Here is a 232,946-nt window from a genome sequence, read left to right on the forward strand (position 1 = left end):
AGTCGTTCTTCCAGCGAACCATACGCGACTGGAACAGAAAAGGGAGGTAATGACAGTGGCACGTAAAGTGCCCTCCGCCACAGACCGTTGGGTGTCTTGCGGAGTATAAATGTAGATGTAGATGTAGAGTTCTTGAGTAATATCAGTTCATTATATCCAATAGCGAAGGTAACTAACGATCAGGCCCGTTACAGTGTGTTTTTAAATAAAACCTGATTGGGATCCTCATAGTGACGGTAATAGGCCCTGCTTACGCAATCTGTGCGAAATTTTGACAGGCATCATCTTTCAGATGTAGAGACACGCCTACCAAATTTCGTTTATGTCGCACAACTCCTTGTTGCTGTTTCGATATTTTTTTCCGTCAGTGTGTTAGAAATAAAATGTGGCATTCAGAAATGCGATTGGTGCAACTCTGCAGTAGATTTGTCATTCTTTTACGACGGATACCATCCGAAATTCTGTCCACCTACCAGTATAACCTGCAATTGTAAGTGTAATTACTTCAGTGCGGTAATTTTTCAATACGCGCATGAATATTTCCTTTCCCGAGACAGACGATTTGTTGCAGTGATACGGATGTCTGTTGGAATAATAAAAAATGAAATGACGAGTGTTGTAAGCAGTACAGACAGAGCTCTAGAGCTCTAGACTGCCGACGAAACCACGAGCAGTAACGTCGCTCTCCTGTGGTATTCAACCTGTTCCAGAAAATACTTTTAAAAGTCCATCGTGCTGGAGCAGCATTCGTTATATCTATGTATATCCTACTACGATACGTCGAAGTTCTCAAGATTTGTCTTTGCTAACAGTGTCCATATATATATATATATATATATATATATATATATATCTGTGTGTGTAAAAAATAAAATTCTCCAACAAAAAATAACATCGGCTCATAAGGAAAATGCCTTCGGTTTCGACAGTCGTATTTGGGAAAGTAAAATCATAACAGCAAGTTCTCATGAAGAACAAACTGTCAGGCGCGTTCTTGTTGTCGCTACACCAAACAGTAGCCAGTAGCTTTTCACTCACCCGTCGGCCTCTGAACAGTTGTTCTGCAATCTGGCTGCATAAGCAAATATAGGAATAGATGGCTGTGATGGGAATGCGGGTATATTGTCATACAAATGGCGTAGACTATCTTTGGAACACTCCAATCATTCTGCACAACATTCTACACCTGTGTCCGTGCAGTATTAAAAGTATACACGATTACATTCCATTAAATCGGAAAAAATAGTGCCCTAACGTCATGCGACAACATTTATAATGCTGTGAGACCTGAAAAATAGCCGGCCGGTGTGGCCGAGAAGGTTCTAGGCGCTACAGTCTGGAACCGCGCGACCGCTACTATCGCAGGTTCGAATCCTGCCTTGGACATGGATGTGTGTGATGTCCTTAGGTTAGTTAGGTTTAAGTAGTTCTAAGTTCGAGGGGACTGATGACCTCAGTTTTTTACACACACACTCTCTCTCTCTCTCTCATTCATTTTTGTTCTCTCTCTCTCTCTCTCTCTCTCTCTCTCTCTCCCTCCCTCCCTCCCTCCCTCCCTCCCTCCCTCTCTCTCTCTCTCTCTCTCTCTCTCTCTCTCTCTCTCTCTCTCTGTCACACAGACACACACACACACACACACACACACACACACACACACTTTTTTTATTTGTTTGTTGTGCTCGACTATCGGCGAGGCACAAAAACGCCCGTGAATGAGTTTCTTAGTTTTGAGTACACTTGCGGAAGAAATAAAAAAACAACTATGAGAGTTACTGATTTATGATGCTTAGTTTGCAGTCAATTCTGAGTATTATTAGTAACTACGCTCCAGTCCCTATACATAGTTACAGAAATGCGAATCAGACGAATTAGTATTCGAGGCCGTAGCAGCTACGACTTGGAGACACCAGCTATGGTCACTTCCCAGCCCGCTGTAGGATCGCATCGGTTCGTCTTCTTCCTGCTGGTACAGTAAGTGAGATTTGGCAAAAAGGCAACGAATGTTTGGCAACTCTGTGATCGACGAGTTACATCCTTATGTGCACGGAATTAAGCCTCAAAGTTCACTTGATTTTACCTGTCATTTCCATTGAATAATCTTAGTTATTATCGTTTGAGGTGTGACAAAAGATTGTAAACTTACGGTTTTCAGCCCAGGAAAGTCGTAGCAGGTGGAAATCGCAACTAATCCCGTTCTTAAAATAGCGGTTTATGAGTTCTAGCCACTATTGACCTTGTAAGAGGAAGCTAAGGCACAAACCTCTGCACCAGCTCTGTGTTAACGTGCTGACCTGTGAAAAAGCGTTTGTTATGGTTCGCAGTTCCAGACTCACTGACTTCAACGTTTTTACCCCTTCGGCTCATAGTGCAATGGTGAAAAACTTATAATGCTGCACAACAGGTAACGCCTCTTTCCGCTGCTCACAAGCAAATTTTGGGTTTCTAGAAATACATAACTATATTTATGTAATGCCACATTTGCATACCTCTTGAGTATGACACAGCATACCAATTAAACACAGACCCAATCAAAATCTAAGTGAGTAGTATTTTACTAATTCTTGTCGATAGAGGCACGATTGTGTACAGATACTCAGTTTTATTAAAACAGACTTTCGTCTTAAGGTTATCGTGGGAAGCTTTATTTCATTTTCTATAATATAGTGCACAATTTACGTAAGGTTTCCTTTAGTGTTGTTGAAACAATAGTAAACATGAGAGCGAAATTAATCACCAACGATATATGCGAGTTCTCTGATGTTATCTATAACAGCCTCACGATGCACTTGCAATTTATTGATTACATGCATTTAGAAAACTTGTTCTGAGTTAAAGCTGTAGAACAATGTTCGAAGAAGAATAAAATGCCACTACCACACGACAGCTAATGTAGAAAATACTTTTCAGACGTATTTGGGCATGATGCGCTCTCCACATATATAATACAAAAGCTTCGAGATGTATCTGTTGCCTGGCTGTCTATTAAACCTGAAAAGAACAAAATGTCACAGAAGTTAGCCCTTTTTCCACATGCGACTATTTTGGGTTGAGAAGTGAAAGGAATTATGTTCAAAGTTCCATTAGATTGGTAACTTCAGCAGACAGCAGAATTGCGTTTTAAAAAGATTTAGCAGTAAATGTACTCGAACTCGCGACATCTTATCTATGGTGCACGATACTTCCCATTACGGTACTCGCTGACACACAGCTACAACAGCTTCAGAGCTGAACAACAATTCCTCCAGAACTTCTGCATACTACAGTGCTGCGAGATAATGCAAATGGCCGGGTCTAGACTTCTGAAAGAAACAGTTACAGCTTTTCTTTTGCGCTGCACCACGTTTTTTTTACAAACAGATAGCGCAATAGAGTAGCTCAAGTGGAAAGGAACACTTCCAATTTAAATTTCTGCATCATACACTGTTGGCAGTTATGTGTAGGTAGCAGTTACGTAATTTTATTTCGGTGATAACAAAATAGAGTCGAATGTATGCTCTGGGTATCCTAGGCAGCTAGTTCATGGTGATTCGGTCAACCAAGTAAATTAATTTACTGAACATGCTGCAATTTACTACAGGGAGCCTGTTTGTCAGAATTCTCATCCAGTGTGACGCAACGGCGTTATGATAAAAAAATGAGTCACAGAAAAGAGGGTTTGGTGAGATGTTGGACCGATGGTAGGCTCTTATACCTATGGTCTGGGTTCCATTCTCACTTCCGTCAATGATTTTAGATAGGGAGAGAAACATTCCATTCTCTTCTGACTACACTAAGTGAAGAAGATAAAATGGCAGTGTGGTCTGAAATTCACATTAAAGATGATGTTCCTTATCTGCCAAGTAGACGTTAGGTGGAACCACAATAAAGTCTGGAGTGGCGACAAGTAGCAACTCTATCACCAGTAACCTTTCTTATACTAGTTATTTATGTCTAGTGACGAAAGAAACGCTATGTAGGGTCACAGGACACTTATTCCATCTTTTATCTGGACTTCTGTATGCCGATAAAATTGGTTCTGAACTGAGAATGCATCTCAGACCGCCCTTAACGCGGATTTGATCCCTTCATGACAATACAGCTCGGCTACAATTTGTTGTTTGTTCAAAACTGCAGATTCCTCAACATCTCCACATATTGTGCGTGAATGGGTTCGAATCCTGGCCCGGCACTAAAGATTTCATTATGTATTATCAAGCTCTAGCATGAGAACATCTACCTGCTGGTGGATAACAATTATGATTTTTAATGTTTCTTCATTCGTTGTCAACACTAACGATGTTGTTGTTGTTGTTGTTGTTGTCTTCAGTCCTGAGACTGCTTTAATGCAGCTCTCCATGCCACTATATCCTGTGCGAGCCTCTTCCTCTCCCAGTACCTACTGCAACCTACATCCTTCTGAATATGCTTAGTGTATTCATCTCTTGGTCTCCCTCTACGATTTTTATCCTCCACGCTGCCCTCCAATGCTAAATTTGTGATCCCTTGATGCCTCAGAACATGTCCCACCAACCGATCCCTTCTTCTAGTCAAGTTGTGCCACAAACTTCTCTTCTCCCCAATCCTATTCAATACCTCCTCGTTAGTTATGTGATCTACCCATCTAATCTTCAGCATTCTTCTGTAGCACCACATTTCGAAAGCTTCTATTCTCTTCTTGTCCAAACTAGTTATCGTCCATGTTTCACTTCCATACATGGCTACACTCCATACAAATACTTTCAGAAACGACTTCCTGATACATAAATCTATATTAGATGTTATCAAATGTCTCTTCTTCATAAACGCTTTTCTTGCCATTGACAGTCTACATTTTATATCCTCTCTACTTCGACCATCATCAGTTATTTTGCTCCCCAAATAGCAAAACTCCTTTACTACTTTAAGTGTCTCATTTCCTAATCTAATTCCCTCAGCATCACCTGATTTAATTTGACTACATTCCATTATCCTCGTTTTGCTTTTGTTGATGTTTATCTTATATCCTCCTTTCAAGACACTGTCCATTCCGTTCAACTGCTCTTCCAAGTCCTTTGCTGTCTCTGACAGAATTACAATGTCATCGGCGAACCTCAAAGGTTTTACTTCTTCTCCATGAATTTTAATACCTACTCCACGATATCTGACGTTTTTGACTCCCAGTGGGACACAGAACTATTTGCGAGATCACTGTAAGTTCAAGATGTTATTCCGAGCTGCTGGTGGAGAAAAGTTCGGTAGCTGACGTCTCTTTGTGTGTAGTCAACAACGATGCGTGTGGGGCTCTATTCCCAGTGAGCACTGAACTTTTCGTCATATTATTTCTAGTTCAAACATGCTCACATGTCGCTGCTGGTGCAACGAACCCATATTTAACGTTCCTTTTGGCTAGAATATAACAGCGATAGGTGCCGGGTCAGAGTTCTGGGAAGGAAAAAATTAATGTTTCGTCTGGTCATTTCAGTTAAAACATCTAGCTACTGCCAAGGAGATCGGATATGTCACAGTTGGTTGTGCTTCGATATCAATCCGATTAGGTTCTGGGTTCGAATCTCTGTCCAACACAAAGCTTTACCTCACGGCATTTCAAGTAAGTTACCTGTGAACAAGCAATATTTAACATCTCTCGTAGTTCGTTAACAGGGACAATAAGAGATGCTGGGGAGGAATTCGCGTCCGTTAAAAATGTTTGCGTTATGTAATTTAAAGTTGATATTTGCTAACTGATACTGACTAAAATCGAGGTATATCACTCTCTGTATGCATAATCAGGAATGACTGTTAGTTTGCGTCAGTCACGAAATCTTTGCTTAGTCTGCCTGACCTAGGTTTGAATCCATATGCAGAACGAGACGGTTCGTCGTGTCATTTGAAGTTAATCCATATTCTCAACTAGCTGCTCGTGTATAACTTAAATTTTTAATATCATTTTGTGTTAAATAATAAGTACTGTATGTTAATTTGAAGAGGAAATCATGAATACGACGAACTTTCTACGTGAATTACCTATCCGATGTAATAATGAGAGTGGTAACATTTCAGGTACGTCATTTATTGTAATAAATGTGAGCTTATAAGTCTTAAGGACATTCTTATCTGTGATAAGGTATTCCCTGATATTAGTAGCATCGTAGTATTACTTTACATCTTGAGTTACTGCGATACAGAGCAGTGTTTTCCAGTGGTGACTTGTTGGAACCATTTTCAATAGTCAAACGACTGTACCAAGGAGCTTTTAGAGGACCTGCTAGACAGCCGCGATATGCCGGTTGCATGCGAATCAGGCGAAATGCAATTCAGTTCGTTCGGATACTTTTGAGTATGACTGTACATATTGTCTTGTTTTATTATTTTATCTGCGTGAAGTAACTCTCGAAGTTGTATATTTTAATTATTTTGCATCCGAATACAATATAGAATTTTCCTTCTCCCTGTCCTTAATATTACCACACATTGCAGGCGCATTAGTAGCTTCAGCATCCATTTAGAACCTCTGACATGCCAGTCGTTATATAGATATAGCACATATACATCTGCAACACATGTATCAATATATGGGGCACAGATGTAAATACTGCTAAATATTTACTTTCGAGAATATGAGATTTTAAGAAAGGATCGAGGAGATGGGAGAGGAGGGCTGGCCTTTGTAACAGATTCGCTTTCATGAAGTTCCTCCAGTTGTCATAGAGCGAATTGCTGCGGTAATAAAAACAGGAGTAGGACAATTGAATTTCGTCGACCTCCTTGTAGAAGAAGAAGCACATCTTTGTGGAATAATCTCTTCAGACAGTTGTCACTTGCATTCTTGCTACGTGGAAATAACGCACATCAACATTTGTGAGTGTATGAATTGAATGACACACATGGAACCGACCTATTAGGAAATATAGACGGCAACAGTTGAATAATACTGGATAGTCTATCGGTAACAATAACTGATTTACCATTATGAAAATAGTCAGTTGTTGATATTACATTACGGTCGCCTTGTTTTTCATTTTAAATGTGTGTGAATGCCTAAGAGGTCACACTCCTGATGTCATCGGTCCCTAGACTTACCCACTACTTAAACTAACTTATGCCAAGAACTACACACACACACCCGTGCCCGAGGGAGAACTCGAACCTCCGGTGGGAGTGCCCGCGCAATCCGTGACATGGCGTCTCTAACCGCGCGGCCACTCCGCGCTGCGTTTTTCATTTGTCAACTACTGTAGCTTGAAAATTCATACCATGGGCCCAGGTCACTCATCGACTGAACTGAAAGTGGGCATTGTAAGTAATATTTTAGTAGTTTAGTAGTGCAACAACGCAGAGACAAATCGAATCTGAAAAAGCATGTTGATCGTAATGTACGTCAATAACAAAATATTTCACCATCTGGACGTAAGACACAAAATTTCAGAAAAAAAAATATTATTCATTCCTTGGTATTATAAATAGTGCTGCAACATATTTCATTCCACAAAATACAGGAAAAAATAAGAACTAACCAGATCCCAACCGTTCGGTGGAATCTGGACGTTGTAGACAAATAGCTCGAAGGCGTCTAGAATTAGCGGAGTGCGAGAAACATCAGACATTGGATAATTTCTTGAAGCACAAACACATTAATGCCGAATTTAAGCGTTTTTTAAAAGAGAGCCTCCTGTACAGTTTACTGTTCTTGGCTTGGTAACGGATCTCGTATGACGGACGTATGGAAGAAAGTAAAAGCTTTTCGCTGTAAAAAACTAAGTTTACTTGTAATAACAGATGATATTTCGTGTTGGAAACCTTTGTAGGTAAAACAACGCCACGAAGTGTGCTAGGTGAATCAGAAATGCATGCAGATTCAAAAAAATGTCCTTGTGTTGACACGTACACTATTCAATGGACAGGCAGGTGCCTCAGGAAACTCCGAATGTCTTATTGCAAATAGTGAATCAACTACGTTGCCAGGATGAGATTACAGACTGAAAACACATATTGCTATTGCTATACTGAAGCCCAATGAAGAGCCTTCAATTGCAGAATCTTTTAGACCAATAGCACTATCATTTTGTGAGTGGAAAACCCCGGAACGATTAGTAAAGGAAATTCCAGTATGGTGGCTGGAGTCAAGAACACTTTTCCAGTCTCAGTTCGATTGCAGGAAACGCAAAACGACAGTAGAATAAAAAAAAATGGCTCTGATCACTATGGAACTTAAGTTCTGAGGTCATCAGTCCCCTAGAACTTAGAACTACTTAAACCTAACTAACCTAAGGACATCACAAACATCCATGCCCGGGGCAGGACTCGAACCTGCGACCGCAGCGGTCGCGTGGTTCCAGACTGTAGCGCCTAGAACCGCTCGGCCACTCCGGTCGGCGACAGTAGATAACTTTAACCCTGTTGTCTACTGGCGTACTTAAAGCTTTTGAAGAAAGGTTATTTGCTGCATTCTTTGATACTTATCAAGCATATGACGGAGTACAGATAAATAAATTATCTCCAAAACGGGACCCGTCCGTTGTGACCAAGCGGTTCTAGACGCTTCAGTCTGGAACCGCGCTGCTGCTAAAGTCGCAGGTTCGAATCCTGCCTCGGGCATGGATGTGTATGATGACGTTAGGTTAGCTAGGTTTAAGTAGTTTTAAGTCTATGGGACTGATGACCTCAGATGTTAAGTCCGATAGTGCTTAGCGCCATTTTGAACCCAAAACGGGATACGCCTGGAATGCCAGCAAAGTTCATAAAAGTAATTTTTCAGTCAGATTCAAAGACAAAAATAGTTGGCCTGATATTATTTAATATTGTTCTATCACAGGGATCAGTTCCTAGTTGCTATAATTTATACACTACTTCTCGAAAATGTTATTCTTCCGCCCACGAAAATACTATAATATGCGAACGGCAGCTGTATATATTCCTGAAGGGAGAACTTGGATCACACGGTGGTGGAAGTAGATAAGGCAATTGCGTGCACAAGTGGCTGGCTCTCTCCCGATGGATTAGAAACGAGAGAAAAATCCGTAGCAATAATCTTCACAAGGTAGAACATCAATTATGTTTCAGTCAACATGATCTCTGATTCACAACCTGACCAGATAAAATCGCATACTAAATTCCTTGGGTCGAGTGGGTATACTTTGTTCTGTTGGTTTCCCGTGCGGACTGATCTGACAGTTGGCTTTCAAATAAGAAACAGGGGCTTTCGGAAAGACAATGGTTCAGATCCGGGTCCACCTATCCATATTTAGGTTTATTGTGGTTTCCATAAATCACTACATCCAAATGCCGGAATAGTTCCTTTAAAAGGGTGGTACCTATTTTCTTTGACTCATAGCCTTCACCATGTGTTTCTACAGAAGAATACCGAGAATTACATAGGTAGATCGAATAACTAATGATGACGTACTAAATAAATTGGAGAATAAAAGAAATTTGTGGCAAAGCTTTCTTAAAAGGAGTGAGTAGTTGACGGGATACATTCTGAGGCATCATATCGTTTGCAGTTTGGTAACGGAAAAAAGTGTGGGCGTAAAATTGTGGAGGGAGGTCATGCTCGAATACAGTAAGAAGTTCAAGTGGATATAGATTGCATCTGCTATGCACATATGAAAAGGCTTGCTCTTGGTCGGCTATCGTGTAGAGCTGCATCAAACCGGTCTTCGGAGAGAAGACCATCACAAACGCAAGCGTGGCAGCGGCAACAACATCAACAAGCGTCGATAGACATATTTAATTGTTCTTTGCTTACGTGTGTATGTCTGTAAACAGTAGTTACAGTATCTTAGCGCCACTTGGTAACGTGGGTATACATAGCTGATGACCCCTCATTGTTTCCTACGGATAATCAAACGATGACGTCCTTATGGGTTGCAGAAAGAACGTCTACCCTAATATATGGACGACCAACAAGGCCAAATTCTTGTTGAACTTGCGTAACGTCTACTGTTGATCACTCTGAAGGTGAGGCACCTGCGAGCCTGTAACGGCGGGAAGCGGCCATTACGTGAGCAAGCAGATCCCGGACAGAAAGTTTTTTAACCCGGAGCTAATTGCAGCCCGCAGCGCTGGGCTCGTTGAAGGTGAACCGTTCGCCGTCGGGAAAACCACATCGCTTCAAGCAGAGCATTGGCACTGACCGCTGGTCAAAAACCCTTACTCCACACCGTTTGCTTTCAGTTTTGTTGGTGGTTCTCTGGTGATACACAAGTTCTTTTCCTGGAGTAGTCTACGCTATGTCTGTGGATATTTGTGAACATAGTCCAGTGAAGGATTCTGTCACACTCCGCTAGAGCACAGATGTGCTGCCCGTGAGTGAAACAGAGAACACGGGTCACACATGCTCACTAAAAAGAAAAAGCTCTAAAACTGATCCACAGAACTATCGTCGTATATGATTCACATCTAAAAAAAAAAAATGGTTCAAATGGCTCTGAGCACTATGGGATTTAACATCTGTGGTCATCAGTCCCCTTGAACTGAGAACTACTTAAACCTAACTAAGCTAAGGACATCACACACATCCATGCCTGAGGCAGGATTCGAACCTGCAATAGTAGCGGTCACGCGGTTCCAGACTGAAGCGCCTAGAACGGCACGACCACATCGGCCGGCTGATTCACATCTATTTCTAGCAGACTTGTGGAACATATTCTGAGATGAAAAATTACATCATACTTGGAATAATATCACGTTTCTGGAAATCAATAGAATTTCCGAAAACATCGATCACACAAAACTTAATTCGCCCTCTTCGCACGTGATATCCTCAACATCACAGATGGAAAAACAAGTCTTAATCGGTATTAAGACTAGACGTTTAATGCAACACCGCGTCAACACCTTTCAAAAATACGTTCTGAGGAATATTAGCTAGCTTTTGATGCTGGATAGAAAATCTCCTGATACGCACAGGGCACAGCAAATAATGTAGCATGGAAACGACCGATGTGGCGCAGTCGTGATATAACAGACTCGCATTCCACACAGCGGTGAACCTGTTCACTGTCAGGCTGTCTAGATGTAGATTTTCCATGACTTCCCTAAATCGCGTCATTGGAATTCTACGATGGTTCCGTTGGGAAGGTCACGGCGTATTCCTTACTTCGTTCTCCATAAATCTGAGCTTCTGCTAACGTCTGTTATGGATGCAATAGAGTGTCAGCTTGTGGATACATTGATTAGTTAGGTTTCCATACCAGTTTAAGACGCAAACTAAAAGGAAGGGGACAAAATATATCAGCAGATTGGTTGGTGGTGCGGAGGTGGGTTGGGGGGAGGTGGAGGTACGAGGAAACTGAGAAATTTTGCATTCCTCACGATGCGGCTTCGCAACTCACTGATGGCATACTTGAATGGTATACAGGGAAAGGGAGTGAACCCCAAAACCAGTGCCGTCAAACACATCGCAGCAGTCTTGATCTGTACATAAACACATCACTCTACGTTTTCCTATTGACAGTTTGGTGATCACATGTTATACCATTTATCTCTTTTATGAAGGTATTTTTAAGAAACGAAAGTGGCTGGCGTAACAAACGGAATAAATCACAGTTATAACGAGCTGTAGGAAACCTCTGGTCCTTATTTTGTCGGGGACTTCAGGGTCACCCTGCGTAAACGTTTAATCAACAAGGCACTGCCAAATGCTCTACTGGCCATTAAAATTGCTACACCACGAAGATGACGTGCTACAGACGCGGAATTTAACCAACAGGAAGAAGATGCTGTGATATGCAAATGATTAGCTTTTCAGAGCATTCACACAAGGCTGGCGCCGGTGGCGACACCTACAACGTGCTGACATGAGGAAACAGCAATTGACCGACGTTGCCTGGTGAAACGTTGTTGTAATGCCTCATGTAAGGAGGAAAAATGCGTACCATCACGTTTCCGACTTTGATAAAGGTCGGATTGTAGCCTATCGCGATTGCGGTTTGTCGTATCGCGACATTGCTGGTCGCGTTGGTCGAGATCCAATGACTGTTAGCCGAATATGGAATCGGTGGGTTCAGAAGGGTAATACGGAACGCCCTGCTGTATCCCAACGGCATCGTATGACTAGCAGTCAATATGACAGGCATCTTATCCGCATGGCTGTAACTGATCGTGCAGCCACGTCTCTATCCCTGAGTAAACAGATGGGGACATCTGCAAGACAACAACCACCTGCACGAACAGTTCGACGACTTTTGCAGCAGCATGGTCTATCAGCTCGGAGTCCATGGCTGCGGTTACCCTCGACGCTGCATCACAGACAGGAGCGCCTGAGACCCTGTACTCGACGACGAACCTGGGTGCACGAATGGCTAAACGTTATTTTCTCGGACGAATCCAGGTTCTGTTTACAGCATCATGATGGTCGCATCCGTGTTTGGCGACATCTCGGGGAACGCACATTGGAAACGTGTATTTGTCATCGCCATACTGGATTATCACCCGGCGTGATGGAATGGGGTGCCATTGGTTACACGTCTCGGTCACCTCTTGTTCGCATTGACGGCACTTTGAACAGTGGACGTTACATTTCAGATGTGTTATAACCAGCGGTTCTACCCATCATTCGTTCCCTGTGAAACCCTACATTTCAGCAGGATAATGCACGACCGCTTGTTGCAGGTCCTGTACGGACCTTTCTGGATACAGAAAATGTTCGACTGCTACCCTGGTCAGCACATTCTCCAGATCTCTCACCAACTGAAAACGTCTGGTCAATGGTGGGCGAACAACTGGCTCGTCAGAAGACGCCAGTCACTACTCTTGATGAACTGTGGTATCGTGCTGAAGCCGCATTGGCTGCTGTGCCTGTACACGCCATCCAAGCTCTGTTTGACTCAATGCCCAGGCGTATCAAGGCCGTTATTTCGGCCTGAGGTGGTTGTTCTGGGTACTGATTTCTCAGGATCTATGGACGCAAATTGGGTGAAAATTTAATCACATGTCAGTTCTAGTATAATATATTTGTCCAATGAATACCCGTTTATCATCTGCATTTGTTCTTGGTGTAGCAATTTTAATGTCCAGTAGTGTTCAAGCGATTCCCAAATGAATATAAGGAAACACACTTTTATGATAACACACAACAGCAGAACAGGTAATGGAATGAGAATAGCAATGAGTTTAGGAAAGCTTGTATTTTCAAGAGAATTTATGTTAGAGTTCCGTAAGAGATACATTGACAGGAACCCGGAAATATACCACAACCTGTTCCTGACGCCACAGCGGAGCGTCGATGGTGGGACATAGATACAGGAAGCGCCCATCTCGTTCCGTCAGTCTACGGTGAGCTGCCGGAAGGATCCCTCGACACCGAACAGGTCGGTCTGTGTCTTGGGCCTCCCGGGTCGCTTCGACTCGTCCACTCCGTACTTGTCGTCCTCCTTGAAGAAGGCTGCGTTCGTCTCGATGCGGCTTCTCCACTCACCTGCAAAGGAGAGCCGCCTTATTATTTGCATTCCACAGCCGCAAATAGGATGCCTTTGTAATTAGGCTAATCTTCTCTTGGCAGTCACTACGGGAGCGTTATATAAGATCAACAGTCTAGTTTTAGAGTTCGTATTTTATATTTTAATAAGCCACTACTGCAAAATACTAACACGGATTCTTAACAGACGAATGGAAAAACTGTAAGAAGCCGACCTCGGGGAAGATCACTTTGGATTCTGTAGAAATGTTGGAACACGTGAGGCAATAGTGACCCTACCACTCATCTTAGAAAATAGATTAAAGAAAGGCAAACCTACGTTTCAATGTTGACTGGAATACTCTCTTTCAAATTCTAAAGGTGGCAGGGGTAAAATACAGAGAGCGAAAGGCTATTTACAATTTGTACAGAAACCAGATGGCAGTTATAAGAGTCGAGGGACATGAAAGGGAAGCAGTAGTTCGGAAGGGAGTGAGACAGGGTTGTAGTCTCTCCCCGATGCTATTCAATCTGTATACTGAGCAAGCAGTAAAGGAAACAAAAGAAAAATTCGGAGTAGGAATTAAAATCCATGGAGAAGAAATAAAAGCCTTGGGGTTTGCCGATGACATGGTAATTCTATGAGAGACAGCAAAGGACCTAGAAGAGCAGCTGAACGGAATGGACAGTGTCTTGAAAGGAGGATATAAGATGAACATCAACAAAAGCAAAACGAGGATAGTGGAATGTAGTCGAATTAAATCGGGTGATGCTGAGGAAATTAGATTAGGAAATGAGACACTTAAAGTAGTAAATAAGGTTTGCTACTTGGGGAGCAAAATAACTGATGATGGTCGAAGTGAAGAGGATGTAAAATGTAGACTGGCAATGGCAAGGAAAGCGTTTCTGAAGAAGAGGAATTTGCTAACATCGAGTATAGATTTAAGTGACAGGAAGTCGTTTCTGAAAGTATTTGTATGGAGTGTGGTCATGTATGGAAGTGAAATGTCGACGATTAATAGTTTGGACAAGAAGAGAATAGAAGCTTTCGAAATGTGGTGCTACAGAAGAATGCTGAATATTACGTGTGTAGATCACACAACTAATGAGGAGGTATTGAATGGAATTAGGGAGAAGAGAAATTTGTCGTACACCTTGACTAGAAGAAGGGATCGGTTGGTAGTACATGTTCTGAGACATCAAGGGATCACCAGTTTAGTATTGGAGGGCAGCATGGAAGGAAAAATCGTAGAGGGAGACCAAGAGGTGAATACACTATGCAGATTCAGAAGGATGTAGGTTGCAGTAGGTACTAGGAGATGAAGAAGCTTGCACAGGATAGAGTAGCATGGAGAGCTGCATCAAACCAGTCTCTGGACTGAAGGCCACAGCAACGACAACATTTTATATTGTTTCTACAAATTTCGTAAGTCGTCTCTTACGGTATAGTTGGCATCTTCAAGCGTCGGGCATTCAGATTTTTCATCCTAGTAACGTTTTCAAATGGGTCAAACAAACGTGCGAACTAAATAGGAAATATTACCACAATCAGCCGCAAATAATATGTTTATTGCACATCCAGATTTTGGAAACTGTTTGGTCATCTTCAGTGTAGAAATGTAAGTCAGAACATTAAAACTACTTAAGTGCACATAGCACATAGCCCCGACTGGACTATTCATGTAAAATGTCTCTGTTGATCCACTGTGGACGTGGTAGAGCGGCTGATAAAATATTTGACAAAGAAATTCGCCCAACAGCCGCGCTGATTGAGAAGTTATTTTATTTTCGCTACCAGTTTCGGCAATTCATTCTTTCATCTTCAGGTCCCATATGCAACCAAGTCTCCGAAGGAAGCACCTAAGAATTCACTACATCCAGGAACATACGACCCCAGTATGTCAATATCAATTTTTTTTAGTTATATATGGGACATGAAGATGGCTTAGTGAATTGCCTAAAATGGTACCGAAAATAAAATAACTTTTCAATTTGTACGGCTGTTTGGCGAATTTCTTTAAAGATTGAGAGTGCAAATTCATCCAACCTCTGACATTAATATTCCAATTGGGCTATGTGCATACAAGTTGTTTTAGCTTACTGTAGAGAACGTGGCCACACATGAACCGAAATCTGGAAATGCAATAATCATTATTTGCAACTGATTGCTGCAACATTTACTCCTTGCATTTAATACCGTCGCTGCGCACAGCTGCTTCCCAATGTAATCAAACTTGATAAAGCGTGTGAATATTCGCGGTGGCTTTCATGCTATCGGTTCAATATTGGATAATGGTCGCACACACTTGAGGAATATTCAAGGATGGTCTCACTAATGTTTAGTAAGCAATTTCTTTCGTAGACTCCACCTGCTTTACCTACTTCACAGTTTCATTTAATATCTCCGCGAAGTTTTTCTACCAAGTATTGGTTTCAATGAGTTGTACCAATTGTGACTAGTTGATACTGAAAGCTTAGGATACTGTAATTCTTTCATTTTTGTATGTGTAAAGTATTACATTTCTGAATGTTTCAAGTAAGTTGCTGTCTCACTATCGCTTCGAAAGGTCATCGAGAACTGTCGGAATATTTGTGAAGGCTTCAAAAAAATGGTTCAAATGGCTCTGAGCACTATGCGACTTAACTTCTCAGGTCATCGGTCGCCTAGAACTTAGAACTAATTAAATCAAACTAACCTAAGGACATCACACACATCCATGCCCGAGGCAGGATTCGAACCTGCGACCGTAGCAGTCGCGCGGTTCCGGACTGCGCGCCTAGAACCGCTAGACCACCGCGGCCGGCGTGAAGGCTTCCTCTGGCAGTAATTCATTGAAGATAATTGCATCATTTGCACAGTTTACTATCGCTATGAATATTTTGTCAGCAAGTTCATTAATGTACAACATGAACAACAAGTTTTCCGACATACTTCTCTGGAGCACGCCTGAGAGTACTTCTGCTTTATGACTGTCTATCCAGGATAACGTTTTGCGCACTCCTTACGAAAAAGTGCTCAATTAACAATTTTTGTGTGATACCCCATATGATCGAACTTAAGTTAATATTATCTATTAATGAGTCAAATTTCTTTCGGGAGTCAAGAAATACTGCATTTACCTGACTGCCTTGATAAATACCATTAGAAACGTCACACGGGAAAAGCTTAAGTTAAATTTCAAGTGACTTGTGTTATAGTAGTCCATACTGGTTAACACGGAGGAGGTCCTCCCGATCGAAAAACCTCATTATGTTTGAGATTCTACAATAGATTGATGTAAAATATATTGGTAAATAATTTTAGAGTTATGACGGTTATTTCTACTACTACTTTTCTTGCAGAAACGTCCTCCCTCCCAACTACTGGACAACCGTTTTCGATCTAAGGATCGACGGTAGATCATAGTTATTAGTGAGGCTAACTCAGAAGCGTACTCTGCATAGAATCTGATAGGGATTCCATCAGGACCTAAAGCGTTGCTCAGTTTTAACGATTTCAGATGTTTCTCAGTGCCACTAACACTAATAATCTAAATCAGTCATGTCTGCGGTGATAACACAATTAAACTGGAGGAGTATTTATGGATTTTCCTTTGTAAAGGTGCATTTGAAAACCAATTGTCAACAGTGGATGTGTGGACGTTACCTTTCGAGCAACTGAACATCTTTCCAATGGGGACAATTTCTTTGTGTGTGTGTACTGCCGGAATGCCTCGAATGAAACTATCTTTTCGTTCTGTAAATGAGTGAAGTTTGAAACATTTGTAGTCTTGTAAGCTTTCCTACAGAGTTGCAGCCCTTAACTGGTTCCAGGATGATATGAATAATCTTAAGTAAATTACTCTTTTCCCTCCTTCCTATCATGATTTCGGAGTGTCAAAGAAAAAAGAACAATAACTATAACGTCAAAGTTGGTATGCAGGGAGTGTTGCACATAAGTTTGTTTGGGTAATAAAAATAAAGCAGAGTCTCCTTCAAATGATTGCAGCAGAGGAAATGTTTATCGTACGGAAACCAAGCTACTTACTTTGTATCTTGTCGATCGGTCCGGCTTCTCCTCCATATTCCTCCGGCAGTATTTCCTTCGGCACATGTTTGTGAAGAGACTCCGGATTAGCGTGGACGAAGATCTACAGAAGTCAACCAGGTCAAAGAAAAGTCAAGTAAGATATTTGTCTGATTCATTATGTTATGTAAACTGCAGTTAATCACAACTACAAATGAAGTACATCTGTCAAAGGGTAAATTAGATTTCCACGTGCAGCAAAACAAAGCCAAAGACAAGACTCAGAAGTTACTCAGTCACCGTACCACTGCAAAGAGAAACTACAAACAAGAGAAAGGAGATTTGTGAAGACAGACGCTATGGAGTAAAAATAGCCTGGAAAAACAAGTCAGTGCCATTTGACTTCTGATACTTCATCATCGTCTATTACGAAAAATACATACAAAAATTAAATGACATAATTGATATTGTAACGTGCATTTATGTTGACTTCATGCAATTTACAAGGTTGTCATTGTTCACTTTTGCAAAAATTTTATGGAAAGGTAATTAAAGTAGATTGCTCACTCTAGTTGAAAGCTGCCAGTCAGGTTTATTACTTTCACTACTAAATTATTTCGCTTGTTGTTAACTCCAATTATATTGCGAAGATACTTTCTGTACTGAGCTATTTATTTCCGCAAGCATAACTGTCTTTGACATGTTCAGTAACTTGGTCGGAAGGCACTCTCTGATTTTCCGGTTCCACAAGCCAATCAGAATTGAGCGCGCCTCGTTGCGAGCGCAGGTAAATGTGTTTGAAAGGTAAAAAGTGAGTTGGGGTCTAGTCAGGTGTGGTGGCATTCGGTTATAGCGTATGGGTTTCTACGATATGGTAAGATGCGGTATGGTTGTGAAGAATTTGAGCACATTCACAGTGTCTGTTATTCACTCTCAAATCTCGTTCCGATAGGTGCCTGTTTTCCTAGTTCGTATTGCTAGGTTTCAAGTGTTCAAATGTGTGTGAAATCTTTTGGGACTTATCTGCTAAGCTCATCAGTCCCTAAGCTTACACACTACTTAACCTAAATTATCCTAAGGACAAACACACACACACCCATGTCCGAGGGAGGACTCGAACCTCCGCCGGGACCAGCCGCACATTGCTAGATTTGAAGTGGAGATTTTCACGCAATCGTTCTCGAGTATTTTCCATGTTATTGTGTTACTTTTGTGTCTTTGTGAAAAGGGTGGTCTTCGACCTACAGTGTAGAATCAGTTTTCTATGAATTCATGCGAATAGTAGGGCATTTAAACTCACCACATCCCCATCCTATGGTATTCCCTCCATCTTTTTCGGTGTATATACAGGGTGTTTCAAAGTCTTTGACTCAAACGTCTTGGAGAACAGATTACGTCATGCGGAACAACTTTTGTTACATGCAGAATATTCGCTGATCTTTCGCGACGATGCTAATCGTCATTTTACCGAATTCGCGGGCCCTGGGGCGACGATATATCACTGAGTTAGCAGGATCTAACTAGGGTACAGCATACTACCTATCCCGGTAAACTGATAGCATGCTTTTCAGGAAGAACACCTTAAGAACGAATGTCTTTAAGCTACAAACTGTCTTAGATATTTGACTTACCCCCTTTTACATGGATCAGATGACTGGGTTCGAGGCAACACACATTGCATATGAACCCCGCAGAACGTCTACACCTAGATGCCTCTCAGGAGCATACCCAATTATAAAAGAATCCCAGTATCGCCAGAAAGCGTCAGTGAATATTTTGCCTCCGCCAAAACCTTTTACGTCTGACGTGATCTATCACTCTTAACGTCTGAAGCAAAGACTGAAACAATCTTATTTCTTTATTTGAGGTTTCACATGTTGAACCATTTATACCACGTTTCTTGTGCACTGCTGCTGTGTGTGTCACCGTGGTTTAACTATATTTTAGAAGTAATTGCTTGCTTTCGGACTCAAACTTTTTTATGATAGTTGCAAACTCCTTGCCAGCATTTGCCAGTTCTGAATAATTTATGTCGAGTGGAACTTTCTGTTCAGTACCATATCACTTAGCATAGAGTAAGTTTTGCAAACAGTAAAGATGGCTACTCTTTTTAAATTGTTTCGTCGAACGGCATCACATTATTGAGCTACTACGGTAAACAGTATTCACCGTATGTCTTTGCATGCTTTTCAGAATACAACGTAAGTTAGTAACTGACGTAGTTGCCGTTCATCATGCTATAAACACTGTCTACGTGGCTTTGGAAGAGCCAGCCACGACGAAACTCTTCCATCTGGTGAGCAAGATGCATGAGACAGGCAATATACCCTCAGACTTTAAGAAGTATGTAATAATTTCAATTCCAAAGAACACAAGTGTTGACAGTTGTGAATATTACCGAACCATAAGTTTAATAAGACGTGGTTGCAAACTGCTAACACGAATTCCTTCCAGAAGAAAAACTGGTAGGAGATGACCTTGGTGAAGACCGGTTTCATTTTGGGGAAATGTAGGAACACTTCAGTATGCTGACGCCACGACTTATCTTAAACGATTGGTAAAGGAAAGGCAAACTTACGTTTATGGCATTTGTAGAGATAGAGAAAGCTTTCGAAATTGCTGACTGGAATACTCTCTTTGAAATACTGAAGGTAGCGTAGGTAACATACTGGGAGAGAAAGGCTATTTGCAACTGGTACAGAAATCAGACAGCAGTTATAAAAGTCGAGGGGTACAATACGGAAGTTGTGGTTGAGAAGGGGGTGTGACAGGGTTATAGCCTATGTTCGATATTTTTCAATCTGTACATTCAGCAAGCAGTAAAGCAAATTAAAGAAAGATTTGGATTAAGAATTAATGTTCAATTAATGTTCAGGGAGCAAAGTAAGAACTTCAAGGTTTGCCGACGACATTGTGATTCTGTCGGAGACAGCAAAGTACTTAGAGGAACAGTTGAACGGAATGGACAATGTCTTCAGAGGAGGATGTAAGACGAACATGAACAAAAGCAAAACAAGGATAACGGAATTAAGTCGATTGAATCAGGTGATCATGAGAAAATTAGGTTAAGAAACGGAGACTCTGCAAGAGGTAGATGAGTTTTGCTATTTGTGAGGCAAAATGATGGATGAAGTAGAGACTGGAAATGGCAAGGCAAGCGCTTCTAAAGGAGGGAAATTTGTTACCATCGATATAGATTTAATTGTTAGGAAATGTTTTCTGAAGATTTTTGTCTGGGTTGCAGCCATGTATGGAAGTCAAGCATGTGCGATAAACGGTTTAGACAAGACGAGTATAGAAGCTTTTGAAATGTGAGAGGTTTATGGCACGATCTGCCTAGAAGAAAGGGATCGGTTGGCTGGACACATTCTGAGACAGCAAGGGGTCACCAATTTAATACTGGAGGGAGGGTAAAAATCGTAGAGGGAGAAGCGATGAATACAGAATGCAGATTCAGAAGGATGTAAGTTGCAGTAGTTATTTGAAGATGACGCTTCTAGGGGACAGTAGCATGGAGATCTGCATCAAACCATTTTCTTCGGACTGAGGACTACAGCAACAACGAGAACAACAACAACAACGTCTACATTATGTCTATATGAATGAAGTGTGTTAACACACTGGGCACATCGCGCCCATTGTACATAACGAAACTATAACCATCGTTCCTTACATGTTTCTCATGTAAATTCAGGTGTTAGTTATGCCTAGACAGATTCTTGCAAATGAATTAATGCTTGCTATACTTATTATACTGGGTGACTATTATTGAATTATATGAAAGAAACGTAAATTATTTACAAACTACGGCGTGCACACACTTTATTGAACATGTAAAAGTCACTACAGATATTGGGATTCAGGTTACAACATGTTAGATGAGCCTGCCATCATTGGCGATGATGTGACGCAGACGAATAGTGAAATTCTGCATTACGCGCTGAAGTGTCGGACCATCGGTGCTGTCGATGACCTCCTGAACGGCTCTTATCAGCTCAGCAGTTGTTTTGGAGTTGTTGCTGTACTCCATGTCTTTAATATACCCACACAAAAAGGAGTCGCATGTGTTCAGATCCGGAGAATATGGTGGCCAATCGAGGCTGACGCCAGTGGCCTATGAGTACCACAGAACAAGAATGCGATCCCCAAAGTGCTCTTCCTGGACATAAAAGCTAACCTGCTTCGGTGGGATTGAGTTACAGCTTGCATGAACCATATTTTGTCCAAATCAGGGCTACTTTGAATAATGGGGATGAATCATCTCCCAAAATCTTCACGTACAGTTAGTCACTGTGCCATCAAAGAATATCACACCGATTTTTCCGTGACTGGACATTGCACACCACAAACCCTTTGAGGGTGAAGAGACTTCTGTATTGCAAAATGTGGATTCTTAGTCCCCCAATTTTACTTATTGACGAACCTATCCAAATGAAAGTGGAATTCGTTGCTAAGCCAAACCGTGCATGGGTGTACTAGTTCCCATCATGCCCCGCGGCTAACCGTGCAGTTTGAACGTCCTAACGCAAACCGCTCAGATGTTATGACGACTTTATTTCATATAGTTCAATAATTGTCACCCTGTAAGTACGTTGCTGGAAGTAAGTATCTGTTAATAGGTCATGCTTTCTTAATATTGCAATCAGATCGCGTTATTACATAAATTCGCAGTCTATTTCTGACTTAAATTTGCATGTAACCCGATTTCAAAAGTAGTCAGGGAGTTTACGTAGTGAGTAGCAGTAATGATTACTATTCAAGAAGTTCCAGACATAATTGAGTGAAACACCAAATTGCTGAAAAATCTTGGACTGTGGACAGCCATTTCAGAAATGATCTCTTGGAGTCAGGTACAATATAATTTTAGTTTGTACCACAGTTTACTACAGAGAAATATGATAAGCATGAAGTAAGTTGTGCGACAGATCATATATTTATTTTCCTTCTTTGTCTAGCACATGTTTTTCTGTACGCCGTAATCATTGTGTAAATGGTATATGGGCTACCAAACTAACTAGCTGACAAGCTAAAAAAAAGCTCTTATTGTCACACTCTCTTATTAGACACTGTGGGGGGAAACAATTTTCTTAAATTCTATTGCGCATATTATTTTTCATTTATTTCAACATAAACAGAGTAATTATTTTAAATAATTGATTTCTTGTTTATACTGGTATATGCAGAACTATTTCACCAAAACTTGTCCCCTTGTTTAATCTAAACAATCACCAAGGAAGCTGTCGCAGTGATACTCTGGATTCGCACAAATAAATTCCTCTTTCAGCCATTTAGCTTTTTCGTGGTTTCCCTAAATTGCTTGAGAAAAGTAGCTGGATCGGTCCCTTGAAATGGCCATGACAGTTTCCTCTCCCCATCCTTTCCTAATATTAGCCAGTGCTCAGTATCTAAGGATCAGAAACCTTATGGCAGATCAAAAATGTAGTCCGAACCAGCATTCGAACCCAGAACCTATCCTATCAACCAGGAGGTCTAGTCCCGTTATGCATGCGTGTGAGCTGTGACGTTTGGCAAGTAGGAGAGGGATACTGGAAGACGTAAAGGTGTGAGGGCGGATTGTGAGCTCTGCCTTGATATTTGACTCATGTTCCAGTCATTGTCCAACGCACAGCTTTAATTTGATAATAAGTTTCAGAACAGTTCACACATAACTGAAAAATGAAAGATCCATTTTGTATCGCTTAACTTCATTGCCGGAGGAACATTAAAGCTTAAATTGCTTACTTCCATTATTCTCCCGAAATCAAAATACAGTACAGGGCTACCACGACTCCCTTCGCGAAGATTATTCCACTCTTTTTCGTTTTCAGCCATAGAACTTCCTGTAGAGTCTTTCATTTTTTACATTCCTTTATCTCATCCATATGCTGCAATACACTGATTGAAAAAATGTCGCAACACCAAGAAGGAGTTTTTCGACATAAACAGACGTCGGTAGGCGTGTTTCTTCAAATGAAAGATAGCAGCTATTCAAATTTCGTGCCAGTCACATAATAGTGGCGCTAATAGCACCGCTGTGAGAATGCAAATCATGTTTGCTTTAAATACACACTGCAGCAGTCGTGAGCCTTAGTTAGTTTTAACATTAAATAGGTGGCTTGATGTTCGTCAAGCATGCCTTTAACATGACAAAGACGCCATTATCAACACCTCACTGAGTTTTATCGAAGTTGTGTAACAGGGCTACGAGAAGCTGCATGTTCATTCTACGACACTAGAGAAAGACTTGGCATGAATGTTACCACTGTACATTATTGCTGGCGGCGGTGTTCACGGGAATGCACTGTCGCAATAAGACCGGGATCCGGACGGCCACATGGCACTACCGAGAGGAAAGGCGATAATCTTCGGCATATGAATCTCGTGCATCGTACTGCATCTGTGACCACAGTCTGAGCAGCATTTGGCACAACAACGATACACGTAACTGTTGCAAATCCATTACTTCAAGGAGAGCTCCGAGCCAGACGCCCTGTAGCGCACATTCAACTGCCCCAATACCCCAATCATATGCAACTTCAGTGGTGTCAAGCGGGAACTCATTCGAGAGCAAGGTGGAGGCCCGATTTGTTTCCTGATGAAGCTAGTTCTACCTCGGTGCCCTTGATGGCCGTGCGTTGGTTACGAGTACAGCTGAGGGCCTGTTACCAACCTGTTTGCGTGCTATAGACACTGCACCTGCACCAGAAGGTATGGTGTAGGATGCGATTTCGTATGACAGCAAGAGCACTGTCGTGGTTATCCCACTGCAAATGAGTACGTCAGTTGGTGACTCGACCTATAGTGCTGCCGTTCATGGACAGCATTCCAGGGTGGTTTTCCAACAGGTTAACGCTCCCCCACATACGGCTGTCGTACCCCAACATGCTCTACAGAGCGTCGACATGTTGACTTGGCCTCCACGATCACCAGATATGTCACCAGTCGAGCACATATCATCGGACGACAACTCCAGCGGCATTCACAAACAGTGTTAACAGTCCCTGTATTCACCGACCAAGTGCAACAGGCATGGAGCTCCATCCCACAAAGCGACATCCGGTACTTGTACAACGCAATATATTCACGTTTGCATGCTTCCACTGAACATTCTGGCGATTTCACCGGTTATTAATGCACTAGCATTTCACTTTTAATGGATTATCTACCGCTTGCATTAACGCGTGATTTTGCAACGTTAATCACTAAAACATGTTACCTAGACCAATGTATTCCTGAAATTTTACTGCTCTACATTAATAATTTTTTGTTGTTGCTATTTTTTCTGACAGTGAAGTTTCTCTGCTACACTACCCAAGCCGTTCTTTTGGCTTAATATTTTTAATTAACTTCCATTTTCCCTCCAGTCACTTATCACAAGCAGCCTTGCTTAACCGTCGGGTCACTCACTGCCTCTGACAATAACGAATGCAGGTAAATAATTTTTTATTTGATGTTTTCTTTACTGGAGGATACAGTCATCCAGAAGTTTCTAAATCATAAAATTTTCGCCATTTGATTGTAATTATACTCACTACGTCCGCTATTCCGATGTCGACTTTGGAGCCTTGCACAAGAAAATTATCCCGAAGCCAAAATTGAAATAGTGGACATCATAATCAAAGTCACAATCAATGATCGAAATTATCATTTAGAAAGTTGTAATTCATTGATGTTTATTTCCTAGAAGGCTATCTAGGTTTCTTGAGTATTAACTATAGTCATCATTAGCAGCTGATCTTCAAGGTCAGTAATTGCATTAAAATTTGTTTCACAGTTCAGCATTTGAACCCAAACCATGAGGCTACCGAGGTGAAATATTTCATAGACTTTCGGCTTTTCCAGCGTTCACCACTTGTGTGATTTTTGGACTCAGGTGAAATGTTTCCAAGTGCACTCTGTTTCCCTATATCCACATACTCCGACAAAACTGTCTTCTTTTCTTTTTTCACTATTATATTCAGTCTCAATCACTATGAGATTTTCATTTCTCCCTGACCAATCAACTAAAATGTTTATTTTGATAAATGTTCTGAAATGTCCTCTCTGTTGCACCAAGGCGTAAATTTGTGAACCGTACGTTCTTGTCCAACGGAGAATATCTCAGTAATAGCCTAAAGTTAGTCTCCAGTGCGTACGCAATGCTGATCAACAGAGTGCACGCTTTTATTAAACTTCTCAAAAAATTTAAACTGTGCAAAATGTGGGTTCGAGATTCAGTTGAGGATACAGCTGAAGTATGTAATGAAGATGAAGCTTTTACAGCAGCACAAACGTTGTTTCAGAATAAGAGATTCATCGTGGATATTAAGTTGAAAAATTCTATGCGCCTTCCTTTGAATAGCTGTGAAAAATCTTTGTGTTTAGGAATATTCGAATAACTGTAACTCCAATATCTGATATTTTAGTCTGAATGATAGTCTTTCACCTACTTTTGATTACAGTAAGTTTACTATTTACAAATGCTCCCGATTTTAGTTGTTTTCTTTTTCCCTAAAGATTATCCAGGATTTTACGACGATAAATGTTTATAATATACAGTAGTCTATGTTTTCAGAGTTCACTTCAGAACTAATTTTCCTCCAGAGTACTTTACAAGTAAAATAGTCATGGAATGACATAAAAAATAAAACTAAATGCAATTTCTCTGTAACGAACCACTAGAGAACGAAGGTCTCTTACACTGAAATATTCACAAAATGTCCCAGAAAACTATCCTTTCGGTGGCGATCGGCGCGCCCTGCATATTATTAATCTACGAAGGAAGGTTGATATATTAAAATACAACTACATGTCTGTTTTTATTAGGCTGTGCATAGAGTTCTGGCTTGTTAGTTCTGAAATGGAAGCTGAGGAGTGAACATGTTTATTTGTGTTTTTCATGTACTATTGTTGTCATTCAGGAGTAAATGGAACGATTTCCTATGTACACACCCTTTTCCGTATCTTCTCCTTGAAAAACTGTTCAAATAATGAGAAGAGTTTCTCGAAGCCCGATGGAACATTGATCATGTGGAGTCCTTTGGCTCTCAGGGGGTAACCATCCTGTAAAGAAAAGAACAAAAAAGGAAAGAATATAAAGAGTCTGAAATACCACAGTAAACTAATTTGCTATACTGCGGAATGGGCAAGGTGAAACTGGCCCAGAAAATATTTTATGCACCTTAAGAAAGGAAACCTAATTTACATCGTCTGTCCCAGCTGTGGATAATGTAAGTTGGGTTCCCTGTCTTTAGGCCTATGAAAATGTTTTGGCTAGGTTTATTTTGTCCACCCTTCGTTACGTGAAGTCTGAAACTGAGCTTCAAATTGACATACTTCGTGCTTTAAATTGATTAATCTCTTACACTGTAGGTATCGTAAGCACTAGAGGCTTGAAACTGCACTTGTTGTTGAAACCAAGAGATAAGCCTAAGGATAAGTGCAGCTTGGGGAAAGACATTATCAATGCATTTCGGGAGATTGCAAGAGGCGACAATAGCGCACAATCAGCTTAACAATTCATGCATCCAAGTTGCCGACGAAATCAGTGTATAGAAAAATCGAAAAGAAAGTTGAGAATTAGCTAGATGTCCATCAGTCCAGCTTTAGGGAAGGTAAAAGCGTCAAAGAGGCTGTTCTGACGTTGAGGTTGATAGTGGAAGCAAGACTGACGAAAAATCAAGAAATGTCCATAGGATTTGTTGACCTCGAAAAAAATTTCGACAATGTAAAATAGTGCAAGATGTTCGAAATTCTGAGAAAAATAGGGGTAAATTATACGAAAAGACGGGTAATATACAGTATGTAAAAGAACTAAGAGCGAAGGATAAGACTGGAAGACCAGAAACGAAGTGCTGGATTAAAAATGACGCAAGACAGGGATGTAGTCTTTCGCTCCTACTATTTAGTCTATACATCGAGAGGCAATAACGGAAATAAAAGAAAGGTTCAAGAGTGGGATTAAAGAAAGAATATGAGCGATAATATTCGCTAACGATATTGCTTTCCTCAGTCAAAGTAAATAAGAATTACAGGCTGTGTTCAATGGAATGAATAGTCTAATGAGAACAGAGTACTAATTGAAAGTGAATCGAAGAAAGACGCAAGGAAAGAGAATTACATAAATTGGAATAGCATAAATGAGAATACCGAGAAACTTAACATTAGAATTGGTATTCACGAACTACATGAAGTTAAGGAGTTCTGCTACTACGCAGCAAAATAACACATGACGGACTGAGCAAGAGGACATAAAAAGCAGGCTAGCACCGGCAAAATGGTATTCTAAGCCAATAGAAATTTACTAGTTTCAAACATAGGCCTTAGTTTGCGGAAGAAATTCCTGAGAAAGTACCTTTGGAGTACAACATTGAACGGTAGTGGAACATGGACTAAGAAAAAACGGGAACAGGAGAGAATCGAAACATTTGAAATGTTGTGCTGCAGAAGAATATTGAAAATTAGGTGGACTGACGAGGTAAGGAATAATGAGGTGGTTCTGCGCAGACTTGGAGATGAAAGGGGAAACACTGGCAAAAAGAGGGGAGGGTGACAAGACATTTGTTGAGCCATAAGGGAATAACTTCCATGTTACAAGAGGGAGCAATAGGGGGTAAAAACTGTAGAGAAAGACAGAGATTGGAATGCGCCCAGCAGATGAAAGTAGTCAGAAGACTAAAGAGCAAAAAAAATAAAATAAAAAAAAATGAAAAACCACATGACCCCATACTATGCCATACAGTAGTGCTACCTGCTGTATAGTGTATTATTCTTCCTATGAAGGATAAGCACAAGATGTATAACTTCGTCTTTTACTATTGTTGCTGGTGTTGCAGTGTGGCAGACCAGCAGCCTAAATCCCGAAGAAACCAGGCACCAAATAACAGACTGTGTGAGAGGCAACGAGCTTGCAGTCAACTTCTTTGGTATTTTCGTATTATGAAACTTCCTTTCAGATTAAAACTGTGTGCCGGACCGAGACTCGAATCTGCCAGGAAGTTTCATATCAGCGCACACTCCGCTGCTGAGTGAAAATCTCATTCTGAATTTTGACATTATGTTCTAGATTAGCAAAATTGTGAAAGGTACCTGGAAGCAAGTGGTGATACGCTTCATCTGCCAAGGTGTCCAGGAGGCGAAATGGGCCATGGTCGTTCCCTGGAAATCCTGAATGGTGACCTCCCCGCAGATGACGGTCGCGTCGTCCTCGTGCAGCGTCGCATCGGCGTTCATGAAGTTCACCCTGCTGACGTCCTCCGCTGACAGTGATCCAGGGGCCAGGAGGCGGGGCCGCCAGATGATGACACGGCGACCCTCTGGCGATCTCCGAGGCAGCTCCACTACTACCCTGCCAATGGGAGCGTACCACGCTAGAGCAAGACTCAGGAGTGATAAGAACTTGCACAGAGGTAGGATGTCCTATAGTAATTAGAGCTACTCTAAACATGCAATGGGATCTACGTTACGACTACCTGTATCACTATCTAAACGCAGTGGACAAATTTTTAATTTCCGAGTTAGAAGAGCATACTGGTCACTTTGGAGCGCTGCCAATGGTGCTGGACTGGTACCATACGGTCACGTGACACGCCATCGCTGACGTAGAGACGTGACAGAATGATAGAAAGGAGCTTTCGTGTTTGGATGTGCCCACCAGCACACCGTGAATGAAGCTGCCGTCTTGACGATATATCAACATAGGCCAGTATCGTTGATATCCATTTGTTGTAGGGTCTCAGAAAGTTTTCTGAGCTCAAGCATAATTAGGTATCACGAATAGAACACCCTCCTCTATGCCGTGCAGCTTAGATTTCGAAAATAATGAACGTGTGGAAACCTACTCGTAATTTTCTCACATGACGTCCTGAAAGCCAATGATCACGACAGTCAGGTAAACACAGTATTTCTCGATATCTGAAAAACATTTGACTCAGTGCAACACCTGCGCTTGTTATCAAAAGTAAGATCATCTACATCAACATGGATACTCTGCAAATTATATTTAAGTGCCTGGCAGAGAGTTCATCGAACCACCTTCACAATTTTCGATTATTCCAATCTCGTTTAGCGTGCGGAAAAGACGAACACCTGTATCTTTCCGTGCGAGCTCTGATTCCCTTATTTTGTTATGATGATGGTTTCTCCCTGTTTAGCTCGGCGTCAACAAAATATTTTCGCATTCGGAGGAGGAAGTTGGTGATCGGAATTTTATGAGAAAATTCCGCCGCAACCAAAAACGCCTTTGTTTTAATGATGTCCATCCCAAATCCTGCATCATTTCGGTGACACTCTCTTCCCTATTTCGCGATAATACAAAACGTGCAGCCTTTTTTTTTTTTTTTTTTTTTGAACTTTTTCGATGTATTCCGTCAATCGTATCTAGTAAGGATCCCACACAACGCAGCAGTATTCGAAAAGAGGACGGACAAGCTCGGGCAGTCTCCTTAGTAGGTCTGTTACATTTCCTAAGTGTCCTGCCAATAAAACGCAGTCTTGGTTTAGCCTTCCCCACAACATTTTCTATGTGTCACTTTCAATTTAAGTTGTTCGTAATTCTAATTCCTAGGTATTTAGCTGAATTTCCACCCTTTAGATTTGACTGATTTATCATGTAACCGAAGTTTAGCGGTTTTCTTTTAGCACTCATGTGGATGACCTCACACTTTCCATTATTTAGGGTCAATTGCCAATTTTCGTATCATACAGATATTTTTTCTAAATCGTTTTGCAATTTGCTTTGATCTTCTGATGACTTTACTAGGCGATAAACAACAGCGTCATCTGCAAACAACCTAAGACGGCTACTCAGATTGTCTTCCAAATAGTTTACATACATAAGGAACAGCAAAGGGCCTATAACACTATCTTGGGGAACGCCAGAAATTACTTCTGTTTTACTCGATGACTTTCCGTTAATTACGAGTACTACGAATTGTGACCCCTCTGACAGGAAATCCCGAATCCAGTCACATAACTATGACGATAATCTATAAGCACGCAGGTTCCCTACAAACTGCTTGTGTGGTACAGTGTCAAAAGCCTTCGGGAAATCCAGAAATACTGAATCAATTTGAAATCCCCTATCAATAACACTCAATATTTCGTGCGAGTAAAGAGCTAGTTGTGTTTCACAAGAACGATGTTTTCTATATCGGTGTTGACTGTGTGTCAATACACCTTTTTCTTAGATGTTCGAACACAATATGTCTTACAAAATCCTGTTGCATACCGACGATAATGATATTGCCCTGTAATTTAGTGGATTACTCCTACTACCTTTCTTGAATATTGGTCTGACTTGTGTAACATCCCAGCCTTTGGGTACGGATCCTTCGTCGAGCGAACTGTTGTACATGATTGTTAAGTATGGAGATATTCTGTCAGCATACTCTGAAAGGAATCTCACTGGCATACAATCTGGACCGGAAGACTTGCTTTTGTTAAGTTATTTGAGGTGTTTCATTACTCCAAGGATATCTGCTTCTACGTTACTCATGTTGGCAGCTGTTCTTGATTCGAATTGTGGAAAATTTACATAGTCTTCTTTCATGAAGGCATTTCGGAAACCTGTGTATAGTAACTCAGCATTATGAGCGCCCGGTTAGCCGTGCGGTTTAACGCACGGCTTTCCGGAGTGGGAAGGAGCGCCTGGTCCCCGGCACGAATCCGCCTGGCGGACTTGTGTCGATGTCTGGTGAGCCAGCCAGTCTGTGGAAGGTTTTTAGGCGGTTTTCCATCTGCTTTGGCGAATGCAGGCAGGTTCCCCTGATTTCGGCCCAGCTACACTATGTTGACGATTGTTGTGAAAAGACGTTCTCCACGTACGCGTACACCACCATTACTCTACCACGCAAACATAGGGGTTATACTCGTCTGGTGTGAGACGTTCCCTGGGTGAGGGGAGCCCACCCGGGTACGAACCGCACAATGACCCTGAAAGGGTGGTTCGGTGTGGCGCGGTGGAGGGATGAAGTGGACTGCGGTAGTCGTCGTTGGGTTGTGGACCACTGCGGCTGCGGCGGGGACGGAGCCTCTCCATCGTTTCTAGGTCCCCGGTTAACATACAATACAATACAACTCTGCTTTGACAGCACTGTCTTCCGTAGTATCCCCATTGCCATCGCACAGAGAAAGCATTGATTCTGTCTTGACGCTAGCATACTTCACATACGAAAGGAATGTCTTCAGATTTTTAGCCAGGTTTCGAGGCAAAGATTCGTTTTGGAAACAATTGTAAGCATCTCGTACTGAAGTCCGCTCTAAATTTTGAGTTTCTGCAAAATATTGCCAATGTTGAAGATTTTGCGTCCGTGTAAATTTGCCGTGTTTTCTTCGTCGTTTCTGCGACAGTGTTCTGACCCGTATTTTGAACCAAAGAGGATCAGCTCCGTCGTTTGTTAATTCATTTGGTATAAATCTTTCAATTGCTGCCGATACTATTTCTTTGAATTCAAGCCACATCTGGTCTACACCTACGTGGTTACACTGGAAGGAGAGGTTCTCTCTCAGGAAGGTGTCAAGTGAACTTTTATCTGCTTTTTTGAATAGTCATACTTTTCGTTTATTTTTTGAGGATTTGGGGATTAAAATATTCAGTTTCGCTACGACAACCCTGTGTTCACTAATCCCTGAATCCGTTTTCATGCTCGTTATTAGTTCAGGATTATTTGTTGCTAAGAGGTAAAGCGTGTTTTCACTACCGTGGTCACATTTTCAGAGAATGTGTTTAGCACAATTTCGGATGATATTTTATGGGTACCTCCGGAATTAAACATGTATGTTCGCCAACATATCGAGGGGAAATTAAAGTCACCACCAACTGTAATCGTATGAGTCGGGTACGTGTTTGAAATCAAATTTTTCTTTGAAGCTTTCAGCAATTGTATCATGTGAATTGTGAGATCGGTAGAAGGGTCTAATTATTATTCTATTCCATTTGCCAGTCATGTGGGATACCAGACGAAACATGTAACTGGCCTGAAAATTTATTGGTAGGTAAGAGCAGTATGTTATCTTGGATGGAGAGTCGTCGATAAATGGAGAAGTAACTTCTGGTGTTTTTGGTTTCTTTCTGTTGCTGATGTATGTTAATGATCTTGTGAGCAACGTTAATAGCAATGTCAGACTTTTTCTAGCTGAACAGTTATCTACAACGACGTATTGTCTGAATGGCGCTGTACAAACATTCAAGCAGACATTGATAAGACTTCAAAGTGGTGGAATGATTGGTATCTTGCTTTAAATGTTCAAAAATGTAAAAATCTGCACTTCAAAAGATGGATAAAGTTAGTATACTATGAATACAATGAAAGTGAGTGACAGTTATAATCTGTAAACACATACAAATACCTGGGTGTAACACTTCGTAAGGACGTGAAATTTAACGATCACATGGGCTCAGTCGTGTGTAGAGCAGGTAATAGTGTTCCGTTTATTGGCCGAAATGTAGGGAAATGCAACAGTCTACAAAGGAGACTGCCTAAGGTCACTCATGCGATTCGTCCTAGAATATTGCTCAGTTGTGCGGGTCCCGCACTAAACAGGCCTCGCAGGGGATATCGAACGTATACAGAGAAGGGCAGCAGGAAAGGTAACATATTAGTTTGAGCTACTGGAAAGTGTGGCTGAAATGTTGAAAGAACTGAACTGACAGACTCTTGGAGATAAATGGGAACTACTCCGAGAAATTCTAATACCAAAGTTTCAAGAATTGGCTTTACATGATGACTAGGAATATGATACAACCTCCTGCATATCGCTCCTACAGAGATCGAGGGGATAAGATTACAATAATTACTGCAGGCACAGAGGAATTTAAACAATCGTTTTTTTCCGCATTTCATACGTGAATGCAACGGGAGAAAGCCCTAATAAGCCGGCCGGGGTGGCCAAGCGGTTAAAGGCGCTACAGTTCGGAACCGCTTGACCGCTACGGTCGCAGGTTCGGGCATGGATGTCCTTAGGTTAGTTTGGTTTAAGTAGTTCTAAGTTCTAGGGGACTGATGACCTTAGAAGTTAAGTCCAATGGTGCTCAGAAATTTTTTGAAAGCCCTAATAACGGGAAAAGTGGGACGTACGCTTTGCTATGCACATCACAGTGGTTTGCAGAGCACAGAGCTAGGTGCAGATGTTGACGTAGACTAAAACAAATTCATCCTTCGCAGCCATGTGATTCAGTGTAACAACAACGGTCATAAAAAATATCATAAGCGATACGGATCGGAGACAAGTATCACTCTTTCTCAGCAAGTGTCAGCGAACGCAGATACATCTCAAACAGTCTTCGACCGAACACTGCGAAGGGAACTGAATATCTGGCGTCAGGCACTTCCCAAGACGCCATTCGTCACAGCGGCATGTAGAGCTACATATCTTCAATGGGCCTAACAGTATACAAAATTGGACTGTAGCTGACTGAAAGAGTGTTGTGTGGCCCGACAAATGGAGATTTTGCATCTTGTCAGGTGATACAAGGCGTCGAGGTCACCGACGGTCCAATGAGATGTTCAAACCATAGTGTGCTTAGGGTGTAGTTCAGGATGGAGGTGGTTGTGTTAAGGGTTTGGAGTGATTATAGGACCATGACTTGGATCTACTCATCCAGATTACCGTGAAGCACACATGAACACAAATATGTATTCGTAACATTCTCGGTGGCCAAGTTTTGAACTATCTTCCACATCTTCCAGATGAGTACGGCTGGGGCATTCTCGCCTTCCAAGATGGCAGTAACTGTATGTCAAAGCTGTAGCAGCTGTTTTACGGTAAGAACGTGAGGTGTCGTTGATGGTTACTCATTTTTTCGTCCGAAGTTCCTGTGTGGTCAACAAGCATCCAGTCGCAGTGGTGCGACCTGCATTGCCTTTTCTTCGGCTCTCAGGGTAAGAATACTTCTACCAGTGCTTCGAATGCCTTTTGTCTTACTTTTAATGAAGAGTGATGTGCGGACAACGCTACAACACTAAGTAACTACACAGGGTGAACATCAATAAAAGCGACAAATTGCAGGGACGGATTCTTGACTTGAAATGGAGGAAAAAAGGTCGTATGAACATGTGCCTGGAAATGGATCGTTGCCACTGTAGATGTCACTGACTAATGATAATTGGCATGGCCACATACCGTGTGTTTTTCGTGTATTGAAGGCCGTGTGATTGACGCAATATACGGTACGGCGTAGAATGGTCCGGCGTTCATGTTGGGAACAAGCTGAGATTGTGTTTGTGCACGGCCAAGCAGATGGATACAGCCGAGGGGCAACACGGCTGTACCAAAACAAGTACCCTCATAGTCACCAACCACATCTCACAACAATGTCTAACCATGGGTCCTTTCAGACAGACGAACGTGCAAGGAGGTAGCAGCCTGTGTGTGGTTCAGATTTGGAAGACCGGATTTGCAGGGTATTGAGACGAACGTTCGTACAAAGAAATGATAATTAAATCAAGACCCTAAGCTGTCGACAGGCGTTGATATATATATATCAACGGGGACAGTTGAAAATGTCGAATCCGGAGTCTCCTGCTTACATGGCAGACGCTCTGTCTATCTGAGCCACCAAGGGCACATAGGATAGTGCGACTGCAGAGATTTATCCCTTGCACGCTCCCCGTGAGACCCACATTCCCAACTTAATGTCCACACACTACATTCGTAGTGCCCTGCCCATTACACTCATTACTCGCGGCAGACAATCTTAACGAGACCCGTAAGAGTTCGGGCAATTCGTGTACATCTGCACAAAAGAAGGTCAATGGCCGGTTAGCCTTAACTATATGAAGACGATATCTGTTCTTTCGGACATGTGCGAATGCACACGCATTGCCCGAACTCTTACGGGACCCGGTAAGTTTGTCTGCCGCGAGAAATGAGTGTAATGGGCAGGGGCACTACGAATGTAGTTTGTGGACGTTAAGTTGGGAATGTGGGTCTCAAGGGGAGCGTGCAAGGGATAAATCTCTGCAGTCGCACTATCCTCTGTGTCCTCGGTGGCTCAGATGGATAGAGCGTCTGCCGTGTAAGCAGGAGATCCTGGGTTCGAGTTCCGGTCGGGAGACACATTTTCAACTGTCTCCGTTAGGACATGTCCGAAAGAACAGATACCATCTTCATATAACGCTAGTGCAAGCTCCAGGGAACTGGACCACCAACATGGTGTAAGACAAAGTATATTTACGTGTAGCCTGCATGACAACCGCTGCTATCTATATCACCTGCAATCCCATGGAAGCCACTCTGAACATGTGTTGTGACATGGATGCGATTCAGCTCTGTACTGTGTTCCGGGACGATTTGTTGTCGTTGCACGCGCACCGTCCGTTTCCTGACGTATGTTCATAGGACCTTTTTTCCTCCATTTCCAGCCAGGAAGCTGTCCCTGCAGTTTGTCGGTTGTATTTGAAGGATACGTTACAGTGACCGCTACCTAAAACAACTTATATTTTGATATATATATTTTAACTGTATTTCTAATTTTGAGTATTTGATCATCTTCAGTCATTACATATTGTGGATAACAGAACACCCAGTTGCAGTACCAGTCAACAGTTTTGGATCACCTATCACGACTATGGTTTGTGGTTAAAATAGGGATTTAGTTTTGGATGTTCTATCCCGAATCCATTATGGTACTAAAACAAGTATAAACATGTAAGTGCCTCTGTTGGCTATTTGAATGGTTGTTCGTATAGAGGGTCGTCGATGATTATCCTCAGCAACGCTGATGTGCCTATACCTAAGGTGATTCCATTCGAATCAGCTTCATTCCTTCTGCTGTCCGTGTAGTAACCAGTTTGCATGAGCTTGAAGTACCGGGAAGTTATAATTAAAGTTTCTCTGTTTACTCGTAACACGAGTAACAAACATGGCAGCATTAATGTCCAGAATATGGGGTGCATGATTTCCATACGCCACCGTCCAGTTCTAACAATGGCCACCAGGTGCCATGATCAGTCATCGTGATTCACAGTCCAGCACACTTGACTAGTCGCAGTGCACTTGCTGGCGTGTCAACATGAGCTTGGTCAAAAGGAGCAGGGAGATATCAGTGAAGCTTTATTATCGAAACAAAAGTAATGCCGCAGCTCAGCTTCGAGAATATCGCCGGCTAAAAGGATTTTGGAGGGGTCCTCTTTCTCTATCTGCTGTTCGGAGCATCATGGAGAAGTTCGAATCTACTGGAGAACTGGACGTCGGTCCGAGAAGAGGCAAACGACCGGTTGCACCACAGGTGGTTGATGAAATCGTTGTTGCTATGGGAGACAACGGTGCACTCAGTTCCCGATCGTCAGGCAGTGTCGTGTGTTGCAATAGTTAAACGTCCCGTGGTGCTCAGTACCGAAGGTCTTTCGAACCATTTTCAAATGGTATACGTACTAGATCCATAACATACAGCAGCTTGCACCACAGGACTCACAACAACGTGTTGAATTCGCCCTCCACTTCCTCGCAAAAACTGAAGTTGACGAGGACTGGCCCTGGACCATCCTCTGGACAGAGGAAGCTCATTTTTCTCCGAAGGGTGAGGTGAACTCACAGAATGGCTGACTGTGGGGATCTTCACCTCCAGTCACAGTGCGTGAAATTCCTCTATATGGTGAACGAGTCACCGTATGGTGTGGCCTCACGGCTACTTTCATTATCGGCCCATTCTCTTTTGGACAGTTTGGCGCTCGAGGCCCAAAGACGCCCAGTATGACTGGCCAGCGTTACTGTGGTATGCCAGCATGTCGTATCCGCCCTACAGGTCCCAGACTCATTCAACTGAAGAGTTTTAATCCAAGATAGGGCCCCACCGCACATCGCTCGTCAAGTTCATCTGCTTCTCCGAAATACGTCTGGAAACGATCGAATTATCAGCCCATCGTTTCCAAATTCTTGGCTGGCACTATCACCTGATCTCACTAACTGTGATTTCTGGTTGTGGGGTTACCTGAAGGACAGAGTTTACAAGAAGAGCATTTACACATGTGCTCATCTGAAGCTTAGCATATCAAGAGAGGTAGTCAACATACCCACGGACATGCTTCATTCTGCTGTGCAGAATGCAGTCCTACTCTTTCAGACTCTTTGGGACACTTATGGGCGCCATATTGAGCTCCTTTTGTAGCAGTAATGGTACCGATATGTAACGGTATGATGTAACGTAGAAGCTCGTTAAAAGTGTTCCAATTGAATTGATTATGCATTATATCTCTTCCCCATGTCCTTGACATTAATGCTACCACGTTTGGTCCTCGCAAAGTAATTTGTTTCCTTGGTATAACGTGTTAAATACTGAAAGTTTAACAATGACCGCCTGGTACACTCATGCTTGCCAAAAGTACTTCACCACTTATATGACAGCTTCATTACCATTTACGTGCATTGACTGTAGACTGATTTCGGTTTCTTCTGACTGACTACCACTGTGGTTACAGCGAACCCATTAAGAGCCAAAGAGATGAGTTTTTTAGGCTTCTTGACTAACCATATTTTTATTTTGGCTTTGTTTTCGTCGAGGTAGTCAGCAGTTTTCCATTGTCATACGTTTGACAACTTAATTGCCTCGATAGTTCACTGCACTTATATCATTACTACACGGTATTCAGTCGTTTTTGGTAAAGCTTCATAATCAGTACCGTACTTGCTTTATTTCAAGCCAGAAAAGATTTCTCAGACACTTCACAGTCAACATACAGGAAGGAAGGAAAAAAAAGGGAGGAAATGAGAGTTAACGTCTCGTTGGCGATAGGATCATTAGACACGCAATCTAAGCTACGATTGGAGAAGGCTCGGAAGTAAATAGGCCGTATCACTTTTAAAGAAGGGACCTAAATACACCTTTCTTCGCGGGTGCCTGAACCCGTGTTGTCAAAGTCAAGTGTGTTAATCAATGCGTCATCTCACTCGGCTGCGAAAATATTGCACAGTCTAAGCTCTCGTTTCACGCCAGCGATTCGTCCGCAGAAGTTATCGAAGACAATTGGTCTGTCTAGCGTTTTGATACGATTCTTCCCAATGTAGACTAACTATTTATTTTATGGGTCGATGTTGTCACTAAACGGATTTTTTATTTTTGGAGTGTTGGCTATGGACATACGGGGTAGAATGAGTCTTTTTTATTCGAATTTACTAAATGTAGCGCGTTTACTGCAGCGGTAAAATACAATACGTGACAACAGGGCACAAAAAAGTTGTCAATAATACTTACCCTGAAGACAGATATTTCTGTGCTTTTGGTGAAAATGGATCCCGGTTGATGAAAATATCTGGAAGGGCGGACCGCAGCGTATAGAACATATCCAGCTTCTGCTTCGTCTTCTCTAAGGAGAACTTGCAGCCACGTAGGAACGTCAAAATCCACTGGTCATCTGGAAAAGAGAGGCCCTGTCATGAATGAGAATACCCTGAATACTAATACAACTGTAGGAAACACGGGAGATGTGAGAATGTTATGAGAAAAAAGTTCTGATCTGTGTAGTGTACTTATAATGAGCTGAAATTGATAGACACTCCAGGATGTCTTTATATTCAAAAGGCTATGTTTGACTGCCTCAACATAGCCCAGCCGAAACAGCTAAGGACAGAAACTTGAAATTTGGAGATGGTGTGGATCTTGTGGTGTCACCGCCAGACACCACACTTGCTAGGTAGTAGCCTTTAAATCGGCCGCGGTCCGGTAGCATACGCGGGACCCGCGTGTCGCCACTATCAGTGATTGCAGAGCGAGCGCCGCCACACGGCAGGTCTAGAGAGACTTCCTAGCACTCGCCCCAGTTGTACAGCCGACTTTGCTAGCAATGGTTCACTGACTAAATACGCTCTCATTTGCCGAGACGATAGTTAGCATAGCCTTCAGCTACGTTATTTGCTACGACCTAGCAAGGCGCCATGATCAGTTTCTATTGATATTGTGAACTATGTACCGTCAATACCGACGTTCACCATTAATGGATTAAAGTTAAGTATTCCATCAGCTACGTCCGTTTTTCTAAATTCTAATTTCCTTGTCCTGTTCCACACCTCACGCCAGCCTGCGTGAGCTAAATCGCGTGCCTTTCAGCCTCCTCTAGTAACACGGTGTTGGCTCTCCTGCCACCACAACATTGGCGACGAGGCAAAACCGCGTTCTTATCGATATTGCCCTGATTTCCTTGTGTAATGGCTTCGCCGCACTCTCCAGATGTACTGTCCGAATTTTATCGCTTACAGAATCAGCAGACATTTTTGCACCGGGCCTCGGTTGCGCTAAGAACTATAAAGCACATTTGGAACTGAAAGTAAAAGCGCAAACGAAAATTTTCAGAGCGCGCAATGTTCCGCACCCATTGCGTGATGAGGTCGCCAAAACATTACACGATTTGGAATCACACGGTGTAATTGAACGTGTGCAGCCTTCTCTCTGGGCATCAACCTTAGTAATTTTGCCAAAACCTTCCGGAAAGTTGAGACTTTGTGTGGACTTCAAGGCAACAGTGAATCCACAACTAGTGATTGCAACTTTTCCTTTACCCCGCCCGGAAGATATTTTTGACAAACTGTGCCCAGGTAAATACTTTTCGAAGTTGGAGCTCGCAGATGCGTTCTTGTAAATACCGGTGGACTAAGAATCCCAGCGCGTTTTGGGTTGTATCAATTCAAACGACTGCCATTCGGGTGTGCATCCGCCCCTGCATTGTTTCAGCAATATCTACAAACTGTTTGTGCGTCGGTCCCTACTGCAGCAAATTATCTGGGCGATATTGTGATCTCTGGAAAAACGGAAGAAGAACATTTGGCCAATCTCAGAACATTATTTCAGGTCTTGCGACAAACTGGTCTTCGCTTGCTGAAGGACAAATGTGTGTTTTTTGCTCGTGACTTGCCATTCTTGGGGCATGTACTCAGTGCTCAAGGCATACATCCCAGTCCAACGCACCTTTGTGCCATACAAGACTTGCCTTCGCCGCAGAATTTGAAGCAGCTACAGAGTGTGCTGGGAAAAATTACGTCTTATAACAGATATGTGCCACATGCCTCCTCCATTTCAGCTCCGCTTCATCGCTTACGCCGTAAAGGTGTTCCGTTCGTCTGGACGACGGAATGCGAACGCGCCTTTCGCCAGTTGAAATAGGCGTTGCTTTCCAATACTCGCCTTACGCCATTCGATCGCCAGAAGCCCATTTTGTTGATGGTGGATGCATCGGATTTAGGGATCGGTGCTGTGCTTGCGCACAAAGATGGATCGCACGATCGCCCTATTGCCTTTGCATCCAAATTGCTCTCGTCTGTTGAAAGAAATTATTCACAGATCGAGAAAGAAACATTGGCTCTCGTATTTGGTGTTACAAAGTTTCATGATTTCTTTTATGGTCGTCACTTTAATCACAGACCACAAACCTTTGACATCGCTTTTTCATCCGACCATCCTGTACCTCCACGTACAGCGCAGAAATTCATTCGCTGGTCCATCTTCCTCTCGCAGTACCGCTACAATATCTTGTATCGGTCCACTGCTAAGCACGGAAACGCCGATGCGTTGTCCCGCTTGCCTGTTGCTAAGGATAGGGCATTTGATTCCTCCGAACTTTCTTGCATGTTCATTGATGCGGAAACCGATGACGTGGTCGAATTGTTTCCGATTGATTTTCGTCGTGTAGCTACAGCCACAGCTACCGACATTGTCCTTGCTACCGTTCTGCGTTTTGTTGCTACGCAATGGCCCTTGTCAAAGTCACGGATCGGGGACCCGTTGGATCGCCGGTTTTTTGCTCACAAGGAGAGACTTTTTGTTCGATGTGGTGTTTTCCTGTTGCGTTCTGATAATGATCAGTCCAGGGTCGTGGTCCCACGTTCGTTACAGTCCTCTGTCTTACAGCTTCTCCACCAAGGACATTGGGGTATAGTGAGAACAAAACAATTTGCTCGTCACCACTGTACTTGGTTATGAATCGATGCCGCGATTACGAATATGTGCTTTTCTTGCATGGTGTGTGCCGAACAACAGTCAGCACCACCGCGGAAATTCTTTGCATGACCAAAAGCCACTTCCCCTTGGCAACGATTACACATCGATTTTGCTGGTCCTTTATGGGATGCTCGATGGTTGGTTGTGGAAGATTCATTCAGTAATTTTCCTTTTGTTGTCCGGATGTCTTCCACGACGTCCTCTGCCACCATCCAAGCGTTATCAGCTATCTTTTGCATTGAAGGTTTTCCACAGACTATTGTTTCCGTCAATGGCCCACAATTCATGTCCGCAGAACTTCAATCATTCGGCAAGGCCAATGGTATTCAACTTCTGACGTCCGCCTCCTTTTGCGCCACAGTCAAACGGTGCCGCTGAACGATTGGTCGGGACTTTCGAGTCACAGATGTTGAAAGAGTCGCATTCCCGGGAGGACGCATTATTGCTCTTTTTGTCCTCGTATCGCTCTCAGCCCTGAGATGGTCGCTCGCCGGCTGAGTTGCTCCACGGTCGTCATCATCGAACCTTGATGTCTTTGCTACATGTGCCGCATCAGGTTCCTGTGCAGCGACAGGCACCTGCTTTTGCTCCGGGCGACGTTGTCTACTATCGCCACTACCGAGGTTCACTTGGCTGGCTCGAAGGGCACCTTCTTCGCTGCCTCGGACGCGCTATGTATCTGGTTTTGGGGACCTCTGGTGAGGTGCGCCGGCATCTCAACCAGCTGCGCCTCTTTCGTCGCACGGAATCTGCCGCTCGCCGTCTGCTTTCAGCGACGGTGCCGTCCGATCAGCCCCCCCGGGGACCCATCTACTGGCTCGCCTCAGCTCCAGGTGTTACCGACGCTGCCTTCCATTTTGCCCCATGGCGACGCGCCGCCGCCGCCGCCACCGCCACCGCCGCCTGTTCTCCCGCCGGCGACGCCCGCAGTGGACACGTCGCTGCAACCGCCGGGCGCCTCCCTGCGTCACACGCCGCCGATCGCTTCCCGTGACCAGTTGTCCTCCGACATGGAACTCTTGCCCGCTCCGGACCATATGTCGTCTTCGCCCGTCGGGTGCCCCGGCCCGATGCAGATCGACCCTTCAGCCACTCCTGTCTCTCTACGGGCGCCTACACCGCATGTTGGCGTGCACCCTGGAGAAGGTTTTCAGGCGTTTCCTAGCTCCCCGCGGTCCGAATGGCAGGGTGCGGGTGGCACAGCCTCGCCTGTTGTTAGGCCACCTCGTCGCATACCTCAACATGGGTCCTCCCCACGGCGGGGGTGGAATATGAGATGAGATTTTTTATGAAAATGTTTCATTATGAAAGTATTTCTAAAGCTGAATCTATGAAAAGTTAAATTTGTTTTCTCAGTTAGAAATTAAAAAAATAAGTGTTTCATTGTTTTTTGAAACCTGGGATGAAAGTTTTTCTAGAAATATTTCATTATGCAAGTTTTTTTGAAGAGAAACCTATGAAAACTTATATTTGGCTTCTCTGTTAGAAATAAAACATACGTAAGTCGGAGGCTTTTGGAAATTCAACCCGTAAGAGGGTAGCGTCTTTGATTCATAATCAAAAAGTCTTCGGTCCCGGATTCGATCCCCCCCACTGCCTAAATTTTGATAAATAATCAGCATTGGCGGCCGAAGACTTCCGGCATAAGAAGTCAGCCTCATTCTGCCAACGGCTTTGTCAAAGAGGGCGGTGGAGCGAACAGAGGTTCAGGGCACTCTCTTGTCCTAGGGGTGGGAAATTTCCCCTAAAGGCGGAAGAATCAGCAATGATCAACGATATGAGGCTGCAGCAGGCAATGGAAACCACTGCATTAAAGACACGTAACGTGTATCCGCAGGACATGTGTCATGATGATCTCTCCATTGGCAAAAGATTACGGAATAGTCCCCCATTCGGATCTCCGGGAGGGGACTGCGAAGGGGGAGGTTACTATGAGAAAAAGATTGAATAATCAACGAAAGGATAATGTTCTACGAATCGGGGCGTGGAATGTCAGAAGCTTGAACGTGGTAGGGAATCTAGAAAATCTGAAAAGGGAAATGCAAAGGCTCAATCTAGATATAATAGGGGTCAGTGAAGTGAAGTGGAAGGAAGACAAGGATTTCTGGTCAGATGAGTGTCGGGTAATGTCAACAGCAGCCGAAAATGGTATAACAGGTGTAGGATTCGTTATGAATAGGAAGGTAGGGCAGAGGGTGTGTTACTGTGAACAGTTCAGTGACTGGGTTGTTCTAATCAGAATCGACAGCAGACCAACACCGACAGCAGGTATACATGCCGACGTCGCAAGCTGAAGATGAACAGATAGAGAATGTGTAGGAGGATATTGAAAGGGTAATGCAGTATGTAAAGGGGGACGAAAATCTAATAGTCATGGGTGACTGGAATGCAGTTGTAGGGAAAGGAGTGGAAGAAAAGGTTACAGGAGAGTATGGGCTTGGGGCAAGGAATGAAAGAGCAGAAAGACTAATTGAGTTCTGTAACAAGTTTCAGCTAGTAATAGCGAATACCCTGTTCAAGAATCACAAGAGGAGGAGGTATACTTGGAAAAGGCCGGGAGATACGAGAAGATTTCAATTAGATTACATCATGGTTAGGCAGAGATTCCGAAATCAGATAGTGGATTGTAAGGCGTACCCAGGAGCAGATATAGACTCAGATCACAATATAGTAGGCTGAAGTTCAAGACATTAGTCAGGAAGAATCAATACGCAAAGAAGTGGAATACGGAAGCACTAAGGAATGACGAGATACGTTTGAAGTTCTCTAATGCTATAGATACAACAATAAGGGATAGCACAGTAGGCAGCACAGTTGAAGAGGAATGGACATCTCTAAAAAGGGCCATCACAGAAGTTGGGAAGGAAAACATAGGTACAAAGAAGGTAGCTGTGAAGAAACCATGGGTAACAGAAGAAATACTTCAGTTGATTGATGAAAGGAGGAAGTACAAACATGTTTCGGGAAAATCAGGAATACAGAAATACAAGGAATGAAATAAATAGGAATTGCAGGGAAGCTAAGACAAAATGGCTACAGGAAAAATGTGAAGACATCGAAAAAGATATGACTGTCGGAAGGACAGACTCAGCATACAGGAAAGTCAAAACAACCTTTGGTGACATTAAAAGCAACGGTTGTAACATTAAGAGTGCAACGGGAATTCCACTGTTAAATGCAGAGGAGAGAGCAGATAGGTGGAAAGAATACAGTGAAACCTGTATGAGGGTGAAGATTTGTCTGATGTGATAGAAGAAGAAACAGGAGTCGATTTAGAAGAGATAGGGGATCCTGTATTAGAATCGGAATTTAAAAGAGCTTTGGAGGACTTACGGTCAAATAAGGCAGAAGGGATAGATGACATTCTATCAGAATTTCTAAAATCATTAGGGGAAGTGGCAACAAAACGACTATTCACGTTGGTGTGTAGAATACATGAGTCTGGCGACATACCATCTGACTTTCGGAAAAGCATCATCCACACAATTCCGAAGACGGCAAGAGCTGACAAGTGCGAGAATTATCGCACGATCAGCTTAACAGCTCATGCATCGAAGCTGCTTACAAGAATAATATACAGAAGAATGGAAAAGAAAATTGAGAATGCGCTAGGTGACGATCAGTTTGGCTTTAGGAAAAGTAAAGGCACGAGAGAGGCAATTCTGACGTTACGGCTAATAATGGAAGCAAGGCTAAAATCAAGACACGTTCATAGGATTTGTAGATCTGGAAAAAGCGTTCGACAATATTAAATGGTGCAAGCTGTTCGAGATTCTGAAAAAAGTAGGGGTAAGCTATAGGGAGAGACGGGTCATATACAATATGTACAACAACCAAGAGTGAATAATAAGAGTGGACGATCAAGAACGAAGTTCTCGTATTAAGAAGGGTGTAAGACAAGGCTGTAGCCTTTCGCTCCTACTCTTCAATCTGTACATCGAGGAAACAATGATGGAAATGAAAGAAAGTTTTAGGAGTGGAATTAAAATACAAGGTGAAAGGATATCAATGATACGATTCGCTGATGACATTGCTATCCTGAGTGAAAGTGAAGAAGAATTAAATGATCTGCTGAACGGAATTAACAGTCTAATGAGTACACAGTATGGTTTGAGAGTAAATCGGAGAAAGACGAAGGTAATGATAAGCAGTAGAAATGAGAACAGCGAGAAACTTAACATCAGGATTGATGGTCACGAAGTCAATGAAGTTAAGGAATTCTGCTACCTAGGCAGTAAAATAACCAATGACGGACGGAGCAAGGAGGACATCAAAAGCAGACTCGCTATGGCAAAAAAGGCATTTCTGGCCAAGAGAAGTCTACTAATATCAAATACCGGCCTTAATTTGAGGAAGAAATTTCTGAGGATGTACGTCTGTAGTACAGCATTGTATGGTAGTGAAACATGGACTGTGGGAAAACCGGAACAGAAGAGAATCGAAGCATTTGAGATGTGGTGCTATAGACGAATGTTGAAAATTAGGAGGACTGATAAGGTAAGGAATGAGGATGTTCTACGCAGAATCGGAGAGGGAAGTAATATGTGGAAAACACTGATAAGGAGAAGGGACAGGATGATAGGACATCTGCTAAGACATGAGGGAATGACTTCCATGGTACTAGAGGGAGCTGTAGAGGGCAAAAACTGTAGAGGAAGACAGAGATTGGAATACGTCAAGCAAATATTTGAGGACGTAGGTTGCAAGTGCTACTCTGAGATGAAGAGGTTAGCACAGGGGAGGAATTCGTGGCGGGCCGCATCGAACCAGTCAGCAGACTGATGACCAAAAAAAGAAGGAGGAAGAAATCGGATGAGACTGGTTCACTGACTCTTCGTTGTTCAGATCAAAACATTAAGAATAAAATCCTAAAGTTTGGAGAGAGTATGAATCTTATACTGTAGGAATCGTTCCAGAAGGGACTGTCCGAAATTCCACTCCTTAGGGTTTGAAACAGGGGATGAAAGACTTTTTGAAAGTATATTGCTATTGAGGGAATTTTGAAGCTAGAACTACGAAGATTTGCTATTTAGTTTCTCAGTCAGAAAAAATATGCGTTTCTGCATTTTGGAAATTCACCCACTAAAGGAGTAAAATAATGGGTGAAAGTTTTTTTTGAAAATAAGTAATTGCTAAAGAACTACAGGATTTTTAAGGCAACATCTATGACAATTGGTATGTGACTTCTCGGTTAGAAATAATTTAAAAAATGCGTGTTTCAGTGTTTCTGGAAGTCCAAGCCCTATAGGCGTGCAATAGGGGATGAAAATTTTTAAGAAAATATTTGGTTAAATTGAAAATATGTTAAAGCTTAATTTATGAAAATTGGTAGTTCACTTCTGGGTTAGGTATAAGGAAATATTTCTTAGGAGATGAAAGTTGCTGTGGAAATATCTCCACAAGAACGCAAAAAGCTTGATTAACAAAAACATTCAACTACAGTTACGAGAATTGGTTTGCAGTCAGAAGTACAATCAAAAGAGAAGGTGCTGCAATTTGTGAACAACATAAAAATTCGATAAAATAAAAACAAAACAAAAAAAACAAAAAAATCTCTGCAGATCATACAGTCTATGCAAGCGATGCAGCAGAGGCTAAGTTAGTCAATAATATTAGTAGGCAGAAAAATTCCGCATCGAAGTATCTACATAAACGGTGCAAGGATTTATATTATGACTTTAAAAGCTCATATAGCAATACAGTCAACGTGTATTAATGGTACAAACACCAAAGCGACGCCGCATGCAGCTTGTGGGGCTGTAATCTATGAACCTGCCTATAAATAAACACCCATGTTTGCTGTCCTCTACCCTTCGGAAAACATTTTTCAGTCCTTGTATACACCGTGGACAGAGAATGACATGGAATGGAGAACTGTACATAAGACGTGTCTCACGCCGAGAGTGAACGTTTCAAACGTGCACGATAGCCTAATGTCTGCAGATCTAGTAGGCCATCATTCACTCGGTGTTTTATCTTTCTACGCGTGGGTCGACTACGTGCACTTTGACATCTGCCCAAAACATTAAGCTGTACAGAGTTTTTTCTTTTTCTAAAAAAAGAATAAGCTTTCTGAAGTTAGTGACATTGCAAAAAACTGGTTAAAAACGTATTTGACCGAACCAACTCACGCACTGAGAGTTTCGTACAAAATAATTGTGTACACAGACAGTTCATCCATTCCGTGAATTGAGGATCTCCTCGGTTTTCACCTGTTATTGACATTTATACTGGCAATACAACGGTCCCAGGGATTCCAAGATCTCTGAGAATGTTTTAATTTCAAGTCTGAAGTCAGCCAACAAATGACAAAATAAATATCCTTTTCGAATGATATAATTACAACTTAACAATTATCAATTTTTTCCCTTTGCTTGTACTGAGAAACGTTTGTTCCTGCCAAATTTCAAGATTCTAGATAAAGGCGAAGTATCATATACGTTTTGATGAGTGAGTTTGAGAGTATCAAAATATGTGACAAAAATAACCTTTTTGCTGTATGGACTTAGAAGCTTCCATTCATTACAGTGCCAAGTGACAGTAGATCTTAGTATGCGACATAAATTTCAACTTTATTATCCAACCGTTCCTGTGAAAATAGGACTTAACAGGCGGACAGTAGGATAACAAATGGCAACTTTTTTTGTGATATGATTACAAATTCCAAATTTTTGGATTTTTTTCCTTTACTTGTACAGTGAAACCTTACTTCTTGTCAAATTCCATGATTCTAAGCCAACGGGAAGTACCATATAGGTTTTGACGAGTGAGCTTGCGAGTATCAAAATATGTGATACAAATTTCAACTTGATACGTCTTCCCATTCCAGAGAGGATTTCAGTTGCTAAGTGCTGATGGTAGGGTTCAAGTGTGGTGCAGACCCTACGAACTTATGTACTCAAATTGTCAACTATCACTGTACAAGCCGGTGGTACCTCCATAATGGTGTGGGCTGTGTTTATTTGGAAAGGGGTGGGTCCTCTGGTCCAACTAAACCCATCATTGACTAAAAATGGCTATGTTCGACTCCTTGGAGACCATTTGCTGCCATTCACGGACTTCATGTTCCAAAACAACGATGTCATGTCCTAGGCCACAGTTGTTCGCTACTGGTTTGAGAAACATCCTGGACAGTTCGAGCAAATGGTTTGGCCTCCCAGATCGCCCAACATGAATTCAATCGAACATTTATGGGACATAATGGAGGGGTCAGTTCATGCACAGAGTCGTGCAGCGGCAACATTTCCACAATTAAGAACGCCTATAGACGCAGCATGGCTCAGTATTCCTGAAGGGAACTTCCAACGAATTGTTAACTCCATGCCACCTCGTGTTACTGGACTTCTCAGACAAAAGTATCTTCGACACGATAGTAGGAGGTATCCCATGAATTTTGTAATCTCAGTGTAGAACAACGACAGTAATTAATTTAGAACATGCTCTACAATCAACAAACAGGGCAGAATGCTCTAAATTTAGATCAAGATCTACAACCAACAAATAGGGTAGAATGCTCCAAATGGGGAACATTGGCCAGTGTCGTGGGATTAACTGTAAGCTGCTCAATGTGTCTGTAATGGAGACACCTGCAGACGTGCTTTCTCCTCCAGTTTGGCCGCTATGTGACGTCACTCACCGTCGCGTGCCCTGAGGTGAGGCTGCTTGCTCAGCCAGTCCTTGATGTGCTTGATGTCCTGGTCTCTCCTCTTGGGGTCCTCATTCAGCTCCTTCACTGCTATCGCCTCAAGTTCTGGACTCACTTCTCGATAACCCATCCTGCAACATATAACCTTAAAACTCGGCTACAAACACTGGGACTCTTTGGTAGAATACCTTCTGCTTTCATCTCAAAAGTAAATGTGCTTTACACATACTTTCGTTAATAAAAAGCTGAAGGTAACAAAATGAACTCAGGAAGACATAATGTTTAAAATTGTGACATAACAGAAAGGCAGGGACAAACGACAACACCGATAAAAAGGAGAGACGCCACACACAGTTCGAAAATTTATACTGGTAACTGCCGGGACAATTCCGCCAATCTGTGTCCCTTGTTTGCGAAGCCAGACTCTACCTGTCTTCTGCCAGAAAATGACAGAGGTAGATACGATATATCACCAGAACTATCTGTAGAATAAAATATATTAATAAATGAAGAATTCCTTTCAGAAAATCAACATGATTTTAGAAAGGCCAGACTTTGAACCCAAAACCTGTTCATAATAAAACAACTGAAATAGAAAAGAAATAAGTGTGATAATGAAACCCACATAGCATTTATTGATTGATGACCAAGTAATTATACAGGGTGTCCCAGCTATCTTGTCCATCCAAAATATCTCTGGAACAATAACAGCTATTGGAAAACAACTTTCACCGGTATCAATGTAGGGCTGGGGTCCATGAATGTACATATTTGGAAACATTCTAAAACGGAAGCATATATGTTTTTTAACACAAACTTATGTTTTTTTTAAAATAGACGTCCTATATTTTTTCTTCAGCAATCCATAGCAAGACAAAGCACATACACAACGGCGTTGATTGTATCGCAATATTCCCATTACATCCCGAGATATTAAGACACGAAGTTGACGCTTGAAACACCCGACATGCGCTGCTAGCGCACGTCCTGAGGCTCATGCTGCCCGTAATCGCGATGTGATTGACATGCGTAATCACACCTCCATACTTATCAAGAGGTCCGAAACGAGTAATACCGTCTGCTGCCATCAACTCTCATAAGCACATAATCGTTTCCCTCATGCACGTTTTACGTATCTACGTACACAATATGAAACCAGTACCGATCGGTTTACACCCGTCAGGTTGTCTTATTTATCCTTCACACCCAAAATGAGGTTTATCTACTGCGTTATATGACCCATTGTGCCTGTCGTGCAGGGCCTGGCTCTACCTGGTCAAGTGTCCAACGTAGTTCCCACTACTGCCACAGTTACCACTTCGTCTTGTTTATGATTTGCGACCCATGCGAACTACTGTACTCCACCACCCTCCGAGCATCCCATTTGTTGTTGCTTTGGCGTGCAGTACATCTCTTGCCAGTGTAGTCGTGCATCAGAGTAATCTAGTGACGGCACACTGTGAATAAAGGTTGTGTTGTGGAACTTATACTGTACAGTATAATGTACACACATGAAGATATGGTAGAAGTGCTGCTGATCTATAGAGAATGTACGTTGACGGGAAATACTTCATGAGAGTGCTTGTTTGTTGATAGTACTGTTAGCGAACATTATGATTATTAAGTTAATATGTCTGTTTTCTACCCTACTCTACATACCTGTACTGTACCCTGTTGTAGGTGGACGAAATGCTGTTCAGGCAGAACCACTGTACAGAAGACGATTCCCTGACAAGCCATCGCCTTCGCACCGGATGTTTGGTCGTCTCACATCTCGTCTACATGAAACGGGAAGCTTAAATCCAAGACCTCGACATAGTCCTAGAACACGCACAGATGAACGTGCTGAAGTTGCTGTGCTTGCTACCATAGCTGTGAATCCTCAAATCAGCACCGGCAAAATTGAACTTGAAGTTGGTGTGTCGAAATAAAGTGCACAGCGTGTTCTTAAACGTCATAAATTTCATCCTTACCATGTTCATTTACGCCAGGACCTTCATGGAAATGGCTTCCGCAATAGGGTAACATTTTGTCGGTGGGCTCAGCAGAAACCGATGACTAATCCAAATTTTTTTGCAGATGTTCTCTTCACCGACGCGGCATGATTCTCCAACAAAGGAATTGCCAATATGAGGAATACGCATTATTGATCCGCAGACAATACAAATTGTCTCCGTCAGGTAGAGCATCAGCGTCCGTGGAAAGTTAATGTTTGGTGTGGGATTATTGGAGATACTATTATCTGACCTTTCTTTATAAATGGCATCAAAAATGGCAGACAATACTCCAGATTTATACGACACCATCTTCCTGTTCTCTTGGACACCGTACCTCTGAACCGGAGAATGGTCATGTGGTATCAGCATGACGGATGCCCAGCACATAACGCCTTACGAGCACGACGACTTCTGAACTGTAAGTTCCCTCATAGGTGGATTGGACGAGTTGGCCCAGTTAGGTGGCCTGTCCGTTCTCCGGACCTTACACCGCTCGATTATTTTCTTTGGGGAGCAGTGAAGGATGCTGTTTACCAACATGAACCAACAACACCAGAGGACATGAAGCAACGCATTATTGATGCTTGTACAGCCATCAAAGAGGAAACAGTAGCACGAAGCAGGGCATCCTTCATCCGCAGAGTGACCCTATGTATGCAAGCCAATGGTCATCACTTTGAGCATGAGATGTGAACGCTATGCTTAGTATGTAGTGCTGGTATCACAGACGAAGTTTCTACAAGGGGCCATTTTACCCAGTGATGTTAAGAAACATTTGTTTGCAGCAATGTGTCATTTAACGCGATAGATAAACATAACATTGATAATTATGTGATAATAAAACTAATTGGTTAAACATGTTTACTTTCATCTTCTATGTCCTACCTGAACTTTCCAAATCAAAACATTTTTACCTAAACAATGGTAAAACTTTTAGTACACTTGCTCGTTTCACTAAAACCATCAACATGAATTTTACTATTACGAGTGAATGATTAACTGTCAATTGCGCTAGATCTACAGTAAAGTTATGTTTTAACGTTGAACGGCATTACCTTTTTAGTAACGGATTAACGATTAGCGATGTTAACTTTGTGACTAACGTTGCGGTACACAGATATGTTACAGAACAGCATCACCCCTAGCCTATTGGATAAATACCTGCTGGAATGTACGACGTTAATGCAGGATGGCAGCAGACCGTATTATTCGTTTCGGACCACTTGATAAGTATGGAAGTGTGATTACGCATGTCAATCACATCGCGATTACGGGCAGCATGGGGTTCACGCCTGGGCCTCAGGACGTGCGCTAGCAGCGCATGTCGGGTGTTTCAAGCGTCAACTTCGCGTCTTAATATCTCGGGATGTAATGGGAATATTGCGATGCAATCAACGCCATTGTGTATGTGCTTTGTCGTGCTATGGGTTGCCGAAGAAAAACTATAGGACGTCCATTAAAAAAAACGTAAGTTTGTGTTAAAAAACACATATGCTTTCGTTTTAGAATGTTTCCAAATATGTACATTCATGGGCCCCAGCCCTACATTGATACCGGTGATAGTCGTTTTCCAATAGCTGTTATTGTTCCAGAGATATTTTGGATGGACAAGGTTACCAAAAGGTGCGGCCAAACTTTCAGGAAACATTCCTCGCCGGCCGCGGTGGTCTCGCGGTTCTAGGCGCGCAGTCCGGAACCGTACGACTGTTACGGTCGCAGGTTCGAATCCTGCCTCGGGCATGGATGTGTGTGATGTCCTTAGGTTAGTTAGGTTTAAATAGTTCTAAGTTCTAGGGGACTAATGACCACAGCAGTTGAGTCCCATAGTGCTCAGAGCCATTTTTTGAACATTCCTCACACACAAATAAAGAAAAGATTTCATGTCGACATGTGTCCGGAAACGCTTAATTTCCATGTTAGAGCTCATTTTACCTACGCTCAGTGGAGCACATTAACGTGTTTTATTTTACAGTTAGAGATTGGTTTTTTCATTGTGTTCCGGTCTGACGGCCAATAAAATCAGGAATGTCCCAGCTGGACGACCATGAAACCTGGCGATGCTAGTTATGCTGTAAGTAGATCTCTACTTGGATTTGCACACAAGTTTGTGTGGACTAGATTTTGATTCAGTTTGATATAATCAATGTAACTAATAGTACTTCTGTAGTTACGAAGGACATTCTCAAGCAATATTATGTTTTGTCTCTCCGTCGATTAGCCAGAGAGAAATGAAGATGCGCTGATAACGCTAGATTTCCAACAAATAGTGAACTATGGCATTAAAACAATGAAGCCAGGAATCTTCAAGTTGCCTTATGCAAATTCTTTTTGTTTGTAAAAAAAGAAAAACATTTTGGTCTTTTAATGACATTAGTAACGTCTAACCAGTAATATTCCTTAGTATGATGCAGTTACCTCAAATACACCGCACTAAGTCTACCGCACTATTCCACGTTGCTACTCCTCTACATTGCGTGAAACTTCGCATCAGCGAAGCTACTTTCAGCTGAGCTGGTTTCGAGGAGCTTTTGCGCATATGCGTCTGGTGTGATGCAGTTACTATTATTTATATTACTATTATTGACAGTGGCGGTAATTGTATAAATATGATGATAAGCATAACAATTATATAGCAGATGCTATTAATTTCACACTCTTACATGTACCTGTATTTAAAAATTTCTGAACACCCAGAATATGAAGTCACGAGCCGCCATTGGCAATCTACTGTTGTTCAAGACCGAGTGATTGTTGCATTAAACAGGTTGGATCCGTTTGTCTAATTAACCCTGTTGCGGAAATCGAGGTAAGTTGTGAGAAATAGGCGCGTAGACATGGTAACATGTGGGGATACGGATTGGTCCTTGAGGCGTGCATGGGTAGCAAAGATGATTACGGTGACCGTTCGCCAAAAGCGTCTACCGAGTCCACAACGACAATGAAGGCGACATATTGTTCAACCAATTTTTTTCGTGATTCAATACAATAGTTAGGCAAATTAATGGACAATTAATGGTTTGCAAGTAAGATGACAAACAAAATTCGAATGAACAACACTCTTTAACATCAGCACTCACCTACGGTACACTTGCACTCTCAATCAAGGCGTTTCCTGCAGGTCGTGTTTATTCTCTTTGAACGTACACGACTGCAGAAATCGCTTTTATACAGCTGCATCTAAGATCCGGGTCAGGTTATCGTGTGAAACGAATAAGTCGTACGATGGGCTGGTAACTACTGATAAAAAGCGTCTGGGTGTTATCGGACTAAAACAGCCGGATACTGAAAGACGTGCGCCTGATAGCGCTGAGCCAAATGAAAAAGAGACGCAGTTCAATGAAATTCAACCAGTTCATTGGTGACAAAGCACAACAGAAGAAATTTGTGCTTAATGGTCGAGAAGGTATTACGAATATGACCTTTTTGTGTGAGAGCCATAATCGTAAAGCTCAAAACAAGTGAAATGCCTGTCTGCACTGTGATATTTTTTGATCGAATAAGATCGTATTTGAATACGAGCGCTCTGTGTTATAAACAGTACTCCCGGTCTGTAAATATCATGAGAAGAAAATTTTGTTGCGATTCCATATAAAGCAAAACATTACACTGAGGCGACAAAAGTCGTGGGGTATCTACACTCCTGGAAATGGAAATAAGAACACCGTGAATTCATTGTCCTAGGAAGGGGAAACTTTATTGACACATTCCTGGGGTCAGATACATCACATGATCACACTGACAGAACCACAGGCACATAGACACAGGCAATAGAGCATGCACAATATCAGCACTAGTACAGTGTATATCCACCTTTCGCAGCAATGCAGGCTGCTATTCTCCCATGGAGACGATCGTAGAGATGCTGGATGTAGTCCTGTGGAACGGCTTGCCATGCCATTTCCACCTGGCGCCTCAGTTGGACCAGTGTTCGTGCTGGACGTGCAGACGGCGTGAGACGACGCTTCATCCAGTCCCAAACATGCTCAATGGGGGACAGATCCGGAGATCTTGCTGGCCAGGGTAGTTGACTTACACCTTCTAGAGCACGTTGGGTGGCACGGGATACATGCGGACGTGCATTGTCCTGTTGGAACAGCAAGTTCCCTTGCCGGTCTAGGAATGGTAGAACGATGGGTTCGATGACGGTTTGGCTGTACCGTGCACTATTCAGTGTCCCCTCGACGATCACCAGAGGTGTACGGCCAGTGTAGGAGATCGCTCTCCACACCATGATGCCGGGTGTTGGCCCTGTGTGCCTCGGTCGTATGCAGTCCTGATTGTGGCACTCACCTGCACGGCGCCAAACACGCATACGACCATCATTGGCACCAAGGCAGAAGCGACTCTCATCGCTGAAGACGACACGTCTCCATTCGTCCCTCCATTCACGCCTGTCGCGACACCTCTGGAGGCGGGCTGCACGATGTTAGGGCGTGAGCGGAAGACGGCCTAACGGTGTGCGGGACCGTAGCCCAGCTTCATGGAGACGGTTGCGAATGGTCCTCGCCGATACCCCAGGAGCAACAGTGTCCCTAATTTGCTGGGAAGTGGCGGTGCGGTCCCCTACGGCACTGCTAGCGCTATTCGACGGCCAACACTGCGATTCCTGGTGTGTCCGCTGTGCCGTGCGTGTGATCATTGCTTGTACAGCCCTCTCGCAGTGTCCGGAGCAAGTATGGTGGGTCTGACACACCGGTGTCAATGTGTTATTTTTTTCATTTCCAGGAGTGCATATGCGTATATACAGATGGCGGTAGTATCGAGTACACAAGGTGTAAAAGGGCAGTGCATTGACGGAGCTGTTAATTTTACTCAGGTGATTCATATGAAAAGATTTCCGATTGATTATTGTCGCACAACGGGAATTAACAGACTCTGAACGCAGAATGATAGTTGGACCTAGACACATGGGGCATACCGTTTCGGGAATACTTATGGAATTCAACATTCCTAAATCCACTGTGTCAAAGTGCGCCGAAAATACCAAATTTCTGCCATTACCTCTCACCAAGAACAACGCAGTAGACGGCGGGCTTCATTTAACGACCGAGAACAGCGGCGTTAGCGTAGAGTTGTCAGTCCTAACAGACAAGCAGCACAGCATCGTATTACCGCAGAAATCGAATCCGTCGGGACATTGCGGTGAAATCTGGCGTTCATGCGCTACGGCAGCAGTGCCTTTGCTAACAGCAAGACATCGGTTGTAGCGCCTCTCTTGTGCTCTTGACCATATCGGTTCGACCCTAGAAGACTGGTAAAAGATGGCCAGGTCAGACGAGTCTCAGTTTCAGTTGGTAAGAGCTGATAGTAGCGTTCGATTGTGGGGCAGACGCTTCGAAGTCAGGGAGTCAAGTTATCAACAAGGCACTGTGCAAGCTGGTGGTTGCTCCATACTAATATGGGTAGCGTTTATGTGGAGGGGACTGGGTTCTCCGGTCCAATTGAATCCATAATTGATTGGTGACTTGGCGACTATTTGCATCCAACCATGGACTTCATTTTTCTAGACAATGGTGGAATTATTATCAATGTTAATGTCACATGTCACCCAGCTATTCGTGATTGGTTCGAAGAACATTCTAGACAGTTCGAGCGAATAATTTGGCCACACATATCGCCCGACATGAATCTCATCGAACGTTTATCGGACATAATCGATAGGCCAGTTCGTGCACAAAATCCTGCACCGGCAACACTCTTGCGATTATTGGCGGCTATAGAGGCCGTATGGCTCAATTTTTTGGAGGGGACTTCCAAGACCAGTTTAGCTCGTGACACGTGCAGTTGCTGCAATTGCCGGGTAAAAGTCCCACAAGACTTTTGGAAGTATCCAGTGTCTTTTGTCACTTCAGTTTACTAGGTGTGCCAAGCATCTACAAGCACTAAACTAATTTTTCTGTATGTTTGTTCGTCTAAAAGAATCATTGTAATTTTCCTCAGATAGCATTTCTGTAAAGATGATATTGCTCTGGAGGCGCTTGAATAACAAATGAATCAATACCGGTGATAATGTTTTTTCAAATGCCCATTATCTACTTAAATAAATACTTAAAAATGAAGTAGAATTTTTAATGTGTCTCATTCTCTTGAGACAGAAACAAAATATAAGTATAATTGTTGGCAGCTGTAAAGTTTTTTTTTTTTTTAAATTGCAATATACTATATGAAATATCAGCTTTCCAGAAGTAGTAGTCCCATCAAATCAACGAGGAAGGCACATGCAAGTTAACTTGGAAACGATAACACGATTGGAGTGAAAAGTCATACTTGCAAGCAGCCAGTGACTTTAACATTCAGAGCACTAGAAATTGAAACTGAAGACGTTCTGGAAGAAGATCAGTTTGACTTCAAGGTGGAAAACGTTACCCAAGAAATAGTTCTGATCCTGCGCCTAGTAATGGAAGACAAATTGTATAATCATAAGAATATTTTCCAAGTGTTTGCGGACATAGAGGAAGTCTTTGATAATCTGAGGTGAAATAAGATTTTTTAAATTTAGAAGCTACAGTTGACAAGGTGCTGTCATAGATAAAAATCTACAATATCTACCCAACCCAGATTTGAGTAACGTAAGCGGAAGGCCAATAATGATGCCCAGTGACGTGACAACAGTCATGGGGTAGCGATATGCACATATACAGATGGCAGGAGTATCGCCTACACAAGGTACACACTACTGGCCTTTAAAATTGCTACACCAAGCAGAAATGCAGATGATAAACGGGAATTCATTGGACAAATATATTGTACTAGAACTGGCATGTGATTACATTTTCACGCAATTTGGGTGTATAGATCCTGAGAAATCAGTACCCAGAACAACCACCTCTGGCCGTAATAACGGCCTTGATACTCGTGGGCATTGAGTCAAACAGAACTTGGATGGCGCGTACAGGTACAGCTGCCCGTGCAGCTTCAACACGATACCACGGATCATCAAGAGTAGTGACTGGCGTTTTGTGACGAGCCAGTTGCTCGGCCACCATTGACCAGACGTTTTCAATTGGTGAGAGATCTGCAGCAGTCGAACATTTTCTGTATCTAGAAAGGTCCGTACAGGACCTGCAACAAGCGGTCGTGCATTATCCTGCTGAATGTAGGGTTTCTCGAATGAAGGGTAGAGCCACGGAACATCTGAAATGTAACGTCCACTGTTCAAATTGCCGTAATTGCGAACAAGAGGTGACCGAGACGTGTAACCAATGGCACCTCATACCATCACGCCGGGTGATACTCCAATATGGCGATGACGAATACACGCTTCCAATGTGCGTATACCGCGATGTCGCCAAACACGGATGCGACCATCATGATGCTGTAAACAGAACCTGGATTCATCCGAAAAAATGACGTTTTGCCATTCGTGCACCCAGGTTCGTCGTTGAGTACACCATTGCAGGCGCTCCTGTCTGTGATGCAGCGTCAAGGGTAACCGCACCCGTGGTCTTCGAGCTGATAGTCCATGCTGCTGCAAAGGTCGTCGAACTGTTCGTGCAGATGGTTGTTGTCTTGCAAACGTCCCCATCTGTTGACTCAGGGATTGAGATGTGGCTGCACCATCCGTTACAGCATAGCGGATAAGATGCCTGTCATCTCGACTGCTAGTGATACGAGGCTGTTGGGATCCAGCACGGCGTTCTGTATTACCCTCCTGAACCCACCGATATCATATTCTCCTAACAGTCATTGGATCTCGACTAAGGCGAGCAGCAATGTCGCGATACGATAAACCGCAATCGCGATAGGCTACAATCCGACCTTTATCAAAGTCAGAGACGTGATGGTACGAATTTCTCCTCCTTACACGAGGCATCACAACAATGTTTCACCAGGCAACGCCGGTCAGCTGCTCTTTGTGTATGTGAAATCGGTTGGAAACTTTCCTCGTGTCAGCACGTTGTAGGTGCCGCCACCGGCGCCAACCTTGTGTGCATGCTCTGAAAAGCTAATCATTTGCGTATCACCTGTCGGTTAAATTTCGCTTCTGTAGCACGTCATCTTCGTGCTGTAGCAATTTTAATGGCCAGTAGTGTTTAAAGGGGCAGACCATTGGCGGAGCTGTCGTTTTTACTCAGGTGATTCACGTGAAAAGATTTCCAATGTGATCATGGCTGCACGACAGGAATTAAGAAACTTTGAACGCGGAGTGGCAGTAGGAGCTAGACGCATGGGACATTCCATCAGAAATCGTATCGGAATTCAATTTTCCGAGATCCACACTGTCAAGAGTGTGCCGAGAATACGAAATTTCAGGCATTACCTCTCGACACCAACAACGCCGTGGTGACGGCCTTCTGTTCATGACCGAGAGCAACGGTGTTAGCGTAGAGTTATCAGTACTAACAGACAAGCAACACTGCGTGAAATAAGCTCGGAGCCCAATGTGGACGTACGTCGAACGTATCCGAATTTCAGCGTTAATAGGCTATGGAAACAGTTGACCGACGAGAGTGCCTTTGCTAAGCAGTACGACATTGCCTGCGGAGAGTCTCTTGACGGCATGAGTTGGACCCTAGACGGTAAGTCAGTTTGTGCACAAAATACTTCGCTGGCAGCACTTTCTCGATTATGGACGGTTACAAAGGCAGCATGGCTCAATTTTCCTTCAGGGGACTTCCTATGACTGAGATCGTGGCATGTGGAGTTTGTGCGCTAAGTCGGATGGAAAGAGGTTCGACACGATAGTAGGAGGTATCCTATGGCTTTTTTACCTCAGTGTAACGTGGAGTTGAAGCTTATCAACGCTGTTTTTCAACTTATATGTCGAAGAATCAGTGACAGCTTCCAACGAAAAGTTCGGAAGAGTAATGACAAAGCTGTCAAGGGTCAAGGTACTAGGACAAACTTGTGGCCTGATACCTTCAAAGACCTACTGAAACGAATGGACAGCACACAACACCAGAAAATGGCTTAAGATTAAACGAAGCATAAAAGAAGGTGATTTGGACTGGTAGAAATGAGGATAATGAGTTATTTAACCTCAAGTTTGGGAATGGCAAAGTATAGCAAGAGGAATCTGAATTCTGCTGTCGAGAAAGCAACGTTGGTCGATATAGTGAAAGTAAAAAAGTTTCGAACCTAACTGCCTGAAATAAAGTTCAGGAACCTAGAAAGGAGAACAAAACGAAATAAACTTCACGGATTAAGAGAAAATGTTATTTCAATGTTTAACAAAATCGAGTCAAATTTAGAAATAACTTACCTGTACGAGTTCCGTTATCAGTATGACGTTGCACCCCCTCTGCTCTGGCCGGCCTTGGTGGCCGAGCGGCTCTAGGTGCTACAATCTGGAACCTCGCAACCGCTACGGTCGCAGGTTCCAATCCTGCCTCGGACATTGATGTGTGTGATGTCCTTAGGTTAGTTAGGTTTAAGTAGTTCTAAGTTTAGAGGACTGATGACCACGGATGCTAAGTCCCATAGTGCTCAGAGCCTTTTGAACCCTCTGATCTGGATGCGTACAGGTATTTCGCTGGGAAGGGTATCATAAAACCCTTATATCCTTTCCTGGAGGCAAGATAGCCGACAACTGTTGTGACTGTCCTCGATATGCTGGATAATGGCACTGGGGCAGTCTGTAAGTCCAAATTGGCCAGATATGTACTCTATAGGGGACGTACTGCTCTGCCATCGTAGTTCTCACAGCTACCACCAGCTGTGGCCCGGAGTCTTAGACGTTGGCTTCGCAGTCCATAGCGCCAGGAGTGACACCATTGTGCTTCTCTAAAAAATTGGAAGAACGTGACATTTACCGTTACGCCTATGCGCTATTACGATGGCCATCAGCTCTAGTGCATCGTATGACAAAAACCTTCATATCAAAATTGTCACCAAGAATCTTATCACCCAGAGAGAATATTTAATGTTTGACGTATTAAAAACGTCTGACAATTTACATAATATGTATCATAGCGGCTGATTCCACGTGATGTCTGTTCTTTCTAACATGCCTGAAAGAGGAGACACCAGGCATTAATACAAATGCTGCAGTCTTTACTTCTGATGTATGCTGACACTTTAAAATTTGATTGATGAAGATAGCAAACGAGTTAGATCACTATAACGAATATCGACGAAAATGGCCGCACTGGCATGTAAGAAATGAGATGGACAAGATGTGCAAAATGGCTGAGCAGGAATGGCTGGAGGACAAATGTAAGGTTTTAGAAAGATATTTCACTAGAGAAAAGAGAAACATCACCTACAAGTAAGCTGAAGAAACATTTGAAGGAAAGGGAAACGACTGGAAGAGCAGTTGATCGGAATGGACAGTGTCTTGAAAGGAGGATATAAGATGAACATCAAGAAAAGCAAAACGAGGTTAATGAAATGTATTCGAATTAAGTAGGGTGATGCTGAGTGAATTAGATTAGGGAATGAGACACTTAGAGTAGTAAAGGAGTTTGCTATTTGGGGAGCAAAATAAATGATGATGGTCGAAGTAGAGAGGATATAAAATGTAGACGGGCAATGGCAAGGAAAGCGTTTCTGAAGAAGAGACATTTGTTAACATCAAGTATAGATTTAAGTGTCAGGAAGTCGTTTCTGAAAGTATTGGTATGGAGTGTAGTCATGTATGGAAGTGAAACATGGACGATAAATATCTTGGACAAGAAGAGAATAGAAGCTTTGGAAATGTGGTGCTACAAAGGAATGTTGAAGATTAAATGGGTAGATCACATAACTAATGAGGAGGTATTGAAGAGATTTGGGGAGAAAAAGAGTTTGTGGCACATCTTGACTAGAAGAAGGGATCGGCTGGTAGCACATGTTCTGAGGCAACAAGGGATCACCACTTTAGTATTGGAGAGCAGCGTGGAGGGTAAAAATCGTAGAGGGAGACCAAGAGTTGAATACACTAAGCAGATTCAGAAGGATGTAGGCTGCAGTAGGCACTGGGAGATGAAGAAGCTTGTACAGGATAGAATAGCATGGAGAGCTGCATCAAACCAGTCTCAGGACTGAAGACCACAACAACAACAACAAAGACAAGTCGTAGAGTCAATATTACCCCGCGTGTTCCTACATTTGTCCAAAATCCTAACTAATTTTCCTCGAAGTCGGCTTCTACCAGTTACGTACATTCTTCTGTAAAGAATTCGCGAAATTTGCAACGATGACATATTAAACTGATAGTTTCACACCTATCAGCGAATGCTTTCTTTGGAAGTGGAATTCTTCTTGAAGTTTCAGGGTATTCCACTTGCCTCATTCATCTTGCACACCAGATGGAATAGTTTTGTCGTGGACGGTTCTCCCAAAGCTATCAGTAGTTCTGCCAGAATGTTGTCTACTCGCAGGGCCTTTTTTTTTTTTAGAAATTGGTCTTTCAGTTCTCTGTCAAATTGTTCGCGTAGTATCATATCCCACATCTCATCTTCATCTACGTCCTCTTCCGTTTCTATAACGTTGTCTTCACTATCACCCCCCCTTGTGTAGACCTTCTACTTCTCCTTCCAACTCTCAGCTTTTCTTTTTTTCCTTAAGACTGGTTTTCCATCTGAGCTCTTGATATTCGTACAAGTGGTTCTCTTTTCTTCAAAAGTCTCTTTAATTTTCCTGCAGGCAGTATCTATCTTACTCCTAGTGAGATAAGCCTCTACATCCTTACATTTGTCCTCTAGCCATCCCTGCAAAGCTATTTTGCACTACCTGTCCATCTCATTTTTGAGACGTTTGTATTCCTTTTTGCCTCTATCGTTTACTGCATTTTTATATTTTCTCCTTTCATTAATTCAATATATCTTCTGTTACCCAAGGATTTCTGCTAGGCCTCGTCTTTTTACCTACTTGATCCTCTGCTGCCTCCACTACTTCATTCCTCAAAGCTACCCATTCTTCTTCTACTGTATTTCTTTCTCCCATTCCTGTCAATTGTTTCCTTATGCTCTCCCTGAAACTCTGTACCACCTCTGGTTTAGTCAATTTATCCAGGTCCCATCCCCTTAAATTCCCACCTTTTTGCAGTTTCTCCAGTTTTAATCTACAGTACTTAACCACCAGATTTTGGTCAGAGTCCACATCTGCACCTGGAAATGTCTTGCAATTTAAAACCTGGTTCCTAAATCTCTGTCTTACCATTATATAATCTGTGTGATACCTTCTAGTATCTCCAGGCTTCTTCCATGAATACAACCTTCTTTCATGATTCTTGAACCAAGTGTTAGCTATGATTAACGTATGTTCTGTGCAGAACTCTACCAGGTGGCTTCCTCTTTCATTTCTTTGACTCAGTCCATATTCACCTACTACGTTTCCTTCTCTCCATTTTCCTACTACCGAATTCCAGTCACCCATGACTATTAAATTTTCGTCACCCTTCACTATCTGAATAATTTCTCTTATTTGATCATACATTTCTTCAATTTCTTCGTCATCTGCGGAGCTAGTTGGCATATAAACTTGTACTACTGTCGTAGGCGTGGGCTTCGTATCTATCTTCGCCACAATAATGCGTTCACTATTCTGTTTGTAGTAGCTTACCGACACGCCTATTTTTTTATTCATTATTAAACCTACTCCTGCATTACCCCTATCTGATTTTGTATTTATAACCTTGCATTCACCTGGCCAAAAGTCTTGTTCCTCCTGCCACCAAACGTCACTAATTCCCACTGTATCTGACGTTTCGTCTCTGGTCGTAATGATGCACCCACGTTACGTCTCCTGTCACAATTGAATGGGGAAAGGCGTCACCTTCTTTCTCGTAAAGTGACAGGAGTTACTGGAAAATTTCGAGTCTGTGCTCTTTAATTTCAGCAGTCAGCTTCCGGGGTACCCATTGTGCACAGATCTTCAGATAGCCAAGCAAAGCAATAATGGGATCCACACGTTCTTGTGAAATGCAGATTGTGCTTGCAGTTTCTCTCTGAGTGATACGACGATCTTTCTGAATCAATCTGTAAACCTTTTGCTTGTGCAACTCGGTCGTTGCTGAGACAGGACGTCCAACTCTTTGTTTGTCCAGTAGGTTAGATGTTCCCGCCTCAACATCTTTAAACTTACTCGCCCAACGACTCACAGTGCTCGCATCAATACAATCACTATAAACTGCTTTCATTCTCTTATGAATCTCCTTTGGGTGGCACCTTCTGCTATCAAGCATTCAATGACTGAACGTTGCTTAAATCGCATTGACCGACCGTCTGCGCAGGGTTCCATACTATACACTGAAATAACACAAAAGTTATGTGCTAAGGCTTCCCTCCAACTGGAGCTCTAGAGGAGAGGATACGTAATAAGCCAGTACCTGCCACATACCGATGCTGCCAACTGTAGAAGAGTTACGAAAGTGGGGGCATTATTTTTCAGTCAACCCTCGTATGTTACTGTTCTGTAATTTTGCGAGTCTCTCCTTTTACCTTGTTGTGTACAGGTGTCACCTCGCTTTTTACTGGTTGTTTGCGACTCTGCGTTGGACGAGAGATAGACGCTAAAAGCAAGGTTAGTAAGGGGACAGTGAAGTTATGCAGTGTGGCTGTATACTTTTGTTTAGTTTCCCTTCGCTTTGCACACGTTGGGTAACAACTTCCCATTAGAGTTTACAGATATTCAGGAAGCAAGAACCACCCTGAAAAGTGAAGAGAAGGCCGGATGTACCGTTTACAGCAAGAAGTAATACAAATATAGGAACATTGAGGTCCTCAGATTTTGCAATAATTTGCATTTTGAAGCTTGTGCTGTACAGGTAGAGTTCAGGGGATTTGAGTTATTTATGATACAGTTACAAGCATTATCAAAGTATTTAACTTTTAAATGGGATGACATACCGTAATATTAGATGGATATTTTAAGTTAAATGTTTAAGGAAAACGAATGCTATAGCTGCATTCTAAAGTGATTTCTCGTTTCATATAACCTAATTCTCCCTCACACAGTTTATAACAAGTGCTATGAAAGTCAGCACCATTTACTAAAGATAACATTTGTATAGACGCATCGAGAATGCTCAGCCATTGTATACATACTTGCAGTTAAACTACTATACTAATGAGTGAATAATTATTTAAATAAAAAGCTGATTAATATAACACACTTTTAAACTGGGTAAAATTATAAAATAGTACGGGTTCCTAGCCCCATACCGATAGCTCTAAAATTGTGTTTGTGAATTTTTATAAGCTGTGACAGTACTTGTAAAACTTAAAAGCGAAAAACATGGGGCGTGTGCAATATAAAATAGAGTATGAATAGTTCACTACGTCACCAACAGTTTTATGGCACTGCAGATTACATAAAATGTTGCTTGATTTTGTACAACGACAACTACTCTCTACACTCCCTACCAATGTCTGCTGCATGCGCCCCACTATTCGGTTTTCAATTCTACAAGTATTGCCATAGCGATTAAAAATTCGCAAGCATAAATTTTCAGGGCTATCTGCATGTGCCTAACACAAATTCATTTTCCATTAGTTTTCCCCCTTAAAAACGTATTTTATTGAAATGTTTTTATATGAATAGTTATCTTCTGTTTTTTGTCTCGTATGTGTGACATTTTATCAACAGATTTCAAGCAGTTTGCCGAGGTTACAGCAGAAATATTTGGTAAATTTCAGCTCCTCTTCACCTCAGTCCACCAATATATTGCTCCCTTCCACGTGTATCTCTCCAGTGAAGGTAAAAATTAGACAGAATAGGGCTCAAACCACCCCCAATGAACGATGGACCTTGCCGTTGGCGGGGAGGCTTGCGTGCCTCAGCGATGCAGATGGCCGTACCGTAGGTGCAACCACAACGGAGGGGTATCTGTTGAGAGGCCAGACAAACGTGTGGTTCCCGAAGAGGGGCAGCAGCCTTTTCAGTAGTTGCACGGGCAACAGTATTGATGATTGACTGATCTGGCCTTGTAACAATAACCAAATCGGCTTTGCTGTGATGGTACTGCGAATGGCTGAAAGCAAGGGGAAACTAGAGCCGTAATTTTTCCCAAGGGCATCCAGCTTTACTGTATGATTAAATGATGATGGCGTCCTCTTGGGTAAAATATTCCGTAGGTAAAATAGTCCCCCATTCGGATCTCCGGGCGGGGACTACTCAAGAGGACGATGTTATCAGGAGAAAGAAAACTGGCGTTCTACGGATCGGAGCGTGGAATGTCAGATCCCTTAATCGGGCAGGTAGGTTAGAAAATTTAAAAAGGGAAATGGATAGGTTAAAGTTAGATATAGTGGGAATTAGTGAAGTTCGGTGGCAGGAGGAACAAGACTTTTGGTCAGATGAATACAGGGTTATAAATAGAAAATGAAATAGAGGTAATGCAGGAGTGGGTTTAATAATGAATAAAAAATAGGCGTGTCGGTAAGCTACTGCAAACAGAATAGTGAACGCATTATTGTGGCCAAGATAGAAACGAAGCCCACGCCTACTACAGTAGTACAAGTTTATATGCCAACTAGCTCTGCAGATGATGAAGAAATTGATGAAATGTATGATGAGATAAAAGAAATTATTCAGATAGTGAAGGGTGACGAAAATTTAATAGTCATGGGTGGCTGGAATTCGAGTGTAGGAAAAGGAAGAGAAGGAAACGTAGTAGGTGAATATGGATTGGGGCTAAGAAATGAAAGAGAAAGTCGCCTGATAGAATTTTGCACAGAGCATAACTTAATCATAACTAACACTTGGTTCAAGAATCATAAAAGAAGGTTGTATACATGGAGGAATTCCGGAGATACTAAAAGGTATCAGATAGATTATATAATGGTAAGACAGAGATTTAGGAACCAGGTTTTAAATTGTAATACATTTCCAGGGGCAGATGTGGACTCTGACCAAAATCTATTGGTTATGAACTGCAGATTAAAATTGAAGAAACTGCAAAAAAGGTGGGAATTTAAGGAGATGGGACCTAGATAAACTGACTAAACCAGAGGTTGTCCAGAGTTTCAGGGAGAGCACAAGGGAACAATTGACAGCAGTGGGGGAAAGAAGTACAGTAGAAGAAGAATGGGTAGCTCTGAGGGATGAAGTAGTGAAGGCAGCAGAGGATCAAGTAGGTAAAAAGACGAGGGCTAGTAGAAATCCTTGGGTAACAGAAGATATATTGAATTTAATTGATGAAAGGAGAAAATATAAAAATGCAGTAAATGGAGCAGGCATAAAGGGATACAAACGTCTCAAAAATGAGATGGACAGGAAGTGCAAAATGGCTAAGCAGGGATCGCAAGAGGACAAATATAAGGATGTAGAGGCTTATCTCACTAGAGGTAAGATAGATACTGCCTACAGGAAAATTAAAGAGACCTTTGGAGAAAAGAGAACCACTTGTATGGCATCAATCACATCCAGCAAACTCATTCATGTTTAATGCTGCAATGTACTCTTGAGAAATTATCTCCCATTGTTTCAGGAAGGCCCTCCCACAAGTCCTGGAAGCTCTCAGTAGTGCAGATGTCTCTTTCTTCTCACCTGATCCCGGAGATGTTCAACAACATTCAAATCAGGGCTTCGAGCAGGCCCAGCCACAGCTCGTTCAACAACACTTGCACAATCCTCGCAACGTGGAGATATGCACTGTCAGCCATTAATGTAAACTGAGGTTACAAAAATCATGTGATAGCGATATGCACATATGCTTATGGCGCCGTGTTGCATTGAAAAGATATTGTAGGGCAGTGCATTGGCTGAGCTGTCATCTGTACTCAGGTGATTCATGTAAATAGGTTTCCAACGCACGATGGGGATTACTGAATTTTGAACTCGAAATGGTAGTCGGAACTAGACGTATTTGGGAAATCGTTAGGAATTCAGTATTACTGATCCATGGTGTCAAGAGTGTGGCGAGAATACCATGTTTTAGGCATTACCTCTCACCATAGGCAACGCTGTGGCCGAAAGCCTTTACTTAACGAATAAGAGCAGCGGCGTTTGCGTAGAGTTGTCAGTGCTAGCTGACAAACAACACTGCGTGAAATAAGCACAGAAATCAGTGTGTGTTGTAAGACAAACGAATTTGTTAACATAGTACGGTGAAATGTGGCGTTAATCGGCATCGCCTGCAGCGCCACTCCTGGGCTCGTGAACATTTCATTTTTTTCCCATCACTTTTGCTGACTGATTGATGGAGCGATTGCCCGCAAAGACAAAGGTTCCGATTTCGAGTCGGTTCGGCACACAATTTTAATCTGTCAGGAAGTTTCATATCAGCACACAGTTCGCTGCAGAGTGAAAATTTCATTCTGGGAACATCCCCCAGACTGTGGCTAAGCCAAGTTTCCGCAATATCCTTTCTTCCAGGAGTGCTAGTTCTGTGAGGTCTGCACAAGGGGTTATGTGCAGTTTTGAGGGCAGGAGACGAGGCACTGGCGGAGCTGGAGCTGTGAGGACGGTGCGTGCGTCGTGCTTGGGTGGCTCGGATGGTAGAGCAGTTCCCGACAAGGCAAAGGTCCCGAGTTCGAGTCTCGGTCCGGCACACAGTTTTAATCTGGCAGGATGTTTCACATCAGCGCACACTTTCCTGCAGAGTGCAAATTTCATGCCAGTCTTATGACTGGTTTGAAGTGGTCCACCGTGAATTCCTCTCCTGTGCTAATCTCTTAATCTCAGACTGTCACTAGCAATATTTGTTCTGAACTATACACTGGATGTATTCCAGTCTCTGTATTCCACCATAGTTTCTGCCCTCTACAGCTCCCTCTGTCCGCCGCTCGTGGTCTCGCGGTAGCGTTCTCGCTTACCGAGCACGGGGTCACGGGTTCGATTCCTGGCAAGGTCAGGGATTTTCACCTGGTCCGAGGCGACTGGGTGTTGTTGTGTCGTCTTAATCATCAACATTCATCCCAATTAATTTGCGCCGGGTATCCGCACAGTCTTGGACGTTTTGTCACGGTCCCCGCGGCTCCCCCCGTCGGAGGTTCGAGTCCTCCCTGGGGCAAGGGTGTGTGTGTGTTGTCCTTACCGTAAGTTAGTTTAAGTTAGAGTAAGTAGTGCGTAAGCTTAGGGACTGATGAACTCAGCAGTCTGGTCCCATAAGACCACAAATTTCCAAATTTCCATCCCCATTACGATCGGAGGAAGGCAACGGCAAACCACCTCCATTTAGGACCTTGCCTAGTACGGCGGTGCGGGTCTCCCGCTTCGTTCCCTTACGCTCTCTCAAGAAGCACGGGACTTCATTTCCATAGCTCCCTGTAGGCCCATGTAAGCTATTCCGTGATGTCTTAACAGTTGTCCTACCATCATATCCCTTGCTCTTGCGGGTGTTCTCCATAGATTCCTCTTCTCGTCGAATCTCCTTAGAACCTCCTCATTCATTTTCTCATAATCGCTTATTTTTCCGGAACACCACATCTCAAATGGGTGGTTTCTCTTTTTTTTCTGGTTTTCCCAAGGTCCACGTTTCACTGCCATACAATATTGTGTTTCAAACGTACATTCTCAGAAATTTCTTCCTCAAATCAAGGTCCATTTTTGGTTCTAGTAGACTTCTCTTGACCAGGAATGCCCTTTTTGCCAGTGCTAGTCTGATTTTACGTCCTCCGTGCTCCAACGTCATGGGTTATTTTGCTGCCTAGGTAACAGAATTCCTTAACTTCATCAACTTCGTTATCACCAGTTCCGTAGTTAAGTTTCTCGCTATTCTCATTTCTGATACTCATGGTAGGTATCGTCTTTCTTTACTTTACACTCACTCCGTATTCTGTACTCATTAGACTGTTCTTTCCATTCAGTACATCTTGTAAGTCTTCTTCACTTTCACTGAGGATAGCAGTGTCATCAGCGAATTTTGTCAATGATTACTTTTCTCCCTAAATTTTGGTTCAAATGGTTCTGAGCACTGTGGGACTTAACTTCCGATGTCATCAGTTCCCTAGAACTTACAACTACTTAAACCTAACTAACCTAAGGACATCACACACATCCATGCCCGAGGCAGGATTCGAACCTGCGACCGCAGCGGTCCCGGGGCTCCAGACTGTACCACCTAAATTTTAATTCCACTCTTGAACCTTTCTTTTATTTCCGTCGTTGCTTCTTCGAACTATAGATTGAACAGCAGTGGCGGAAGACTATATCTCTGTTTTGCACCTTCTTTAATCCGAGCACTTCGTTCATAACTCTCCTTTCCCAATGGCTTACCGCTGTTTACTTCATAATTTCGAACGTCTTGCTTCATTTGACATTGTCGAACGCTTTTTGCGTGTCGACAAATCATAGAAACGTATCTTGACTTTTCTTCACTCTTGCTTCCATGATCAACCACACTACTTAACCTAAATTATCCTAAGGACAAACACACACACACACACCCATGCTCGAGGGAGGACACGAACCTCCGCCAGGACCAGCCGCACAGTCCATGACTGCAGCGCCCTAGACCGCTCGGCTAATCCCTATCGGCGATGATACTTTTTCCGAAATTCAAATGCTATATCGCCGGACTGAGTCACTCTACACACCAAAGCGAGAAGCCGCTTCGTTGCCACCACCCTTCATGATCTTAGAAATTATGACAGAATCTTATCTATCCCTTCCGCCTCATTCTTAAGTCTTACAAAGATTTTTTGAAATTTTTATTCTAATAGTAGATTCTCTGTCTCTTCTATGTCTACTCCTGTTTCTTCTCTTATCACGTCATCAGACAAGTTTTGCCATGCATAGAAGCCTTCAATGTACTCCTTCCACCTATCCGCACTCTCCTCTGCATTGAACAGTGGAATTCCCGCTGCACTCTTAATGTTACCACTCTTGCGTTTAATTTCACCGAAGGTTGTTTTGATTTTTCTATTCGCTAAGTCAGTTCTTTTGTCAATCATTTCTTTTTCAATTTATTCAGATTTTCCATGCAGCCATTTCTCCTTTGCTTCCCTGCAGTTCCTGTTTATTTCATTCCAAGTGAACTGTATTTCTGTACTCCTGAATTTCCCTGAATGTTTTTTACTGTCTTCTTTCATCGATCAACTTGAGTATTACTTGTGTTACGCATGGTTTCTTCACAGTTATCTACTTGTTACTCATGTTTTTCTTTTTGACGTCGGTGACTGCCCTCTTTACAGATGTCCATTCCTCTTCCACAGAACTGTCTACCGGGCTCTTCCCCTTGTCAGTACCTCTAGCCTCAGAGAACTTCAAGCATACCTCCTCATTCCGTAGTACTTGTATACCCCACTTCTTTGGGTATTGATTTTTCCTGACTGGTCTCTTAAACTTCAGCCTACTCTTCATCACTACTAAATTGTGATTTTAATGTATATCTGTTCCCGGGCACGCCTTACAATCCAGTATCTGATTTCGGAATCTCTGGCTGATCATGATGTAATCTAACTGAAATCTTTCCATATCTTCTGGCCTTTTCCAAGTATAGCTCCTCTTCTTGTGATTCTAGCTGAAATTTACTGCAGAACTGTATTAAACTCTCTCATTTCTAGTAACAAGTCAGTATTCTTTCGTAATCCGTTCTTATACTCCTACAGCTACAACCCCATTCTGATCCCCCATGACTGTTAGATTTTTATCACTGAATTCCCCGTTTAAGATCCTGATATACTTTCTCTACCTCTTCATCTTCGGCTTGCGACGTCGGCGTGTATATCTGAACTATCGTTGTCGGTGCTGGGCCACTGTTCATTCTGATGAGAATTACCCTACCACCGAACTGTTCACAGTAGGTCTCTCTTTGTCCTGCCTTCTCATTCGTCACGAATCCTAGTCCCGTTATACAGTTTTCTGCTGCTGTTGTTATTACCCTATACTCATCTGACCTGCAATCCTTGTCTCCTTTCCATTTCACTTCATTAACCCCCACTGTATTTAGATTGAGCCTCTGCATTTTCTAACTTTTCTATCATGTTAAGACTTTTGACAGTCCGCATCCCGACGAACCTAGACCACTGGAAAATTGTGGCCTGGTCAGATGAGTGCTGATTTTAGTTGCTAAGAGCTGATGTGATGGTTTCAGTGTGGCGCAGTCTCACGAAGCCATGGACACATGTTGTCAACATGGACTGTGCAGACTGGTGATGGCTCAATAATCGTGAGGGCTGTGCTTACATGGAGTTGTGTGTGTCCTCTATTCCAAGTGAACCTATCATTGACTGGAAATGTTTATGTCCTACTACTTGGAGAACATTTTCAGCCATTTATGGACTACACGTTCCCAAAAAGCGATTGAATTTTTGTGGGTGACAGTACGGCATGTTACAGGACCGCAATTGTTAGCGACTGGTTTGGAGAACATTCTGGACAATTCGCGCGAATGATCGGGCTATCCATATCACCCGACATGAACCGCATCGAATATTTATGGGACATAGTCGTAAGGTCAGTTCGTGCGCGACTCCGATACCGGCAACGCTCTCGGAACTATGGATGGCTACAGAGGCAGCTCTTTCTACGCACAAGGAACTTCCAGCGACTTGTTGAGTCAATGACAAGTCGAATTACGGCACTACGCCGTGCAAATGGGGGTCCGACACGTCAGCAGGAGATATGCCTCCATATAGCGATGTGATGTAAAGCTCCCGTGCTCCACGAAGATCAGATCTGTTCTCACAGTCATGCTGATTGCTGCCCACTCCTACCAGAGGACCGTTACAAAAACGTTTCCTGGATGAGCATATGCCAGGGGAATACGTTTCCTGAAGCTCTCAGCAAATCTCCTCTGTATCGGCAGGTGTCAGCAGGTCAAATAGCGGCTCATCGATGGACATCGCCTGCTCCCATTGTTGTTCAATCCAGTCGCGATACTTCATTGCGAAACGCAGCCGACCGATGCGACGATCTCTGCTGAGTTCTTGGCGTGGAGGAGGTCTTGGAGATTGAAGACTGGCGTTTTCCATTCTCCTTTGAACGGTTCCCTCACTAAAACCGACTACCTCGGACTTGACAGATTCGGTTTAATGCTTCCACGGTGGTGATGTGACGGTTGACGAGAACTTGTAGCTGGAGAAATTGACCATCATCTCTTGTCAATGTTTCTCTTGTCGGGCCTAACTCTTGTTTCCTTGCATAACCTCCAGTTTCCTGGTACCTTCCTACGTTCCTGGAAATAGTGGAAGTTATAGTTCTCAAAGTCTCTGATATATATTACATGCTGCCACCATTTTCTAATGAAACAACATCTTTTGCAGCATCTTCAGAGTTTACGGACATGTTTACTCCGCAAAATACTGATAACAGTAATCACAGAAAGATCCTACAAACACCTGTGTTGAGATGGTAACAGTTCAAGGTACAACAGTTATGTACTACGAGAGCGGGGTAACATTTTTACTTCATGTCCACAGTTTTTCTTTTTTTCCCCAAATTGTTCAGAGATAAAGGATCAAGGCTTACGAAATAAGAGATCGACGTTTCACAGTTCGCTCGCAGAATAACTTACCAGTAACGTCCCTAAGAAAAAGTACTGTGCTATGATTAAATGGATAGCATATACCTGATGCTTGTTGTTTCTGACACATATATATATAACTGTCCGCAGCTCGTGGTAGTGCGGTAGCGTTCTCGCTTCCGACGCACGGGTTCCCCGGTTCGATTCCCGGCGGGATCAGGGATTTTCTCTGCCTCGTGATGACTGGTTGTTGTGTGCTGTCCTTAGTTAGGTTTAAGTAGTTCTAAGTTCTAAGGGACTGATGACCATAGATGTTAAGTCCCATAGTGCTCAGAGCCACATATATTTAACTAAGGTCTTGACGGCCAATGATCCCTTCAGCGTAAATGCACAAAATGCTCGAGTTCTTAAGGGAGTTGGCGAGATGCCGCGAGTAATTAGGCTGATGAGAAGGGACACTGCACCAGTAGTTTTTGGTATAAGCACAGAATTTGGGTCTGACGAGAGGCGTGGTGGGGTAATCGGTGGTGTTATGGTGAGCACTGAGTTCAGATGACATAGTGGTCGGCGCATCTTCCTTAGCAAGCAGGAGACAAGGGTTCGAATCCCGATCCAGCACAAATTTTCAACTTGTCCCATTGATATACGCTGATCAGCCAGAACTTTATGACCACTGCCCACCGCGATGATAGATGACGCATGGTGGCGTTGTGGGCACGTGACACGGTAACAAAAGTATGTAAGCGTAGCACACACGGATGAGGGATCGCCCTAGCGAAGATGTGGATTGCTAATGGGGGTGTCCAATGAGATAAGCGACTGTGAAAAAGGGCAGATTATCATTATGCAGAGTAAACGAGTGCCTCGAAAACGGCGAAGCTGTTCGAATGTCCTCGTGCTACTGTCGTATCTACGGAAAGAGAACAGGAAAACTACCTACAGGTGCCAAATGGTTGGACGTCGGCTACCCTTCACAGAACGTGGATATCAGAGGATTGTCTGCTCCGAAAAGAAGGATACATGTAGATCTGTGGCACCTCTGTCGAAAGAGCACAATGCTGGTGCACGCACAAGTGTTTCTGTGCACACTATTCATGGTACATTGTTGAATATGGCGCTCCGCAGCAGGCCACTCCGTGTTCACATTTTGACCCAACGTCGTGGTTAATTAGGATTGCAGTGTGGACGAGACCAACGGGATTCGACCTTGGATCAAGGAAAACATGTCGACTCTTCGAGTGAATCATATTTTTGCTACAGTGGGTCAACGGTCGTCTCCACGAACACCGTCATTGAGGTAAACGGTGGTTCGAAACGTTCTACACGCCATTGACGCAGGCCTGTGGGAACAGTACTAGGCCATGGAAAAATTCTCCTGCTCTTGCATGAGACCTGTGATAGTAATGGAAGCTACGAACCACATGCATTCCTTCATGTCTGCCCAGACGGTGATGTGATAGTTTAGCAGTACAGTTGTCCGTCTCTCGCAGCCAGAACCACGCCACACTGGTTTGAAGAGTGTTATAGGGAATTGACGTTGGTGTCTCGGCAACCAAATTCACCTGATGTAAATCCTATGGGACCCATCTGCGTCGCTATCGGGCGCCATCAATGGCCCGTTAATTGCGCGAAGTACTTGACTTGTGCGCAGGCATCTAATGCCACATACCTCCTCAAACTTATCAACAAACTGTCAGATCCCTAATACGCAGAAGGCGGACAGACAAACTATTAAGCAATTGGTCATAATATTATGGCTCATCAGCGTAAATCGGTCCCGACTTGCAGCTACTGTCGTTAATTGCTTTGTGTGTTATTTTGTTTTAATTACACATCATGTATTACGTGTTGTGTTTTTTGTGCCCTAAGTGACATGTTAAGGCGATATGGTGAGAGATGTATTGCCAGAATTTGAAAGCAAAGTAATTTTATTCTCATATTCATAGGTAGTATTTTACAGTAGTGGCATATAATGGTAGTACCACTAAGAATGGCCTCTGATAAGAGTAAAGACAATAGGTCGGCAGAGAATCCTGCTCAGTCCACGGACAGCTGTCGGAAGGAGCCCTCCACGCCGAACAGGTCGGTGTGTGTCTTGGGTTTGCCGGGCCTCTTCGACTCGTCCACCCCGTACTTTTCGTCCTCCTTGAAGAACGCCGCATTCCTCTCGATGCGCTCTTTCCACACATCTGCAAACAGAGTGACATCGTAAAACACATCCCACGTGGACAACTAAGTTTAAGGGAATTAGGAATGTCTGATGTTACGAAATTCCAGTCATTTGGTAACTCATTGTACAATGATTCCTACACCAATGTTATAAAGTACACGTCGGGACACCTAAATTGTCTTCCTTTCTTCTTAGTCGTTCCCATATCTTAATAGACAGGGATAGGGGTACGTCTATACATAATCTAAAATTACTTAATTATGAAACTTCCTGACAGATTAAAACTGTGTGCCGGACCGAGACTCGAAATAAGGTCGCGAGTTCGAGTCTCGGTCCGGCACACAGTTTAATATGTCAGGAAGTTTCATATCAGCACACACTTCGCTGCAGAGAGAAAATCTCATTGTGGAAATGTCCCCCAGGCTGTGGCTAAGCCAAGTGTCCGCAATTGGTGCCGGCATGGTAGCTCAGCGTGTTCGGTCAGAGAGCCGGTTGCCTCTCTAATAAAAAAACTGAGTGGAAGGATCAATAAAACAAACTTGAACGGATGTCATGTGACGTCTGCAACGACCAAACACAACGATCAACAAAACAAAAAAAAGGTTGGTACAACACTTGCCCACGAAAGGCAAAGGTCCCGAATTCGAGTCTCGGTCCGGCACACAGTTTTAATCTGCCGGGAAATTTCATATCAGCGTACACTCCACTACAGAGTGAAAATGTCATTCTGGGTACTTTATTATGATTCTGTATTTGTGCTATTCCTCCCCCTTAGTAATATAGGACGAGCCGAAATGTCACCCACGTCATATGTTTTTGAAATGCATAAGTCGCATTATCCATATGAGATTGAGACACGGGTACTAAGCCATTCATATTTTCTTTTTTTTTCTTTTTTCTAGTTCCACCATTCCTGGCCTCATACGGGCCACTCGGTACCGATCAACCGTCATGGCGTCCTCTGCCAATTGCTTCTTTGGACGTGATATGGAGGAGCGTGGGATGAGCCCTCCAGGCTGTTGTCTGTTACACATCATATAAAAATTATACGCTCTTGAATGTCTGCCGGAGGCCTATCTATTGAGGCCAAACTGAGCCACACTGCACTGCCATAACGAAAGGAGATGTCATTTCAAGAGATTCTGAACGGGATTCAAATTACAAGCGGAATTCGTCTTTCTGCAAGTGTTACTTGTACATTGCTTAGGTATGATGTAACCAAGCGTATGATTGCTGTATTTGACAAAGGCTCATACACATGTTTACAATTTCAAGTTCAATACATTTGAGAAATATGGAACTTTATAGAATGGGCAACCATAGCTGTTGAAATTCATGGTAAACAGAGCTTGAATAGACCGCAGAGAGCTATTATGGCATGATTTATTAACGATCGGTTTCGTTACTTTAAGGCAGTACCTTCAGCTTGTTAATAGTGTCAGTACTTTATTCTTGTGATAACCAGCCTTAGTTTCCTCATCCCCTGCACTGTTCGTCTCAATGCTCTGCCGCTGACTGTTTGTTGACAACTTCACCTCTTCATGCGTTTGGATTACGTGACACCGACGTTGGGAGCGTCTCTGTGTTCTTATCTATGTGACACTACTAACAACCTCAAGATGTTGCTTTAACGCAGCGAAACTGGTCCTTAATAAATCATTACATAATAGCTGCTTGCGATTTATTTTTGTACAACTTAAAACGATTTGAAAAATGTTGAGGTGATGGTCTGGAAGCCGTTTTTTCTCTATGTTAATACAGGGTGATTCAACTTCCCCTCCCTATGGGTTTTATGTAAGCCGTAATGCCTTCAAAACCCCCGCAGGAAATTATCATACTCTCTCAGTCTCTACACACAAAGTATTTTCCTAGAGAAAAAAATGTAGAGGATCTTTTTGTAAGATTTTAAATGTGGTTAAATTTTGTACTGGGATACGTTGTCGCTAGAGGCTCTAGTTTCCGAATTAGTCAAGAGAAACCGGAAAAAGTGACGTTCAAACACAAAAACCGTGGCCTCCAGCGAAAACGAATCCGTGTACAAAATTTAACTACATTAACTGCAAAATGGTCTTCATTTTTGTGTTGGACTGATAGTCTGCACATAGCGAGCGAGAAAATATGAAAATCTCCCATTTGGTTTTTGAAGGCATAGCGGGTTGCATAAAACCCAGGGCAGGTTAGTCTTCATGTATGTCAAGATTATTAGCCAATGTAGTGATGCTTTTAAAGTAAACAAATAGTCAGTTATTTATTACCTGAACTTACGTACTGCTGCCCTAATAAATTTTACAGGATATTTCACAATTCCTGTTATCGGACTCATAGGGGTTGTAAAGAGGAGTTAGCAGCTTTGATAAGGAACCCAAGTCCAGAAACGTACCGTTCGGACGTAATATAAGTTTGAAGATCAGATTATTCTCAAATTTCCTGCTTCACGGTACACACACAAACTGAGAATAGGCCGCCGTCGTCAGTTCCTCTTGCAGTTATGACGTCACATACCATTTTCATCCGCTTACAGCAACGGGAAATTGGTACGTTCGCAACGAGAATGGCTGATTGTGCTGTTCCACTGACGAGCCGCTCTCTCGTCTTTAAGAGAGCGTGCTTCCTCACGTAGGAGAGTACCCAAAGGCGAGTACCTGATACATTGCCCATGCCATGGGCTCCAGCAAAGCTTCCGCTGTGTTGTACCACGAAGCGTGAGATTTGAAAGTAAGCTGATTTTCAAACTTTTGTCCGATCAGTACATTTCCGGTCACGGGTTCTCTAGCAGAATTTATCTACCATGTCCCCTCTATAGCTCCTAAGAGCCTGTTTCAGGGCTTATGAGTACACAACGTTGCACATTTGGGTGACGTAGAAATCGCTGACAATGATTTGCACTTACTTTGCAGTTTTTCAATAGGTCCGGCTTCTCCTCCGTACTCTTCTGGCAAAATCTTCTTGGGGACGTACTTATAAAGAGACTCCAGATTGGAATGGATGAACATCTGAAATACATGAAACGTAAACATAACAACGTAATATTTTCTAAGCATTACGAGATGCTCTAAGGCATAACATACTATTGAGACGGGTTCTAATAACAATACCGTTCGCTATACACATTTCCTTCTTTTTACATAACTTTCCGTTGCGTTTCTCAGTCCCAAGACTGATCTGAAGCAGTTCTCCACGCTAGTTTATCCTGCGTAAGCCTCTTCATTTCTACATAATTGCGGCAATCTACACCCTCACTTACTGTACCCAATCTTTAATTACCCTCTATAGCAGTTCCCCAACCTCCTGCAACTGCCTCCATTTCCTTCCATTAGCAAGCTAATTGTTTATTGACGCCTCAGAGTGTTTCCTATCAAACGATTCTTTCTTTTAGTCAGATTGTACCATAATCTCTTTTCTCCCTAATTCGATTCTGAGCATGTTATTAGTTATTCGAACAACCTATTTAATCTTCAACATTTATTGTAATATCACATTTCAAAAGCTACTATTCTCGTCTTGTCTATACTGTTGCTCGCCCAATTTTGGCCTCCAGATAACTCTACATGCGCTGTAACTTCATTTTCACTTCAATACACGTATATTTTTGATATGTGTCTTGTAATTTTGGAAATACCATTTTGACTTTCTGGTTGATTCGAAAACAGGCTAGGCCCCAAGCTAGTCATCAAGTAAATAAAAACATGAAATTTGTTCTTTTGGCTTGTTTTTAGTTGTACTGATTAACAGAATTTGCTGACCTGCAATTATTCGAGTATGCTGGAAGTTCGTAACTAAAATTTGTATTAGATGCTAAAAAAATTTTCTTTTCAAGAAACATTTTTCGTATTGTTTCACTCAACGTTAATATCTTCCGTAGTACTTTGACCGTTCTCATTTATTCTCATCTACTGCTTTAAGTTTCTCATTTTCGAAGAAAAATGAGCAGGTTCTCCTTCTTCTGTTCCTACAACCTTTTTCGGGTACCAACGGGGTCGACGTTGTTATGTATTGGTTTTGGTTGTGTCTTTGGCATTTGCTGGCCGGATGCCCTTTCTGACGCCTCAAATCCCACCGGCCACTGCATTAGGCGTTGTGAGACGTAACGTTTGAAATTTAGTATTTTCGGCACAGTCTTGACACTTATCTCGGAATACTAAATTCCCTAACGAATTCCGAAATGGAATGTCTCATGTGTCTAGTTACAACTACCATTCTGTGTTCAAAGTCTGTTATTTCCCTTCGTGTGGACATAATCGCGTTGATATCTTTTCACATGAATCACGTTAGTACAAATGACAGTTCCGCCAATACACTGCCCATTTATACACTCCTGGAAATGGAAAAAAGAACACATTGACACCGGTGTGTCAGACCCACCATACTTGCTCCGGACACTGCGAGAGGGCTGTACAAGCAATGATCACACGCACGGCACAGCGGACACACCAGGAACCGCGGTTTTGGCCGTCGAATGGCGCCAGCTGCGCAGCATTTGTGCACCGCCGCCGACAGTGTCAGCCAGTTTGCCGTGGCATACGGAGCTCCATCGCAGTCTTTAACACTGGTAGCATGCCGCGACAGCGTGGACGTGAACCGTATGTGCAGTTGACGGACTTTGAGCGAGGGCGTATAGTGGGCATGCGGGAGGCCGGGTGGACGTACCGCCGAATTGCTCAACACGTGGGGCGTGAGGTCTCCACAGTACATCGATGTTGTCGCCAGTGGTCGGCGGAAGGTGCACGTGCCCGTCGACCTGGGACCGGACCGCAGCGACGCACGGATGCACGCCAAGACCGTAGGATCCTACGCAGTGCCGTAGGGGACCGCACCGCCACTTCCCAGCAAATTAGGGACACTGTTGCTCCTGGGGTATCGGCGAGGACCATTCGCAACAGTCTCCATGAAGCTGGGCTACGGTCCCGCACACCGTTAGGCCGTCTTCCGCTCACGCCGCAACATCGTGCAGCCCGCCTCCAGTGGTGTCACGACAGGCGTGAATGGAGGGACGAATGGAGACGTGTCGTCTTCAGCGATGAGAGTCGCTTCTGCCTTGGTGCCAGTGATGGTCGTATGCGTGTTTGGCGCCGTGCAGGTGAGCGCCACAATCAGGACTGCATACGACCGAGGCACACAGGGCCAACACCTAGCATCATGGTGTGGGGAGTGATCTACTACACTGGCCGTACACCTCTGGTGATCGTCGAGGGGACACTGAATAGTGCACGGTACATCCAAACCGTCATCGAACCCATCGCTCTACCATTCCTAGACCGGCAAGGGAACTTGCTGCTCCAACAGGACAATGCACGTCCGCATGTATCCCGTGCCACCCAACGTGCTCTAGAAGGTGTAAGTCAACTACCCAGGCCAGCAAGATCTCCGGATCTGTCCCCCATTGAGCATGTTTGGGACTGGATTAAGCGTCGTCTCACGCGGTCTGCACGTCCAGCACGAACGCTGGTCCAACTGAGGCGCCAGGTGGAAATGGCACGGCAAGCCGTTCCACAGGACTACATCCAGCATCTCTACGATCGTCTCCATGGGAGAATAGCAGCCTGCATTGCTGCGAAAGGTGGATATACACTGTACTAGTGCCGACATTGTGCATGCTCTGTTGCCTGTGTGTATGTGCCTGTGGTTCTGTCAGTGTGATCATGTGATGTATCTGACCCCAGGAATGTGTTAATAAAGTTTCCCCTTCCTGGGACAATGAATTCACGGTGTTCTTATTTCAATTTCCAGGAGTGTAGCTTGTATACGCTGTACTGTCGCCATCCGTATATGTGCATATCGGTATCCCACGTTTTGTGTTATCTCAGTGTATGTACCGGAAGTGTTGTCACTACTATTGTCTTGTAGGCAGCTTACAGAGGTGGTCAAACGGAACAAAAAAAAAAAAAAATCTGGTAACAATGGGATATGGCGTGAATCCCTTACGAACTGTGGGCACTTGTTCACCTACGATACTGTGAAACAGATCTCTTCTACTGAACATGTCCTTATGGCTCTTCAATTATGCATTTCAGAGGTCACGGTTACTGGATATTATCCGTATTGTGGTTCATACTACCACTTGTGTAAGTTATCTACCCTAAAATCTTAACAAAAATGATACTGATGATGTATTGCACTGTCTGAGATATCAGAACTATTTTCGCTTGCAACATTCGACTCGTTCGTCTCCGGATCATGGTCTCTCACCTGTAAGTGGTACATTTATCAAAAACGTTCAAATGTGTGTAATCTTATGGGACTTAACTGCTAAGGTCACCAGTTGCTATGCTTACACACTACTTAACGTAAATTATCCTAAGAACAGACACACACACCCATGCCCGAGGGAGACTCGAACTCCGCCGGGACCAGCCGCACAGTCCAAGACTGCAGCGCCTGAGATTGCTCGGCTAATCCCGCGCGTCGTACATTTACCCTTCTCTGTAACCCTTGAAACTTTCTAATACTCTCAAGATATCATTCTGTGTCATTTCAAAGCATTATCAATTCCGTGCAATTGCTCTTCCAAGTCCTCTGCCGTCTGTGACAGAATTACAATGCCATCAGCAAACAATACCTTTTTCATTTCTTCTCCTTGAATTTTAATTACAGTTCTAAGTTTCTGTTTGCTTTCCTTTAGTGCTTTTTCAGTGTCGAATAACATGGGAATAGGCTGCATGTCTGTTTCATTCTTTCCTAATCTTCTGCCTCCCTTTCACGTCCTACGACTCTTGTAGCTACACTCCAGTTTTCTATTCTGATAACCTTTCACTTGCTGTATTTTACCGCTGCTGCACTCATAATTTCAAAGAATGTGCTACAGCCAGCATTTTCTTTTAACCTATAAATGTTACAATCGAAAGAAAGTTTCATTATTAATTGTACGTATTTAAAGCTTATGAATTCAGATAACAAAACATACTAGCAACCGTAAGTTATGGTGACACTTTATTTTATGTGCACTTTTTCTAGGATATCCATCAAATCCAGATTGAGGCATCTGTTATTTAAAGAAGTATGTGACCTGATTCTGCTCCAAAAAATGTTTCTAGAGTGCATGTCAATGGTACTGAGCATTCATATTTTAAATTACAAACGACACTTACATATATTTGAGTACATACCCTTTTCTTGAACTTCTCTTTAAGGAAACCCTCGAAAAACGAGAATATTTTCTCTAGGCCAGGATTGCTGTTGATAACGTGGAAGCCTTTAGGCCGCAGCGGATATGCTTCCTGTAAGAAGAGAAAAGAAAGAAATTTCACCACATGGTGACGAAGCGAAACTTAACTCTTGACGAGCTAACCAAGAGTTAAACTTTGCAAACTCATCAACCCGTTTCATTCGCCTTCTTATTTACTGTTTTCCAACACTTCATAAAGGTAGAGCGACAATTTCGGCGGGAAACAACATTTAAACTTTGTGTAGTTTTGAGTCTCATGAACTGTCACTGTCCTTTGATTTCTTATTGCATCGAACAGGAATGAATTACCCACAAAGAGATGAATGTGGCAGTATTGAGAGAAGTAATCGTTCGGGCGTCGTGTAGTGGTTGCCATGGAATGCTCAGCTACCTTGGTGTGACTGTGTTTTCAGTGCGGATGACAAGAAGTAACTGAAGTACAGACCTATATCATGCTACAAACGGAAATAGGCATGGAGTATAGCATCAATTGACATGAGCGCCGATCCTTGAGAGGTGGAATGTTAACCCTGAGTAGACACTCATTTTTCTTGTTGGGCATTTTTATTTTTTGAGATTAAACGAAATGATATTTTGGAGCAAGTTTGTTAGATGACAGCAAGTTGTAAAATGTCAGAGTACTGAGATGAAGAAGAAGGGCGTTGGTTGGAACTGGTGATCAGAAGTAAGGTGTCATTTTAAATACAAAATTAGTGGCTGGGAAAGCAGTGTGCGGAACATTATACTCCATTATCACCGTCCAATAACTCCGTAGTCCAGAGACTGGAGCAACTATCAATTAGTATGAAGCAATCCCCGTTGCTTAGATCGCGAAGTTAATTTTGATGCGAAGACGTCTTCCAAACTTATGCACGATAGGTACGACAAAGGTATTAATGGACAACATAGAGACTTATTCCATAATTTTTCGTTACAATTTACATTTCGAAAACTATATAGCCACGTGTCAAAAATGGCTCTGAGCACTATGCGACTAAACATCTGTGGTCATCAGTCGCCTAGAACTTAGAACTAATTAAACCTAACTAACCTAAGGACATCACACACATCCATGCCCGAGGCAGGATTCGAACCTGCGACCGCAGCAGTCGCGCGATTCCGGACTGAGCGCCTAGAACCGTGAGACCACCGCTAGCCACGTGTCAGTCACATTCCAATGATAGTCGACAAGTCACTTCTCACTTTGGCGCTATTACAGATTTATGAGTTTAAATAACCAACAATACAGCTGGTAAGCTGGGGTCCTTGGGAGTGAGCAAACAATTCGTCACAACACCAATGAAATACTGCTGACTCACGAATAAAATTACATGTGGATCCTGAAAAGAGTGGTAAATAAGAATTTGGAACTGAAAAAAATGTAATGGACAAAAGTAAAATAAAAAAGAAACCACATCGACCAATAAATTCCAGCACTCGAGCAGAGCCAATTAGACACGTGAACGGGGTGGAATGAAGGACGTGGGTGGTATCATAAGGCAGTGTACCACTTGACACAGCACCCAATAGCATCATTCCACTGTGTAAACAGAACATTAAACACTCGCTTTCGTATTGGTGATCGTATGGTGACATGCATAATCTCCAAGAGTGTTTGTTGAGCACTCTAGATGGCATGCATTTGCTTGCCTACTTAGCCCTCGACTGTCAAGCCCGCAGTCAATACAAAATACAACAGCCATACTATGTAGCACGTCAAACTATTTCGGTGGCAACAGAGCAGCCTCTCCCTCTAATGCTGTATCTGTCTCTAAGTCTGTTGTCCATTAGTACAGCTGTATTGTGAATCTTCTAACATGTCATTGCTGGTAGCTCCTGGGCTCGTCCTCTGGGGTCCGTTCCCAGTTTCCAGGAAATGGGGACATTGTCTAACCTGGAGACGGTGATCGGACTTCTCTTGTTTAAAAACTAGTGACTTCTCCTTGGCAGCAGGTTAAATTTTATTAAGGATAAAGTGTACTTATAAATGGTGGAAAAATCGAAATTTTTTCATGACTTTATTAAATTCTATAGTCTTTCCTAATTACTTTGATACAAACATTATAGGGCTTAAAATGAAATGTATGCCACCACGCCGCCTTTATTTCTGTTACAGAAACCAATATCATTTCGAAAAGAGCTGACCTTTCTTTTTTCAGCGATTATACGTATGATATATTGCATAAGTTCGTAACAGTGCAGCTTTGTAGTGTCTGTAAATGATTATCTTTGCTAGTATTTACTTTGTTTCGCTGAAATAGTTTGTTCACGTGTTACTGAATGTTTGTTACCGAAGTGCTACATATATTTATGGAATTACATATCCTATAATGTGCAATAAATACGAACTATGCCATGCATCAATAAATTCAATAAAAGGAAATTCCGTGATAACCAGTTCACAGACAAAGCAAACCACACTGTAGATAGTAACCTATGTATCAGTTCTTCAGGGAAGAATCTCCCACATGGCACGCCTCCTGGTGATATACAACTCATCTTCTTTGATAAAAGAAGTGGCGAAATGTACACAATGTGATGGTGTAGGCTGTCTGGAAATAACTGAACAACAAAGTAGCAGGAAGGGTTTAGCGTCAAAATGAGTTGTTCTGTGTAGATCCTGCAATAAATCTACCTCAAAAATGACTTCGAACATTGTACATAATTCATATGAGGTGAATTTGAAGTTAGTGTATGCAATACTCGCAATAGGAAAAGGAAAAAAAGGCTGTTCAAACGTTTTATGGTATGATGGACCTTTCTCCTTTTCCAAGTGGGTCCAGCAAGTACATAAAAATACTTTTGTGTGTCTTGACGGTTGTGTCTAAAGCATCTATAAAACGTGCAGTAGAAGAAACTGTAAATATTGGTGGAACCAGCGACATTGCTGTTGCAGTTGATGGGACATCGTTCCTTGAATTGTGTTGTAAGTCCTACTTCTCTTGAGAATGGAAAAGTTGTTGATGTTGAGTGCTTATCTAAGTACTGTCACACCTGCCATGGTAACACTGAAGGCCATACTGAACATCAGTGTTCTAAGAATTATGATCGTTACAGTGGAGGTACGGAGTGCGATGGAGCTCGAAAATATTTCAGAGGTCGGTGCTCGTTTATAACGTACCTAGGCGATGGGGACTCTAAAGCTTTCAATAAAATTAATGATTTCAATGTTTATGGTGATACCTTGGTAACAAAACTGAAGTGTTGTGGATATGTGCAAAAGACGATGGGTGCTAGATTGAGGAAGGTTCAAAATGGATCTGAGCACTATGGAACTTAACATCTATGGTCATCAGTCTCCTATAACTACTTAAACCTAACTAACCTAAGGACATCACACAACACCCAGTAATCACGAGGCAGAGAAAATCCCTGACCCCGCCGGGAATCGAAACCGGAAACCCGGGCGTCGGAAGCGAGAGCGCTACCGCACGACCACGAGCTGTGGACAGATTGAGGAAAGTACAAAGAGAAATGAAAGGAAAGTTGCTATCTTACAGGAAATCTCTGTCTGGCCGAGGCAGATTGACAGAGACTGAAACAGACCTTCTTCAGAGTTACTGTGGACTGGTCATTAGACGAACTGCACCTCTGAATGATGTTACAGTAATGGGAAAAAGCTGTATGGGTCACCTAGTTTCATAAGTGATTTATAGATGACCACCCTGTTCAAGGACTTTGCCCTAAAGGAGCAAATTCTTCGTGTTGTTACCAAAAAGCAATTGAAAGTGGTCAAATATACCATCATAATCATTCTCTTCCTAAGCCTGTTATGAATGAAATAAAAAAATTTATAGATTTGAGTGGCCCGGTTTTGCTAAGTAAATGTCTTCATGGGGGCACTGAAAATACTAATGAACGTTTCAACCATTGCGTATGGGAAAGATTACCCAAGAATGTTTTTGTAGGACTAAATACATTAAAAGTTGTAGTGCTAGATGCAGTGATATGTTTCACCGTTGGAGTAATGGGAAGGTAGGAAGTCCAGCGAAATTTAGTCATAAAATGTGGCTCTGATATGGAAGATCAATTGCTTGAGTGTGACAGACAATGGGTGCATGGAGCTGAAAGATTCGCTCATCAAGTTACCAGAGAAGCAAGAAGTACTAAAAGGAATGCGAAGAGCAAGCTTGAAGATGCCCTCAACGCAGTCGCCGACGCCCTTCACGTAACCAACGCGACCAGCAGTGTGTGCGTAGAGTTGTTAGTGTTAACAGGAGGCAATATTGCGTGGCAGCATAAATCCATGCGGAACGTACGGCGAACTTATCCTTTAGGACAGTACTGCGAAACTTGGCGTTAATGGAAGATAGCAGCAGAGGAGTAACGCGAGTGCCTTTGGTAACACGACCACCTGCAGCACGTCTACCTTGCTCGTGATAATACCAGCTGGACCGTAGACGATAAAAAAACAGTGGCCTGGTCAGATGAGACTGAATTCCAATTGTTACGAGCTGGTGGCTGCGTTCGAGAGTGGCACAGGCTGCACGAAGTCATGGTCCCGAGTTGTCAACAAGGCGCTGCAAGGTGGTAGTGGCTCCGTATTGGTGGACGCTGTTTTTCTATGGAATTTGAAACGCCCCCTTAGAAAAATTATTGAATTACTGTGCTGATAAATCTCTTACATTATTTTATTTTCAAGCAGCTGAGCAAAACTGAGCGTACTCAGACATTTCGCTCTTTACCTGTTCTGATCAACACTAAACTGACACACAATATTTTTTTAGCGCAACGCAGTCTGACTTTCAATAATCCCTACAGAAGAATGGCCCTGACTAACATTAACCTACACCTTTCACAAATCACTTACCTCACAAAAATCTTCGTTACTCGAACTACTGCAATACAGCGAGCGCCACTACTGCCAGCTAAATAAAAGATTCTAACTACTGCAGGCACTAACTACTAATAGGCATAGTTAGCAAATGAAAGATTTTGATAGAGAACAAACAATGTATTTACCTTAAAAGTGTTCAAAAGTCATAATATATATAGCAGTTCAGGACATCCATTCTTACAAATGTACTGTTTCTGATGGACACACGTCGAGATCATCCGCTCTCAAAAACCCATCATCTCACTTCCCCACACCCACCACTGCTGGCGGCTCACCTCCAACTGCGCCATGCAACGGGATGTCAACAGCGAACTGCCCAACACTACAATAGCATATACTGCAACAATGCAAACCAACCACAGCCTTCACACAGCACAGTCAGTGATTTTCATATAGAGCGCTACATGGCGTTACCAACATAAAACCTAAACAGACTACTTACAAATGGACTGGGTCCTCTCGTCCAACTGACCGGACCATTGACGGAAAATAATTACGTTCGATTAGGTGGAGATCATTTGTAGGCATTCATGGGCCTGATGTTCCCTAACAGCAATGGATTTCTTATGGGTGTTAGTGCACCAAGTCGCTGGGCCACAGTTTTTCATCATTGGTTCGAAGAACACTGTGAACAACTCGAGCGAACGATTTGTCCACCCAAATCGCGTGGCATGAATCACATCGAGCATTTTTTATAGGATATAATCGGGCGGTTTCTTCGTGCAAAAAATCCAGCACCGGCAACACTATCGCAATTGTGGACGGCTATAGAGACAGTACGGCTCAGTAATTCTATACGGGACTTCCAACGACTTCTTGAGTCCATGCCACATCGAGTTGCAGTATTGCGCCGGGAAAAAGGAGGTCCGACTCGGTTTTAGGAGGTATCCTATGACCTAGTGTATAGGTATCCCTATATTCTGATGCAATAAGTTCGGTTTGTTTCGAACGTCGTGGTTTTTCCACGCAATAAGCTTGCAGCAAGCTTAAAGATGCCCTCATCGCAGTCGCTGACGCCCTTCACTTACCCACCGAGACCAGCAGCGTGTGAGTAGAGTTGTTAGTGTTAACAGAGACCCTACGACTTATCTTAGAAAATAGATTAAGTAAAGGCAAATCTACATTTCTAGCATTTGTAGACTTAGAGAAAGCTTTTGACAGTGTTGACTGGAATACTCTCTTTCAAATTCTAAAGGTGGCAGGGATAAAATACAGGGAGCGAAAAGCTATTTACAATTTGTACAGAAACCAGATGGCAGTTATAAGAGTCGAGGGGCATGAAAGGGAATCAGCGGTTGGGAAGGGAGTGAGAAAGGTTTGTGGCCTGTCCCCGATGTTCTTCAGTTTGTATATTGAGCAAGCACTAAAGGAAACAAAAGAAAAGTACGGAGTAGGTATTAAAGTCCATGGAGAAGAAATAAAAACGTTGATGTTCGCCGATGACATTGTAATTCTGTCAGAGACAGCAAAGGACTTGGAAGAGCAGTTGAACGGAATGGACAGTGTCTTGAAAGGAGGATATAAGATGAACATCAACAAAAGCGAAACGATAATAATGGAATGTAGTCTAATTAAATCCGATGATGCTGGGGGAATTACATTAGGAAATGCGACGCTTAAAGTAGTAAAAGGCTTTTGCTATTTGGGCAGCAAAGTAACTGATGATGGTCGAAGAAGAGAGGATAGAAAACATAGACTGGCAATGGCAAGGAAAGTGTTTCTGAAGAAGAGAAATTTGTTAGCATCGAGTATAGATTTAAGTGTCGTTTCTGAAAGTATTTGTATGGAGTGTAGCCATGTATGGAAGTGAAACATGGACGATAAATAGTTTAGAGAAGTAGAGAATAGAAGCTTTCGAAATGTGGTGCTACAGAAGAATGCTGAAGATTAGATGGGTAGATCACATAACTAATGAGGAGGTATTGAATAGAATTGGGGAGAAGAGGAGTTTGTGTCACAACTTGACAAGGAGGGACCGGTTGATAGGACATGTTCTGAGGCATCAAGACATCACAAATGTAGCATTGGAGGGCAGCGTGGAGGTTAAAAATCGTAGAGAGAGACCAAGAGATGAATACACTAAGCAGATTCAGAAGGATGTAGGTTGCAGTAGGTACTGGGAGATGAAGAAGCTTGTACAGGATAGAGTAGCATGGAGAGCTGCATCAAACCAGTCTCAGGACTGAAGATCACAACAACAACAACAAGCTTGGACCGTAGCTCTACGTAGTAGCAGCTGCCGTTGGTTTTTCTTTGTTTACCTGGTAGCAGGTCATGATGCGCCGCATCAGCCAGGGCGACATGGCGGTGAAGTGCGCCATGGTGGCACCCTGCATGTCCTGGACGAGCACCTCGCCACAGATGACGGTGGCGTCGTCCTCCCACAGCGTTGCGTCGCCACTCATAAAGTCGACTTTGGCCTGCTCCTCTGGTGGAAAGGCGCCCGGTGCCAGCTTGCCTACGCGCATCAGGGTCACACGTCTGCCCTCTGGATCTCGTTCCGGCAGCTGCACTACGGCCCTGAAAAGACTTATTGTTATTTGATAAAGTGGGTGAAAATTACTGTATCTCCGCCAAGTAGCGGATATTTCACAACCGTGCTGTAGAATGGAGGTTGAATCGATTAAAGTAGCCGTCAAGAAATTAGGCACCTCAAGACACACCCGCTACCGGCAGTCCAGAAGCTGTAACCGCTGTGTTTTGGCCGCCTTAGAGCTATATTGCCACATATAGACTGTTACACGTGCAATTGGTCACCTCTCGCTGAATGATTAGTATGTCTGTGCTACACTACTGGCCATTAAAATTGCTACACCACGAATATGACGTGCTACAGACGTGAAATTTAACCGACAGGAAGAAGGTGCTATGATATGCAAATGGTTAGCTTTTCAGAGCATTCACACAAGGTTGGCGCCAGTGGCAACAACTACAACGTGCTGACATGAGGAAAGTTTCCAACCGATTTCTTATACACAGACAGCAGTTCACCGGCGTTGCCTGGTGAAACGTTGTTGTGATGCCTCGGCTAAGGAGGAGAAATGCGTACAATCACGTTTCCAACTTTGTTAAAGATCGGATTGTAACCTATCGCGACTGCGGTTTATCGTATCGCGACATTGCTGCTCGCGCTGGTCGAGATACAATGACTGTTAGCAGAATATGGAATCGCTGGGTTCAGGAGGGTAATACGGAACGCCGTGCTGGATGCCAACGGTCTCGTATCACTAGCAGTCGAGATAACAGGCCTATCATCCGCATGGCTGTAACAGATCGTGCACCCAGATCTCGATCCCTGAGTCAACAGATGGGGACGTTTGCAAGACGACAACCATCTGCACGAACAGTTCGACGTCGTTTGCAGCAGCATGTACATCAGCTCTGAGACCATGGCTGCGCTTACCCTTGACGCTGCATCACAGACAGGAGCGCCTGTGATGGTGTCCTCAACGACGAACCTGGGTGCATGAATGGCAAAACGTCATTTTTTCAGATGAATCCAGGTTCTGTTTACAGCATCATGCTAGTCGCATCCGTGTTTGGTGACATCGCGGTGAACACACATTGGAAGCGTGTATTCGTCATCGCCATACTGGCGTATCACCCGGCGTGATGGTATGGGGTGCCATTGGTTACACGTCTCGGTCACCTCTTGTTCAAACTGAGGGCACTTTGAACAGTGGACGTTACATTTCAGATGTGTTACGACCCGTGGCTCTACCCTTCTTTCGATCCCTGCGAAACCCTACATTTCAGCAGGATAATGCAAGACCGCATGTTGCAGGTCCTGTACGAGCCTTTCTGGATACAGAAAATGTTCGACTACTGCCCTGGCCAGCACATTCTACCGATCTCTCACCAACTGAAAACGTCTGGTCTATCGTGGGCGAGCAACTGACTCGTCACAATACGCCAGTCACTACTCTTGATGAACTGTGGTATCGTGTTTACGCTGCATGGGCAGCTGTACCTGTACAGGCCATCCAAGCTCTGTTTGACACAATGCCCAGGCGTATCAAGGCCGTTATTACGGCCAGAGGTGGTTTTTCTGGGTACTGATTTCTCAGGATCTATGCACCCAAATTGCGTGAAAATGTAATCACATGTCAGTTCGAGTATAATATATTTGTCCAATGAATACCCGTTTTTCATCTGCATTTCTTTTTGGTGTAGCAATTTTGATGGTCAGTAGTCTATATCGTCTCTTCACTTGTGTTTGGTGGAGACGTGTGTTTGGTGGTGACGTGTGTTTGGTGGTTGGCAAGACGCAGGCGCAAGGGCATACTTGTCATCCCACTCTGGTAGGTGTGCGTAAAGGACGAAAAGACATTTGTAAACAATCTAAAATTGTCGTATCGAGTATAAGCCGTGGCGGGACCGGCGCCAGTAGTATCTCTGACATGACTACTATGTACAGAGGTTTGTCTTGCGGCTTGGGCCGGCTCGGATTATAAGCGAGTGCTGACCGCGTGTAAAGGGGAATAACGCTTTGAGAACAGAAGGTGGCGCTGCGCGAGTCGGCGATTGGCTATCGGGCAGGAGCGAAAACGGAGTGTCTGAGGCCGGTTGGTGGTTATCGCGTCGTTTTGCTGGAGGCGGTGCTAGTTGGCCAGCGCTGTGCATTCTCTGGCAACCTCGCGAGCTGTGGATGTGCATTCTTGCTTGGAGGGACACCCTGTTAAAGTCTTGCGATGTGATGCTCTGACGTCTTCGCAAAATCGCCCTAGCATCAAGACATCCAGTTAAGTACTCTAATTACTAAGAGCGCTTAGTTAACTGTGATTGTGATCACTCTTGGTATAATGAGACATTACCGAACGCGTCATGTTATGTGTGTTCGATTTCATTTGATGCCTCTTACTAAGCGTGTGCCCAGCTTCCGCATAATATTGATGTATTTGCAGAAAATTTATTAGCTATTATTAGCAAGTGTTTGCCTACGATATCGGTTAATCCATGTCAGTATGACCTCTGCGGGCAATCTGAGTTTTTATTTCTAAAGGTTACCGTGTTGAGCTTTCCAGGCCCACTTAAGGTGGCCAATATGAGTGTCATTAAGTTCTAATGCATGTCGGTTCTCGTGAGCCAGTTCATTTCCCACTCTTAGCGTTTGTTTATCAGATACTGTTTCACTTAGCACTAAAGAAAGGACTTCCGAGTGAAATTAGTTGTTGTTTAGCTTTGATTTTGTAGTGATAATTTACTTATCAATCATGAATGTTAAAGTTGTCGAGTGTGATATGTGTTTCAGTGAGCTGAGGCAGTGAGCAACCGAAGCGCAGAGCTTGCCATTGGATTACAGGTTTGGCCTACGGGCGGAGGACTTCGCCTGATCTCGTGTGTCCCTCTTCGGTAGCGTTTGCTGGGTTCACATTTCGGTGGCCTACTCGATGTGGGGTTTCAAACGGAACCATGTACTGGTTCGTAGTAAAGTACAGGGAGATTCAAAAAGAATACCACAACTTTAGGAATTTAAAACTCTACAACCACAAAAGGCAGAGCTAAGCACTATCTGTCGGCGAATTAAGGGAGCTATAACGTTTCATTTAGTTGTACATTTGTTCGCTTGAGGCGCTGTGCCATTTCAGCCAATAAAGTTTTTGGTCCCTTTTTCTTCGAAGGTGCTACTGTAACTGGACTACAGTATCTGGAGATGTTAGAGAATTGGCTGTTCCCTCAGCTCGAACAAGAAGCACAACAATTCGTATTTCAGCAGGATGGAGCGCCACCACATTGGCACTTATCTGTCCGTAACTACCTGAACGTCAACTACCCGAGGCGATGGATCGGCCGCCAGGCAGCCCGTGACAGAGCACTTCATCACTGGCCTCCAAGAAGCCCTGATCTTACCCCCTGCGATTTTTTCTTATGGGGTTATGTTAAGGATATGGTGTTTCGGCCACCTCTCCCAGCCGCCATTGATGGTTTGAAACGAGAAATAACAGCAACTATCCAAACTGTTACGCCTGATATGCTACAGAGAGTGTGGAACGAGTTGGAGTATCGGGTTGATATTGCTCGAGTGTCTGGACGGGGCCATATTGAACATCTCTGAACTTGTTTTTGAGTGAAAAAAAACCTTTTTAAATACTCTTTGTAATGATGTATAACAGAAGGTTATATTATGTTTATGTCATTAAATACACATTTTTAAAGTTGTGGTATTCTTTTTGAATCACCCTGTATTACTTCCCTCAGTCGGCTCCATCGTTCGTGGTTAAACTTAGGCCTTACAAGCTTGGGCCTTACTTCTGTTGTTACACATTTATGATTGTACAAAGATGTAACTTTATATGCCCTTAAAGCCCGTCTTACAAGCCAATGGAGGTTCCCTAGTAATTTGCAAGATTGCCCAAGTTGCGTTTAATAAATATGTTCTAAGTATTCGTGTTAAAATTAAGGCTGTGTGTCCACTGTTACTTTACATATAATCTTAAAATATGGAAATTGAAGAGGTTTTAAGTAATGTGTCTTAACTAGATTTGTTTGATAAAGTTGTGGTCAAATTCAGCCTTACTGGCATTTATCAATGTTTATGCAAGATCGTTGGCTAATGATTTATTAACTTGCTTATGATTTTATGTAAGGAGTGTTTCATAAATAATCTTGCCTGAGTGGCGTCTGTCAATTTTTATGTGAGATTGTTCTTAGTAGCTGATAAACACATTGGAATTGAAATGTTCACTTTACTGAGTCAGCCCTTCCACTCCCTTAAGATTTAACGGTTAAAGAAAGCAGGTGTTCAGTAAAAACCTTCCAGTATGTTTATTTTTTTACTGATCTGACCAACAGTGAAGAAACCACGAGTAATGTAAATTTAGCACAAGTTCATGAAATAACGACAAAACCTTGTGGAATTTCCGAATCGACTGTATTCCATGTTAACAGTGCAGTGACATTAACAGGATTCCTAGAATTGACCATGATCTCCAAGAAATGGATATAAATGAATACAAGACTATACAGAGTTTGACGATTTTGACAAAACGTTATTATTTAAAACTTTGCTTAAATGCTAAGACAGGGGAGAGCATCCGATGACAAGAAAAATACAGAGTGATTGTAATTATGTAATAGGCGTATTTAAACTGTTTTAGCATGTAATTATCTGAACTGTTTCTTATTTAAATTGTTTTGTTAATTAAATTGCATTGTGTATTATTGAGAAAGAGCGGGAAACCGCGCATAGATACATTTTGAGAAAGAGCGGGAAACAGCGCGCAGTAATACATCTGTAATGGTAGCAGGGATTGTCTGCACCAAAAACCATTGTTGGCGGCGAGACCGCACTTTTGTAGCATTGAGCGTTGGAAGCGAGCAGTTGCGAGTAAGATGTGAGACGAGGCAGTCGTAGCTAGCGAGACATGAGAGGAGGTCGCTGTAAGCGAGGTATGAATTAACACTTTGAAAGAAGCGGTGTGCTCGCCAGCCACTCGCTATATGTAGCGCAATGCTAGTTTTTAAGAATTTTTGTAAAGAACTATGCCCCTTGTAATTGTTTGTCAAGATCGTTCTCAGAATATAGTTATGTAATTTTGATGGAAAATTAGGTATGTAGCGCAACGCTACTTTTTAAGAATTTTTGTAAAGAACTATACCCCTTGTAATTGTTTGTCAAGATCGTTTTCAGAATATAGTTAACTTCTACCAGATTAAATGCATTAAGAATTTTCTATCCCAAAATCATTCACGTAAATGCTTTACGGAATTTATTGTTATCTTAAAAGAAAAGTCTAAACTGAGCTTCAGCTTTTATCAAATCTAAATTAACTTCAACTTAAAGAATTCCAGTCACAAAGTATTATGAAACTCCACCAGCAGCTTATAATTATGTTAAAGAGAAGTAAGTATATTCATTCCACAGTTTGCTGTAGCAGTCAGATGGCGATCCAGTATAAATAATTAAAGGTAAGAATCAGTCTTAATAATTTCAGGTAACGACTGAGGGCCACGGCGACAACACATTTTATGTTTCGTCGTAATAATCAGCAGGTAGTCTTGACAGAGCAGCAGTTAAAAGATTTTAAGAGACGCAGCGTTCAGTCAGCAAGCAAACGTTCATCCAATATTAGACGGGAAGGTTTCACTTGGCTGCGGCAACTCAGGCTATTCGACGACGTACTTAGTGTTTGGGTACACTAAAACTATGGAGCAAGGCGATGATGGAACCACATGGCGAAACCTGGTGTTGTGCTATGTGAGGGAAAGGAACAGACTTTTGAGTGCATTCACAGACAGTTGCCAGTGCTTTGACCATGCTATCCAATTCCTTTTGTACCTTCCTTAATTGTGGTACTAAGAGATGCCAATTTGAATTAAATGTTTCATAATGTAAACTTTCAATTGCTTCATATGATCTGTATATTGATTTTCACATTTACTCTTATTCTTGTTGTTAAATTTAAGGGAACCAAATTTTACTTGATGTACAATTCCTACTAAAACCCTTTCTATTTACATATTCTCTTTATTAGAGATAGACAAATCATTTCGTATGACAGCATTTGTGTATACACTTTGTTCAAACTATTTTCTATAATCAGATTTTATACTTATGTTGAGTCCATATGACTCAACAACGTAGTAAAATTTTAAGAAAGCCGAGTAGCGGCATATGTAATTATGTAATAGGCGTATTTAAACTGTTTTAGCATGTAATTATCTGAACTGTTTCTTATTTAAATTGTTTTGTTAATTAAATTGCATTGTGTATTATTGAGAAAGAGCGGGAAACCGCGCATAGATACATTTTGAGAAAGAGCGGGAAACAGCGCGCAGTAATACATCTGTAATGGTAGCAGGGATTGTCTGCACCAAAAACCATTGTTGGCGGCGAGACCGCACTTTTGTAGCATTGAGCGTTGGAAGCGAGCAGTTGCGAGTAAGATGTGAGACGAGGCAGTCGTAGCTAGCGAGACATGAGAGGAGGTCGCTGTAAGCGAGGTATGAATTAACACTTTGAAAGAAGCGGTGTGCTCGCCAGCCACTCGCTATATGTAGCGCAATGCTAGTTTTTAAGAATTTTTGTAAAGAACTATGCCCCTTGTAATTGTTTGTCAAGATCGTTCTCAGAATATAGTTATGTAATTTTGATGGAAAATTAGGTATGTAGCGCAACGCTACTTTTTAAGAATTTTTGTAAAGAACTATACCCCTTGTAATTGTTTGTCAAGATCGTTTTCAGAATATAGTTAACTTCTACCAGATTAAATGCATTAAGAATTTTCTATCCCAAAATCATTCACGTAAATGCTTTACGGAATTTATTGTTATCTTAAAAGAAAAGTCTAAACTGAGCTTCAGCTTTTATCAAATCTAAATTAACTTCAACTTAAAGAATTCCAGTCACAAAGTATTATGAAACTCCACCAGCAGCTTATAATTATGTTAAAGAGAAGTAAGTATATTCATTCCACAGTTTGCTGTAGCAGTCAGATGGCGATCCAGTATAAATAATTAAAGGTAAGAATCAGTCTTAATAATTTCAGGTAACGACTGAGGGCCACGGCGACAACACATTTTATGTTTCGTCGTAATAATCAGCAGGTAGTCTTGACAGAGCAGCAGTTAAAAGATTTTAAGAGACGCAGCGTTCAGTCAGCAAGCAAACGTTCATCCAATATTAGACGGGAAGGTTTCATGATGTAGGCGAAAAGATAAACTGTTCTGCCTCAGCGACTTCTTTCTCTTCTCTGCTCGGTTGGTTTTCGACTGAGAAAGTGTAACCAGGGACGAAAATCTTTAATAGAATGCAGAGACATTGCAACTAATGAACGAAGTTTAGTGTACATTGCACTTATTGCATGCTGAGGACAACAGTTTTGTAGTATACTTCGATAAAACTTGGGTTCTCTAATAGCATCCCGACAAATATATTTTGTTCTACTTCAAGGAAGATATTGTCCTGAAAGTATATCGGAGATTTGGTTGACGGTGCAGATTTGGTTGACGGTGCAGTGATGAAGAGTCAGTAAGAGCGGTAAATTAAAAAAAAATCGGTAAATAGATAGTATTCTCGGTCGCATTAGGCGGAGCTGTCAGAACTGAACTTCTCGCGCTGCCACACAAGCACTTGAGCGCTGCCGTGTACGAAGTCTCTCGTAAATGTTATTGCGTCCATAGGTGACACGATACAATACTGATGTCTCAGATCTTACCAAAACAGAATTCTTGACAGTTTTCTCGCTGGAATATTCTAGAAGGCGCTCACCAGCGATGCCTCTTTTCTTTACACAGGGGAGACAGTTTCACATTTCTTACGATATTTTATTTTTTGTCTCGGAGTACTCCTATGTTTTCATGATAAAACACACTAAAGCGCCAAAGAAACTGGTGTAGGCGTGCGTATTCAAATACAGATATATGTAAGCAGGCGGAATACGGTGCTGCAGTCGGCAACAACTCTATAAAAACAACAAGTGTCTGGCACAGTTGTTAGATCGGTTTCTGCTGCTACAGTGGTTGTTTATCAAGATTTAAGTGAGTCTGAGCGTGATGATGTTATAGTCGGTTCACGAGCGATAGGACACAGCATCTCCGAGGTAGCGATGAAATGGGGATTTTCCGGTACGACCATTTCAGAGTGTATCGTGAATATCAGGAATCTAGTAAAACAACATGTCACCGACATAGCTGCGTCCGGTAAAAGATCTTGTAAGAAGGGGACCAATGACCACTGAAGAGAATCGTTCAACATGACATAAATGCAACCCATCCGCAAGTTGCTGCAGATTTCAATGCTGGGCCATCAATAAGTGTCAGTGTGAGAACCATTCAACGAAATATCATCGATATGGTCTTTCGAAGGTCCAATCGTGTACCCTTGATGGCTGCACAACACAAAGCTTTTCTCTACCCCTTGGCCCGTGAACACCGACGCTGAACTGTAGATCACTGGAAATATATTGCCTGATCGGACGAGTCTCATTTCAAATTGTATCGAGCGGATGGACGTGTACGGGTAAGGAGGCAACCTCATGAATCCAATACCTTGCAATGTGCTGTTCAGAAGAGATCTCCACCCCTTCGTCCTCTTACAGATTTATGGACAGCCCTGCAGGATTCGTGGTGTCAGTTTCTTCCAGCACTACTTCTGACATTAGTCGAGTCCATGCCACGTCGTATTGCAGCACCTCTGCGTGCTCACGTTGACCCTAGACGATATTAGGCACCTGTACTAGTTTCTTTGGCCCTTCAATGTATGTATCACATGCTTCTATAAACTTTCATAATATCCATATGTTTTCGTCGGTCCAAATATTCCAGGGGCTCTGTTTTTTGAACAGGTTGAAGCAACAAGTAATTTCTCTTCAATATTTCTTGTAACATTAGTTTTTATATTATTCACAGCAACTGACAAGAATTTTCTTATGAGGGAAAAAAATCTCACACCAGCCAGAAAGAGTTGTGGACATTACTGAAAACTGTAAGGCTAGTTTCTACACCTTGTATTCTCCCCTCTCCTTCCTACTTCCATCTATTGTCCACATTAAACAATGTCTAGTGGAAGTAATTAGTAAGCATAGTCTTTTATAAAGACTTGAAAGGAGCGAAGATTACAATAAACTTCCAAGTTTACTGAACTTGCAATACTGAGATGGCTCCAGTTCTTCTTGTCTATGGATTTGTTTCCTGAAGCTGAAAATGTCACATCAGGTCCTCACGGTTAGTTTGAACTAACTAAGTCTGAAGATTGTTGATGCAGCATTTTTTACGTAAACATATTTTCTCACGGTTTAGTATGTCATAGAGTATTTTGATTTTTTACGTTAACAAAGCCAAAATTACATTGTTCCACAAAAATACAAAAATACCTCCTATCTCATCAGAGGCAAGCTTAAGACTCTCTCTTTGCGGGGAAAATGATATTGAAAAGGGTCTACAATTTTTGTTAGCAAATGAATTCCGGCTGGCTTTCGTTACATTATTAACTTCGATCATGATTTCATAAATGAATTCGGAAATAAACATAGTAAGCAGTACAGGATTGCGTAATTAATAACACAAACTTCAAGTGTCCAAAGGTTTCTAATAAAAAGAATTTTAACTATACATTGAGAACTAGTACTTATCGATTATAACATAGAATCTAAAATATTTTATAAAGTAAATCCTCTTCGTAAATTTTAGCTTGAAATATGACATACTGTGTATGAAATTATGTGAAAGTTTTCAGAAGAGCAACAGATAATATTGATCTGTCTAAAATTCGAAAAATATTACTGGTATCGACAACTACGTTGATTAGAAGAAGGAGTACAGTCGAGAGCGTGCAACAATTCTGTCTGTGTGCTAGGCATACTGGACCATCACATCGAGCTATGGTTAGGGGCGTGATTTCGTATGGCAGCTGGAGCATTCTCGTCTTTACCTCCCCCCCCCCCCTCCTCCAACCCCCCAAGCACCTGGACTCAAATTCTTCATCAAACTGGTGATTGGACCTATTGTGCTGCTAAGGATGAACAGTATTCCAGAGGGTATTTTTCAACAGGACAACGCTCGTCCACATACCGCTCTTGCAACCCACTGTGCGCTACAGTGTGTCGATATGTTGCCTTAGATTGCTCGATCGGCAGGTCTGTCTCCTATCGAGCACATACGGGACCTGATCGGACGACAACTCCAGCATTATCCATAAACAGCTTGAACCGCCCTTGTATTGACCGACCAAGTGAAACAAGCATGGCGCTTCACACCGTACTGGCATCCGGCACTTGTACAACGCTATACATGCACGTTTGCATTCAACATTCTGGAGGTTACACCAGTTACTAATGTACCAGCATTTCGAATTTGCAATGACGTGTCTTGTGCTTACTTTAAGCTATGATCTTGAAATGAGAATGACTTAAATGTGTTGCCTAGACAAATTTATTCCAGAAATTTTATTACTCGGCATTAATTATTTGCAATAATAATAATAATGAGCGTATGGCATTGGTGGCCGGGAGACCCCTCGCGAGTGACTGAGGATGAAATGATGATGAAAGACACACAACATTCAGTCATCTCGAGGCAGAGGAAATCCCTGACCGCGCCGGGAATTGAGCCCGGGATCCCGTGAACGGGAAGCGAGAACGCTACCGCAAGACCACGAGCCGCGGACATTATTTGCGATGTCTAATATTTACTCGTAATTTTTAGTACCATTTAAAATTATCACTAACTGGCAATGCTGATGATGTTGAGATGACCTTGAGGTGCCTATTTTCATGATGGACTCTGCAGTCGCCTCCGTGGTGGAGAGAACGCAGTCACTGAGCAATGTGGCTGCAGAGGCCACCAGGAGGCGCAACGTGGGTGGGCAAACCTTTTGGTTTCTCACCTGTTTTTAGTTAGTAAACACTGCTGCCTGGAAACTGTTTCGCATACTGTACGGGAAGCACTACATTACACATCATCATACACTGAAGAGTCAAAGAAACTGGTACACCTGTATAATATCGTGGAAATGGCAGCGGTTACCACAATACCGAACGCTTTTTGCGAATATGCTTTTTCTTGTGTTTAACCGTCAAGGTGTTGGTTAAGTTCCCCTGTGATTCCTGTTTCTTCCCTGAGCTTGAGTCCCCTCCCTTGCTGTATTTTGTCGTAATTTTTTTTTCTCTTTTGCATATATATATATACACCCAAAATTCATACGGGTGGGATAACGGGTTTGTCTTCCCCTTCAGAAGAAATGTTTTATTTGTGTTTCAACTAATTTGTTGATTTTCTTTTTGCAGCTAATATTAAATGATGATTTGACTATGGTTGTCTGAATTCTCGTGAAAGATACCAAGTCAATCTGATAATAAAAAAAAAAAAAAGTTGGCAGAGCACTTGCCCGCGAAAGGCAAAGGTACCGAGTTCGAGTCTCGGTCCGGCACACAGTTTTAATATGCCAGGAAGTTTCAGCTTCATAGAAGTTTTGAAATTATCCATTACATCGCTTACATACAGATCTGGAATTACTTATGAAATTTATCGGCTTGCAACATTTAGGGTGAACTCTCGTATCCCCGTGTCCTTGCTTGTACCGTCTCTTAAGGTGTGCCGCGCCAGTCCCAACTTTACTCTGTTCACTGCATAGCGAGACTTGCACATCATTTCTATAAAAGAACAATTTGTATTTGTGATCAGTGGGATAAAAAACCGCCATATTCAGGTACTATCAGAAACAAATGGATGCAGTGGGCTGCACCCTCCCCCCCCTCCCCCAAGTAACTTTACGGAGATTACGGACGGGACTTCGGCTATCACCCTTGCTCACAAATGTTGCATGTGAAGAACCACTATCGATAAAGGCCTGTACAAGCAGTAATTTGACAGAATTTCTCGTCCTGGTTCTTTTGCGAGACATGTGTTTGTTGTTGAAATGCCATCACTTGCTAACAGCCTCATAGAGGTTCTGAGTTTATCCATAACATCATTTACATGCAGGGTGTTAGTTGTGTAAGGGTAGATATTGTGGTTATTAGTACCTTAACATGTATCTACTTCAATGCATTAGTTTCTTTTCTGAGTCTGTCTTCTCGCAAACGTGTCATATATTTTACTGCCTGATGTTTTCTGCACGGCCGTAACTGCACCACTACGTGGACTACGCTTGTCAGTATAGACTACGGCTACCATTCTGCGTTCACACTTCAATACGTGACCTGCCGCTAACGGGGAAATAAGCATTAATAACTTGCTCTTACTACATGCACTTGGAGACACTAACCAACATAAAAGGATGCTACTCTTAATAGCTATAATAATCAGTAAGCAACTGTAATAAATACTAATGTACCGTTGCTCAGTAGACTGCTATCAGTCACCAATAAAAATATCTATACCTGTACCCTTAACACCTCGTATCTGTAAATATTAACAGCCCTGTGGCATTCCATTGGGCTGCTGCTGAAATTACCTTTACCTTTGTCAAGTTCGTCCCGTTAAGAAAAACCTGTTAAATTCTGCGTGCAAGAAAGTTCAGAAAGCAGCCATGAAGCTGCTACTTGGTAGTCTGGTATTTTGTTCACAGAACGGCAGTGCGGAAGTGTATCGAAGCCCTAAAGGAAGTTATTGGAAACGGCACCGACGAGAGCGCTGTTGTCTGCAAACCTCCGGATATTTGTGAACAGACAGAGCGAATCGTGTTTCTCAAGATACCTGTATACGACCATGTGTGTAATCTCGATGGCTCGACTTGTAGTCTTGCTAAAATCGAAAAAAGGCGAGTCTCTTTGGTAAAACAAGAGATTGAAACTTCCTGGCAGATTAAAACTGTGTGCCCGACCGAGACTCGAACTCGGGACCTTTGCCTTTCGCGGGCAAGTGCTCTACCACCCACACTCCGCTGCAGAGTGAAAATCTCATTCTGGAAACAAGAGATTATTGACAAAAAGAAATTATCAAAGTAGTTTTCTCCGAGGCACTGAAAGAAGGAGTCTTTGGAGAATTTTAATGATTTTATGAAGAACCGCGTGCTTTTCAGTGCCTGTGATTGTTGGATAGTGATGATAATGACTGCTCGCTTGTATTTTGTTCTTTTGATTCCTTCTTCAGTATGAGCATAACCTCATAGAATTATGTCGTCATTTTTACGTAATAATTTCTGTGTTGAAAACCATATCGCCTTGTGTCATTCACATTGTTATGATTGACCACAGGCCACTTCTCATCTTGCTGTTGTTACGCGCTTATGTATTTCAGTACCGAACCACGAAAACTACTTTCTGCTGTCATACGAATAAACTTACGTGTAGACCTTGACAATCTTGATAATAAAAAGTTAAAGTTAAAACATATAATGGACAAAAATAAAATTTAAAAAAAAAAACAAATCGACCAATGAATTCCAAAACTCGAGCAGCACCAACTGAAGAGAGAGAAGAGTAGGGCATAATGAAGGAATAAATTGCAAAAGATTCAACAGAATCCACGGGCTGAGATGTGGTGGGCGGGTTGTAACTGATGAAGGCAGCGGAGTGGCCGTAATTAAGAGACAGGGTACCACACGGCACACCAGCCAATAGCAGCAGCCCACCGTGTCTGTCTGGAGCGTGTGCTATAGCTTAGAACATCAAATACTCAGTTTAGTGTTAGTCAACGTAAGTTGACATGCATGATCTCTGTGGTATCACCGCCAGACACCACACTTGCTAGGTGGTAGCCTTTAAATCGGCCGCGGTCCGTTAGCACGTTGGACCCGCGTATCGCCACTATCAGTGAATTGCAGACCGAACGCCGCCACACGGCAGGTCTAGTCTAGAGAGACTCCCTAGCACTCGACTTTGCTAGTGAGAGTTCACTGTCTATATTCGCTCTCATTTCCCGAGACGACAGTTTAGCATAGCCTTCAGCTACGTCATTTGCTACTGTGGTGTCACCGCCAGACACCACACTTGCTAGGTGGTAGCCTTTAAATCGGACGCGGTCCGGTAGTATACGTCGGACCCGCATGTCGCCACTATCAGTGGTTGCAGACCGAGCGCCGCCGCACGGCAGGTCTAGAGAGACTTCTTAGCACTCGCCCCAGTTGTACAGCCGACTTTGCTAGCGATGGTTCACTGACTTCTACGCTCTCATTTGCCAAGACGATAGTTAGCATAGCCTTCACCTACGTTATTTGCTACGACCTAGCAAGGCGCCAGTATCCGTACTATTGATATTGTGAATCATGTACCATGAAGAGCGACGTTCTCCGTTAATGGATTAAAGGTAAGTATTCCACCAGCTACGTCCGTTTTCCTCAATTCTAATTCCCTTGTCATGTTCCAGACCTCACGCCAGCCTGCGTGAGCTGAAACACGTGCATTTCGGCCTCCTTTAGAAAAACACGGTTGGCTCTCCTGCCAACCACAACAGCTACCACCTAGCAAGGCGCCATATTCTTCAAGAATGTATTCTGAACAGAACAGATAATATTGTGAATCATGTACCGTCAAGAGCGACGGTCATCATTAATGAATTAAAGTTAAGTATTAAACTAATAACGTCCGATTTCTGAATTCTAATTCCTAGTCATGTTCCAGACATCACGTCAGTATAGTTCTTCCCTCCTCACACCAGCCTGCGTGAGCTACAACGCGTGCATTTCGGCCTCTTCTAGTAAAACGGTGTTGGCACTTCTGCCAACTACAACAATCTCCAAGAGCGAATGTGTGCACACTGGACGTGATGCATTTGCTTGCCCATTTGGCCGTCGATTGCGAAGCCGAGAGCCGGTACTAAGCACGACAACAGCCTTGTTACGTGACGCGTCAGACTATTACTTTCGCAGTGGCTACAGAGAAATCTGTCTGTATAATGCAGTGTCCGTCGCTACGTAACCTAAGGGGCAGGCTGGTAGGATACCTGTCAAGACACCAGGTAACACCTTCATGGTACTAGAGGGAGCTGTAGAGCTTAAAACTGCAGAGGAAGGCTGGGTCTGGAATAAGAATACATCCAGCAAATAACTGAGGACGTAGGTTGCAATTGCTACAATGAAGTGAAAAGGTTGACACTAGAGAGGAATTCGTGGCTGGCTGCATCAAATCAGACTGATGACTGAAGAAAAAGTGTCTCATTCATCACTAATGTGATTGAATGACTGAATCTTGGCGTCTGGCCTTTCTTAATGTCTTTAAGTAAAGTATAGATTTAGCACTTATGTGCTGGAGATGGGGGTTCCGTTTGTGAAAAACGTATGATAAAAGTAATTAAAGTAATAAATAGCACCTCTGTAACATGAAAAAATCGGTTAACAAGCCGTGGGTGACAGGAGTGAATGACAGCTGTGGAGATGTGTACGGGCGAGTAGGCGTGCATCTGTTGAATTGACTACCCAAATGAACCATGCGGCTACCAACCGTATCTCCTAACTGGCGGTTGACCAAAAGTTGGCGCGTATGAGCATCTGCAGCAGGCACCTGGTTCTTGGAACCATGCTGACTGCTGTTCACCAGCGACGAAGGCGGAATTTGCACGTTAATACCGCAACTGGACGTCCACTGACTGGTGATAGGTGACCGTTCCGGATTAATCAACTTTTATGCTTCATCGGACAGATGCCCGACTCTCTGCAACAATCTTGGGAAGGATCCAGGTCAGAAGGAGGGAGCTTTATGCTCTGGGGAATGTTTTCGTGGAATTTTTAGGGTGATCTCGTTATTCTGGAAGGCACAATCGATCATCACTTCTATGGATCTATCCTTGGGGACCTTGTCTACCCTTACATGCAGTTTGTTCTTCCTCACCACGATGACACCTACCAGCAAGACAATGCAACGTGTCTCACAGATCGCAGTGTATGTGCGTGGTTCGAAGAGCACCATGATGAATTTACTGTACTCCTCTGGCTATCAAACTCCGCGGATTTAAACCAAATCGAGAATCTGTGGGACCACCTTCATTGGGCTGCTGGCGCCACGGATCCTTAACCGGCAAACTTATGGCAACTGCCCGCAGCACTGGAATCGGCATACCTCCACATGCCTGTCGGTGCGTTCCATAGCCTCATTGACTCTCTTCCCACACTTCTCGCGCTGCAAATGTGTTTATTCCGCCACATTAGCCTGGCTAGACAGTGTACATTCAGTGGCATTTTTGATCATTTCTCGTAGCATCTATATTTCCTGTTACCAATCTGTCACCGTAACACGTGTGAAAAAGCCTATCTGCGAGCTGTGTGAACTTTGGTTGTGTGCTTCACTTGATGTTACTGTTTATGTGAAAATGGTAAAAAATTATTCGGATTAGATGTGAAAAACAGCCTCATAGAGATTATTGTGTCAGAAAAACGATAGCGTTTTTCGAGTAAGGATTTGCTGATCACTGTCTCACAAACAGGTACATTCTTCGGTCCTGGAACAGATCTTCGGCAAGAAGGCAAAACCAAGGTAAGGATAAAAAAACCGATCATGCAATGTCACCATTGTAACTTCACACTGGCAGAGACATGTTTTAACTTACGCAGAGTTGAGATATTTCTGGGCTATCGGAGAGAAGGGGTCTCTGTTGATGAATATCTCCGGCAGTGCTGAGCGCATCGTGTAGAACATGTCCAGCTTGTGCTTCGTCTTCTCCAGCGAGAACTTGCAGCCGCGGAGGAACGTCAGGATCCATTGGTCGTCTGTGAAACACCATCATAGTGCTAAAAAACATAGTTTCTAGTTATGCAGTTGACTGAAATAAAAATTTTGATGCAATGGAAGCAACAAATAACATTTAAAAATCTATGAAAGTAAAAGTAAATAAAAAATAGTAAAACACGTTCAGAGGTGTGATGTTTTACTTGTTACGTCATCCAACAAGGGGCATAAACAATAATTATTCCAAGCGCCCTTCTGTGGATGTGTAGTCAGCATGAAACTGCTGGGGTATAGCTATTTTATCTGATTCACTAAAAACACAGTCTTTTGTTTAAAACACTGTCTGCTAGCGAGTGATGTGACTCACTGGACTCACATACGGGTAGACGTCTTTTCGAATACCGTGTAGAGACCAGCTACTTTGACTGGTGCTGATCGGCATGCTTAAGCTGCACCTTAACAAAAAAAAATCGGGTTAGGCAACTAAGTTCGATGGGGATGTTTTCCAGAAAAGTCTAGAGAGATGCGAAATCAAGCATTTTATTAGATTGAATAGTTAGAGAAAAATTCGGGATTAAATGCATTTTATAGGCCTTGGTTATTACACTTTTATTGAAGGAAGTGATTACACTGACAGAGAGAGCAATATATCTTCAGACTAACTCTAGTAGGCACTAATGAGTCTAAATATTATGACCATCTCCTTAACAGTGTGTTGATCCATCTGTTCAACGCACTACAGTAGCGATCCTGCTTGGATGCGGCATGGACTCAAGTACTTGGTAGGTTTCCAGACCTCACCAAGTGTCTACGAAAAGATAAGGCAGTTCCTGTAATTACGGGCTGGTTGTAGATGGGTCTGGCACTGGTACCTGATAACGTTCCAGACGAGTTCCAAATGTTCAGGTCAGCCGAATGTGGTGCCGAAGATATGAAAGTAAGTTCAGTATTAAGCTTCATAAAGCACTGTTGTACGATTCTGGCCGCCTGGCGCAGACATTTTCTGTGCTGCGAGATACCATCGCCATAGGGAAAGACATCAAGCGTGAAGGGATTGCAAGTGGCCCGCAGTAATGTTCACATAGTCAGCAGTTCATTAGATGACAACCGAGGTAGAAAGCCTTTCAGCTGTTATAATGACCTGAGCTGGCTGGATAGACCAAGACACAGATCGCTCCCCACGAACTCAGGTACTCAGGTACGTATATGATTCTCTCGCAGAACCGATTGAAAGATATGAGTAGAATTGCCCTCGTAAATTGGTTCCGGGTGTTTGTTCTTACAAAAACGTTAAAGGCTTAATAATTAAAAGGGGCCTAATCTAATTACTGAATTAAAAGTCTTGGCTCAATTTAACCCCATTTTTATTACAATCGGTTCCCACACTTAATCAAGCAAGTAATAATTAGAGGAAGAGGTACAAATGTGGAATAGGGGTAGTAACACGAAATCATATGGTTTCTCATCTTATATGTGCTGCACTCTGGTGAGCTGCTTGAAAACTACATTCAGCAACTAGAATTCTGTGGGATGATTTCATACTGCAACTGGCAGCCATTGTGAGTGACTGATGCTGGTTTAATGAATAGGAACAATTGTTGTTGCAAGTTGGAGGTTTTGCAGTTTAATTCATATCGTAACATATAAAATATTAACATTTTTTTAAACAGATGTGTAGCTAATAAATTGAGCTGCAAATGTGTTTGTTGCCTTTTTAAATTTAATTTTCGGTTTTATTTGCATTTCTCAATTTCAAGATAGCTCTGTCGCTAACATGGAACAGTACCATTCCAGATTTGTGCCCTAGTATTCCATATTTCTACTGCACTTTCACAAACTGTTTTATTTATAGCTGTTGCTTCAGAAATGACTTCTGATTCTGGATGGGAGTTATAGCCACTTCAGAAATCTGGATGTTGTAAACCTCGCACGCGAAAACCATATCAGCATCCTGTGTCTTCCTCCTCATGCCTCCCACAAGATTCAACCACTGGATAAAGTTTTCATGAGTCCCCTGAAAGTTTATTGCTCTGAGCAGGTACGCGTACTGATGAGGGAAACTGCACGTCCAGTAACAAACATGAACATTGCCGAACTGTTTGAGAAGGTTTGCCTCGAGTACCAGACAAGGGAGGTAACTAGAGTGACAGGAATATACGCGCTAAACCCTAACATTTTCACGGATGCAGATTTCACTGCGGCCAATGAAGGAATGATTGATAATTTATCCAATCATCCAGTCAATGAACTATCTGCAGGAGCTGTGGCTTATAAAAGTGAAAAGGCTCTTGTTGCAGTCAATGCAGGAACGTTGTCTGCTACATTAGAAATTACATCTTCGCAGAACTCACCCGTTCCACAAATAAAGAAGAGGTCAGGCACCAGGGGAAGAAAAGCAGATCCTTCAGCAATCCTAGCCTCGTGCCCATGCAAAAGATACCTTGAAGTATCAAGGACAGCAACAAATAAACTGGAGACAAGGAAGCACAGGCCACCAAAATCAAGATTCTGAGGATGATGTTTGTAGTGTGAGAGACGATTTATCCACCCTCAGCGTTCCAGGCAACAGCTTACCCACTAATGAAGATGCAGATTATCTCTTTTGCTCAGATAAATATTCGCAGGACAAGGCAGGGGAAGAATGGGTAACTTGTCTAATGTGCGAAATGTGGGCGCACACTGAATGTGCATGCCACGACAGAGGACGATATTTGTGCGACTTCTGCATGTGAAACCACTTCGTCAGGAATGTAATAACTGACAAAGATATATTTCGTGTGTTTTGCTACTCTGTTATGGTAACAGTGTCTTTTTTGACAATGAATTATTATATTTCCCATTATTTCTTTTAACTTAACAAACTTGAAATGAATTGACTATTCCATTTTTGTTCCGCATAATCTGAGGAATCGTCAAACTTTGTGTTAATCCTAATTTCGGAATGTTACCAACGTAGTACGTATTCGAAAATATAGAAAGAATTAAAATATACCCCAAAGTATGTGCTATACACATTTTGTTTGCTTTGAGTGAAAAGCTGAGAAATTTATGAACGAAGACAAAGAGGTATTCCATATTTGTACCACTTCCTCTACACATTACTGTGGGCAACAAATAGCAAAGTGACAGAAACTACCAATTATGAGCATCTAAACACAATAAAGTGAGAGGTACATTGGTTTGGCAAAGTCCGCAAGGACAAATGGTACGTGACTGACCATCATCTTAATAAGGTGTTTTCAAAAACGTGTAGCAGCTGCTCTGTGTGCAGTAATTAGTCCAATCGTTCCAGAAAGATGTTCGAGAACCGGTGCAAATGACGAGTTCTGATTCGTCATGGATGAGCCCAGGAATCTGTGGTCAGGTATTAATTCATGGAACCAAACCACATTTAGAAGATACGTATCGATATACACCTAACCGTTTTCCTCCCCGGTATCCCCGTGCAGCGGGATATTCTCACCATGGTTTGTGAGTCGGAGTCCAACTGCTGCAGGTAATGAGGTCTCCTGCCAACCACTTGTCATCAGGCGCTGTGTCATCATCTGACGCCAAGAGATGTAAGTACGACGTCCGCCTTGCCTCGGAGGTCAGAACGAACATTTCTCCTAGTCTCCATGCACGAGCGTTTACTTCTACTTCCTTCCTCTCAGCTCCTACAAAACCCCGCAAAAGAATACTCCATCAATCAGAACGCTCCGCTAGAGACTGCCCAATGAGATTTTTTTCCCTACAGACAGCAATCCAATGCAACATCTAGTAAGCGTTTTACACCAATAAAACGAGTATAGGGATGCGTATTCAAATATAGTGATATATAAACAGGCAAATACGATGCTGCGGTCGGCAACGCCTATACGGTGCAAGACAACAAGTGTCTGGCGCACTTGTTAGATCTGCTACAATGGCAGCTTATCAAGGTTTAAGTGATTTTGAACGTGATGTTATAGTTGGCGCACGAGCGATGAGACACAGTATCTCCGAGGTAGAAATGAAGCGGGTATTTTCCCTTACGACCATTTCACGAGGGTACCGTGAATATCAGGAATCCGGTAAAACATCAAACCTCCAATATCTCTGCGGCCGCAAAAAGATCCTGCAAGAACGCGTCCAACGACGACTGAAGAGAGTCGTTCAAAGTGATAGAAGTGCAACCCTTCTGTAAAATACAGCAGATTGCAATGTTGGGCCATCAACGAGTGTCATCGTGCGAACCATTCAACGAAACATCATTGATATGGGCTTTCGGAGCCGAAAGCCCACTCGTGTACCTTTGATAACAGTACGACACAAAGCTTTACGCCTCGCCTGGGTCTGTCAACATCGACAGTGGACTGTTGATGATTGGAAACATGTTGCATGGTCTGACGAGTCTCATTTCCAATTGTATCGAGCGGATGGACGTGTGCGGGTACGGAGATGATCTCATGAATCCGTGGACCCTGCACGTCAGCAGGCGACTATTCAAGCTGCTGGAGGCTTTGTAATGGTGTGGGGCGTGTGCAGTTGGAGATGTGGGACCCCGATATGTCTAGATACGATTCTGACACGTGAAACTTACGTAAGTATGCCGTCTGATCACCTGCATCCATTCATGTCCATTGTGCATTCCGGGGGACTTGGGTAATTCCAGCATGACACTGCGACACCCCACATGTCCCAGATTTCTACAGAGACGCTCCATGAACTCTATTCTGAGTTTAAACATTTCCGCTTGCCATCAAGCTCCACCGACATGAATATTACTGAGCATATCTGGGATGCCTTGCAACCTGATGTTCAGAAGGGATCTCCAGCCCCTCGTACTCAACGGATTTATGGACAGGCCTGCAGGATTTAGACATTAGTGTAGCCCATGCCACGTCGTGTCGCTGCTCTTCTGCGTTTTCGCGGAGGCCCTACACGATATCAGCCAGGTGTACCACTTTCTTTGGATCATCCACTTTCTAACTTATCCAGTGGACTGTCTTCAGGCAGTTTACAAGCACCCTGTCATCGCGGCAGCCACAGATTGCCGTCTATCCAACTTTATAGAGTGCGCAAGCCTCCAACTTCCACATTCTGTGATGAAACTTGAACGTCCAACAGCTTGACGCCTTATCATGGATTCACAGTCCTTCAACCACTTTTCATATATACTGACAGTAAGGTGCAAGAGCCGATTGGTGCGTCGCTGTTTCTGAAATACTTTTTCCCAGGTGCAGGACATAACTCCCCTTCATTTGTGACGTCAGTCATATTAGTGGATTTCCCTATTTGTAGACGTATCGTCGCTAGAATTATCCTCCATTCGTCTCTGTTTCGCTTGCATAATTTTCTTGACCCATCTCGTGCTCCCAATGCTTCAAGCAGCCATTCAGTCTGGCGGTGGACAGTGGTCAGAATGTTTTCGCTTATCAGTTTGTGTTCGTCGACTTGTCAGAGCATGCGCTATTACTTTTCACCTCTGTTAGTGATGGATACTATACAGCGACAGACGGCGGAGCTACTTCAAATCTGTCTTCAATTAAACTCTACCTGGCTTATCTCTCTCTCTCAGGAGCTAGGGCTGTCCGCGAGTTTCTTCCGAATAGGAAGACCGAAAATTCTCACTGATCGGACGTTAAGATCTTTGGCTTCTTTCTACTACAGGATATTAACTACTATTTCATTACATTCGAGTTTCAGTTTCGTGAAGACTTTATATTTGTCCTCCGTCCATAGTCTGAGAACAATCTCCATTCACAAAGTTTCAGGTCATCTCTCGTTCAGCCTTTTCTCGCTGGCTACGCTCACTTCTGCTTATTCACCTGTCAGTCTAATGTTTGCCAGCGTATCGTTTCTTTTACGGGGTGATTCGGATGGAAATCTGTTTTGAACACTGTTTTTGAGTGGTGTGTGCCCCTCCTATCTAGCATTCGTCTTATTTATGTGGTCGGATTACCATGAATTAGTGACGTTAGTACAGAATGTGGTACGGTATGACCATCCCCGTGTCAGTCATATAAGAGATTTTACGTACTGGGTGTAGAGCCAGGTTCGACTTAGTTGGAGTTGGATGTGTTAAACTGATTCCGCAGCTTTATCACTTCCTCTTTGCTAAGGATTCGGTTTGTGAGTCACTTATCGTGTCAATGAATTAGTGTGACTCCTTTACAGTCTAAGAAGAAGAGAAAAATTAATTATGACCTAACAATTTTCTTGTGGTCGCACATCCAATTATGTTCCGTGATCGCACTAAATCGCTTTTCAATAAGTCGGGCTTCTTTCTTTGGAGAGGACATGCCAAATTTAAATCCGTATGCTTCCCTGTTCCGCGTCTGTTCTCTGTATATAACGATCCCGTTGTTGAAGGGACTGAAATCTTCCCTTTCATTCGAACACCTGGTGCTATTAAAGACTGCAAGTGCTTCAGAAAATCTTCGACAAGCACAGTTGCAATCATCTGATGTTCAGCGAAAAGCTATTGGTGACGTTTGAGAGCTTGGATGTTCTTTCCAGCTTCTGCCCAAGATATTGCACCCGGGGTGTCGGCAATGTATCGATGTTAGAGCTGGTGGCCCAAGGAAAGAGCACTAGCCCATCACCGTGGTTACGGACTGCAGTGGTTTGCAAATTCAAGGTTGGACTTTTGGACTTACACATCAGATGAACAGTTACTGCTGATCCCATGACGAACGCAATACAAAGTAGGATAAATTTTGCAATCCGTAAGCCGAGACATCAGAAATAGTTTACTGGCAGCTAGGTCATAAATCTTCGGTCACGACTCTCCACGGTGCAGCACACCTCTGTTGGTTTATAGTAGCGACAACCCCAAGTTCTTGGATGGATGGTGGAAAGTTGTGTTCACTGACAGAAGCAGATTATTTCCATGCGCTACAGATGAGTCACTTGCAAGTGCAATCTGGAGGAGAGCACAGTAACTAAGAGAATACACCAGACAGTGAAATAAGAGACCAATGCGGAAGGAACGTAATGAAGACAACCAAAATACTCGATGGATGTGACTGAAGTCGCATGTGAATCACTGCACACAGATGCTCCCAATGACCGAGCACCTCCATGTGATACTGACCAATGTGGACAGACTCCGGAACATCACCCAGCCCAGTCTGTACCTTGCCCTATACCGACATGCGCTTGTCCATCATGCGACTATATGTTCACTCACGTCTCGCGTTACACAGGCGACGACCCAACATAATAGTCAAAACACATAGTTTACCACAATCAGTATACCTGTTCAAATAAATTGCTGAAGTCGACAATAGTTGAAAGTAATGTGAACTCTGTCAGTCAAAATTACTTTTGCAGGACTTCTTTGTATTTTTGTATGTCCATCTTTTTGGCAGGAGTTATTTGGGACGACGGCCTTTTTCTATTGTGACAAAATAAAATACCAACAGCCGTCATGATTATTGTATGTTATTTTGTTGCAACCAGTTTCAACGCTTGAGTTCGCCATCTTCAAGCTGTTGTTGATGCGCTTTGGATTGATATGATATTTATATATATCACATCAGTTGCCAGCATATCGGTTGATTTGATGCATGCATCGGTTGATTTGATATATATATATATATATATATATATATATATATATATATATATATGCATCAAATCAACCGATACCGTATCAACAACAGCCTGAAGTTGGCTCACAGAAGCGTTGAAATTGATGGCAACAAAATAGAACAAAATCATAAGGACGGCTGTAGGTGTTTTACTTTGTCACAATTCATTATAAGTGGAGGAGGCTGTATGTTGCTCAAGACAGACTCATCATAGGTGTATGACCAGAGTACAACAATAAGTGGTGTACAACTTCTATATCGTATGAATAAAACTTAATTAATCTGGAACTACTAACCAGACTGGACGTGTGTATGTGTAGACCAGCAAGATTTCGTAGGTGTAGCGAAACCCAACCATAAAGGTGGGATGTACAGCTACAGAAAAATCACGTGTACCTAATATTGTGCATTTTGTAGGCTCATAACCAGTATGGTGCTATTTCTGAAATAGCTACTAAAACAAGGAATCGTCGGTTTAATAACGGAGAAAAGGGTGTGTGTGTGTGTGTGGGGGGGGGGGGGGGGGAGGGTTATGGTTTGAATACAGTAATCCGATTCCATTGAATGCCAGTTGCAGGTGTCATGGACAGAGAAAGAAACTTGCACTGAAGAGAACACAATTAAAAGTCGCGTGAAAGCAATCTTCGGACGGAAGACCACGTTAGAAACGCATTAGACCTCTGATGATAATGATATATTTACAGATTCTTTAAATTGTTTTGTAGTGGCAGAAGTCATGGGATAGCAATTTGCACATATACAGGTAGCAGTAGCACCACGTACGCAAGGCATGAAAGGACATTTCATTGGCGGAGCTGTCATTTGTATTCAGTTGATTCGCTTGAACGATGACCGACGTCTTTACTGCCGCAAGACGGAAAGTAACAGACTCTGAACACGTGACACGGTAGTTGGAAATAGACGCATAGGACATTCCATTTCGAAAATCGTTAGGAGACTCAATATTCCGATACATCCACAGTGTCTAGACTTACCAAGAATACCAAACGTCATGCATTATCTCTTACCACGGAAAATGCAGCTGCCGATGGCATTCACTTAACAACCGAGAGCAGCCTCGTTTGCGTAAAGTCGTCAGTGTAAACAGACAGGCAACCCTAGGTGAAACAACCGCAGAAATCAATGTGGAAAGCACAACGAACATATCCGTTAGTACAGAGAGCGAAATTTGGCAGACGACCGACGCGAGTGCCTTTGGTAATAGCACGATATCGTCAACCGCACCTCTCCTGCGCTCGTCACAATTTCGGTTGGACTCTAGACGACTGGAAAACCGTAGCCTGATGAGATGAGTCCCGATTTCAGTTGGTAAGAGCTGATGGTAGGATTCGAGTCTGGCGCAGACTCTACGAAGCCATGGACCTAGGTTGTCAACAAGGTACATTGCTAGCTGGCGGTAGCTCCATAATGCTGTGAGCTGTGTTTACGTGGAATGGACAGGGTTCTCCGGTGAAATTGAACCGATCACTGACTGTAAATGGCCATGTTCGGATATTTGGAAACTATTTTCAGGCAGTTATGGACTTCATATTCCCAAAGAACGATGGAGTTTTTAACGATGGCCGTGCGCCATGTCACCGGGCTACAATTGCTCGCGAGTGGTTCGAAGGAGATTCTGGACAATCCGAGCGAGTGATTTGGTCACCCAGGTCGCCAGATATGAATTCCATCGAACATTTATGGACATAACAGAAAGATCTTTTAGTGCTCAGAATCCAGCACTGGCCAACAACACTTTCGCAAATACGGACGGCTATAGAGGCAGCATGGCTCAATATTTCTGCAGGGGACTTCCGATGACTTGTTGACTCTACTCCACTACAAGATGCTTCAAAACGATGGGCAAAATGAGGTCCGACACGATATTAGGAAGTATCGCATGAAGTTTGTCACTTCAGTATGCTCTCTTTAGCTCATGTAAAGGAAACATGGTTGGAAATTACGATGTGTTAGTGTAATAGCCGACACCTGCATACCCAGGTAATTGTATAACTTCGGAAGACAAATGATGAGAACCTAAAGGAGAAGTTCGCTGCGTGGTATGTGTAAATCAGGATCAGTAAATATAAAAAGTGGATGAGTAGAGAATGTGTGGGTGTTATGTTTATCTTGGCTTTGCTGTTAGGAAATTTGATTTGTATATCAGCAACGTATCTCTGAAAAATAAAACATAACTGCTAGTAGCGGGTGTTGTTCGACGGCGCAGCAACACTCACCATCGCGGGCCTTGAGGTGGGGCTGCTTCTTGAGCCACTCCTTGATGTGCTTGATGTCTTCGTCCCTCCTCTTGGGGTCCTCATTCAGATTCTTCTGCGCTATAGCCAGCAGTTCGGGCGAAATCTGCCGGTAACTCATCTGTAACAAGGCGAAGTAGTCAACAGAAACAATTTTAGGATAATCAGCGATTCACGTAATTCTCATTCACATTCTTCTAAAATAAAATACCCTGACGGAAAAAAAATCGCAACAACGAACACTAATTAATTTAGAGTAATGAAATTTCCGGAATACATTTGCCTGGATAAAATGTAAGTGATTAACATTGCAAGATCACAGCTTAATGTAGTCTGCAGCTCGTGGTCTAGTGGCTAGCGTTGCTGCCTCTGCGTCCCGGGCCCCGAGTTCGATTCCCTGCTGGGTTGGGGTTTTCTCTGCCCGGGAACTGGGTGTTTGTGTTGTTCTTATCATCATCATCATTCGTGACAGTGACTAGATTGGACTGTGTAAAACTTGGACTGTGTAGAACTTAGACTGTATAAAAATTGGAACTTTGTATGGGCGATGATGACCGCGCAGTTGAGCGCCCCGCAAACCAAACATCATCATCATCACAGCTTAATGTAAGTACGGCATAGACTATTGCAAATCTGTAGTTCTGTTACATTAATAATCGGTGTAACCGCCAGAATGTCGATTGCAAGCACGCAGACGTGCATACATTTTGTTGTAAAGGTGCCAGGTGTCAGTTTGTGTGATGAAGTTACAGGCCTGTTACACTTGGTCAGTCAATACATGGGCGGTTAATGCTGTTTATGGATGACGCCAGAGTTTTCATTTAATGATGCCCTGTATATGCTCAACTGCAGACAGCCTGCCGATGGAGCAGACCAGGGCAACATGTCGACAGTATTTAGAGCATATTGGGTTACAACAGCGGTTTGTGGCGTTAACACGATTGAAAGACCTGGTGGAAAGCTGTCCATGAATGGCGGCACAGCCGGCCGCTGTGGCCGAGCGGTTCCAGGCGCTTCAGTCCGGAACCACACTGTTGTTACAGACGTAGGTTCGAATCCTGCCTCGGGCATGGATGTGTGTGATGTCCTTAGTTAGGTTTAAGTAGTTCTAAGTCTAGGGGACTGATGACCTCAGATGTTAAGTCCCATGGTGCTGAGAGACATTCGAACATTTCAGTGGCAGCACAACAGGTCGAATCACCACATTGACGTGTTAATTTGCAGCCGGGTTGCATGGGATGGCCACGACAGTGTTCCTGCTGTCATGCGAAATCGCGCCCCAGACCAGACCATAACTGCAGGTGTAGATCCAGTGTGTCTAGCACACGACAAATTGGTTGCAGGCCCTGAACTGGCCTTCTTCTAACCAACAGAGGCAGATACAGGTGTCACCAGAAAACATAACACACCTCCTCTCCCCCCCCCCCCCCCCCCACCCCCGTGCCATACAACGAGCTCTCGCTTGACACCATTAAGTCATAAATGGCGGTTTGTTTTCTTTTTTTTTGTGTCAGTGGTATGTAGGCTACTGGGTTTCTGTCTCGGAGCTGTCCTTGAAGTTACCGACGTGTAGTAATTCGTTGTGTCACTGCGATGCCACCTCCTGCTCAGATGGCCACTGCAGATACAATACGGTGCGTCAGAGCCATGCGCCAAACACGATGATCTTCCGTCTCGGTAGTACCGCGAGGCTGTCCGGAACCCGGGACTTTTTGGGACCGTACATTCTAATGAGTACCGCATACATCTGATATCTACAGTGGCTACATTAATACCAAGCCTTTCTGCAGTATTGGAGAAGGAACATCCAGCTTCCCGTAGCCCTATTACACGATCCCTTTCAAACATAGTGAGATGCTGACGATGACGTCTCTCTCGCCTTAAAGGCGTTCTTGGCTATTTTCAACTCACCACGTTCAATCTCAAAAGTAACTGACTCTCACGATCGTTACAGCGTGTATTTAAAGCAAACCCTGCATGCCTGCTCATAGTGTCTTATGGGACTGGCGCGATATTTGAGTACGTCATGTTTCAGATTTACAAATATGGCTACCAAATTTCGTTTTTGATGCACAGCTCCTTCTTGATGTTGCCATATTTTCCCTTCTGTGTATTTAGCTCGCGCGTTAGTGGATAGATGATGATTGTACACCACGAATTACCTCATGCAACTATCTGGGTGCTATTTAGAACTACCATGATCCTGTATCTGTGTCGGAGACAGGAGTATGTGTTTTGGGACAGCAACCCGTCAGTTTTGAAATATGACTTATTAAAAAGAATCAGCATCACGTGTGTTTAATCATTTCTGTACGAGTTACTTTCAACGGGAACTCGTCGAAGACAGTATTCTCTTTGATTTGTTTAAGGCGTTTAGCTGTATGGACATAATCCGTAACATAACGGACTTAGGGGAAAAATTTCGTCGACGGCTTCTTACATACCTGGCAAAAGGGAGCGAATCAAAATCTGACTCGTGGTGTAGTGAAGTAGAGGTTCGCAAAAGTTTTGCTTTCTGAATATCATGTTTAACACAAGGTTTCGACCAGACTTGGAAGAATTTCTAAGACAAAATTGAGGAAAATACGTTACGTGGACATTGGGCCGTATGCAAGTTCTTTATTTCTACATATTTCCGTAATAAATTGATCATGGGAAACACACAGAAACAGAGCATACCAATATAGCACATGAAACTCTTCCTTGCTTGAAATGTTGAGAATGCTATCCGTTACTACAAATACGTGCATCAATCTCCCATCATATTGAATTCCGGATACGCTCACATATGGTGTCAGTTTTCCAGTATAATGACAAGAAAAACGACGACTGAAGAACGTTCTATTGAGTACAAAACTTCAACAAATTTATGTAGACTTTTTTATGGTTTTGCATGTAAGCTGTACTTGCATCAAAAATAATTGCTTTGGTTACATTAATGCGCAGGAGATACGGAATCAACTAATTTTTATTACTTATAAAGTGAAATTTGTATTTTCTAAGGATATAAAATACACACGGGGCTAGCACTGTACAGGGCCTGGTTCTAATTATGTGCAAATAAAACAAACAAAAAACAAAGAGAAGTCGTCGCCTTCGAGTTTCTCTCACACATCCATTTACTTTTCATTCTCTACAAATGCAACCAGTACTACCGGTTATCCTATCATCTGCTATGTCCTGTACCAAATCCACCGAAAAGAAGTTTTGGTATAGCGCAACTCTAGTTGCAGGTAACGGTTCTCAACTCTGGAAACCAGGTAATAGCACCGTATGATGAAATTTGGTAAAGATTGTTTGTTATGGGGCTGTCGAAACACAAGGCGTAAGGGTGAGGATTTCTTATTTCTATTATTGCACATGTTCTGTAGCTCAGGTGATGTCAGAAACGCAGCAAGGTTTTGGTGAAACCATTCTATAGAATGCCCCAGAACCCCAGGATAATATGATACATCAAGAAAGCGTTGAACACCACAGTCATAAATTTGTCTTGTTTGCTAAACCTGGATATATCCTCTGCACACACTCACTCACTTATGCACTCACATATCCGGGATGTCAAGTGTTTTCGCGACCTGTCTAACATTCATTATCAAGAGATAAGCAAATGAATCTGTTACCAACTGCACACGAAGGCCATGAAAATAAAAACAACCTGACTGAATGTGAATGTATATTTCAAAGGCAGATATTCAATGCTACCTTTGGTGTATGCTTCAAGATATTACAGGCTTGAATTATCGCAACCAAAGTACTCGTGTCAAGCAATATAGTGCAGCCATTCTGTTACTATGAACGCTATGCTGTTTCTGAAACACTGGGATAGATTTCTCGCGACACCGGTGAACAGCAAGATGGCGCAATGTTTTGGATTACAAATAAGGTAAGAAAGTGATGTCCTTCTGTGGTAAAAAATAGCTGGAAGCTGTCCAACGAACGTGACCACACGGTAAACTACGTAAAAACCTAGTACACACCGAAACTGCATCCACAACACTACCCCAGTTCCAATTGTACGTATAACGCTGACATACACAAGTTCACCTTTTAATAGTTATTTACTAATAGCCACTCATACTGTTAATGATTTCATGATGTATGGCGAGAAAACCGGCAACAAATAAACGCAGAAGATATGCCGGAAACAGCGGCAACAGTCGTAAAACCGTGCGGTGACGTATAATTAATACTGTAGCATCAAGTTATTCAGAGAAAACAATATTTAAAACCAAACAATGCACATGTAAAAAATTTTACAATTTCTGCATGTTTTAGAATCAAAGAAACCACTGATGATGGCGAACCGCTGCTCTTAGTAAATGGAACTTCATCTCAACCAGTTTCCTAATCATGATAGACGAAGAAGCTGCACGCCGTGGAAATTTGGGGTCGGGCACCTCACTAAAGTCAACTGCTCATAGTGGTACGTGAAGCTGGATGTCTTCCGTGGCCAACCAACGTTGAAACTCGACAGTAGCTGACTGGAGGTGTATAGCGTAATCCTTAAAGCCCTTTTCAAATGAAGGTGTCGAATGCACTGATGGTCCAACGAGACGTTCAACGCTTCGCGCGTCGAGCTGTATGAGCCTACACACTCAGACTGCCGTGAAGATGAACGAGGGAGTTTATTTCAACATTGTCGCGTTGCTCTTTCGTCTACATCTTCAAGACGAGTAAGCTGTAGACACTCCCATCTGCCAAGATGACAACAGTAATGTTGACAAGCCGGTGCATATACGTACCATACCTCACTTCCACTTTCCCGCTAAATCAACCGATATTAAAAGAACAGAAAATTCTTGGGATAGCGGGTGAAACTTTGCAATCAGTATCCCCGCTCTGCGGGATGTAAATATCCAATAAACCCTTGACTCTTTAAGGAATCTAATTTCCACATGTAAAACAGCATCAAACGTATAATTACTTTGAAAATGAGTCAATGTATTAAATATTTGACTTTTAGCATGTGAACTGGCGAAAGTTTATAAAAAGTTTGATATTACGTTCAAAGTTTGTTGGAAGTTGCTGAGTGCTCTCATTGTCACCGTACTTTGTGACTACATTTAGGGTAATCGGCGTTCCATATTAAGCAAAGTCTAGTTTTTTCGCACCTGAGCGCACGTCGGTATCACGTCAGCAGTGTAGTGTTACTGTCGGCAGACACTAAAGGCATGAAGCCTGAGGCCCATGTGAAACTGCAAAATATGTTTGAAAATGATCTTTGCTAAATCTTTCGTCAAATATCTTCACTGGAGCTATTCCACGACCGTAAAATATTTCGTCGTAGTTGTTCGTGGCGAGAGCATTACTTGAAAACAAAGAGAAATGGAAACAATTGTGGGTGAAACCGTGAATATCAAGAAGAGAAGCTCCAAGTGTTCACCAGAATTTGCTTTGTGACTATGGATGAACAAAAATTTCAGTTTGTATACAAAATACTCATTTAAGACACACAATTTCTTAATTTCATTCATCGTAACTGATGTTTCTGGAAAGAATGCTACCGTGTCATTTATGATTTAAATAATTAAACATTCCATTCTTTTCTCATACTTAATATTACACGTTTAGAGATTTATTCTCATTATCAAGATGAAAATTCACATAGGTATTTTATGTGATATTTGTATGTGTGTTGTTCTGCTTCTCTTGCCCTGCAGTTGGTTTTTGTGGTTTACTGCAGTCGCAAGTCGTGAAAAAGTACATAACTGGTGCTGCAGCATATCATTATTTAAATCATGAATGCTATTTTTGCTAAAAATGGTTTCAATGTTAGGGAAAAACTGTTATCAAAATGCGGAAGCAATTCCAGCTTGCAATAAACTCGTAACACTCGAATCCCACAGTGCATCATTTTACGTATTATTCCTGAAACAGGTGAACCACCTAAGGAATTTATGAGGGTTAAGTTAGGTTATATGGAATACACTTAAATACATATTTATCTAACTTACGCACAGTTTGAATACACTTGGCTTCTCACATCTGCATCTGCTTGCATATAGTTTTTTTCGTATGTAAGCTTAACATCGTTTACAGTGCAGCCATTTCGGATGCAACTGATTACTGTTGCTATTCCAACCGCTTATTACGGTTTTTGTAGTCAGCTACTTTAAGTTATGAAGAATTTAGTGTTCTTCATACTTTCTACTGATCACTGTGGTGGTGGGCACACAACAAATGTACTTCGTCAAATGCAATAAAACAAGCGAAGCAACCTGTACACAATGCAAACTTGTTTTGCTGTGTTGTTTAGGCTTTCATCGAAGACCTTGACTAAAAGCTTTCCTACTACACCTTGAAAGATTTGACCAAAAGACATTGAGAAGTGTTAACTGTTGGCCACGAACATTACACTGATGACGTCACACAGTCGTGCGCTTCGGCCTACATTTATCGTAGGCCACGATGCCAATATCTATGACGTCATGTCTTATTAACTGTGTATCTTTCAATGATATAATTTTGCCTATATTCAATGGTATACAGGTTTAGTGTCTGTTAAATGAGTTGTGAATAGAGTTAGTCGTAAAGAAGCAGTGCTGTAGTTTTGGTGCATAATGGTGAAAATGAAGTAAGCGATAATCTTGTTTCCTTTGATCATCTTCCGGGGGTGTCAGCGAGAATAAATTTTGGAAAAATTTGAAATTATTTGCAAAGTTTGTCGCAAGTCAGTTAGTAATCTCATTCTCAAATACTGAGAGAATATAGTTTGGGTAATCTGCGAGCCATACGTTACGCTGCCTCAAGAGAGAAACACAGTTATTAACTGCAATGTTAGCCATATTGTGTTAAACCCTTAACATGATACTTCTTCATGAACAGACTGATAGTGCTTTAAGGTTTTCAATTCGTTTAGTAATTACGGCATTGCCCGAGTATTTATTTATGTCTGTACCCGAGACTTCGTATATATGGAATTTGTTTTTGACTTATAAAGCTTCTTTGTATATAACATCTGAAGTAGTATGATTGGGGACATGAACAAAGGTCTTCTTTGCTCCACTATCTTGATGGGGAGCCATGCAGAATAGGCCGTGCGAAAAGCAACTGACACCAAGACCCATGGCCTCAACACGCAGCGTCTTAAACTGTGCATTGTTTATGGTTGTGACGGAACATAACCTTCCTGAGAATTGTAGACGTTTAAAGTGAAATGTTGAATTGTCAGCCTCGGAGAGCGAAGCGTTGTGAGAGGCTAGATAATGCATGGAACTCTCTATCAGAGCTACGTTTCGCGATTCCCACTTCGGAAGGAATTTCGAAAAAGCGAGTTAAGCCGCAATCTTTTCGTAAGTCCCTCCTCTGCCTTGGATTCTTGACACCGCATGATCTTCAACCTTTCAGCCGTTCTGGTGTATTGAGAACGACTCACTGATATTTTTTTTCGAAAGCAAAACGTAATCAAATTGTAATGAATAGGCAACCGTATCACTAAGAAAACTCAATAAATTTGTTTTTCCTAACAAAGAATATAACAATCCCCACTGGATTCTTGAGAGCGATGGTTATTAGTTTTTTAGCCTTGCTGGTGTACTAAGAACGACTCGACCGTTTTAGGCATTTTTATTCGTAAGCAAATCAAAATCAGAATGTAATGGACAAGCACCCATACCACTAAGAAAACTTAATAAACTCGTTTTTCGTAGCAGAAAATGTAAATAAAATCTAACGGACGAAGCAAGTTTTTTATACAGAAGATGAAATCAGTAAATCCATATGTCCTAGCCAAGTAAATTGAACGGTAGTTTGTATCTGTAGAGATAAGATTACGCCCCTTAATTGTCACGGACGTAAACCACAGAAAATACATCCGTCACTGAGTTAAAAAAGCTAACATCGCCATCTGTTGGTTTTTTTTCTGTACTATGCCGTGATAATTAAGCATCCATACCGCTAAGCTGAGGAGACGACTTTAGATAAAACATTAATTACGATTTTTTTTCCTTGTTCCAACTGTGATTAAATGAAGCCTGTACGTTGCCACAAGCTACGCACAAGCTATCTCTAAAAACCCCATGAAAATTGGTCTAAGAGTTTTCACTACTAGACAACAGACAGACACAACGGTTTTACAATTGCATTATTAGCATTGTTTGTAGTACAGAAGATTGCTGATCATGTTATGTTGGCTCTTGGAGCCGTCGTATAGGCACCCTGAAACTGGTACAACGCACCGTGAAGTGTGAACCGTGGATCAAGAACCATGAACCATGAACTGGGTTAGCAGTTTAATTATACAGATGGCACACCTGAAGAATGTGTCGTCTCTTCTTAATGGAACTGGGGTAATTATGAAGGCTAGAGGAGGTATGACATGATGTTACAGTGATATCTCCTGGGGTTCGGCTTGGTGTGCTTATGTACGTTATACAGGGTGTAACTGGTATAATTTTATATCTTGTACCTTAATACGTAGACACATCAGTGTGTTGGTGGCTTTTTTTCTCTGCATCGAACAGTCTTTCCACAAACATATTACAAACTTCATGGCCTGACGTTTTCTGCACGACTGTAACTACTTAGTGGACTTCGACACTCAGTACAGACTAACCGTTTTTGGCCAGCCATCCACACTGAAACACCTGATCTGCTGCCCAGGAGAAAATAAGCAGTAGTAACTTGCTCTGGCCACATGGAAGTACTACCCAAACTAAAAATATATAATTTCTAATAGCTATAACCATTAGTCAGTTTGGTAGGTTGATTTGGGGGTGTGGACCGATCAGTGAGGTCATCGATCCCGTCGGATTAGGGAAGGAAGTCGGCCGTGCCTTTTCAAAGTACCATCCTGGCATTTGCGTTAAGCGATTTAGTGAAATCACGGAAAACCTAAGTCAGGATGGCCGGAAGCAGGTTTGAACAATCGTCCTCCAGAATTCGAGTCCACTGTGCTAACCACTGCACCACCTCGCTCGGTATTAGTCTGCAAATGACGTAAATATTGATGGAATGTTCAGTACACTGCCCTCAGTTAGCAACAGAAATATCTGCAATTATACTCGTTGCAATTTATATTTACTACGTGGTTTAACAGTCTGTGATGCAGCTGTAGTTGAATTTCCTCAAAGCCGATATTGCCACTAGGATTAATGAATTTCTCTTGCCCAAACATCCAATCACAGAGAGACAACAATACGTGGAGGGTAATTAGCAATGAGCAGTAATTAAGTCAGAAATTAAAAGTTTCACTAACCTTTGAGTGATCTGGTGTACGGGTTGAACCACTACGGGCGCCTCCTTTTGACGATGTAACAGGCGCTTGCACGGCACTCGCACGTATGGAAACTTTTAAGATACCGCTCGGTAGCTGTTATCGGAAATGCCAAAGAGCAGCTATGATGACAGATAAGCAGAGATTAGGTAATAATCCCAAGCTATATCGGAGGCGACTCGAGGCTCCGATAGCTGCACATCCGCATCTGAAAAGCATAGCGAGGTGTCGAGTGCAAACAACAGAAGCCTGTACGTAAAACGGAATCATAGACTGTCATTAAAATTCTATAAGATGCACGGATTTTCTCACCATGTTAAGCCTCACGGGTGTGTGATTAAATTCTAAATAACTCAAACAGTGTGGAACATCTGCAACGATAACCTGGTTATATGCCCAACATGTTCCTCACGTTTCCAACTGAGTTAATATTCGAGAATCTGAATTTAATCTGAAGTATTTTTTGTACATAGGAGCAACCTGCGCTCTTTTGAAACCACGCTGGGCTTTTCGCTGAACAATAGACTTTCGGTAGATATGAACTACGTACCTAGCTAATGCCCAAAAGGATTCAGTATAAAACCTATCTAGAATTCCGACAAGGTCTGGTTTCTTGATCGTTGTAAGTATTCTTAACACTTATCGATGCTGGAGCCGCCAATACAGTTATTTCTCATGTGTGTGTCTGTGAAGGAGTCGGAAATTGGCTTGGTAGTGTCTTCGTTCGTGAATACATTCGTAAATGCGTAATTTAAAATTGACGCTTAGTCTTCGCTGTCTTTAGTTTCAACAGTAGACGAATCCAACGAGAGACTGAACGGTAGTGGTGGACAGTTTCCATTAGTCTTCGCTGTCTTTAGTTTCAACAGTAGACGAATCCAACGAGAGACTGAACGGTAGTGGTGGACAGTTTCCATTACTTTGCGTACGACCACCAGGACTCCTTAGAATATTCTGACAGATTTTCGCTGGGATCAGACAGTGAAAAAAACTGCAGGGTCCTCGCTAGGCCCCTCTTATAGATGCACGAGTAGCTAATAACTTTTTGTATTCGTTTCCCTGCGGTCTCTTTTGTAGCAAGAGTGTACTATTCTCTCTTTTGACAATCTCCGCAGAATAGTACAGTGAAATAAGGCTCTAGGCCATCTTCCGTTCCTTTAGCTGAAAAGCGCAAAATCTTATTCAAAATATGTGCACATCTGTATGTAACACGGAATTGATCGTTATTCGTCACGAGAGTAGGACGCGCTAGTATAAAAGAAGACACATGCCGCTGTGGCCGACCGGTTCTAGGCGCTTCAGTCCGGAACAGCGTGACCGCCACGGTTGCAGGTTCCAATCCTGCCTCGGGCATGGATGTGTGTGATGACCTTAGGTTAGTTAGGTTTAAGTAGTTCTAAGTTCTAGGAGCTGATGGCCACAGCTGTTAAGTCCCATAGTGCTCATAGCCATAGCCATTTTTTTTTTTTTTTTTTGCGTCCTGTCACAAAGCAGCATAAGTGAGGAAATGGTTGGTGTTACGTTATCAGATCTTCGTTTAACAAATACGTTGGTAGCTACTCTCTGTGCGGTTGACCCAACACGCTATTCTGCCTTTCTTGTTGACCATTTTTCCTTTCGTGACCATGCTTACTGTAACAGCATCGTGATCGCTAACTCCTCTCTCGCTAGTGACACACACATTAAAATATTGGGTCGTCAGAGCTTGTACTGACTTTATGCCTAATAGCTTAGCACTAGATGGAAAAGATGCGCTATGCAGCTCATTTGGCAACACACAAATCTTGAGTGCCCGACGCATGATACACTCCTTTTCTGAGGTATCTGGATTCTGGAAGAATCGTCACTGTCAGACACGACTGTCTTGGCTGCCTCGTCGCTGTGAATAGTGAAGTCGTGCTCCAACACGTATAACTCCGTTCACCGTCGAAGGGGTTAGAGATTAGCGGGTCTGTAGCAACGTTATTATTGAAGCACTGTGGAAGAACACCTTAGCAGTGAGTCGTGCAACAATCTGGTACAAGGGATGAGCTAAGCTATTAATTACAACTGGTGGGTAACAGCGTTTCACTCCCAACTAGACAGCTTCCAAGAAGCTGTCTGTATTACTCAAACGCTATTCCGATTTCTAGTATTTCGCGCATTTACTGACCGAATTTAAGAATGTAAAACGCCGTCATAACCTCCTCATTAAGAGGTATAATATGACGTTAAAATTTAATACCATAAGTCAACTATTATAGTAAGAAACTGATACTAATCACAAAATGGTGAAAGAAAGACAGTTGCAGTTTACTACACTTTTGCTGTTCATTTAGTAGAAATGCCGCGTGAGGCATGACGTTTTAATTTATTACTTTTTTTACTGCCAAATTTGTTCGCAACGCACTTTCCATATAGTATCCAAATATATGACTGCAAAATTATATCGGTCTATAACACATAGTTCAGGAGATATAGCGTCATAAACATTGAGATTCATGAAAAACTAACTTTTGGTTGGAATGGAGCACAAATTGCCCTGTTTATTCTGATCCAGTGTTCCGTAATGAGAGCTCTTAGCTACTTTCAACAAATTTAAAACATAATTTCAAATATTTTTAAAGCTTTTTCTGCGTTACATCCTTAAATGCAAATATTTAATGCATTAACTCATTTGTACGGTAATCAGACTTTGAAACTGGTTTATAAACGAGAGTTCGAATCTTAATGGAATCGAATGTTTACCGGTTAATGATCTAACAAATTCGGTGTAGGCTGTAATGTACACTGAATCCAGTCAAACGGTTCTCATTGGACTTCAGTGCGAGATGCTTATGACAGTTTTCACGACGAAACTTTGTCTCTAAAACTGGCACAAAATACAAAGAGATTCTGGTCATATATGAAGTATGTTAGCTGGAAGAAACAATGAATGGCTTCTCTGGGCGATAGCAATGGAGATACTGTCGCATACAGTGCTGCCAAAGCAGTGTTGCTCAACACAGCCTTCCGAAATGATTTCAGAAAAGAAGACGAAGTAAATATTTCAGAATTCGAATCAAGAACCGTTGCCAACCTAAGTAACGTAGAAGTAAATATCGCCGGAGTAGGGAAGAAACTTAAATCACTTAATAAAAGCAAGTTTTCTCTTCTATACTGTATAGCAATTAGGTTCCTTCCAGAGTATGCTGATGTATTAGCTCCATACTTAACAATCATATACAACCATTCGATCGACGAAAGATCCGTACCCAAAGACTGGAAAGTTGCACAGGTCACACCAATATTCAAGAAAGGTAGTAGGAGTAATCCACTACATTACAGGCCCATATCATTAACGTCGATATGCAGCAAGATTTTGGAACATGTATTGTGTACGAACGTTATGAATTACCTCGAACAAAACGGTCTATTGACATACACTCAACATGGGTTTAGAAAACAACGTTCTTGTGAAACACAACTAGCTCTTTATTTGCATGAAGTATTGACTGCTATTGAAAAGGGATTTCAAATGGATTCCGTATTTTTGCACTACCGGAAGGGTTTTGACACTCTACCACACAACTGACTCGTAGTGAAATTGCGTGCTTATGGAATATCGTCTCAGTTACGTGACTCAATTTGTGATTTCCTGTCAGAGAGGTCACAGATCGTAGTAACTGACGGAAAGTCATCGAGTGAAACAGAAGTGATTTCTGGCGTTCCCAGAGGAAGTGTTATAGGCCTTTTGCTGTTCCTTATCTATATAAAGGATTTGGGAGATAATCTGAGCAGTCGTCTTAGGCTGTTTGCAGATGACGCTGTCATTTATCGACTAATAAAGTCATCAGGCGATCAAAACAAATTGCAAAACGACTTAGAAAAGATATTGGTGCGAAAATTGGCAGTTGACCGTAAATAACGAAAAGTCTAAGGACATCCACATGAGTGCTAAAAGGAATTCGTTAAACTTGGGTTACATGACAAAACAGTCCAACATAAAGGCCGTAAATTCAACTAAATACCTAGGAATTTCAGTTACGAACAGCTTAAACTGGAAGGAACACATAGAAAATGTTGTGAGTAAGTCTAACCAAGACAGCGTTTTATTGGCAGGACACTTAGAAAAAGGGCTGACGGAGTACATGTAAAAAGTTCAAAGAGGAAAGCACGTTTTGTATTATCGCGAAATATGGCAGAGAATGTGATTGAAATGATACAGGATTTGGGCTGGACATCATTAAAGGAAAATCATTGTGACGGAACCTTATCACAAAATTCCCATCACCAACTTTCTCCTTCGAATGCGAAAATATATTGTCGACACCGACCTGTGTTAGAGGGTTTGGAAGTACTACCTACGACCTTGCTGCAGTAGTACCACCGGTTCCCGTCAGATCACCGAGGTTCAGCGCTGTCCGGCTGGGCCAGCTCTTGGATGGGTGACCATCCGGTCTGCAGAGCACTGTTGGCAAGCGGGGTGCACTCAGCCCTTGGGAGGCAAACTGAGGAGCTACTTGACTGAGAAGTAGCGGCTGCGGTCTCAGAAACTGACATAAGGCCGTGCGAGCAGTGCGCTGGTCACATGCTCCTCCGTATCCGCATGCTGTGATGCCTGTGGTTCAAATGGCTCTGAGCACTATGGGACTTACTTAAACCTAACGAACCTACGGACATCACACACATCCATGCCCGAGGGAGGTTCAAAAAGGGTTCTGAGCACTATGGGACTTAACATCTATGGTCATCAGTCCCCTAGAACTTAGAACTACTTAAACCTAACTAACCTAAGGACATCAAACAACACCCAGTCATCACGAGGCAGAGAAAATCCCTGACCCCGCCGGGAATCGAACCCGGGAACCCGGGCGTGGGAAGCGAGATCGCTACCGCACGACCACAAGATGCGGACCCCGAAGGAGGATTCGAACCTGTGACCGTAGCGGTTGCGCGGTTCCAGCCTGAAGCGCCCAGAACCGCTCGGCCACTCCGGCCGGCTGTGATGCCTGTCTGCCATTGGGCCTTCATGGCCCGTTCCGGTGACGTTTATTTTGGAATTCTGTAGGTGATGATCAGGGTTAGAAAGGTGTGGCCCATAGTATGAAGGCTGCATAATGCTAAGGCGAAATTTGAGTAGATTTTCCTTTGCAGCCTTCGACTCGATTGTCTCCGGACTAGGATTCCTTACCTCATGTTGATACTTTTATCCTTCCATCATCCCTGGAAGCTTATAACATAATCACGTAGTTAACGAGCGGTGCAGTGGTCAGGTCACTGGGCTCGCAGTCGGGAGGACGATGGTTCAATCCCGCGTCCGGCAACCCTGATTTAGGTTTTGCGTGATTTCCATAAACGAGTCCAGGCAAAATTTCGGGATGGTTCGCTTGAAAGGGCACGGCCGACTTCCTTCCCCGTCCTTCCCTAATCCGTTGAGACCGATGCCCTCCCTGTCTGGTCTCCTGCCCCACAACAACCCCCAACCGATCACCACGGAGTTTCGGTGTATAATTACTTTTCACACAGGCGCTCAGTGGCTGAGGCATCACAACAAGTACTACCCACGTGGATAGTAAGCGAGGTCTGTTTAACAGAGTGAACTGAGTAATCAGTTCTCTAAAATGCTACGGCTAATGCTTGAAAACTAGCATTAACAACGTAAAACAGTACAGAACAAACAGAAGGTGTTAACCGTATGGTGAATTTCTTTACGAGGGCAAAGCATGTGACTGCTGTTTAACCACAAAGAATCACCCCTTTAAGTTTATCAGACTATGAAGTTACTTCCCACCAATAATTATCGAAACAAAGCAGAAGAGGCACGATGAGTTGTGGCACCACAAAACATGGAACAGCTTTATGACAACCAACATACATGCCGAGAAACAGCATAACTCAGACTCAGTGGCTACAAGACAATATGATAAACAAATCGCGGCGTTTACCCCACTGTCATAAAAAGAAGTGCAACCAAAAGCAGCTGACAGACCCACGGCACACTGTGTGGGTATGTTGCACACCACCACCTGTGCCAATGATTACGTGTCCAGGTTAGGCTGTGCACTCGGGGAGAGTGAGTGAGACCACGACATCGTGCCCATTGGTTGCTATAGCAGGGCGCGGCCTGTACCACAGTGGCTAGCACCACTAGAACATCACCTGAATGTGCTCTGTGCGCAGGCTTCCCTAGCCACACTAGTTCCACAGGGGCCATATCGTCTGACTGTGGCAGACGTCGTAGTCCTATCCTTATATCGTGGGCACCATCATTGCCTGTTGACGGCGGGTATGGATACAGGAAGGTAGGCATGCGCAACATGTCCGACATACAGCACGAGGAGGGAGCACCCATGGAAAGTCTGCCACGGGCGAGTGGATGCAACGGAAACGGTAGGTGGCCTTCAGTGGGCTGTCCTGCCTTCTATGCAGCATCTACTCACCCCCTCACAGCGTCTACATCTACATCTACATCTACATCTACATGTACATCTACATCCATACTCCGCAAGCCACCTGGGTGCGTGGCGGAGGGTACCTTGAGTACCTCTATCGGTTCTCCCTTCTATTCCAGTCTCGTATTGTTCGTGGAAAGAAGGATTGTCGGTATGCTTCTGTGTGGGCGTTAATCTCTCTGACTTTATCCTCATGGTCTCTTCTGGAGATATACGTGCAATGTACTGCTTGACTCTTCGGTAAAGGTGCGTTCTCGCAACTTTAACAAAAGCCCGTACCTAGCTACTGAGCGTCTCTCCTGCAGAGTCTCCCACTGGAGTTTATCTATCATCTCTGTAACGCTTTCGCGCTTACTAAATGATCCTGTAACGAAGCGCACTGCTCTCCGTTGGATCTTCTCTATCTCTTCTATCAACCCTATGTGCTACGGATCCCACACTGGTGAGCAGTATTCAAGCATTGGGCGAACAAGCGTACTGTAACCTACTTCCTTTGTTGTCGGATTGCATTTCCTTAGGATTCTTCCAATGAATCTCAGTCTGGCATCTGCTTTACCGACGATCAACTTTATATGATCATTCCATTTTAAATCACTCCTAATGAGTACTCCCAGATAATTTATGCAATTAACTCCTTCCAGTTGCTGATCTGCTGTTTTGTAGCTAAATGATAAGGGATCTATCTTCCTATGTATTCGCTGCACATTACACTTGTCTACATTACCATTTCCTGCACCATGCGTCTATTCGGTGCAGATCCTCCTGCATTTCAGTACAATTTTCATTGTTACAACCTCTCGATACACCACAGTATCATCTGAAAAAAGCCTCAGTGAACTTCCGATGTCATCCACAAGGTCATTTATGTATATTGTAAATAGCAACGGTCCTATGACACTCCCCTGCGACACACCTGAAATCACTCTTACTTCGGAAGACATCTCTCCATTGAGAATGACCTGCTGCTTTCTGTTATGTAGGAACTCTTCAATCCAATCACACAATTGCTCTGATAGTCCATATGCCCTTACTTTGTTCATTAAACGACTGTGAGGAACTGTATCGAACGCCTTGCGGAAGTCAAGAAACACATCATCTACCTGTGAACCCGTGTCTATGGACTCCCATGGCGTGAGGTCATCTTTCTTATGCCTTGGAGGAGGCGAAAACCACCGCGTCCATGTCCAGAGGCGCAGTGTAGAACACCACGAGGAGCAGTTTGTGGTCTCCCATGACATGTGCCACCAACCTGATGTGAAGGTGTGGGGAGAAATATCCTGTGGTGCCTGTTCACTGTTAGTGTTCCCAACGGGCTCTGTGAAAGATGTGCAGTATATGGATGAGGTCCTGCACCTGGTAGTTCTAGTGTTCGTGAACATCCACGACCGCATTCTGCTTCAACACGACAGCTTTCGTTTTCATATGACTGCCACCTGCTGAGCACGCTTTGCGGCTGTGAATGCTCTGTCCTGGACAGTGGCATCGCCTGATCTCTCCCTGATCCAGAATGTATGGGAGGCCGGGGAGCATTTCATCAGGACTCGATCTGTTGAATCTGTTCGCTCAGGTGCAAGCAGCATTGGATGGAGTACCACAGGTCTACATATTCTGTGACCTCTACATCTCCTTGCTGTGAAATCTGAGCGCTTGTATTCGCAACCACAGAAGCCTGACGCCATACCAACATGTATGTTGTTCTCCAAATGTTGAAGAGTTTTTGGCAAACAGAAAACAGCATGTTCTTATCAATGGAGAGACGTCTATAGACGTTAAAGTAACCTCTGGCGTGCCACAGGGGAGTGTTATGGGACCATTGCTTTTCACAATATATATACATGACCTAGTAGATAGTGTCGGAAGTTCCATGCGGCTTTTCGCGGATGATGCTGTAGTATACAGAGAAGTTGCAGCATTAGAAAATTGTAGCGAAATGCAGGAAGATCTGCAGCGGATAGGCACTTGGTGTAGCTAGTGGCAACTGACCCTTAACATAGACAAATGTAATGTATTGCGAATACATAGAAAGAAGGATCCTTTATTGTATGATTATATGATAGCGGAACAAACACTGGTAGCAGTTACTTCTGTTAAATATCTGGGAGTATGCGTGCGGAAAGATTTGAAATGGAATGATCATATAAAATTAATTGTTGGTAAGGTTGAGATTCATTGGGAGAGTCCTTAGAAAATGTAGTCCATCAACAAAGGAGGTGGCTTACAAAACACTCGTTCGACCTATACTTGAGTATTGCTCATCAGTGTGGGATCCGTACCAGATTGGGTTGACGGAGGAGATAGAGAAGATCCAAAGAAGAGCGGCGCGTTTCGTCGCAGGGTTATTTGGTAACCGTGATAACGTTACGGAGATGTTTAGCAAACTCAAGTGGCAGATTCTGCAAGAGAGGCGCTCTGCATCGCGGTGTAGCTTGCTCGCCAAGTTTCGAGAGGGTGCGTTTCTGGATGAGGTATCGAATATACTGCTTCCCCCTACTTATACCTCCCGTGGAGATCACGAATGTAAAATTAGAGAGATTCCAGCGCGCACGGAGGCTTTCAGACAGTCTTTCTTCCCGCGAACCATACGTGACTGGAACAGAAAATGGAGGTAATGACAGTGGCACGTAAAGTGCCCTCCGCCACACACCGTTGGGTGGCTTGCGGAGAATGAATGTAGATGTAGATGTAGATGTACATTTTGTGGCTGTGTAGTGCAACATGGAACATACGTTGGTCCTTCATAATTGAAAGCGTAATCATATCATACATATTGTACCATCTGCCTGCCTGCCAACAATGGTCACAACACGCCTTTTCCTTCTGGGTGCAATTTCTTTTATGACTGTGATTGTATATTCTCGATGTTTAAAATGGGAAATAGTCTGATAGCCATTGAACGATTTGTATTACGATACAGAGCTTTAGCAGAGTTCAAATGACGGGCTGCAGTCAGCAGCTTGCTACTCAGATGGTATCCCAGAAGATCAGGATGCACTAGCAAGTCTTCGTCCGCCAAGATGCGACAACCACTGAATGGCTTAACAAAAATCTACACATCTCTTGCTCTCAGCACAAGTTCACCACACGACAGATGACCTCTCTTACTGATAAAACGACGCCGAACGCATCTCTCGCTTGGTAAATGCTCGGAAGTATTCCTCCTTCAGAGAGATTTATGGGAGAAGTAACAAATCGACATTTCAATGTTTTAATACCGAAGGAGAACGATGTGTCCATATAAACGCTGCCAGTCTTCTATTTCAGAGCGAGTGTTATAATCATCGGATGTTTGCGAACTTTTCAAGCTCTTCTAGCTAATAATGATTAACGACTCTCTCTTTAAATTCACAACATTCTTTTTCTTGGAGGGTTTATTACCAACGGAGATTCATATAAGCTTGGTGAAGCTTTCTTAAGACCCTATTCTTTTTTCCTTTTTTAATGAGTCCAGAAATGGTTTTAGAATTCTAACAAGTCTGTACTTCTCTTGAGCATGACACATGTGAAGGACCTTCTAGAAAAACAGTCTCAAAATAAAACATCAAAACCACTCAGTACGAGACTAGATGGTCAGCAGTTAAAAGTGTAATAAGTAGCTGAAACATTCAATACACTCATGAGCAGCTGAACTGGGGAAATTGGTGAAGTTTAGTGTCCCTCCGACGATATCATTTGCTAAGAGACATCAGTGCTGTCGGCGCTACGTATCGACGTATGAACTCCGTGAGGCAGCAAATTCGCTGGGGAGCCAATTTGCTCCATAATCTACCAGTAGCCGTTCTCAGCTCTAGGGGACTGGCTAGAGCCGCAACTTGGGCAAGTACATTTCTCTAACTGGCGTCCTAGATTAGATCTGTACCTTTGTTAGTTACTTTGTTAGTTTGTTACATGTTCCACAGGCCACTTGAACGATTCTTTTATCAGAATGTTGCAGGACGAGTCATTTTATAGGGTGTGTATACATGATTAGCGTTAACATTAATGAACGCAATTTTTCGTTCTTTACATGCCACTATATATACGCACTCCGTCTTCAGGCAAGTGGCCCATCGGGACCATCCGACCGCCGTGTCATCCACAGCAGAGGATACGGATAGGGCGGGAGTGTGGTCAGCACACCATTCTCCCAGTTGTTATGATGGTTTTGTTTGGCCGGAGCCGCTACGATTCGCTAGAGTAGCTTCTCAATTGACCAAAACTTTTGTTGCTGCATATCGGACTGATTTCTGAGCCGCTGACAGATTTTATAATGGGTAATAAAAGTCATTTTCCCTCTAGGGTTTTAGGTGTGTACATTACTGTTGCCGTCTGCAAAAATTTTATAATGGGTAATAAAAGTCATTTTCCCTCTAGGGTTTTAGGTGTGTACATTACTGTTGTTGTCTCTAAACAACCAATTCTGCTTACTGTAAATTAAGTGAAAGTTCACGTGCATATATTAACAATATGGTGGATCCAAACCAGAGCTCTGTGGGACTACCTTTGCCAAGCCTGAGTGCTTGTCATATTCTACAACAGTTCTGCTATGTTGGAGTGAAGTCATCTGTTAAAAGTGAAGGTAGCCTGTAGGGCACTCTAGACAAAGTGGCACGTGGGCATGATTGGACGTGAGGTGTCGGTATTGTATGCTGTTGTCGATGATAAGTGCCTCATTGGGCCTGTTTCATCTATTGTAAAAGCTCCCAAGGCGAGAATAGTTTCACAAGTACCTTGCAAGAAGACGTGAAGGAATTCGTCGCGCCATATGGTTTCCATGTTCTTTCACTCTGCCATCCGAGTGTACCAACTAGGAGTGTGAAGTATTTGACGTACGTTTAAAATGACTGGGTCGTACCTAACAAGCAAATACGGTGGGTGGCCAAAATATGGAAATACCAAAATCACGGCACAATACCATGCCCAATACAGTGTAGGAAAACCGTTTGCATTCAAAACAGTTTCCTGTCGTCTCGGAATGGAGGAATGGATAAATACAGGTCCTGTCTGGCTGCCAAGGCTATTTTGTTTCATTCCGCTACAAAACAGAAGGAATCTCAAGGATCGCTGATGGAGGTAGATAGCGGTCATGCGTCCTTCTCTCCAAATTAGACCACAAGGGCTCAATAATATTGAGATATGGTGATTGTGGTGGCCAGGAGCAATGTGACAATTCATCCTCGGCTCGCGAAACAACTCCTGGTCTATGCGAGCTGTGTTAATGGGGGTCCTGTAGTTTTGGAACACAGCGCCACCATTGGGACAAATATTGTGCCATGGAATGGACCTGAACATCCAAAAATCTCACATAATTCTTCGTAGTATTGCGACCTTGTAAAACACCACCGTGTTTCGCTCTTGGGACATCAACTCGGCCAGAAGCAGGAACAGTGAAAAAAAATCATACAACCAAATAACATAGTCCAGGTTTTATGGTCTCATGTTTTCCTGATAGTGGCAAACTGCATCATTGATCAGTGGTTTTGGATTAGCAGCTCAGCCTGTAACTTCCTGCTTAGGAGCCCCCTTCGTGTTGCTTTGATGCCGGCAGAGTTCACGAGTGCGACGGTCTGTTGTGCGGTGACGTCTGCAGCTGTCGTCTTCTTTCCTTCTGTCACAATCCTCTTCAGTCACTCGACCCACATTTTCGTCCGCCTTGTGACTTAGCGGATGATGTTTTTCCACTTTCCCCATATGCGGGATAAATGTTCGCTACGGTGCCTGTTGATATACTAAACACTTGGCTCTAACATAGTACACACAACGCTGTTATGACCACAGATGACACTTGTATTAAGAACAATGCACGGATGTCGTTTGTGGTCAGATAGAACAACACAACTTATAGGCTCGTCTAGAATCTGCATTTCTCGTGGTGTTTCCACGTCTTTGTTCATTCACTGTATCTGTGTCCACCTCTGTAGCCAAGTGGTCAATACTTTTCCTTCGTGGGAGAACAGGACCGGCGTGCAATCAGCCTCGTGACGACAACTGAGGAGCTGCCTGATTGGGGCGCAGCGGCTGCAAGATCAGAACGTCAACAACGGGCGGGAGTGCCATATCCAAAGATGAATGAGTCAGGATGACAAGGCGATCGGTCGACTATCTCGCGGTTTTCAGGGTATGATGGCGAGGATTCTTCTACTGTACGTGTAGTAGTTCCTCCCTGGTAGTATTCAATGACAGAAGAGCGAGTTCTCATCATTCACCCCATTTTTATGCAACACTATTTATTACTTTTACAATGCTATTCTTCTTGCTGTTAAAATTTGTTACCTTCTACATCTACATCTACATGACTACTCCGCAATTCACATTTAAGTGCTTGGCAGAGGGTTCATCGAACCGCAATCATATTATCTCTCTAACATTCCACTCCCGAAGAGCGCGAGGGAAAAACGAACACCTAAACCTTTCTGTTCGAGCTCTGATTTCTCTTATTTTATTTTGATGATCATTCCTACCTATGTAGGTTGGGCTCAACAAAATATTTTCGCATTCGGAAGAGAAAGTTGGTGACTGAAATTTCGTAAATAGATCTCGCCGCGAAGAAAATGTCTTTGCTGTAATGACTTCCATCCCAATTCGCGTATCATGTCTGCCACACTCTCTCCCCTACTACGTGATAATACAAAACGAGCTGCCCTTTTTTGGACCCTTTCGAGTCCTCCGTCAATCCCACCTGGTAAGGATCCCACACCGCGCAGCAATATTCTAACAGAGGACGAACGAATGTAGTGTAAGCTGTCTCTTTAGTGGACTTGTTGCATCTTCTAAGTGTCCTGCCAATGAAACGCAACCTTTGTCTCGCCTTCCCCACAATATTATCTATGTGGTCTTGCTAACTGAAGTTGTTCGTAATTTTAACAGCCAGGTACTTAGTTGAATTGACAGCCTTGAGAATTGTACTATTTATCGAGTAATCGAATTCCAACGGATTTCTTTAGGAACTCATGTGGATCACCTCACACTTTTCGTTATTTAGCGCCAACTGCCAACTGCCACACCATACAGCAGTATTTTCTAAATCGCTTTGCAACTGATACTGGTCTTCGGATGACATTACTAAACGGTAAATTACAGCATCATCTGCGAACAACGTAAGAGAACTGCTCAGATTGTCACCCAGGTCATTTATATAGATCAGGAACAGCAGAGGTCCCAGGACGCTTCCCTGGGGAACACCTGTTTTCACTTCAGTTTTACTCGATGATTTTCTGTCTATTACTACGAACTGCGACGTTCCTGACAGGAAATGACGAATCCAGTGGCACAACTGAGACGATACCCCATAGGCTCGCAGCTTGATTAGAAGTCGCTTGTGAGGAACGGTGTCAGAAGCTTTCCGGAAATCTAGAAATACGGAATCAACTTGAGATCCCCTGTCGATAGCGGCCATTACTTCGTGCGAATAAAGAGCTAGCTGCGTTGCACAAGAACGATGTTTTCAGAAGCCATGCTGATTACGTATCAATAGATCATTACCTTCGAGCTGATTCATAATGTTTGAATAAAGTATATGCTCCAAAACCCTTAGAGGAATCGATACAATTTTCGTCGTGGTACTGTAGCAGGCGGTCTCATATTGCGAAGCCCAACCTGTTACACACTGACTGCTCGCTGGATCAGGATGTTAAGTATCCTCACACGGAAAGTGTACTTCATCGTTAAGTACACCAGACGTGCTTTGCATCGTGGTTGGTGCTTGCTTACAAACGAGCTGATGCATTACATGGTTCCATGTAATGTTCCTCATCACTATTTACAACTGCAGTGCTCTCGAGACCCAGTGGCTGGCTCGCAAATCACACAGTTTGAATACGAAAATGGACGGTCGTAAAATTCCTATGTTGCTAATAACATGTTCCTGGATATAAAAGTTTTTATTTTCGGATACTGCAAGCAGAACAGCAAGTGTAGAGTGTATTGATTCGAGAAAATTTGCCTTTTTATAGAGCTAATGTATGAATTTTACGCCCATCCATCCTAGTGAGCTGACCACTGCACCAGCACGCTCGTTAACTCCGTGATGATGTTATAAGCTTCCCTGCTGACGGAGTGGTAACGGCATACGTAACTTAATGTCAGAGACATAAAAAATCCTAAGTCCGTACTACGGTAAAAATGAATTCCATTTACATGCACGAGTTTCACAAGCTGCTACATTTACAACAGTTGTTCAAAATAGCGTCCTTCCATTTTTAATACAAGCTTGACACAGTCACACAGTTTTGTCGAAGCCATTCTATTTTTCTCGATGTCATTTTAACAATATCACAGACAATGAGAATTCTTGGCAGGAGATCCCTTTTAGCCTTGAAAAGTGTCTCATACACAAGACTTTTCACATCGTCCCACAGGTAGAAGTTAAGTGGGGATGAGATCGGTTGAATGTGGCTGGCCACGGATCATGACCACCTCAGAAGTTATGTAAGGAGAATTTGGGCATAGAGTGTGTCACAGATGAAAAGTCATCGGGTTTCCTCAACTCCCACCATTCTGCCCCATTCCTTCTTCCCCCGCCCCTCTCCCCTGCTACCACCCCTGCCCGTATATGCTAGAGGGTTGTCCAGAAAGTACGTTCCGATCGTTCACGAAATGGAAACCACAGTGAAAACCAGAAACGTTGTATTTGCAACAGTTAGGTACACCTTCCACCTACTTCTCTACATAGTCAACGCTCCAACTTCGAGTTCTGTCGTAGTGATGTATCAACTTTCCAATATCCTCGTCATAGAAAGCAGCTGCCTGTGCTTTCGGCCAGTTATCTGCACTGGGCTGCAGCTGGTTGTCTGTGGAAGAATTTTTTCTTCATGGCCAGCGGTTATTGTGAGCAGAGATGAGACTCAGGGGGAGCCAATTACGGACTGTATTGTGGGTGATCGAACACTTCTCGTCGGGAACGCTGCAGGAGAGTCCTCATTGCCTGTGCAAAGTGAGGCCGTGAACTGACATGAAAAAGGAACTGCTCCACAGTTGTGTTGTGTGGGCTGCATGACACAGGCGAAAGTTTTAAGCAGGCGCTAAACTTGTCGGCAGGCGCTATTCCATATGCGTCTTTACATGCTCACTGTTCACTCATAACTGAAAAGAGCGACGCGACACGATCGATTGGCATACTAGAGACACTGCGAAACACATCTGTGCGTACCTTTACCGCACTTTTCCAGTGGTTTCCATTTCGCTGCCCATAGGATACTTGCTTTCTGGACAACCGTCGTGTGTCACCGAAAGCCATTTAGGAATCATGTGGATATGTCTAATGTTAAGTATGCTCTGCAAAAGACATAGTGAGAATATTTGAAACTCTGTTGCCTAGTTTCTGTTGTGTCTCGTTTTCGGGATGAGTAATTACATTTCATTCTTCAATGCTTATGTCCAACCGTAGGGGCAAGATATATTTGACGTTGCTATTCTCAAATTTACATGGTGAATTCATTATTTTGTTGTATATTCCACGATTTCAGTGTGGATGTTGTCGGTGCAATATTCGTTGCAGGAAGCAAAAGACCACATCTGAAGAGGGAAAGGCTTTACACTTCTGTAGATACAAACTGATTTCTGTTCTACACATGGTTTCAAAATTGATTTGATGTCATCCTAACTGATGTGAAGTGGGGTGCTCTTGTGTACTGTAAAGCAAGGAACATTTGAAATTATTCTGTTACTCCAAGCTGTTAATGAGTTCCTAGCGAACAACATGTTGTTCTTAATCGTGGGAACTCACTCCGTTCTTCACGACCCTAGATGACGTCATGTTTCGTCTATATAGCTATCACATTTCGTCACACCAAGACATATCTGCAGGAAAGAATCAACGTGTCTAAGGAACACGTGGAGCTACAGACTTTCGCCCTATTCCAGCTAAGCTACAAGTCTTAGAACAGCGACTGTGTGTAATCCACAAACCTTTATGCAGTGGCGAGTCGCGACAAGAGTCTGCAGCGAAGGCACCCTGCCCGGTGCGTCAGAATGTGGCCTTCGGTGGTGGCTGCACACGAGTCTAGTGTATTTAAGGAGACACAACTCTTTCCCTTCTACTGAGATAGTGCACTGGTGGGCTCTTGACTACATCCACTGAAGGAAAAGAAATCAGAAAATCAAGAATGAGTTGTGAGACATAAAAGAAAGTTGGTAGGTGTGTTACTGCATCTGAAAGACGATATATGTTCAGATTTCGCGCCAGTTTCATGAGAGTGGCGCCAGTTTCATGAGAGTGGCGCTAGTAGTTCCTCTATGAGAGTGCAAATGAGGTTTGTTTCAAATACGCGCTGTTACGGTCGTGAGCGTTGGTTACCTTTCAGACTGGACGTAGTGAATTGAAGGCAAGAAAGACCCCGTTATCAGCGCTTCAGGGAGTTTTAACAAGGTCGTATTACAGGGCTATGAGAAGCTGGATATTCCTTCTACGATACTGCAAAAAAACTTGGCAGGAATGTAGCCACTATACATTATTGATGGCATCGGTGGTAACGGTCGCAAGAAGACTGGGCTCTGGAGGGCCACTTGGTGTACGGCTCTGAAGCATCAGCAATTTTAGCAACAGGTGGCACCAAAGTGACATAACGAACTGTTACAAATCGGTTACTTCAAGGACAGTTACGAGTCAGACGCCCTGTAAGGTACATACCACTGACCCCAAACAACTGCCACTTGTGACTTCAGCGGTGTTAAGCGAGAGTGGATTGGAGGTCTATGTTGGTTATAAAGAGGCCAATTAAGGGCGTGTAAAGAACCTGTCTTCGTGCTAGACACACAGGACCTACACATGGTGTTATGGTCTGGGGTGCACTGCCGTGGTTATCCCACGCACTCTGACTGCAAAATTGTACATCAGTTTGGTGCTCGACATGTTGTGCTACCATTGATTATCAACATTCGTTGGGCGTGTTTTCCAACAGGATATCGCTCTCCGACATACTGCTGTTGCAGCCCAACATGCTTTATAGTGTCGACATGTTTCCTTAATCTGCTTAATCACAAGGTATGTCTCATTAAAGCACTTTTTTTGAGTCATCAGTTTTCTGAGTGGTTTGATACGGCCCGCCCCGAATTTCTCTTTTGTGCTAATCTCTTAATCTCAGAGTTGCACTTGCAACCTACGTCCTCAGTTATTTCCTGGATGTATTCCGATCTCTGTCTTCCTCTACAGTTTTTGTCCTCTACATCTCCCTCTAGTACCATGTAAGTCATTACCTTATGTGTTAAAAATTCCCTAATCATCCAGTCCCTTCTCCTTGTGTTTTCCATATATTCCTTTTCTCTCGGACTCTGCACAGAACCTCCTCATTCCTTCCCTTATCAGTCCACGTAATTTTCAACATTCGTCTGTATGGACACGGGACACCATCAGACGACAACTCCAGGTTCATCCGCAAGCAGTATTAACTGTCCCTCCACTGACCTAGCAACTTCAACAGGCATGGAAACACATTCCACATACTAACATCCGGCACATGAGCAGGACAGCGCCAACACGTTACCATACTTGCAATGAGCATTATGACGGGTACGCCGTTTATTAATGTAGCAGTGTTCCACATTTGTTATGGCTGATCTCACGCTTACGTTGTGTTACTTAGACAAATGTATTCCCGAAATTTTGTTACTCTATGTTAATTATTTTTTGATGCTATGATTTTTTCCGTCAGTGTATTACGTCCACTAGATGACGTTGAGCTGTGCTGCAGATAGCAGTTAAGTTTTTCGTTCTGAAATATGCTGTACAAGTTGAGTATTTTGTTCCGTTTTTAATGGCTATGATTCGATTTGTAAATAACTGTAAGTATGTTTCATTCTAAAATGTTGTTACTACGCGTATGGTATCAATACGTTCGCGTGTTTTATGGCTCTGGGATGGTTGGTTATGTTAACTACCTAAGAAATAGTTACCGTGCATTTCACACCGAAATTTTTGTAGTGAATTTTACAAGCATAGTACTTCAATTTTTTTTTTCAGAGCCACAGCATAAGTGTACACCACCAGGAGGATGAGTGTGCATCCGTTGATTTATTTCCGTTTGGAAGCAGAATGTATTTGTGTGTTACTGTTTCTTTCCAGTTTAAGTGAAATTTGACTCTTAGTCGTTTGGGTTAAAGTACAAGTGTGTTTCCTGTATTTTTCATGTTTCCAGTTGTTTTAACTTGGGTCAAGCAGACTGTGATGCCAGTGCTGTCACAAATGCATAGCAGGACTGGGAATCAAAGATTCCATACTATATTTCCCATAATGTCATCGATCTGGTAGTATAAATGTGCTGTCTTCCGAACCTCCCGGAGGCGGCATAGGTACGTGGTGAATCGGCTGTTAGCGGGCTGGTGGCGAGCTTCTCGACTGGTCTGGCTATCATGGAATTCGCATCTGTGGAACGGGAGATCTCCTTGATCAGGTGTTTGTTCAAATAAATACGCAGTTGTTCTTCTTACACAGTATACATTTTGGACTTTACCTTAGGGGAATGAGATGGCGGATGGGATAGGAACAAGAGGGACCCTTCCCTCCTCCAGTTTGACCTTAAATGAAAACAGAATTGTTCCCAGTACACAGTATACAGTTTATACTTTAACTTACGATGTAGTATGGCATGACGTGCTTATCAAACAAAAGCACCTGTTTAGGCAAAGTTAAATTAGGATGGAATTACATAGTGAACCGACTGCTATAAATAGCCCTACAGGGCGTTACAGACAGGTCACTCCCCTCTGTTCTCGCACCTCGGATCCTGACGTCATAGTAAAGCTATTGTTTCTGGTGTCAGTATGCCCTGGTCGCCATTTTCGACAGACATAGTGTCTTCCAGGTCAGCCAACCTGGATTCTGACGTTCATAGAGCCAGTCCCAGTATTTGAAGTCTTGGATTCTGACGTCGTAGAACCTGTGCCCGGGCGGCCTTGGTAAATGCGGGACCTGCGACGAACCTGAGGCGTCACACTAGTCGGCTTTTCTGCCGCACTTCCCGAATACTCGGCTCCATGCAGGGCCCAAGGCCCTGCATTAATATGTAATTGAAAAGGCGCCTACTAAATTTCGTAACTCTGTCGTGTACTATCGAAAGTTTGGATGTATTTGTACGTCAAGAGATATTAAACCTTGTTGAGATGACTGTTGGCACTTGTAAGATCTGCAGTCCCTTCTGCTGTAGCCTGTCTTTATCGTGGGTCTCGGTCCGTGCCAGTATTCCGGATCCGCCAGCATGAAAATGTGATAATTTTCATCTTTGAAGTTCTCGCCAATCTATACTAAGGCATTAGCCCTACTTACGCAGGAGTGTGGGAAACACCGCCAAAATTTGAGTTTCTCACCATTTTACACACCTCTGTCAGAGTGGAGAGGAGTAGTGGGGAAATGCCATGAAGTTATCAGTGTCGTCATTGGCGTCGTCCTCGGTGTCGTCACTGTCACCTTGGTGTCGCCATTGGTTTGTCACTGCTGTCGTCACTAGTGCAATCAGTGTCGTTAATAGTGACATTATCGGTGTCGTCACCGGTAACGCTTTCTGTGCCTGAACTGCCCCAACATATATTCCCTTCTCCGCCCAGCCATTTTCCAGGAAATGTCTGATGCAGGTGTCACGACCCCTCAATCAATACTGAGGCGGAGCTCTTGATGTTTGAATCACATCCGTTGACGAATAACAGGTGGATAGCACATCTCTCTCATAAACGCTGTGTACGCTGGTGCATTTATGTGAGGAGGTAAAAGAAGCTGGCGTAGTACGTAATCATTCACTGTGGCTGTCCACATACTGAGCGAAGTGGCGTAGGGGTTAGGACGTTAGACACAAACCTGCGTCCGGCCATCCTGATTTAGGCTTTCCGTGGTTTACCTAGCCAACGACCTCGCCGGAGTGGTAACACCGGTTTCCGCCAAATCACCGAAGTTAAGCGCTGTCAGGTTGGGCTAGAACTTTGATGGGTCTGCCGAGCGCTGTTTGGAAGCGGGGTGCTCTCAGCAAACTGAGGAGCTACTTGATTGAGAAGTAGCGGCTCCCGTCTCGGAAACTTACATGCGGCCGGGAGGGCGGTGTGCTGACCACATGCCCCTCCATATCCGCATGCAGTGACGCCTGTGGCCTGAGGATGACACGGTTGCCAGTCAGTACCTCACGGCCTTCATGGATTGTGCGGGAGGAGTAGTTTACCTAAAACGCTCCTTGAAAATGCCGAAACGGTTCCTTTGGCAGCGTACGGCCGATTTCTTAGCCATCCTAGAAATAATCAGTGCTTGTCCTCCGTCTCTAATGACCTCGATGCCTATTTTCCAATATAATCACAATGGGGACGAGAAGGTTTCTCCAATGAGATACCGTTACTGTAGAATGTTGGACTTTGTTGACGGAGCCAAAACTTCACCTCTGCTTGCAGCGCTTCATCAGTATCAAAGTGACGTCCGCGAAGATTTTCTTTAACTTTTGGAAACAGATTAAAATCGCATGTGGCCAAGTCGGGACTGTAGGGAGAATGACCGATGCCAGTGAACCCAAAGCATCGGATTGTTGCAGATATCTCAACGCTTGTGTGTGGTCTGGCGTTGTCATGCTGAAGGACAAACTCTTCGAATTCGAAACTCGATTAGAGCACGCTGTTTCTCATGCACCGACATGTGTACGTTACACACGTCCATGTTACACGCTATAGTTCTGAGCCCCCTGAGAGAAGAGGACTGCAGATATATAGTCGTAAAGGATAAAGATGGGCTACTCTAGTAAAATTTGGTTCAAATGGCTCAGAGCACTATGGGACTTAACATCTGAGGTCATCAGTCCGTAGAATTTAGAACTACTTAAACCTAAGTAACATCACATACATCCATGCCCGAGGCAGGTTCGTATGGCTCGGAGCACTATGGCACTTAACTTCTGACGACATCAGTCCCCTAGAACTTAGAACTACTTAACTACTTAAACCTAACTAGCCTACGGACATCACACACATCCATGCCCGAGGCAGGATTCGAACCTGCGACCGTAGAGGTCGCGCGGTTCCACACTAAAGCGCCTAGAACTGCTCGGCCACTTCGGCCGGCTAGTAAAATTGGTTTTATTTAGTAAGCTATCAGAGTTTTCACATAAAAATATCGGAGGCATTACTTTTCAGCATGGTCTCGCACTTCAAATTGTACCAGTAAACACGGGCTGCAGTCTATTATAGTACAGACATTGTACACAAAGATTACTTTGTCAGTGTGCAGTACGCCATGCGCACTGGATTAGATGAATTATTATCTCGGTCTGTACACCTAAATGCTTGTCGGGACTACCTACCCCCAAAGTCTTAGCAACAACAGACTGGCACATGATTTCCACTGTCTATCTGAACGACTCCGCTTACAGTTTTCGACTCGGTCCAGGGTTCCTTACCTCAACTTACCCTTCTCCATAATCTCTGAAAGTTTGTGTCATCATCAAGAAATCACCCTGTCTACTGAAGAGTCTCATTATCTATTGGAAAATACGTACATGACTTAGTCAGTGGCACTGGTGATAAATGTCCCTCTCCGTAGCTGAGTGATTTGCGAGTATTATAACTACGCAGAGGACATAGGCTCCATTCAGAGCACCAACGGGAATTTTTAATTTCTGGGAGGAGGAGGACTGGAACAGGGTACACTCAGCCCCGTGATGCAGGCTGAGTAGTTACTTGAGTGAGAAGTGTGGCTGCGATGTCTGAGTTGATGAAACGGCCGAGAGAGAGGCGTGCTGACTCTGTGCTCCTCAATACCGCTGTAGAATGACGCCATTGGCAGAGGGAGCCCTGTCGATAATAAATGGCCCGTCGGAGTCAGAACGCGAGCTGGTATCAATGAAAGATCTTGGTAACTGTAGTATAATGTTTTTCATTTCCCTTCACTTTCCTAAGTTCACAGTCACTCAACGCCTCAATTATATTATGACGAATCTGTTTTTAAGAGATACGTACATGTTGCATTTCAGCTGCAAAAAGTAAGTTCCGCCGCAGCTAGAGTAACCGTGTTAACTCAGTTCAAGGCTTCATGCGTTAAGAATGGTTTTCAGAGCAGCAGCAATAAAGCGAAAATTTCTACACGACACATGAATACTTTTGTTCATTCTGTGCTCATTCGTCTCCTTCTGCATCTACGTACATACATATTCCGCAAGAAAGGGTATGATGCATGGCGGAGGGCACCTTGTGCTACTACTGGTCATTTCCTTTCCTGTTCCACTCGCAGAAACGTGAGATTGCGCCTCTAACCGCGCGGCCACCACAAAATGTATGCATGAAATGTGGAGTAAGTGGCTGGCCTGCCGTAGTCACGGTCTGACACGTCGTGACCACTCATGTGTTATAGTAGTGAATGTCACTAATTAAAGTAATGGAGACCCTCAAATGAAATATTTACACGTGTAAATTAATCTACAGAATACATTATGTGTGCAGAAAGTCAGCAGACATGCATCAGCAATACATAAATTCAGTCTCCATGGCAAGTGTCAGTGTTATATCCGCTTCACGCACGGACACGCACGTATGCACACACACACACACACACACACACACACACACACACACACACACACACACACAGATATCTATCAAAATCCATGCCGGAAACACGACTGTAGACTAACAAGTAACCCCTTTTTATTTCCTAGTCTACATGGTTCCAAACACATGTGGCTGGAAAATAATATCCTAAGGACGAAGGTCACATTCCAGTTTTACACCTAAGTGAAACGAACCTTACCAAGCACCATTTTAGGGAGGACAAGCTAAAAAGATACACAGAATGTGCATCTCAAGGCTCACCATATTTTTTCACGTTTGAAACGTCCGTCAGCAAGCCGCACACAGTGTATATATCAAGTGAAATGGAATGTCGTATGGCGAGGGCCCCACGTCGGGTAGGCCGGTCGCCTGATGGAAGTCTTTTGAGTTGATGCCGATTTTCAGGCGTCTTTGCGTGTCAAAAGGGATGAGATGCTGATGATTAGGACAACACAATGCCCAGTCCCTGAGCGGGGAAAATCTCCGACCCAGCCGGGAATCGAACGCGGGTCCCTTGGCATTACAGTCTGTTGCGCAGCCCACTTTCTTTTTATTGCTCTCATTTTTTCCGATGTTGATCGTTGCATTTGTTCGGTGCGGATGTCCCATGACACCCCTTCCAGTTCAGTGATGAGCCGTTGACTCAGTTTTTTATTACAGAGAGCAGCTAACCCTGTGACCGAACACGCTGAGCTACCGTGCAACGCCACCTCCACACCAAAAATATTTGTCAAAATACATAAAACTTGTGAGGCTATATTATTAGTCGTGCAAAGCACAAACTGTGACCCTCTACAGTTTACAAATTGTTCAATAATGCATAATGCATTACCGCACCAAGCACTATTTTGAGGGGACTGAAGACAATGCTTCATGTTCTACTACAGAAAAATATAACTAATAATATTGACAGGCTAGTATTGCTTTGTATTCCATTTGAACTACATCTATTTGGGTTTACGTACAGAGGCTGAACTATTTATCGATCGCCTCTGTGGTGCTAAGTTTCTCTAAAACATTTACTGACTGCATTTCCGTAATCAACCACTGAATATGCCAAACTCTAACCGTAATGCATCACAGTATGAGATATGAAACACACAAAACAGCCAAAGGCAAACGAACTGACCAAGCACCATTTTACGCATTTAGATGAAAAGTGTAACCAATTGCCACATTCATTCCTATGTTACAGCATAATTGTGTCCATGCATCGACTTGTTATGGCAGAATTGTAATAAATTATGGTTAATGACGGCTTCTTTCATCTGTCACAACCTGAGACGTCTTGAAAACAGTTGAGATGTGATATACTGGTTATTAATATATGCAATAAATCTTTTTACATACGTGGCTTATGAATTTGAAGAAGAAGGTATTTACTTGTTGTGAACTGTATTATTTTTGCATGATAATGGAGATGATTCTACACTGTGCAATGAATACTGACCTGGTTATCCACTTTTGCAGGAGTATTTTGCTCCCGATCTAGAAAGTTTTATTTTGGTGTATTGTTCATTTTAATGAACCAATGTGGGGATAAAAATTATCTAGCGCCATTTAAAAAAATGTACAGAAACATTCATTGCTTGCTGGTCTGTTGATGCAACCAACTGTAAGCAAATTCTTGATATTATGCAGTCTTTTTGAGATTTCTTGACTATCTTGATTAGGTGTAGTCTATTAAGATGTAATATTGTTTCCCTACGCCATTGCTGAGCAATTATTAGAACCTGCCACTTCTGGTAAACCTCTAATGGTGTCCATTCGATAAGTGTAGCTGGTGCTTCAGAAAACTGCTTCCCACTGATGTACTACAGCACTCCAGCCGCGATGCATAGAGGAACGAATGGCGCTAGTTCGTCAGAAAATTGCTTTCCATGTGGTGTAACTTCATGTGTCTCTCAGTTGCCTCTCTCGACTTGTCACACATGAGCACAAGTGGAGTGCGAAGCAACAGGTGTGCTGCTGTTCCGAACGGTTAAGATGCGCAGGGTAGTCGCTTGGTCTAATGCGCCTTGCCACGGATGCTGCGGGTCCGCCCGTGGGAGGTTGGAGTCCTCCCTCGGAAATGTGTGTGTGTTGTCCTTAGTGTAGGCCAGTTTAAGTTAGATTAAGGGACCGATGACCTCACCAGTTTGGCTAGCACCACCAAACGGTTAAGGAAGCACGGTGGTTTGCTGCGTCACAACGCTGCACAGGGTATAGCTGCCAGTAAAGGCAGCCCATCAATACCTGTGAAAACCGAAACTTGGCAGCCTATGAGCAGGTGAGGCCACCTGGCCACACAAGTGACTGCGTCATTATTCGAGACACCGTCGGTCATCTTCGTCAGTTTTCGCCAAACAACATGAGGTTCATTCGTCCTCCTCTTGAACAGTGCAGAGTGAAATTAACGTGGATCGCCTACTATGTGCCATGGTATGGCGGTCTGGTGAGTGGTATACTGTCAGAATTTAAAAACAGAGTAATTTTATTCTCAAATGCATTGGTAGTATTTTACAGTGGGAGCACTTGGTAGCAGTACCACTAAGAATGGCCTTTGACAGTAGGTCGGCAGAGAATCGTGCTCAGTCCACGGAAAGCTGCCGGAAGGAGCCCTCAACGCCGAACAGGTCGGTGTGCGTCTTGGGTTTGCCGGGCCTCTTCGACTCGTCCACCCCGTACTTCTCGTCCTCCTTGAAGAACGCCGCGTTCCTCTCGATGCGCTCTTTCCACGCATCTGCAAACAGAGTGACATCGTAAAACACATCCCATGTGAACTATAAAGGTTAACGAAATCAGGAATATCTGGTGTGACAAATCTCTTTATATTAAAAGCAACATCCTGACTGACAGACTGAATAACTGACTCATCACGGCGAAGCCCAAACCGCTAATGATACAAACTCAAAATTTGTAGAAGGTGTGGATATTATACGATAGGTGTCGTTTAAGACAGAAGTTTTCGAAATTCCAATCTTAAGGGGATGAAATAGGGGATATAGGGCTTTTCTTTTCTTTCTTTTTTTGTTTTAATGTCGATACTAAGGCAGTTTTGAAGGCAGGCCTATGAGAACTAGTATTTGGTTTCTCAGACAGAAAATAAAAAATACCTGTTTCAGCAGTGTTTCATTATTTCTCCGAATTCATCCTCTAACAGAGTGCTGTAGGCAATGAAAATTTTTAAAAATGTATTTAATTACATTACAAAAATGTTAAAGCTAAATTTTATGAAAATCGCTATTTCACTTTTCGGTTAAAAATAAAGAAATATTTGTTAGGGGATTAAACTTGCTATGGAAGTATCTCCACATGAACGAAAAAGGCATGATTAACAAGAACTACATATACCAAAATAGCTTTTTGATCAAAAGTACATTCGGAAAAGCCCACGTTTCTATGGCCTTAATTGGCACGAAAGGATTAGACGCTTTTGCAGTTTGTGAACAACATGAAAATTCTATTAAGTAAAAACAAAAACAAAAAAATATCTGCAGGCCGTACAGTCTACTGGAGCGAAACAGCGGGCGCTAAGCTAGTCTTCAGGTATTTTGCAAGCTACTGTTCATACAGTATTGTGTAGTGTTAGAGTTGTAGTGTGGCATGCTGTGGATTGCCGATTTCTTGTCTACCACTTCTGGGAAGTTTTTGAAATATTTTATGTTTGTAATGTTTATATATCTACAAGATTCAATGGCTCTGAGCACTATGGGACTCAACTGCTGTCGTCATCAGTCCCCTAGAACTTAGAACTACTTAAACCTAACTAACCTAAGGACATCACACACATCCATGCCCGAGGCAGGATTCGAACCTGCGACCGTAGCAGTCCCACGGTCAAGATTCAATGGTTGTATAAATAATAGCATACTGGAATGTTGTATGTTTGTTTAAATAGCTGCAGTGTTCGCCCAAGATGTCAGTTCTGTTCTGGCTGTACGTTGGTCTCAGCAATAAATGTGCTTCCAGTGTCGTACATGATTGACAACCCTGCCTTCCGATTTGGATTTGATTGAAGCTTCAACGAGACAACACAGTCCGCTGTGGTTTCTGCACTCATGTCATTGGAACACTTGAGCGTAATTAAATCCTGTTCGACTTGTTCGGTGTTTATGTCCCATGACGCCCTTTCAAGTTCAGTGTTGAGCCGTTGACTCAGTTTTTTATTACAGAGGGCAGCTAACCCTGTGACCGAACACGCTGAGATACCGTGCCGGCTGCCACTGAGCTACTGGGGGCTGACAACTCTGCTGGTGAAATTTTGAGTGACATGTCTGAATGTCTATGAAGGAATGGTGCTGACGTTCTTCCTCAAGACCGTAAACCGGAAGAGCTACCGGTATTGGCCACTGTGGACTGGAGCGCGGTCGGTGTGCTACCTCATCCCAAAAGTGTTAAAATGGGTTCAGGTCGGTACTCAGGGCAGCCCATTCCATTTCAGAGATGTTATTCTCCACATATGCTGCTTTATGGCAGGACGCATATCACATTGATACAATCATTGTCTCTGGACTGTTCTTCAACTGTACACAGAACAAAATACAGAAGACATTCATATCCTTCTACATTTAGTATTTTGTTAAGTGCAATAAGGGTACATGGTGCAACTACGGGAGACACCCCTATACTGTGACAGCAACTCCTCTTTCTCCAGTGTTATTCTGTATAATGCTGTAGCTGGTAGTGACATTTACATACAGTGTAATTGTAACTGAAGCTCCAGTTCCAAACGACTGCGCCGACCGGAGTGGCCGCGCGGTTCTAGGCGCTACAACCTGGAACCGCGCGACTGCTACTATCGCAGGTTCGAATCCTGCCTCGGGCATGGGTGTTTGTGATGACCTTAGGTTAATTAGGTTTAAGTAGTTCTACGTTCTAGGGTACTGATGACCTGAGAAGTTAAGTCCCATGGTGCTCAGAGCCATTTGAACCAAACGACTATAAAAATGGAGCTCTGTTAGGACGAACAACAAATTTGAACCGAATGTTATCGAGCAAAAGGGGAAAATTAATGGGAACGACGACTATGGTGTGAGTAGCGCATTAAACCAACACATGAAACCAACAATACTCTGTCATGTGCATAACAATTGATGTTTGGCATTCACAGTTGTGGCACCATTACTTGACTGGGTCATTCAACACGGCAACGCTGTACCGCATCTGATGGGAAAAATTCGTTCTTCACTGTTCTGAGACCAAAAACCACATAAAAAGCAACACCTCGGTTTCTAACTGTCGTGAAACTAGTGCAAGACATGTTCAATGTGCTGTCCACCGTTTTCTGCCACAAGCTGAAATCAAGAAACAGGATTTCCACAACAGATCGAAGTGTCTCCGGAATCAATGCGCGCCTACAGTTCAGCTGCGTTTGTAATGGGAGCACTAACCACAGCGTATTTCAGATAATGCCACAGCCAGAAGTCACACGGATTAAGATTAGTCTTATATGCTTATTTTCATTCGGTTATGTTGTATGGTATTACATTTTGGGGTAATTCTTCCCGTTCTAAAAGAATATGTTTGGCTCAGAAATGGGCGGTTGGGGCAATTAGTGGCGTAAGTTCATGACTCTCTTGTCGGCACCTGTTCACGAGCCTGGGTGTTTTGAAATTGGCCTCTCTATATATTCCTTACTGTCATTCCTTGTTAACAATGTTAGCTTATTCCCAAGAATAAGCAGCTTTCACTCAATTAATACTCGCCAGAAATTAAACCTGCCCTTCCATCGGACTTCCTTAACTCTTGTGCAGAAAGGTGTGCAGTATAATGCTGTATCCATTTTCAATAAGGTACAACTCGAATTCAAAAATCTTAGCAGTAATCCACGCGCTTTCAAATCGAAACTGAAGAGTTCCCTCGTGGGTCACTCCTTCTATTCTGTCGAGGAGTTCCTTGAAAAATTAAGCTGATTCTTGTTGTATTGTTGACTCCTTTTACTTAAACTTATGGATTGACTTTTTTGGGTTCAAAAACATTTTATTTTTACCTGTTTCTACTTTTGTGTTGTAATTTCATGTACTGACACGTTCCATGACCTTAGATATTTGCTCCTGAATTTGGTCCTACGGAATTTGAAATGTAAAAAAATAATTAAAAAGATCAGGTGATCCGCACAAACAGCCTGTAGGGAAATAACGGCCGTTGATTCTAGCATTTCCAAAATGCCCCTGCAGCAGCTGCTTCACTGGCTGTATAATGTGGGGAGGAGTGCCATATTACATATACATGATCCTACCCACACATACATGCTACTGAAGTGACGTTAGTGCGCAAAATACTCTCGTATTTACCACTGACGGCACAGGAAACAGGATCCACAGGACCCATCTCCTCGAATAAAGACGGTCCTGCAATAAACGATGCCGTCAACCCACACCATGGAGGTATGTTTGTAGAATAAAGCGATACCACTTGATGTGCTAGCGCATTTTCCGTTCCTCATATTCTGCCATATTCTGTGTATTGGTGTATTGGTGTGTCCTTGGCGGTAGGAATGGTCATCGTCTATCCACAGAATGTTTCATGGTCATTCGTTGCCCACTTCCGTGTGAACAAAAAATACTGGAGAAAACGTTTATCTTACTGGGGCGTCAGCATGAATCAACTCCTGAACGGGTCATTTTGTATGGATGGCATTACAGGGTGTTTCTTAGAATTTAATACACTGTGCACACATGAATGGCAAGAGTTTGGTCAATTTCTCGTGCAATGAATTTCTGTATACCACCGCTCGACCCCTCCTGCAATGCTGTCGCCACATCTACTGACATCGGACCAATTGTCTTCCTTCTTCCACCACTCTGTACTTCAAAAGAAACCTCCTTTTCTAAATGCTTAATAATTTTCTCCAGATCCTGGCCAGACATAAGACCAACGCCGGAACTTCTGAAGAGCTATTGGCGCGCGGTCGACTTTCTTGTTACAGAGCTCTAACAGGAGTGAACGATCCCGAGACAGCCGTGCGGAGCGCCTGAACGCAAACTGAGGAACAGGCGTGTACCCTGCATCTTTTATTTCGCATATTCTGCTGCTTACAGCGTCATCTAGTTGTGAAATTTTCCTTGCTTTTTCCGACAAGGTCTCTCCCTTCTTCGATAATACTGGTATTTCATTGAAACTTGACGTCATTCCGAGCAGTGGTTCTCTTTTTTAACAGCGTTTTGAAAGTGGAACTTTAATTATAATCATTCTGGAATTTAGTTTAACTTTTCCATCATGGACGATACGCTCGAAAGCCAATAAATATTATATAGAAATATTTAAATATTTTCGCTTACATTATCCTTTCCATTTCTGAGATTCAACTGTTTCAAATTGGCAGTCCTGAGGAGCAAATTGAAAACCAGTCCGACATTTTCCCTAGAAGAGAATTGGATACATCGCAGTAGCGACAATAGGTACCCACACACTAGCCCACGTATGAAACCAGCGTTCATTGACACGCTATACTGCTCACAATCAGTCTAGCGTTCTTCGTAATTGGCCATTATGGGGAAAACGAATTCTCCGTTCCTTAACTGTAGGTAATAAAAGAGAATAGCCTACCACAGCAACCTGACTGCGATCAGATCTGACTCGGGCGTCCGAGGACTATAGACAGCTATTACTAGTTGTTAAGAATTTTGGAATATTGTGAAATTCAGTAGCATCGACTGCGCTGCTCAGTTCTTGTTGTGTGTATGAAGGTTAATTTGAATGCGTTGAAACATCTGCATTTTCAACGTTTGATTGCATTATATCTTGCACATCGTCTTTAAGAACAGTTTTAGTTATCGTCTTTTGTAACGTTATTTTGTGCAAGTAATTTTTCATCGATAGCTCATCTGTCGTAAGATAATTAGAATAATTGTTTATTTCGGCTTTTTATTTCAGGATTGGTGTTCAGCCTTCCTTATATTTAATGTACAGAGCTACGAGAGAACAGGCTAGGGTGAATAAATGCGAAACATCAAAATTTGTGGACAAAACGATACGAAGAAAATTTATGTTACAACTAGAAAACTGTATGACCTACAAACTGAAAGACAAGTTAACCCCTGATATTAGCGCTTGTTTTATTTGTGTTCGTGTTATAGTTATTACGTTTGCTGCCATAGTCTTTTAACCAAATGCATCGGCACAAAAGTAGGTCTTTTATCTTTGTGTCTGCGCTAGAGTTTTATGGGTGTGTTTATGATTCTAATGCTCCAATAACGTTTAAACGCATTCCAACTTCTCACACTACGAAACACATTTTCCGTAGCTAATTCGAAGTGCACGTCGGAGCGAAGAGAAACAACCTGACAGGTTTAGTATCTGTCTGCGCTCGTCAGAGGACGCTGCCACATCTTCAACCATCCTCCTATACATTGTTTTACTATAGAGGTTGGTCCATTGATACTGACTGGGCCAAATATCTCACGAAATAAGTATCAAACGAGAAAACTACAAACAACGAAACTCGTCTAGCTTGAAGGGGGAAACCAGATGGCGCTATGGTTGGCCCGCTAGATGGCGCTACCATAGGTCAAACGGATATCAACTGCTTTTTTTAACATAGGAACCCCCATTTTTTATTACCTATTCGTGTAGTACGTAAAGAAATATGAATGTTTTAGTTCGACCCCTTGTTTCACTTTGTGATAGATGACGCTGTAATAGTCACAAACGTATAAATACGTGATACCACGTAACATTCCACCAGTGAAGACGGTATTTGCTTCGTGATGCATTAAAATGGACCGTTTACCAATTGCGGAAAAGCTCGATATCGTGTTGATGTATGGCTACTGTGATCAAAATGCCCAACGGGCGTGTGCTATGTATGCTGCTCGGCATCCTGGACGACATCATCCAAGTGTCCGGACCGTTCGCCGGATAGTTACGTTATCTAAAGAAACCAGAAGTGTTCAGCCACATGTGACACGTCAGCCACGACCTGCAACAAATGATGATGCCCAAGTAGGTGTTTAGCTGCTGTCGCGGCTAATGCGCACATCAGCACCAAACAAATTTCTCGAGAATCGGGAATCTCGAAAACGTCGGTGTTGAGAATGCTACATCAACGTCGATTGCACCCGTACCATATTTCTATGCACCAGGAATTGCATGGCGACGACTCTGTACGTCGTGTACTGTTCTGTCACGGGGCACAAGAGAAATTACGGGACGATGACAGATTTTTTGCACGCGTTCTATTTAGCGACGAAGCGTCATTCACCAACAGTGGTAACCGGCATTAACGGCATAATATGCACTATTGGGCAACGGAAAATCCATGATGGCTACGATAAGTGGATCATGAGCGACCTTGGCGGGTTATCCATGTTGCGGCGTTAAGGGAGGAAGGACAATTGGCCCCCATTTTGTCGATGGCAATCTAAATGGTGCAATGTATGCTGATTTCCTACGTAATATTCTACCGATGTTACTACAAGATGTTTCGCTGCATGACAGAATGGCGATGTAATTCCAACACGATGGATGTCCGGCACATAGTTCGCGTGCAGTTGAAGCGGTATTGAATAGCAATTTCATGACAGGTGGATTGGTCGTCGAAGCACCATACCATGGCCCGCACGTTCACCGGATCTGACGTCCCTGGATTTGTTTCTGTGGGGAAAGTTGACATGTCCGAAAGAACAGATACCATCGGCGACCAAGCAGCTCGTTAGAATGAGATGAACACCCTTAGCTGCTGACAGGCGTTGACATACGTCAACGGGGACAGATGAAAATGTGAGCCCCGAGCGGGACTCGAACCCGGCATCTCCTGCTTACATGGGAGACGGTCTATCCATCTGAGCCACGGAGGACACAGAGGATAGCGCGACTGCAGGGATTTATCTCTGGCACGCCTCCCGCGAAACCCACATTCTCAACGTATTGTCCCGCACTACATTCGTAGTGCCCTCGCCCATTATACTCATTACTCGCGGCGCGTTGCCGATCCCCGTAAGAGTTCCGGCACTGTCTGCGCATTCGCACAGAAGAAGATGATAGTCAAGTGGCCGGTGAGCCTTAAGTATACATTTACTAAGATGGTATCTGTTCTTCTTCTGTGCGAATCGGCTTTCGAGTGTGGCGCAACGTCGTAAATTTCAACTCTAGTATATTTCACATTTTTTAAGTCGGTAGATATGGTAATAAAAAGATACATAAGGAAATCACTTCTTTATTCACTTTGAGAATGACGTGAGAGTCGCTAACTGGCGGTGGTTTGCACTTACTTTCCAATTTTTCTATAGGCCCAGCTTCTCCACCGTACTCTTCTGGTAAGATCTTCTTGGGGACGTGCTTATAAAGGGACTCCAGATTGGAATGTATGAAGATCTGAAAAGAAAACGACAACATATATACAAGAATGAAATCCTTGTTTAAAAGCATTACTACGTATTCTAAGGCGTAACACACAAGTCAGACACATTCTGGTAACAGTATTATTACTCTGTTCTCCGCACAAGTTAACTTCTTTCTACGTAACTTGTTGATGTCGGAAGTCCGAAAACTGACTTGAAACAGTTCTAAATGAAAATGTATCCTGTGCAAGCCTCCATCTCTGCATAAGCTGTGCAACCCAGAGCCATTTGAGCCTGCTTGCTATACTCAAAGCCTTAATCTGCATCTACAGCAGTTGCCGCCCCCCGCCCCCCTCTCCGTTACCAATTAGACTATTACTCGACGAGTCTTGACATGTGTTATCAAACGATCCATTCTTCTAATCATGCAAGTGACATAATCATTTTTTCTCCATAATTTGATATATGCGTACTCATCAGCTATCCAATATACTATTTAATCTTCAGCATTCAGCGCCACGTTTCAAAAGCTTCTGTTCTGTTCATGTCTATTCTGTTTCTCGTCAACATTTCACTTCCATTCAAGGTTATAGTCTCGATAAATATTTTCAGAGAACATTTATACTACACGTAAAATAGTTTCTCTTTTTAATAGAGTACTTCTCCTGCTGTTACCGGTCTGGATTTAATGTCTTCCTTTCTACTTCGGCCATCGGCAGTCAGCTTTCATTTCCTACTGTTAGTGCCTAATTTCCTAAGAAAAATTACCATTACCTTATTTAATTCGACTATATTCCACTAATCTTGCTTTAAATTTGTTGAATTTCATCTTCTAACGTACTAGCAAACCCAGCAAAGCTGTGCAAATGTTAAATATGTACGAGAATTGGATGTACATCTTTATCTGAGGTACCCTTGGGACTTGTGTCCGGATGCAAAGTTTGGTTTCCCATTGTGACTTCGCCCAATTTGAAGGAGTGGAACTCGAAATTGTAATAAATCGTATAGAACATGATTAATAAGACTCCATTGTTAATGTGTTTGGTTTTTATTGTTTTTAAGTTTTTTTAATTTTTTGTACACAATGTAATTACAAAACTTCGGAATATGCAACAATTTTCGGATTTTGAATATTGCGTGGTAAGAGTATTAATTGGTTTTCTAAACTACTAGTTCCCAAATGGGCAACTTAAAAACGACCATGTGACCAATTTGTCATTATTTAAATACCCCGCTACCATAGTTAAAACTGACTTTGAGGAAGAATACAAAACAGCACATTTTTACAGAATATCTACAGTGTTACGTACTCTGGTGTTGTCGGTGGCACTTTACAAAATACATAGCCTACATTCTAAAGGTTTAGAGTTGAGTTTTAGTTTTTACAATGCTGTGTAGTAAGACACACACAACCGACAGTAGCAAAAAACTCTGATCGTAAATCAGTTCCAGCGCATTTGAATGTCGCATCTTGAGCCTTCTTTAGTACTGCTACAAACGAAACCTAGATTAGCTTAAACTGAATGCATAAATCGGTTGGGAGCATTGGTATACAGGGTATGAGAGACAGCCCTTCAACTGCTGGATCTGTGAGGATTGTAGCTTCAGCGACACAATTTTCTGTACTTTTAGATGTCTGAACAGGTAGCATTATAAACGTTTGGAGAAATTTATATTGGATAATTATATATAAACCATAAATATTACTTTCCCACTCTACACGTTTTTGGATCAACCTATCTGGAAGAAACAATATAAGTCATTGTTGTGTATAAAACTTTAATGTATATGGAAGAAACATTTTGGCTAATGGTTTAAATACCCGACTATTATTATTATAACACGACCTTCCCCCCCCCCCCCCTCCCCCCACCCCCCACGAACCATAGACCTTGCCGTTGGTGGCGAGGCTTGCGTGCCTCAGTGATACAGATAGCCGTACCATTGGTGCAACCACAACGGATGGATGTCTGTTGAGAGGCCAGACAAACGTGTACTTCCTGAAGATGGGCAGCAGCCTTTTCAGTAGTTGCAGGGGTAACAGTCTGGATGAATGACTGATTTGGCCTTGTAACATTTGTGCACTCAGATAAAGCTTTTGACAATGTTGACTGGAATATTCTCTTTCAAATTCTGAAGGCTTACAATTTGTACAGAAAGAAGATGGCAGTAATAAGAGTCAAAGCGCATGAAAAGGAAACAGTGTTTGGGAAGGGAGTGCGACATGGTTATAGCCTATCCCCGATGTTATTCTATCTGTATATTGAGCAAGCAATAAAGGAAACAAAAGAAAAATTGGAGTAGGAATTAAAATCCATGGAGAAGAAATGAAAAACTGATGTTTTGCCAATGACATTTTAATTCTGTTAGAGAAGTAAAGGACCTGGAAGAGCAGTTGAAGGGAATGGACAGTGTGTTAAAAGGAAAATATAAGATGAACATCAACAAAAGCAAAACGAGGGTAGTGGAATGTAGTCAAATTAAATCAGGTGATGCAGAGGGAATTAGATTAGGAAATGGGACACTTAAAATAGTAAATGAGTTTTGTTATTTGGGGAGCAAAATCACGGAAAATAGTCGAAGTAGAGAGGATATAAAATGTAGACTTGCAATATCACGAAATGCCTTTCTAAAGAGAAATTTGTTGACATCGAGTATAGATTTATGTGTAAGGAAGTCTCTTCTAAAATTATTTGTATGGAGTGGAACCATTTGTGAATGTGAAACATGGACGATTAAAATTTAGACAGGAAGAGAAAAGAAGCTTTCGAAATGTGCTGCTACAGAAGAATGCCTAAGATTAGATCGGTAGCCCACATAACTAATGAGGAGGTACTGAATAGAATTGGGGAGCAGAGGAATTTGTGGCACAACTTGACTAGAAGAAGGGATCGGCTGGTAGGACATGTTCTGAGGCATCAAGGAATCCCCAATTTAGTAGTGGAAGGCAGCGTGGAGGATAAAAGTTGTAGAGACACACCAAGAGATGAATACACTAAACATATTCAGAAGGATGTAGGGTGCAGTAGGTACTTGGAGATGAAGAAGCTTGCACAAGATAGAGCAGCATGGAGAGCTGCATCAAGCCAGCCTCTGGGCTGAAGACCATAACAACAACAACAACAACAACATTATTGAATCCAGCTGCAAGAAAGAATATGCACATGTCCACAGCACAGCACGGATTTTTCTATCTCACCATCAGTTTTAATGTTATGTAAAAAAAAAAAAAAATTAATCTACGTCCATTCCAATGTTTGTCAGAATGTCATGAAAAAATCTGAAATAAATCTATTAAGAAATTTCCGAGATTTTTGGAGTTTCCCATTTGTATACAGACTTTCAGTATAAATTTTCAAGGCAGTAACATTACTATTCAGGTGATCTTCGAAGTCCTGAGCCACTTCTGACAGAATTACAGTGTCATTGGCTAATAACATCATTTCTTTTCTTCTCCCTGAATTTCAGTTCCAACTCCAAAGTTCACATTGATTTCCTTTAGCAGTTGACCAGTGTACAGTCTGGGATGCATTACAGTCCTGTATCAATCCCTCGTCAACTGTTGTCTCGCTTTCATGTACTTCAATTCTTGTAACTACTGTCTGGTGTTCTGTTTAGTTTGTACTTAACTTTTGTGCTACAATACATAACTTTACTGAAGTGAGGTGTTACAGGAAGCCTACATTACCAACTTATGATGACTGTGACAGTGAGAAGTACTTTTATTAGTAAAAAATAAGAACTGTTGGGTTTCGTAACATCTTTAGAGTAAATTTTGTTTAGATAAGTTATTGTAACAATAATGTCACACGGTTAGCACAAGAAATAAAAGATAATTTATGATCTTACAGACATTTTGCTCCTATTGTAATGTGTTGGAACCATGTAAAATTAACCAAAAGGATAAGTATAAATTGTTGTTGTGTGTTTTTATTTTGGAGAACTGATGATTCATCGAACGGTTGGACAACTTCATGTTTGTCAAAAGACTTGAAACTATATCCTATTACAATAGCAAAGGCAGGTACAGTGTTTTAATCGTTTACAAGAACATTTTTTAAGTATAGGGGAATCAAGATCGTTACTTGCAGGTAATGGTGCACAATTTGTAAGCCATAATTTTAAGGCATTCTTAGCATGGGAAGAATTGCAGCATAGTACTACAAAATACCATTCTTAGACGAAGAGTTCGTTATGGGTAATGATGGTGTGAAGACTTTGTAGAAAGTATTGCTGACATAAACATACTATATGGGCTTAAACAGTTCCTGGGTTCCAAGTGATATTAGACGAGTTACCTCATTTGTCTATTGTGCTTTTACCAGTGGGAGTGATAAACAGAAAATTTATTGTAGAAGCGTTGTTAAAGACATATGGATATCCACAAGGACAATACGCATAAATATTGGAAACGTAAGTAAAGCAAAGTAGTGAAATTAGAGTGAAAGAGCATAACAGTTACGCTGCAATGACAAATTTTGAGATAACTAATGTTACAAAATGCTCATAATCATACTGCTGTGGAAAAGGAACTAAAGAAAAGTGCTCAAATTAGAGTGAAGAAGCATAATAGTCACGCTGCAATGGTAAATTTCAAGGTGAATGATATCGTGTCAGCTGAAGTATAACATCATAGTTCTAATACAATGAAACAAGCTATGAAGGTTTTTTACAGACATGGAGGTGCACATCGGGTGCCTAGCGTTCCTGGGCAATGGCAGTCCTTCTGGTAGATTCATTAAAGAGTAAGGAAAAGGGAATTTCGAGTCCTATGAGAATCCAGTTGCTCATTATATTACTACCTATGTCTATATAATGATCTCTCCATCTTGTACTGTTTTTCGATTAATTATATTTTGTTCCACTATCCTATGTTCATTACTCATATAATGAAACATGTACATTGATAATTTAATGTAGTTGATATGAACGTGTGATAAATCAATGGAAGGTATGATACAGATGTTAGTGATATTTTGTTGAGGAAGAGAGGAACAGGAAGGACGAGAACTACTAAATTATCACTGCATGACATGCTAATGTCCAGATTATACCCCAAAAGCGATCTTGAAGGGCCATCATGACCAAGATTTGGTCACTCTTAATAGAGTATAGAGGAATACTTGAAACATGGAGAAAAAACCATCAAGAGAGTATGAATTTGTTATAAACCAGGATTGAGTGCCGCTTAGAACACATCAGTAAAGAGGAGAATGGACAGATGTAGAATGATAAACAGGATACTGCACCCTTATATATAAACTGTGTAATGAATAGGATATGCAGATCAAGAAAGGAGGACATACATCTGAACTGAGAAAAACGGATATATAGGGACACTACTGTTGTGAAAATTTCATGATTGTTAGGAAGTAGCCTTTTGAAGAAGGAGGTGTAACAGACAGTTCCTGCAAAAGTAGAATACTATTGTTGGTTTGAGGTTTGCACCACTGTTTTAAATTAAATGAACCTATCTGTCTTGCAATGCCTTAGATCGTATAGTCATTTATAAAAGTAACTGCTGCAAATACAAGTGTATTAGCTTTGTATGTTATTCAAAATGTCTATTATAAGAAAGGAGTAGTTTTATAGCATGCAAAACTACAAAAGTTTATAAATTGCTACTAAAAATATCTCTCCTGCTTAGTGGCAGTGTTAGACATGAAAAGACTATTGAGAATTTTGATGAAATGTAACACAAAATTTATTGGAGAACCAGTGCAGTTATTTCGCTGGCCACATGGTACAATCCAACACGAGTACAATATACATAATTGGGTCAAAAAGTAATTAGAGAAAAGTGCTCATACTTGTGGTATAAGTACACATTAGTGTGTTTAGTATGGTTTGTATACTTTCCTCTTGAATGCGTTTGTATATGGTAATTTGTGGTACTGATAACGTGTTAAGTTTTATTGTTGTGTTTTTGCAGAGTTTTTAAGGGAGATTAGCATATCTTAGTTTTAACGGTCCAGCCAGATTAGCCATATTCTTACTTTGTTTTACTTAGAGCAACTGGCAGCCAGGGGTATTCTTTAGTGGCCATAGTCTGTTAACCAGTCAGAGCTAGCTATTTGTGCTGCTACTCTCATCAACGGCTTTCAATAGTTTTCGGGGCTATGGGGGAGTAACTGGTGGTGTCCATTCTATAGCATTTGTAGAGACGTCTGTCCTCTGGCACACCTGTGAAATACAACCAGGAAGGATCCTTGGGATAGGGAGTGTAATGAGCATCTGTCTTAGGGGTTTGTCGTCTTTCCTTCTTTGGTTATAACATTTCTTTCTTCTCCAATGGAAGAACCATATCTGTCCTGCCTTCTTTCACAAGCAACAGTTTTTATTGTGAAAACCTTTTCCTTATCGAGATAAATAAACCTGTTCTCATAGGAGTGCCAAAATGTGGCAGCACATAATTAGTTGCCAAACGAAGTCAAATAGCACAAAATAAACAAAAGGAAGTGATACTGACTGGACGTCCATTGCGAATACCTAATTGAGGAACGCTTGTTCTGAATTAAAACTGTGAAGTTATAGATTAAGTTAGCGTCATAAATGGTTTACCAGTCCTCTTTGTGTTTAGTTCACAGGTACACGTAAATTAAAGCTCTATGCATACAGAAAAAATGAAGTACCTTAAGAAATTTATTAATAAGATTTTTTTATGCGCCAAACTTAGAGAGTTTGATGTAGTATTAAATAATTTGCCGTGGTGTCGAACTGCAACTCAATTAATTAAATTTTCTTATTGAATATGGAATCAGTTACACAATTCTAGTCTTACTTACAATTACTTACTGTTATTGTCTGTTATATTGTAGCGATGTGGCGAAATCACTCATCTGAGAGTGTCGATATGTGGTGTATCGATTCGATGTGGTAATGTGATATGTTACCCAGTGTCTGCCTTATCAAGGAATGATGATAATGACAGTTAAAAGTAATTTTATTAGCTGAGTAGCTGAGAAACTCAGCATTACCCAGTTATTTATTTACGGCTGTGCCCTAGACTTCATATATGTGGAAATTATTTTTGACTTATAAAATTTCTTTGCATATAAAATTTGAAGTAGTGTGATTGGAGACATGAAGTAAGAGCTTGTGTACATCGCTAACAAAGTCGAGAGCTAAACAGCTGTAAAAGGCAACTGAATGTGACAAGCAACTGACGCCAGGATCCATGCCTATTACAGGCTCTGTGCGGTCTTGTGCTTTGTTCATGTTCGTGCTGTGACCTCGCCGGAAATGGTACAGCCTTAGGGAGAAACGGTAAATTATTAGGAATAAGTCAGATTCAGGGTACAAAAACCGCTCACTTGAGCCACTTCCCATCAAAATTTCACTTTCTTTGATTTTACGTTGGAGAGAAGTAACTTTAAGCCTCTTTGAGTGAAGGGCTCTGACTAGGGAAATTCCACATCGTACGCCCTTCACATTTACTAACGAAATGGCCCAGTGGATAGCGCGTCAAAAACTGAAAAGAGTTCAGACGTGAAAACAGGAAGATAGTGTACTGAACTATGAAAAAGAAGCGAAATAGAATCAGTGAACTGTACAAGCTGAAGATGCGCAACACCAAACGCATCAAAAGAACAGCGGCATCGTTGTTCTGTGGTCACGGCCTTGGCCTACAGAGAAATAGATCGGGGTTCAAATCTCCCTCGTGCCCCTTTATATTCACAAAGTAAGTGCTTTCCGTCCAGTCACGGACGTGTCTGTTCGCCTTTTGTAGTCTTGGCAATTGTCATACTATACATTGGTTATAGAATAGGAGTCATATAGTAAGAATATATTACCGTTGTAAGTAAATCTGATGAATAGCGAGAGCAAGCGAGATGCCGCATATACCTGTCATATGAATGAAAATAAAAAATAAACCTGTGTGTACTGTGTTACAACAAAGGAATTCAACAGTCGAAACTTCCAAAACAGAACTCAAAAGTGATAATATGTGGTACCTGTGTAGAATAAATAGGATATACGTATGTCTGGGGTCACCTCCACGTATCTTACTGTTTGCAAACGGACGTTACACCACAACACAGACACAAATCCGAATACAGCGGACAGACACGTCAATGAACTGACGGACAGAGTGTAATTTTGTGAAAAGAATAGTGGGACACAAGGGAGATTTAGACCGTTCAGTGTTTCTATTTACCTTCTTTTTTTACAGTTCAGTACACCTTCTTCCTGTTTTCATGCTTGATCTGTGTTCAGTTTTTGACGGGCTATCTACTTGGCCATCTTATCATAAAGTCTGAGGGAGGTGGGATGGGGAGTTTCCTTTCTGAGGAGCAAGTCTTATCTTCTTGTGCCTCAGAACCTCTCGCCTCACGATCTCCATTGGGTTTTGCAGACCACCTAGTCCTCAGTCTTTAGCCAGTCTGGTGTATTCAGCTAGACGACCACTTTCTAGGGATTTTCATTCATAAAGAAAACTAAATCAAAATGTAATCAGGAAGCATACTTAATAAATTCGTTTCTTCTAGCAAAGAATAGAAATAATAGAAATAAAAATTTATCGAAGCAAGCAAAGCAATGTTGTTATATTTAAATAAGTGAAGCGAAATCAATAAACCGTTATCTCCCAACGAAACAAATTCAGTGTTAGTTTGTATTCGTAAAAATAAAACTATGGTTCTTAATTCTGACACTGACGTAACCTGCCGATAATACAACTGTCAGGGAGAGGTCCCGTTACTGGTGCATTGGCATACTACGCCATTATAATTAAACAGCCGAACTACTAAGCTCAGCAGACGATATTAGATACTAGTTTAAAAATAAAGATCTCTTTCTCTGTGTTCTTACTCTCGTAAAATATAGCCTGTACTTTGTCGGAGTCTACGCTCAAGTTACTAGTTAAAATCGCGTGAAAAATTAGGATGTTCAAATAGACAGACAGAAACGACTGTTGTACAGTTCCTTTTTTAGTGTGTACACCATGGTCGACGCTGTTTGGAAGTTTTTATTTTTGTTTGTGCATGCAGACTGGCATGGATGGGTGCAGCGTATCTTCAAGGAGGGACGACGACGAAAGTTTCACTACACCTCGGGGTACTTAATAGTTTGGCAGTTATTCCGGCTGAAACGTCCCGGCTTGAAAAGGGCAGCGGGCTATCGAATGAAGAGCGCCGTGACAATGAAGATTACGTCACGGCAGAACAAAGAATTCTGTAGTTGTATCTCCTAAGGAGGCGATGACGGACACACTCATCTGATTTGAGAGTAGGATTATAAGTCACGTTTATTTTAGGAGTGTCGTACTGCTGTGCTCTTGACCTCGAGCGACTGATGCACAATTTGGTAACGAAGTACGAGCTTTCCAAGATTGGTGGTCATAAAGAAATAACGAGATGAGAAAAAAATAGCCTGTAGTTATAGGTAACGGGCAAACTATTCATCAACAATCAATTGGAACCCTTGTAGCAGCACCTAGACTAAACGAAACTTGAAGTGAATCATATTAATGAAGAATGACAATACTAATAACTAGAAAACGGATTTATTGAAGATTTGTGATATTTTATCTAAGATGTACTTCAGTTTATCGCTTGTGTCATTGACAACCGAGTCAGAAGCCGTAACTATGACGAAGTGCGCAAGCCCTTATAAGCTTTGCTGATAAAAACCAATCAAGAATCAGTTGTCTGACGACACAGATGAATTAAATTAATCGACAATACATAAGTACGTACGCTGCAGAAGGATTTTAATAAGTCAACAAATCGGAAGACCGGCCACTACGATTACAAAGAGCGTCAACTGTTTCATCGTTTCCACAGTAACGCCGCATCAGCCGACAGTAATCACTATTGCTGGTACCTAAAGTACAGCTACGTAGGACAAGAAACGCAGCGATTTCCCGTCGTCGTTGCGACATGGCAAGGCACACAAGCATTGGTAGGTGAGCTCTGTTCAAGCCAAACTGAATTTATTTATTTACTTTATTATGGCGGTAGTGTGTGTTGTGGTGTAATTAAAGCGTATTGTGTCCGTAAGAATTTTTGTTAACATAGTTACCTACTCTCTATAACAGTTAGTATTCGAAGTAGTTTAATTTGAAATTTGTTATCACTGCCAAATGGTTCAAATGGCTCTGAGCACTATGGGACTCAACTGCTGTGGTCATTAGTCCCCTAGAACTTAGAACTACTTAAACCTAACTAACCTAAGGACATCACACACATCCATGCCCGAGGCAGGATTCGAACCTGCGACCGTAGCTATCACTGCCAGTGAGATCCAGGAAAGTGGAGGAGGTGTTGAAAGCCATTGCTGAGTTAGATGTTAAATTATATAATATTAACGCAAGTATGATGGCTGTAGGTGATGAACTGGGGGCTAGACTGTATACTACTAATATATACACAGGCGTGTAAGGGTGGTAAGCTAGATGCCAGTAGGACTGAATTAAATGCGACCATCGAAGAGCAAGGTGTTAGATTTGAAAAAGGACTTGTTGAAACAAAGGCTCACCGATTGTTAAATTAAATAATGAGTTACATAGTACATGGACTGGCTTAAAATAAGAGTTAACAGCTGAATTAGAATCCAGGAATCAGAAATTAGGTGATGATGCATAACTGACTGACGAAATGAAAAACTGAAAACGAATAATGAGATAGTCAAACTGCAATCCGCTATTACTACTTTAACACAGGAGTTATATTTTCAGTTGCTTAGTGTGTTTTAGTAAAAGGGACGCAAATAAAGATATTAACTTACGAAATTTGTTATCAATAACCCATCACGGTTCAAAAATGATAAAAAAATATAGAGCTACAATACTAGAAGATAAGATGATCCTCACAATTCTGCTTAAATCTGACACTGGCGCAGAAAGCGGTGAATTATGCTGGCACAAAAGTATTAAAAATCTGACAGATAGACAACCAGCATTTAAAATCAAATTAAAAGAATTTCTGAATAACAAATATTTCTACTCATTGCATGAAATTTTATATAGAAGTAGTACGAGAGAGAGAGAGAGAGAGAGAGAGAGAGAGAGAGAGAGAGATTAATTATATCGTATAAAGAAACCTAATGTTAAACTGACACATTTCGCATCATTACGAAATATCATATTCATGATCTGTAGAACAAGTATTTGTGTAATGTAATCTAAGATTTTGCTGAACAAGAGTTTACAGAAGTATATAGGCAAATCTCATGTACAGCTGTCTGGTTATACATTACAGGGCAGAAGAAACATTCCGACATAACCACAATATCAGGCTCCAGGCTTGCAACTTTTGTGGAATGTGTTAGCGATTTGATTGAACAAAAGTTGCAGGAGAAGATCGATTCGTCTGTCAGTATACTTCATACTATACAGAAGGTACAAAAATAACAGAGGCTGAATTAAAAAGGTTGTGGGTTGAATTGGCGAAAACGAAAGATATAGTTAATAGAAAGAGAGTTGCAGATAATTCTCCGTTTCCTGTAGAATAATTAGGAGAATAACGTCAATAAAGGGGGAGGAATCTGTCCAAACAGTTTACTAAATTCAAAACGGACGACGATGTACACCCTACCTATTTTAAGATTTACCAGAGCGTTGTCTAATTGTTCAGATGTCTCAAAGAAAATTGATTTTGTCCTCAGTCATTTGGAAGGGGATGCTGCTATGTCTAGAACCGCTAATTTGGAAGTCTAGTCCTCATGGAGTGACTTCCGAGATAAATTTAGAAGAAGCGCTTGTCGTCAAGTACACATGAAACGTTAACACTTTATTATCTAGATCCAAGATACTTCATTAATAATTAGTGCAGCAATAAGGCACATAATAAGATCCAATACTTAGATGATGTTATGGAGGGGAATCATTTTCCTAAGCGTTGGTTCGCAGATTACACTCCCATATGACGAGAGGAATATGATATCATGTTCGGATGACTGTAAACAGTTAATTTACATTTAGTGAGCGAAGTTTAGTGAGTAAAGTCCGAAGGGGCTATTCCCCGGGAGAAAACTCGATAATAATAATGAAAACCGTCATCGACCATTGTTTGAAGGAAAAAGTAAAAGCAAATACTCTGTAGTAAGGAAACCGAATAATAACAAAGTAAATAGTAATGGACGTAACAAGACTCAGACATTTAATTCGAATACTATAAACAATGGATGTATGAATATGTCGATTCACATGTCGCATTAACAACAGTAGTTGGAAAACAATGGACGTTCTGGGTTAGGGCCCAGGCTTCAAGACATGGCAAAGGGACACCAGGTTCTCGCATAGAGAAAACAATAGTTTCTCACAAGGAAAGTACTCGCAGGTGCTCGTCACTTATTACTCAAAGAATGGGAAGTAAATTCCAGGATATAATGAGAAATATCTCGATATATTTGATAAACAGGGCGATATTCACTTAGATTCTGAGAGTGAAACATTATTAATCTCAAAGGGTTTGCTGTCAGCAATTGAAAAAAGTATCCTTGTCCCATGTTACTAGTAACTGCAGTACTTGTAGTATCAGTTAGAAAGGAACACAAGTAGAAGAAAAATGCAGCTACTTGTTATCACTAATACATTGTCTTTTATTAGGCATTGCTAGTTATACCTAATTTAAACATGGATGTGTTCTTAGGCATAGACTCGTTAATCGATAATACAATACTACTACATTTTAAAAAATTGAGGGTTGTGACGTTTTAGGCTTCACTGATGATGGATACGTTGCAAATACACTTCCCAAGTATACAAAGTTATCTGGTGGCAAACCTAAGAAGTGTGTTAATAAAAAAAAATAAAAAAAACTATCTATGAATCAGATATGGTGTATAGAACATCTACTGAAAATAATTCTTTAGAATTGAAAGATAAGTCTGTGATGAAGCACATCCATTTAATGGCTTATGCTGATATTATTGTAGTAGATGAAACCGAAGGGCAAGAGATGCGTTAGGTAGAAACATTCAATCAAGAGAATCGTGTATTTTGCCAGAAGAATGGGAAATACAATTAGAAGATATAAAAGTGTGTCGACAGACAAATGAGGAAAAATTAAGTAATACATATGTAAAAGACGATAAGAGAGCTGATATGCTACTTTCTTTACCCATACCTGTTACTAATGGATCTTTGATCTACAGTGAGACGTGGAATACAAAAGATGAGAGATGAAATACAAAAGAAAATTGATGAGAGGTACAAGAGTGTAATCTTACATCAGTGTCTACAATAATATATTGTTAGTTGCTTAGAAAGCTGCAGGAGATGTTCATTTAGTCTTGGATGCATAAACTCTCAGTAAACAGATAGAAACTGAATGGAATAGTCTTGTAAGTATATATGAGCTCTTACAAAGATTTGAGAAAGCTGAATTCTTTAGTTCTGTGAATTTAATGGTGGGGTATTGTCAGGTTCCATTACACAAAGAATCGAGAAAGTTCTGTGAATTTAATGGTGGGGTATTGTCAGATTCCATTACACAAAGAATCGAGAACATGCATCTCTATTTGAAGGTAATCTTACCAATTTAAAGTACTACAGTTCAGTTCTAACATTTCAGTTGAAACTTTCATTCGTGCTGTAGGTAAATCACTGAAATAGGAATAAGTACAAGAACTAATAATTCATGTAGGCGATTCATTATTATCTCCTAAAACTTGGAAAGTCCAGCGTAAGTTACTGACATGAACACTAAGCTGATTAGAAGAAAAGGGAACGCCAATAAAACTTTCTAAGTCACATTTTGGGATACAAGAGTTAAAGTTTTTAGGTAATATTGTCCGAATTAAACAAGTCAAATCGATCAAGAAAGACCACAAGCCATGGAAGAATGTGTAATATTGTGTACGTTTTCAAATTTGACTGGCTTCTATAGAAGATTTACGAGGATCTAGACAATCAATGATTCACGTTTACAGAAATTATGTGAATCCGGGATGCATTTGAATATGCGTTATGTTTTAGTATTGTCCACGGAGAATGGGATTCAAATATACTTGAACGTAGGACCAAACTTTTGCTAGTCGACGTCTTAGTAAACACGCGATGAATTATTCAGCTACTGAGAAAGAACGGTTATCCATTTTTTCGAGTTTACAGAAATTCGAGACGTTAATATGGGACTCAAAACTAGTAATAGATACACATCATCAGACTTCGGGTTTCTTGATGGAGAGTAGATTGTGACATAGTAGGTCTCGGCTTGAGCGAGTTTTAGAATAAAGAGCACCATGACAATGAAGATGACATGGCAGTGAACAACACAGAGATTCGTAATCTTTGAAATAGATGGTAGCATTCTGTGTGTCTATCTCGAATTGTCAGTTTGACATTTCGCACTGAGGTTATTACGGTGTTGCCTCTAAAGAGACGATGATGTGAAGATTCATTGCATTTGAGAATAGGAATGCACGGCACATTAATTTGAAAAGTGTCGTAATTATTTTCGAAATTATATATTTTGCAGTACTCTTGACTTCCAAAGTCTGCTGCAGAATATGGCCACGAAGCCCGACACTGACGGTGATGGGGAAATAACAAGGTGAACAAATTAATGGTCTGAAATTGTAGCTCTTTGACAAACTAGTCATCTACAACCAACGGGAACACCGTACCTAGCGCTTCCTGTATTTTATCGCTGCCACCTTCTTAACCCCAAAGCGTGTGTTAGAGGTAAATTTTTTTCTATATCTACAAGAGCTAGAGATATTAGTAGGTTCCATTAAACTTAGGTGTTGTTGTTATTCTCCCAGGGGACAAAACACATTTATAGCAGTAAGTGGTATTTGAGAGCCTGATGAGATTCTTTGTTCTGTGAGCACTTTTCCCATCTGAAAGCTCTGGTGTACAACGAAGTTGTATTTCACTTGATTCTTCTCCACAATACTGTTGGTAGTGCACATTGAAGGTATTGGCGATTCATATAGTAAATTGCCAACAAGCTATACAAATTTTAGTACCTACCCTTTTCTTCATCTTCTCTTTAAGAAAAGTCTCGAAAAACGAGAATATTTTCTCGACACCCGGATGGCTGTTGATGGCGTGGAAGGCCTTAGGTCGTAGCGGATATGCTTCCTGTAAGAAGAGAAAACAAAGGAATTTCAGCGCATGGAACTGAAGCGAAATATCTCTTGTTACGGTGTCCATATGTTTAAATTTGAAAACTCAAAAAGCTTTACAATTCGTCTTCATATACATGGTGTTACAAAGAGGTACGGCCAAACTTTCAGGAAATATTCCTCACACACACAAAAAAAGAAAATATGTTACGTGGACATGTGTCCGGAAACGCTTACTTACCATGTTAGAGCGCATTTTATTGCTTCTCTTCAAATCACATTAATCATGGAATGGAAACACACAGCAACAGAACGTACCAGCGTGACTTCAAACACTTTGTTACAGGACATGTTCAAAATGTCCTCCGTTAGCGAGGATACATGCATCCACCCTCCGTCGCATGGAATCCCTGATGCGCTGATGCAGCCCTGGAGAACGGCGTATTGTATCACAGCCGTCGACAATACGAGCACGAAGAGTCTCTATATTTGGTACCAGGGTTGCGTAGACAAGAGCTTTCAAATGCCCCCATAAATGAAAGTCAAGACGGTTGAGATCAGGAGAGCGTGGAGGCCATGGAATTGGTCCGCCTCTACCAATCCATCGGTCACGGAATCTGTTGTTGAGAAGCGTACGAACACTTCGACTGAAATGTGCAGGAGCTCCATCGTGCATGAACCACATGTTGTGTCGTACTTGTAAAGGCACATGTTTTAGCAGCACAGGTCGAGTATCCCGTATGAAATCATGATAACGTGCTCCATTCAGCGTAGGTGGCGACGAAACTAAAGTGAGCTGTAACCTGGAAATTAAGCGTTTCCGGACACATGTCCACATAACATATTTTCTTTATTTGTGTGTGAGGAGTGTTTCCTGAAAGTTTGGTCGAACCTTTTTGTAACACCCTGTATACTATCTTTCAACATACCCTACAAGAAGAGTTGCAATTTCCATGCACTAATATTTAAATTATATCCAGGGCATTAGTTTTGAATCTCATGAGTTGTCGATGTGCTATGACCTCGTATTAAACCGAAATGGAATGGATTATCAGTAGAGAGACACAGAGGAACGTGATGGTTTTGAGACGATGTAGGGCGATGGGAAGTCGTGTAGCGGTTGCCGTGAGCCGCTCAGACATCAAGATGAGACTGTGTTTGCGACATGGATGCCAAGACGCCTTACATTGCACTAGATTGGGAACTAGGTGCAGATTGTAGTCTCAGTCAATATGAACGCCGAAGAACGATTACAGATACAATACTAACCCTGAGTAGGTACCGATTTTTCTTGTCGGATATGTAAATTATAAAATTTTGGAGCTACCTTTCAAGTGACAGCACCTATCAAAGTGTAAGAGCCAGGTTCAAAACCTATTAATATGAAGCACTGAAAAGGCATTGTTTGAACATCATGAAGAGAGCTAACGAGCCGCTTGATGCCATATATTACTGGCTGCGAAAAACGTATGCAGAACGTTACCCTCCATTAACACTGTCCCATTATTCCCTGGTGCAGAGGCGGGAGCAGTAACCTGTCAATATCGATGTCACCTGGCTTAGATCACAGAAACAGTTTTTATACCAATAGTCTTTCAGATTCTTGCACTATAGAAACGACAAAGTTAGCAATGGACAAAATTTAAAATTATAACGTCATTTTCTCTTTATAATTTGTGTGTCGGAAATCATACCGTCATGTGTCATTAATATTCTAATGATAGACGACAGACCACTTCTGCCCTTAAGGGTCCTGCACGACTGTGCATTGAAACAACCAGTTGCAGATGTGATCAGATGGGGATTCTTAGGGCTGAGAAATGAATTCTTCATTAATTGTATTAAAGTATTATTGTGGAGAATCTGAACACATTTTCGGAGAGACCATCTAAGGAGGTGGAAGAAATGCTGGCTTTATTAAAAATAGTTTTACCTTCTAAATATTTTAAATTTGGGGATGGTTTTTGTTCACAACAAGCTCTCCATTTGCGTATTGCATAGAAATTTTTTTATGGCCAACTTTGAGTAAAAGCTTATGACAAAATTCCCTCGACATGCTAGAAGATTAATTTTATGGGATAGATACGTTTACGATGTTTTCATATTATGTGGTGACAACAATGTTGAAAGCGACTAGTTTCTTACGACTCTAAATAGTTTAAACCATAAGATACAAGTCAATGATCAGTGCGTCGAGAATGACACTTTAGCGTTTCAGGACCGCCAAGTGTCTGTAAAAAATGAAATTATAGGCTTCGATGTTTTCCTAAAGGCAACCACGACAGATCTTGTTATACACAGGCAGTCGTGTCACGCATTGCAATATAAATCCGCAATATTAAGGGCCATGTTAAACTGTATGTAGGATGTGCCACTTACGAGCGAAGCTCAAGTGACAGAATATGAGGTTATACAGTGTACAGCGAATCAAATCGGTTACGATGCAGATTTTGTTAACATAATTAATAGAAGCATATTGAAAAAGAAAAATCTTAGGCAGATTTTACAACGCTTAGACCAGCCAAGCAGACAAAGGAAAGCTCTATTTTTTCAGTACCCGTAAAAAAATGGCAGACGTATGAGATGTAAAAACATTATTCCAGCGTATTTCACATTTTCGGATCTAGGCAGAAAACTAAGGCACATCGAAAAAGTTGTGGCAAATAAATGTAAGGAAGCGAGTTTATAGGTCATTACATGCAATGATTGCCGTAAGAAATATACAGGACAAACCGGTAGGTCATTTAGAATAAGATTTCAGGAAACCGTTAACTTAACTGGTCCACGATCTGTATTAACAGCGTACTTAGACGAAGAGGGTCACAGCATCACAAGTCCCTCAGAAAATTTAAATTTCTTCATAAAAAAGAAAAACACATTAGAGTAACTATAAAGTTTTAAACATAAAAAAGCACAGTTCAGGTTGAATAATTAAAGACCATAGCATTCTGGCTAATTTTGATTGTTTGTATGATTAGGCATTAGTATGTAATAAATTTCTCTATTATTCTCACTTGTAAAGACAGTTACCCAGCGCTTCTAGTAATTGGTATTTGTCGTCACACTGTTCACGTGGATAGCTTCCGTTCCCGCAGCCAGCTAGTCTCTGTTTGTTGTTTTGCCTCGCCCTGCACGGACTTCCCCTACTGTCACACTGGTAAGACGCTGCCACCTGGTACTTCCCACATAGTAATTTTCACAGTGTCGCGACTAATCAGGTTAGCAGCGACAATTTTTTATCGCCAATCCGGCCGGTTTTTCAAAACCCATAGTGTTCGTTCACTAAAAAAAAATTCCTTTTTTCTATTTAAATGCAGGTAAATTTTAAACACTGGCGCACCTTTTCTTCACCTTTCGCTCGCTAAAGAATTGAAGATTTTCTCTGCATATAATATTTTGACTAGGAGCGATGGGTATGTGGTGTCTATGATCCTTTAACGTTGTTTGTAAATTCTAGACATTTCTTTACTAATTATAATATCCACTGTACTTTGCTTTTTTCTGTGCAGGTTGCACCTGATGATGCGGCTTTAAGCTGCGATACGCTGTGTTTTAATAAACACAGTTGTTAGCGGAGGTCTTCCTAACATCAATAAGCATCTTCCGACTTACTGTCAACGAGCTGAGACATGACATTATGACACTGGTAGTTGGCAGTGGTATGTCTGTCCATTGTGCACACTAAGCATTTTCCTCGTCAATAACCGGATAAATCAAAGTAATGAAAGGAAGAGCTAACCAACTGTAAGCACACAGAGCCGTACAGAGAGTTTTATTTGAGTAATCGCATTATAAACGGCGTCGTGAAGTGAGTAGCGAATCACGAGTTATTCAAGTTTCAATTCAGCTGACTGAGCGCAAGAAGCGAGCCGGCTGCGGCATTGTAGCAGAGTAGGACGGTGGTGGCCGCAAAAGCACAAGTCCCCTTAACAAGAACGCACCTAAGGCTTTGGGGAAGTTTCGAATGCCGTCAGATGGCTACGAACAGACAGAGATAGTGCGCACTTAGCAGCAGCGCACACCCCTTCATTACGACTAGGTGAAAGAGACGAAAGTGTCGTAGAAGGACAGAGGAAAAGGACATAAAACCAGGAATTATAATAGGAGATAGACAACACTCCGGAAGATATTATTTAGCAAGTGTAACCACTGGATCAATCGAGAAAAGCTACTGTACTTCCGAAAACGTTAACAATTCTCAAAGTTGATGGCTGCAGTGGGGAGGACGCATCGCTGTTTAAGAAGACCTGTTCTTGGGCCTGGAATGGTCGGTCGTGATGCAAGAGGCAGCTCCTCAGTTATGGCACAATAAGCTTTGTCTTGGCACACGTTAAGTAAATAAGGTCTCTGTAAGTCAAACCACGTAGGTAGTAAATTTATTTGGTAATTACAAGGATATTTTGGTTTTGGCTAAGTTCACAGACTTAGTCGATGTTACAAAATGCGCAGATCTTATGTCAATCACGACACCATTAATGTTATTCACATAGGTAAGCTGGGTTCTTTGACTATTTCAGTGCCTACTGTGCCAGTGTTGTGACTAAATAGTCGCCGATGACCAGTTGGTTGCTACAGGGAGAGTATTCTATAAATGTGGGTTGTTGGGAAGGTGTCAGCGTTTCCTCAACTATCCTAGCAATATGGTAGCAAGACCCATATGGCATGTTTAATGATAACAACAATTCCAGCATTTTCTAAACTATCCTGGCGGTATGGTATCAAGACCCATGTGATAAGTGTATTAACAGTAACAATAATTCTGGAAAGCGTGGTAGAAATATGACAAGTTCATGTTGTCCATTGTTGTACAAGTAACTTTCTGCTGTGTATCGGTAGTGTTAGCGTGAAAGTAAGAAGTTACGTTTGCGTGAGTTCTGCTTGTGCTGATTGAAACATTTGCATCTTTGTGCATCAGCTGTAACAAATGTACATACGCAAAGTTGGGAGACGCTGGAGCTCTATAAAATCTGAAGCTTTTACCAGATATGTCTGTGACTCATTTACATGCTCGAATGTTAGTTGCTCAAATTGAAGACCGTAAAGCATGGTTCCGAACAACTACCTAAATGTGAAATGACTTTCTGTTTTCTCATTTCTGTGTTTACAGGAGCTAGCGTACATCTTGTCCACCAACGCACCTCATACTTCCTCAGGCGCCACTATTGTTAAATGATGTAGCTCAAATTGTAAATAATAAACACAGAGCCCAAAGAATCTATCTGCAGACTGAATTTACCTTGGACTACACATTTTTGAATCTATTGGAGATGATATAAATTTGGGACTCAGTCAATCACGTTGCTTGTATCTCACCACTTCAGATCTGTGTGTCCAACCACTTTGTAAGGCATGTCATCCCGACTACTTATTTGTGTGAAAAAATTCTTTCACCTATTCACTTAAGTATGACAGTTATCCAGGCCTGATGTCCATCCCTGACATCATTGATTGCTCTCTGGTCGTTGGAAAACAGTAAATTGCGGAGTAAATGTTGTCATGGCTCTGTGTGTGTTCTTGTGATCTGAGACCTTCTCGTTGTCCCTATTACCTAAAGCCAGGCTGTGATGATTTATGTGTCCTCTAATGTTTTACCAGTTAGCCTTATTCAAGAGTTTATTAAGGGAATATTTATGGAAAGCTTGTGTATAGTCTCCAGTTGTCTACTGAACAATGTAACTCGATGCTGTAAATGTATGATGGTGATACATAGCGAATATCTTTTGACACGAGCATGATTCATAAATTCATTTTGCGATTATCAAGCCTTGCTCTATTAAAAAAGTAACCAACATTGCACCACTTCATCTTCTAATCCGCCCCCTACGATGCCCCATAAATGTTGACATGCACGCCCCCCAAGTGAGAATCTGAAATGGATAAAGAGCCAATGATTGAATAACAGTCCAGTGAATTTAAAAGTCACGTATCGTCTGTAAAGTCACCTTCCTACTCCTCCACATCTTTAACGGAGAGGACCTCAGCGGCCGTTGTGGCCGAGCGGTTCTAGGCGCTACAGTCTGGAACCACGCGACTGCTACGGTCGCAGGATCGAATCGTGCCACGGGCAAGGACATGTGTCATGTTCTTAGGGTAGTTAGGTTCTAGGGGACTAATGACCTCAGAAGTTAAGTCCCATAGTGCTCAGAGCCATTTTGGAGAGGACCTCAGATTGCGTCTATCGTCTAGGGGTAGCGCCTTTGATTAGTAATCAGTACGTCCTCCATTCCGGGTTCGAACATAGCCACTACTTTAAGTTTGAATTAAAATCGTCAGCAATGGCCCCCGAAGACTTCCGGCATAAGTAATCACTCTCATCCAGCTAACGGCCACGTCAATGATAGCGCGGGAGCGGACAGAGGTTCAGGCACTCTCTTGTCCTTGAGGTTGGAAACTGTCTCCAAAGGCAGACGAACCTGCAATGATCAATTTCACGAGGATGCAGATGGTAATGGAAACTAGTGCATTAAAGACACATTATGTGAACCCACGGTACATGTGACCCCTAACTGAAAAAGTGTTATGATGATTCCTCCACTGGCAAAAGATTCTGAACTAGTCCCCATTCGGATCTCCGGAAAGGGACTGCCAAGGGGGAGGTGACTATGACAAAAAAGTGAATAATCAACGAAAGGATAACGGAAAACGTCCTGCGTATCGAGTCATGGAATTATGAACGTGGTAGGGAAGCTAGAAGATCTGAAAAGAGAATTGCTAAAGGTGAATCTAGAAGTCAGCGGTCAATGAAGTGAAATGGAAAGAAGGCAAGGATTTCTGGTCAGATGAGTGTTGGGTATTGTCAACAGCAGCAGAAAGTGGTATAACGCGAGTAGGATTCGTTATGAGTAGGAAGCTAGGTCTCAGACTAAGCTACTGTGAACAGTTCTGTGTTATGGTATCAGGATCGACAGAAAACCAACACTGGAAACTAGAGGTATACATGCCAACATCACAAGCTGAAGGTGAAGAGGTAGGGAACTTATATGAGGATACTGAACGGGTAGTCCAGTTCGTAATGGGAAATGAAAACCTAATAGTCATAGTGGATTGGAATCTGGTTGTAGGAGAAGGAGTAGAATAAAGAGTTACGGGTGAACGTAGACTTGGTACTAGCAATGGAAGAGAATGAAGACTAATTCTGAGGCCTTAACTTTTCCCGGCGAATCGAATGTTCAAATAACTTACGGGTTTGCTGCCGGGTGACGACGTCGAACACGGCCGATATTTCGACAGGAGCACACCCTGCCAATCTCAAGGCACAAATGCAAGGAAGAAAACATGTGCAAGCAAATTTAGTACCTCGGGTCACAGAGGAGAAACAAGGAAGACACCACACACAGAACAAGTGTCAACACAACCAAAGGTAACCAACATCAGAAATATCGATAGTTACTATTAATCAACAGGTGAGGTAGCACTAATTCTGTCGCTCTGTTTTTTGATGAGAGAGCCGGATTCCAAGCAGCATTTAAACAAAATCCACCATCTCTGTTAATAAGGTTGTTTCAAAGTCTGATTTCAACAGCTTCCTTAATAACACTATCCCAACAGCTGTGTTGTTGTATTCCATAGGATGACCGGTGTCAAGGTAATATTCTGCAATAGCGGGTTTGCTCGGCTGTTGTAAGCGTGTGTGACGTTTATGTTCAATACACCGGTCTTCCATAGTCCTGATTGTCTGGCCAATATATGACATGCCACAACTGCAAGGAATCCGATAGACCCCAGCCTTACACAAACCAAGATCATCTTTTACGGACACCAACAGGGCCTTAATCTTAGCAGGTGGTCGAAAAACACATTTCACATCATATTTCCGCAAAATACGGCCAATCCTGTTGGAAATGCTTCCTGCGTAAGGCAAAGAGGCCGTAGACTTATGTGCCACTTAGGTGCCACTTCGTTGCTATCGTCACTCACCGGTTGCACAGAAGGCTGATGGCGCAACGCACGTTTGATCTGGCTCTCACTATAACCATTCTGACGAAAGGTGACTTCGAGATGCGCTAGCTCAGATGCCAAACTTTCACGGTCTGAGATAACGTGAGCCCTGTGAACCTAGGTGCGAAGTACACCTTCACGCTGAGCTGGATGGTGACAACTATCAGCTCGCAGAATGTCCCAACGTACCATCAGTCTTCCTTTTGACCAACACATCAAGGAAGGGAAAGCATCCATTCTTTTCCATCTCCATAGTGAACTGAATATTCGGGTGAATTGAATTCAGATGTTCCAAAAACCGGTTTAAATTATCACTACCATGAGGCCACACAACAAAAGTATCGTCTACACATCCGTGCCTGAGGCAGGATTCACCCTTCGACCGTAGCGGTCGCTAGGTTCCATACTGAAGCGCCTAGAACGAAGGTGGACATGACGGCTATTTGGTAGCTAGTCATAACGTTCTGGCTGTATAGTGTAGACTGCAAGTGCTGCTCGGAGATAAAGAAGTTGGCACAGGAGAGGAGTCCGTGGCGAGCCACATCAAGCCAGTCAGAAGGATGATGATTGAAGAAAAGTAATACTAAAATAACTTTAGATGTTGGACCAGTTCTCTAACTTGGAGCCTTATTAATTTGGCAGGTTGACGTAGAAGTATGCGCATGCAATCCCAGATGACGACAGGGATCTGAACAGAATTTAAAATATTCGATATGGAGGATAGTATCTCAAAGTAAGCAAATTAAGACATCACAGCAAATAAATCACCCCCCTGCCCCCCCCCCCCCCCCTCCTTTCACTGTGTCACGAATCGTGCTCTTACTGAGTGGCTGTAATGCGAGTTACAAATTTGGAGACATGCTATGTATTTATTTTCCGTAAGTCCTTTTTCACGCACTTCTGACACAATGGAAATACATACTAATAACAGTGCATTCTGTACGTGAAGTTGAGTTTCTTTCCAAATCTGTAGGTTTTTTGTGCGACCATCGATGTGGCCATATGTAATAGTAGCATTGGGAGGTTTTAGTTTCCTTACCTGGTAGCACGTCGTCAAGCGGCGCAACAGCCAAGGCGACATGGCGGTGAAGTGTCCCAAGGTGGCGCCCTGCATGTCGTGGATGAGCACCTCGCCGCAGATGACCGTCGGGTCGTCCTCCCACAAGGTGGCGTCGGAGCTCATGAAGTCCACTTTGGACGTCTCCTCTGGCGGCAGGGTGCCCGGCGCCAGCAAGCCCATGCGAATCACAGTCACGCGTCTGCCCTCTGCGTCTCGTTCTGGTAGCTGCACTACGACCCTGAAGATGGAAAACGTGTCTCTGGACATTGGCCGACTGTTGTTATTTTTGGTACAGTGAGTGGATATTGTTGCATCTCCGTCAAGTAGAGGCGAGGATGTTTCAGCAGCGGACAGTGATACAGGGGTGGAATCGACTAGTCGTCTCGATGGGGGACAGATTGATCCAAGCGGCTCTAGAGACTTTAGTGGCTCCAGCAGGCGTGAGTTGCATAGACTAATTATTTTGTTCCCCGCCTGCTTTTAATAAACGCATACCACGGCGAGGAAAGTTCGCATACTGTACTTGAACCATTCCACACACGCCGTTGTGTTACTGTGTTGAATGTTACGGTATGGACTTGGATTGCGATATGGATACAACAGGAACTATTTATACACTCCTGGAAATTGAAATAAGAACACCGTGAATTCATTGTCACAGGAAGGGGAAACTTTATTCACACATTCCTGGGGTCAGATACATCACATGATCACACTGACAGGACCACAGGCACATAGCCACGGGCAACAGAGCATGCACAATGTCGGCACTAGTACAGTGTATATCCACCTTTCGCAGCAATGCAGGCTGCTATTCTCCCATGGAGACGATCGTAGGGATGCTGGATGTAGTCATGTGGAACGGCTTGCCATGCCATTTCCACCTGGCGCCTCAGTTGGACCAGCGTTCGTGCTGGACGTGCAGACCGCGTGAGACGACGCTTCATCCAGTCCCAAACATGCTCAATGGGGGACAGATCCGGAGATCTTGCTGGCCAAGGTAGTTGACTTACACCTTCTAGAACACGTTGGGTGGCACGGGATACATGCGGACGTGCATTGTCCTGTTGGAACAGCAAGTTCCCTTGCCGGTCTAGGAATGGTAGAACGATGGGTTCGATGACGGTTTGGATGTACCGTGCACTATTCAGTGTCCCCTCGACGATCACCAGAGGTGTACAGCCAGTGTAGGAGATCACTCCCCACACCATGATGCCGGGTGTTGGCCCTGTGTGCCTCGGTCGTATGCAGTCCTGATTGTGGCGCTCACCTGCACGGCGCCAAACACGCATACGACCATCATTGGCACCAAGGCAGAAGCGACTCTCATTGCTGAAGACGACACGTCTCCATTCGTCCCTCCATTCACGCCTGTCGCGACACCACTGGAGGCGGGATGCACGATGTTGGGGCGTGAGCGGAAGACGGCCTAACGGTGTGCGGGACCGTAGCCCAGCTCCATGGAGACGGTTGCGAATGGTCCTCGCCGATACCCCAAGAGCAACAGTGTCCCTAATTTGCTGGGAAGTGGCGGTGCGGTCCCCTACGGCACTGCGTAGGATCCTACGGTCTTGGCGTGCATCCGTGCGTCGCTGCGGTCTGGTCCCAGGTCGACGGGCACTTGCACCTTCCGCCGACCACTGGCGACAACATCGATGTACTGTGGAGACCTCATGCTCCACGTGTTGAGCAATTCGGCGGTACGTCCACCCGGCCTCCCGCATGCCCACTACACGCCCTCGCTCAAAGTCCGTCAACTGCACATACGGTTCACGTCCACGCTGTCGCGGCATGCTACCAGTGTTAAAGACTGCGATGGAGCTCCGTATGCCACGACAAACTGGCTGACACTGACGGCGGCGGTGCACAAATGCTGCGCAGCTAGCGCCATTCGACGGCCAACACCGCGGTTCCTGGTGTGTCCGCTGTGCCGTGCGTGTGATCATTGCTTGTACAGCCCTCTCGCAGTGTCCGGAGCAAGTATGGTGGGTCTGAGACACCGGTGTCAATGTGTTCTTTTGTCCATTTCCAGGAGTGTATACTGCTACAGTCGGACTTAGAATCCATTGGGGAATTTATCTGCTTGATATTTACTCCAAGCACCACATAGTGGAACTCACCTACCGGGTGTGTAATGAATAATATGTGTTCGTGTGTAGTCGGACTCACAAAGAAAAATCATAGTAAAAGACTATGAGAAGTGCAGTGGGTTGGTCTATAACTACACCCTGCATGTCATCTTACTATGTATGGATGGGGTAGTTCTTTCACCACTGATGTTTATCCTTTTCCTCTTCCATTCGCGAATGGCTGGTGGGAAGAACGACAGCCGATAAACATTTTTCTCTTTCTCAGAATTTCTCGTTGTGAACGTTCCCAGAAATCATGTATTTCCTGTTGAAAAGTACCTCTTGTTATTTCAGCAGTAAGCCTCTCATTTAACAAAACACCTCTCTTGCTGCAACATCCACTGGTGTTTGTTGAACATCTCCGTAACACTCTCGCGCTTAATGAATCTTCCCGTGACACAAAGCGCCACTCTTTTCTCCCTCCCCCCCCCCCTCTCTCTCTCTCTCTCTCTCTCTCTCCCTCCCTGTTTCCCCCCTCTCTGTCTCTCTCTCATATATCAGTTCAACGTGCTAATGGTCCCAGACAGAAGTGCATTACTCAAGACCCTATCTTAAAAGTTTCATTTAAGTTACTTCTTTCGTGGATGAATTGATTTTTGTTCCGATTCTCCGAATGAAATTAAATCAGTCTGGATTCTTTTTTTATTTCCTATTGTTTGTTTTATGTGCTCATTTGCGCTTTAGATCGCGTCCTAGATACACCTAGATACCTACATAAGCAATCTGCAGTACCATCATCCGACCGCTGTGGTTTGGTTAAAACTGTAAAGACTTTTGCAACTGAAAATTGTTCTAATATTATTTTGCGTTTTCCAGGAAAATTAACGTTCGCCAATGCATTTTGTGTTTTCAGAGATTAATGAAAAGTACATCAAAACCGAATTTTGCAAAATTATAACCTTCCCCTAATCCAGTTAACTGAAATATATTTGTATTCCTAGTAACGTTGACCGAGTCCGCTCACTGTTTATTAGAACAGAGGTACAAACTGTTATAAGTGAGTAATTTTAAAACTGTGTCTACTCGCTGTGTACCACCCTGGGAAGGTGAGAACCGTCTCAGTTTGATTCCCCGTCACCTCAGCATTTACCGAAGAAGAATATCGATGATGGGTGCTTACCGATGGAAAGCGAGAGACAGAGCTCCATTAAATTTAAATTAAAAATAATTATTTAAGTAAAAAACTTTTAAATATAATACGTTTCTTCACATTTCTTCTATACCCGTACAGATTCCTGGCGCCATACAAATCGTCCTGGAAATTTGTGGTTGTGAATTTTTAATATCTACGACAATACCTGTAAAATTTAAAACGAAAACCGTGGGGCCCATGAAGTAGGTAACTCATGCATGAACAATTCACCTGAGCTGCTAACAATTTTATTGCACTTCAAATGACGCGAACTGTTACGTCATTTTTCTCAACGGCAGGTACTCTGCACATTCCTTACTATTATCTACTGCATGCACCTCACGTTTTCCGTTTTCAGTTTCACAAAAATTGTCGTAGCTATTAGAAATTCACACCTCCTGGATATTGTGTAGTTTGTCTGTAAAAGGTGTTAACGATAGGCATGGTCGATGTATAAAGGAAAAGGCTGTAAAAGTATGTAAATAAAATCACTTATCCCCGGAAACTGAGTGAAAACATTCATGTAACGGCACCAACCGACAGAGATTTGTATCAGTCGGTTGTCTCGCATTGAGTGAAACCACTTGAACCGGGTGATTGCGCGAAAACATTTATGAAATTGACGTGATAATAGAGATTAGTTTCATTTGGTCAGTTTCATTTAATTGAAAGAATCGACTGACCAATCCGTTGTTAAAAACAGACATAAGTAAGTAAGGCAGAACCACGGTAACGAGACATAAGTAAGTACGGTACAACCACGGTAAGGAGTCATAAGTAAGTACGGCAGAACCACGATAACGAGCCATAAGTAAGCGCAAGACAACCACGGTAAGGAGTCATAAGTAAGTACGGCGAACCACGGTAAGGAGTCATAAGTAAGTACAGCAGAACCACGGTAAGTAGCCATAAACCGAGCATTCATTGTCACAGCCGCAGCTTTACGACACAGTCAGGTTTCAACTTACGCAGAGTTGAGATACTTCTGGGCGATCGGTGAGAAGGGGTCCCTGTTCGTGAATATCTCAGGCAGTGCGGAGCGCATCGTGTAGAACATGTCCAGCTTCTGCTTGGTCTTCTCCAGCGAGAACTTGCAGCCGCGCAGGAACGACAGGATCCACTGGTCGTCTGCGAGAGCATCAGCATAGTGTGAAAAAACATATACTTTCCAGTTACGCAATGCAACTAAAATATAATTTTAGCTGGAACAGAAGCAATTAATACCAGTGAAACAGTCGAAAAAACTAAAAGTAAATGTATTCATCTATACTGACCCTCCGACTTATCTTAGAAGCTAGAAAGGCAAACCTACGTTTCTAACATTTGTAGACTTAGAGAAAGCTTTTGACAATGTTGACTGGAATACTCTATTTCATATTATAAAGTTGGCAGGGGCAAAATACAGGGAGTGAAAGGCTATTTACAATTTGTACAGAAACCAGATGGCAGTTATAAGAGTCGAGAAGCACGAAAGGGAAGCAGTGGTTGGTAAGGGAGTGAGACTGGTATGTAGTCTCTCCCCGCTGTTATTAAGTCTGTATATTGAGCAAGCAGTGAAGGAAACAAAAGAAAAATTCGGAGTAGGTATTAAAATCAATGGAGAAGAAATAAAAACTTTGAGGTTCGCCGATGACATTGTAATTCTGTCAGAGACCGCAAAAAACTTAGTATAGCAGTTGAACGGAATGGATAGTGTCTGGAAAGGAGGATATAAGATGAACATCAAAAAAAGCAAAACGAGGATAATGGAATGTAGTCGAATTAAGTTGGGTGATGCTGCGGGAATTAAATTAGGAAGTGAGACACTTAAAGTAGTAAAGGGGTTTTGCTTTTTGGGAGCAAAATAACTGATGATAGTCGAAGTAGAGAGGATATAAAAGGTAGACTGGCAATGGCAAGAAAAGCGTTTCTGAAGAAGAGAAATTTGTTAACATCGAGTATAGATTTAAGCACCAGGAATTCGTTTCTGAAAGTATATGTATGGAGCGTAGCCATGTATGGAAGTGAAACACAGACGATAACTAGTTTGGACAAGAAGAGAATAGAACCTTTCGAAATGTGATGCTACAGAAGAATGCTGAAGATAAGATGGGTACATCACATAACTAATGAGGAGATATTGAATAGGATTGGGGAGAAAAAAAGTTTAAGGCACAACTTGACTAGAGGAAGGGATCGGTTGGTAGGACATGTTCTGAGGCATCAAGGGATCACAAATTTAGTATTGGAGGGCAGCGTGGAGGGTAAAAATCGTAGAGGGTGACCAAGAGATGAATACACTAAGCAGATTCAGAAGGATGTACGTTGCAGTAAGTACTGGGAGATGAAGAAGCTTGCACAGGATAAAGTAGCATGGATAGCTGCATCAAACCAATCTCAGGACTGAAGACCACAACAACAACAAGAACGACATCGTTAGACTGGAGTGGCCAGCATGTTCTCCATACATGAACTCTACGAACATGCCTTGGATACACTGAAAAGAGCAATTTATGGGCGACATGATTCACCAAACACTCTGACGGATCGCCGTTGAGGAGTGATACAATCTGGACCAACAGTACCTTGATGGACTTGTGGGTAGTATGCCACGACGAATACAGGCATGCATCAATCCAAGAGGATATGTTACTGGGTATTAGATGTACCGGTGTGTATAGAAATCTGTGCCACGACCTCTGAAGATCTTGCTGTATGGTGGTGCAACATGCAGCATGCAATATGTGTTTTTAATGACCAATAAAAAGGGCAGAAATGATGTTTATGTTGGTCTCTATTTAAATTTTCTGTACCGGTCCCGCAACTCTGGGAACCGAGGTGATGGAAACCTTTTTTTGATGTGTGTACATATATCTACTGTGAGATAAGACGGTCAATGCCTTCATGGGGAAACGTTTGCAGTTTCCTTCGGAATATGATTTTACCGGGGCGTGTACTTCTACGTGCGAAGCGAATTAAGAATCACGAATGTCTTTCTTGAGTGCATCGAAAATAACGAAATTGTGTGGGGAGAGACCAGGGTTGTACGGTGAATGTGTGAGAGCTTCCCAGCGAAACTGCAGCAGCGTTGTCGAAACAACAAGCACGCCAGCTCCGGGGAGGCCTGATGGTCTTTTTCTTTGACTGCAGGGGCCGCCCGCTGCTCATTGAGTTCCGGGAATTAGGCACCACAATTAACGTACAGCGGCAGATGGGCACTTTACAAAAACTGAAATTTCCCGTCAGCTTAAAACGCCCAGGAATGTTGACGCACAGCATAATTCCGTCGCAGGATAATGCCCGCCCACATGTTGCCAAGGTTGTTTCGACTAGCTGCAGAAGTTTCGCTGGGAGGACCTTACATATCCTTCACACAGTTCCGATTTCTCTCCATGCGATTTCCATGTGTTTGAAGCCCTAAAAAAGACCTTCGTGGCCGTTGATTTGCTTCGGACGAATAAGGGCACGCATGGGTACAGTCATTGCTCCGAAGGAAACTAAAAACATTTTCCCATGAGGGCATTCATCGCCTTGTCTCGTAGACGTATGATGTTAAATGATAAACAGAGTACCTACTTTTTTTGTATCTTATACTTTCTTCGCAGAAAAGGGATTTTGGTGAGATATTTAAGCACACGAGATGCACATGTCTCATAGATGCATGGTAAAGTATATGTGTTTAGTGGGTGTTCTATGTGTGGAAGATGTTCGTATATTAGTTTCACCACATTCCACCACATTTCATGCATCAATGCACAGTATATCTATATAATTCTATGTGAACAGGGCCTGGACAACATCGAACTACTGAAAATAATACCATCGAAACTTACGTAGGAAATGAAATAAAGTGATGTTTATAAGAATAAACCACACGAAGAACGCCTGACATACTTTTTTAATATTTTTATCAAACTTCGACTTCATTATAGTTTCTCGGTTGAGAGATTCTTCAGAGTACTCCTTCTTTGAAGAAAACTGTGCTAATTTAATTTTGTTTTAATAACGTCCTCGACAACATATTCAAGAGCAATTTTTTATTGCTTCTCCTTTCTGACGTCGTTTCAGTGCTTCTGACGAATATTCTAAGACACATATTTACTTTTCTTTGTTGCTGCAATCATTTTTAGGTGTACAAGCAAAACAGCCTACGAAGAAAACGAAACACAACACTGTATTTTACCGTTAACGACAAACCTTCAACGAAAGGTGTACTTATGTAAACAATTAAACACCGGTTGAAGCATATGTTTGATGTCGTTGAATAGGTGTTGTGCTATCTGTAGAAACAGATCAAAGTTCAATTTTTTTTTTTTTGGAATATCAAGACTCGACTGTCTTTGAAAATAAAAAACAAAAAAATGTTATTTTTGGGAAATTATATTATCGATATTTTTAAGAAATAGTCATGGTAGTAATGATGTTTTAAAACTAATTTACTTTAATTGCTTGTTTTTACATATCAGAAAGCTACATTTTACGCCTTAGGGGTAATTACCCCCGGGATTGGAACTACCGTTCTAGAAGCACTGAGAAAAACAGAAGACCAAATTTAGGTAAAGAATTTGAGTTTTCTGACAGCGATCAGGACAATGAAGAAAGTGTAGTAGTATACATCTCTTTATATTCTCAGACTGATTCTAAAATACATTAATGAGCCTAAATATTATGAAAATGTCCTTCGTAACGTGCTGGTGCACCTTTGGAACGCTGTACTGCAGCGATCCACTTTGGTATGGCTTCAACACCGAAGCGCCAAAGAAACTGGTATAGGCATGCGTATTCAAATAGAGAGATATGTAAACAAACAGAATACGGTTCTGTAGTGGGCAACGTCTATATAAGACAACAAATGTCTGGCGCAGTTGTTAGATCAGTTACTGCTGGTACAACGGCAGGTTGTCAAGATTTCAGTGACTTTGAACGTGGTGTTTTAGTCGGCGCACAAGCGATGGAACACAGGATCTCCGAGGTAGCGATGAGGTGGGGATTTTCCCGTACTACAATTTCACGAGAATACATTGAATATCACGAATCCGGTAACACATTAGTTCTCCGACATCGCTGTTGTCGGAAACAGATACTGCAAGAGAACCGTTCAACATGTCAGAAGTGCAGCCCTTCCGAAAATTGCTACAGACTTCAATGCTGGGTCATAAATAAATGTCAGAGGTCGAACCATTCAACGAAATGTTATCGATATGGGATTTCGGAGCCGAAGGCCAGCTCGCATGCCCTTGGTGACTGCACGATACAAGGCTTTACGCCTCGCCTGGGCCGTTCACGACCCACATTGGACTGTTGATGACTGGAAACATGTTGCCTGGTCTGACGAGTCTCGTTTCAAATTTTATCGAGCGGATGGACGTTTCCCGGTATGAAGACAACCTCATTAATCCCTGGCCCTGCATGTCAGCAGGGGCTGCTCAAGCTGGTGGAGGCTCTGTAATGGTGTGGGGCGTGTGCAGTTGGGGTGATGTGGGACCCCTGATACGTCTACACGCGAGTCTGTCAGGTGACACGTACGTAAGCACCCTGTCTGGTCACCTCCTTCCATTCATGTCCATTGCGGATTCTGGCGGACTTGGGCAATTCCAGCAGGATAATGCGACATCCGACACGCCCAGAATGGCTACAGAGTATCTCCAAGAACACTCTTCTGAGTTTAAACACTTCCCCTGGCCACCAAAGCCCGAGACATGAAAATTATTGACCATGTCTGGCTTGCTTTGCAACGTGCTGTTCAGAAGAGACCTGCACCCCCTCGTGCTCTTATGGATTTGTGGACAGCGGCGCAGGATTCACGGTGTCAGTTCCTTCCATCACTACTTCAGACATTAGTCGAGTCCATGCCACGTCATGCTGCGGGACTTCTGCGTACTCACGGGGCCCGTACACGATATTAGGAAGTTTTACCAGTTTCTCTGACTCTTCAGGATATAATTTCTTGATACGTTTCCTAAACTCACAGCCTAGTTGTTCGTGGACTTGCGACTGACAACTGATAACATGCCAGATGTGTCCCTTGAGGTTCGGTTTAGGCCAATTTTGTGGCGAAGATATCAACGTGAGTTGACTATCAACCTTCTCAAACCACCGCAACACTATTCTGACCTTATACCAAAGTTATTTGCACTGCTGCAAGATGCTATCACCATCGGGAAAGACATCGAGGGTGAAGACATAGCATGAGGCCCGAAATAACGCTCACGTAGAAGAAGTTCTGAAGGTGCCTTCGCTTTCTACCAGAGGTCCCTTGGAAGGCGATTTGAAAGTTCCCCCTTAGTATGATATTGGTTCCACCGGGCTGGTGCAGTGATGTATGTTTCAATTAGGCAGACACGACCATAGACCTATTGTAGCAAGAAACTTATAGATCATATTGGACGACACGTTTTAATTGATTCGCTGATCCGGTGCGTATTGCAGTTGTAACTTAAGATGTTGTCCATCACGTAAGCTGGACCATGTGCTACGAAACATTTGCGCTTGGACGGTCTTCGTACTCTGTCGTCACATCTGCCACAGGTCGCCGCCTATTCTGCTTTACAGAGTGGGCCAGTGGCTGACCTGCACGTTCTGTGATGAGACGTGGACGTCCAACAGCTGGTCATCAACTCCTGGCTCCACCGGGCTTCAACCACTTTCCGTACGTGCTTACTACAGCAACGCGCAACAGTCGACTAGCTTCCCGGTATCCGATATTCTCGTTGCTAGGTTCCGGGCTGAAAAAATCCGTCGCTCTTTAAACTCACTTGCGTCAGTGGATTTACCGGTTTGCAACCTGTATCGTCACTAGAATAATTCCGTTCGTCTCCACTTCGCTTACAAAATTTTCTTACAGCGTCGTGTGTCACAAGGAAACACTGAAAGCAGCGGTGAACAATGGCCACAAGGTTTTCGCGTGTCAGTGTACGTACGTCGACTTCTCAGAGCAACCATTTCTATATTTAGCTGAGTTCCTAACGGGTAGCACGTAGATACCGACAGCGGAACTACTTCTGTGTTGTGGCTTCTTTAGCTATTTCTTTCATTGTTTTTATATTATTTTTTGCAGTATGAACGATGTTTATTGCTTATGTTATTATCTAGAATATTGGCACTTGAGCATATGCCAATTACTGTCTCGTACCTCTTCCTCTCTTTAACATTCTGACTTACGTCGTGATCTATTTCATTGCTTTTTATTTCTGTAATGCCTTTTATACCTTATAAGCTCATTACAGACTTCAACGATTGTATCCCCCCCCCCCCCCTTTATTTTACGCTGTTAAACTAATCACTGAAAACTAGTGTCTACCTACAGTAGTGACATCTGGTGAACCTACAACACAAACATCTTGTGGCTACTGTGCTGTAGTTTGTTTTGAACAGTAGTGCTACTAACAACATCACTCGATGCTGGTGCTGATTTTGCATTTAACATTTGTCGATGCCACTATGCTGCAGTACATTAGGACATAGCTTTTATAAAACACAGGTATGCCTTTTCATATTTAAAGCGCAAAAATGCATATATATGTCAGTAGTGGCTCTGAGCACTATGGGACTTAAACTGCTGTGGTCATCGCTCCCCTAGAACTTACAACTACTTAAAACTAACCTAAGGACCTCACACACATCCATGACCGAGGCAGGATTTGAACACGACCGTAACGGTCACGTGGTTCCAGACTGTTACGCCTAGAACCGGTCGGCTACTCCGGTCGACTATGTCAGTAGTGCTTTTCATTATGGTCTATTTATTGTTTTTAAGCTGTAGACAATCTGCGAGTGTATTTATGTTTTTCCCATATTTTTTTGCTGCATATCTGAAGATGGTCATTAAAGACCGAAACCGGTAATCTGTGAACAAAACGCTTATGACCGTAGACGTAAATTAAAGGAAATTTACTTCCGTTCTGTCTTTAATTAAAATCTGAGTTGTCTCTCTCAGGAGCTAGGGCAGTTTCTCTTGATCTAAACACAAGTAGAGAAAATTCTCATTGGTCGAAAGTTACAGCCCTTAACGTCGATCTGCTACTACTGTTCCGTGTCATTCAAGTTCCAATTTCGTGGTACTTTATACTTATCAACTACCTGCAGATTGAGCTCCAATATGGATCCCAGATTCAGTATCAGATCATCTCCTATCGAGTCTTCTCTCAGTGGCGCCGTTGGTATAGAGATGCTTCCTTCAGCTTATTGAACGTTCAATAGGGTTTAGAGAATGATTTCTTCCACAGCACAACCCGAGTGCGGCTCTAATGCTGTTGTACACTATTCTAGAGTGTTATGTGTCTCTCCTCTCTGGGATACGTCTCATTTTCGTGGCGGCAGTCCCGTCAGTTAACAACGTTAGTATCAAATGTGTCATAGTGTGACACACTCATGTCAGAATATTTTCCTAGTTGGTGGACAGCCAAATTGGGCTTTCCTCAGGTCGTATAGAACACCCTTATCTGGAGTTGTATGCATTAAACTACTTTTAGCTTTCACGGTCTTATCATTTCCTTTTGCTATACATTCTGGTGGCGTGTCACTTAGCGCGTCAGTGGCACTGAGCACTATGGGACTCAACATGTATGGTCATCAGTCCCCTAGATCCTAGAACTACTTAAACCTAACTAACCTAAGGACATCACACACATCCATGCCCGAGGCAGGATTCAAACCTGCGACCGAAGCGGTCGCGCGGTTCCAGACTGACGCGTCTAGAATCGCACGGCCACACCGGCCGGCTTAGCGCGTCATAAAGCAGGCATGACTTCACTAATGTATGGGGAATAGAGGAAAATGTAATACTACTCAACATATAAACCAAGAGAGACAGAATATAGTCGAACTAAATCAGGCACTGGGGAGGCAATGAGAATGATAAATGTGTCACTGCAAATAGCAGAAGAGTTTTCGTATTCTGAAACGAAATAACTGACGATGGCAGAATTAGAGACGAAAGAAAGTGCAGAGTGGCGAAAAGCCAAAGATAGATTTCTGATAAAGAGAATTTTGTCAACATCAATTTGTGTTACGAAGTCTTCTGTAATGGTATATACCTGGCGTGTCGTCTTTCATGGAAGTCAAAAGTAAAGGAAAATGAGTTCATACAAAAAGAGAATAATTTCTTTAGAAAAGTGATGCTACAGAAGAATATTGAAGACTGGATGGGCAGCTCGAAAACTTAGAAGGAAGCACTGCAACGAATAATTAGAGAAAATGAAATGTATGGAACAATTCGACTAAAAGAAGGAATAAGTTGATAGAATATATCTTGAGGCATCATTGAATCGACAATTCAGTGGTAGAAGAAAGCGTGGAGGAGTAAAACTGTAACGGGAGGCCATGGTTTTAATACAATAAACAAATTCAAATAAACGTCGTTGCAGTAGTTTTGCTGAGATGAAGAAGCTTGCACAGGATACACGAGCGTCGATTGCTGTATCAAACCAGTGTTCGGATTACAGTCTATCACACTAACGTATTGAAACTTAGATGATAATAAGACATTTACATAATCTTTAATTTTTTTATTGAGATAGTCACATTATTTCCAGAAAAAGGTTGGAAAAAGTATTGATTTTGACTGTGGAAGAGAAATGTATCTGTTTATAGAAATTACTATGTCATAATCTAGAACCGTCACCCGTATAGTCTGGTAACGGTATTACTTCCGAAGCCAAATGATAACCACGCAAAGAAGTTCTTCGCTACAAGGTTTGTATAAATCAACAATCAGTAAACACAAAAAATAGACCAGAAGAAAATTTGTAAGTGGTATGTCTCATGTGGGCTGGCTAGTGAAAAACTTGTAGATCAGAAGCGTATCTCTGTAAAATAGAACGTAATTCGCATCAGCGGGACAGTATCACTCACCATCGCGAGCGTTGAGGTGGGGCTGTTTCTTGAGCCACTCCTTGATATGCTTGATGTCTTCATCTCTCCTCTTGGGGTCCTCGTTCAGATTCTTCTGTGCTATGGCCTGCAGTTCGGGGGAAACCTGCCGGTAACTCATCTGTAACAACACAGGGTAGTCAATCGATACAATTTTAGAATAATCCACGATTCATGCGCTTCTCACTGAGGGTATTCTACCATGAAATATTGAGCTCCTGAGTTACTTAAAAGATGATGACAATATACCACGAAACAGCTCGTAGCACGATCTGATTCTTGTTTTAGAACCAACATGACCATATATCTGCTGTCGGAGACAAGACTACGTGTTCTGCGTCAACAACTAATAAGTTTGAAACGTCACTTACTAAAAAGCAGCAACATCACATGTGTTTAATGATTGTTGTGCGAGCATTTTCAGGACTAACTTGTTTGAACACAGTACCTCTTTTGATTTATCCAAAGCATTTAGCTATGCAGATACGACGTCATTTTTACATAAATCGTTGCATAAAGAACTTTGGAAAAAAATTCGTAAACGGCTTCTTACTTATCTTTACTTGCCTGGAAAACAGGGATATGCGTATGAATCTGACTGATCGTGCACTAAAATAGATATTCAAGACCATTCTGTTCTTGGTATGCAGCTTTTTTTGATGTACGGAGCTTAACACGAAGTTAAGGCCAAAGGTGGACGCATTTCCCAGACACACCTTAGGAAAATGTACTGTATGGTCCGAATTCACATTATTTGTTTCTCAGAAATCACTTTCTACATCTTTTCTTTGCAAATTTACCATTGGAAACACACAGAAAGAGAAAGTAGCAGCTTATCACATGAAATTTTCTCTTGCATGAAATCTTAAGAGAGCACTCCCTTACCACTAATACATGCATCAACCTTCCGCGCACTGAATATCGGAAGCACTGAAGTACCCCAGGAATAGTTTGTATGTTTTGGGAGTTTTCCAGTGTAATGACAAAATGAAACTATTATTGCTCTGTTTCGGTACACTCAAGCTTAAGCTCCCACAAATACAGGTGTAGTAAGATTAGGTTGGAAGAAAGTGTAGACCAGGAAATAGTCCGCATCATAATATCCTGTTGTTGTGGTCCTCAGTCCATAGACTAATTTGATGCAGCCCTCCATGCAACTCTATCCTGTGCAAGCTTCTTCATATCCAAGTAACTACTGCAACCTACATCCCTGGGAATCTTTTTAGTGTATTCATCTCTTGGTCTCCCTCTACGACTTTTACCACCCACGCTGCCCTCCAGTACTAAATTGTTGATCCCTTGATGCCTCAGAACATGTTCTACCTACCGAACCCTTCTTCTAGTCAAGTTGTGCCACAAATTCCTCTTCTCCCTGATTCTATTCAGTACCTCCTCAGTAGTTACATGATATACCAATCTAATCTTCAGCATTCTTCTGTAACACCTATTTCGAAACCTTCCATTCTCTTCTTGTATAAACTACATATCGTCCATGTTTTACTTTCATACATGGATACACTTCATACATATACTTTCAGAACCGACTTCCTGACACAAATCTATACTCGATGTTAACAAACTTCTTTTCTCCAGAAACGCTTTCCTTGCAATTGACAGTCTACATTTTATATCCTCTCTACTTCGACCGTCATCAGTTATTTTGCTCCCCAAATAGCAAACCTCATCTACTACGTTAAGTGTTCATCTTACATCCTCCTTTTAAAACACTGTCCATTCCGTTCAACTGCTCTACCAAGTCCTTTGCTGTCTCTGACAGAATTACAATGTCATCGGCGAACCTTAAAGTTTTTATTTCTTCTCCATGGATTTTAACACCGACTCCAAATTTTTCTTTTGTTTCCTTACTGCTTGCTCAGTATACAGATTGAATAACATCGGGGAGAGGCTACACCCTTCCCAACCAGTGCTTCCCTTTCATACCTCTCGACTCTTATAACTGCCATCTGATATCTGTACAAATTGTAAATAGCCTTTCGATCCCTATATTTGACCCCTACAACCTACAGAATTTGAAAAAGGGTATCCCAGCTAACGTTGTCAAAAGACTTCTCTAAGTCTACTAAAGCTAGCAACATAAGTTTGCCTTTCCTTAATTTATCTTCTAAGATAAGTCGTATGGTCTGTATTGCCTCACCTGTTCCAAATTTTCTACGGAATCCGAACTGATCGTCCCCGAGGTCGGTTTCTGCCAGTTTTTCCATTCGTCTGTAAGGAATTCGTGTTAGTATTTTGCAGCCATGAATTATTAAAGTGATAGTTCGGTAATTTTCACACATGTCAGCACCTGCTTTCTTTGGGACTGGAATTATTATATTCTTCTTGAAGTCTGAGGGTATTTAGCCTGTCTCACACATCTTACTCACCAGGTGGTAGAGTTTTGTCAGGGCTGGCTCTCCCAAGGCTGTCAGTAGTTTTAATGAGATGTTGTCTACTCCTGGGGCTTGTTTCGACTTATGTCTTTCAGTCCTCTATCAAATTCTTCACGCAGTATCATATCTCCCATTTCATCTTCCTCTACGCCCTTTTCCATTTCCTAATATCGCGCCCTCAAGTACATCTCCCTTGTATAGACTCTCTATATATTCCTTCCACCTTTACGCTTTTCCTTCTTTGCGTAGAACAGGTTTTCCATCTGAGCTCTTGATATTCATACAAGTGGTTTATCTTTTCTCCGAAAGTCTCTTTAATTTTCCTATACGCAGTATCTATCTTACCCCTAGTGATATATGCGTCTACATCCTTACATTTGTCCTCTGTCCATCCTTGCTTAGCCAGTTTGCTCTTCCTGTTGATCTCGCTTTTGAAACGTTTATATTCCTTTACTCCTACGTCACTTATTGTATTGTTATATTTTCTCCTTTCATTAATTAAATTCAATATCACTTCTGTTACCCAAGGGCTTCTACTAGCCGTCGTGTTTTTACCTACTTGATCCTCTGCTGCCTTCATTATTCAATCTCTCAAAGCTACACATTCTTCATATATTCTATTTCTTTCCTCCATTCTTGTCAGCCGTTCCCTAATGCTCTCTCTGAAACTCTCTACATCCTCTGGTTCTTTCAGTTTATCCAGATCCCATCTCCCTAAATTCCCACCTCTTCAGTTTTAACCTACAGTTCATAACCAATAGATTGTGGCTACAGCCCACACCTGCCCCTGTAAATATCTTACAATTTAAAACCTGGTTCCTAAATCTCTGTCTTACCATTATATAATCTATCTGAAACCTGTATCTCCAGGCTGCTTCCATGTATACAACCTTCTTTTATGTTTCTTGAACAAAGTGATGGCTATGATTAAGTTATTCTCTGTGCAAAATTCTACCAGGCGGCTTCCTCTTTCATTCCTTACCCCCATTCCAAATTCACCCTCAACTTTTCCTTCTATTACTTTTATCACTATCGAATTCCAGCCCCCTATGGTTATTAAATTTTCATCTCCCTTCACTACCTGAATAATTTCTTTTATCTCCTCATACATTTCATCAATCTCTTCGTCATCTGTAGAGCTAGTTGGCATATAAACTTTTGTGCTACTGTAGTAGGCGTGGGCTTCATGACTATTTTGGCTATAATAATGCTTTCACTACGTTGTTCATAGTAGCTTACCCGTGCTCCTATTTTTTAATCATTACTAAACGTAGTCCTGCATTACCCCTATTTGATTTTGTATTTATAACCCTGTATTCACCTGACCTGAAGTCTTGTTCCTCCTGCCACCGAACTTCACTAATTCCCACTATATCTAACTTTAATCTATCCATTTCCCTTTTTAAATTTTCTAACCTACCTGCCAGAGTAAGGGATCTGACATTCCACGCTCAGATCCCTAGAACGCCAGTTTTCTTTCTCCTGAGAACGACGTCCTCTTGAGTAGTCCCCGCCCGGAGATCGGAATGGGGGACTCTTTTACCTTCGGAATATTTTACCCAAGAGGACGCAATCATCATTTAACAATACAGTAAAGCTGCATGCCCTGGGGTAAAACTGCGGCTGTAGTTTCCTCTCGTTTTCAGCTGTTCGCAGTACCAGCACTGCAAGGCCGTTTTTATTAGTGTTACAAGGCCAGATCAGTCAGACTGTTGCCCCTGCAACTACTGAAAAGGAAGCACACGTTTGTCTGGCCTCTCAACAGATACCCCTCAGTTGTGGTTGCATCTATGGTACGGCTATTTGTATCGCTGAGGCACGCAAGCTTCCCCACCCGCGGCAAGGTTCATAGTTCACGAAATCTGATGTTTAACATCCGATGAGCACTATCAGTGAAATGAAGCAGAACTCTGTCCGGTGTCCTGAAAAAACACATATTCTTGCAGATCACGAAAAATATTCTTCAAGGGAGCATTGAAATTTTGTCCATTGCCCCTGGATGGAAGAATGTGAGTCCCTAACATGCACTCACCAGTAATTTCTGACCAAACTTTAACAGAAAAATTATTGTGCATTTCGTGCGTCAACAATTGTGTGGGGACTCGTGATAGTCTATACCTGCTCCTTGTGAAAATTTACAGGTATTAATCTACTACCAGGAGCTATAAAAAGTGAATTCTAATAGAAACATAACTTTTCCGCAGCCATTGTCAGATAATGTATTTTCTTTTTCCGTATGCAATGAATGAATGCTGAAAGTGTGGTCTTATATATTTGTACACTCTTGTGTATCGACGATGTGCAACTGAAGACAACAGAATCAGTTGTAAAATTTCTGTGTAGAGATGGCACGTCACTGTTAAAGACTGTATTTGTATGATTTACAAATCAGTGATTTACAGAGATTAGATTATCGTTTAACCGTAACAGAACACATTGCATGTAGTCTCTGAAATTTACCCCAAAATTACTGAATAATCACTGCACTCTTGCATTTTACATTATTAGATTTTTAAAAAATATCCCATTCAGGATTTTTCCAAAAGCTATACGCTGCTGTCTTGATTACGAAAATAATTTCAGCGTTCACATACTGTAAATGCTTTATTAACTTTTACTTCATTGTCTCTTTTTTAGGTGTTTTCAGCTTACTCTTAGTATTTCTCTCGTTTGCAATTCGTCCAGTATTCTGCTGTCGGTCGCTTAGAGTTTCCATAGCCTTTGAGAACCTGCGCGGGCACTTTAGTTTTCATGTGGCATGGAAGCAGACAGCCTCCGAATTTCATTTTGACGAGTTTCTTGCGAAGGCTGAAACACATTCTGCCTCAGTTCATGAACAATGTAGTTTGGAAGCTGGCATGAAAATACGGCTCCTCCCAACGCATTCGAGGTTTAGTCTGTGGGGGACAAATCAGGGAATCAGACAGGCCGCTCGAGGATTCGTGCATTCCTCAAGGCGTTTGTGACGTGAACTACTGTGTGGTTTGTTCCGTTATCTTGCTGGAATATGTCATTTGTTACCCAGTCATGGAGGGTGGGTCAACAAGTTTTGCTGTTCTTGCGACATACCGACAAGCAATCAGCCGCTCTTCAACAATTACAAAATCAGCCATGTTGTCATACGCAATAGCAACCCACATCACGATTCCAGACGTTTCGGGAGGTGTGGGTTCAAAGAGTCGCTACCTTCTGTGACATATCGCCAGGTCGTGCACGGAGGTGACCGCCCCGATCTGACTGCTACAAACAAAAGCGAGATTGACAGTGAAAGCTAAGGAGTGCTACTCAGTGTCCTGCTCGACTCTGCCTGTACACCGTATCAACCTTGAATGGCAAGGTGTCAACTATAAACGACGGATTGTAGCTCAATATCTTTTGCAAACTTCCAGTAACATGTTTCCAACTGTTGACATCTTTCTACTCATCAGATACTGTCAAAAAATCCTTCGAGATTGTTGTGGCGTAGTCATTCCAGAAACCCCTGTGCCTATTCCTTTTGCACGCTGCTGCCCTGGGTCTACTATGTAACCAGTCGTTCTGCAGTCATCGAAGTGCAGGAAAATTTTTGAGCGATCTGTCGGTATGACGCTCTCAATGATTCGACCTTTCTCAAAATATCGGAGGTGGTGAAAATCTGCTCACTCGCGTCTTCTAGTCATGCTGTGTAGCGCTTTCCACCAGGAACGCTCAACTGTTGATAAACGCACACAAAACGCAGTAAACCCTCACAGCATTCTTCATCAGTGGGAATGGTTTTCTCTGTACTGAAAATAGGCTCCAGCAGGAATGAGATTTTAACCAACATACTTCATAAGGAAGGACATGCTGACTTTTCATAGCCTTTGAGAACTTGTGTGAGCACTTTTGTTTTCATTTGCCATAGAGGCAGACAGCCTCCGAATGTCACTTTGAGGAGTTTCTTGCAATGGCTGAAACACATTCTGAATAAATTCATGAACATTGTTGGTTGGAGGATGTCTTGAGAATATGCCTCTTCCCAACGCATTCCAAGTTTATTCTATGGGAGACAAGGTGTCACATAATATCATGTGTCCCTTATAATTAAAGAAAAAGGTTACTCGAGAGAGTTGTACCGGGAGAAAGGTGTACCTAGAAACCCGACATGTTTCCAGGTCGGTGCTTAAATCTAGTGACTGATTTTAGAATCACATGAAGTAATGCGCACTACGAACCGCCATAAGCGGTGTCCGGCATTTTCTGCTGCGTTCGTTGTTATGAGATGTGAAATTGTGTTTCGCGCACCGTTTATAAACATGACGTTTTATACGTATTTAAATGCTGTATAATAAAGCTGTTTAGGGAATATTGTTATCTTTTCATTTTCAGGCCTTTTTGATGAGTGAACCCAGTTAGCAGCTTCTAGCATGAAAATGACTAAGGTCTTGTAGCATGCAGCACGTGAAATATGCATCGGAACTGAGTTTCTTTATCAATTCACGACTAAGTTTCCAGCGATCCTGGAAAATATTTGCTTTATTATACCTCTAGTCTTGGATCACAAAGTTTGTATGTAAACAAGTTATTATTTTTGGTCAGTAATGACCATCTGCAGTCCTGGGCAAAAACGTGTTGCATTACACATATCACCCTATTACGTGTGACTGCACAATTACATGTAATGGCATGATACGTGTAATGCAACACGTTTATGCCCAACTATTTACAAATGAACATTGTGATCCAAGACTGGAATTATCATAAAACAAAGAGTTTCTTTAATTTGTTAACAATTTGCCCTTTGTTGAAAATGGAAATACGCATTTGTCGAAAGCTTTTAACTTATAACTTGTGTCTCATAATACTTTTTCCCAATTTGATTTCAGATTATTATAGCCAATGACATTCAGTACTGACAAAATTTCTTTCAAAACAAACACTGTTAAATCTCAACAGAGTATTTGTTCATAGGTACATGACCTGTTGATGTCGCTTGGAACACTTTTTAATAATATTCGGAAAAACCATACTTTTTCGGAGTAACTTTTGTAATTTCATAAAAAGATTGCAACACACATAAGGTAAATGCTATCATTTCAACATGAAATACGAAAATATTATAAACGTCTATTGCAGGTCTCGACAGAGGCGAAAATCTGAAAAGTACTCCGAGGAACAACACTCTCTCAATTCTTAAGTAATAGTTAAAGTTGTCTGACTTGGCCTTTAACACGAATAACAGGACGGTGCTACCTATTCGTAGTTTCCTTTATAGATTACCACATGGTGATCATATAAAGGAGACGAATCCTTAATACTGTCAGTTATCTGAAACAACGAGATGAATGTCTGTTTAGAGTTTATGATGAACACGTACATTCTCTGTAAAACAGAAACTTCACTCAAGAGGACCGATACTTAAGATACTGCCAGACAACTAGAAGCATGTGTAATTAATTAATGTCTGCATGTTCAATAGGTTCCAGTCCTTTACTTGAAGTAATGGTAAGTCTACGGAAAAAGTTTTCTCTAAGTAACAGAGTAGGACAATGTACACAAAGATTTAAAAGTAGAGAGGTACTCCACCAGCAACTTGAAGTAGTACATTGACTAGTTTTTTTACATTAAAACCGTTCGTTATGGTGTTTGTAGAAGTAAGACGAGTATTTCGCAAGCATCAGACTGTTCACAGTAGCTGAACTGCTCTGTTGGGTTGCCTCATGGCACACATACTTCACTTACTACAGAATAACTTTAATATCTTCAAGAGTACACGAAAGGTAGAAATGAGAACCTGTCCTTTAAAATACATATTCAATGAGATTGTTTCTGTTTAGCCGGCCGGTGTGGCCGAGCGGTTCTAGGCGCTTCAGTCTGGAGCCGAGCGACCGCTACGGTCGCAGATTCGAATCGTGCCTCGGGCATGGATGTGTGTGATGTCCTTAGGTTAGTTAGGATTAAGTAATTATAAGTTCTAGGGGACTGATGACCTCAGATGTTAAGTGCCCTAGTGCTCAGTGCTTTTTGAACAATTTTTTTTCCTTTTTATGACCTTCGTATGCAGTTGATAATAGTTTTATCTTCTTATCTGTCGATCGTGAACGACAGACAGGTTGCAAAAACACTTGAGATACAAGATTAGTCAGTGTGTGTATAGGGTATAATCAGCTTATGACGACAAAGCAAATTTTCGCCTGTGGTTTATAGCTCTTCCTCGATGAACCAAACGTTGCGAACATTCTCAGACAGTGTGTCGGATGATTTCACGAAAACCTTGTAACATTTCTGAAATCACCTCCGCTACAGAAACGTACACATTTATGGAAATCAGAAGTCCCGTACCTTGCACCTTCGTTTTCGGCAGTCCACAAAACAACTTTTTTTAATCGAATTTCAAGGACAGCCCTGTTACTTGGGTTCCAGAGTTGACAAATGCTGCCTGAAACCTGCATTTGTGTTTTGCGACAGTTAACTGACTACCTGCATCTTTCCTCAACAGTGGAAATCATGGTAGTGCGATAATGAGCAATTAAAAAATGGTTCAAATGGCTCTGAGCGCTATGGGACTTAATATCTGAGGTTATCAGTCCCCTAGAACTTTAGAACTACTTAAACCTAACTAACCTAAGGACATCACACACATCCATGCCCACGGCAGGATTCAAACCTGCGACCTGGGAGTGCCTGAACTGTAGAATTGTGTTCGATGAGAGGCTAAGATACTTTATGAGCAGAAACGATAATGAGCAAGAGCTGTGTACAACATTCTCCGTAGAAAATTATACTCATTCCTTTAAAATAGAATACTGGACACCTTGGAGCGCTGCATAGGATGTTTCAAAAAGAACGACCTGATTTTAAAACCTCATATTTACCCATAAAAACACCCTACGAACATTGGATGACCTGCACAATACTCACAAAATATTAAGTTTTATCTATGCTATTACAAATGCTGTATGTGTACACCAACAGCAGCATGAACAACTTCTAGACTATAGTTGAGTTCGTCATAGACTTTGCACAATATATTCTCTTTTCAGAAGTTATGGTGGCTGTTATACTGTTCTTTACATATTCTATGTCATGACGTAAACGGGAGATGAAAACACTTTCCTTCACATATCCACACAACAACAAAAAATCACATGTGATCATGTGTGGCGGGGCACTGCCTCGGCGTCCCGTACCCCCCATCCGGCGTTGAACTGTTTTCGAATGCTGCAGAGTTGACTTTTTTCACACCTTCAGGAGAATTCCAATAACTTCCTTCTCCAACAGTATGGAGCCTCACACAACACCGTACGTCAGTTTCTCAATTCTGGCTAGGGTGCGTGGGACCCAGAAACACCTACCCAGCATTTTTCGCCTCCAAGACCACCAGACATGACACCACGTGATTTGTCCTTGTGTGGATATGTGAAGCAAAGTGTGTTCATCTTCCCTTACCTCGTGACGCAGATTATTATCATTATGTAAAGTTTACGACGAATTTAGCTAGCCGCCTGGTGTGGACGATCGTTTCTAGGCGCTACAGTCTGGAACCGCACGGCTGCTATGGTCGCAGGTTCGAATCCTGCCTCGGGCATGGATGTATGTGATGTCCTTAGGTTAGTTAGGTTTCAGTAGTTACGTCCCATAGTGCTCAGAGCCACTTGAAACATATTTTTTTAAATTTAGATATCGTCTAGATGATGTTCTTGCTGCTGTTGGTGGTCTCATAGAGCATTTGTAATAGCATAGCTAAAACTTTAATATTTTGCGAGTATTTTGCAATCCTTCCCAGGTTTGCAGTCTCTTTTTTAAATAAATGTGTAGTTTTGAAATCAGCTCATTCTTTATGAAACACTCGATATACTGATGTATAACTGCTAGTAAAATGTGCAAGGCATCCATTGTGCTGACGATCCGATGAGACGGTTAACTCCCGTTATGTGTCGGTGTAGATCAGGCTGGAGGAGGTTCTGTGATGGTTTTTCAGGTGGTTTTCGTAACATGACTTGAGCCCACTCATCCAAGTTACCGTGGACGTGAACCAGAATGTTTATTTCAGGATTGTCAATTTACTCTTTCTTCTGCTGCTTCTTGCTTCATGATGAGTATTCTGTGGACACTCTTAACACGGCTGCACGCATGCGTAATGTATCGCACTCGACTTTCGGGCTAGATCAGTCGATATTTATGCCAAATAAAATGTTTGGGACTATGTGGAACTATGTAATCAACATCTCCGCTCTGCAGTATCTAAACATCAGTAAAGGGCTTCAGCTCCACACTAGTAAACGCCCTATTATTTAAAGACTCGAACACCCGTTGTAAAGACCAAATCGAAATTTCTAGATACGTTACTAATCATTACGTGTTTAATATTTTCCGTTGAGCACGTAACCGAGAAAAAGTTTAGAAGAGGTCTGAAACTATTTTTAAAATTTGTTGGAAGTCGCTAAGGGCTCTCATTGACAAACACTGGATGAAAACAATTTGAGTATTTCGTGCTCCGTTTTGCACACATCTGAATATTAACGATGCCCTTTCTCCTGGACCGCGTGTCGTGCAACGGTAAGATGTACGAATACATCAAGTGTTACATTTGCTACCGTCTGCAGTATGTGTTGAGAATAGAGTTAGATGTACAGTATTAATAAATTAAAATGTCATGACTGCTCTAGGAAAGCATGACCTCGAAAGACAACACCATTAAGCAGGGCCACGCGGAGTGGCCGAGTGTTTTGAGGCGCAATGTAACGGATTGCGCGGGCCCTCCCGCCAGAGGTTCGAATCCTACCTCGGGCAAGGGTGTATGTGTTTTCTTAGCATAAGTTAGTTTAAGTAGCGTCTAAGTCTAGGGATCGATGACCTCAGCTGTTTGGTCCCTTAGGAATTCACACACATTTGAACAATTGAACATTAAGCAGGAAGTACTCTGCAGTATACAGAAAGCATCCAGTTTTCACAGTCAAATCAGAAATTTTCTCTAGGACGAAAAATAGCACCAAAAGCAAAAGCGACCATGTACCGCATCTACCTGGTACCAGTACTTACATATGGTTTAGAAACATGTAGCCTCCTAAACAAAGGCTTCAGCAGAATTCGGGTGACGCAAATGATATTCATTATAACTATGAATCAACACAACTAGAAAGGACAAAATCAGGAACGAGGGGAACAGAAAAGTATCTGTTATTGTGGTTCGCTTATAAATCTCACAAAGAAACGCAGGGTTTATTGGTATGGGCACGTAATGAGAATGGACCGCGAAAGATCTGCGGAAGGTATTTGAACCTGAACCTCGTAGGACGAAGACCACGGGGAATAACAAGAAAATGCTGAACAGAGACTGTAAGATCAGATGCGGAGGAGGAAGGACACAAATGGGAAGTTGTAGGATGTATGAAAACAGAAGGAGATGGGGAGCGCTTGTACACCACATCTGGGAAACTGGAGTTGGAAAATTATGATGACGGTGCCTGTTGTTAAAGTTTTATTGCATGCATAGCGAAAATCTACTGGAAGTATGGAACGACCGCTCGCGATTTGGATATCGCGGAGAAAATTCGATGAAGCTTTGGACAGATGCGTTTTTGCAGTGTCTCTAGTAAGCCCGTAGATAGCGTCATGTCGTTCTTCTCAGTTCTTAGCGTAAAGTAACCACATAAAGATGCCTAGATAAGTAGTGTGCCCCGCTATGCATGGGGGGTGCCTGCCGTGAGATCTCGCCTGATTTCATGTAATCGCACATAACGTACCTGTCATGCATTTCCTTCTTCACGACAGTTTTCAGCCGAACACAGCAGGGGCAATAAAGATGCTCTTGCAGCGTTATCGATGGAAAATGTTTGATCACCCGCTATGAATCCTGTAATTGGCTTCCTCTGAGTTTCATCTCAGCTTACATAAACTGCTCACTATGAAGACAACATTTTGGCACAGACAACGACTGCAATCCAGCCTAGAAAATTGTCGGAAAGCACAGGAGGCTGTGCTCTGTGACGAAGGTATTGAATAATTAATACAACGCTACGACAGATGTCTAATCACAGCGGTGGCTATGTAGAGAACCAGCTGGAAGGCGTAGCTAACTGTTCCAAATAAAACAGTTTTTATTTTCAATGTCAATGTGGTTTCAATTTCACCATCGATTTTTCTACTTTCCGAATAGCCCTCGTAGTTAGCGATAATCCTCTTTCCTTTTATCGTTAAGGATAGAAATTATGTGTAAAGTTTGTTACAAGTCACTAAGAAATCTCTTGTTAAAACATGGGTAAGTTATGCTGCGTCACAACATACACTCAGTTTCTAATTGTAATACTTGTTTTACTGAGTTAATCTTTTAACCTAAGAAAAAAGTGGCTCTGATCACTATGGGACTTAATTTATGAGGTCATCAGTCCCCTAGAACATAGAACTACTTAAACCTATCTAACCTAAGGACATCACACACATCCATGCCCGAGGCAGGATTCGAACCTGCGACCGTAGCATTTAACCTAAGAGTATACCTCTTAATGAGCGGATTAATACTCTCCATGAGTATCTTAAGACTGTAAATGCGCTCAATGATAATGTGAAACATTGAAAATAAATTTGTTTTCATCTTTACAACCCGGCAACCTGCACCTGGGATTGTGCATCATGGACGACGAAATGGGTCAGCCGTTTTGTGATACAGAAGACACACCTGAAGAAATGAAACTTCCTGGCAGATTAAAACTGTGTGCCCGACCGAGACTCGAATTCGGGACCTTTGCCTTTTGCGGGCAAGTGCTCTACCATCTGAGCTAGCGAAGCACGACTCACGGCCGGTACTCACAGCTTTACTTCTGCCAGTACCTCGTCTCCTACCTTCCAAGCTTTACAGAAGCTCTCCTGCGAAACATGCCGAACTAGCACTCCTGAAAGAAAGGTTATTGCGGAGACATGGCTTAGCCACAGCCTGGGGGATGTTTCCAGAATGAGATTTTCACTCTGCAGCGGAGTGTGCGCTGATATGAAACTTCTTGGGAGATTAACACTGTGTGCCCGACCGAGACTAGAAATCGCGACCTTTGCCTTTCGCGGGCAAGTGCTCTACCATCTGAGCTACCGAAGCACGACTCACGCCCGGTACTCACAGCTTTACTTCTGCCAGCGTGGAAGGCTGGACACGAGGTACTGGCAGAAGTAAAGCTGTGAGTACCGGCCGTGAGTCGTGCTTCGCTAGCTCAGATGGTAGAGCACTTGCCCGCGAAAGGCAAAGGTCCCGAGTTCGAGTCTCGGTCGGGCACACAGTTTTAATCTGCCAGGAAGTTTCATATCAGCGCACACTCCGCTGCAGAGTGAAAATCCCATTCTGGAAACACCTGAAGAACTTTGTGGCCTGTCTGCTTGGTGGAATAGGGAAAATCATGAAGGACAAAGGCGGTGTTACACGCGCGATGAATCTTGGGGCTTTAGCCATTGTGTTTGTGTATATTAAATTTTCTATATGGATTGACTCCATAAGACACGGCTTTCAGCCAAAACCTCTCAGACAAACAGAAGCTAAATCATGTCAAAGTTAGCGTAAGGAGGGCTATGCGTGAAGCGTTCAGTGAATTCGAAAGTAAAATTCTATGTACCGACTTGACAGAAAATCCCAGGAAGTTCTGATCTTACGTTAAATCAGTAAGTGGCTCAAAACAGCATATCCAGACACTCCGGGATGATGATGGCATTGAAACAGAGGAAGACACTCGTAAAGCTGAAATACTAAACACCTTTTTCCAAAGCTGTTCCACAGACGAAGACCGCACTGCAGTTCCTTCTCTAAATATTCGCACAAACGAAAAAATGGCTGACATCGAAATAAGTGTCCAAGGAATAGAAAAGCAACTGGAATCACTCAACAGAGGAAAGTCCACTGGACCTGACGGGATACCAATTCGGTTCTACACAAAGTACGCGAAAGAACTTGCCCCCATTCTAACAGCCGTGTACCGCAAGTCTCTAGAGGAACGGAATGTTCCAAATGATTGGAAAAGAGCACAGGTAGTCCCAGTCTTCATGAAGGGTCGTCGAGCAGATGCGCAAAACTAAAGATCTATATCTCTGACGTCTATCTGTTGTAGAATTTTAGAACATGTTTTTTGCTCGAGTATCATGTCGTTTTTGGAAACTCAGAATCTACTCTGTAGGAATCAACATGGATTCCGGAAACAGCTATAGTGTGAGACCGAACTCGCTTTATTTGTTCATGAGACCCAGAAAATATTAGGCCCCCAGGTAGATGCCACTTTCCTTGACTTCCGGAAGGCGTTCGATACAGTTCCGCACTGTCGCCTGAGAAACAAAGTAAGAGCCTACGGAATATCAGACCAGCCGTGTGGCAGGATTGAAGAGTTTTTAGCAAACAGAACACAGCATGTTGTTATCAATGGAGAGACGTCTACAGACGTTAAAGTAACCTCTGGCGTGCCACAGGGGAGTGTTATGGGACCATTGCTTTTCACAATATATATAAATGACCTAGTAGATAGTGTCGGAAGTTCCATGCGGCGTTTCGCGGATGATGCTGTAATATACAGAGAAGTTGCAGCATTAGAAAACTGTAGCGAAATGCAGGAAGATTTGCAACGGAAAGGCACTTGGTGCAGGGAGTGGCAACTGACCCTTAACACAGACAAATGTAATGTTTTACGAATACACAGAAAGAAGGATCCTTTATTGTATGATTATATGATAGCGGAACAAACACTGGTAGAAGTTACTTCTGTAAAATGTCTGGGAATATGCATGCGGAACGATTTGAACTGGAATGATCATAGAAAATTAATTGTTGGTAAGGTGGGTACCAGGTTGAAATTCATTGAGAGAGTCCTTAGAAAATGTAGTCCATCAACGAAGGAGGTGGCTTACAAAACACTCGTTCGACCTATACTGGAGTATTAATCATCAGTGTGGGATCCGTACCAGACCGGGTTGACGGAGGAGATAGAGAAGATCCAAAGAAGAGCAGCGCGTTTCGTCACAGGGTTATTTGGTAAGCGTGACAGCGTTACGGAGATGTTTAACAAACTCAAGTGGCAGACTCTGCAAGAGAGGTGCTCTGCATCGCGGTGTAGCTTGCTCGCCAGGTTTCGAGAGGGTGCATTTCTGGATGTATCGAAATATTGCTTCCCCCTACTTATACTTCCCGAGGAGATCACGAATGTAAAATTAGAGAGATTAGAGCGCGCACGGAGGCTTTCAGACAGTCGTTCTTCCCGCGAACTATACACGACTGGAACAGGAAAGGGAGGTAATGACAGTGGCACATAAAGTGCCCTCCGCCACATACCGTTGGGTGGCTTGCGGAGTATAAATGTAGATCTAGGTGTAGTGTAATTTCCTTAATTCCGATGTTGGCAGTAGATTAACTGAATGTCTCTTACCTGTACAACCAGCCACAGAGAGACAAAAATAAATGGAAGTTTATTAAGATTGAGCAATAATTAATCAGAAGATTACAGTAAATATTCCACTAACCTTTGAGTGGTCAGCTTCACGAGTTTTAACGCTAAGGGTGGCTTCTATAGGCGTCGTAACGAGAGCTCACACAGCACTCACACGTAATGTATCTTTTAAGAGACCGCTCAGTAGCTGTTATCTTCGAAGCGATCGCCCAGCTATGATTAGTGATAAGCAGAGATTAAGTAATGAACTCGTGCTCTCACGGAGGCGACTCGAAAGTCCGAAGCTGCATGTTTTTATCGGGCCACAGTAGTAAGCTACCGAGCGCAAACAAAAGCCCATACGGAAAACGGAATTGAACAGAGTCCATTATAATTGTTTACGGCGTAGCAACTTTCTCACCGTCTTAAGCCTCCTGGGTAACATTAAAATCTGAAGTACTAAGATAGCGTTAACCTGATTACACGCCAAACATGTTCCTCATCTTCCAACTGAGTTTATGTTCGAAAATTTCAGTGTCTTATTTAACACGAAACTGGTTTTTGTAGTCAGGAGTAACTTGTACTTTTTTCCAGTTACGCAGGAGTATTCACTGAGCAAGAGATTATCGATAGGTATGAGCTAGGTAAGGACCTGATGCTTCACGGTGTTCAATGTAAATTCTAACTAATGTTCCGTCAGGGCTTGATGCCTCGATAGTCTTAACTATTTATCTGTACTGTGGGTGCCAATACAGATATTTGTCATTTGTGGATCTGTGCTTCATTCCTTAATACATTTTAAAATGTAGTATTTAATATATCATCTACCTATTTTCTGTCTTCAGTTTCAGCACCAGACGAATATGTGAGAGCCTGAATGGGAGGTTTGGACAAATTCAATGACTTTATGTATGACCAGAATCCCCCAGGACTTTTCATAAACCTTTCAATCACACGATGGAAATTATTGTAGACTTCTCGCAAGACCCTTCTTAAGGATGCAAGAGTTACTATCAACTTCTTTGTGTCAACGTTTTAAATTCTTCTGGACCTGAAGTGTTATATGTGTCTTGTTCAGTAAGTCAGAACGCTGCTGTATTCAAAGACTTTTTATTAAGTTGTTATTAGCTGGTGCTATAATCTTATTTCGGCCTCATTGACATTGTCAACCTGCATAGAAACATATTGAATTGATAGTTCATGTATCTATATCTGTGATTAGCTAATAACAACTTTATATATATCTGTTGTAGTATTTACTTCCACAACACATCGCTAACACTCTCGCTATGTAATACTGTTGCGTATCGTAGGTGTAGCTCAGACGAAATTGTTAATCTCTAGATATATAGTGTCTCACACTGGAATTTGTTTGCTCAGAAATATTTGCTAAAACCTATTTAATATTTTCCTTAGGTCTGCAGTACAGACATGCATTACTAGACTGGTAATGGCTCATCTTTTACTGAAGCCTGACGTTTGGTGAAGTGAAATGGCGGCGTCAGGAAGTTTGTCTATGATGCTACTACGATTTTGTGAAACGAAATAACGTTGTAAGCAAACTGTGCACATGAACAAATTTTTGCATTGAGTTTAAGATATATGAGTACGTTGCAGAATCCTGTTATGAGAACTTAGAGTTACATGTAAAGACGTATAAAACAGCAGTCATGTTTCATAAGAATACGTATACGAATAAAGACACTTGTTATCAACGACAAATAGCATGTTATATTTATACGAACAATTTCGTAAAGAGAATACTATACAAAGAAAAGCAGAAGTTGATCAGAGCAGATTAAAAACGCATCATTAAGCTATACCTGTTAATACCAGATTTATTAAACTCCTTAAAATATACATAAACTATTTAAACACTGTCATATTTCAGATAGGACAAACTTTAATGAAATTATTTAGGCTTCCATACAGAACAAAAGCAAAAATAAGTAATATATTTCTAGTTATGCTTGCATTGAGACATGTCCCTTTCTGTGTATCTTCCTTCTGCTGTAGGAAAAATTAGAGCCAAACACGACGCATGTCTTGACCATTATGTCAAAACTCTAAACGTAACGTAGTTATATCAGTTTATTTTCATTTATTGTGACTGTTTTGCCAGTAAATAAACATCTGTTTGCGTGTCCTTTGCGCTTGCCTCCATATTGAGATTCTAAAGTGCTACTAACTTCAGTGACACCAAAGATACTGCTTACGCTATTGTCCAAGGAGATAAAAAAAGAAGGAAAATAACACTGCAGACCTACGCTGCATATTGTTTTGAAGTCAGAGTGTCCTGGACTTGTCCCCATGTTAAACAGCCCAAAACATCAGCAGACTGCTGTTTACGATTGCTTCTTGTTCATTAGTTCTCTCGTGTGCAAAAAACAACTGATTTAAACACTAAAACTTACAGTGCTCACATGAATAGCGTTGTATCAGGAAGGCAATTTCGAACGTTTTTTTGTTATTAAATGAGTATTTGCTCCTGTAATACGACGCATTTGGCCTTGTTAGTGTAACTTTTTTTAACGTATTTCGAATAAGAAAGAAGTGACGGTAGTGATATGGAAAGCATGCTTTCGTAACCCATTTAATTTCACTTTTACTATATTTATATCGACAGCAAATGAAACTGAAACTGTGAAATCTATGCTTGTTTTCCTACTGGTGCTACTGCTTGTTGATAACATTTTCAGCTTTCATCTCGTATGAAGAACATTTTTAATGTTTGCATTTAAAAAAAAATTAGTGCATGTTTTTCGTTAGCCCATAAAAGTTTATAATGAGGAAAGAAGAAAGGCAAGCTATCGTATCTTGTGTATTTCAACAAAGTGAACGTTTACTGAAATGTCGAAGTAATAGTACTACATAGCTGTACACCTGCTTAAAGAACAGAGTTATTGTTTTATTAGGTTGTCATTACAATAATCTCACTTTGAAATCTTACCTATAATGCTTCAGCCAATGTGTGGCCAACAAGAGCAATTTACAAGGTAAAAAAGGTATAAATTATGAAATCCTTCCAGCAGTGTGCAATGCTATGAATGTGATTAAGGGAATGGTCTCAAACGCTTAAGATCCCGTAAAATTGATAGTTTGCTTTAGCGTGTATGAAGTAATTTTTTTTGAGTAATGATAACCTAATCTGTGTAAGATGTGCGCACACCTTTCCAGCTATAGCCTATTAGCTCTGATCTAGAAATGTTTAGGAGTGTGTAAATCTCGCGTAGAGACTTATGACACAAGTGACACCCAATCATCTGACCACGTTCGAAGTCCGTGAGTTCCGCCGAGCGCCCATTCTGCTCTCTTACAATGTCTAATGACTACTGAGGTCGCTTAAATGGAGTATCTGGCAGTAGGTGGTAGCAAAATGTAGCTAATATGAAAAACGTATGTTTTGGGGGTGTCTGGATACTTTTTTTCATACGAGTAGGTTCCACAGCCATTGTGTCCTTCTCTTTCTCTCACACTGTCATTTTCTTCTTCTCTCTTGCTGTATCACAGCCCCTGTCTACTATCTTCCAGTATTTATTACTTTTCTGTCCCTTTCCTACTGACTCTGTCTCCTGTCTCAGTATAAAAGAGCGTGAATATGTTCGCATGCTAAAATTTTTGGGAAAAGGCTTGTTAACGGTGCTAAATAAGGCAGAATGAGGCAGATGGTATGTCAGTGTGACGTCAGTGGGAAGTATAACCGCGGTAAGCCTTGGAGGCATGACTGTGGTGAACTTAATGTTTGGCCTACTTAGTAAGGTGGCGGACACCGGCTTTAAGTTTGTGACGTTACGACAGCTCCCTTCTTTTCTTACCACCATGGTACTGGTAGCATACTAGCGGTCGCCTATGGTTTGACAGCTTCAATTGACATATAAATCAACGATATTATATGCTTATATCGGTGACTTATTCATCTGTGGAGTTGTGTATGGTAGAAGTAAATTCTTTGCTCATTTTCGCTAGTGTTGTCTTTGCCCGTAAATTTGTTTTAGCTGTTCTCGTCTTCGGCAGTTTCCAAGAAGCCTCGACTATCGCAGCGATGGGTATCGAAGCTACGCTCGTAATGCCAGCGCTACACAACGTATATCGAACGTTACCCCGTCGAGGCAGCCGGTTTGTATATTGTTTTGCATGTTAACAAGGGAATGCTGGTTGGCGTTGTGAATAACCATGAGCGATTCTGTTGTAACAGCGAGTTATTACGTGGCGCAATTTAATTTCACGCATTTTGCTTACAGTTCTATTGAGACTATAATTTACTGCTTAACCAAGATCAAAGAAACTGCGTTGTTTGTTACAGAAAAGCATGTGTGGAACTCTACAAAAAGACCGCTTAGACTCCCCTTTCGAGCTTTACCAAACAAAATGCAAAAAGGGCCACTATTATAAGATATATTTGATTCGAAAACTCGTAGTTCAGCATTGACAAAAGCGTAATTGTCGTTTCGAGATGGATAAAAGATTACTCGTTGCAAGCGACTGCTTCAGAATGTTAACAGTCTCTGAATTCCATCTGTAACGATTATGGGTTTTGTCAGTATGTGTTCTATGTAATTGTAACTAAAGAAATTGTTCCCATCGGTGGCAGCAGCAAAGTTGTAGAAGTTGACGAGTCGCACGTCGCTACTCGTAAATAGGGGAGAGGATGTCGCCTTAAAGACAAGGCAGTACATATTTGGATCTTCGGTGGGATCGAAAGGGAATGTAGAAAGTGTTTTATACTTTGTGTTTCGTGTTCTCTCAGGGTAAGACAACTTAAACGCTATTTATAAAGTATTTCATTCTTCCCAGTATAAAAGTGAATATTGACAGCTTCGAATTGTATCAAAATTTGAAGTATGAGGGTTTCGTTCACGAGTTCTTGAATCATCTAGTAGAGTTTGTATCTTCAGACGATTCATCCGTGCACTTCCAAACTCTGGACGATGGTGGAAGTCATTCGAATCATCCAGAAAGAGAGAGGGCCGACCGTGGGAGATACCTGCATTTCCACAATTTACAATTTTCAGCAAAATCTCATACAAGTGACACTCTCAAGATGTTCCTTAAAGACATTTCACTAGATTACTCCGGATAAGAAAGGAAAGGAATGCTTCCAACTGATGACACCCATGCGGCATTACCCACGCTGAGGACGTTGCTGACACCTGAGGTAAGTAAATCTACTCATTTCTTCATTACATTGCTCAAGTGACAGTAGTACTATTATGATTTCATTGTTTTATTATATTCGTTTTAATCTAAGTTCATCATTTATTCGTCATTTGTCGTCTGAGTTGTTAACGCACAGAACAATAGCCAAACCTGCAGCCTCGATAATAAAACATTCGAGGTACATTGCTCGCATTGTGGGTGCCACTTCGTTACCCCAGGTTTCAAGGAAATTATATCGTGTGCCACTATTTCAATTAAGTCGTCAATATAATTTTTATGTTTTAAGTCGTTTTGTTTGTTAAGAATTTTATCCGAATATTTGTCCATTTGTATGTAGACTTTTATTTCTTCCGAAAAGTTCATTATTGGGCTGTTTGGTGTTATGTGCAGAACTTACATCACATTTGACCTCTGGCTCACATTTTGGTTTTCTTTTTGCATGTGGCGAAGAAAGTGGATAGGTTTGTATCAGTGTTTCTGGTATGTTCTCGATATCCCATATCTCATTTGAAATTTCTGCCATTTTGGCCGATATAGAATTTTTTGCAGTCATTAGAGGTAACTTAGTAAAAATGTGGGCATTTTTTCATTGATGGCTTCTTTTTTATTGACTGTATTGTTAGGTTGTGCGCAGTTTGGTATGGAAATCTTGCTGTAGTTTTTCTTTATGAATGTGTTCCGTTTGATATATTTCCTATACATATTTGTGATACGTATGTAGTTTCTGATATGCTGGCACCTCGAATGTTAACTTTATGTCACTATGAATCATAATATGTATCGGTAATATGTAATATGCATCGGTTTGTTGTGTTTATCATAGGTTTGTTCGACTATGTTAGGTTTAAAGGTGTTTTGTGGTGCTATGTACGAGGATTGAAACTTAAATAGTGGCAACCATTTATTCAGAACCAACAACAAAAGAGTTACATGTTTGTACCTGTTACTGTCCTTCAGAGTAGTCACCAGCGTTGTGTAGAACCCGTTTTCAGCGATGTGGAAGGCGTAGTTCTGTTCTGTTCTGTTGGTCGTGCGAATGGAGCGGTCTACTGCCTGTCGAATCTCTGGAACAGTCCTGAAGAGAATGTCACGGAGTGGTTCCTTCACCTTAAGTCCGGGTAGTATGGTGAATGATACAGTACTTCCCAGTTCCATTGACAGAACAGGGAAGCCACAGCTTGCACTGTGTGCGCCCGCGCATTGTCGTGCAAAATGATTGGTGGGATCCGCAGAAAGCGTTGCCGCTTCTTTCGCAAAGCTGGTCGCAGGTGATGCTCCAAAAACGAGCAGTAATACTGTGTATGGACGGCCTGCCGTGGAGTAACGTAATGCGTAAGGATAGCACCATCATAGGCGTAAACGAGAATCACCATACCTGTGACTCTGACGTTCTTTCGACTTTCGTGGCGACCTATAATGACGCCATTCGTTGGATTGGGGTTTCAGTTTTGGCTCATACGATGTGGCCTATGTCTCGTCCAGTGTTACGATACGCTCTTAGTTTTAGTGCGTTTGACCAGCGTCATAACGCATCAATTTCTGCATTTCCCTCAAGTCATGCGGAACCCATGTCGATGCAATTTTTCTCAAGCCCATGCGTTCCTTCAGGATGCGAAGCAGTCGTATACGCTAATCCGATTTCGTGTGGGAGCTCACGAATCGTATGGCGTCGATCAATGTCCACTAACGCGGTAACAGCATTCACTTCTTCTACAGAGACGCTAGAACGACCTGCCCGATGCATGTCTGCCACAATTTGCCTACCTTCGTTGAAGACTTTTACCCAACGTGCTACTGTTCTATACGGCAATGCCGATTCCCCGCACCCCTCTTGAAGACCTTGATGTCACTGTCATGGTGTACGACCTCTGGCACATTCAATCTTGATCCAACTCCGTTGTTCCTGTTTCGAAAACATAGTGACTCCTTACTTAGACTGCTCGCTCACGAGTGATTGTGTTTCCCTCGAACGTGCGTACGCTGGTGACGTGGGACGGGCGAGTCCATTTGCTCGGAGGTAAGGTAGGTATGTCAGCAACGTGTGCTATCAGCAAAAATAGTAGATTCCATTATATTGTGTCTCCACAGCAGTGTTGCCTTTGTTAAGTTCGAACCTACGTATATGAGGAATTCCCATTCTTTATATGCTGTGGTTTGCTGTAATGGTAGATTCATCAGTCTGTTTATCATCATATGAAAGTATGCATGTTTGTGTGCTTTAGAATGACAGTAATTTAGGTCATTCCATCTCAAATCATCCAAGTCATGGCGCCAACGTATGATTCATATACTTCCCTGATTAAAATGCCACGGAATTTGGCCAGTTTTTATAATAATATCTTAACTGTATTCAAAGTGTTGAAATCAAATGTAAAGTGGTGCACGATTCATTTAAAAACTGTAAAACTAATTTAAATGACCAGTTTCCATATAAATTATTCTAAAATTATGGAACGTGCATTGAACATTTGTCATAAACTGAGGTTTAATATAAGATAAAAATTATCGGAAAGAGTGTTTTTTATTTAATTATTTTTTGAAAAGAAAAAAATTAATTTTTTACATGCTCCACAAACAGCACACATCTCACAGAAAAAAATTGAAGATGGAGGAATGAGAGGGTATAATACTTTATTTAGAAAACTGAAAAGGGGACAAACAAGCAGAACCTCTGTTTCTGATGAAAACATAAAATAGCAAATAGACCAGTTTCTTCAGACCTAAATTTTGTCTTTAAAAATTAAATTATAATACGCAATACTTAGGGAATGATAATGACATGCCACAAAATGTAAATTTGTTCAGAAAAGTGCATTGTAAGATGTGATTGTCTACCTTGGTATATATATCAAATATCATGTAAATGTCAAAAATGTGGCTTGTCTCTATGTAGCTCCAAGCCCTTCATACATATTGTTCAGATACTGTAAGTCAGTCACCAGAACCTAATCACTGTAGGCAAAGTCTCAGATTGACACCCTATTAGGCGTATTATAAGTCAACTATCAGTCACTCTTACAATAAAAACACAGACAGTAAGCAACCCTGTGATCCGTAATGTGTCTCATTGCACATTCATTTTGTTCTTAAATAAGGCCCATTTTACTTCCACCAATTTAAAAGAGACATGACTTAGACTATAAGTACATCTTGTCACTGTGTTGCTTTCTACCTGAAGTATAACTTGGGAGAATGGGACATTGCAAGTCTCAGTTTCAAACCAGTGAAAGGATGATGGTGGGACATGTGGATGCATAAATCTAACTGTCGCATCACTTTCTTCATCATTCACTTTAAAAAAAATACCTAAACGCAGAAGGAATCGTACACACAAGCAACATATCAAATAGCTTGCACATAAACTTCAGGCATTAACGGCTCACTTTGTCAGAAATGAAAAATGACACTGAAACTGGTATCACAGCTCGAGCTTTTGGTTCCAATCTTTGTTCCTGAAAGTGCTAAGAACTGCTGCGTCGATCTAGTTCCAGGAACAGTTCTTGCACATGAAAAAGGTGCAGAAAACAACAACCAACATCAGCTAGCTCCTGGTTTGGAATAAAGGAGACAGACACTTGTTTCAGTTTTTCTTGACAAAATTGAAAAACTTGTGCAGCGCTTTTTATGCTAATGATAGTATCTCATGTGTGTTTCCTGTGGACATCGAACTGATGTGTGTTGTGGACGTTTCGTGTTGGATGGTACAGTAAGTTGTTAATTGTTTCCTGATTTCAATGTGAATTTTATGTTGGGATGAATTTCATTAAATGTATTGTGTATCTGTTGAATATCTGTGTCACAACCGTCTATTAGTAGCAGGGTGCTATCTACACAACGGTAATAATATACAATTTGCGTTTGCGGGGCTAAGACATGTTGGTTGTAACGTGTTTAAAGATATATCAGCTGTGGTATCAGCTATGCGACATCCCATGGCTACTCCATCCTTTTTTGTGTATTACGGGTTATTGAATTCAGCGTAATTCTGGTTTACTACTAGTTTCAGTGGTGTAGTGATCTGTATTCCTATAATGAGTAATTTCCTGTTTTGCAACAATTTGTTTTCTGTAGTATTAATTGTTTCTTGTGTTGGAATATTAATGTAGAGAAATGTGAAGTCAAAAGATACGATTTTTCCATCTTTGGAATTATTATGTATTTTATGTTGTTTGTTCATGTTCTTGGGTTTTGCATTGGGAATCGTTTCTGATATGTTTAGGATTTTGTGTTAGGGTGTTCACTTTCTTCTAATGAGGTAGGATGGTCTGTCTATACAGTTAACCACAGGGTGTATTGGGATTTTTCTATGCTGTTCATTGGCTGTCCACATGCTTTAGGTGTCCTTGGGTCCGCAATCACCTGTATAAACCTAACTGGTTGCTGCAGCAGAAATGCAACCTCATCTCTGATCCTGCCCTCTCGTTCACGAATTACTAAAGCTTTGGTTCAGAGTAGCATGATTGAGTCACGAGTGAGCTGATGCATCATTAATTCGAAATCCTTGACGTACTCATCCCATGTGTTGTTCTACTTATCGTAGTAAATGCAAGTGTCTCATCATTCTATCTGCTATGTTTGCTTGTGGGTGACACACAGCAGTGTTAATGCCGGCCGCTGTAGCCCAGCGGTTCTAGGCCCTTCATTCCGGAACGTCGCTGCTGCTATGGTCGCAGTTTCGAATAGTGCCTCTATCATGGATGTGTGTGATGTCGTTAGGTTAGTTAGGTTTAAGTAGTTCTATGTCTAGGGGACTGATGATCTCAGATGTTAAGTTCCATAGTGTTTAGACATCAATTGAACCATTTTTTGTTAATGCCCCTTACCTCCCTCTTCCATAACATTTTCTCCCACGCCTCTGAAATGAACTGTTTAGTGCGAAGTGGACAACAGCCACGTAATCATTTCCTGGGGACAATAAGGGAAGAGGCACTAGTTTGCTTTGTGGAAGAAGGTCCGTCTTTTTGCATTCATACAAACTGCCACTATTTTCCTCACCTGTCACTCCATACTGATAAAGTACACCAGTCCTTCTATGGTGCACTTGTACGGACAAAAATGCACTTAGCCGTATTTGATGTATCAGAGCAGCTTATTAATGATCTCCTCTGGCACACATACAACACATGACGTTCCCTTTAGATTTCTATGGTGGTGGAACACAATGTGTCATAGGAGGTGAAACTGCCTTAATGCTGAGCAATCCTTACTTCCTATCTTTTTGTTTACCTCACACAGCGCTGGATCTCGGTCTTCTTCTACTCCTGGGTCATTCTATTCTTAAGGTTGTTTCAGATCAGAAACAATAAAGTCTTAGTATCTTTATGGAATTATCAAGTTTATAAATATCAAATAACTCTATTTTTAGTATCCAACAGCACTTATCGTCTATACAATTTTCAAATAATTTCTGGTAAAATTAGATAATGAAAAAGATAATGAAGGTACGGTATGGTTGGCAATATGAAACAAATCAGCGTTGTGTTAAATAAAAGGTGAGAACTCTGTGGATTTTTAATAGATAATTCACAATTATATTTTTGAAATTTGTATGTAAGTAAAGATTACAACTAGTAGTTGAAACATTTTAGCAGTCTTTATATTTAAAGTATTCTGTTATTATGTCTGTTACGGTTGGGACAGTATGGTATTACTGTTGGGACCACAGTGAATTCTTTGTATGTAAAACCTGTTAGTTTTGCTTTAGAACTGCAGACAATAATATGCACCAAGTTCATTAATACCACAAATAAAGCTGAGTATTTCCTTCCAAATAAAACGTATTCAGATATTAAGTGCAAGATGTAGGAAGTCTGAGATCAAACGAAATACTCTTTTCAATTGGAACACTTTTCTGTTATTTGTCATGTCAGATGGATGAATACTTTTAAAACTACGGAACGAAATTCAAAGGGTTCATCTGCACGATATGGCTAGATCCACATTTTCTCAACTGGATGCACGCATCGTAAATGACACTCCTCTACAGTTTCTTCTAGTACAAATGCATAATAATATAATCCATATGAATTTCTTAAAAATTTTCTCAAGATATACAAGCACAAAATCTTCAAATTTTATATTCTGTGAAGTAATGTTAATTTATTTTTGTACAATTTCAGCATTGGCTAGTGGTAACAGTTTAATCTTTTCATTAACATTTGAGTCGCTGATATAACTTACACTTAACAACACCTTTCACTATTGCGTTTAATACAATGTGCCCTCTGTAAAAGTGGAATGATCGAATCTGTTCCCATCTTTTCTCTAGGTCTTCCTTACAATATCTCACAGCATCACTGTATACCATGATCAGTTCTAAACTTTAAGCACTTTCTGAGAACCCTTAAAAGAGCTCTGAAGTGAATTGAAAACCAATTTTCGACTTTTTACTCCCATTCAGCCCCTGTGCTTAATTATTCCTCCAACGCAAAGTTTCTTTGCATCTGGCGCCATTTCCGAAATTAGCTGTCTTTCTAAAATTAGTTTTCTTCACAGAAAACATCATTTCGTCAGTATACTTGCTGACGAAATTGTCTGCTTTCTCATTGTGTGTCGTGTCTGGGGCTCAAACGAACACGCATGAAGATGTTGACAAACCAAAAGGTATTTCTTAAATTGGTAACATCTACTATAGCGCAAAAATACTGTCGGAAACTGGGGTATAATTCGACCTGCCAGAACCTCAATCGCAAATCAGCTAGTGAGACGATACTTTTATGTTGAAATTAATGTGACTAAACTCTTCGTGCTCAATGGTAGTGTTTGTTTGGCGGGAAGCCAGTACCAGTCTGACTGTACATCTTTCTTTCATGCTACAAGGAGGGGACGTTGTAGCTAGTGTTCTCCCTTTAAGTAACTCCTTCTTCTAACATTTCTTTAATTTAGTGACCACCTACTCTTTATAGATCGGTGGAAGCTGTGTGGTCTAGTGAACAACTTACGATGTTTCTTAACCTTTAACTTCTATCTAATATTCTTAAGAGTGTCAATCGTACGACTAAAAATTTCTACATACTCTATTAATATGTTGTTGAGCTATTCTCAGCTTTCATTTGGATGTCTCGTATCTCACAAACATTTTGCTAATTGACGCAGATAATTTCACCGAAGTCCACAACAGCCACCCAGTGCTTTTCTACGTTTCCATGGCGAGGGGGGGGGGGGGGGGGGGGGGAGGGGGCACTGTAGTGGCATCCTTGGAGACAGCTCTGTTATTGCTGGCCAGCGTGTAAGAATATCACTGCTCAGCTCTATCCTGTTGAAGTTGAGTGTGGTTTTTCTCTGTCCTGCGGCAAAAGAAATCTCACACAGCCTGAAGCATGAAGGAAAATCTCACCTGCTTCTCCACTTCAATAGTAAGCTTTCTTCATCCGTGTTCTTCGCAGCGGGATAGCCGCCCAGTCTCGTGCCTGCCCATGCACTAAAAACATGGTTTCCGAAATCCCATTTATGAAATCATCCGTATCCAGTATAACAAAAAGTTCTCTATTACCAACTTTTCTATGTGTGACGGCGCACATCGCTTCTTCAGTGTAGCCCATCGCGGCCAAAAGGTCATCTCTGATCTTGTCATACTTTATCATATTTAGGGTGTATATAAACTTGGCCTCCATCTGCCCTCGTTTCCTGCATATTCTCGAGTCTCACTTGTCGACTTCGGTCTTGAGCTGGGTATCGTATTTGAAGTATTTCCACTGCTCTATTTTACCAATTCCTTGGCTCACATTGCACATCATTTCCCAGATGAAATCCATCATCGTAATGTCTGGGTCTCTGATTTTTCCAAATAGGCTTCTGATTCTGAGATCAGCTGATGTTGCTACTTCCACCTACATGACCATTCGTGCGCTCATTCTTCCATGAGTCCTCTCTCTGATGCAACCGCTTCCCTGTGATCCCGCATATACTCATTGAGATCATTTAAAATCATCTTAAATGTCTCCAGACAACTCATTTCATCACAGAATGAGAACCTCTTATGTTCTGTTGGCATTGTGTTTTTGAATAGTTGAATCAGTTCATAAAGAAGTTGATTCCATTTTACGATCTCATAGAAATAAGATGAATAGGTCTGAACGTGCGTTGCTGACAGTGGGAGATTTTTTATGATGCTTAGGTGCACCTTATTTTGTTCTACACTGGACAATTACAGATTCGTAATTTCTGATTCAAATTCTGCCAAGAATGTACGTTGTCTTGTGACTTGTAAGGTGTTAACCACTACCTCCGCATTCAAGGGGGTTACTCTCAAACACCGAATTCCATCAGACTGTCCAGGAGTTCGGGAGGCTGTCCTTAAATTGCTCAGCCCACGTTTTAATATGCAAGTCTCTGCGTGAGGTATAAGTGAGGAAGTTCCTCAGCAAAAAGAAGTGCTTGTCATCAAAGTCATGCCCATTGAGAAACGCAGATCCAAGGTCACAAATGATTCTCTCGCTTGGCTCTGTCTTCTAATGACGAATCTACATCACTAAACTCTGGAATCTCACAAATATGTTCTTCATTATTCATCCTCAGCCTATTCTCTGCTACGAGTATTGGTGGGCGGCGAGATTCGGTCGCTTAGTTTCTCTCCTTAACTTCTCTAGATCTCGTTTTAGAGAGGTAGACTCCTCAGTTTTTGGGAACTGAATCGGTACCATAATCTTAGGTATAGAAATCCTTAAGAATATGCGATGTTGTTTCCTCTACACTCTTCAGATTCGACACCGTCTTGGCCAGAATGCACATGCTGCTTTCTACAGTGTTTGTAACCTCATCCAGTTTCTGCTCGACTCTGCTGCAATTAGTTTCGCTCTGTGTGGTTGCCGATGACGTTTCCTGGGTTTCAGACAACGCAGCTGGCGCCTCCGTCTCCTAAAATTCTGTCATGACTTCCTCATTTGGCTAAAATGTTTCTTTGTCACTCTAGATCGTGCCTTACTATCGCTGTCCATATTTTAAAAATGTAATCAGAGATATACGACACAAGGAAGTATTGATAACACAAATTCAATATAAATGACTTGAAGTACAAATAACTCTTCACATGAAATGTGAATTCACGGTAATTAAACCAAACAAAATAGAAGCGCACACAAGAAGAAATAAATAACAAGTACCAAAGTTTTCGCAATCGCCATGTTAGCATGTGCTGCAGCTACGACGTAGCGTGCAAACAAACATAAAAATGGAACAAAAAATGATCACTACAACTATTCACGATCCAAAATATCTGACTGTTCCGTACTAACGGTAAAATATCAAAAGAAAGCTAAGGTAAGGTCCTGGATTAGGGTCGACACTATAGTTATGGTCTCTTTCTTAAGGTTTTTTAGTTGCAGTGTCTTTATAAAACACAAAGCCAAATTATAGACTAAGGGGAAATAGAAACCAGTCACCTGGTCAGTAAACAAATCGATAATCATATAATACATGCGGGTACAGTTGTCTTTTCCTTTTCAGAATTTTGAAATAAGTAATCCTTGAATTTAGCCCACTGTGCACAGCGGAAACACCGTCACAGTGAGATTAACAGTTTAGGAATTCAGTAAGTTATTGTACTGACTAACTCTTCCCACGTTTCTTGGTTGAATATTTTATACTTAATGAATGAAAACATACGCAACACTGCTGTAATTTTATGCAGTATTTATTATTTAATAAATAATAAATGTTGTATAGCATTATACCGTTGTTTTCATTCATAACAATAAGTTATATTTATTGTTTGTGATTTTCCCAAACATACAGAAGCTGAAAGCAAGAAAATACCCTTAGACTGGAAAGAAGCCATTATAATACCACTACACAAGAAAGCGGATGATAAAGTACTGGATAACTACAGGGGCATCTCTGTCTTAAATATAGGGTAAAAGATTTTGTCGAGAATGTTGCTGAACAGATTTGAAGAACAACTGAGGCAGACAATAGGAGAGTACCAGTGTGGTTTTTAAAAAGGGAGGAACTGTACAGAACAGATACATAAGGAATAAAAAGGATAATAGAACACAGACACAGGAAAGGAAAACAGACAATAGTGACATTTGTGAACTTCCAAAAAACCTACGATTCAGTTTACAGAAGTACTCTGCTTTAGAAGATAGAGAACTGGAATCTACAATACATTCAACAATAATGAAAACGTTCAGCGACACTACTGCCAGGATCAGGCATCGCAGTACGCTGTCAGGCAGCTTCGAAATAAAAACAGGAGTCCGGCAAGAGAACGGGCTGTCACCAATTTTATTTAACCTGGTTTTGGACGAAGTAATGAGACAGTGGAGATAACTAAATAGTAACATGAAAATGAAAGGTGTGCAAATAGGGTACAAGGTCAAACACAATGCATCAGTGGACTGCCTGGCATTCGCAGATGACATGGCACTCTTAAATGAGACAGAAGAAAAGGCAAAGACAGCACTAAAATATCTAGCCGAAACAGCAGAAAAGGTCGGACTGAATATTGCATATAAGAAGGCCAAGACATTTAACACTGAGTCTTACTGGAAGATAGACGGCCAAGTGGTTGAGAAAGTCAACAGATTTCGTTATTTGGGGCAGAAAATAACTGATGGCATACAGAGCAATACTTTCGCAGTAGACGGGACACAGCTTTTGCAGAAGCTTCGCTATTTGGTAAAGACAACATATAGCAAGAAAAATCTGTCACAGAATGCCAAACTGCGACATTACACAGTAACTGTAAGAAATGCTCCTCTAAATGCATCAGATACGATCACACTCGGCAAGAAAGCTTGTATACATTTGGAGAAAGAGTAGCGGAAAATTTTGAGAGACGTATGGGGCACCAAAAACAAGGGGATTTCTGGATACACAGATCACGACAGGAACTGTAAGAAAATATTGAACCCATATCGAGCGAGATACAGAAGAGGAGGTTACGATTTGTTGGGCTCATCATGAGGATGGACGAGGAGAGGCTGACTAATAAGATATGGAATGTAACATGTCATTCAGGAAACAACTGGGTGAAGGAAGTCAAAGATGACTGGAAGGCTGTAGGAATAAAAGAAAGGAATCTGCAGGCAGAGGACAGGGAGAAGTATAAAGGGTTGGTGTATGGCCAGAGGTGGCCGGACCCCAAAATCAGAGTTGTCTTAACAGAATAAGAAAGAAACGGAAGAAGTGAGAGAATGAAGAGGTATTGGGAAGAAAGAAGACGTGTAAAACAAATCACACGTGATCCTGAATGGTCCTAACGAAGCAGAAGAAGAAGAAGAAAGTTACATCTGGTGTGTCTCAGATCTGACTCGATGGATATAAGTGTATTTCTCGTTACAAAACAATTCTTTCATCACACAAGACGATGGAGTTCAATGCTCGTTCGTTTCATCAAATTATTAGAGTAATTAGTAGCTAAGTTTGCCCACTGCACACGACGAAAACATAACACATTGAGAGTGTAATATGTTATACTCTTTTTGAAATTTGTGGGTCTCCTTACCATGGTGAAGTTGTAGACAAGTGACTGATCTGCAAATCTACCTCCAGACTGAGATTAATGGCAATTTAGTTGCTTCAACGATTGATTTAAATCACAATAAATTTAATAGAGAGCAAAGTTCTCTAAAACACAGATCAAATTAGAAAATGTCAATAATGCTGTGGGATGGTACCAAATAGTGTGGAAGAGCTACGCAAAATACAGATCATGCTGCCACAGTGTGTAACATTTAGATTTCCCTAAGTCAGCTAGAAAGAGTTAATCAGCACCTGAAGAGACCACAGACAACTCCCTCTGAAGGTAGACTCAGAGATCAACGCCCACAATCTATATTCACAGGTATCTTCCTTCGAGACACTCTACTTGGAGGAGCAACTCAAGCTGTCGCCAATATGATGGACGAGATTATCGCTTATTTCACAGAAAAACGGAGGAGCACGTCAGAAATTTACCACTCTTTGCATACAAACTCTCTTTAATAAATACCAGTTCAGCAATCCCTTGAGCAGTGTCTCCTGCCACCTTAATTGGTATGCCTCTCGCATAAAGTGACTCATTCCACTGGATACACCAAAATTTTGGCGCGAAAGCAACTACTTGTAGGTGCCGGTTGGACAATGCCACGATGTCCCGTCCTTTGATAAACGCTCAGGAAAGGCAGAAATGTCATGCTCGGTTATTACCAGGAAACAGCATCCTCTGTCCTGAGTGAGGGCAGAAATCAGGTCTACTAACAAAACTAAGCAAAAAGCCACACCCCCATTTTCGCAAAAACTGCCTAACCCCCCGGGGTTACGCGTCCATCCTACTGAAACACATATACTGCCTCCTGCAGCGAGGGATTAGCCGAGCGGTCTAAGGCGCTGCAGTCATGGACTGTGCGGCTGGTCCTGGCGGAGGTTCGAGACCTCCCTCGTTCACGGGTGTGTGTGTTTGTCCTTAGGATAATTTAGGTTAAGTAGTGTGTAAGCTTAAGGACTGATGACCTTAGCAGTAAAGTCCCATAAGATATCACACATGAGCTGGGTAAAATTTGCTAATTTGCTGTTTTGAAGAGCGCGCCACAGCGCGTAGTGTAAAGCAGTTGCCTTCCGTTCCTGGCGGTGGCGCCACTGTGGCAATCGCAGCTTTGGTGTCTCCCTCTGGTGGGAAAGGGGAAAGGCTGCCTATTCACATGTATTTAAGGGGCGCTATGAGCTCGGCGGTTGGTCAGTCGCGGTCAGTCTGAGTCGGTGCAGTCTGGAGGAGTCTAGTCACTTGGTCAGTCCGAATGAGGCTGGTCAGTCTCGCGGCACCAGTTGCTGGTCTGTCTCTATCGTTCGCATTTGTGCGGCAGTGAATGTCTGTCTGTCGTCGGAGTGCTAGTATGGCTGTTGTTTGGACCAAACTTTAAAGCCAGTTTTGCCATTCCGCCAGTAACAGAACTCAGCTAGTGTTCACCCGGTCGGGGCTGTGTTCCTGCATCTGAGTCTGCGCGTTAGGCCGCCAGCCTGCTCGAGTTGCTTGCACAGCGGTCATTGGCGGTTGGATCGGTCGGTTGGTCGGTCGAGCACTGAGACGCAAGATGACTGGTCCGCCTTGAGCTTCGGCCCATGTGAGTCCAGTGGGCCGCGCCATATAGAAACGGGTAGTGGCTTCGTGGTCGACACGAGAGCAACAGGAGTCAAACCACATCGGGCTGGCCGGGGCGAGCTGCGACGTCGTGAGACGGGAAATCGGCGCGCCTTCCTGCGTCCGTTGAAGCGGCTGGCAGCGGACGGTTCGGGTGAGCATTGGGGGTCCTGCGCCAGGTCTTCGCTCTTCGCCAGAAATCGCAGTTTATTAGAAGTTAAGTGATTGGAGATATGTTGTTTCATTTACTTGTTAAATTGGTGAGGTCTCCAGCCGCTTTGTTTTGGGGTCGTCTCACAATTCTTCTCCGTTTGCCCACCCGCTGGAAGGTGGTTATTTATGAATTGTGTGGCCCGTTTTCCCTTGTAGAGTTGGGCCGGATTAGAGCAATCTACGGACTGGGTTGTTCAGTAATCCCCCTGTCAATCCACCATACGTTGATAGCTGCCTGTGTCATGTTTGTCGGATTCGGTGTGAACGAATTTAGTGCGTAATGTGTAAAGGCCGAATTCCTGAAATGTTTTTATCTTCACTATCATCTTGCGAGGTGGTATATATGTAATGTAGAGCATGTTGGTACATTTTATGTAAAACTGCATTTAATGGATTTTATTTAAATGGTCATTTTAGTGTATAAAGTTGCCACCCTTCTACAGTAAGAGTCCCTTTAAAAAAGAAGTTGCACTTTCGGTGGCAAATAAATTTTAATGTATTTTGTACCATTTCCATCCCTCTTCCGGGGTGCATAGTTTATGTGTTTGTGTGAGTAGTTAAAATTTTTAGTTTAAAATAATCTGGTGTATTGCAGATTTGCACCAGTGTAGTCTTTCAGACATTGTTGTGAGCGGTCGTGACTACAGCCGTGTTAAAAGGGAGCGGCAAGGTTCTCAGCTCATATATGTTATTTCTGCCTCTGAATAAATTGTAACTTGATATTTACTGGGTGCTTTCTGATTATAATTTTAAATCTGTTTAAAAGAAAGGCCTTTAGGATTAAATTTCCATTTATTGAAAAAAAATTTAATTTGTCTCGTCAGTTACCCACTGACAACTACTTCTACGCTCACATAGTGTGATTAAATGTGTTAATGTTCTGGATGAATCACTAGTGAATAAAGTAAATTCTTAAGAAAAGATATGGAAAGAAAGTTCACGGTTCAACACACATTTGAACATTTTTTTGACTGCGTCCTGCAAGAACCGAAACCACACCAGGAGAGCACATTCCTAGCGAGAAAAACGCAAAGCTTTCCTCCAAGGTACACATATCCTGTACACTCAAGTAAATAACCACAAATCTGTGGCAGAAAATGAAACATTATTACATAGCTATATGGAACAATCATGTTCCAATCTGTTTGCTGTTGAGTGATATGTTGTGGAATTTGTTAAGAAGGGATTACTATAATACTATAATGCTAGTTTCTTAAGTGGTGATTCAGTGGAGTAATTTCTGTTCGTGAAAACGAGGGAAGTTCAATGGGCTTATAGGGCGTGAAAAGGACGCATTACAACTAGCGGATGCTTCAATACGTATAACAGTACGACGGCAAGTAATGCAGTAAAGTCTTAACCATGAGTGCCTAGGTTTCTGGTACTGTTGTGGTTCTGTCTCTTGTTTGTATAACGCCTGACCACAGGAGCTCTCAGTACATCTGTCAAAAAAAAAAAAAAAATAGTTACTTCTGTTAACACGCAACCAATGAACAATGTGGTTCATACTCAGAGTGAAAAGAGAAGAAGAGACTAATATTCCTACGTCTTAACCAAAGGAGTATTTCATAAATGTAACAGGTTACAACCCTATGGGCACCATTTCCCTAAGGGGGGGAGGAGGGGAGGGGGGGATGTTGCGGCAGAATGAAGTGCTGGCAATATGTCCTCGACAGGGTGGCTCATGAAACTCGTGCACTACCTCAGCGATGGAGTGTGACGTGCGTCGGACAGTCAAGGCTTAGTTTTCTGCTAATGAGCTCAACTGACTAAGCTCCGATGATCTGATATTTTACTGGATGTTACGAGTGAGAATCATCACCAAGGCAAAAAGGCCATCAAAAAAGCCAGAAAAGTGTGTTTGCTGAAAGTGATATAGAGTCACTTCTTTTGGCGCCATCAGTGTTCTGACTGGTTTGTAGCAGCCCGCCACGAGTTCCTCCCTTGACAATATCGCAGCACTCGCACCTTGCCTCCTAAATTATTTGTTTGATTTTTAGCAATCTCTGTCTTACAAGTTTTACCCTCTAGTACGATGGAAGTGATTCTCTCATGTCTTAACAGATGTCCTATCCCCCCGTCCCTTCTTTTAGTTACTTTTTTCCGTGTGTTCTTTCCTTCGCCGGTTCTACGGAAAACCTACTCATTTCTTGTGCGTGTTTCTTCGGACTTTCCCGGCGGTCTGTTGATATCTTGAGATACTGAGTGCTCTGCCGGGTATCAGCGTCGTTACTACACGTTATTTCGACAACATAACTCGTTACTTTAATCACGTGTTACCTGAGACTGCTCGTCGGGTGGGACGGTTGAAGTATGTATACCTACGCTCTTCTCCTGCCATCTTCGGTTCCAGGCGTTCCGTCTGCTGTCCGCTCGCTCTAGCAGTGTCTTTAGCGTTGCTTCTTCTATTATATAAACGTGTGGTGTCCGTTCCTTCAGACACCACACATTCATATAAGTGATTCATCTCGATGGGCAACGAATCCACAACATTCAGTGGGGATGTACAATGTCGTTCGATATCCGGTGCGAATCTAAAATTAGCGAGCATGGAGGATATAGATTCAGACTGTCAATAAGCGGTGATAGGTGGGAATGTGGGTCGGCTGGGAAGCGTGCCCAGATTGTCCGTGTAGTTGCTATGAAGACTGTGTCCAGATGGCATCAACTGGAAGTCTATTACGGAAATAATTCAGGGGGCGATACTAGAGGTCGAAAGGCGTTCTCTTACTCTGCTCCAGAAAGTCCAAATACTAGCTTCATATGTCTTATGCAAAGCTTATTATTTGACCCAAGTTTATCCTCTTCCCTCGATGACGGCAAAGAAGCCACAACAATTGTCTGGTCGTATCTTATGGAAAGGACATGTATTTCGCTAGCGGTGTGAGGTGATCACGAAGCCTCGTTCCTTTGTAGGGGCGGGGGAGGGGAGGCGGTTGGTTTCGGCCTGGCTGATATACGAAGATAGACGCAAACGCTATACGTGCGACGTACTGTTTTGGTGATGACTCAAGAAGCTCACAGATTCACGTCCCGTTTATTTCTCTGTGTCCGTCCTGCTAGTTTTGAATCCACTATCGGTGCTGGTCGTATAA

General features: G+C 42.3%; 2 protein-coding genes across 3 annotated transcripts; both read right to left on the bottom strand.

Annotated features, from left to right (window-relative positions):
• Window positions 1-13,066: 13,066 nt before the first annotated feature.
• LOC126284743 (alpha-tocopherol transfer protein-like) lies at window positions 13,067-54,051 on the bottom strand. Its single transcript, XM_049983885.1, has 7 exons — window positions 53,985-54,051; window positions 48,902-49,041; window positions 38,530-38,689; window positions 28,428-28,686; window positions 26,292-26,402; window positions 17,382-17,484; window positions 13,067-13,375 (listed from the first exon to the last, which is right to left on the bottom strand). The coding sequence occupies exons 2-7, from the start codon at window positions 49,038-49,040 to the stop codon at window positions 13,224-13,226; spliced, it is 924 nt and encodes a 307-aa protein (XP_049839842.1). The 5' UTR covers window position 49,041; window positions 53,985-54,051; the 3' UTR covers window positions 13,067-13,223.
• A 21,036-nt stretch (window positions 54,052-75,087) lies between these two features.
• Window positions 75,088-211,630, bottom strand: LOC126284299 (retinol-binding protein pinta-like). Of its 2 annotated transcripts, none has more exons than XM_049983130.1 (7): window positions 211,519-211,606; window positions 195,671-195,809; window positions 186,808-186,967; window positions 89,608-89,866; window positions 82,451-82,561; window positions 78,238-78,340; window positions 75,088-75,366 (listed from the first exon to the last, which is right to left on the bottom strand). In XM_049983130.1, the coding sequence occupies exons 2-7, from the start codon at window positions 195,807-195,809 to the stop codon at window positions 75,215-75,217; spliced, it is 924 nt and encodes a 307-aa protein (XP_049839087.1). In that variant the 5' UTR covers window positions 211,519-211,606; the 3' UTR covers window positions 75,088-75,214. The 2 variants fall into 2 exon arrangements, with proteins under 2 accessions (XP_049839087.1, XP_049839088.1); XM_049983131.1 differs by lacking the exons at window positions 75,088-75,366; window positions 78,238-78,340; window positions 82,451-82,561; window positions 89,608-89,866 and adding exons at window positions 150,759-151,025; window positions 158,497-158,599; window positions 173,486-173,596; window positions 182,558-182,816 and having other exon boundaries at window positions 211,519-211,630.
• Between the last annotated feature and the right edge of the window lie 21,316 nt (window positions 211,631-232,946).

This window comes from Schistocerca gregaria, chromosome 8 (assembly GCF_023897955.1).
Source record: "Schistocerca gregaria isolate iqSchGreg1 chromosome 8, iqSchGreg1.2, whole genome shotgun sequence".
NCBI classification, from domain to species: domain Eukaryota; kingdom Metazoa; phylum Arthropoda; class Insecta; order Orthoptera; family Acrididae; genus Schistocerca; species Schistocerca gregaria.

Excerpts from the sequence above, each read along its gene's own strand:
- LOC126284299 (XM_049983130.1), bottom strand. The coding sequence starts at position 195,809 with ATGAGTTACCGGCAGGTTTCCCCCGAACTGCAGGCCATAGCACAGAAG. Across the intron at positions 78,341-82,450 it reads AAGAGAAGTTCAAGAAAAGG|ATGTTCATCCATTCCAATCT; the intron begins GTATGTACTCAA and ends CATGTATTTCAG. Across the intron at positions 75,367-78,237 it reads ACCTATTGAAAAACTGCAAA|ATGTGTGGAAAGAGCGCATC; the intron begins GTAAGTGCAAAT and ends CTCTGTTTGCAG.
- LOC126284743 (XM_049983885.1), bottom strand. The coding sequence starts at position 49,040 with ATGGGTTATCGAGAAGTGAGTCCAGAACTTGAGGCGATAGCAGTGAAG. Across the intron at positions 26,403-28,427 it reads GTATCACCACTTGCTTCCAG|GATGGTTACCCCCTGAGAGC; the intron begins GTACCTTTCACA and ends TTTTCTTTACAG. Across the intron at positions 17,485-26,291 it reads AGGAGAAGATACGGAAAAGG|ATCTTCGTCCACGCTAATCC; the intron begins GTGTGTACATAG and ends TGACTTCTGTAG.